The sequence below is a fragment of the Nyctereutes procyonoides genome, unplaced genomic scaffold (genome assembly GCF_905146905.1).
Source record: "Nyctereutes procyonoides isolate TBG_1078 unplaced genomic scaffold, NYPRO_anot_genome, whole genome shotgun sequence".
NCBI classification, from domain to species: domain Eukaryota; kingdom Metazoa; phylum Chordata; class Mammalia; order Carnivora; family Canidae; genus Nyctereutes; species Nyctereutes procyonoides.
Genome location: NW_026575159.1, coordinates 16,357,302 through 16,636,473, shown reverse-complemented (window position 1 = coordinate 16,636,473; position 279,172 = coordinate 16,357,302). Strand labels below are relative to the sequence as shown.

Here is a 279,172-nt window from a genome sequence, read left to right as displayed (position 1 = left end):
GTGGGCAGGAGGGGAGGAGGGGGTGCAGAATTCCTGGCCCCTATCATGCCCACAACTGTCCTAAGAAAGACAGCCTGTAACCACCTCCGTCTTAGCCACAACTTCAATATATCCCACCTTACAGATGTGGCTTAATTTTATCATCCCTCTATTGTTGACAGTTGGGCTTTAAAAAATTATATTCAGGGACGCCTGGGTGGCTCAGCGGTTAAGCGCCTGCCTTTGGCTCAGGGCATGATCCTGGTGTCCCAGGATTGAGTCCCACAGCAGGCTCCCTGTATGGGGCCTGCTTCTCCCTCTGCCTGTGTCTCTCATGAATAAATAAATAAAATTTTAAAAAATTTAAAAAATAAAAGTAAAAAATTATATTCAAACTATATGCCAGGGAACTTAATATCTAAGTGTACTATTGTAGGCACTCGTCAAAGACAGCGTGGAAAGGTTCTATTGGAAGCTAAAACTTTTAAATTATGCTCTGCTGGTGGTGGCCTATTCCAAAGGCCCCACCTGGGCAGAGGACAGTGGAGTCAGAGAGGGCTGAGAGTAAGTCCCACAGGACTGAACAACTAGTCTTGATTCACAGGCTCCTAATAACATTTGTGAGCTCAGAGGACAGGCTATCAATCAAGTGTGACAGGATGCCAGTAAACCGTGAGTAAAATATTTTTAATTGCTGTAAGGGAGGAAGGCAAACTGAGCAAAGCACTTACTGTGCATTAAAGTATTCTAGGGCAGCGTGGCCTCCTTCCTCTAGTGCCCACTCCAGGCAGTGTGTGCCAAGAGGCCACAGAGCCCAGTGAGCATGATCAGCAAGAAATCCACACCGAACAGAACGGGTTCTCCAGTCTCTTCTGATTTTTATGTGGCCTTACCCAACAGTAAAAAAACATCTTTCCCAAGTAATTTTTAATTTTTTAAAGAATTTTAAAAATTTATTATTATTTTTAAGATTGTATTTACTTATTCATGAGAGATAGAGGAAGAGGGAGGCAGAGACAGAACCAGAGGTGGAAGCAGGCTCCCAGGACCCTGGGATCATGATCTGAGCAGAAGGCAGACACTTAACTGACTGAGCCACCCAGGTGCTCCCAAGTAGGTTTTTTTTTTTTTTTAATTTTGTTTATTTATTCATGAGAGTCACAGAGAGAGGCAGAGACATAGGCAGAGGGAGAAGCAGGCTCCATGCAGGGAGCCTAATGCGGGACTCCATCCCAGGACCCCAGGATCACAGCCTGAGCCTAAGGCACCCAGAGGCCCTCCAAGTAAGTTTTTAAAGTTTTAAAAAGTTTTTTAGAGCAGTTTTAAGTTCACAGGAAGATTAAGAGAAAGCTATATAGTTTTTCCCATATAACTCCCAGTCTCCCTCATTATCAACATCCCGCACTTGCCCAGTCTCCCTCATTATCAACATCCCCACCAGAGTGACACCTCCGTTACAGTTGATTTTTTTTTTAAGATTTTATTTATTCATTCATGAGATACACAGAGAGAGGGAGAGAGGGGCAGAGACACAGGCAGAGGGAGAAGCAGGCTCCATGCGGGGAGCCCGACATGGGACTTGATCCCAGGTCTCTAGGATCACACCCTGGGCCGAAGGCAGGCGCCAAACCGCTGAGCCACCCAGTGATCCCACAGTTGATTAACCTACATGGAAACATCATAATTTCCCAGAGCCCCTGGTTTACATTATGGCTCATTCTTGGTGGTGTACATTGTCTGGGTTTGGACATTATAACATCATACAGAGTATTTTCATTGTCCTAAAAATCCTCTGCGCTCCACCTATTCATCCCTCCCTTCTCCGCTTTACCCAAGAATTTTTGTTTTCATTAGGTTGATGGCTTTGAAAAATATTGCAAGCAACTTTGTGCAGGAGGAAAGAGAAAGATAAGACAGGGTATGTACAGCAGGATTGCCTCTTCACATACAGGCTTTAGAAACGTGTTACTCTGCTTGTAGTGGCCTATTCCAAAGGCCTCCCTGGACAGAAGGCTCTGGAGTTGGAGAATGCTGTGAAGATTTCCCATAGGACTAAAAAATTTGAATTTTGCATTAAATTAAAACCTCTAACTCATGAATACTGTGAACTCAGAGTCATAATTTCACATATTCCACCCTGTTCTCCCCATAAGTATATTGCCTGAGTCCATTGGCTCCATTGCTTACTAGTGCTCTAACCTTGGGCATAGGATTTAACTTCTCCATGCCTTATTTCTTCTGCTGTAAAATCAAGGTTATAATAGGAGCAACCCCATAGAATTGTAAAGAGTTTATTTATTTATTTTTTGAATTATAAAGAGTTTAGAACAGCAACGGCACACAGAAGTCCTGGGTGAAAGCTAGCTATTATTATTGCTATTATTATTTTTTGTATCTTTCTTTATTAAACCACCCAGAATGCTACAGACTTTGCTGATTATTATCCATAGACAAGAAACAGGCAACCACATCATGCTTTTCTCACTGGCAGTAGAACACACAGCAATTAGTTGGAGGGCTCCATGACCGTTACTTAGCACTGTAGATATACATGAAACAATAATGTGGTAAAAACTTGCACATCCAGAAAGTCTGTAGTGCTGCCTTCATCTGTATTCTCAAAGCATATGCTGCTAAGCTATGAAGGGAATTCATCATTTGCATGATGATCCCTTTTATTTCTCCTTAACACACACACACACATTCCTAAATATTGTAGTATTGCTATTATTTAAGCCCTTCTAAGGAGAGTACCGATGATGTACTGATAAATTCAACAACTGACTCTCTGGACACAAAAAGAAAGAGCCCTGGTTTGTAGAATATAAATACTTCTACTATTCAAGACCAATTTCAAGCTAGCAATGTGATGTCATTGGAAAAACATAAGCATAGTAAGTACACTGTTACACAGTATGTTCACTATACAGATAAAATGGACACAACCTCAAGAGCATTGAAATTGTAAAATGTGGTATAAAAATTAAGAAATGGGGGCTCCTGGGTGGCTCAGTTGGTTAAGCATCTGCCTTTGGCTCAGGTCATGATCCCAGAATCCTGGGGTCAAGTCCGCATCGGGCTCCCAGCTCAGTGGGGGAGCCTACTTCTCCCTCTCTTCTCCCTGCCTCTTTCCCTGCTTGTGCTCTCTCTCTCTTTCTCTCTCTGTGTCAAATAAATAAAATAAAATAAAAAAATAAATGATGTTTTTTCAAATCATCAAATGTTTCAATTATCTGTTGCTGTATAATAGATTACCTCAAAATTTATTGGCTTAAACCAAAAGAGACTTCCTAAATTCCATAATTCTGTGAGTTAACCATGCTGAGCTAAACAGTTCCACTGCTCCAGGGGGTATAGCCATGGTCACTTCACTGATGGTTGCATTTGGCCAAAGCTCACCTGGGGCTGAAATATCTAAGATGGCTTCTCACCTACCAGCGCCTCTGACCATGTGGCCTCTCATCTTTTGTCAGTCTAGCTGGAGTTTCTTAACATGGCACTGGGTTCTAAGAAAGCAATGCTCCAGTAGGACAAGCCTGAATGTATAAAAGTCTAACAAGTCTCTGCTTGCACCGTAATGCCTGCTGATGCCCCACTGGCTAAAGCAAGTCTAGGCTCAATATAGAAGGAAACTGCACACCTGCATGAGATGTGTTTTGTTAGAGATTCCTTTTATTTTTTTAAGATTTTATTTATTTGTTCATGAGAAATACCGAGAGAGAGACAGAGACATAGGCAGAGGGAGAAGCAGGCTCCCCATGGAAGCCCAATGTGGGACTTGATTACGGGACTCCGGGATCATGACCTGAGCCAAAGGCAGATAGATGCTTAACCACTGAGCCACCCAGGCGTTCCTTGTTAGAGATTCTTAATGTGATGGTTGACCAAAGATGACATCAGGAAATCCCAAAGACGTATTCAGTAAGAATACATATAGGAATAAATCATCTTTTGAAGGGGGTTGGGAGAGTTGTCCTACTGTTTGTGGGGTGTGTGTGTGTGTGTGTGTGTGTGTGTGTGTATGTGTATGTGTGTGTATCTTGTAGAGGTAAGGGGGTTGCGAAAGAAGGAGGAGGAATGGACAAGCATCACACGTAACTCAGTGATTTCTCCTTCTCCTCCTCCTCCTCTTCCTCCTCCTCCTTCTCTTCCTCCTCCTCCTTCTCCTCCTCCTCCTCCTCCTCCTTCTTCTTTTTCTTTTTTAAAGATTATTTGAGAGGGAAAGAGAGAGAGGGAGAGTATAAGTGGGGAAAAGGGGAGAGAGAGAAGCTGGCTCCCAGCTGAGCAGGGAGGCCAATGACTTGGAGTTCCATTCCAGGACCCAGGGATCATGACCTGAGCTGAAGGCAGCTACTTAACCAATTGAGACACCCAGGCACCCCTAATTCATTGATTATTAACCAAGAGTGACTGCCCCCAGAACCCCAGAGGACATTTGGCTATGTCTATAGATGTCATATGATTGTCATAACTGAGAAGACGGGTGCTACTGTAACATGGCACCAGGGATGCTGCTAATCGTCCTACCATGCACAGGGAAGCCCTCACCAACAAACAACTGACCCAAAGTGTCAACTTTGGGAGCTGGGGCTGTGAAACCCTGCGTGGAACCTAACACATGCGCATATTTGGCTGGTTAGCATGTACTCTCTCTTGCCAACACACTTTTTCCTACTGCCTTTGACAGCACGTACAAGATATAAAAGCTTTCGGAGCTCTCTAAATGCATGTTCAGTCTACTTGGATGGGCTTCAAACAAATGTGACAGATGTCGCTTTTTTGGCTCCAATGTTTGCCAGTCGAGCATATGCATGTTTGCACATTACATCTGCAATCAGCAATAACGTCCTGTCCCCCAAAGAGCTTGCACATCCAACTTTCACTGAAACATCTTGAATTGCTTTTCCTCCAAGTCCTCTGGCTTGCAGGTGCTCTTGATATCTCTCTTTGCTTTCTCCAGGTAAGCCATTCTGTACCTTTGCCCTCTCTCTGCAAAGGAGATCCTCATTCACTAGTTGAGTAAATGTCAGTGTGGCTCCTATGTGGGCAAGGGCTGTTTTGGGCGCTGGGGAATGGCAGTGAACAAGCCAAAATTGCCCTTGCCTGGAACTTACATTCTAGTTGAGAAGACATTCAATGACTAAGAAAACAAATAAATTATATCATGTCAGGTAATGAAAAGGGGAAGACAAATTTAAGCAGGATAAAGGGATGAGCAGGAGGGGTGGGGGGTACCTGGATTAAGATGTTGGGGGAAGGCACTGCTGGCAGGTATTGTCTGAGCAGGGAACTGGGCCCTGCTAGGAAGGAGACACAAAGACAGGTTTGCAACTGTGTATTCACTGTGCTGTGTAAGACATTTATATTGGCTTCCCAGGGCTGCTGTAACAAAGTATTGCAAACTGGGTGGCTTAAGATAGTGAAATTTATTCTCTCACAGTTCCAGAGGCTGAAAGCAAAGGATTGGCAGGATTGGTTCCTTCTAGAGACTCTGAGGAAGAGTCTGCTTCTCTCCTAGCTCCTGGTCCTGGTGGGCAATCCTTGGCTGATAGATGTGCCACTCTGATCGCTACCCTTATCTTCCCATGGCCTTCTCCCCCTACATTTTCCCTTTTTATAAGAATACCGCTATGGCTAATCCAACGGACTGGCTCACCCTCATCAAGTATGACCTCATTTAGACGTGGTTACATCTACAAATAGTATTTTCAAATAATATCACATTCACAGGTACTGGAGGTTAGGATCTTAAGACATCTGTTTGGGGAACACGTTTTGGCTGATAATGTGATTGTTTAGGGTTATCACAATTTCTTAGTAGCACAACAGGAATTTAGGAAAGAGGTCAGGGCTGCTAGGCAGGCATCCAACAATGTATAAAATGCTCCTGCATCCTTTTGAACGTTTCCAACATATCCTGTTAGTGAAAACCCTGTCTGTGATATATGAACTAGAACCTAATTCTGTTTTTCATGGAAACATAAAGAATATTTACAAGGATTTAATATACTCTAAATTGTCCTGGGATGCAGCTACTGTACTCTTTGAGACAAGATTTTACGTATTCTTTTTTGTTTTATTTTGTTTTAATTTAAATCTATTTGACATACAACATTGTGTAAATTTAAGGTTTATATATTACTGTTTCTAATGTATATGTATGTAGTTTCCTCTCTCTTACATAAAAAATGGCATATTACATGTAAATAATTTGCAGTTTCCTTTTTTTCCCTTGTTAAGGTATCCTGGAAATCACTCCATACGTATTCATAGAGATCTTTCTTATTCTTTGTTTACAGCTACTTATTATTCGAATGTGTGAGTGTACCGTAGTCTGCAACCTATCTCCTATATACGGGTACTTGGGGCCTTTCTAATATGTTGCAATTACAATAACACAATAAATAACCTTGTATCTGACTTTTGCACAATTTTTTTTGGTACTCTTCCAGGTTTATGTTCAGGGTAAGTTACTAAAATTGCCTTTGTTTTGTTAAAGGGTAAATGCATATGTTGTTTCTATTGTAATATGTGCCCTCTTTAGGGATTATACTATTTTTTTTGCCAATATTATTGGTGAAAAATAATATCTCATCATGGTTGTAAGTTACATTTCTCTTACAGGAAAAGTTGAATATCTTTTAAAATGCTTTAGGGTAATATAATCTATTTTTTTGGTGAATTATCCCTGTATTCTGTTCATTTTTCTACTGGGTTTTTGGTCTTTTTGCCCCTTCTCATTTTTTTTTAAGATTTTATTTTTAAGTAATCTCTGCACCCAACATGGGGCTTGAAACTCATGATCTGGAGGTCAAGAGTCACATACTTTACCAACTGAGCCAGCCAAGGGTCCCTCCCCTAATTTTTTTTTTAAAATAAGTTCTTCATATATTTGGGGATATTAGTCTTTTATCTGTGATAGATCTTGAAAATATTTTCTCTCAATTTGTCATTTACCTTTTGACTTGGTGATTTTTCTTGTCATGCAAATATATTTTCACATAGCTCAATCTGTTCTGTTGTTATTTTATTACATATGAATTTTGATATATTTTCTTTATTCAGAATTTTCCCAAAAGTTGCCCTCTATCATGGATAATCGTGTAACCAATGCTAGGCTATGGTGGTGTTTGAGTTACAAATACAACGTGGGTATGTCTGCATTTGTCGCTCTTTGCTCACAATACTAAGTCTAAATGCAAGCACCAGACTATTTCATTACATCTGCTAATGTAGCTGTGCCTGAGCATTTACATATTAAAATGCATATCATAGTATAAATTAATTTTCTTGTATTTATAATTTATATGACAACTAGACACTACATTTATTGAAACTATAGTTTTAACTTGGGGGGCAAATAGTTGTTTTACTTTTATTTTTTAAATTTTATCTTATTATTTTTTTTTTTTGCAAATAGTTGTTTTAAAAGAGGGCATTTGGAGGATGCCTGGGTGGCTCCGTGGTTGAGTGTGTGCCAGGGTCCTGGGATCAAGTTCTGCATCAGGCTCCCTCTGGGGAGCTGACATATTCTCCCTCTGCCTGTGTCTCTACCTTTCTCTCTGTGTCTCTCATGAATAAATAAATACAATCTTAAAAAAAAAAAATTTTTTTTAAAGTAAAAGAGGGCATCTGGCCTGAGAGGGTTGAGCACCATTCCTCTGGGAGGAGGATGTTTCCAGTTGAGGGTCCAGCAAACGTGTGCTGCCTAGGCCTTTCCAGTGTAGGGAACTCAATGAAGCTGAATCGCTGTGACAAGGGGGAAAGTGGGAAGAATAAGTCACAGTAGTAGCCAAGCTTCAGATCATCTAGTACCTTGAAGGTCATGGTAAGAACGTTCCATCACACTTAGAATAAAATTCAATGGAGCTTTGAGCAAGGGAGTGATAGGAGCTGATTTAGGCTCCTGTCTGAGAACAGATGGCACACTGGGAACAGACCAATCAGAAGTCGACTGGGTAAGCCCCAGAACTAAGTGATCCTAGGTACGTAGGTTGGGACAGAGGGACAGAGGGAGATGTTGCAAAGTGGTTGGATTGGGGATATACTTTGAAGGTGGAGAGGCCTGGGTTCACTTACGAAATGCATTCAGTCTTGTATGAAGAGTTATACAACCCAGTTTCCACCTCAAGGAGCTTATACCCTAGAGGAGGAGACTGCCACATAATTATAAAACAATGTGCTGAGGGCAATGGTGATTTCTGTGATGTTCTAGGGATAAGGAGAGGAGGAAGTGGGGGAGCATTAACCTAGGTGAGGGGATGATAATGGGAAGTGGGTGAGGGGGTCAGGGACAATTTCTTTTTTTTCTTAAGATTTTATTTATTTGAGGGCGAGACAGAGAACATGAGGGAGGGGAAGGACAGAGGGAGAAGGAGAAGCAGACTCCCTGCTGAGCAGGGACCCCCCCCTCCCCACAATGTGGGGCTCGAATCCAGCACCCTGGGATCATGACCTGAGCTGAAGGCAGATGCCTAACCAATTGAGCCACCCAGGTGCCCCCAGGGACAATTTCTAAAATGAATAATTCATGCCTTCCACAAGTATTTCTTCAGCACCCACTATATGCCAGGCCCACCTGTGGGCACTGAGGATACAGAAGTGAGCAAAACAAAGTTCCTATACTTGTGGAACTCACAGCTAGAAGTCATAGACTGAGAGCTTCTTTTTTGGTGGAAGCAATCAATACTTGTTAGTGCATGTGGACATACTTCATTGGTGTTGTAAAACCATATATAGTCATAGGATTCTGGAAGGCCATTCCCTAGAGGCATCTCAAGTGTTTTCAGATGGAAAGGATGAATACCTACCATTTGCTTTGACGTGGGTGGAACTGGAAGGTATTATGCTGAGTGAAATAAGTCAGTTGAAGAAAGACAATCATCATATGGTCTCACTCATATGCAGAATAGAAGAAATAGTGAAAAGGACTCTAAGGGAAAGGAGGGAAACTGAGTGCGGAAAAATTAGAGAGGAAGATAGACTGTGAGAGACTCCTAACCCTGGGAAATAAATAAAGAGTTGCAGAAGGGGAGGAGAGGGGGGATGGGGTGACTGGATGATGGGCACTGAGGAGGGCACTTGATGGGATGAGCACTGGGTGTTATACTATATATTGGCAAATTGAATTCAAATAAAATACTAAAAAATAAAATAAAATCTTAAAAAATATCAGAATAAAATACAAGTTTCTTTCAATAACGTACAATGTCCCACCTGATTCTAAGTACCTCTCCTTCCTTGCTCTCTCTGACCCTTCTCTCTGACTTTGTACATTTGGCCATGTTGGTCTTTGTGCTGTGAGGCCTCCATGGCAGTCCCACTACCTGAGGGGCTCTTCCCCAGGTATCTGCATTGCTTGCTCTTTTACCTCCTTGAGATCTTTATTCAAGTATCCCTTGAGATCACAGTGAGGCCTGCCTTGACCAACCCAAATCTCTTTGCTCTATTTTTTTTTTTGTCCTGGAATTTATCAAGAGTTCATCCAGTATACCTCTCACTCTTACCCTTTTCAATTGTCTTTCTGTCTCCTCTAGAATGTAAGCTTTAAGAGGGCAGAGATACTCATCAGTTTGGTTTACTGCTATATCCACAATGCCTTGGAAGAGTACCTGGTAATGTGGAAATGTTGGAGTTCAGAGGGAAGTTAAGACAGAATTCTTGAGGTGCCTTTGCTGCATAAAGGATGGTTTTATTAAAGCACGGGGGAGAGGACCCTGGGATTGATGAGGGGCCTTTGGTAGGCTCCACCTTAATGAATGAAGTTAATGCCCTTATAAGAGAGACTCAAAAGAGTTCTGTCCCTTCTACTGTGGGAGGATGTGCTAAGAGGTCTGAAAAATGGAAGAGGACCCTCACCAGAACCTGACCTGGCTGGCACTCTGATTCTGAACTTCTAGCCTCCAGAACTGTGAGGTTGCTTATAAATCACCCTGAGAGTACCACCTTTGGTTTTAGATAGACCTGGGTTAAGTCTTATATTTGCACATGCTAGCAAGTGGCAAGTTACTTAACTTTTCTGAGGCTGTTTTTTCAATTATAAATAAAAATAAAAGTACCTCATAGGGTTGAAATGTTCTTGTGAAGACTTATTACGACCATTCCCATAGACTGTCAATTTATTAATACTCTACACATATTATTAGTAAAAAAAGAAGCTAGCTATTGCAAGGCATCAGAAATAGGAAAGCTGTCAAAGGATTATGCTACACCACTAGTAGAATATTATTTAGTCATTAGAATGATAATTATGAATATTAAAGGGATTTTTTTCCCCAAATACTTCCTGCATAAACTCTGGTCCAGCTAGCCTGGTTTACTCGTCTATAAAGCATCAAGTGCCTCCCATGTTCTGGTCCTTTGTGTTAGTTACTAGAATAAAACTAGTACCTATGGGATGTTTTGGAGCTTATAAAGGGCTTTTACGTTTGTCACTGAAGTATAGCAGAATGGTTAAAAGATGGACTCAAGTCAGCCAGACCTGGATTGGAATCACCACTTACAGTTATGAGACCCTGGATGAGTTAGATGATGTCTATTTCTCAGTTTCTGTAACAATAATAATGATTCTGTATCTACCTATTGGGGGTTAGTGTGTCCATTAAGAGAGACAATGCATGGAAACCTCAAGTCCAGAGCTTGGTAAACAGCAAGCTCTCTATTCAGACAAACAACAACTTTGATATAACGGCAGGTAATAGTATTATTATTAGGGACTTGCCCACAGTCACACACCATTAGCAAAGGTCACACAATCAGAAAAGGACAGAGGCAGGACTGGAATCCAAGTTCATTCCTTGACGGCATGTAGAAGGCTGACTTTATTTAGTAGACACACACATAGATATACACGCATGTGCACATCAAAATAACAAATGCAAAATGGTTTTTTTTTGTTTATTTTCTTTTTTTTCAAAATGCTTTAAATGGTGTTTAGCAACTGCCTTGCCCTCCTGCCCAGTATGACAAAATCTTTAACATTTCCCAGACTTATGACTAAAAATATAGGACTGGCTCTTCCAGACATGGGAGAAATTATAATTCTTGCCATAGCTTCACCTGCAAGATGGAGCTAATGAAATTGCCTACTAGTTAACGTAAGGATTAATTACATCTTTGCAATGTGCTTTGAATTTCTTGAAGAGGCCACTTATGTGGCAGACATCCATTAGGATGGTATTCCTCTGTGATTGTTGTGACAGAGGATATTTGAGTCATCAGCTCCCTGTCTGTCAGCATCACTCAGCAGTGCCAAGCTTCAGTGCTAGGCAATATTGTGCTCTTAATTATCGGTCTCCCTCCAGTTTTTTTTAAAGTCCCTTTTTAAGAGAAACACTTGGAAATATACTTGAAGATAGCAGCAAAGACAGAGTTAAGGTCATCTTTTCTACCTCTCAATCTTTCTAAAGTTTTTGACACTGAACCTGTTCCTTTCTGCACGAACCTCCTTTCTACTTATTTTGAAAATTAATTTAAAAATACATAGTACATATAGTTGGGACATTTGAAAGACATAAAAGAATATGCAATAAAATATCTCCTTCCTACTCCTGTTTCCCAGCCTCTGAGTTTCCCTTCCCAGAGGTAACCACTGTTCCAAGCAAATGCTGTGTGTATATTTGTTTTTTTTTTATTTTTTTATTTTATTTATTTTTATTTTTTAAAATAAATTAATGTTTTATTGGTGTTCAATTTACCAACATACAGAATAACACCCAGTGCTCATCCCGTCAAGTGCCCCCCTCCGTGCCCATCACCCATTCACCCCCACCCCCGCCCTCCTCCCCTTCCACCACCCCTAGTTCGTTTCCCAGAGTTAGGAGTCTTTATGTTCTGTCTCCCTTTCTGATATTTCCCACCCATTTCTTCTCCCTTCCCTTATATTCCCTTTCGCTATTATTTATATTCCCCAAATGAATGAGGCCATATGATGTTTGTCCTTCTCCGATAGACTTACTTCACTCAGCATAATACCCTCCAGTTCCATCCACGTTGAAGCAAATGGTGGGTATTTGTCGTTTCTAATGGCTGAGGAATATTCCATTGTATACATAGACCACATCTTCTTTATCCATTCATCTTTCGATGGACACCGAGGCTCCTTCCACAGTTTGGCTATTGTTGTGTGTATATTTGTGTGTGTGAGCCTTCTGTACAATACAATGACATCATGTGCACATTGAAATATAACTCTTGTATCTTGGTTGCTATGGTATTAGAAATCATTCCATTTTGGGGTGTTTTATTGGAAAACAAGTTATTGTTTTCCAATAAAGGTTGATAGGATTTGACCATATGGATAAGCCATAGTTTAGTCAGTTACTCATTGATGCATAATCAGCTATTTCCAATCTCCTGCTATTTCATAGAGTGTGGCAACGATTCTCTTTGTGCACTTAAAAAGAAGTTGGGAGTCTATCTGAAGCTTAAATTCCTAGAAATGCATTTCAATATTGCCAAATTGCTTGCCAGAGAGGCTGTACCAATGTATATTCTCATCAATAATTCATGAGAGTGCCTATTTCCCCCAGACTTCCACAATTTTTCCTAGGACAGCCTAATCATTACCTGCATGTTTTATTTTTATTTATTTATTTTTCTGCATGTTTTAAATCATAACTCATGTTATGATAGTAACACAGGGACTTCCTTACAAGCTAATCAATTAAATTCTAGAGCTCGCTCTTTGGGAGCATTGGGGAAGTCCTCTATTTAAGACAGCTAAGAATAAACTGTCTTCCCCCACCCTTCAGAATAGTTTATCACAATATATAATGATTTTATAGAGAAAATAGAAAATCCTGAATGTCCATATAGTCTGATGGTTCTCAAAGAAGGGTCTGCAGATAACTTGGATCAGAATCACATTGTGGGAGGGGATAGGGTTTTGAAAATGCAGCTTTCTATTTCTAAAAGTGATACACTTTCATTCTAAAACATTTTGAAAAAAGAAGCAAAAATAGTAAGAATGTTGATGTTCCTTTAAGCATTAGACACAAATTTATCTCATTTGAATCTTCACAACAGTCCAATGAATGGAGTACTAGTATTCTCCCCTATCTAATTTTACAGATGAAGAAATGGAGGCACATTTTACAACATGATATTGCTAACAAGCGGTGTAATCACAACCCAAACTTTAGTGTTTCTAAAAGCCTGAAGTCGAACTCCAGAGCATGCACTCTCTGAATTCTAGAGTGTGACCTACAAATAAATACTGCAAAATGAGAGCGTGTGTTGTTTTGTTCTTGGTAGATACATATGTATATATGGCATCGGTACTTATGATTTCATCAGAGAAACCTTCCTTAGCTTTCCATCTAAGCTAGATAACCCATTTTCTCTTATTGTATCTTGGATACAGGAGGTAGTGGGTACAAGAAGACAGGTAGATGCAGAGAATGAATCTAAGGAAGGATCTCCAAATATTATGTTATTTATACAATGTTCTAGCTTTTTACTGGAGATCACAATGATCTTATAAGGTCGTACTAATCCGTAGGCCCACCAGCTTTGTATGAATGAGGAGTTCCCTCATATATTCACTATACTTGTTATCCATTAGGAGACAACAAATGTTGTATATTTTTATCAGGCTGTGGAATACTTAGTGCCTTTTTATTCTGTAAAAACTATTTTGGGGGGAGGGTGTACAACTCAGTGGTTGAGCGTCTGCCTTTGGCTCAGGGCATGATCCCGGGGTCCCAGGATCGAGTCCCCCATTGGGCTCCCCTCAGGGGGCCTGCTTCTCCCCCTGCCTATGTCTCTGCCTCTTTCTGTCTCTCATGAGTAAATAAATAAAAATCTTAATTTTTTTTGTTGTTGTTAATAAACATCAGGGATGTTGTGCTGAGAACTGTTCTCTAAAATAATAAATACATTGTTGGACAGGCTTTGCTGTTCGAGATTTTATTGGCGTCGATGGAAAATCCCATTTTCAGTCTACGGCCTGAAAACTTCCAGCTAAAGCTTTGCACCGAGATTGAAAATCATGGGTCAAAATGACCCCTGTAGCCCAGGTCCTTCGGGTGAGGATGGGGGGCGGGAGGTGGGGTGAGAGAAGCTGGCTCAGCTCTAAGGCCACCTCATCCGAGAAGTCCTCCCTGACCATTCTCATCGAAAGCAGTCATCTTTCCCCACACTCCTCCGCGTCGTCCTTTTACATTCCTTACTATTTTTTTAATTTTTTGTTTTTGTTTTCATTCCTTATTATTATTGCTTTTTCCCACTCTCTGAAATGACCTTTCTCACTTATTTAGTAGTTGTCTATCTTCATTAGAATGTAAGCTCCAGGAGACAAGGTACCAGGACAGCTCTGATAGTCGCAGGATCCCGGGTGTCTAGAACCTTGACTGGCACTTAGTAGGTCCTCAACAAACATTCGTCGAACGAAAGGGCAAAAGAGGAACTGCGTACTTTACGTTCCTCCTCCCCTTTTAAACGCCGTCCGAGAAGACCCAGCTGGGTTACAACTCCGGCTTGAACTGTGCAGCAAGCGTTCAGCCCCGCGATTGGCTGGAGTATGTGCCGTTGCCCCTGGCAACCACTGTTTCCCACCAGTCGTGTCTCTCCGCCCCCGCCTGGCCCCGCCCCTTTTGGTCCCGCCCCCGGGGCGCCGAGGTTCGGCCCCGCGGTGAAAATCTGCGCTTGCCCTTTAAGCGGCGGGACTTCTGGTCAACGTCTTCTACAGCCGCCGGAAGGGGAAGTTTCGCCTTCGAACGCTCCCTCGCTCGTCCGAATTCGGTGGCGCCACGTCCGCCCTTCTCCGCCTTCTTAGCGGCGGCTTGGGCGGCTTCCGCCTCGACACTTTCCACTCGCGGAGCGGGCCCTGTCGTGAGGGGCCGAGTACGGGGAGTCGGGCGGCTGTGCGCATCCTGGCCACTTAAAAGGCGAAGATGTCGGACATCGGGGACTGGTTCAGGAGCATCCCGGCCATCACGCGCTATTGGTTCGCCGCCACTGTCGCGGTGCCCTTGGTCGGCAAGCTCGGTCTCATCAGCCCGGCCTACTTCTTCCTCTGGCCCGAAGCCTTCCTCTATCGCTTCCAGGTACTGACCAGCGACGAGGGGAGTGGAGACTGCAGGTCCCAGGAGGCCCCGCGGCGGCGGAGCGTAGACTGGCATGTTGCGGGCGCGCGGTGCCTGGTGGGATTTGTAGTGCGACGGCTCCAGCGGTTTAGGGCGGGGTCCTGTGGTCTGGGGGCGGGGTGGAGGCGAAGAGGTCTGGAGCTGGGGGCCAGGATGGCTGGACAAGTGGGTTTGGCCTGGTGAGACGGGGGTCTGATTTCGCCCTTCTAACTTTACGCTCCCTGCCCTTTGCATTCAGAGAAGGAGGCAGTGGGAAGGTAATTCTGTGATAGCTGTTAATCTTTTGGACGCCAGTGATTAGCAGCTTTGGTCCACCTGGAGCAGGTGCCCTCTGACCTCTGTCTGCCACCCACGTGGGTGCCAGGTGGTTGTCAACTTACTCAGAGGCCGAATTCTTCTTCTGTTAATGGGGTTTGTTGTTGTTGTTGTTGTTGGGAGTGGTTTGAGGTCAGATGCAAAGAGTGAGTTGTTTATCTGCGTTTCACCCAGTCGCGACCTGGTATCTGGCAAGTAGTAGTTGAATGTGTGAAGGACTGAGTAAAGAGTAAATTGGTCCATGAATAGAAGTCCTAGTTATTTGTTTAAGCATGAAGGAAACTGTCCAGAGTATTTCAGGCAAAGGAGTATTACTTTCCCAGAGATGATCTTCACTGGATTGTGTGATTTAGGTCTTTAATCAGATACTAAGACCTGACATTAATTTGTGCACATTAATCGGAGTGTGGATAACACTGTTTTGTCCTCCCCCTCTTTACTGTTTCTTCCCCTCTTTTGCGGGTTCCTCATCTTACTAACCTTTAAACGCTGTGACGTCCCTCAGGGATCAGGGATAGGACTTCTTCTCTACACTGTCCCCAGCTGTAGGTGATCTCATTTAGCTCCATGGCATTAAATACTTTCTATAAACCGAAGACTCTCAAATACGAATAAACATATTTTCTGTCTGGATCTATCTCCTGATTTCCAGCTGTCAGTTTGGAATTATCACTCAGATGACTAATAGGCCCCTCAAATTTAAAATGTCCCAAGCCGGATACCCTTTTTCCTTTGCCCCCTAGAAGTATATAGCGATTCCACTATTACAGGAGCTCAAACTGGTAGTCGTAGAATCATCTTCAACTTCTCTTTCTCTCACATTTCTCTCATTTGCCAGCTAATTGTTTTCTCTGCTCTAGACATATATCCAGAGTACAGGTCCCTTTTCATTCTCCGTTGCAAGCCATTATCATTTCAGCTGGTTTCTGTTTTTTTTTTTTCTCTAGAAGCTAGAGTAATCCTTTTATTAACTTTTAAAAGATTTTATTCATTCATTCATGAGAATACACAGAGAGGAGACAGAGAGAGAGGCAGAGACACAGGCCGAGGGAGAAGCAGGCTCCATGCAGGGAGCCCGACGTAGGACTCGATCCCGGGTCTCCTGGATCAGACCCTGGGCTGAAGGCAGCGCTAAACTGCTGAGCCACCGGACTGCCCCTAGAGTAATCCTTTTAAAACATAAATCAAGTCTGTCAGTCCTCTGCCCTGAACCATCCAGCATCTCCGCAACTCAGATGGTTAAAATCCAAGTCCTTTCAGTTCTTACTGTCGCTCTGACTTTATCTCCTACCACCGTCCACCTTCTTTGCACAGAAGACTCCACAGTGGAATTCTTGTTCCGCTAGCAGCTTTCTCCCCTCAGGTCATTAGTGCCTATTGTTTCTCTTTTGGAGGAAGATAACCATGATTTACTTCCCTTATCTTCTTCACATCTCTTCCCTAGTGCAGCCTTACTGGCAACGCTTTAGCCCTACAGAAAAGAGTACCCGTCCTTTACTCCATCTCCCTTATCCTTAATTTTTTTTGCTACGTATCACCTGTTGGCATTTGTTAGTCGGCATCCCTTCAGAAAATAAGACTCCATGAGAGCCAGATCCCTGACTTGTTTACCACCGTCTTTGTTACCTAGAATAGTGCCTGGCACGTAGCAGGTGCTTTCATGTTGGTTGAATGCATGGAAATAATTGGCACTTACTAGCGCTGGCCACTGGAACCACAATAGTGAATAGGGCAGAAAGTCCCAGCTCTCATGAAGAAAATGAGAGAGAGGCATGTGATAGAGAGTGACTTAACATTTGACAGAGTGTTCCAGAAAGCCTTCAGAGGAGATATCTGAGCTGAAATCTGAATGCCCAGGAGCCAGCTTTGGGAAGCTCTGGCTCTGGGACAACCCTCCAAGAGGAAGAAATAGTGGAAGGCTGAGAGGCAGGCCCTAGAAACAGAAGGAGACTGGATAGTACAGAGTCAGCTACAGGGATGAGGATTGGTAGATGAGGACAGAGGTAACGAGGGGTGAGTACGGTAAAGCAAAGATAGAAATGTAGCCTGGGCCTGGATCATACAGGGCTTTGTGGTTTGAACTTTATTTTGAAGATGCCAGAAAGCTTTGGAGCTTTTTAAACAGAGGACTGAGAGGATTGCTTTGACCGCTCTGTGGGATGGACTTGGTCCATGCACTGGGGGAGAGGGATAGAATTGCATTAGAAGGCAAGAGAGATGACGTTTTGGGCCAGGGTGGCTGTGAAGATAGAAGTGGATGGATTTGGGAGTTGAGTGGGCAAGGTTGCTGCGAATGGGGGAGTGGCTGAAGGCAGCAGCACTCAGAGATGTCTCTTTTTCCATAGTGGATGGTGGAGCCCTTTACCAAGATGGGAAATGCTTAGGAAGGCTTCCATTTGGGGGTGGGGGAGGATGTGGATTAAGAGTTCTCTTTTGGCCACGTTGAGTCTAGAGATGCTTCTTAGGCATCCAAATGCGGAAGTAGGCAGGTGGATGTTAGAATGTGATTTGGGCCTGCAGCCAGAATTGTACAGTGTTTTCTGTTTATTTGCGTTGGTAATTATTGGTGACCTAGTGAATGTTGTGCACTTTGTGCCCGGTCAGTGGCACGTTGGGTAATGTGTGTACACGAGGAGCAGTGGTTGTAAATCCTTTTGTAAGAAGAATCTGGTCAAAACTGGCTCTTTGACCCTCCTTGCAAAATCCTGCTCACTTGTGTAGTCAGACGAGTAAAATAAGAAAGGCTCTCTAATAGATTACAGGTAAATATTGACAGGTGACTTATTAGAATCATCATTCGTGTCCCAGCTCCCATGCTTTTCCCATCTTCCTTGCATCATTTTGTCAGGGCTTGTCCTGAGACCAGGGAGAAGCTTCTGGCAGCAAGGCAATGCGCTGATTGTCCAGACGTGAAAAGGCCAATGTCTGTATCTTCATTCTGCTCCTCTGGCTGCTACCCATGCTGGACAAATTTAGCTTTCAGACCCACCTGGAGGAACTCATTTGCAAACGAAGCAGTTGAAGGAAAAACTGCGTCTGAGAGGCAGATGTGTGACAAACAGTGTGATATGCTTTCTGCTAGAGGCTCCTCTTTTCCTTGGAAGCTGAATTTTGAACAGCTTAAAAAAAATTGGGGGTGATTGGTTTAGAATTGTGAATTCATGTTGGAAGTGATGAAAGTCACTTCTCCTTATCTTTAGGTCTCATCTGAGTAGCTTGTTGGTTTGGAACGGCAAAGTTTAAAGTATTATTTTCTTAGTTTGGATAGGAGTGTTAAGACTCACCACACTGTTGTCCAGAATTCCTAGCCCCTCACATTTAACACTCATCTATCTGCTTGTTCATAATGATTGCATGTCTCTGTATGGGTCCTTGATTCACTAGGAGAGAGGTGGCGATTTCCTGCAGCCCTGGTGATTTCTGAGATTTTGTCTCCCCGGGCTGCCAATTCCTTTGGACAGAATAAGCTCACCCCCTTACATGTGTATTGTACTTCCATGCTAGCTCATTCTGCTCCCACAGGCATCCTGAGACAAGTATCACTGCAGTTTGTAGACAGCTGCAGTTTGGTTTCTACTTCAGTGAGTCAAAGATAGTTCTGAGCTGTCTCGTTCAACTCCTTCGCATAGTATCTACCAAAATACACAGTTCAGTGTTTAGCAAACATTCTTGAGGGTGATTTCTTCCTAGCCAGTTAACTCCTTTCTCTTAAAATAGACCATAGGATTTCAAGTAGTTGAGTCACAGTTCTCCAGGCCTGGCTCAGCCTCTTACTAGTGCTGTGCCCTTAGGCAAATTACTTATCCTTTCTGAGGCTCAAGATTGTTACCTAAGAGTAGGGATGATTTAATACCATATGGAGGCACCTGTGTGGCCAAGTGGTTGAGCTGCTGCCTTTGGCTCCGGTCATGACCTCAGGGCCCTGGGATTGAGTCCCACATCAAGCTCATTGCGGGGAAGCCTGCTTCTCCCTCTGCCTATGTCTCTGCCTCTTCTCTGTCTCTCTCATGAGTGGATGAATGAAATCTTAAAAAAATAAAATACCATATGAACCCTGATCTAAACTCCATTGATATTAAGATGCTCCATCAGCTTGGAGGGACGGAAGAGTAGATATTCCATTAAATGAAGATATTGATTGTAAGCCACATCCTAATTTTAGAAACACAAAAATGAGTGTCCTCAAACTGAGGAGGTATGTTCTCTACTTCATGCCTCTGTTATGAAAAATTCAAAGAAAAATGTGAAGTGCCCAGTAAGTAGTCTGGTAAATAATCTTATCAAAAATAGTGTCCATTTTTATTTACTAGCCAGTAATAATTTCTGCCATTCCTGCCTTTTCTCTGTGGGCATGAAGATTCTAATTTTAATCTGTAACTGAGATTGAAATGTAACTGCTGGATTATTATTGCTTATTTAGCCCTCTTAAAAGGATCCTGCCTTTAGGTGAAAAGAGATGAACTCTCAATTTCGCTGATTTGTTTTTAGGAGTCATAAGAGATGGCACCAGCCAAATCTGTGATTTGGGCCTTGTGGTTTTATTTGCCAAAGTTTTGCTTCTGTTATATCACCTATAACCCAATGACAGCAACCCTAGCAGATTGATTTAAGAGTGTATTGGGGATAGCTGGGTAATATTCCATTTTATATATATATATATATATTTACATACACCACACCACATCTTTATCCATCCATCTGTGCATTTACATCTGGGCTCTTTGCATAGTTTGGCTACTGTGGACATTGCTACTATAAACCTTAGGGTTCAAGTGCCACTTTGGATCACTACGTTTGTGATCCTTCAGGAGGGCACAGGACGTAATGAGCACTAGGTGCTCTGTAAGATTGATGAATCACTGACCTCTACCCCTGAAATTAATAGTACAGTATATGTTAATTAATTGAATAAAAAAACGGCAAAGTTAAGAAGAAAAAAAAGAGTATTGGGGAAGAGAGACCTATTACACACATAACCAGAAGGGAGATGAACTTGGTTTATAGGCTGAGCATGGAAGTAGCCTCAAGGTTTGGGTTAGAGCTTTCGTGGCTAGTATTACATACAGCTTTAAAATCTTTCCTTAACAGTCCTGTTCAGTTCAGACAGTTGTGCTGTTGTCTGTAGATAAGGTCCATTAGATCATAGCTTTGTTTTTTTTTTAAGTATACAGGCAGTAAAGTGTATGTATTATATATCTATAGCTTGTTGAATTTTTAAAAACTGAATACCAATATGTAACCAGCACCCAGATAAAGAAACAGAGAATTACCAGTACCCCCACAAAACCTTCCTACAGCTCCCTTCTGGTAACTACCCCCTCCAAGGGTAACTACTATCTTGCCTTTTAGTATCATAGATTTTTTTTTTTAAGATTTTAATTATTTGGGAGAGAGAGAGCACAAGCAGGGGGAAGAGCAGAGAAGAGGGAGAAGCAGACTCTGCTGAGCAGGACTCCCTCCCCCTCATTCCCCCCCGCAACATGGGTCTTGATCCCAGCATCCTGATATCATGCATGACCTGAGCCAAAGGCAGATGCTTAACCAACTGAGCCACCCAGGCGCCCTGTCATAGATTATTTTTGACATTTTAAAAAAACTTTCTATAAATGAAATCTTAGAGTATATATTCTTTTGTGTTTGGTTTTTTTTTTTTTAATAGTGCATTTGAGTCACTCATATTGTTGCACATGGTTATAGATTGCTGTTCCTCATATTGTTCCATCGTGTGACTAGACCACAATCTGTTTACCCATTCTACTGGTAATGGGCCTTTTGGATAGTTTCCAGTCTGGGCCATAATGAATAGTGCTGTGAACATTCCAGTACATGTCTTGGTGAACATAGGTATGTGTTTCTGTTGCGTACATACCTAGGAGTAGAATGAATGGCTTCTCATAGCTCTTTTAAAGTCCACAATTGAAATTGAGTGCCTTTTATTTGTTTTTCTTGCCTACCTAGGATGTCAAAAAAAAAAAAAACAAAAGCCCATAACTTAGCTAACATCAGCATTTGGTACATGGGTACTCCCTCTCTTTCTTGTTTGGTGGCCTGTGTAGTAGAGTTTCTTAACTCCAAATCAACCAGTCCATACTATTTTAGGAAAAATCTTTGTTTTTGGTACTTTGAAAACCCTACTTGAGTCTCTGGGTAGCATTTGGAATGATTTCATTAGCAGACTGTGTGGGAGATTTACAAATCAAGGATGGCTATAGTCCGCTCTCCCAACAGGAGTTGTTGGGACTAGTAACCAAAGGGCAATCAATGTCTTCTTGCTTTTTGAAGACCTTCTATGCTGGTGAAGATGTGGGCTGCTTGCATTTAAGTGAGGAGCTTTGGGCAGATTGCCTCAAATCTCACGAGGGCCCAGCTTTCGTCATGAAAAAGCTGGGGTGATTATGGGGTGCTGGGGTGGGGTGAAAATGAGCTGCTCCCTTCCCCTCTTCTGCCTGCGGGTTCTGCACTCTTGGCACTGCGCCTGGCTGCCCATTATAGGACCCGTGAAGACTTTCTAGGGTTGTAAAACATGCTTCCAACCTCTCCCAGCCCTGAAAATAAAGCCATTTTCTTATCCTATTTATATATCCGTTTAGAGGAAAGGAGGGGATTTAGCTGGGCATCTTCAGTGAGGACTTCAGAAGTATATTGCCTTGTGTTTTTCTGAAGAGATAAGCTCTCTCCTGGTGTTTTTAAATTATAATTTTAAAGTAATACAAAAATAATATTAAGTCTTTTAGATCAATGAAAGCCAAGTATAACTCAAGGGTAAGCTTAATGAACGGAGGAAAAGAAGTGAGATATTTTGACAGACACTGATTTCCAAAGCACAGGTGCACACAGTAGCTAAAAATAGTGTCATGGCGTCAGTATGTGTAAAAAATACAGTCGGAAAAAACCAGGGTTTCTTTTCCAAAATCAAGCCCTGAGTAACTTATGGGAATATGGAGGTAGTTTAAAATGGGAATTTGTAAAAACCACGTCAGAGCATGTCTCCTGAAAGATTGTAATAATCATACACCCACACAATTTTTTTCTTTTTCTTTTTTTTTTTTTTACAAACCACCTTTTTAATTCACTTTTTTTAATTCCTACCTTTTACAAGGTAAAAGGTAAAATCTGGAGATAAGGAAGGTGGAGTCATAGGGTAGGTGTTATTGGGTAGATGAAGACAACCAGCTCCAGTCTAGAGTTTTCCAAGGCCCCAGGGCTACTGAAGGGCCAAGGCCAAGGCTTGCTTGCTGCTGGTCTTTGTTCCCAGTGCTTTTCATAAGAGAGAATCAGGCTTATACAAGTATAGTAGTACTTAAAATGTTTACTAATTGTAATTATAGCTCATAATAATGATACCACTTGTGAACAACATTGTAAAAACCAGGGTTTTGTGTCATAAACTCTGGAGTCAAGCTGTCTGGGTTAAAATTCTAGCTCCACCACTTACTATTATTTAACCTTTTCTCATTCTGTTTCTTCAATAATAAAACCTATTTCCTGGGTCACTGCATGTAAATGAGCAGAATAGGCAAGTATTAGTAGATCATTCCCCTTTTACAGATGGATATTGAGGCTCAGGAGTGTTAGCTCCTAACCCAGGACTTACCATCTAAGTCTTCTTAAATCATTTCCAGTGTTCTTTCTGTTAAACTTTACTGTCTATGATAAAGGTATGAATAAATCAAAATGAATTTTAACCTACTTTGTTTTACTGGTTTAATACAAGGTTCTTGGAAAGTCACTCTTTGGGGTATTATTTTATAAAGTGCATTTTCTTCCACAGGGAATTGAGCTGTGAGAGTTACATTCCTATACTTGGAGAATGTAACTTGGCAGCTCTGTGTCTGGCCAGGTCTCACAGCTAATGTCCTCCATTTCTGCCACACCCAAATTGTCAGCAATACCTGTTTATTTATTGTGCTCTTGCAGTTCTTTTGGACTTTGTTTTTCTAAGACCAAATTTCCCCTCTTGTGATCACTCTTGCTTCTTTGGGTAATGCACTCTTGAGAAGTCCTTGATGGAGGGGCCGTGTCTTTCATGCTTATGTAGTAAGGCCAAAGCCAGCATTATACTGGTATTTCCTAAGGTCTGGGAAGGTCATCTACATTAACCACTATTTTTAATCATTGTTCTGGAGGCACTAGCCAGTGAATTAGACAAGAATGGATTAAAACAGATGGAGTTGTGTACTTGGAAAGCCCTAGAGACTCAGTTTTCCAATATACAGACAATAAGGTAACTCAGCTAATATTACAAACAAGAAGATAATTCAGTTTTGGTGGTTGGTTATAAAAAGAGCTAGAAAGCATAGCTCAATACAAAACTTAACAAAACCTGTGAAAGACTTCTTCCTGGTTGGGAATTGTATCACATTGATATAATAAAGATGCCAGTTCTAGTTCTTTTAGGAAAATAAAATATTGAGACCAGCCAAGAAAATCAAGACAGCTGTGGAAGAAAAATGGGAGCAGGGTTATTTAATTGTGTAACTTTACCAGATACTGTAACATATTATAAAACTAGAAAGTAGAACAGTTTGATGTTGGTATAGGAATTCAATTCCAAACAAGATAGCACTTTAATATAATAAGAGACTTTAATATAAAAGGAAATAAATATCTGATGAAAGTTTTCAAATCAATGGAGAAAGTATGGGATGTGATGCCTGGGTGGCTCAGTGGTTGGGCGTCTGCCTTTGGCCTGGGGTGTGGTCCTGGGATCCCGGGATCGAGTCCCACATCGGGCTCCCCACATGGAGCCTGCTTCTCCCTCTGCCTGTGTCTTCCCGTCTCTCATGAATAAATAAATAAAATCTTTAAAAAAAAAAAAAAAAGCATGGGTTACTCTGTAAATGGGATTGAGAAGGCTGAGTGACCATCTCCTCACTCCAAGATGAAGATGAACGGGGAATGTGCTACAGTAAAACTGTGAACACTTTCATATTCTTAGAGTGGAGAAGTAGCTTGTAAGCATGATACATGATAGATACATTTGCCGCCATTTAATGAATACTTCTACATGTCACAATATGACAAGAATACCGGAAAAGCATAGATTTAATGATAGACCAGAAAATATTTGCAACAATGAGAAAGGGGAATTTCCATGATATATATAAAGAAATGCAAATCTAGCAGAAAAATGAAGAAAGGAAATGCTAAAGTCTTAAAAACATAATTGGTAAATAGAGAATACACTAAATGGTGAGGGCGTGGAGAGAGGATAGGTACTAATCTACATTTAGGAGAAAGTATAAGTCTTTTAAATATTTTTGTAGGCATTTGACAGTATCTACCAAAATTAAACATTAAGGTCTATTAGCAGATTAACATTAACTCACAGGGTTTTATCCTACATGTACATGTATAAAAAGGATATTTAAGAATATTCATTGTGGCATTGTAACAGTTTAAATGAATTTTGGGCACTCACATAAAAGGAATACTGTAAAGCCAGCAAAAATTTTTCCTCAAGTGAATGAAACAAGGTAAAGAACTGTCAGTGTGTGGTAGGATGAAAAAGGATGTAGGATAGTAACACATAATATTATATTTGTTGAAAGAAATACAACAAACTGATCATTGTTGCTGAAGGGAATTAGGCAATGAGGGTCAGGAGGGAGGCTTCTTTCAATCTGTAGACCTTTCTATAATTTTTTTTTGTGGGGGGAGGGAGTTAATATTGTGAAGTCATATATCCATATTGCCTAAATGGCACAGAGATTTGAATACAAAAATTTCTATTTTACTTCTACCTCTAAATTATGACATTTTTTGGCAAGATTTGTCATCCCAGTATATTCTTTTTCCTACATAGTGATAATACTGTCTTTTTTGAAATTGTCTTTATAATTCAGTTTTGACAGGCTTAACTCTATGCCTTATCCTAGTAAAGACTAATCATATATTTCTGTAGTAATGATTTTTTCAACTTGGTTAGAAATATTTATTGCTTATATTACGATATGTTATTCCATCAATTCGCAAATTAATATGATTGTAGCTGATAAGAGCTTTTCTTCAGTTTTCTTGAGTTATCTTAGTGGTGTCCCTTTGGTAGCTTTTATCACAGAGGAGAATATTTTGCAAAGGTGAATGTTGTTTTAGTTCAAAAAAAAAAAAAACAAAACAAAGCAATTAACCAGGTTTAGAGAAACTTAACCACTGTGTCTCTTTTAATCTGGACAGGTTTGGAGGCCTATCACTGCCACCTTTTATTTCCCTGTGGGTCCAGGAACTGGATTTCTTTATTTGGTCAATTTATATTTCTTATATCAGTATTCTACACGACTTGAAACAGGTATGTTTTCCATAGTTTTAAGATTTGTTTCGTCTAACTTATGGGTTCATGTTTATGTATTGGAAGAATTTTGAGGGCAGTTAGCATAGGAAATGGTCTAATGATAATAAATGCTCAGTTAATAGTACTGGTGCCAGGACTGTCCCAGGTACTTAGATTATTTGATTTTTAATCCTCACAGCATTTTCATGAAGTGTAAGTAACAGCGTCACCATTTTATAGGTGAAAAAATAGAAGACCAGAGCTTTACATGTCTTGTCCACACTTTGTCCCTAAGGGCTGAGCTGTGTGCCTCTCCTTGAAATTTGGTATCTCATTTCTGTCATGTGGCATTTTTTGTTCTTTAATGTGCAAATGGGCCGAAGTGTATACATCTTCCAGATTGGAGTTGAAAAACATTTTTTTATGCTATGAAAGCCTTATTATCTGTGATCAAATCACTCGCCTGTAAGATATATAACTGGGATTTAATAATACACAGGTTTATCAGATATGACTACCTCTGTGATGTTATGGATAAGCTTTTTTACAAAAACCTTTTCTTAAAAGTTTTGTCAATTGTTGCTTCCTTTGTGCAAATACCTTATATGCTGTTCTGAGTTGCTTACATGGAGAAGCAATAAATTGATACTGCTGTGTCAAAATGTAAACATAATTTTGTTAAGCCTAAATGATTTTGAAAAGGTTGGCTGATTCCAGAGACTTTATAAACCTGCTAGCTGTTAGCTCAGGACAGAGAATTCTGAACCACCCTTAAATCTAAGTCAGTTTGAGAATTGTGAATCAATCTTGTAACTGCAGGGAAAAGTAGAAGGATGGGCACTGGGTGTCAAATGTGATTTTTCCCTAAATTGGCATTTGTATGAGGTTCTTTTTACAAAGAAAATCATTGTATTAATACAGAGTGTCAGGTTATCAACTGTTAGCACTGGAAGGGACCTAGCCTATCCCCTTATTCAGGCAGGTAAAGGGGCTAGGGCTGAGCTAAAACTGACCAGCAGGTGAGGACTCTCACCATCGCATCAGGGGTTTGGTCCTTAAAGCCCCCAGAACACATGATTTTTTTTCCTCTCTCCTTTCCCTGATAATGATGCCAACTGGCTTCACATTCTGCTCCTTTGATATAATTTCATTGAAGATTAAGCTATTGGAGTAATTTTGTTTCTATATCAATAGTAAACTCTTAAGTATGGATGATCATGACCAGTTTTTAAACATTTGGTTATGGAAAAATTTCAGACATACACAAAAGTAGTGAGAAAGGTTAATGCACCTTTTTTTTTCCTTTTTATTGAGATAAAATTTACATAACATAAAATTGATTGTTTTATTATATGGTCTCATTCATTTGGGGAATATAAAAAAATAGTGGAAGGGAATAAAGGGGAAAGGAGAAAAAATGAGTGGGAAATACCAGAAAGGGGGACAGAACATGAGAGACTTGTAACTCTGGGAAATGAACAACGGGTGGTGGAAAGGGAGGTGGGCGGGGGGTGGGGGTGACTGGGTGATGGGCACTGATGGGGGCACTTGATGGGATGAGCACTGGGTGTTATGCTATATGTTGGCAAAATTTTTTTTAATATGTTGGCAAATTGAACTCCAATAAAAAAAAATTAAAAAAAAAAAACAAAAAAACAAACTCTCCTAAGATGTAATTGGGTTCCTGTACCAAATGGTCAGTAAACCTCCTTCCTGCATTAAGTGCTATTAAAAAAAAAAAGAAGAAAGAAATCAGAAAGGTGCGAGCAAGGGGTAGTAGAAAGGGAGGTGGGGGGGGGATGGGGTGACTGGGTGACAGGCACTGAGCGGGGCACTTGACGGGATGAGCACTGGGTGTTATACTATATGTTGGCCAATCAAACTCCAATAAAAAAAACACAAAAAAGAAAAAAACAAAAAAATGGATTGTTTTAACCATTTTATTTATTTATTTTTTAAAAGATTTTATTTGGTGCCCTGATAGTTTTAACCATTTTAAAGTATAGGGTGCTGTGGTCTTTTTATTATTATTTTTTTTATTTTAAGATTTTATTTGGGGTACCTGGGTGGGCTCAGTGGTTGAGCATCTGCCTTCGGCTCAGGGCATGATCCTGGGGTCCTGGGATGGAGTCCCATATTGGGCTCCCCGCAGGGAGCCTGCTTCTCCCTCTACCTATGTCTCTGCCTCTCTGTGTCTCTCATGATTAGATAAATAAAATCTTTAAAAAAGAGTAATTTTATTTTTGAGAGAGCACGAGCATGAGTGGAGGGAGGAACAGAGGCAGAGGGAGAAGAATCCCCACTAAGCAAGGAGCCTGACTTGGGGCTCTATTGATCCCAGGGCACCAGGATCATGATTTGAGCTGAAGGCAGATGCTTAACTGACTGAGCCACCCAAGTGCCCCAGTTCTTTGGTCTTTAGTCTATTTGTAGTGTTATGCATCCACCACTAACTAATTCAAGATTTCTTCATCACCCCCTCAAAATTGAAAGCATTACTCTCCCTCCCCCATCCTGTTTTTCCAAGCTCCTGGCACACACCAAGCTACTTTCTATACATATGGATCTCACTATTTGGGACATTTTCTGAGTCCCTATGTGATTGGCTTCTTTCACTTAGTAGAATGTTTTTAAGGTTTATCCATGTTGTAGTCTGTGTCTGCATGTCTATATGAACCCTCTTTTAACTATTGTTCACCTTTAAAAAAATGTATTTAAGTAATCTCTACACCCAACATGGGGCTTGAACCTATGACCCTGAGATCAAGAGTCACTTGCTCCACCAACTGAGCCAACCAGGCACCCCTAACTACTGCTCACCTTTAATAATGATCTCATCGCTGGTCTTACTTGATTTCTATTCGTGTCTGTCCCTCTGCCCCTGATTAATTGAAGCAAATGCCAGACATGATATCATTTCATCCGTAAATATTTTAATATTCACTTCTGAAACACAAGGACTTAAAAAATAATCATAATACTGTTATGAAATGTAAGTTACAATAATTCTGCGGACATATTTTATTTGTAAATTGTTTTCTCTTGGTTACTTGATGTCCTGGAACCCACTTACCCATCCCTACTATATAGTCAGGTAATTAAACTAATTTGTGATACCTGAATAACACTTCAGATCAATCTGTAGGGTTATTAGCCCTTTGATCTCTTTTGTCTACTCTAATTCTTAAAAGTTTCCCCCAGTCCATACTATCTAGTCATAGAGCATTTTGAAGTTCTAGAGCTGAGAGGCATTTTTTAAAGTTTTATTGATATGTAATTCAAATACGGTACAGCTCCCCCCATTTAGAGTGTACGATTTAGTGAGTATTCATAGAGTTGTGCAGTCATTACCACAATTAATTTTAGAGTATTTTATCACCATGAAAAGAAACTCTGTACCCTTTAATAGCCACTCCCCATTTCAATTCAACCCCACCCTCCCCTTAAACTTTTAGGCAACCACTGATCTACTTTTGCCTTTTTGGATTTGCCTATTCTGGACATTTCTTAGAGACAGAATCATACAATATGTGACTTAGCATAGTGTTGCCAAGGTTCTTCCATGTAGCAGTATGTTATTCCTTTGTATTGCCAAATAAGGCTCTATTGTATGGAATTGCTACATTTTGTTTTTCTATCCATCAATTGATGGACATTTGACTTGTTTTCATTTGTCACTGTTATGAATGATGCTCCTCTCAACATTTATATTGGGAGGAACTTTTGAGACCTGTCCTTTTAAAATAAGATTTCACAGACAAGAAAACAATGGTCTGGAGAGGTGGTGACAGGTCCCGTAGGTCACAAACCTGTTCAAGGTAACACAGCTAGGACTGGAACCTGGGTTCGCGGACTCCCAGCCTTCTCTCCACCGTCCAGCCTCACAATAACACCTGACAACACACTTGTCACCTACATATTTTCCTGCCTGACTCAAGTATACAGCAGTGTTGGCTTATTTATAAGGTTTCTGATTTAAACTGGAAGATTGCAGGTTGAGACCTGTTAATTTGTAAATTCCCAGTTGCAAACTTGTCAAATAATAGACTACTATAGTTCATGTGATGACAATAGTTAAACTAGTCAATCCGAATAATCCTTGGAAATCATGACGCCAGTGGGACACCTGGCTGGTTCAGTCGGTCGAACATGCTATTCTTGATCTTGGGGTCATGAGTTTAAGCTCCTCCTTGGGTATGGAGCCCCCTTAAAAATTAAATTAAAAAAAACCCAGAAATCATAAAGCCGAAACCAAATCAAAAGAAGCACAACTATTACTAAAATTCAGAAGTGTTGTCAGAATTTCAGCTCTGATTCATCCATAGAGATAGATCCCCTATCATTAAGCATCCTTAACACTGGGGCTAAAGTGTTCCTCTGTGATATCAGGGGAGAAATGGGGGAAAGAACGAGAGACTTCTGCTGCAAACTTGTTTTTTTTTCTTTTTTTTAAGATTTTTATTTTATTTTTTCTTAAAGGTTTTATTTATTCATGAGCGACACAGAGAGGGAGAGACATAGGCAGAGGGAGAAGCAGGCTCCCCACAAGGAGCCCAATGTGGGACTTGATTCCAGACCCTGGGATCACGCCCTGAGCCGAATGCAGACACTCAACTACTGAGCTACCCAGGTGTCCCAAGATTTTTTATTTATTTGAGAGAGAGAGCGAGCAAGAGTTGGGGGAGGGCCAGTGGGAGGAGATGCAGACTCCCTGATGAGCAGGGAGCCAAATGCGGGGCTCCATTTTCAGACCCCAAGATGATGACCTGAATCAAAGACAGATGCCTAACCGACTGAGCCACCCAAGCACCCCACTTGTTTTGTTTTCTTTTAGATAGGTATTTTTTCCTGACTTTCTGATACTTGTTAGGATTTTTTTTAGTTGACTATGTATGAGCTAGAGTGACCCTTCCAGTCATTTGTTTCTTATTTCTGCCTCTTCACTGGTCTTCCAATTGAATGCATGAGGAATCTCCCTTAGAAAGGAGAGCCAGACCAGTGTTGATTATTCTGTCCAGATATAAGACAGAGTCTGGTATATGGTGTAGTAGCAAGGGCACTGGACTAGTAGAGTTCACCTGCTTCTAACAAGCCATGTGACTTTGGTCATGTAACTCTCTGTAGAAAGGGGGTCTTTCTTTTCTACCTCTCAGATGGAGTGTAAAGGTAAAGAGTCAGAGGCTATGGGAAGGTTTGGCTTTGCCCTTCCTCCTCCCTTTTTCCAGCATCATTTTCCCTTGCTAGAATGTAAGCTGGAAGGAGATTGAATCGTCTCAGAAAGGCAGTGTCAGACTAAGTGGTTTGTGTGTGTGTGTGTGTGTGTGTGAATCTGTTAACAACAGCAGCAACAACTGTGAGAACTTCCCAACAGAGTCATGCTGGAGGAGATACAGTGGTGGGCAAAGCAGATGTGTTTCCTCCCTATCAGAGCTTTATGGTCCAGTGGAGAGGGAAAGGATTGCCCCAGTGATCACGGATGTGTCATCAAGTCATGGGGAGAGCCAGGAAAGAGCCCGACTGGTTGTGACGTCTTCAGGAGGTGCAATCTCAGGAGCTTTGGAACACATTCTCCTCCACATGAGTCCTTCAGCCTGTGGTAGTTGGGGAGCATGATCCTTACTGTAATTCAGCTAGGAGAACACAGATTAGCATTACTCAGTTGGCTGTAGCTCAGGGCTTTGTTGAGGAAGTGGTTTTATTTATTTATTTTTAAGGTTTTACTTAGTTATTTGACACAGAGAGCGAGTGCAAGCAGCGGGGCGGGGGTGGGGGACGCAGCAGACAGAGGGAGAGAGAGAAGAAGAAAGCTTCCTGATGAACAGAGAGCCTGACTTGGGGCTCGATGCCAGACCTGGGACCATGACCTGAGCCGAAGGCAGACACTTAAACAACTGAGCCACCCAGGGATCCCTATTTTTTTAATTTGTTTTTAAAGATTTTTATTTTAAGTATTCTCAACACCTAACATGGGGCTCAAGCCCACAACCCCCAAGATCAAGGGTTGCATGCTCCAAGGGCATCGTTTTAGATATTTTTAAAAATTTACTTTTCTTTTGCTTGAGAGGAGAAATTTAAAGATATTCTCATTTTGGCTTTCTCTATAACTTTTTGAAGTATTTCTCTACATAGAAGTCACTTTGTTCTGAAATTCTGAACCATGACATTTGGCTTGTTTTTGTTTCTAGGAGCTTTTGATGGGAGGCCGGCAGACTATTTATTCATGCTCCTCTTTAACTGGATTTGCATCGTGGTATCCTTTAGTCTGTTATTTGGGGCCAGAAATAAACTCTTATTTTCAGGTTTGGGGAAGTAGACCGTGTTCTATACAACAGTTCAAATTACAGTATTTGCATCTTTGTTTACTACAGTTAATAATTAGGAATAATTAAAGTTCGTTTTTGAAGCTGTCGTAAATCACATAGCCCTTGAGTGATGCGTCCTCTTGCTGTTGTGAGGTTTCCCACATTTGGTTGAATTTTATTGCCGTCCCTCTTCTTGTTCCTGGTTCTCTGCGTTCTCATGTGTGACAGCTTGTTTGACTGCAGCACAAAGAGATTCCATGCCATGAGACAGCTTTTGGAATCTGTGCTCCTTCTCAGAAAATGAATTTACAAGCAGCATCCTTTCCTGACTTTGTTGCAGTCCTTGTTTCGGGGGCTTACCCAGTAATTCAGTTCCCCCATAAGTCCCCAGCTCTGGGAAAGGACCCAGCTCATCTCTGCTGTGTCACAGCCACAGCTGCCAGCAGCCTTCCAGCTGCAGACCTGTACAGATGGTGAGAGCAGCAGAAGGGGCCTAATGGCTCAGTCTGCACCCAGTTGGTGAACTTAACATTGCTTTGGGGCTTAGCTTCCATTGAAACTTGGCCAAGAGCCAGGACATGTGGCACTTTGATTGCCCTTTCCCCTCTTTTAAGGGAAGAAAAAAAAATGTTCTGGAACCTCAACAATGCTGTGGAGCCCTGGATGTGAGTAGAATCATTATTTGTTTCAGGGCACAGGTATCTCCGTCTTCCATTTGAAGATGAGATGCTGCAACACAGGGCAAGGCAGAGAGGGCACAAAGGGGCCATCTGAGTCATATGCCAAAGCAATTCATTTGTCACATTTCCTTGTCATCGTAATAGTATAAGAGTATTCATAATGAAGATGATTAGGTACCTTTGTGTTCTGGGATGTTTTAGACAACCTGAACTACAGAAAAGTGTTTTCTTTCAGGACACAGGAATGAAATGAACTGATACTAGGTGCACAATGTTTTTTTTTGTATCTGATCTTTAACTTTATAAACCAAGATTACTGGCTTAGCAATGGATATGCAGGTAAGTGTCCCTTGAAACTGTTTGCCCTTTTATAGGTTTCAGATTTATAATGAATGGCCTTTGAGAGAAGCTTGCATTGCATTAACTCTGTGGCTAACTATGCGGCATTTTGAAATTACCAGAATTATAACTTTTATATTGAAAGTCTTACATGAATTATCTAAACTGTTATTTTCCTTGCTCATTTTGGGCTTCTTCACAATGTTTGTGCATGGACAGTGATGGTTCTCCAGTATTTTCTATGCATTATATGGATACGTATTTTTTTAATTGAGAATATACATTAGGTAGAGTTTTACTGCCTGCTTTTTTTCAAATAACCAAGTTTGATCCTGAGATTTCTGAATATGTCTAAAATAATTGTATTTTGTTCCAGGATTTTGTAGTGTGCATTGTCCAATTGATTAACACAGTTTGTAATTCTGATGATTGAATTTCTTTTTGGTTTTGAATAGCCATGTGAGAATTTGTTTGTAGGGGAGAGGTTAAAAAAAAAGGTAGATTCACGCTGAGCCTGTTTGAAGTGCCTCTGGAGCCTTGTCTTTACATGTTGACTTCTTTTGCAGTTGCTGATGATTCCTCTGATCATGTCAGTACTTTATGTCTGGGCCCAGCTGAACAGAGACATGATTGTATCGTTTTGGTTTGGAACACGGTTTAAGGTACTTTCATGTAGTTGGAAAATTTTCCTTTTCATTTGTCTTTGCAAAATCCCCTCAGCTCAGAGATGCACTTTCTGACTCATCCGGAAGAGGTCACTGCAGAGCAGCGTACCAGAGGCAAACCCCCTCTCCCCTGCTCAGTGCCCTGCCTGTCTGCAGCCAACCTGGAATCCTTTGCTGTTACTTCTCACTCCCTCTGTGCTTCTGGCCCCTCAGGCTTGTGTCCCTAAGTGGTCTCATGTCTGTGCGTGATAGAGAGGAGGAAGGAGGCGGGGCACCTGGGTGGCTCAGCGGCTCAGGCAGGGCGTGATCTTGAGGTCCTGGGATCCAGTCCTGCATCAGGCTTCCCTCAGGGAGCCTGCTTCTCCCTCTGCCTGTGTCTCTGCCTCTCTCTTTGTGTCTCTCTCATGAATAAATAAAAATAAAATCTTTAAAAAAAAAAAAAGAGGAAAAAGGAAAGATATTCCTGAGGAGCACTCTCTTTTAAAATCTATTCTTAGGGATCCCTGGGTGGCGCAGCGGTTTGGCGCCTGCCTTTGGCCCAGGGCGTGATCCTGGGGACCCCGGATCGAGTCCCACGTCGGGCTCCCGGTGTATGGAGCCTGCTTCTCCCCCTTGCCTGTGTCTCTGCCTCTCTCTCTCACTGTGTGCCTATCATAAATAAATAAAAAAAAAAAAAAAACAAAAAATTAAAAAAAAAAAAAAATAAAATCTATTCTTACTATTCCCTGTTAATGTATTTTACACTTTAGCTAAGACAGATTATTTTTGTCACCAAACACTTCCCTTAGTGCCTTCTCTCACAGTTTTCCACTGGTAGCATCTTTTTTATTCTCTTCCTCTTGTAAATCCTACCTGTTCTTCATTTGAGTTGGGACTGAACATACTTCCGGGTCTCCTGCCTAGAATTTGTCTCGCCTCTGGGCTCTGTAAGATGTTCTCTTTCTCTTATGGTACTTAACCACATTCGGTCTCCAAGTTATTTATATGCAACCCTTTCTTTACTAGTTTGTGAAGTTCCTTGCAGCTCCCTTAGCTCTTGGTATAATGTGCGGAATCTGGTCTGGCCAGAGCCTCAACTGAAGAGCTTTGTCACTGGGGAGAGTATTTGTTCAAGGTATCGGTGTGTAATGAGATAAAAATTCAAAGTAATTTTGTGAAATATGTAAAAGAAGAGCCTAAAAAGATGGGATATTTTAGTTCATGGGTAGCAGTTTTGCCAGTTAGAGTCTTAATGTGGTTCTTTTCAGGGTCATGTTTTCACCAGCATCCATAGGACACCCATCTCCTTTGTGAAGATCTTTGTTAATATTCACCCAGAGGGGCATGTGTTGTATCTGAACCATGGGCAAAGTACTCTGTCTCTCTAGTTACTAATATATGAATAAGTATAATTTTATTTTTTAAAAATGTATTTATTTTAGCTAGATAGAGCTTGAGCATGCAAGTGAGGGGAGGGGCAGAAGGCAAGAGAGAATCTCAAGCAGACTCCCTGCTGAGTGCACAGGGCTCAATCCCATGACCCTGAGATCATGACCTGAGCCAAAACCAAAGAGTCAGGTGCTTAACCAACCAAGCCACTCAGGCGCCCCCTGTATAATTTGAGATAGGAAGTTTCAAGTACAATAATGCTAGACTGGTCTGAGAAATTACCGCAGTGACTTTCCAAGGGATTTATATAAAGCTCTTGTCAGTATATCTTTACCCATTCCAGCCCCCTAGCAACTGTATCCTTTTTAGGTGTGGTTATTCATGTTTGTGTATATTTTTTCCTAGGCCTGTTATTTACCTTGGGTTATCCTTGGATTCAACTATATCATCGGAGGCTCGTAAGTGATACTAGATTTACTTAATTGGAAACAAATCCCTAGAAGACTTCCATTATTCTTTATCTCCCTTCTCTAATCTTTATAAAATTTGAAAGTTGTTCAACATTGATGCATTGGAACCTTATACTTATGAAATAAAGATGACCCTTGAACAATGGGGGCTAGGAGCATCAACCTCCTGCATCGTTGGAAATTTGTGTATATTCTTTAACTCTTCCAAAACTTAATTGCTAATAGTCTCCCATTGACCAAAGCCTTGCTTATGGCACAAGCAGTCAATTAATGCGTTAGAACTGTACTATATTTCTCAAAAAAACCCCACATATAAGTGGATCCACAAAATTCAGATCTGTGTTCAAGAATCAACTATAATTTCATTTTGATTTAATTGATTAAATTGTAGGGCTTTAAGTGCATTTAGCGTTGAATGATTGTTATTTTGTTAGCTCATCATTAGGCACAGTACATTTCCATGTACATGTTTTTGAATAAATATTTCTGAATTCATTGTCCAGACTGAGTAAACAAAGAACTAATTTAATTTGTGTCTGAGCTGACGACTCTAAGAATTATATGTAAAATTACTATGTTTTTTATTCTTTTTTTTTTAAGATTTTTAAAAAATTTATTCATTCATGAGAGACACACAGAGAGAGGCAGAGACACGGGTAGAGAGAGAAGCAGGCTTCCCTCCCCGCAGGGAGCCTGATGTGGGACTTGATCCTGGAATTCCAGGATCATGCTCTGGGCGGAAGGCAGGTGCTCAACTGATGAGCCATCCAGGCATCCCTTTGTTTTTTATACTTGAGGCATTTCCAGGATGCCTTGAAAGCTGCTCACCAGTCATCGAAATGCAGATTCTCAGATGGGAAGTAGTTTTGTAAGTGGTTTGATAGTACAGAAGTTTTAGCCAAATAGCCTCAGATTTCTAGTCTGGAATTGGAGCTGAGAGGAAGACCTTTAAAGCATCCAGTCAGAATTGTAAAAGGAAGATACCAAGATGCAACTGTTCTGTGAACTCCTACTTGTACTACAAAATATTTTAAATGTTTTAACAGATTTTAATAGTACTGGGGCCTTAACATGTCTGACATTTCTGCTCTGTGTGGTCCTAATGCCTGTCGGATATTGATAGAAATGAATGAGTCAGCAAACAGACTCTTTTTAGAGCATAGCAAGTTCTGAGCGTGGTAAAGCTGCCCTGCCACCCGGATGGGCAGAGTCTGGGAGTAGTTGTGGCTGTTGATTTGTCCCTGACAGGAATCACGTGGCAGGAGAAGACACAGAAGGATATGTGATAGTAGGAGTGGATCTATAAAACCTTGAAGTGGCCTGTATGTAAGCCATGGGAAAACTGAAGGTCAATGTTTATTTTAGGATTACAAGGTGAAGGTCAGCTATGCCAAGTGATCTTTGTGATGTCTTATACTCAAAGATGTGAGGGAGAAGTGCTGTGGCTCTAGGAATGGGGGAACAGGCGGCGTTCACTCTTCCCCCTGTGCCTTTCCATATTCCCTTGCATCTCTCTCGCTAGCTTTTTGATTTGCCCATGGTTTGCAAATACAGTATTTATGACTGAAACAGTCAGAAGCTTGCTTTGCAGCTTCCAACTCTGGAGGCAGGAGGTAGCAAAAACAATATTTTGAGGATGAGATGGGGCTTGAAAGAGATGTCAGGGCAGCTGGTCTTGTAGAGCACAAACTCCAGCAGGACTGAATTTCCCTTCCCTCCGAATGCATTCACCATACAGACCACAAAAGGGCTCATTGTGGAGCTGTCACAGGCTCCCAGGGACCAGCAGTGGGTTGCCAGGAAGACTCTCTTCCCTGGGCCTCTAGTTAAAACTGGCTACATCTCACCTGACTGCTAGAATGTCTTCAAACTCACTTGGCTCTTTGTTTGCAGGGTAATCAATGAGCTAATTGGAAATCTTGTTGGACATCTTTACTTCTTCCTAATGTTCAGATACCCGATGGACTTGGGAGGAAGGAATTTTCTCTCCACACCTCAGTTTCTGTAAGTATGTTTTTGCTCATTGAATAACCATTTGCCCATGTTTTAGGCGTCCTCATCAAAACTCCACGAGATATAGCATTTACCTCTTTTGGCGGACAGAGAACTGTGAGCCAACAAACTGCCCCGGTCACCCAGTTACAGGAAGCCAGGGCTCAGAGCCACAGTTTGGTCGTCTCTGTGGAGCCCTTGCAGCCAGGGGCTGCTGACTCATGTCAGGCTTCCCAGGGGACACCATAGCTCTGCAGGGCACGGGGCAAGGCACACGGTGCCAGCGTGGACAGCAGTGTGCAGGGGGCCGGGCACAGTAACAGCACAAGGCTACCGTCTCTCGGAGTATCAGTTTTCCACAAGGTTTGGCCAGAGAAGAGGCAGAGGGGCTAAGTTAACTCCTTGGTTAGCAATTTCAACCCTTTTTCTATTAGATGCTGTAGAACAGAAAATTTGTGGGACTTTTTAAAGTGAAAGTGAGAAACTCAGGGTTGGATAGTCCAAGCACCCCGGGAGTATGTACTGGTTCCTTCTTTGATTTTAGGGTTTATTCAGGTGAGGGGGCTGAGGGCCTGTGACAGACTTGGGTTGGAATCCCATTCCCGTCTACCAGTTTGGAATTAATAACACCTCTGAGCTCCAACTTGCAAATTGTAAATCCAGGGGAAGCCCTGTCTCCCACGGCTGCAGGTGGAATGGTATGCTGTTGGCCGTACAGCCGTGGGTGTCCAGTAAATACGAGCTCTTAGTCTTGTTCTTAAAGTTGGGGCTGGAGTGGGATTTTACGAACCAGAAGAGATGCTGACACACTTAAGCATGTAAGTAGTGTGGCCATTCTGTCAGTGAAGCAAAAGGCAGTTGAAGAAGGGACCAGTGAAATCACCATCTGGGTGTCACAGCCTGCCTGACAATCACGCCTAATCTCCAGTCCGGGATATGCAGTCATAGCTTGCATTGAAAAGCTTTAAAAAAAAAACACCCTTTCACATCTTGCTCATTTTAATGTTTCGCGGTTTGTCATTCTTCTGGAGGGGTCAGTGAGAGCAGTAAAACTTGAGTAGGCCCCTTCACCCCCCCGCCCCCTTTGTCAGTTAGTGGTAGATTTTTGAAAGCCTTCTTCTGTGAAATATAACATACAAACGGAGAAGTACACTATTGTTGTACTTTCTCTCTTTTTTAAGAGCATAGAAAGAAACTTGTTTGTCTTCTGAGCCTTGAGTTGCCTTCAGGCTAAGAAAACAAATGACCAATCTGCTTTCTAATTATCAAAGGACACGATAACAGCAGGTTTGGATTTCTGATCTAGGTTTATCAAGTCAGATGGCAGATGCATCAATTAAAAAAAATAAAAAAACTTGGTCCTTTGGTGGGTAGCCAGCAGTTCTTTTGCTTTAAATGGCCATATTCTGACTTCCCGGCTTGTAGATATTTCTCAGTTGCAGGAAATAAAGTATCCGAGATTCTAGTGGCAAAATCAAGGGCACACTGGAGCCTGCCTTCCATTTGAGCATTCTCTGTTGGCGGAAAAGCCCTTCTGTTGAATTTTGCATAAAGATCAGATGATAAAATGTAGCTCCTTGCAAAAGCAGTAACTGCTTTGAAATTACCATAAATTTTTGTTGATTATGTATAATTGGGTGTCTTTTTGTACTAATTACTTGCATTTAATTTCACTATCCGTTTAAGCAGTGGAGATGACTTCCATATTGTCTTACAGTAGGAAACAAGGCAAGACAGACCTTTTTAAGTGTTCTACTTTATTACACACTTTGGAGGAATATTATTGTACCGGAACATCAAGGATATTGAGAAATCAGAAGTTGCAAATACATTTTGATTTAAAGACAAAGCTGTATTTGTTTAAAAGGGAAGATGGGAGTTCTAGAATTCTAAGATAGATCCCTGTTCTGCATTCCATTTGGAAAAGTAGATCCTCTTCTGCGCACAGTTATTTTTCTGTTTGAAAGGGGTTCATTGTCTGGTTTTGGCGGGAACAGGAAAGTCTCAGGGATGATGTAAACAAGTGAGGACTCCAGTCACCGACTGCTGTCACCTGAACCACCTGACCCCGTGGGTCTCCTCTGCAGGCCGCAGTGCAGTAAGTGGTACAGGTGCAAGCTCTGGAGCCAGGACGCCTGGGTTTGAATCCCGATGGTCACCTTTAGAAGGGCTTTATTCAATCTTGTTTTGGTTTTCTCATGTATAAAATGGGATACTAATCGAGCCTGCCCCATATTGTTGTGGTGAAGACAAGGTGAGTGTATGCACAGACAGCACCTGGTGTAAGCAAAGCACTGGGTGATTGGGTTGTGCTCTGCAGGCTCTTTGCTGTGGGCAGGTCACCACTCTTGGGTTGTTGTTGGTCCCATGAGGGTTTTGAGCAGGGGCATCAGGTGATGGTCTCTGCCTTCGAGCACAATTGTAAACATTAGAATTTAAGTGGAATAGGTTTTTTTTTTTTTTTAAGATTTTATTTATTGATCTGAGAGTGCATGAGCATGGAAGGGGAGAGGGAGAGGGAGAGGGAGAAGCAGACTCTCCACTGAGCAGGGAGCCCGATGTGGCCCGGGATCATGCCCTGAGTGGAACAAAGGCAGATGCTCAACTGACTGAGCCACTAAATGGAATAGATTTAAACACATTCTCCGTTTACTCCGAGTCCAGAGAGGTCAGAGCCCAAGAGAACACAGGCTGGGGTGTATGTTTTCTTAGCTGTTCTGTGACTCTTGGTTTACTAATCTGTCACATGTGAAATCAGGTCCCCTTTTTGGGCTTCAGCGTTCCCACCATGTTGGAGATGGAAGGAATGCTGTCAGAGGGCAGATTAGGCATTCACAGGAAAAACACACCCCAGACTCCCAAGACCAAGAGGACCTCTCTGATCCCCCTTGGTGGATGCCGTGGAGCCCAGATGTGGCAGTGGATGCTGTTGGGCCTCAACACTCAGGCTGCGGATTCATCTTCTGCACATGAATTTGTTTTGTCTGCTTTGATCTAGTTTGATCTGTATTTAGATATGTCAAAATGCTATATATGGGTGGTTCTTTCTGGTTGTTGGGCTTGTGAGAGTAATATTTTTGTTTCCATACTCTTCAGCATGAATTACTTTCGTAATCAGAAAACAAATTGAGTGTGAATCTGGCTGGGAACGGAGTAAATTTAAGAAACCCGAAAAGTGGGGTGCCTGGGTGACTCAGTTGGCCAAGCGTCTGGCTTCGGCTCAGGTCATGATCCCAGAGTCCCGAGATCAAACCCGATGTTGGGCCTCCTGCTCAGTGGAGAGTCTGCTTCTCCCTCTCCTCGTGCTCCTTCTCTCTCTCTCTCTCTCTCTCTCTCTCAAATACATAAAATCTTAAAAAAAGAAAGAAAGAAAGAAAGAAAGAAAGGAAAGAAAGAAAGAAAGAAAAGAAAGAAAGAAAGAAAGAAAGAAGAAAGAAACCTGAAAAGCACGTATCGCCTGTGGTCAGGGCATTGAGCCAAGTGCTGAAAAGGCCCAAGTTAAAGTAAGACTTGTCCTTGACCTTCCATTGGCCACGCTAATACGATTCAGTGAGACAGCTGCCACAGGGACACCAAGAAAGGAAGATGCACTGAGTGGTGGGATCACTCTGCTGAAGTGATTGTGTCATCTTCTCTCCCTTTGTCCCCCCGACCCAGGTACCGCTGGCTGCCCAGCAGGAGAGGAGGGGTGTCAGGATTCGGTGTGCCCCCCGCAAGCATGAGGCGAGCTGCGGACCAGAACGGCGGAGGCGGGAGACACAACTGGGGACAGGGTTTTCGGCTTGGGGACCAGTGAAGGGGCGGCCTCGGGTCTGCCCGCCAGCCACTCCGCTCAGATGACGTTTCCTCCCAGTGCTGGGTGTGCTTACCAGCCAAGTTCTAGCAAACGCTGTCGGACCCGACCCACACTGAATGTAGTCTTTCAGTACAAGACACAATTTTTTAAATGCTGAAGAAAAATATAAGTGTTCCTCAAGTTTCGTGATTCTCATTCAAGTCCTTACTGCTACGAAGAACAAATATCAACTGTGCAAATTTCAGAACTGACTATATTTTTTTGGTGTCTTCTCTTCCTTTTCCGTCTGAATTAATGGGTTTTGGCTGGTCCCGGTCTGCTGGCACCAAGCTGGGCTTGTGGGGTTGGGTCACCAAACCCTTGACGAAGGGACTCTTACCTCTTTCTTGCACACACGCCTCCCTCCTTCTTTCCCCGACCCCCACACTTGCAGCTAGAGGAGGTTGCCCATAACATGGTTCTGCCTGTGACAAGCTCTCTTATTTATTGACTTCTGCCAAGGCTTGGTCACAGAGAACTTGTCCACTGCGTTCCCCCCTTTGGTGGCAGAACTATAACAATAGAAGAGAAGACTGGACCAGCGTACGGAGAGCTTCATCAGCTTTTGGAATTGCTGTGACCTGGTATCAGGTGCAACCATTTGCCACCTCTACAGATGTTTCTTATGAAAAAAAAAAAAAAAAACACCACTGTGTCAGTGAGGGCCACAGACTGGGGCTGAGGGTTGTTGCTAGTCCTTTTTGTTTTCCCCAGGTCAAGTGGTGGAAACTCAAGTGGAGCTGCATCTTGCGGGGGTGGTGGGTAGGGGGCTAAGGTGAACTGGGGGGCATAATCCCTTTGCATCTCATGTAGAGCATACTGGTTTTGTGTGGGCCCAGAGTAGTTTGGGTTGTGTTGTGCTAGAAAGTTCCAAATCACATTTGCCGCAGGGAGTTGCTCTCTCTGAGAGAGACCTGGGCATGATCACATTTCCTCCTCCTTCTAGTTTTATGTTCATTGAATAGTGTGGACAGGACAACCTCATACCCTATTTAAATTGTCTTTTTTCTCTCCTTCCCCTTTTACTGGCCATGTGCTTCAGTTAATTGTGAGGAAGGTGCAGCTCTCCTCTGTACAGAGATCGTATGTTGAGAGCTACTACAAGCACATCTAGGTAGATCCCATAACTTTGGGTTGTAATGGCTTTAGAATCATTTGTGCTTGAGGGTTTTTATTTTGAGCCATGAAGGTACACGTCACGAATGGCACATCAGACCAGTGTAAATACCCACAACTTTTTTCATAGGTGGGCTTTTTCACATCAGAGTGAGGCTTATCCCCCAATAAAGTTTTTTTGAAGGCCCTGGTGTTTGCCAGTTTCTTATTTTGTGTTTTTAGTCCGAAAGCAGCCTGCCAGGACCAGTGTTGAGTGGCTGCCACACTTGGAGTCAGCTGGAAAGGCTTTGGTCGTTTTGATTGGTTTCTTCTCAGGAAACTTTGTGCTCTACCGGTGTGACTGTCCCGCGCCCCACCTCTAAGCAGTAGTGACGTGTGTTCTCCCAGGAAGTGGGGATTTGAAAACAGCTTGTTTTTAATAAAAGTTTGTTTGTGTGTACCTCTCCATATTTAAGTTATACTATAAAATAGGAGCCCGAGAGAATCTGAACCTCAACTGTCGTATGTTTTTGCTGTTGACCTGTGGCCACAATAAAATTTACTTGTAAACTTTTAGAAGCCATTAGTCCTGTCATGTCGCATGTGCGCTCATCATACAGGAGCAGAAACTCATTGTACGTGTAAGAAGGTTCTCGTAAGTTAGCCCGATGCTCTTCTTTGCCCTCTTAGCCACTCAGCTGCCTGCCAGCAGTAGTTTTGGTAAGGGTTACAAGTATTCTTTAGGACACCTAAGTTCAAGGCAAAATGTTCATTAAATTTTCCTTTTCAAATACATTTAGGGAGCTGATAATTTTGTCTGGATGACGGGTCTTTTTGGAATAATTTTAGCTAAGCAAGCTATTTGAGATTTGATTTGGCAAGGCAAGACACGATGGTGGATTCTATTAATGAGTGAAATTAAAGAAAAAACATTTTGTATCGAGAACTTCCACTTTTGTAACCAATCCTTTTTATTGGTAAAAATTGTAAATTAAAGTGTACAACTTGATGGTTGTCTGCCTTAAATTTCCATGTACCTACTCTGCTGCCTCTTTTAGGTACTACGTCATTTTTGGAACCAGTCAACTTTTGGGCATTTAGGAGTGCCCAGGATTTGTTGCTATTTCAGTGATGCAGCATATTTCAGTACCTACTTCTGTTCACATGTTGAGGACTATCTGTAGGATTCATTCCTGGAAGCAGAATGTCTGGGTTTTGATTTTAACGAACACTGAGTTAGGAACCCTATCCAGTTGTAGGGTGCTTTATGGCATTTCTGTAGCCCATGGGTCTGACTCCTGGAACCCTACAGAATTCGTTTAATCCCCTTGCCATGTCAGAACCTAGAGACTGGAAGGCAGATGCCATGACACTGGTGAGCCTTTTTTTTCTAGAGCATGAACCACCCAAATTTGTATGCCAGGTATTGGGCCCTCTTAATTCATCCATCATGAGGTGGGGTGATGAGAAGGAGCAGTGCTGCACCCCTCTCCTTGTCTTGGGGAAATTCCAGAAAGTTAGAAAGGAATGATTTTGCTTATTTCAGGAGATGGCATATTGCCAGTGTCACCGTGTTCCAAGCTGCCTTTGAGTAACACTGACTGAACGGGCGACGCTGGTTGCCAACTGCTCCATTCATGGCCACTCTGTTTCTGAGGTCCCTTCCCCTTTAAAATTTGCAGCATTTACTTAATAGCAAAGCTTCACCTTGGGAAAAGTCTAATTCTCGCTCTTTGGACTTTATACTGTTAGTATCTCGGAAGGTGGGGCTGAGAAAACACGTGCTTCCTGGCAGTTGACTTATCTGCTTTCCAGAGTGGCTCTGGCGGTTGGGATTGGGATTCGGGGAGAGGATCATGTCATGTAATCCTGACATGTATGATGAAAGCCCAGAATGGTTGTCCACGTGCCCTCCTTATCTTCCCAACTCTGGTAGGGTAGATACCTGGGTACTGGATGTGCCAGGTACTTTCTACATCATTTAAGGTAAGCCTCCAATCTCTGCTTTCCAGTCTGCCTGTCCCAGAAAATCACTTGAGATTTTTTAAGGGTGCAGATTTCTTGCATTGCTCTCCTGCATGTTTTTAAAGTTCACAGTGATTCTACTACTTGGCTGGGGTTGGGAACCAACTTGTGAAATAGGGATTCTTATCCCCATTTCTCAGGGAAGGAGACTCTCGACTCAGAGTTTAGGGTGCCTAAGATCAAGCAGCTACACGATGCCAAAGACAAGATACGAACCCAGCTCTGAGTTAAGATCTCTGCTGCTGCTCTGCAGTTGAGGAAGCCAACGTTCAGAATCTGGCCATCAAGTGGCAAAAAAAGATCCTTTTCTTGCCAGGCCAAAGGCAGGCCAGAATATTTGGAAACTTTAGTTGAAGGTATAAATTAGCTTTCTATCATCCCTAGGGGGAATTGCCTTGTGGCTTGCAAAGGTGGCAGGGGGTGGGGAGGGATCCTAAAAAGAAATATAAACATTTATGTAAACATGTATATAAGTTCTATCTATTATAAAAACTAGGTGTCTCTTGAGTAGTGTTTGGACAGGTGCAATTAGGACCAGCTCTGTCTTCAGGGTGTGTGCTCTCTCCTGGACTAGGGATTGGGTTGGGTAGGAATTTGGCCTGTTTAGGAAGCGAGCTAATGGCTCAGTCTCCCAGGAGTCTTCAAGGACTTCTTGTTCATACAGGGGGATCATAGTTCCCTGAAACAGGATATTGGAAGAGGTCGGAGATCATGGGAAGACTGGATTCAAAGTTGAGATACTTTTAAAAAGCAGTCAAGCGGCTTCTGTCTACAATGGGTAATATCAGCGAACAGGTGTGACCCTTGTGACTGGGGCAAAAGGAGACTCTGTATAGACTGGAGGCAGGCGAGAACACTGGAAGATTAATTGAAGGTATAAATTTAGCTTTCTCTTCCCTGCGGAATTCCCCTGTTGCCTGTACAAGTGCATATGCACTTAGGAAGGAGGAGAAACCCCTGCCATGTCACCAGGGCCAGAAAGACCCACAGGGAGTGTGGAATTGGATTCAGGTGCAAGGTTTAAGGATCACTCAGGAAATGTTTATTAAGCTCAGGTTGTCATTGGCAGCCTTCAAACTGACCTAGATGAATTTGATCCCTGTCCCTTCTCTGTCACCACATTGGCCTTTTTGAGGGCTGGCACTGGTACAGTGAGTGTCCTCGTTAATTAAGGGCAATCACCGTTAGCTCAAGGGAGACTTTAGATTTTGATCAAAACTGTCGTGATACAGAAGTCACAGACCCAGCTCTGAGGCTTTAAGATGGCATCTGTCACCACAGCATGCCTTCAACATCTGCAGGTGCCCAGACTCCTCCTTACTGGATAGGAAGGATTGGGCCTTTGCCTGATCCCTTCCATCAGTGAGGGTTCTTTGGTTACAGGTATCCTGAAAGGACTCTGATTAACTTCAGCAAAAAAGAGAATTTATTGGAAGGATATACAGTACCTCATGGATTTCAGGGGGCTGCTGAGACACCTGGAAGGAAGGGGGACCAAGGGATTCAGGGGAGCAGAAACTAATCTGAACCACATCTGCTGGGCTAAGATATTTCTTATTCTATACTTGGGTTTCTCCTTTTAGGGCTCAATTCCCAAGTCTTATTGGCCTACCTCTGACCTTGTGAATCTCCTGTAAATAGGAATTGGGGGAAAAACATTTGACTGGCAGTCCCATTTAAGACTCTGCAATGGGGGAGTAGTAATATTCAAGAGCAAACCAAAGTACTCCTCGTTCATAAGAAGGGGGAAGTAGGTGCTGGATGCCTAAAAAGCCCCAGTTGGCCCACTAACATGCATGTAGATCACATGTGTGGCCTTCTGGAAGAATCTCTGGCTTTGCCTCATTCCAACCCAGGAGTAAGACCCTATGTCCCCCCATCTCCTCTCTCAAATTCATTTCCAGAACATTAGCAAGCAGTGTGGATTTTGCTGAAGATTTGGGGGAAGAAGGTGAAGAGGGTTGACATTGAACATCAGAGGGATAAGTGACTCCCCACCCTTCTTGAGAAGAGAGACCGTCTCTGTGTTCACTGTCACATCCCCAGTACCTAGCACAAAGGTTGGCGGGCACAGCTTTCTTGAGATAAATATTTGTTGAAGGAATGGATCCATTTCATAACCTAAATTCTCTTGAGCTGTCAGCTGGCTTCCTGCCTTCTCTTCATCCTTTCCCCAGGTGGCTCTTCCAGTCCACTCTGTCTTGGTCAGTTTTTCCCTGGCTCTAAAGCTCTATACTCGGCAAAATAAAAGCTTTGCAGTTAATCAGATCTACCCGTCTTAGAAAGGCTTATTAAAGTTACTCACCAGATACAAAGCAAGACTCGGTCAGGGAAGCAGGGGAATTCTGTGGCTAAAAAATTAAGACAATTTTGGGGCACCTGACTGGCTCAGTTGAAGAGCATGTGACTCTTGATCTCAGGGTTGTGAGTTTGAGCCCCATGTTGGATGTAGAGATTACTTAAATAAATAAACTAAAAAATTAAGATGATTTCATTATGTTTATTATTTGAAATTATTTCAGACATTATTTCAAATGTTTGATCATTACTTACTCCTCAAAATTCTGATACCCCCTCTCCAGAGGGTTGCATAGTGGCCCCCAAAAGATACATCCATGTACTAGTTCCTAGAATCTATGAATATGACTTTATCTGGAGAAAGGATCTTCACAGAAAGGATCTCAAAGGATGAGATGAGATCATCCTGGATTATCCAGGTGGGCTCTGAATCCAATGATAAGTGTTCCATAAGAGGCATACAGGGGAGGGGGGCCTGGGTGGCTCAACTGGTTAAGCATCCACTCTTAATTTCAGCTCAGGTCATGACCTCAAGGTCATGAATTCAAGCCGCATGTTGGGCTCTGCATTCAGTGGGGAATTTGCTTGGGATTCTCTCTCTCCCTCTCTCTGTCCCTCCCCTGTCTCTTAAAAAAAAAAAAAAAAGAGGCACACAAGATACTTGACAGAAGAGGGGAAAACACAGACACAGAGCAGGTGACACGAAGACAGAGGACGAGATTGGAGCAAGAAGGACCAAAGAACACCTGATGCCACCAGAAGCTGGAAGAGGCAAGGAGTATGTCTCCCATAGAGCCTTTGGAGGAAGTGTGGTCCAGCTAACACCTTGGTTTTGGACTTCTGGCCTCTACAATCGTGAGAAAGTAAGAGTCTATTGTTTCATGCCATCAAATTTGTGGTGATCTGTTACAGCGGCCCTAGGAAACTAATACACCCCGTAGAGTGCTGTAATAACTTCCCAACGTCCTCTGCTCAGGTTCTTACATGCAACGTGCCCTTTCTGCCTCTCGCAGCTGGAGCACTCTCAACTCTCTCTCTGGCCTAGAAGGGGTACTGGTGATCATCTTTCATCCCTTCGGGTGAGACAATCAAAGTCTGTCCAAGACAGAAAGAAAGGCTGAGCACCACTCTCCCAGCAGCCAAGATCACCTGGATGCATCTCTTCTTTGCCTGCCGAAAGGCCTTTAATTTAGAAGCCGACCGTCAGCCTTCCCTCTACGTTCTAGCCACTGTGTGTCTATGTCTGTCCCAGACCGCCATGGTTGGCAAACAGTACAAAAACGGAATTTTGGAATCCTTATATAAGCTCAGAGATCCTTCAGGCTACAGGGTACCTCAAAGATGACCTCAATCAGATTTTCAAGTGATCTTTAGGCATGACACTCTTTGCCCTTTTTTTTTTTTTTAAGATTTTATTTATTTATTCATGATAGTCACACAGAGGCAGAGACACAGGCAGAGGGAGAAGCAGGTTCCATGCAGGGAGCCCGACGTGGCATTCGACCCCTGGTCTCCAGGATCGCGCCCCGGGGCCAAAGGCAGGCGCCAAACCGCTGCGCCACCCAGGGATCCCGACACTCTTTGCTGTAATGAAATTTCAAATCCTAATACCTAAAAGACAGAAGGGAGGCTGATCTAAATTGTCTAGCAAGAGAAGGGTCACAGCTACTGTTGTCACAAATTATCCCTCGGTCCCGTCCCTTTTTGCCTCCCCCCCCTCCCGCTGCCTTTTTACAAATCCTTTGAAATTTCCCTGACTTTTGTTGTTCAAAATGATTTTTTGCAGTTGTCCTCATTTTGGGGCCATTGCTACAGAGAACAGGTACTTTCCTAGTCTTCACTGGATTTTAAAGGACCATTAAATCACTCTCCTCTTTCCCTCCTCAGTTTGGAGCCAAGTGAGAGACAATCACAGTTATTAGAGATAAAAACGTTAGCTTCACTCTTGAGAAAAGATGGATTGGAAGATACATTATAGAGGTGTAGTCACTTAGATGTCCTAAAACGGAACCCCAGAATTTGAAACACTGCCCTGGTCCCTGGCCCCGCAAAACAAGGACAGGAGTGTGTGTCTACTCCTGCAAGCTTGCCTTGGGGAAGAGCCCAGAAGGTAGCTTCCAGAGGCCCTCATAAGGGCTAAGCTCAGTCTCTACCTTGACTCACTAATCATAAAAGTCTTCCCTTTGGGAGGAAAATTAGAATCTTACTTTTCCTTCCTGGGAAATTCCCTCTTTGTGGCAATGCAAGGAGTGAGAAACCAGTATTTCTCCCTAAAAATGCTCACTTCTACTCCCATTTATAAGACAGAGACGGTCCCACTGGGAGATCCAGGATGCAAAGGGCTTTTGAAAGGTGTGTGTGATTCAGATGGGTTGGACTAAGAGCTATAACAAGCAATCACCAATTCCCCACTGACATCACCACAGAGATCAAGTTTTCGCACAAATCACAGGACAAGGTGGGTAGGCAGGTGGGATGGTGGGGTCAAGGTTCGGGAGTGGAGTAGGAGGGGTGGTTCATGCAGTTATTCAGAGACTCCGTGTCCTTTCAATTAGTGCAGGGATTTTGAGCTTTTTTTTTTTTTTTTTTGGTCTGCCATAGTGTAAACTATGAGGAGCTCCACAGTCTCCCAGGACCTCAGAGTCCACTGAACTCTTTGTAGATGGTGGACACTTCGAGAAAGAGAGAGCAAGTGGAGGATCACACAGGAGATTTTAGGGGCCAGGCCAAAAGTGGCATACATCGTTTCTATCCACGTGCTGCTGGCCGACACTCAGTCACATGGTGTCAACTAACTGCAAGGGAAGCTCGGAAACCCAAGTGTCCTGATGGCACAGGTGGCACGTCAAATGACAGTTGAAAGAACACAGAGCATGGTCTCAGCACAGTATCACCTTCGCATAAACAATGGTCCAGCAAACCAAAGAGCCATTATACGGTAATTCAAATTTTTACTAAGAAGTCCAAAGAACAGATCCATTACAATGCTGCTGTTTTGTTTTTAAAAATATTATCGGGACACCTGGGTGTCTTGGTTAGTTAAGCATTTGACTCTTGATCTCAGCTCAGGTCTTCATCTCAGCTTTGGGAGTTCAAGCCCCAAGTTGGCCTCCACACTGGGCATGGAGCCTACTTTAAATAAAAAAAAAAATAAATAAATAAATAAATAAAGTAATTAAAAAATAATATTACTGTACAGCGTATATTTAGGAAAGTTCACACATCCTAAGTGTACAGCTTGATGAGTTTTTTACAAACGGAACACACCTGTGTAACTAGCACTCTGATCAGAATATGACATCTCCAGCCCCTGGAAGCCTTCTTGAACCCCCTGCCGGTCACCAAGCCCCCTAGGTGAGCCACAGTCTTGCCTTGTCACGGCAGAAATTAGTTTTTGCCTGGTTTAGAATATTCTATGCATTGAACCACACCGCAGCTCTTGTCTTGCGCCTGGCTGCTTGTACTTAATGTGGTGCTTGCGAAGGTCATTCATGTTGTGTCTAATTGTGTTGCTATCACTCTCCTTGCTGAAGGCCATTCCATGGTATGAAGGCATCATGATTTTCTCGTCCATTCTATTGCTGATGGGCATGGGGTAGTTTCAGGATATGGGGAGCGGTGCTGCTGTGAACATCCCCCGCACATCTTCTGGAGGATGAACCCACACATAGATCTGTGGGGTTAGGCACCTCCTAGACCCAATTTCTCGAAGCGACAACTGCCAAATCGGAGTCGTGCAAATCTAGCAATAGTGGAAACTGGCAGTTTTCCAAAGTGCCTGCCTCACGCCCCCTCCCCCAGTGGGGTGGTGTAGGGGTGCCAGCCCTTGGCTAAGTGTGCCTTACTCACCCCAGCACTTCTGAGAATCCTCATTCCGCTTGCTTCCATTTGGTCCCTGACCCCTAAGGCCGTGCTAGAGCCCCCGACTTCTCACCTCCCCAAAAAGTCCCCAAAGTTGACATTTTTGAATCTCAACTTTTCTCCGTCTCTCTCTCTCTTTCCTCACTTGCAGTTTGCTCGCCCTCCGCCCATTCCCAGGATTCCGCGTCCCGAAAACGTGGGTGTAAGGGGGGGGCGGCCGCGAACCCGGGGAGGGGAGCAGGGCCCAGCGGAGGGGGCGGGGGGGGGGAGCTGGGAGCGCTCGCTCCTTGCCAGTGTCTGTGTGTCTGTCCCACAGAGAAAGGGAATTAAAGACAACCCTTAAAGTCATTAAGATGAAACACCTGGGCGCGCGTGGGCTCTGATTAATGCTCAGTGCACGTGGCGCGGGACCCGAGGGGTGAGCCGGGCACTGGAGGGGGCAGGGACCCCCGAGACGCCCCTGCCAGCCCCTCACCCGAGGGAGGGTGGCGGGGTCCGGCGCTGCAGAGGCACCTGGACGCGCGAGGGCGAGGGACCCGGGGCTGGGGCCTGGCCACGATCTTGCTCAAAGGTCACTGGTCCCCGCTCTGAGTCCCCGGGGGGCGCCCTGATTAATGCGCACCCCGGGCGGGCCCTGGGGCAGGAGACCTAGAGCAGCAGCGTTCCCCACCCTCTTGAGAAATGCATAATCATTAATCAACATTACTGGGCCCCACTCAGACTAAGTGGCCTCTTGTGATTAGGAATGGGTCCTTGAAAAATAAAAACGCAGTCTTTTAGCATTTTGAGTGTGTGCATTTGACAATGGCTTTCTTGATAGCGTGGGGGGCTGGGAGGGGAGCTCGCTGTGCAGGGCCTGTGGGGGGTGTGTGTGTGTTGGGGGGTGCAGGCCCGGCTTCAGGAACAAAGGCATTTGGAGGCGTCATGGGTTTGGCCTTAGTGGCAGGAGATCGTGGGCCTTGCAGGGCTGATTCTGACCAACACATTTCCCCAGGATGAACTGGAGTCTCCAGGAGGGCCGAGGGAGGTGGGGGCTGGCTTCCCTCTGGGATTTCCAAGTCATAATTCGTGACACACCCGAATGCCCTAGCTAGTGGGAAATAATCTGGCTCCCACCTAGGAAGGCTGTTGTGAAAATTAACTCAGGTCGTAGGTGTAAATCACTTGGCTCTCCTCAGAAACGTTAGTTCCCCTTCCCTACCCAACCATGAACTCATTTTGTCCTCACAATTGCCCTCTGATGGTTTCCCTGTGCCCATGCTGCAAACGAGTATACCCGCGGCTCAGAGGAAGCGCATGACACCCCTTCCCAGGGAGAAGCAGATACACCTTCTGGGTATATTCAACAGGGCCTGAGGTGCCTGGTGGACCTGGGCGAAGCTGACACTGCCCCCTACCAGCCCTGTGACCTGGAACCACGTGCATGACCTCCCATAAACCTGAGCTCTACTGTCCTCAGCTTTAGAAAGAGAAGAGTGAGACCTTCCTCATAAGATGATGGTGACACCTCAGGGAACCGATGGTTGGGAAGCATCTTACACAGAGACTGTCCCCAGCGATATTTGTTCGCCCATCTTCTTCCCCTTTCCTTCAGAACAGTCATCAGTTTGGCCCTCACAACAGTCTGATGAGGTGGGTGTTATGGTTACAGGTGAAGAAACTGAGGTGGTCACCCAGGCAGTTGGCCATGTCACGCTGCAGCGAAGCAGTAGTAGGGTCCCTTAGCACCAGCCTGCCGTCTTGGTTGGGTGTTGATTACAGGGAATGCACTGGGCTCAGGGAGTCGCCCTAAATGCCTCCATTAGAAATGATTCTACTTGGGGAGGTGGGGGGGGGTAGGGTAGCTGGGTGACCGGCACTGAGGGGGGCACTTGATGGGATGAGCACTGGGTGTTATACTATATGTTGGCAAATTGAGTTAAAAAACAAAAACAAAAACAAAACACCCTCCCCCCCCCAAAAAAAAAACCAAAAATAAAACAAAACAAAAAAAATGATTCTACTTGCTTGCAAGCCGTTGGGGTGGGAATTTTTTTAAGTCACTTTTTTTTCCTTATAAAAATCAGAGCTGGCCTCAGTTCTGCTCTGCTTATATGCACATGAAAGCCACGTGTGAGGATGCTGACAGCAGCATTATTTGTACTAAGCCTAAACTAGAAGCACCCCAAGGATGGGCAAACTGGGTTACTCCTCCTCCAGTGGAATATTATCCAGCTAGGAGCACAAACAGAACATGCCCCTAGAAAGCAACACTGGGGAATCTCAGAAACAATGTGGCATAGAAGAAGCCAGATGCAAAGGGATATCTGCTTTATGATCCCATTTATATAAAATTCAAGAAGAGGCACAACAGATCTATGCTGTTAGAAGGCAGGTTAGCAATTACATTTAGAGAGAGGGCAGTTTCTGGGAGGGCTCCTGGGGGGGCCCTGGGGGTACTGGTATATCCTATTTATTGATATGGGGGATGGTTCCCTTTATAAACATTTCTTGAGCTGTATACTCACAATTTGTATGCGTTTTGTAAGGACATTACACTTGAGTTTTAAAGATTTTATTTATTTATTTGACAGAGAGAGAGATAGAAAGAGTGAGAGAGCATGAGGAGTGGCCCCAGAGGCAGAGGGAGACCCTGAGATCATGACCTAGCCAAAGGCAGATTCTTCACTGACTGAGCCACCCAGGCACCCCTATACTTGAGTTTTAATGTTTGTGTCAAAAGATTGTTGGGTAGGACAGCCCTGGTGGCTCAGTGGTTTAGCATCTGCCTTCAGCCCAGGTTGTGATCTTGGAGACCCAGGATCGAGTCCCACGTCGGGCTCCCTGCATGGAGCCTGCTTCTCCCTCTGCCTGTGTCTCTGCCTCTCTCTCTGTGTCTCTCATGAATAAATAAATAAAATCTAAAAAAAAAAAAAAAGATTGTTGGGTAAATCAAAGACTCTGGGGAAGGCTGAGGCCCCTGGACGTGACCTGCATGACCCCGTGGCAGAAGGGATCTGGTGAGACAGTGTCCGCAGGGAACATTCGAGGGACCAGCGTGCCAGGAGTCTGGGCTGCCCGGCGTGGGGTGGCTGCTCCGGCACCTGGACGCTGCAAGGGGCTTCTTCCCTCAGGTCTCCACTTCTATCCCGGCAGGTCCTGGCGGCAGACTGGGTTTGTGGAGCCGAGGCCCCCTCCAGCTGCAGGGGGGGCTGAGACCTTAACTTAGGGCTCCAGCTGCAGGGGAGGCTGAGACCTTAACTTAGGAGGCGGAGCTCCTGGTGGGGAAGGAGCCCGCCACCGGCTCAGGACAGTCGAAAGCAGGGCAGCTGTTCCTGTGCTCGGGCCTCGCAAGGGCCCGGTGGGGACACAGCCTTTTGATCTTCCTCCTGCACCCCCCAAGGATGAGAAGCTGCATTGCCAGCTGGGTCCCAGTTGCTTTTTGCAAACGAAAGTGTGAGACTGGGAGGCAGGGAGGAGGGACAGGTGGTCCTTCCTCGGTGGCAGTGCAGTGTCAGGGCTGCCTGGGCTGCCTGGGCTCCTGGGCTCTGGGTGATAGCATGTGCCTCCCTTGCTGCCTTCCCCTCTCCCTCCATGTGCCTGCGAGTTTTCTGTGGCTGCCTCCCCCCTTTTCCTGAGGGACACGGACCTAAAAGTCACAGGGTGGGGTTCAGACACATGTGTGCAGAGGGCTGACTGGGGAAGCATGGAACCTCGAGCACCCCACTAAGGAGGGGGAGCTTCAGGCAGGCCCTGCGGGGCCCTCGGAGGGGAGTTAGCACGTCACAGGAAGGGCCCAAGCAATGGGTCCTCACCCCCCTCAGGGTCCTCACCCCCTCAGCCAGGGCTCAGGCTGCCAGGCTCCCCTGGGCAATGCCAGAGGCCCAGCAGGAGTGATGGGAAGCCGAGTGGCTGGGGAACCAGAGTCAGACGGACCCGGGGCCAGCAGGGCCATGTGCCCTCCCAGGGGCATGGCAGGCAACTCCCCTGATTTTTCTGGGCCTCGGGATCCCCATGCTTAGGTGATAGATTAATACCTGCCCCTGAGGGTGGTGCAGGGGAAGCCCTTTGCAAATAGAAGGGAGTGGTGTTTCTTGCAGAGGGAGCACTCTCTACACTGCCCCCAACCGGAGGACCTTCAGCTGAGGAGTGACCTTGGCTTTCTCATCCTGCTGTCTGGAGTCCATCCCTCAGTGGCTCTGATGAGAGAAAGGACGCTCACGTGTCCCCTTGGCCTGGCACATTCACAGGCCCGGCGCTGGGCGGGGTGCTGGGGATACAGGGATGAAAAGGACTTTGTCTCTGCCCCGAAGGAGACTTACAGGGAGACACCGGCATGCAACTCGGCACTTACAGCTCCCCACGACCTGGGGGTGGGATCATGGGAAACTTCTGGAAGCAGGGCTTTCTAAGGAGGGGTGAACTAGATAGAGTGTTTGGTGAAGGGGCCCGTGGTTGCTCAGGTCTGGATGCAAGAGAAATGGAGTGTTGGGGAACTGGAGGAGAGTGGAGGCAAAGAGTGGGAGCAGGGAGCAAAGGGCCGAGGGTGAGTGAGGCCAGTCATGTCCTGCTGAGGGGTTGGACTCACTGGGCACATTGTTTGCTCAGCTGCAGGCTGTCTTATAAGCTCCCAGCGCCAAGAGAGGCTGTGTCACCTGTTCTGAAATCCGAGCTGCGTCAGGCTCTGGGGTGAACGCTCTCTGTGCCTTTGTCCAGTGTTAACCTGAGCTGAGAGGAGAGGCTGCCCCCGGGGACCCCGGGGACTCTGGCCCCGGCCCTCTGCCCCGCAGTGAGCAGGCCGGGTCAGGACTGGAAGCTGCCCTGCTAGGACCTTCTCCACCCACTTCCCGCCTTGCGCCCTGCTCCTGATCAGACTGTGATGCCCTCTCTCTTCCTACTTGTCAGGCCAGGCCAAGAGTGACCACTGTGATTTTCCACCTGCCTCCCAGACAGGTGACTTTCGTAAGGAGACCGGAACAGGCTCACACGGATGTGTCTATGGGACAACTGAAGGTTGTTTTCTCATCTGAGAGTAGAAACCCGACAGCTCTGCAAGGGGAAGGCAGATAGTAATGAAGTAGAAGTGAAAACGAGAAGAGAGAGAAGTCTAAGCCTGGATCAGATTGATTCTGCTAAACCCCAGCCCCTTCCGCCTCCTGTCTGTGGGGTGCTCTTCTGTGTCTCAGATCTCAGTTCTGGTGGCAACTCCTCTAGGAAGCCAACCATACCAGTGTCGAATCGATGCCCCTGCTCTTTTCCCAGTTCCTGTGTACATGTCTAATGGTGGCTGTTAACGACTTGTCTGCCTCCCCCATTAGACTGAGCTCATTTCCTTTAATAAGAGTGGATCGGACACCTCCTACGTGCCGGGCTGTCACAGGTCCTGGGTGGTCAAGGAGGAACTGGTCAAGGTTGTGGAGTGAGGTATGATCAACTGGGAGAACTGACAGTGGGGCCCCTTGGAGGTGGGGCCAGCGTGGATGCAGTTTTTCTTCCCCAGCAATTAAAGTACTTGATGCGAATCAAGCACTCAAAAAGTGCATGTTGTATGAGTGGTGTTGGCGCGGTGGATGTATTTATCAAATCCCAAAGAATCTGAATTTGGAGAAAGATTTGCCCATGATCCCTTGAGATCTGAAGACTGTTGGTTCTTCCTGCTTGCTTGAGCCCATCAAAGATGAGGTGACTCTGGCTTCCCATAGCTGCTGTTGGGCACAGGGTACAAGGGGTAATTAACCTCTTCTGGCTCGGCCATGTTAGGAATAAGGACATCGTTAGCTCTACCAAAGGTGACCCTGATGCAGGCTTGTAGTAATAATGTGTATAGTTTCAAAAAAAAAGCTGGTTCTGGAGTCATGAAATTTCAGTTTTGGCCCTGGATGTGGAACTAGCTAGAAGACGATCTGAGGCAGATTACTCATGTTGGACTGCTCTTTTCCCATCTCTAAAAAAAAGGAGGGCTGGGCTGGATGGATTCCAACACCTTGCATTTCGGGGTCTCTGAATCGATGGCTTGTTTGCCTGGATTCCTGGCCAGAATCCACTTGAGTCCATTGCAACTTTTGCCTTCCTCAGGCTGGACCTCCTCAGGTGACCTGACTACTGCCTCCTGCTCTGTGTACCTCTGAGCTCAGTCAGCATCCCTGATGCCAACGTATGAGACAGAAACGTGTCTCTGAGTGGGTCCGCATCTCCAGGGTCCCTCGTCACTGGCTTCTGCTTGGGCTTGGCCCCGGTAGACGATGGCAACTGGAGGGCCAGAGGAAGGAGATGCCGCATTTCTTCTTCATTTCCTCTTTCTTTGGTCATGTCACCAGCAACAGCTCCATCTGTCACTCCAGCCATGTGGCCCCTTCTCCACAGTGCCAGCCATGCCCGGGTTCTGGTCACAGACTTCCCTCTACTGTTCCTTCCACCCTAGAGGTGGTAATGGCCTCCCGCCGTGGCTGGTCTCTGGGTGCCTTGTTCGTCCCTTGAACCCTGCTCCCACCTATGGAACAGATCCCTGCGATGAAGTCTCTTCAGTTGAACCCCCTGTGGTAAGTAAGGGTTCCTCTCGGGCTTCTGACCACCCAGCACTCTACCAGTTATGGAAGTCAGCCCTCACAGAACTCCACTATGCAGCCTTTATCTTCCTGTTTTACACCCAAGGGCACCAAGCCTCAGAGAGGCTGTGACTTGCCCCACACCACGAGATTTGAATCATTTGGCCTCAAAGTCTGTGTCCCTCCTCATTGGTTGCACCAACCATGTGGAGTTTCCATCTCCTTCCCTGTCTCCAGGCAGAGTGGCTTCTAAACTCTTTTGTTCTTCCTATTTTTCCTTTCTGGCATCTTGGGATGGGCTATTAGGCCATCTAGGTTCTAACTTTTATGTCTGGAAAATGTCAATGTGCCTACCTAGAGTCTTAAATCAGCCGTGTTGGCAATAATTGGTGTGAGTCGTTAGCTTAAATTGGCTTCCCCCTCGGTCCGCAGGCAGCTCACGCAGGCAGGGAGGCAGCCTGCTAAACGAAGGAGCTTTGTTCTGGCTGCAGGGAGGAGGAAAGACAACCGATGGCCTACTGCCACTCTCTCTGACTCAGGGCTTGAGGCCTTTAGATTTGGCCTTGACCTTAGCAGCCGAAAACCTCTCCCCCATTTATCCTAAGGAAATAATCAGAGAAATGGGAGAAGAATGCACAAAGATCACAGTGGCAAAACAACCTGCATGTCCGTCGGCAAGAGACTGGTAAAATAGATCATGGTCTGACATTGGAAATGGCTCATTTAAAAATCCACTAAAACCAAGCTGCATTTGTCGATACGGAAAAATGTCCAGAGCAAGTTGTGAAATGAAAGGAGCAGATTATAAACCAGTGTACATGGAGGGATGCCATTTTCAGAAAAGATAATCTTTATTGTTTTGCTCTCTATCTCTGTCTCCAACCTGGCAATCCGACCATCTCCAAACTTTAAGCCCATTGACTCCTGGCTGCTTCCAAACACATCTGGCAAGGCCCATTTCCCCATCCCTACTAGGGAACTCCTAGCCCGCCCTCAAGACTATTCCAGATGCAACTCCTCCTCCACTCTAACCGGGCTCTGCCCTGGGTGCTTTGCTCACCACTGTGGCCACTCCTGCTGGGTTAGGGTGAAGTTACTTCCTGTCTTCCTCAGGAGTAAGGCCATGGTTGGATTCAGTTTGGGGACTCCAGAGCTCAGCCCGTGGTACATGCTCTGTACTTGGTTATTGAATCAATGACTGACATCTGGAGCCCCCGACATGTCACGCTGCAGAGGCCACATCTTATGTTGCATTCCTGCCAGAGTCCTGAGGATTCGAGAATCAAGTCACGGACGCAATCGCAGAAATGCAATGAAACAGTATTTTGATGTGAAAGACAAAGAAAGGCTGAGACACCGCTTCAAATGGAAAGAGAGCAAAGAAGCATGACAAGTAACTGCAAAAGGTGATCCAGGACTGGATTCTGGAAACAAAAAGTTGATATAAAAGGCAGTATTAGCCAATTGAAAAAACCGGAGTATGGGTTGTATATAAGGTAGTGGTATTTTAGCAATGACAATTTCCTGAATTTGATAAATGCATTTTGGCTCAATTGGAAAACTGCTTTACTGGAATTTTGTATCATAAACATTTCAAAGGTACAGAAAAAAGGAGAAAACGGTGTAATAAACATCTGTATGCTCATTACTTAGAGTTAACAATTGTTGCCATCTTTTGTTTTCTGAGGTATTTTAGATACTTACAAGTAAATTATGTACAACTCATGACATTTCACTTCCTCCTCGTGTGCATCTTTAAACAATAAGGACACTGTCTTATGTAATCCCAACACCATTAACGTACCTAACAGTTAACAATAATTTCCTAGTATCATCTAATACCACCCATATTCAGATTTCCCCATTTTGCCTCTAAGGATCTCTTAGAGTTTGTTCAAACCAGGGTCCAATCAAGACCGTGTATCTATCGTAACTGGTTGTTATACAAGAAAAGCCTTAAATGTGTGCCCTAGATCGTTATTTTCTTTATCTTATTCAAGTCCTTCCTTCTTGCCCTCCCCTCTTTCCCTACCTTCCTTTTTTCCTTCTTTCCTCCCAACAATATTGATCGAGAGCCTTATGATGTGTTAGGCATCGGGGAAGTAAAGATGAATAAGCTAAGATCCTTGCCTTAGGGATCTCGCAGCCTAATGAAGGAGGAAGAGTCACATGGACGGATAATTATAAAACAGTGTGTGAGAGCTCTGCCAGAGATAGATGCTGGGTAGTCCACAGTTCTTTGCAACTTCTATCAAATGGTGAGAAGGAAAAGAAAGAAAAATTGGTTTAGGAGGTAGTCGGAATAAGTAATTAAATAGAGCAGTTTTGTAGGTCACCATGTGGATTTCAAATTTCCTTGAACTCCTAGTTCTTCATTCTTAGGAGTAACAGGGGTTGGTCCCTAATAGCATTTGATAGTCATTTGTTTCAAGTCTGTGTTTATTTCTCTTACAGCCCCTTGAAAGGCTCCACTCAACCCACGCCTCCACTCCCAATCAGCCTTCCATGACCACAAACACGAAAGCCAGACTCCTAGCAACGAGTACTGTCCACTCCCCTGGCCTGGGAGGAAATAGAAGAACCCTCAGCCTACGTGACCCTTGGGGCATATATCCCACCTGTCAGCCCAGGTGCTCTTTCCAGTGCTGGGATGGGTGGTGAGCCATGACGTTCCCTTGAGGAGGGGCTACAGCATGGTGGTCGAAAGCATGGGCTTGGGGCTCAGAGAGCCCTGGGTTCAAATCCTGACTCTGGCACTTGTTAATTTCTGTGGCCTTGGCCACATTGCTAAACCCAATCTTGAGGAGATTCTTTCTTTCTTTCTTTCTTTCTTTCTTTCTTTCTTTCTTTCTTTCTTTCTTTCTTCTTTTTAAGATTTTATTTATTTATTCATGAGAGCACAGACAAAGAGGCAGAGAAACAGGCAGAGGGAGAAGCAGGCTCCCTGTGGGAATCCTGATGCAGGACTTGATCCCCAGACCCCCAGGATCATGATGAGGCCAAAGGCAGGTGCTCAACCCCTGAGCCACCCAGACGCCCCTTGAAGAAATCTTTCTGTAGTCTAAATTTTACTCCTCTGGTGGAGACAATGACACGATTTTCTTGTGCCCTGGAAATCCTTTTTTCTTGGGGTCCTAGCCATTCTTACACAATATGACAACGGTCTGCCACACAAAAGAATGAGAAACACCATGGAAAAGCTCTGGAACACACGTGGATTTAACAATCCCTTAAAGAGGAATTCACCCTGCAAAGGTCAGCTCAGTCCTCAGCCTCACCGGTGGCTGGTACCCAGGGTTTGTTCACCTCTGCAGGGCCGGGACGGTGCTTAGGAGACTGTGTCCAGGCGTAGAGCAAGGGCAGCTGCCTTCCCAGAGCAACTGGTTAGATGACCCCAAACAAAGGCTCCCTGTTTCTCTAACAAAGCCATTGTGAATGTTGCTTGGCTTGAGGAGAGATGCAGAGTGATGGGTTCTGGATTTGGAGAAATATTCTCGAACAGCCTGCTTTTCAGTTTTCCATGCTGCCATTTGCTTGCTCTTTAATTAAACACTGTTTATGGGCACATATGCTTCTTCAAAGTTCCCTGGGGGAGCTTGCTGACAATCTTCGCTCCAAAGCTTTAGAGTTCTTGTCCTAAAGTTTCTTTAGCTCACTGCTGTCCTGAAATATCTCCCCAGAGCCTTCCGTTGAGGGGAGGGGTTTGGGAGCTGGAATCTTTTGACTTTTAAGAGGGGTATCAGCCCAGCCTCCTCTAAATCATAGGATCTCAGAGTTGGAATGAACAGTTAGTTGATGGTCATCTGGTCTAAAGCCCCTCATTTTTTCAAATAAGGAAACTGATGCTTAAAGAGAGGCAGTGACCTTCCCAGGGTCATACGCACATTTGTGTATGACTCCTAAGCAGAGGTTAGATTCAGGGATCCTGAATCCTGGGGTGATCTTGCCATGGATGGCCATGTGGTTATGTCCTCTGCTGCTCGCCCATGTTTCTACTATTTCAGGATGCAGAATTCTTACCAGACAGAGCAGTATGAGCAAATGTAAGATAAGTAAGGTCCATGGAAATGGGTAATGAGTTTCATCCTATTAATAGCAGGACATGTTTTTGGCTGGTTTTCCAATTTCATTTTGCATTTACTTCAATGACTTCATGTAACCCTATTCCAACTGTGACCCACATGGTCCAGTCCTAGATCCACTTACAGAAGCACAGTCCAAATAAGCCAAAACCTGACAAAAAAGGGAAATTAGCTTTCCCCCCTCATCTTTCTAAAAGAACATTAAGCAGGCTTCCGGGTAGATGACCCATTGGCAGCATGCCTTATATGTTGTTTAGACTCTTGGCCAGTTTTCTCTTATCCTACACTCTGAAGCTATTCACTACTCAAAAATTCCTTCTTTTCCACCAGCCCTCATGACTTCTACTTCCTGAACTTCCTCTCTTTTCTCTCTCCATTCTTTATTACATAGGGCAATTTAACCTCTTTCCTGAAGTGCTTCTACTCCTCCTCTGACCTTTCTGCTGCTTTCTTTGCTCATTCCAGACCCTGCACCAAAAAAGTCTAGGAATTGGCCTCTCAGGAGCTAAGGGAGAAAGGAGAATTAGGTTGTTAACTAGAGGTTCTCTTGGGCGGGTTGGGTCAAGGAAGGAAGTTTGTAGACATTCATCTATTTTACCCCATCACGGATGTTTCCCTGCAATAATTTATTTTCGAATATCTTACTACCATCCTTGTCTAGTTAAACTTGTGATATTGCTGGTGCAGATCTATTCCTACAACACACAGATGAATGCACGCTTGCCTTATCCCTTTGGGGCTGGACTCTGAAAGGAGACCACAGCTTACGTGGCAGACCATGTGTCTCGAATTATAATAGAAACATGCAAAAGGGCTCTTAGGAGCACAGAGGAAGAAACAAAGGATGTGGCTAGAAGAGGTCAGGAGAGGATTCTTGGAGGACCTGATATTCATCTGGGACTTGCGTGAGTCAGGGTGTTTGCCAGGTGAAGGAGGAGGAAAAGGGAAGTTCAGGCACCAAGAAGAGCAAGTGCAAAGGCACAAGGCAAGAGAGAACCTGGAGGGTGTGGGGGACACTAAGTGGTTGAGGATGGGCTTGAACTGTGTGTGTGTAAGAAAGAGAGCGGGAGACAGAGACAGAGACAGAGGGAGGGAGGGAGAAGTGGGATGGTGATACAGTGGATGTGAGGTTGGTTAGGAGGTATAGGCAGGGACTGGAGCCAACAAAAACTTACGTGTTGAGTCCAGAAGCTTGGGCTTTGTTCTGCAGGCAGTGGGAGCCGCTGACAGGCAGACAAGATGTGTGATCAGACTTGTGTTGTAGGAAAGGTCACTCAGGCTACAGTCTAGAGAGCCAGTGGGGAGACAGGTTAGGAGGCTGTGCAGGGAGGGCAAGAGGTCAGGGTCTGCATGATGACAGCAATGGGGTGGATGATAAGTCATTGGAAAGATATTTGGGGGCTAGAAGGGAGAGAACTTGTGGTTAAAACTCAAGGAGGAGTGACAGGTGGAAACTATCTCCCCACCCCGAATTCTGACTTTGGGTAACTGGCTGCTGCTGCTGCCATTCACCCAGTCAGGAAACAGGGGCGGAGGTATGTGGCCAAACACAGGTGTGTGCTCCTTAAATTCCTGAAAGTCAAATTTTAACTTAATCTGCTTGGTTTCTGGTTTCTTTTTTCTTTTTTTAGATTAAAAAAAGTATTTATTTATTTATTTTGAGAGAGAGAGAGAGAGAGAGAGAGAGAGAGAGAAGGGGGTTAGAGAGGAAGGGAAAGAGAGGGAGAATCTCAAGCAGACTTCCAGATCCTGCTGGAATGGAACCTGACTCAGGGCTTGATCTCACGACCCTGAGATCATGACCTGAGCCAAAACCAAGAGTTGGATGCTCAACCACCTGAGCCACCTAGGTGCTCCTGGTTTCTATTATCATATTAAGGATATATAGATATACAGATACTTATTTTTATTTTTTACATTTATTTATATACTTGAAAGAGGTTTTTTATTTTTTAAAAAAGATTCGTTAAATTTATTTGACACAGAGAGAGAGTGCACAGGAGTACAGATGGGGGAGGGGCAGAAGGAGGAGCAGGCTCCCCACAGAGCAGGGAGCCCAATTCAAGGCTCCATCCCAGGGTCCTGGGATCATGACCTGAGCCGAAGGCAGATGCTTAACTGACTGAGCCACCCAGGAGGCTGGAAAGAGGCTTCAAAATTTTTTTAATTCCATAAATTAATAAATAAAAAATCTTAAAAAAAATTGGGGCTGCCTGGGTGGCTCAGCAGTTTAGTGCCGCCTTCGGCCCAGGGCCTCATCCTGGAGACCCAGGATCGAATCCCACGTCGGGCTCCCTGCATAGAGCCCGCTTCTCCCTCTGCCTCTCTTCTGTCTCTTATGAATAAATAAATAAATTAATTAAAAATTTTAATTCCAGTATAGTTAACATACAATATTATATTATTTGCAAGTGTACAATAAAGTGATTCAACAATTCTGTACCTGACTCAGTGCTTATCACGATAAGCATACTCTGATTCCCCATCACCTGTTTCCCCCCCTCCCCTCTGGTGACCATCAGTTTGTTCTCTTAAGAGTCTGTTTCTTGGATTCTCTCTCTTTTCCTTTGCTCGTATGTTTTGTTCCTTAATTCCACACAAAAATGAAGTCATATAGTATTTGTCTTTCCCTGGCTGACTTATTTCACCCAGCATTATACTCTCTAGCTCCATCCCAATTCTTTTTTAATATTCCTATTCTTAACACTCCCACTACTTTCTATCTCTATAGATTTGCCTATTTGGGACATTTCATATAAATGGAACCATAGCCAATTCATTTTAAAATATAATCTAATTGGGGCGCCTGGGTGGCTCAGTCGGTTAAGCATCTGCCTTTAGCTCAGATCATGATTCCAGAGTCCTGGGATCGAGCTCCACGTCGGGTTCCCTGCTCAGCGGGGGAGACTGCTTCTCTTTCTCTCTCTGCCTGCTGTTCCACCTGCTTGTGCTCTCTCTCTGTGTGTCAAAAAATAAATAAATAAATAAATAAATAAATAAATTTTACCCCTGCTTGTGCTCTCTCTGTGTCAAATAAATAAATAAATAAATAAATAAATAAATAAATAAATAAAATCAATCTTAAAAAAAAAAACCCTCTAATCTGCCCTTTCATTTCCAGTTATCAGTTCTGCAGACATGCGCTGGGCAGTGGGGTCACATCATCTGTTTTAGTAAAAACTCTTTCATTGCCAAATGACAGTAACACAACTCCAACTAACTTAAGCAAAAGGGGGATTTCTTGCCTGACATAACTGGGAAAGATGGGTGAGCCTACCTTTAGGATTAGCTGGATCTGAACACTCAGATGATCTCAGACTTCTCTCTCATGCCTTTTCTCTTTCTTCCCATCCCACCCCCTCCTCTCCATCCCCAACTTAAATTTTTATAAACCTTGAGATAGATGTTGATTGGTCCGGCTGAGTCATGCGTGCACTCCTTGGACCACTCACTGAGGTCAGAGGTGAGTGCCACGATTGGCTAGACCTCAGTCACGTGACTCCTCATGGCCAGAGGGTCCTGCTTTGTGCTGGGGCCACACCAACAGCTTGTAGTTGGCCTACGGGGAGAGCAGGTGCCTAGAAGACTTCTCCAGTGGGGAGGGATGTGAGAATTGCTGAAAGGGAGGGGCAAGGGATGCTGGGAGGTGAAAGCAACCGATGTTCAGTCCACTTCCCGACTGGAGGAGCAGCGCACAAAGAGAGGCTTGAACAGCAGACCCACCTGTGGTCAGCACCACATAGATCCCGTTGATGGTGAGTGCTCCAGGAGTTCAGAGCATCAGGGCTCCCTGAGAGCCCGTGGGATATGTGTCTTCCTTAAACCCAGCTTCCTGTCTTCCAAGATTTACCTTGATTTAGTCTGGAAGAACAGGGGGCTAGGCATGAATTGGGGTGGGGGATTCTAAGAGGGGAGACTGCATGGACGCAGGGAGCATTCAGCCATCAGTAGGCAGACCAGTGTGGCCACAGGAGGAGCTTGTGTAAGGAACTGGGGGATACATTTGGAAGTACGGACCGGATCCCAAGTTCTGTGACCCAAACTCAGCTCTGGGAAGCAAGTCTGAGGCAAAAGACTCAGAATATATTTTGTTTCACTTTACATCTGTTTTATATAACATTTTATTTGTTTTGGGAAATCCCAAACCACTTTTTGATTTCCCATCATATAAGCAAATAACATAATCTTTGGCTGTTTCTCAGGTTCTTTCCAAGCAGATAATCACTTCTGTTTTCTCATGACAGGGTTTGAATCGAATTGGTTGCTCAAAACTGATGGTTTCTTCTTTTGTTACATGCCATAGACTGCTAGCTGGATTCCTAGTACTTAACATCCTGACACTGTAGAAACTCTTTCATTTCTGCTGCTTCTGTCTTCCTATCATTTATCCATCTGGAAACTCCTACGAATCCTTCAAAATATAGATCAAGGTTCCCTGAAGAGGAAACAGACTGTGCCTGCCTTGTCTCTCACCTGGCACTTAGCACGGGGATAAATAAATACATGTGTGAGTGAAGAGTTCACATCTATGAAGTATAAATATGACACAGAGATTTTGTGTCAGTTAGGAGTGTATCTGATCACAAGTATCAGACAAATCCAATAAGTTGTGGATTAGTAAAGAGAGATTTTCTTTTCTCACATATCAAGATGTTTGGAAAGGGAACCTAGTCCTCTGTTGGTGGAAATGTAAATTGGTACGGCTACTATGGGAAACAGAGTGGAGTTTTATAAAAAAAAATTAAAGATAGAACTACCCTATGATCAGCAATTCCATTTTTGGATATTTATCCAAAGAAAATAAAAACGTTAATTTGAAAAGATATTTGTACCCCTATGTTCATTGCAGCATTATTTACAATAGCCAAGATATGGAAGCAACATGAGTGTCCACTGATGGACAAATTAGTAAAGAAGATGCAGTATACGTATATATACTGCATTTATATATATATATACATATATAAATACACACACAATGGAATATTACTCAGCCATAAAAAAGAACGAAATCTTGCCATTTTTGACAACACAGATGGAGCTAGAGAGTATTATGCTAAGTGAAATAACTTAGATGGATACCATATGATTTCACCTACATGTGGAATCTAAAAAAAACAAAATAAATGAACAAAGCAAAACAGATTTATTTTATTTAAAGACTTTATTCATCCATTCATAGACACACAGAGAGAGGCAGAGACCCAGGTAGAGGGAGAAGCAGGCTCCACGCAGGGAACCTGATGCGGGACTCGATCCCCGGTCTCCAGGATCACACCCCAGGCCGCAGGCAGTGCCAAACCGCTGTGCCACCAGGGCTGCCCACCAAAACAGATTTATACAGAGAACTGGCGTTTGCCAGAGGGGTGGGGGTAGGGAGAGAGATGAAATAGGTAAAGGGGATTAAAGAAGTCTAAACGTACAGTTATAAAATACATGAGTCACGGGGATGTGATGGACAGCATAGGGAATATAGTCAATGACATTGTAAGAACTTTGGTGACTGACGGCAACCAGACCTGGCATGGTGATCGTTTTGTAATGTAAAAGACATCAAATCATCATCTTGAACACCTGAAATGAATAGGCTATTGTATGACAGTTATAGTCCAATTGAAGAAATAAGTTTGAAGCTTTCATCTGTGGCACGGAGTTGGGGGCCCAGTGAAGCTATGAGATACTTAGTCTCAAGATCACCGAGGCATCCGAGGCCAGAAGGGAGAAATGAGAGTGGCACCAGCTATGGGGGAGCCTTCTGCTGTATGTCTCATTAGCCATTCGTAGCTGCAAGGGAAACAGAGTTTCTCCCCTAGGGTTGGGGTACCTTAGTGCCTGGGTGATATCTTGGTTCTGTTAGCAACGAAGGAGGGGATGGGTACTAGCTAGGCCACCAATGGCATCCACTACAGATTTCGTCTCCCGCTCCAAGGTTAATAGATTCGATGAGGAGTTCTGTGTTAAATATTGTGAAAGTTTGTCCAGGCCCAGCAGGCAAAGGCACTTTGATTATTAATGTCTGTCATAGGTATGGGGTGGGGCCCATGGCATGCTTGGTGTATATGTGCCATTAGCTGGGTTTGGTCCAGCCAATAGATTGATCTGTGTGGGGAACTATTTCTTCCCCCCACCCCACCCCTGCGTGCTATGTGTGCAGGGAGCCAGACTCTGACAGGCTGGATCAATAGGTTCCCTTGCTTTCTGACCTTTGATTGGGTTTGGCCATTGGAAGTCAGTGGCCAGAGGGCTGAGGATGGGAGTAGAATGATGTCAAGGTAGTTATTCCCCAACTTCACCCCTGCTGGGTCACCATGGTTATGAAGGCCATGCCTCCTTGCAGGTAGCCTCCTCTGTACATCTGTCCCCTATGGGTTCCAGTAACTGCTCTATTCCCCATCCTTTCAGGCCAAATCCCTATGTCTTCCCTTGTTGGTTTCCCCAAACCCTGCCTCCACTTTTGTAAACAATACACTTTAAAAACTTATTTATTTTTAAAGATTTTATTGATTTAGTTGAGAGGGTGATAGAGAGAGTGGGAGCAGTGGGGAGGGACAGAGGGAGAAGCAGGCTACCCCCTAAGCTGGGAGTCCCTTGTGGGCTTGATCCCAGGATGCCAGGGCCATGAGCTGAGTTGAAGGCAGATGCTCAACCACCCAGGTGCCCCAAAACTTATTTTTTAAAAAATTTTATTTATGTATTTATGTATCTAGTTATTTATTTAGAGTGAAATGAGGAAGGGGGCAGAGGGAGAGAGATGATCTCAAGGAAGCTCCATGCCCAGTGCAGAGCCTGTCGGGCTCCATCCCTCGACCCTGAGATGACCTGAGCTGAAATCAGGAGTTGGACGCTTAACCGACTGAGCCACCCAGGTGCCCCTGAACAAGAAACTTTCAATAAACTCCCTAAATGACTTGGTTTTGGTGTTTCTTCTCTTTCCTACAAGGATCTGGACTGACAAAGTATGTAACACTCTGGGGGCTAGTTCTGGGTGAAGGTGTTAGAGTTACTGATGGACGCCTTTGTCTCCTCCTTCCTCAAAGTCAAGGGCGGCGTGCCTCCTACACTCTGCAGGATACCTGACTTGCCACATGCTCCAGGATGCGCCGAAGTCTTTTTTTTTTTTTAATTGATTTTTATTGATCACCCCCTCAGGGACAATGATGGTGTCTCTGCTGTGGTTTCCAAGTACCTCCAGCTGTGAGGCACTCCAGACGGGAGCTTTCAGGAATCAGTAAGGGGAACTGACAGTCTGGTTCTCTCCAGACTGTACTGTGGCAGGCCAGTGAGAGCTGTCATTTCCGGGCGCTGTTGGTTGGAAGTGGCAGGGCACCAGGTGGCCTAGAAGGACAAGTGTGCCCACGCTTCATGTACCACGTGCCCCCCGTCTTGTTCCTGCCTCTGCCTCCCAGCTTCCCAAGGCCTCGAGCCTGCATGCTGAAAACAGGCTCCGTGGTGTGCTGTGGTATGGGGTCTCTCCTCCCAACCCCACTGCAGCAGGAGGTGGGGGAGGTTCCCAGTACCTTCAGGGCAGGGCTTCTTAGACTTGCATGAATATGGGAAACACCTGATGAGCAGGGCCAGCTCGCAGGTTCTGAGTCAGCAGGTCTGGGTGGGAGCCAGAGAGTCTGCATTTCTAACAAGCACCCTGGTGAGGCTGAGGTTGCCCATCCGATCCCCCCACTGCCGCCCCCCCCCCCGCCCCCGGAGCACAAGCACGGGAGCAGGGGAGCACGCCCGAGTAGCAAGGACTCAGAGATGAGCCATCCATCCTGGGAGCCGCCAGCCACAGGTGGCTGTGTACTTGTAGTGTCTTTCCTTCCATTTTTATCTCATCATCTCATCCACCCGTCAGAAGTGAGTTTCTTGTAACAGGTTTTTGGCTTAAGTCAAAAAGAGAAATATGTTAGTTTTTACAAAACTGGAAAGACAGGATGCTGGCCTGGGGAATGGCAGGGTCCAGGGACTCAAAGGATGTTGCCATTGCCATGATCAAGACCAACCACCTTTCTCTCGTTGCTCTTCTGCTCCTTTTCTTTTTTTTTTTTTTTAATTTTTTTTAATTTATTTACGATAGTCATACAGAGAGAGAGAGAGAGGCAGAGACACAGGCAGAGGGAGAAGCAGGCTCCATGCACCGGGAGCCCGACGTGGGATTCGATCCCGGGTCTCCAGGATCGCGTCCTGGGCCAAAGGCAGGCACCAAACCACTGCGCCACCCAGGGATCCCTTCTGCTCCTTTTCTTGATTTTTTTTTTTTTTTTTTTTTTGCCTCTTCCTTCCTACCTACTGGCCTCCTGTCTCGGGCATGGGCTTCCGCTGCTGGTGGCAGCAAGGTAATAACATACTGTCATCTAAATGGGAAGAGGGAGCTCTCTCCCCCAGCCCTGCGCCCCTGCTCCGCCCTGCACCTGGCTTGGACAGGGGGCCAGAGCACCATGGCTCATGCAGTGGGCTGCACCCCAGAATCAGATGAGTGGAGGGGGAGCTGAGTGGAACCCCACAGGAAGCGAGGGGAGTGCAAAGAGGCACGAGACAGACAGAAGCAGCAGCTGTTCAAGGTCTACCACTGCTCTCCGCACCTCAAGAAGAATCCTGTCCGGGTCTCCCCCTTAAGATCCTCTCCTAGCTTCCGCCCCCTGCTCATCGCTCCCAGGCGAGCAAAGATAGCTTGACATATTTTGCCGGATGCTTAAAAGAGCACAACCGTCTTCCCTGTGTGTTTTCACTGCAACCAATTATCAAGGCTTTCTCTTTGGTGCAGAAATTAAAATAAAAAGACAAATGTTCTGGCTTGGTTTTCCCTTTGGTTTCTTCAGGCATTTGATAGCATCTCATGCTGCCTTGCTTGAAGAATTTATTTACCTTGCTTGAGAGCAGCAAGGGGAACCCCAAGGGCAGAAAGTTGCAGGAGCGGAAGGCAGATGCCTGCCCAGGGAGAAGCTGGAGGCAGGGTTTGGCCTGACATTCGCTAAGGGGCCAGAAGGACAGGACAGTGTGGGGGAGACGAGGTCTGTGGCAGGTCGGGTGCTGGGAACACACAGGGAAGGCAGTGCTGGCAGGGACTAGGCAGGAGTCAGCCACAGCCACCTCTCACTTTTTTTTTTTTTCCTAATAAGAAAATTGTATGTTGGATTTTTGGGATTTTTTTTTTTGGAAGAGGGGTGTAGGGAGAGTTTGAGGGTCAAGGGAAGGAAGGAGAGTATTGGCTGAATGTGGCAGTCTCCAAAGCCAGAAGCACAGGTGTCTGGAATATTATCTCGTAGACCTGGATCTAGCTTCTTCCTGTCTGCTTTCTCACACAAGCATCCCCCCTCTCCCCACCAGGGATGGAAAGGCACAGCCTCACACTGCCTGACCCCGTGTCACTCCCCAGTCAGAGCAGTAAGAGGGGAATGAGCATTTGTAGAGCACCTGTGTGCCGGGTACTTTGCGTACTTGAGCTCAGTTAACCCTCACACTGGCCCCAGGACAAAGATCTGCACCTCCAGGTCTCAGATGAGGGAATAGGCCGAGACAAAAGTTGAGTAAACCCCACAAGACCGCCTAGCTTTTGAGCCAGAGAGCTCAAAAGGATTCAACCTTGGGTTTGTCTGACTGCAGAGCTGGTACTCTTCATCTATCCATCCATCCATCTGTCTGTCCATCCATCCATCTGTCCATCCATCCAGCCACCATCCAGCCACCATCCATCCACCCCACAAATATTTAGGGAGCATCTCCTACATGCCTGACACTGTGCTAGGGCCAGAGGATGTGGGAGAGGGAACAAGATAGACACAGTCCTTGTCCTCGTGGAGCTTGCAATGCAGTGGGATGCAAAAGACAGTAAACATATATGATGACATGTTGCGAAAAACAAGAGGGAGGAAAATAAAAGCAAGGTTGGAGGAAGGTGTGGCAGATAGGCAGGGCCAGGGTGAGGCAAGTATGGCACTGAGGATGCAAAATTTAAGGAGGTGCCCGCTCTCAGGATCCTGCATGTCCAGGGTTGACACTGGCACAGCCTTGGTTCCTTATGTTTTGTTCCTGGAGGGGGCTTGCTTGCCTCTGTCTCCTCTTGTCCTGCGGGAAGCGAGTCGTGGAAGGCAGGTGACATTTGGGCAGAGGACAGGTGCTCTTCTGGTGGTCCAGGTGGAGTGTGGTGTCTGGAGCATGAGCTTTGGGGCAGGTGGTGGGGACTGAGCAGATTCCACTAAGCAGAAGGCATTGCTGCCTCCTGACTATGTAGGAGACCAGGGGATGGAGAATAAAAAAGAGGTGAGATTAGCCGGCAGGTATCTCGAAGGCATCTGGAGGCCACAGACGGTAGCTGTTGCAGGAATGCATGGTTTTCCAGCCAAAGGCCAGAACTCTACGATATCCAACATTGAGCGCATCTTCCAGAGAGGGCCAACTTATCCAGAATCCCTGATTCTTCGATCAGGACTGCTGGGCTCCATCCATCTTCGATGATTCCTGGGGGCAGGAGGGGGGTACAAGGGGGACTATGGAAGGATATGCTCCTACACGCTTTATACACATGCTTAGTTTAGATAAACCGGCCAAAAGTCCATTAGTCCCTGGAAAATTAAACATGGAGACCAGAGATTCCCAAAGTGGGTTCCCTGGACCAGCAGCAGCAGCCTCACCTGGAAACTTGTTAGCAACGCAGTCTCAGATCTTACTCCAGACCCACTGAATCAAAAACTTTAGCCCTTCCAGGTGATTCTGGGGCCTGCCCAAGTTTGAAAACTACTAGGTAGATGAGTGTCACGGTTCAACAGTAAGGGACTCTTTTTATTTTATTTTAATCTAAGATTTTAAATTTAAATTCAATTAACATACAGTGTATTATTGGTGTCAGAGTGGAGGTCAGCGATTCCTCAGTCTTATATGACACCCAGTGCTCATCACATCACATGCCCTCCTTAGTGCCATCACCCAGTTACCCCACCCCCCTCCCTCCTGTGACCCTCAGTTTGTATCCTATGATTACGAGTCTCTAATGGTTTGTTTCCCTCTGATTTTGTCTTGTTTTATTTTTCCTTCCCTTCTCCTGTGCTCCTGTTGTGTTTCTTAAATTCCATATATGAGGGCAACTGGGGTGGCTCAGTGGTTTAGCGCTGAGTTTGGCCCGGGGTGTGATCCTGGAGTCCCGGGATGGAGTCCCACGTCAGGCTCCCTGCATGGAGCCTGCTTCTCCCTCTGCCTGTGTCTCTGCCTCTCTCTGTATCTCTCATGAATAAATAAATAAAATCTTAAAAAGAAATTCCACATATGAGTGAGATCATATGATAACTGTCTTTCTCTGACTGATTTCACTTAGCATAATACCCTCTAGTTCCACCCATGGCATTGCAAATGGCAAGATTTCAGCTGAGTAATATTCCATTGTATATATAGACCGCATCTTCTTTATCCATTCATTTGTCAATGGACATCTGGGCTCTTTCCACAGTTTGGCTGTTGTGCACATTGCTGCTATCAACATTGGGGTGCATGTGCCCCTTTGGATCACTACATCAGTATCTAAATACCCAGTAGTGCAATCTTAGAGTATTTTGCAGGGTAATCGTAAGGTATTTTATAGGGTAATCGTAGGGTCATAAGGTAGCTCTATTTTTAACTTCTTGAGGAACCTCCACACTGTTTTCCAGAGGGGCTGCACCAGCTTGCATTCGCACTGGCAGTGTATGAGGGTTCCCCTTTCTCTGCAGAGTGAGGGACTCTTTAAATCTTACCTAGGCAGAGACACAAAAGCCAGCCTTCTCCAAGAAATGGCAGTGTCCTAGTCACCAGTCATCAGCAGTCGGAGGAGGGAAGTGACTTACCTTGGGTCACCTGAGTGCGAGCAGTGGTGCTGTATGTGGCCCACAGATCTCATTCCCACTCTGCAGTCTTTTATGAATCTATTTGTGAAGACCCTGGAGGAAGGAGGGCCTATCACTCACTCCTCCATGTCAAAGAGGGATGACAGATTTCCACATCAACATTTGTGCCCTGTTTTTAAAGCCCCATTTGTGCTATCGGACCTCACTGAGACAGAAAATGAGAAATGTCAAGTGAATCTGTCATAACCACTCTGAAATGGGGGGTGGCTGAGTCGGAACCCTCATGCCCATGCCCTAGGAGCCAGATGGCAATGAAGAACGAGGAGCAGAGGAAAAGGTTATAAAAATGTTTAGTCTTTGCTTTATTGAGTTACAACAAATGAGCAACAAGTTAGAAAAAAATGGTTTTTCTTTCCCCGAACTCCCTAGCATTTTATTTGTGCAGTGTACCCAAATGGGGGGCGGTGGGGGGAAGGGTTGCAAACACAATTCATATTGCAACATTTACACCAGATCTGTCTCTTGGTTTTTCTTCTTTAAAAGTTAAGACTAACTGGAAAAAAAGAAAAGTGCACTCAGGATTCTAAAATTGGCCCAAAACAAACACACAAACAAACAAAAATCAATTCATGGGTGAGGCTTCAAGCTGAAATCTTGTCAAATAACCACACGGAGAAAAGCCAGTCAGGAACAGAAGTCAAAACCAAAGCTGTTCATCTTTGTACCATCTAGATAGGAAGACCTCTTTTTGTTTTAGTTTTGTCAAAGTAATGATAATGCTAAAAAGGTGGGAGCCCTTTCTGCTGGTATCTGAAAAGAGGCTGAAAGAGGGGAGCCATCTGCTCCCCGGGTCTCTGGTGCTGGCTCAGCTCAAGGTCAGCCAGAGAGGCCAGGTGGTCTAGAAGCCAGATCTATCCGTTGGCAGTTTGGAAAGCATGGCTAAACAGGGACCCCAGGGGTGGCTGGGGGAAGGACTGGAAATGGGTTTGATTCGGAAGATCTGCCATCTGCGAACACTCTCAAAGTTGAGACAGGTGCCCAAATCCTAGCCTTCCCCACGGAGAAATCTCCCAAATTTCAAACTACTTAAAAAAAAAAAAATCAACTCTCCCTACCTAAAATCCAGTAGATATAACGGCACTAATGCTAACACCCCCCCTCCCCAAAATTAATAAAATAAAGATTAAAAAAAAAAAAAGAAAAGGAAAAAAGAGAAAAGCACATGTGATCAGCCCTCCCTCCTGGAAAAAGACCTTAAAATGGTAGTGCTGGAAAAGGAGGTTGCCCTTGATTAAAAAGGTAACAAAATTCCCACATTGTACAAATTGTTTCCAGTATCGCAAGAGGTGGGGGCCAGGGCAGAGGAGCAAACTATTTACAGGGACCCATTGAAAACGCAGTAGTAGGACTTTGGCACTATGAACAATTCCCACCGGTCCTCTGGGCGGGGTGCGTGAGGCTGGGCTTCCTGCACCCGCAGCGCACGCAGCCAGGCAGTTGCACTTGGAGTCTCTGGCCAGGGTGGAGGCCTGAGGCCAGCCGGGGAGGGAGGTTCTCTTCTCTCATCAAAGACAGAGCGTCCCCTTTATCAGCATTGGCAGTTCCGCTGCACTCCCCTAGAAAGACACAAAACCAGAGACAAGATGTCAGGAGATGATGGTTCCCTGGGTGGCAGGGGGCTGGGGTGGCTCTTCCTGGCTCTCCTGGGGGAGGGCCCCCGTCCAAAGCCATCCTGGGGCTTAGAGGACAGACGAGTGCCCAAGTTTGGGGCCAGTGTTTAAAAAGGAATGTGTTTTCCTGAGCACAGTGTGACATCCCAGGAAGTGCCCCCCGAGTCAGGCCTTTGAAAACAGGATGATTTTTCTGGGCAAGAGGAGGCGGTGGCCTGGGATTCTTTACATCATTGTGAGGCCCCTTCCTTATTCCTGGAGGGGCAGCGGGTCACAGGGGTTCCTAAGAGGTTCCAGAGTTCGACAAACCTGGATTTGGGGCCTAACTGTTCTGATTACTGACAGTAGAGCTGTAAGCATGTGACTTAATCTCTCTAGGGTTTTGTTTTTGCTACTGTAAAATGGGAAATAATGGGGTTTGCTGCAATGATTAATTAAGCTGACACATGCACCGGCGTTTGGAACAGTGTCCAGAACACGATTACATAGTAAGTATTGTACACAGTGAGTATATACTACATACTATTACATGTTTTTGTTGTTTTTGTTAGGTGCAGCCTTTTCCTAGCATGGTCGGATATGTAACATTGATCTTGACAAGATGAAACATTTTAAATGTATTTTTTAAAATATTTTATTTATTTATTCACGGGAGACACACAGAGAGAGAGAGGCAGAGACACAGGCAGAGGGAGCAGCAGGCTCCATGCCAGGACCCTGATGTGGGACTCGATCCCGGGACGCTGGGATCAAGACCTGAGCCAAAGGCAGACACTCAACCACTGAGCCACCCAGGCATCCATGCATTTTTAGTTTGATGTTCATGGGAGTGTGGCCATTATTCCCATTTTACAGCTGAGGAAACTGAGCACAGGGAGGATGAAGACTTTGCCCAAGATTATACAGCTAGGAAATGGCCCAGTCAGCATTCACACCCAGACCATCTCCAGAGTCTGTGCTCAAAACATACAAACAGTACTTATGAAGAGTCTGTAGGGAGAAATGCTTAATTCTTATGTTCTCTGAAGTTATGAAAACAGTGCAAGGGCCCTCTGATGAGTTGAATGGTGTTTCCCCAACAAGATATAGTGATGTCCTCATCCCTAGTGTCTCAGAATGTAACCCGATTTGGAAGTTTCTTCACGGAGTGAGTAATCAAGTTAAAAGGAGGTCCTTGGGGGTGGCCTCTAATCCCCAACGACTGGTGACATATAAACAGGACATCAGGACACAGATTCACACTGGAAGAACACCGCGTGAGGACAAGGACAGAGACCCTGGTGATGCATCCACAAGCCTAGGGATGCCAAGGACTGCCAGCTACCCCCAGAAGTTAGGAGAGAGGCGTGGAACAGACTCTCCCTTAGGACCCCCAGAAAGAAACCAACCCTGCCAACACCAGGCTTCCAGAATCCAGAACTGGGAGGGGATGGATTTCTGTTGTGTGAACTTTGTGGGCCTTGAAGGCAGCCCTAGGGAGTGAAGACAGACCACCACTGTCACCCTGTGGGCTCCCAGGATCTGGAGCTCCTGGGATGGGACTCCCAGGGAGGGCCCAGGGCTGTAAAGGGTACTGCTAGTAATCCACGACAGGCTGGATGGGGATCAAATCCGCAGATTTCTGCGGCCACTGGCTTTTCCTTTGCTTCCCTCCTGGTAGGACCGCTGCTGCTCAGCCACTTCTCTGGCTGAGAAAGGAGTGGAGGTGGGGGGCTCTGAGAGGTGCTTTGGCACGGGGTGCCAGGAGCAAGCGGGCTGGACTGCTCGGCCAGAGGCCCCAGCAGACCATCTCTGTTGTCACTGGTTCCCAGTGTCTGGAGGTCAAACGTACCCACATGTCCTAAGTTCTCCTGACAAGGGGACTCAATGTTGGAGTAAAGAAGCCAGCTTGTAGGGGCACCTGGGTGGCTCAGTGGTTGAGCGTCTGCCTTCGGCTCAGGGTGTGACCCCGGGGTCCTGGGATCGAGACCTGCATCGGGCTCCCCGCAGAAAGCCCGCTTCTCCCTCTGCCTGTGTCTCTGCCTCTCTGTGTGTCTCATGAATAAATAAATCTTAAAAAAAAAAAAAGCCAGCTTGTGAAAGAAAGGTTTGTGGTTGAAAGCAGAGTCCAGGGGTGTCCTTGGGACCCACTACTGCCTGAAAGTGACCCAGCAAAAGTCACTGGATCGTAAGAGCCAAGGGGGTCCTTACGTGCGGTGCTGCCAACATCACTCAGTTCACCAGGAGAAAGAGGGGAGCTGGCGGGGGGGGGGGGGGGAGGGTGAGCTCCGCAAGTCATATGACTTCTCAGCAGCACAAAACCACCCTGCTTGTGACAGCAGTGACAGTAGCTGGTATTTCTCTCCTACTTGCTATGAGCCAGGCCTGATGCTAGGTGCTACTGCCTCTCGTCTGTTCCTTACGGTAGCCCAGGAGGTAGGCAACCGATAGGCCCGCCACGCCGGGGAGAAATGGGGGCTCAGAGAGATTAAACAACGGCAGGCAAATCGTAAGTGCTGGAGCCTGCATCCTCCAAGCCAGTCCCACATGAACTGCTGCTCCACACCTGGTGTGGGTCCAGGCTCCGTGTCGCACATGCATGGAGCCACCTGGGGACAGGGGAGAGAGAGCACGTCTGCTGTAAGGGCAGGGGCTGGTGATTCCGGGCGCCCCGAGAGGACCACAGGCCTCTGGCCGATCCCATGGAGTGCCACATGCACCCCTGGGTGGGCACCGGGACCACAGCCAGCCTCCTCCAGTGCTCCCCCAAGGAACTGGGTTTTCCCCAGCAAACTGGGTCTCTTGCCCCCCTTGCACAGGGGGCTGCCCCTGGTTGGATGTCCACCCGAACAGTTCCCCGGACTCCAGGAAGCAAGGCCCAAGATGGGCAGACAGCTACTGCTCGTCCTTCTCCCAGCCAGGCTGAAGAGCAGCAGCTCAGGGCAGGACTGTGGGTGTTGGCAGTGGTGGCTCAGAGTGGAAGGAGCCCAGTGGCTGGGATCCCGCGTCTGCCACTTCCTAGCTGGGTGTCCGTGTCAGTCCCTTAACCTCCCTGACATCACTTCCCTGCTTCACACCTGCTGGCCTGCTGGGACGGTTACCGACGAGGAGTGCAAAGCATGCAGGTGCTCCCAAAATCCTGCTTCCTTTCTCCTTGAGGAAGGCCCGGTGTAAAATTGGGGCCTTAGGTGTAAGCGAGTTCACGCGTGTGTGCGCAGGTATGCACATGTGCATAGAGGAGGCCTATTTTCTTTCACTCCCCCTCAAAAATGGAACTGAACCCTGTCTCTTCAAGTGAATGGCATAGACGCTCACACTTTTAGATATACCTCAGTATTAGGGTGCTTAGGATTCCCTGGGTCGTTTCTTGTGGACATGAACACACAAAATCCTCCAACCAGATGTATTCATGAAGAAAAGACATATTGAATGAACAAACCCCTTAAACAAACAAACAAACAAAACACCCTTGGGCAGCCCGGGTGGCTCAGTGGCTTAGCGCCGCCTTCAGCCCAGGGCCTGGTCCCGGAGACCCGGGATCGAGTCCCACATCGGGCTCCCTGCATAGAGCCTGCTTCTCCCTTTGCCTGTGTCTCTGCCTCTCTCTCTCTCTGTCTGTCTCTCATGAATAAATAAATACAATCTTAAAAAAAAACAAACCCTAAAACAGACTGCAAGGGCAAAAGGGTGACCTGGAGAGAAGGAGAGACCCCGGATGTTTGTGGGTGGCTCTGGGGCCTTGGGGGCACCTTGGAGCCGTTGGACCTCAAGTCTCCTCTGACCTCTCCAGGGCGGGTAGTGGCGGGCAGGACTGTGGGAGCTAGCAGTGCTCTCAAAGTGAGTCTGGGAAGCTGCTGGAAACAGAAGGTAGGGTGGTGTCCCCGTGCGGGGCACAGCCGCGGCCTGGTCGCCTCCGCCGTGGGCAGCCCGGGCTAGCCAGAGGCTGCTTTCCTGGAAGGCCTTGCTCCCAAGGGTCCTCAGGTCTCCTTGTGAAGGGCTCCTGCCCCAGGGCTTCCCCAGCACAACCGTATCACGCAGTCTTCTGGTTAACTGTACGCCCTGTGAGGTCGTGGATGGGGCCCACGGCGTCCCCCCCTGGCCCCTGGCCCTGCTCCTCGCACTGGGTCTGGCCCACGCCGTGTACTCCAAGGTTCATTTGTGAGTGAAACACGGGAAAAGCTCAGCGCTTTGAGAGGGGTGGCTGGTGACACAAGGTTGGTGACAGCTCCCATTTCGGGTTTTTATCTTAGAGTAGCGCAGTGATTTTGACCTTGTGGCCTCTCGCTAATCCCCTGGGCTTCTGTCTGCAATCTTACCACTAGGCCAGGGGACAGTCCTCACTGCAGAGAACCAGTGACCTGACCCGATGAATTGATGACTTGATCTCCGAGCACCAGTTATCAGCTTCGGGAGGAACCAGCAAGGTCACCAGGCCCTTTGCTTATGGCCACTATTCAAACATCTCTACCAAGCGGATGTCCAGCTTCTCCCTGAATGTGCCCAGGACAGGGAGCCCGTTGCCTCCATAGTGGTCTCTTTCTATCTTGGGGACAACTTAGACGGTTAAAAACTACTAATTCTTTAGCAAAAGCCGCTTCTTTATTACTTTACCCGTTGGGGAAACATGAAAAAATTAGAATTCTTTCCCCATGTGATACCTTTCTGTTTCTGTGTCTCTTTAATTTTCCCTGTAGGGATTTCCCTAAGCCCTGCGGACTCAGGAGAGAGTAACACGGGGCTCCGTGAGGAAGAAAAACAAGCACTGTGATCGTGATTTATTATCTTAATAATATTTGAGTCAAACTTTCTTTGCTTGAGAGGGGGACATGGTCTGATTTTAATTAGAAGTGGGAAAAGGAACACATGGTGGCAGGGAACGGGATTAAGCAATTTCCCAGGGGACCAGGAAGACGCCATCTCATCCCAAATTGTTCTCATGCCAGGCCGTGTTCAGCACAGGCATGTCTGGCCAATGCGCTTGCCCCACAACAGTATGGGGAGCCCCTGGGCTTGGGGAAATTGCTGAGACTCATAAGCCAGGCAGATCTCCCCCAGGCTGCTTGTAAGGAGCCTTGATGGCAGAAGGAATCAAAGGGCTCTTTTCCGGCTCTTTTTCCACCAGAGGATATCATCATCCATTAACCAGAGGAGTCCAAAGAATTTGAGCAACTGGAATCGTGGCAAAAACTGGGCACACGCCTAGTGTTTATGCATGTGGACTGGGGTTTGAGTGCCAGCTCCCCCAGTTTCTAGCTCAATGATCTCAGATGAGGTGCCTTTCTGTGCCTCATTCTCCCTACCATCAAATGAAAATATGAAATAATGTTGACTTCAGAGAGTTGTCAACGCATGCCGAGTGCCTGTGGGTCGGGGCTTAGCACATTACCCCTTGCTTCTGCTCCCCACACCCACCCCTGAGATGCAGTTAACACCTGATGGCATGAGCTTGTACCAGTGGGGTCCCAACTGAAAAAGTCAATTTGGGAAGGCAGGAAGCATTGGGCCAACTTCTCCATATAGAAAAGTGTCCATTCAGAGAGGGCAGCTGAGCATTTGCTGATGCTAATGCCACCCCCCCTACCCTGCCTCCTCCCAGCTGCGGGGGATTTCACCTATATTATTTCATTTCATACTGACAACAACAGACAACTCTATTAGTACTACGGACTGAATTATGTCCCTTCCCCCACCATTCATCTGTTGAGACCCAGCTCCCAATATGACCGTTTTAGGAGATGGACCTACGAAGAGGTAATTACGGTTAAACGAAGCCATAGGCTGGGGCCCCAATGTCCTTAGAAGAAGAGGAGGAGACACCAGGAGTGCACACGCACAGAGGAAAGACCAGGAGGGCACACACAGAGACAAGGTGGCCGTCTGCAAGCCAAGGAGAGAGGCCTCACCAGCAACCAACATTGCAGGCTCCTGGATCTCGAACTTTCACCCTCCAGGACAGTGAGGAAATAAGTGTCTGTTGTTTGAGCCACCCACCCAGTCTGTGGCCTTCTCTTCTGGCAGCCCTGGTTGGCTAATATCGTTAAGTGTTAAGCTTGCGGAAACGTATTAATAAGAGAGAATAAAGTTACCACGAGGGCAGAAAGGACTGAACACCCAGATATCTGCAACATGACTTTCCTTTGGCTCTTTCCTGGAGTATCTCAAGAATGTCTTGACCTTTCTCTATAGAATCATACACACAGAGTCACACAGAGTCTTCTTTATTGGTGAAGTAGCGGAGTTTCAAGGGAAATTTGGATTATATGGGAGTCCACTTAGCACACTGGCTTTTAACCCCTGCATGTCTATGAAGTGTGAATTTAGGCAAATCACAGCCACAATGGCCCCCATGTAGGTCCCCTGATGCTTTAGGTCTCCTCTAGCCTCAGGGCCTTGGAGTATGCTATATCTTCTCCCTGGAATGCTGGTCCTCTCCTCTCTCTCAGCCAACTTGTACTTGACTGTCTTGGATTCCAATTCATTTATTATCTCTTCAGAGAAGCTTCCCCCCAACTACTTAAATCAAGTCAAATTACCCTATTCTATATTCTCACAGACCATGTACCTTTCCTTCAAACAACTTGTCAGCATGACAATTTTTCCGTTTTGTTGCCTTAAAGCTTCATCCCTTGCTAGACTGTGGGCTCCATGAGGACGTGCTGGGCACCACAGCCTCCCAGAGTCTGGCATGCTGTAGCCATTCCACAAATACCTGATGCATCAGTGAGCCAAGTCACTTAGGATGGATGCCTCTGGACCAGTTACTTCCTCTCCTTAGACCTGAGTCCCTCCTCTGACAAATGAAGGAACTTAGACTTCACGGTCCCTAACATTGCTACAAGCTGCCCCAAGCACAGTGAGAATTCCTAACACAAGAAGCTCCAGAATTAGGTAAATGGAAGTGGTAACAGTTCACTCTCCATTAGGTGCCGGGGCAGCGAGGCTAATGGGCGGTCCTGAGAAGCATCACCCAGCAAAAACCCAGGGATGGGTTCGCCAGCAGATTTTTTCCTGGAGCTGCTCACACACATGGGAAGCAACCAGTCCCCTACCCCTCTCCTCTACCTGCTGTCAGCCAACAAAGCTACTGGGTGATGGAAAACAATGAGGGAAAGCAGAGGCCTGAAATACCAGATTCCAGACAATTGAGAGCCAACGATGTTTGCTAATTCTCAGGGTGGTTCAATACATCGCTATTATGCACTCGCTCTGAGTCGGGCCCCGGAGACTCAGATATTAATGAGATATAGTCCCTTAGTTCAGTGGTCTCGTAGAGGAAAGACAGGGAAACAGATAATTACATTTCCTTCCTTCCATCCATCCATCCATCCATCCAACTCTCCATCCACGCATTCAAATATCTGTATTTAGACAGCTAATCTGAACAGATCGTGGGGGCACACATAGCCTGTACCCTAACTTATAGCCAGGATGCAACACTTGGTAGCCTTGGATTTTTAAAGCAAGCTGAACCATGGAAAATGTTTTTCTAACATTTCACCAAATTGATCTCTTCTCCAAAGCCATCCCTAATCACGAGTTGGAAATCGTCAGAAACTGGGAGGTAACCAAACTTGTGGATGAGTAATTGTGTATGGAATTGAGAAATGGTCAAGTCCGGTTGGTCTGGCCTGAGCTGTCATGGTGGTGCCACTGTGGCTGGGTCAGGCGCTGGCCTGATTGATGAGAGGTGGGCCCCAGGCTCCACCTGCTGCTGGCTGAGGAGCCCACGGCAAGTCTCTCTGAGCCTCAGTTTTGCCCTCTGCAAAATGGGAAGAAAGCCATACCTGTCTCACAGGGATGAGGGGACATTTAAATGATTTACTGGATGTGCTTAGAAGAATCCCAAGCACATGGCATATACCAGTAAATAGAAACTCTCAGTAGTAGGAGTACTGGGATATTCCATCTGGCCAAACATCGAGGCATATGTCTGGCAATGTGTGGCTCAAGTATTCTGACTCATTTTTCGGAAAGGAGGAATTTACCGTTCAGCCTCTCACCAGGACAGGTCTCTCAATGGATGGCTCGATAACGGGACCCGGAGGTTGAATCAACACGACACAATTCAAGGTTTGGAAAGGACTCCTTACCTTTCTGTCTAACCTCAAGGCTGGGGGACCCTGGCCTGAGTCGAACGCTGTCATGATGAGCCTTTCAAACCTTTAGCAGAGGGGGATGCTTAACTCAGAAGGTAGGGGAACCCTGGGGTCTGCTCTCAGCTGCTCACTCAGGTTCACCCTCTCTCTCTCTCCGTCTCATATATACATCCCATAACACCTTTTTTGAAGCCCAAACTGTGCATTAATTTCAGGATTATTATATGTGTAACAACTGAACTCAACTACAGCTTCCTAAATAAATATGTGTTTAAATAAAGGCATCGCTGAATATTTATGAATTTCAAGAGACCCATGTGTTCAGTTCATAAAAGCTGTGAAGTAATTTGGAGGGATTTCTTCCAAGTTGAAAGGTTCCTTTAAGGGGTGCCTCTGCGCAGGTTGCCACCACCAGCGTGGACCGCAGGCTGCCCGTTTCTCTATAGAGCGGCACCTCGGAAATATTAGGAAGCCAATTAGGGATGTCGGATGTCACCAGGTGTTGAGTAAATCTTAGCATCTTGTTTGGGAACATTTTTCAGCTCATACTTGTGGCGTTTGCCATAAAGAAACATAGAAGGGGGTTCCTGGGTGTTCCTTTTTTTTTTTTTTTTTTTTTGTGGAGGAGAGAGGGTAAGAAAACAGCTAGCTCCTTCATCTCAGAATTACCTAGTGCTTAGTTGTCAGTTCTAAACACCCTGGGAATTCTCTCCTCCCAACCCTACCCCTTGGGGGGTGGGTCAGCCTGAAATGGGGACTTCTGCAGAAAGAGAGAGGCAGAGACAGCAGCAGGAGCCAGGGCTCTGGAGCGGAACTGGGGCGCTGGCTGGGAGAAGGTGGATAAGTTCCTTGGTTTCTGAGACTCAGTTTCTGGGTTTTATAAAAATCTAGAGAGGCACTTGGGTGGCTCAGTTGGTTGCACGTCCCGATTCCTGATTTTGGCTCAGGTCATGATCTCAGGGGCGTGGGATCGAGCCCTGAGTCGGGCTCTGCGCTTAGCGGGGAGTCTGCTGATTTTTGTCTCTCCCTCTGCTCCCCTCCTGTTATTCTTTCTCTAAAGTGGGTAAATAAATCTTAAAAAAAAAAAAATCTAGAAACGCTTACCTGTCAGCGTCATTAGGAGCGCTGAGTGAGATCATCTGTGACGAGAGCACCCGGCTCAGCCTCGGCTCCTCAGGACCCCTTGCCCCCCCCCGTTCCACCCTTCTGCCCTCCTCCAAAGCTTCTCTCCACGGTGAGAGCATTGCCTCCCCACTTTGTGTTTCTCTGGGCCTCGGGTCAGGGGCAGGCACAGTGGCTGCCAACGCTGGATGGGCGTTTTCAACTGTTGGTGGTGGTACAGCTTAGGGAACGGATGGGGACAGGTGGCCTCCAGGGCCTCTGGGGAGTTGCCACCCCTAGATGACCCCCACTCCAGAATGGGGATCTGGAGGTGCCATCTCAGCTCACTCTGGGATTCAGGGACACTTAGCATTCTTATATCCAAACTCGGCAACAGGACAGGATCAGAATAGCTTAGTCTGCTGGGGAAAACCACCATCTTTTCATCCCGTTGTCCTTCCTCCTCGTCTGCTGAATCCCCAACTCAGCTTTCTGGCTATGCCCAGACTCTCTTGCTCCTCAACTGTACCATTCCTTCTTTTGTCTCTGGAGCTTTGCCTGTCTGTTCCTTCCACATGAACCACACTGCTTTGTGGGTGCACTGGCTAACTCCTTCCCCTCTGCCAGGCCCCGAGATGGATGTCCCTTCCTCCAGGAAGCCTGCCCTGCTCTCAGTCTGGTGATCCTCTTGTGTGCTCCTCTGCACAGCTGTGCATGTCCCCACCACACCATGGATCGCCCGGGTTAGTAAAGGCAAGAGCAATTTCCTCTGTCCTTGGCCTGACTGAGCTCCATGTGAGTGAGGACTCTCATCTGTCTTCTTTACCCCGTTATCTCTGGTGCTGAGCACAGAGCCCGGCACACAGTAGGTGTGCAGCAGGGATTTGCTGAATTGGACTGAACCCTATCGTCTAGTCCACGGTAAGAAGAGAAAGCAGTCACGGAGACTCCTGTCATGCACTGGAAAAGGTCAAGGATAGAAGAACAAGGCAAGCTAGGAGCTTTCAGGCAGATTCTGATTGGACCAAAGAAATGGCTCCCTCATTTCAGCAAGGGAGATTGTGGGCTGGGCTGGTAGAGTCTCAGAAGAAGGCAGAAAGATAGCCAGAGGGAAGTACCAAGCTTGCCAGATGGTGGGGGGCAGTTGATAACCATTGGGAGCCTCTGAGCCTTGGCCCCCTCCTATCACTAGCCCCCCCACCCCGCCCCATGCTGCATCCTGGCCTGTAACCAATTACCACTCCCTCCTGAAAAGTCAGGGGTGGGGGGGCGGTGCAAAAAGACTTGGTGGCATCTACAATTGGCTGTTCCTTAAATTTCCCTTTCAGCCAGTTTCACTGCTGATGGAATTGGCTAAAACAACGTTTCTAGAAGACTTCATTTTGTTGCCAGGCCCCTCATCTTACTACGAAATAAATGAATTAATGAGTGGCATGACCAGCCAAAGTTGTTCAAACTCCTTTATAAAGAGGTATGATAATTTCCAGGGCTCCCTCTGTGTCTTTATCAATCATTCAGGAGGTTCTTACCTTTATTTCATTATTATTATTTTTTATTTCATTATTTTTAAAGATGATATCCTAGGATGGTGGTGGTGGGGGGGGATGGTATCCCCTTCTGTTGCCTTTTAAGTGACCTCTGGAGAAGCCAATCTGGGCAGATTGTAAATCTCATGTCTTCCTCCTACTTCCAAGCTGCCCTTGGAATGTTTCGGCTTTGGCTAAGGTCATCTTTGCTTCTTGAACCCCTCTCTCTGCTGCCCCCTCTATTCTAAATCTACCACCAAGCAAGCTGCTGGGCTTTTAGGCCTTGATTTGCACAGACCTCTCCTGAAAGCACAAACACCAGGGCTTGGGTGGCATGTCCCATCATGTGGATGACATGGCCATTAGTAACCATGGTAACCTCCCTTCCCAGGCTTTTGTGGCTCTACAGGCCTAATTTACATCAGTCTCTTCCAGACTGAAGGGGTTCTAGGGACCCAATCAGCACAATTATGAGCTGGGTTACTTAGTGAGATACGCTCTAACCCTTCCTTTAGCCATGACAAGGCAAATACCCAAACCTGCCAGGTTAAAGCAAAACAACCCCAAATCTCTAGCCAGGAAACTTGGTTAAGTACTCTTGAAAATCCAAAAAGGAAAGAAAATGAAAAAAAAAAAAAGGGAAAGAAAAAGGGAAAGATACATCCTTGTCACCTTTGATTCTTACGGCAGTGAACACAAAGCAGGCAGAGGATGTGTCCTTGCTGCAACGGCATCTAGAATTTCGAATGGATAGGCCCCGAAGTGTGGTGTCCAAAACAGGCCACAGGCAGCAGCACTGTCACCCATGGGCAGAGCCTTGCAAATGAGCACACAAAATCTACCAGCCCCTAGTGACACAGGGTGACTGAAGGAGTCCATAAAAATCTGCTTTTTGCTCCCTTTCCTGCTTCTATCCTCGCTAGGACCTGCACCCCGCCCTACACACGCCTTAATGTATGTCCTCCTCGTCAGGGGCAAGGAGTTAATGATTTCTCTGGAGTCTTCTAATAACATCTCAGGAATGACGGGGCAAGGCCATCCTGTGCATATGCCTATTCTAGACCACTGGCGCTAGACATCTTGACGTCAAGAGCCCTTGGCTCCAGGGAATGAGTGACTTATGATGACACCTGCCCCTGTCCTTGTTCTGAACAACTCCTGGATGCCTGAGAGGACACGTGCACCAGACCATACTCATCAATAAAAACCCCAGACCCCAAGCAAAGACGAGACTCATGCTCCTTAACTTTCTGAGTCTCCCAGACACTCCCTCTGTATCTGTTCTCTCTCACTCTCTCTCCCTCGCTCTCTCGCTCTCTCCCCCTCTCCCTTCAGTAAACCCTGCCCTTACCTCCTGCTGGCTCGCATCTGATTGCCATTCTACATGGAGCCCAGGACCCAGGACCCTCTCAGCTGGTCCTGCGGGACCCCTCTGAGCCCTCCGACCTGGCCAGCTGGCACCACTACTTTTCTTCCTTTTAAAAACAACAACTTTTGGGCAGCCCGGGTGGCTCAGCGGTTTAGCGCCGCCTTCAGCCCAGGTCGTGATCCTGGAGACCCGGGATCGAGTCCCACGTTGGGCTCCCTGCATGGAGCCTGCTTCTCCCTCTGCCTGTGTCTCTGCCTCTCTCTCTGTGTGTGTCTCTCATGAATAAATAAATGAAATTAAAAGAAAAAAGGCTTTAAAAACAACAACTTTTACAAAGAACCCATCGTCTGGGTCAGCATCTCTGTCCCCTACAACCTATACTGCCCCCGACCATAAAAAGAAAGCGAGCCAGCACCCTCCCCCTGTTCCCTGGGTGGAACAGGTGAGGTTCGGTACCTGTTAGGCCTGGCCAGCCTCGGCTGGGATGCTGTCTGAGTCCGAGCCGGCCAGGTCCGCGGTGCCTTCGGCTGCGGCCTGGCTCCAGCTGTCGGACCTGTCCGAGACGGCGTCCTCCTCTCCGACCGTGACCTCCACCCAATCCACAACGCCCGACTCCTCGTTTTCGTCGCTGCCCTGGCCATCCCGGCTGCTGCCCTCTGACCTGTCCGAGGTGGCTTCTGAAGGCTTTGCCGGCGCACCGTCTTTCCCCTGCTCGTTGCCCACTTTCACCCTGGGTACCAGCTTCTCCAAGTCCTCTTCGCAGAGCTTTCTGGGGTCCTTGTAATGCTGCGGACCCACCTCGCTCCCGTTCTTTGGGCTCTCAGCGGCCACGGCTTTCACCGCCCGCCTCTGCGCCGCGTCGTAGGCCTGCTCGCCTGCCGTGTGTGGGTGCTGGTCCTGCTCCATCCACTTCAAGGGCCCGGTTTTTAGCAAGCACCTGTTCTCCTTGAACCAACGCACAATCTCAGTTCGGACCAGGCCGGTCTTTGCGGCCAGCTGGTCATACTCCTGGGGCGTAGGCCACTGGGTTCTTGCAAACGTGCTCCTCAGGAGGTGTACCTGTTCTTGACTTTTCGTCATTGCTGGTGAAGGGCTGGCCAGAGAGCTGGCTAACTGGACACCAGAGAGCTGGTCAAGCCGAGACAGAGCACCATTGGGGGCCGCCACATCTTGGCCTTTTTTGCCAGTCCCCATGGAATCCAGGATCGATTGTTCCATGCTGTCCCGGAGCTTCCGTCTCTCCGAGAACCATGATTCAATCTCTCTCCTGCTCAGTTTCGTCTCCCCCCTTAGCCTCTCCAGTTCCACCTGGGTCGGGAAAGAGCTTTTCAGAAAGCTGTCTTCCAGGATTTTAACCTGACCCTGTGTCTTCTCTTTGAATTTCTGAGGGGCAAAGTCCGGGTACGCGTGGTACGTGCGGCCGTGTCGGGAGGCCGCGATGGCCAACTGGTCTTTGGCAAGGGATTCGCTGGTGATGTGGACGATGCCTCTCTGACATCGGTACCGGTGATCGCTGAACCACTTCTTGATCTCGCTCCTGGCCAGGCCGGTCACCTCGATGAGCCTGTAGACCTCGGCGTCGTCAGGGAACTGGCTCTGGAGAAAGCTCGCCTTGAGATGCGCGATCTGCTCCTTTGTCTTCTTGCGGTCGCTGGCTGGGGTCAGCGAGGGGTTGGCCGCCTTGGGTGGGGGCTCTGGCACCTGGGCGACGTGTGGACGCTTGGGCTCGGGGGCAGCTTGGGGAGTCACCAACGGTCTCTTTTGGCCGTGGTTGGTCACTCCGGCCACGGCGAGCGTGATGGGGGAGCAAGAGACGGTTGCTGACCCGCTTGTCACCTGAGTCAGCACCAGGCTGGTCTGGCCGAGAATCTGGCACGGGAGAGCTGTCTGGAGGATGGGCTGTGACACCTTTGTGGGGGCCAGCTGCGCCGGCAGCACGGTGATCGTCGGGGGTACCGACTGGATCGTGCCATTGAACATCTTTTTCCGGGCCTCCTCCACCTCCTCTGGGGACCAGCTGATGCCGTGCTTTAAGCGCTGTGTGGCAAACCAGATTCTGATGTGCTCTTCTGGGTGTTTGGAAGCAGCTGTGAGCCAGGACAACTCAGCCTGGGTTGGGTAAGGGAATTTGTTGAAGGAGTTGATCATGGTGGCATTCGTGTCCAGGGCGGAGTTGTATTTGGTAGTGTTCAGCGGGACGGGGACCTTGGGGACAAGGTTGATATTTGGTGGGAGCTGGACAGAAGGCATGACATGCCCTAAGGTGTCCTGGAGGAGCTCCACGCCTCCAAGTCTCGAGAGGATCTCCGCCGCGTCTGTCACCAGGCGGGCAGTCCCTTCCACGTGGTTCTCGGGGGTGGCCTCCTCGGGCTTCTTGGGCACCTTCTTGGCATCGGCTTTTGGTTTCCCTGGCTTCATGATGGGCGTTTTACTCACTGAGATTCCAGGATCACTGTCACCGCTCACAGGGCCGCTGGTGGTGATGGACACGACGTGGTTGGTGGCTTCGATGGACTGCTCTAAGACAGTCTGATTATTGCGCTTGATCAGCTTCAGCTTGAAGTTGGTCTCCCCGGGATGGAACTTGGAGTTGTGGTCAGACAACGAGTCGTACTTTTTGGTTGTGAAGTTACATTCGGCACACACGTAAAGGGGGTTGAGAATCACGTTGGGGTGCTGCATGTCGACATGCTCCGTGAACTCGTTCAGGTTTTGCGTGGAGTAGGGGCAGTATTTGCATTCGTAACCACCCTGGAGTTTTTTGGATTGGTTTTCCCCTGTAGATTTCACCTCTATCACTTCATTTTCTTTGGAAGAGTTTTCAGGTTCCACTGTCCAACTGTCCTTGGCTGCTTCAGGCTGTGGCGTGCTGATTCCTTTCTCTTTGGCCCTGTCTGCTTCCTCGGGCACATCTTGTTCTACTACTTGTGATGTCCGAACCATGCACGGGGTTGTGGATTTTCGCTTGCTCGCCATGCTGCCTGTCTGTGTGCAATAGCTTAATTTGGGGGCTGGGGTGGGCAGGTGGGGAAGGGGCAGTGAAATTTTTGGGACAAGTAAGATTTTAAAAGGCTTTGGGCTTTATTCCCCCTCCAATGGCTTTGGCTTCCCTTGAATGCTGAAGTCTAACGTTTGAGTGTTGAGAATGATCTCAGCACAGAAAATTGTAACTGCTCCAACGGCTACACACAAGAGGCAGCATCATATCTGTGGGACAAGAACAAAGATGGGGTCAGTGTTTTTCCATAAGGCAGAAGAAACCAGCATTTCTTTCTAACCCATCCCAACTGGCACTCCAAACAAAGCAAACACCTAAGTAAGCACAGATGTCAAGACTGGGTGCAGCATAAAAATGAAAGATCATATTCTTCTCTTCCTTTCTTTGGAAAGGGCAATAGGAACTGGCCCGGAGCAAGCAAACGAGGGTGCAAGTCACTCGTTCATGTTTTCTGGGCAAACAGAAAAGCTACAAAGGCGCTGCATGGTGGGCGGGGTGGTGGAGGGGATGTCAAAGACGAGATGTCACTGGGCTCTCAAGCTACTTTAATTGACGGTACATCAGAAGCAAGATGCGTACCTGAGGCTGGCAAGCGGTGTTTATATGGGCATTAGGAAATGGATAGTCACTTTTGTTTCTTATCATAAGAGTAAAATCACCAGTAGAGAAAAATCCAGAAAAATGCTTTGAAGTATAAAGAAGAAAAAAAAATCACCTCAAATATTAGAGTTCCCTCAGTTCACTTGAAAGCTTCCTCGTTTCTGTAAATATTGAGCAAAATGATGATTTGAGAAAATGGCTGCATGGTATTATCTTGTAGGGCTATACCACATGTGATGTATTTAGCCATTCAACTTTTGTTGGACATTTAAGTTATTTCCAATTTTTGGCTCTCCTCAACAATATAATAGTCAACACCCTGAGTCCTTATTTCTGATAACCAACTTTGGATGAATGAATGCTGAGAAACAGAAGCACTGGGTCAAAGAGTATGCACGTTTAGGTTTTCTAGACTCCTATGGCCAACTTTTGAATCAGCCAAATCTTCCCCTGGCAGCGAATGAGAATGCCCAACTTACCACTCTGCCTACATGAAATATGACCATGAAAAAGCTTTCCCGAGTAGATGGGGTTAAACCGTCTTAATGTGCTTTCCTTGATTGCTAATCAGGTTGAACTGTTTTCAGAGATTTACTCGCCATGTGTGTTCTTTCTTTCTGAATTGCTTATTTATGCCATTTTTATGTGTGATGCTCAGCGGTTTTATTATTAATTCACAAGTTTTCTCTAGATTGACTATCAGTACTTTATTATATTTGTTGCAAAATGTTTCTAGTCTATCATTTACCGTTTACTTTTGTATATGGTGTTTTTCATGTTTTATATGTAAAAATTTGAAGATTTAGGCAGCAAATTCACCCACCTTTTTCTTTTTGTGACTCCTTTAATTGTGATTTTATATGTAGGAAGTGATTCCTGGTTATTAGAAACAAACTGCAGGTTACCAGAGAGGAGAGGGTTTGGGGGGCACATGAACTAGCTAATTAATGATTAAGAGGTGCAAATTTTCACTTACAAAAAAGTAAGCCCTGGGAATACAATGTATAGCATAGGAAATATAGTCAAAGATACTGTAATAACTTTGTATGGTGACAGGTGGTAACTGGACTTATCATGGGAGCCATTTCATAGTGACGAGAAACAGGGAATTGCTATGATGTGCGTCTGAAACAGGATATTATACGTCCATTATACTTTAACAAAAATATTAAATAAATAAAAAACACTTGCGCATAAAAAAAAAGGTGATTCTCTGCTTTGACGGCTGAGACATATTCTATGTTTTCTTAGAGTGTTTTAGCTTTATTTGTTACATTTAACTCATCTAAAATTGAATTGATCTTGGGTTAAGCTATAAGATATAATTCTAATCATTTTTCTGGAAAGTTACCAATTATCTCATCGCATGTATTGTGTTATGTTTTCTCACTAATTTGTGAAATCATCTTTGTCATACATTAAATTTTTATATAGACTAGGGTGTTTCTGGGTCATCTATTCTATGCCTCTTATCTAGCTATTGAGACTCAATGTCTCACTTATTTTTTTTGGTAGATTAGAGTATATTTTAATAACTGGGAGTGTGAATTCCTCCTTATTCTTCTTCTGTAAACATTTCTGGGTTACTTTAGTCACCTAATCACATAAATCAATTTTGATAAATCAGAGTCACCTGCAAAATAAAACCCGGTTAAAATTCTGATTAGGGGGCACCTGGGTGGCTCAGTGGTTAAGCGTCTGCCTTTGGCTCAGGTCGTGATCCTGGGGTCCTGGGATCGAGTCCCACATCGGGTTCCCTGCAAGGAGCCTGCTTCTCCCTCTGCCTATGTCTCTGCTTCTCTCTCTGTCTCTCATGAATAAATAAATTAAAAAAGAGAACTTTGATTGGAATTGCACTAAACAAATATTAATTTGGGAGTCCAGAAACTATTTGTTTATTAGGAGTAGGAATTGTTAACGGAAGGCAGCCTGGGGAACTGGCCATGTTGAGTGTCTCAATGCATGGGCTGAGACGGGGGGCCCTTCCATTGTGTGGGTAAAAGAGAAGGGAGATGTGTTTTGAAACAAGTAGAGCTGACATCCAGGGAGAAGGAGAATGGGAGAGATGGCATCTCTGAAGTCTACCGTTTGAGTGTTGAGAATGATCTCAGCACAGAAAATTGTAACTGTGCTGCCCCTCCCACTGGCTTGGGTTTGAGTCCCGTGGAGGAGAGTGGTCAAGGGCGGAAGTAAAGACTTATTTTTATGAGCAACAAGGGAAGACTCTGCCCACACCTGTCTGCTCAGGGGCACAGGTGACAAAGCTGAGCGGGACCCAGGGAGCGGCATTTCCCCTTGTGAACCCAGAATGCAGCCATTCTAAGGAGAAGCCCTGGCCTTTCCATGCTGGGCAACATCCTCAGCTGTGGTTGAGGATTCCTGAGGGCACCAGTGAGGAGAGGACACTGGTATAGCAGAGCAGAGGGGACCGTGCCCTTTTTGCACTGAGTACACCCAAGCCCACATCTTCAGGCTTCACATTCTTGTAGCTCAGACTTTATTTCCCCCTCAGCCACACACTGTTTCTGCCAGAGTTTCTTATCTTTGTCAATGGTTCCACCATTGCTCCTTCTGCCCAAACCTCTTTGTCTCACCCCAATGAATCCATCAGCAATCCTACTGACTCTTGTCTTCGAAATAAATCCAGTGCCATCAGACCACTTCACACCCCTGCTCCCTGCCCTGTCTCAGCTCCCATCATCTCCTGCCTGGAAGCTTGTGGCACCTCCTGTGGTCTCCTGCTTCCTTCCTCTCCAGGGCAGAGGGATGTTCTAAGATACCAATCCATTCATGTCGCCTTTCTGCGTGAAGGCCTTTCTCCATGCCCTCCTAACCGCACACCCTGGCATGTTGTGGCCCATGCTTCCTGTCCCCCTTGGGCGTCATGCTCCGGATGCTGGTGCAGATGCACTCCGTCCACCTCAAGACCTCTGCCGGAACGTCCCATCCCAGAGCTCCTCAGTGCGCACACCTCCTTTTAAGTCATCCTGCCACGGAGGGGCCTTTCCTGACTGCCACTCCACTGAAATTAATGCCTCCCACCATCACTCTATTTCCTTCCTTGCTTTGCTTTCTTCATAGCACCTTTCAATATTTAAGATTTGCTTAGGGGCACCTGGGTAGCTCAGTCACATAAGCGTCTGACTTCGGCTCAGGTCATGATCCCAGGGTCCTGGGATGGAGCCCCACGTGGGGTTTCCCGCTCAGCAGGGAGCTTGCTTCTCCCTCTCCGTCTGCCTGCCCCTCCTCCTGCTTATACTCTCTCTCTCTGTCAAATAAATAAATAAAATATTTTTATTTATTAATTTTTAAAGATTTTTCATTTATTTATTCATGAAAGACACAGAGAGAGGCAGAGACATAGGCAGAAGGAGGCTCCTTTCAGGGAGCCTAATGCAGGACTCGATTCCAGGACCCCCGTTGGGAACATGACTTGAGCCGAAGGCAGACACTCAACCACTGAGCCACCCAGGCGTTCACTTAAAAAAAAAAATTACTTATGCATTTTATGCTTATAGAAGGGAGGAGAGAATATTACCCTCTCACTCATTTCTTCCTCTAGAACTGTGCTCTCCATATGCCAGCCACTAGCCACATGTGACTCTTTGAATTTAAATTAATTAAAATAAAAAAAATTAAAAAATCAGTTCCTCAGTCACACTGGCCACATTTCAAGTGCTCAATAGCCACATGTGGCTGGTGGCTATTGTATTAAACAGTGCAGGCTGTTTCTATCCTTGAGGGACCTTCTACGGGACAGTGCTATTCTAGAATAGAAGCCCCATAAAGGCAGAAACTGTTCACTGTGGTTTCCCCAGAGCCTAGAATCATATCTGGCCCATAGCATGCTTTCTGTAAATGTTGGCTGAATAATTAAGTTAACTGCAGGATGGCTACCTTGTGGGAACCGTGGCTGATGCAGGGTGAGGAGGCACAGCAAAACTTCTTGTGGATGCTCAGGACTGTGTATGCACATGTGTGTGCCCCCTTACATGCGTGCATGTGTGTGCACATGTGTGTGTATGTTGGGGCTCATATGAGTAGAGGAGCTTTATTAGGGGAAGGAGGCCCTAAAGAGTGTGCTATTGACACAGCAGAAGGTGGCAAAATTTGCACACACTAGCCAAGAGGCTTGGGCATATAAAACACAATTTTTAAGAGAAGGATCAAAAGGAGACTTTTCTCCGGCAGGACACAGTAATCAGGCAGGAATGGGCTCTCATGAGATAAGAGATTTTTCTAACAGAAACTCCCCATCTGTAGGATGATTTAAATCTGTTGATAAATGAGGCCCAGAAGTGAACCAAACTGTGGTAAAACACCCTAAAACTTCTCAAGGTTCCAAAAAATTGCATTTCAGAATAAACAGTATCTTCTAAAACTCATTTGGCAACCAGGAGTCCAAACCACAGCAGATCAAAAAGAAGGAAAGATGAAGGAAGAAATAAGAGAAGTGGAGGCAGGGCTCAGAAAATACTGAGCCTTTGAAGAATTCATCTCTTGGGGTCCCCGTGATGGAGCTGCAAGAACCATTGCCCTTGGAAGAATAATCCTGGCACGGCAAGGGGGTGAGAACAGCATCTACAGAACAGCAGCATGTGGCATCTGTTTGAAAGTCCGTGAGCCACCAGCGAGATTGGGACCAGCACTGTGAAGCCTGGTACTCGCGGCATGAAGGCTACGGTACAGCCAGGCATCTTCGGGTTAGGGTGCCTACCACGCAGAATTGGCACAAATAAAAAAATGAATGAATGAATGAATGAATGAATGAATGAAATGCATGTTAAAACTCCAACATAGGGGTGCCTGGGTGGCTCGGATGGTTGAACATCTGCCTTTGGCTCAGGTCATGATCTCCAGGTTCTGGGACTGAGCACTACATCAGGCTTCTTGCTCAGAGTCTGCCCCCACCCCCCACTTATGCTCTCTTTCTCGCAAATGAATAAATAGAATTGCAAAAAAAAAAAAAAAACAACCCTAAAACCCCCAAACAAAACTCCAACGCAGCCCCTTCCATCCATGCTGTCGGGGGTGAATATCCCAACAGACTAGCCCTGTGTTGCTGGTCTCACCCTGGCCAGCTTCCCAGTGGGTCTGAGGCGGGCACCAGCACGCCTGCAGACACCCCACTTATGGGCAGCACTCAGCTGTCTGCTGGCTGCCCCTAGCCACCATGCCAAGGGCCCAGCAGTGTGGGAGCCTCAGAAGCAATCCCTGCCTTCGGCGGGTGGCCTGAGTAGGTTAGGACCAAGCACATTTGTGATGAAGATCCTGGTGCCCAGAAGGAGAGGAGAGGTAAGAAATCTCCTTCATCTGTGACTACTCTGCACAGCATGTCCTCCTTCCCAGCCGTCCCAGCCCTCACAGCCCAACTGTCACAGAGTGCAACAAGCCTGTGGTGCGTGGAGAGGGAGCCCAGCACCAAACACAGACTCTTGCCTCCCCTTCGTGTTTTTTGACATGGTCTCAGTTTTCCTTTTGTCTACTACGGGATTTATCATGCACCACAAAGAAAAACCCAACGGTGAATGAGAAATGACAAAACCTTGGGACAAATAATATATAATGAAATTGGCCAGCCTCTAAGATAATGACAAAAGTCATTTGTGGGTGTCTGCAGAGCTTTCGCCTCACCACCTGGAGCTTCTTCCATCATCATCCTCTGTGTTGTGGGACGATCAGACCCCTGTGTACTGGGTTTGGGTGTGGGCCCAGCCCCGAGGATGTGGGGTAGACAGACTTGAAGAAACCTGTGCTCTTGTTCTTGAGACGCTCACAGCTGGAATATTCATCCTAAATATTCATCCTAAGACCCTCACATCCTGAATATTCATCAGCCAGGGCTGCCGTATGCAACAGAGTATGCCTGACCAGGAGGCTTCAACAATAGGGATATTTCGCTCACAGTTGTGGGGGCTGGAAGTTCAAGGCTGAGGTGTCTGCAGGGCTGGTTTCTCCCGAAGCCTCTCTCCTTCAGCTTGCGGATGGCCACCTTCCCACTGTGTCCTCATTATGCCCTTCCTTCTGTGTATGCCTACCTCCTGGTCACCTCAGAAGGACCCACACAGAACTAGGGCTCACCCCAAAGGCCTCTTCACCTCTTTAAAGACTCTATCTGCAAATCCAGTCACATTCTCAGGGGGGTAGGATTGTAACACATGAATTTGGTAGTTGGGGGGCAGTGGGGGAGACTCAATTCAGCCCCTCACAGCCAGGCAGGGCAGTGCCAACCCAACACCCTCAGTGGTACAAAAGTGATCTATTCATGTAGTCAACAAATAGTGAGCCCTACGAGTGCAGATGCCATTGTGGGAGCCCAGGAGACAGGAGCGAGCAGACAGGCATCCATCCTCCAACAGAGCTCACGTTCACAGGCATAAACAGGTGGAAGCCCGGCAGCTGATAAGTGCTATGGAGAAAAGTCAAGCCATGAAGAGGATGGGGTGCAGAGTGGGGGACCCATGGTTTGAAGCAGGGAGCTCAGGGACTCCCTCCACGAGAAGGTGTCCATGGAGCATTTGGTGGCTGCATAGATAAGAAGGAGAGTTTATGAAACACAGAGCAGGCTTCTCCATTCCCTTGGGCAGGTTGGGAGGAAGGCAAAAGGCTTCACAGTGGAGGTAATCTTAGAACTAAAACAACCATGACTTTGATTAATTGAAATTTTCCTCACTATGTGGATGAGTCATCACAACAACTCTGCAAAGCAGTTGTTATGAGCCTCAATTTATGGAAGAATGAACCCAGGCCAGGGAGGCCAAGTGCCTTGCCCAGGGTCACATGGCGTGTTCACGGGCAGAGCTGGGATTTGAGCACAGTCAGTCCAAACTGAACCCATGCTCTTGGTACATGATGCAGCCTCCGCTGGGTGAGCAGAGCTCTGAGGGTGACAGGCGGAGACAGGCGGAGGAGGACTCCAATCAGAGGAACCTACTCCCAGGCAGAGGAGACAGCAGGAGGAAGGACATTTCTGAGGAATGACAGGACTGAGGTCAAAGGGCAGGGCGTGAGGGTGGAGGCTGGGAAGAGGCTAGCAGGTTGGCTTGGGCCTCAACTGTGGATAGCCTTGTATATGTGCTGCCGAAGCGAGCACATGGATAGCCTTGAATGCCGTGGTAAGGAGCTGCAATTTCATTCTGCTGGCAATGGAGTCACAGGAGCAGCAGGGTCTTGGGGATAAGCTTGTGGGGTGGTGGGGCAGGGATGGTGGAAAGAGAAGGCATGGGGTGCCTGGGTGGCTCAGTGGCTGAGCCTCTGCCTTTGGCTCAGGTCATGATCCCGGGGTCCTGGGATCTAGGCTTTCATAGGGAGCCTGCTTCTCCCTCTGCCTGCATCTCTGCCTCTCTCTGTGTGTTTCTAATGAATAAATAAATAAAATCTTAAAAAAAAAGAGAAGGCACATCAATGAAGGTAAGAACCCCCAAACCAAGCAGATGAACAATAATCCAAATTAACCCCAAATTAAACAATGAGGGCACAGGCTGCCAGAGACACTCCTCTCTCTATCCTGATGTTTGTTCTCTAAGCACATGCTGAGGCCTCTTCGCTTTTCATCTGGAACTTTCTTCTATTCAATCTGGACTTCCTTCCTCATGGCTGGATGATTTGGGTCTGATTGTGGTAAAACCAATTCTCCCTTAATCATTTTCCCAATAACAATGACAGCTAATTGGGATATATCAGAAAGGGAGACAGAATATGAAAGACTCTAACTCTGGGAAACGAACTAGGGGTGGTGGAAGGGGAGGTGGGCGGGGGGTGGGGGTGACTGGGTGATGGGCACTGAGGTGGGCACTTGATGGGATGAGCACTGGGTGTTATTCTATATGTTGGCAAATTGAGCACCAATAAAAAATAAATTTATAAAAATTAAAAAAAAAACAATGACAGCTAACATTCCCTGAAATCTTAGTACATGCCAGGTGCTAAGTGTTTCACTTTTGAAAGACCCTCTGTGACACTGAGGCTCAGAGAGGTTAAGGAGCTTGGCTGAGGTCATGCAGCCTGGAGCAGCAGAGCTGGGATACAAGCTTTATGGGGATCTTGTTAAAATATAGATTCTGATTCAGTAGGTCCAGGGTGGTAGCATTTCCTGACTTCTCCCTACCAGTAGCCTGTGGCCCTCAGGGGAAGTAAGAATGGGTCAAACCATCAGACCAGCCCCCAGAATCTCTTTGCAAGGTGGCCGACACACAGCCTGGCTATCAGGTGAGAGATGCCCAGGCTCTTGACTTCTCTAGGAAGGCACGTGGGGAGGTGAAGAGTCAGATTGCAGAAACCCCTGTGGCCACGGGTGTCCAGCCCAAGGGGGATCAGAGGTCGCAGCAAGCTGAGGAGCCTGGGCCCCTTGGGCCTCCAGGGCGGGCTTCGCACCTACCCCGGGGAGCACATGGGCTGCTCCCAAGGAATCAAAACTTCTCTGGGCTTTGGTGGGGATGCCACTTCTCATTTTAGGGCTTTTCACTGGGGTTGTCAGAGGAAATAACAGGGCTGTCTCTGGGCTTTCAAAGGAAGCATCTTGTCAAGACATCAAAGCCAAAGAAGATGCTTTTAGCTTTGCCGGGTCTTCTGACAGAGCTGTTAACAGATCCCACCTCAGTTCATAAGGGTAGGCCTTGTGTGTGCGTGCGTGTGTGCGTGCGTGTGTGTGTGTGTGAGAGAGAGATATTTTTCCTCTATGGTCTAAAGTCACAACATCCACCCACCCCTCCACTGCCCCAGAAGGAATTCTGGAGGGTCGGTGCGTTGTGGCGGTGGTGGCTGGCAGGTGGGGCAGAGAAAGGAGTCGGATGCAGGGGTCCTGGGCTTCGCTCTGCACGCCTGGCTGCCCAGCCCGCTCCGCATCTGTCTCCATCCTTGCTCCATTTTTCCCATCTGTTGAGTGGGAATTGCTTTTGAAAGGTCACTGGTTACCCTAAGTTAGCTCCCGAGTTTCACCGCTTTCTCCCGAGCCTACTGAAATCTGAACTTGAATTTTGGGGGTGGGCCTACAATGTGGCTCCCAAACCATCAGAGATCGCCTGGGGTGCTGCAGACCTATTAAACCCAAACCAGCAGAAGCAGGCATAGGAATCTTTGCTTCGAACAAGCAGCCACCGGGGCAGATGAGCCACCCGCTTATCAGCACCTGGCCTCTCCTAGTTCAGAAGCCGTTGGGTGGAGGCCGGCTCCGTGCCATGAAGACGGGAGAGGAATCTCACTGCACCCCGGGCTGGGCGGGAGTGGAACGGCGTGCTCCGGAGGGCAATGGCAATTTAGAGGACGGGGCAGAGGTGAGGGAAGAACTGTACAAAACGGTGATGCGGGAAGAGAACGGAACACAGACCGCTGGATGCTCCGTAACTCAGTGTAAGACAGCGGTAGACACGACAGGTCCACAGCAGCAGAGTCCACTGCGGGAAGTGAAGCTTTTTTTTTTTTTTTTTTTAAGATATATTTATTTTATTTTAGAGAAAGAGAGGATGCACAAGAAAGAGTGAGTGGGGTTGAGGGGCAGAGGAGAGCAAGAGAGAATCTCAAGCAGACTCCCCTGCTGAGCATGGAGCCTGGTGTGGGGCTCGATCTCAGAACCCTGAGATCACGACCTGAGCCAAAATCAAGAGTCAGATGCTCAGCCCACTGAGTCATGCAGGCGGCCCAGGGGGCAGGTGAACTTTAAGATGCTATTTTTTGGGTGTTTATGGCTCAGTTGCTCAGCTGGATAATTTTTTTATTTTTTAAAGAAAAGACGGAGTTTGCTAATTTGGTTAAGCGCGGGCAGGATGGCGTAACAAGCTGCCATTTTCATGCGTAATCTCTATTCCCCCCATGACACCAGCATGTGGCCATGATCCCCAGTTCACAGACGAGCACACAGGGCTGGAGAGATAAAGCGCTTGCTGGAAAGGGTGTCGCCCAGACAGTCCTGGCCTGGCACCCACTGCTTGGGCCCTGGAACTCACAGCTGTTCATTGTGAACAATCCCATTTCCTGACACTGCGTCTATAAATTAGATTTCTCACAAATTCTGAGTGGCTTTCTCCCTCTGGGAGTGTTCAAAGGAGTAAGATTTTAATTGAATTGTAATGTCTTTTTCCACTTGTTACTCTGAGATGCTCTCTTATTAGGTAGGAAAAAAGCTGGCATGGCCTCCTCTGGCCAAACCAGTTTCAGGGGACAGAATGAAGTTTGTGGCGGCCCTGCGTGGCCCCCCACATTTGCATCACCCTGCATTTAGGCAACACAAGGCTCTGTGAGGGGGCCGGGGTCCTGCTAGCAGAGGGGTAGGAGAGGGGTCCTGAGGCAGGGCAGTTAAGGGCAGGGTGGGGGTGGGTGGGTTAAGAGAACCAGCTATTCCTGAGAAGACGGACCCATTCTGAACCCAGGGCCCAGAATTTACTCAGAAACATCAAATTCTAAAGCTCGTTCGCTAGGGGAGGACTTGGCCTCCTGTGTCTTTCTCTGCCTCAGTTCTCACCACTGGTGCCTGCCTGCATCGTGGAAAGTGACAGAGGCTGGAAGCCAGCTCTCTCCTGCTTTTTTTTTTTTTTTTAAACATTTTTTAAAAAACATTTTATTTATTTATTCATGAGAGACACAGAGAGAGAGGCAGAGACACAGGCAGAGGGAAGCAGGCTCCATGCAGGGAGCCCGATGTGGGACTCGATCCTGGGTCTCCAGGATCAGGCCCTGGGCTGAAGGCGGCGCTAAACCCTGAGCCACCCGGGCTGCCCTCTCCCCTGGTTTGAATCCTGGTTCTGCCACTTACTAACGGGGGTGTCCCTCCTTCTCTGGCCACTGCCAGGATGCCCCACCTCATGGGCCCCAAGCCCACACGCAGCCTGGAGTACTCCCAATGCAGCACACTCATTGGCCAGGCCAGCCTCAGTTTCAAAGTCCATAAAATGGGGGGGATTCTCGGTCTGCAGGATGGGGCTGAATGAGAATCTTCAATGCTGGCCTGTTCTGGCTCCGCCAATAGGTGACTTTATTAGTGAGTGGGTATCAGTGGTAAGCTGTTTGTTGTTTGGGGTTAAGCTGTCTCCCCTCCTCCAGGCCACCCTCTGACACTTGACCTTATTGCCACATCCCCTTCTCGGCTGCCACTCCCCTGGGGACGGCGCTGTGCACTCACACTAGCTCAGCTCATCCGAATCGTGCCGCTCCGAGATCTTCTTACTCATGTTTTGTTCATGCCCATAGGAATTTCTATGGCAACTGTGCCAATATTTTTAATTTTCCTAACTTTGCCTGTCTATTTCAGAAGATTCGGTCTTCTATGTTATTGAGAAGATAATGGTCACAAGACAAAGGTCACCTTCTTCCCCCTTTCCACACTCATCCCTTTCCCCTCCACGTCAGCAGAGGTAGCAGGGCTCCCCACAACAAGGCTGACCCCTCCACCTGGCTGCAAGCTGCCCTGCTGTGCCTCCAGCCCGGTGCTCGTCGATGCTCTCAACTCCCCTTCTTTCCCTGGGTCCCCTTCCCTCTGGGTTAGGGACACCCCAGGTTCCCATTTCCCTAAAAAAGTAAACAAATCAAAACAGAAGTGAAAAGCGACACCCAATTTCCCAGAGCTGCTCAATTCTGTGCTGGTTCACACATTTTTAAAGAAAAGATTTTATTTGTTTATTTGAGAGAGAGAGAGAGAAAGAGAGAGAGAGAGCATAAGTGTGCACAAGTGTGAGAAGGGAGAGGGAGGGAATCTCAAGCAGGATCTGTGCTGAGCATGAGCCCAACGCAGGATGGGGAGACCGATGTGGTGTGTGGAGCCCAACACTGGGCTCAATCTCATGACCCCAAGATCATGACCTGAGCCAAAATCAAGAGCTGGACGCTTGACCGAGTGAGCCACCCAGGAGCCCCTACCCTTACTGTACGGACTCTTGCTCTCTCTGGCAGAGGTGAAGAGCTCAGGCCCCGGATGAAGGAGACTTGCTTTCTACACCTGCTCCTGCCACTTGTCCCTACATGGGCCTAGACAGGTTACATCAATTTACTGAAGCCTCAGCCTTTCTGTGAGTGAGATGGGCATGAAAATGGTACCCACATCAAAGGGTTGCCAAGAGGACCCGGCCAGCTCTCTGGGTACCACGATTGTCTCCGGGTCCCCAACATGATGAGCTCTCAGCTTGCAACACAGGGTACCTGTTGTTGAGATTCTGCAACCATCACACGTCTCAAAGGATGTTTGAAACCACTCTGCTCAGCTCTTCCAGAACTGCCCTGGTCACCCTCGCTCTGTGGATGCTTTTCTCTCAAACTGCCAAATCTGTCCCCATCACCGAATCTGTGGGGCAAACCACCTTCTTCCAATTCCTCCGTCCCAAAGCTCTAACTTCAACCTTGCAGAGAGCGAGCTACCAAGCAGGCTTCCTAGCCCCTGCAGAGCCCCCGGCCTCCCGCTTTAATGGCTGGCTGACAGTGAGGATGGACCATGTGGATGGGGGCTGGAAGGGCCATTCTATGCTGAACCTTGATTTTTTTTTTTTAAAAGGCCAAGATGATTCATAAAAACCAAGGAAAATAATACATTAATTAAAAAACCAGATGAGGGGCGCCTGGGTGTCTCCATCAGTTAAAGTGTCCGACTTATGATTTTGGCTCAGGTCATGATCTCAGGGTCATGAGATCTAGCCCCATGTAGGGCTCTGCGCCCAGCGAGGAATCTGCTTCCCTCTCTCTGCCTCCCACCCTGCTCTCTCTCTCTCTCTAAAATAAAGAAATAAATCTTAAAAAACACCAAAACCCCTAGATGATCCATACCTGGTCAGCTGGAGAACAGACTCTACTCAGTTACCCCCACCAGAACGTGTATCTGAAGAGGAAATTCTGCAGAGGCTGGGCTGGATGGCCTTCCAGTCTCTTCCCAGTGTGTATTCTGTGCATCTATGGCCATCGCTGGGAGTCTCTATGGAAATCCTAAATTTAATGCTTCTAGAACCAAGCTGATCCCTTGCTTCTCAAACGTGATCTTTCTGTAATGCACCTTATTCCAAATATAAGTCCCACAATCGTCTCAGTCCTTCAGACTGGAAACCTGGATTCCCCTTCTCCCACCCTCCCTTTCCACCCCATAGTTTATGGAGCACCACATCTTCCTGGCTCTGCTTTCACCATGCCTCTGTAACCCTCATTCCTCTGTGCTAGGTCAAGTTCTCCTAACGCTCTCCCTCTGCAGCTGCAATAACTCCCCACATCTTGGCCTGGTCTCTGGGCTTCACCTGTTTGTGGCCGGTACTGCCTGTCCAGTAGGCTTTCCTCCTCCTCGGGCAATGGCAGTTCAGTTCTTTGCAGAGAAAGGCCCCTACCCTCTCTTGGTTCACGTGGGACCCTGGCAGTGACTCGGTTCTGACCACTCAGAGCATCACGTTCTCCAGCAATAATGAATGACTAAAGAATGGGGTCATGGGGCACCTGGGTGGCTCAGTGGTTGAGTGTCTGCCTTTGACTCAGGATGTGATTGTGATCCTGGGGTCCTGGGATCGAGTCCTGCATTGGGCTCCCCATGGGGAGCCTGCTTCTCCCTCTGCCTATGTCTCTGCCTCTCTCTGTGCCTCTCATGAATAAATAAACAAAATCTTAAAAAAAAAAAAAAAAAGAATTAGCTCATGAGCCAAGCAGAGCACTCAGAACCAGTGCAGGTTACTCCGGGTTTCTTTTGGAACCACCGGCGGGGGGAGTGAGGTGGGAGGGATGTGCTCTTTTCTGGTGGAATTACCGAACCAACTGGATGTAAGTGCACGATTGCTAGTGGCCTTCTTGCCACATGAGGGGCAACATGCCTGAGAGCTGAGCCGAACCCTGAGCTGAGAGCAGACAGTAAGTTCTGAAAACATCCTGCTGAAAGCCGCTATGCCTGAATCCAGCATACTGATGTCAGTTTGATGGGGTTTTTCTGTCACCTGTAATTGAAAACATCTCGACAGACAACGTTTCAGGCCGACCTCCTCACCGCCACCATAGCTTTCTAAAACAGTAATTCTCAGCCTTTTCCTGCCATGACAGACATGCTAGGTGACATGCCCATTTGCAACATTCTCTCATTCTTGTTGTGATGGCTATTATTCCACACCATTCCCTCTCACTTAAGAAAGAATCTCCAGATGTGAGCGGGAGTGACATTCTTATAGGGTTAGCCCTGCATCCTTGCTAATCAGGAAGAGTAAGTCATTCACAAACTTTAATATCTTATTTCTAGAAACACATTTCTTGCTGCTACATACCTCACAACGCATGCCATGATCGAACATCGTGTTTCTACACACAAATCTGACCATGTCATCCTTGTCTTGAAAACGTCCCTAGGAGCAGTGGCAGCTGGTGGTGAGAGGTGCTTTTCACCACCCAGTTCCATCTGGATGCCCCATTCCCATCCTCAGCCTTCCTTGTATTTTATTTTATTTTTATTTTTTAAAAATATTTTATTGATTTATTTATTCATGAAAGACATACACACACACACACACACACACACACACAGACGCAGAGACACAGGCAGAGGGAGAAGCAGGCTCCATGCAGGGAGCCCGATGTGGGACTCGATCCCAGGCCTCCAGGATCACGCCCTGGGCCAAAGGCAGGCGCTAAACCACTGAGCCACCCAGAGATCCCCTACACTCTGCTTTCAATGAAAGAAGCCAAAGACTAGAGAATCAGGAAGGTCCATAGAGCATCAAAGTTGGAAGATTCTCAGAGATGACCTAAGGCTAGGTAAGGTGAACCAGGAGATGTGGGCAGGGACAGAATGCAAGCATGGACAGAGGGCACAAAATCTTGTCCTTCACCATCATTATAAGACTTCAGTGGCCTGTATTCCTGGACAGGTGGGTGAAGTGTCTCTCAAAAGCAGTTGTGTTGGGGTGATGGGTTCTGCTGGGTTTCATCAGATGGGTTCCATCTGTCCTCAGCGTCATGATGGGGTCAAAGAGTTTTCAGCCGAAAAGCTAGTAAAGCAGAGTGATTAAGTCCATTAGCTTTGGAATTAGAATGGACCAGGGTTTGAAGTGAGGCCTTACCCAACCCTTACCAATTGTATGACATTGGCAAGATACTTCACAAGATTTGGAAAGAATCTGGAGCTAATGCCTACCTTATAGGATTGTTAGATACCATAAGTGGTGTAATGCTTGTAAAGACCCCATCATGGTGCCAGGTCCCTGTAAACCTCAATAAATGATGATGAAATGATGTATTATTAAGCAGAAATTATTACGGTAGAAAGAGTGTGCCAAAGGCAAGGTGACTCTGATCCCCTGGAGGGGCTCATGGGGGCTCAGATGCAAGCCAGGACAATCAGGAAATTGCCTTCGTGTCGACCTGGGTTTCAGATCACAAACCTATCACACTGTACCATCTTGACTCCGTCTCTTTCTCTGAGCAATAATCTTGTAAAAAAGAAAAAAGAAGCAACAAGATTAAGACACATGTTGAAGCAAAGTGGCTTCATTATTACTGCAGTAAATTCTTGGTGCTATCATCTTCTCTGAGGCAAAGCATCCTTTTTCTGGGTAGAAAGAATCCTAACAGCCGCCACCACATACCGGCACACACACCCACACACCCATAAACATGGCAAACCAGGGCTGGGAGCAGAGGGATGGGTTTCTGAAAGCAGAAAAAAAAATCTTGCTGAGACAGAAAGAAACAGGAATCAATTTTGGTTTTACGCGTCACATACATAAATAAATAAGGTGCTATCAAATGTTTAAGATGGGCCTGCTCTGATTTACAATCCATCAAATGCTGCTATCAAAACATTTAGAGAGGCGGGGAGACCACAGGGATTCATCATATCGACAATTCCCGGTGTAACCTTTTCATTTCCCTCCTTGTGGCTGATGTGTGCACGCTCCGTCTTGCCGGAGCCGGGAGAGAAGGGAGAATTCCCTGTTCCCCAGACTCGGATCAGGGTGAGAAGGGGCTTTTCAGCAGCTGCTTAGATTTTTCCATCCGATCCCTCTCTCCATTCTGCCCCCTACTCCTGTCTCCAGCTCCTCAGTTTGTCCTTTGCACACCCCAAACCCACAGTTTTCTCCTGAACTTCTTTCATCTCTAAGAGACTCGAATAGACTTCCCTTCATCTCAAAGCCTGGGATAAAGGCTGAAGGTTTACTCTTGCTCTCTGATAGAAGGGCCTCCACAAAGCCATTCATCCATGCCAGTCAAATCCCAGGCAAAAATCACACGGGTTTAAACTGCATCCAGGGGCCACGGTTCTGGGTCTCTTTGCACAGGACTCAGGGTGTTGGAGGTCAGATAATGGCCCCAAAGATTTCCAGGTCCTGATCCCTGGAATCTGTGAATGGGACTTGGATGATGTGATCAAAAGGGACTTGGATGATGTGATTCCATTAAAGACCTTGAGATGGAGAGATTATCTTGGGTTATCCAGGTGGACTTGTATAATCACAAGGGTCCTCACAAGGGGAGGCAGAGGGGGATGTGACCGCAGATGAGGAGAGGGTGACGTGAGGGTGCACGTGGAGACGGGCAGACGTGCTTTGAGAGTGGGTGATGGAGGAGCCACAAGCCAAGGAATGCAGGCAGCCACTAGAAGCTGGGAAAGGAAAGGAAGTGGGTCGTCCTTCAGAGCCTCCAGGGGAAACTGGCCCTGCCTGCATCTTGGCTTTAGCTCCAGGAATCTGATTTTTGACTTCTGATCTCCAGAACTGTGAGAGCCTTCGTGTTGTTTGGAGCCGCTTGGTCCATACTGCAGCTGCAGGACATCAGTACGGGGCAGGGTGAGCCAGGGTGGCAGTCTGTGCCCTTCCTTTCACCCCACGCCACCTGTCAGGTGAGGTCCCTCATCCTCCCAGGCAGAAGGCAGAAGCTCTGGTCTGCCGGCCCTGGAGAAGCTGGGTCGCTGTCCCTTGAGAATGAGCCAGAACTCTTGCCCTGCTGGGTTCTGGTCTGCGAGGCCAGCATCTGCTGCCTTGGGGTTCCATAAAATTGCCACGGCTGGGATGATTACCTCTGCCTTGCATTCTGCAACGACAGTCTTCAGAGGGACACGTGTGAGCACGTGTGTGCATGCACCAGCACAGCCTGCTCCCCCTACTTCCCGGTCAGGTTCATGCTTCGCCTGCCTCTCTCATTTCCCCTGGCCGCCCCCCTGATCCCACCATCATCTCTCGTGGGGGCCCGTGCAATCACTTCCCGCCTCCTGCCTGGTCTTCTGCTTCCCGTTCTCGGCCCCTCCTCCAAGTCATTAATCTTCCAGAAAGATCTCTTAAAATTACAAATCACATTAGCTTAAATTTCCTGATGCTCAGACTACACTCCAGAGGGTTTACATGGGAATCTTGGGGGCGGGGACTAGGCGTCAGCATGATTGAAGGTGCCCCAGTGATGCCGACAGAACTGCCCCAAAATTTCTATGCCACAGCGAGCAATGACGGGTGCGCCCGCATGTTTAGAACACCTGCTCTGTGAGGTGAGACCTTACCTTGAGCCTGTCAGAGCTGAACTGTCTATAAGGTGACCTGATACCCATTTTGCTTCTGGCATCCCTGAGGTGTAGTGAGGATCAGGTGAGCCGATGGGGACAAGGTGCCTGCCTGCCTTCTCCCCTTCCCCATCCCTTCCTCTTCCTCTCTCCCCTTTCCTTTCTTTCCTTTTTTAAAGGTTATTTAAGGGGTGCATATCCTGGAGTAAGTCACTACACGGTGGCAGGTTCCCCTCTGGGCCAGGGCTAATGGAGAGAGGCACAGGGCCCACTGCCAGCAGCTTCAGCTCCTGCACAAATCCCCAGGGCTCCTGGGGGTGCAGGCACAGGGGCCCTGGCACACCTGTGCTCCATCATGGTTGAACAGCATTGGTCAGGCAAGGCAAAACCCAGTATTCCTGGACAATTACAGAGCACAGATTACAAACCTGAACCTGGTCTGGTCTAGCCCCGCTCCTCCTACAAGTGAGCCAGCTGAGGCATAGAGAAGTGTCATGGTCCACACAAAAGACCACGCAGCCTCTGGCACCCCAGAGACAAGGCATGCCCTGCCTGGACCTGAAACGAGCCTCTCTGACCAGGGAGGGTTCCTGTGATAACACCAAGGACCAGCCCTGGGCCGAAGGGCGAAGGTTCCTGTTGATCTTGCTGTGGGGATGTCTTGGTGGATGGACCAAGGATGTGGGCTGCAGGCATGCCGGCCACCACTCCTGCCCCGTCTTCCAACACATGGGCCTGGCAGTGTTCCCAGGCTCCCCACTGTCCACATACTTGAGATGAAGAGAGAAAGCAGGAAGGAAAGGTCCCTTTTGGGATCACCTTTATCTGGGGGCAAAATTCTTACCAACTCAGTCTAGTACGGGAGGACTCTAAAAAAGTAGGATTAAAAAAAACAAAAACAAAAACAATTTAAACCTGGGAAAGAATGTGTAAATGTTGCCCACTCTTCCAGAATTCCTCTTTCATGTTTCCTAAGCAATTTTGCAAACTGCTGCTCTTTGGTAGAAAATCACTGGTCTGCTCGCTCCTTTTTGCTAGCAGTCCTTCCCATCTCCTCCACACCGATAATAATGACAGTGATAATACAATAGTATTAAGCACCCCTCAGGTGTCAATCGTGCATTACAATCCACAGAACACTTCTATTTACACCATCCTGTAGGAGCTCCCATTCCTGAGGAGGCCAAGCGGGAAATATAGTCTCTGCTTTCCCATGAGGCCATGGAGGCTGAGAACAGGTTCTCTTCAATGATCTGATTGGGAGCCTTCCTTACACCAGCTCTCTGCTGTTGTGCAAAGAGGAGACACAGCCCAGAGCTGGCCTGCTGAACCGAAGTAAGAACACAAGCTGGATTCTTCCTTTGTCTTCGTGGTTTCCCTTTTTGGTGGTGTGCAAGATTGGATCCTCATAAGCCAACCATGTGACACCCATGCTTCCTAAACAGTTAGATTTCTACTGGCAACTGCTCCCTCTATAGATCAGTGTGAGGAATGGGCATATAAGTGTGTTATGGGTAGATAAGGACAAGGAACAACAACAACAAAATACTTAGTGGATTTTTCTTCAGACATGAGGGGCCTGTTGTTATGATTGCTTTGTCCTTTTCCGGTGGAATTTCCAACCGGCAGTCTTAATGTGCCAAGGTGCTTATGACCCCAGTACAGTAGCTCGATAGAAATATAAAGAAATAGATGTTGATGATATGAAGGTGCAAAATCACATGAACAGGAAATGGGGTTACCTCTTGGCTACCTGAATGGGTCACAACGTGGGGGGAATCAAGCTCTCTGCAAACACAAAATCACCTCGGATACTCCCTCCTATGCCATTCTTCATAGGTGTGCCCAGGGTATGGCTACATTAGCTCATGAGTTTGTCTTTCTCCCTCAGTCTCAATCCAAGCTCTATCACTTTTTGTAACATTCTAGATGGTTCCACACTAAAGCTATCATCATGCTTGTCTGGGTTCCTGACATGGCATGACATTCCTTTCTTCCATGGTCTTGTACCTTGCTGCCTGCCACCAGGTAAATCTCCCTCCATCTCTGATTTTATCCCAACTCTTGTTTCAGTAATGGCCAGCCACGGCTCCTGCTTATCTACTGAATCTCATCTGATGAGCTTTTGGGGTCTCCCAAGACACGATGCCAAGGATCTTACCAAAACTCACACACTCTTCTTCCAGAACCTTCTTCTGTCCTAACAGGCTCTTCACATCCAGCCCCTGCCAAGTAATTTTTAATGACTTGTCTGTCAGGCCACTCATCCAGGCACTAGAGAGTGACCTAACAGTCCAGTTTCCCCTGATAAGCCAATATTCTCAAAAGCAAGGCTGTCTGGCTCTTAACCACCCTTAGTTTGAAGTTCCTTTATTCACTTGACAGATACTTGAGGACCCACTAAGTGCTAGGTTCTATCATGGGGGCTGGATGTAAGGGAGGGGGCAAGCTAAACTTATAGCTGTCCTCTGGAGTTTAAATCTATGAGGGGCACCTGGGTGGCTCAGTGGTTGAGTATCTGCTTTTAGCTCAGGTTGTGATCCCGGGGTCCTGGGACTGAGTCCCACATCATGCTTCCTGCAGGGAGCCTGCTCTCCCTCTGCCTCTCTCTCTGCCTCTCTCTGTCTCTCATGAATAAATAAATAAAATCTTAAAAAAAATCTACTAGAGGAGAAAGGAAATTACAGAAGCAATGATAATGCAAGAGTGCCGGGTTTGATTTTAGGGGCAGTATGGGGTGTCAGGAGTGAGAGGAGACACAGCTGGGAGGGTCAAGGGGGGCAACAGCCTCACTGGACTTTGTCCCCAGATAATGGAAAACCACTGAATGGGGAGGAGGAGAGGTTAGGGGTGTGTGTTGGGAAGTTATGTGCATTTTAGAAGGCACCAAATTAAATCCCTCTTTGCCTGGCACTTCCACAGCCTGCATTCGACTCTCCTGTTACATCTGCATGAGTCCGATTCTAATACAATGTGGTTTTGGTCAGCCAATGTCCTGGGTTTACACTATTCACCTGTTCACTCTCTGTGTCACTATGTCCTTAGGTCCCAGGTGCTGTCCTAGGCTGTGAGCCTACAAAAGCAAACAAAAATAACCTAATCCCCGAGGTAGGTTGAATAATGGCCCTCCAAGAGATACCCAGGTCCTAATCTCTGCAATCTGTGAACGTTACCTTACACGGCAAGAAGGACTGTGCAGATGTGATTGAGTTAAGGGTCTTGAGATGGGGAGATGATCCTGGATTATCTGGATAGGCCCCAATGCGATCAGAAGTGTCTTTGTGGAGGGAGATGTGAGTCAGAAGAGTGATGTGACAGAAGCAGAGGGAAGCAGAATCAGAGAGAAGATGCCAGCTTTGAAGATAGAGGAAGGGGCCATGAGCCAAGGAATGCAAGGAACACAGCTCAAGATGCTGGAAAAGATAGGAAACAGATTCTCCCCGAGAGCTTCCACAGGGGGTGCAGCCCTCCAACACCTATGGCCTCTTGGGGGCATTCCCTGTGATCGGTGGAAGGAGGAGGAGAACACGCTTGGGCCTGGTTTACAGATGCTTCTGCATGACTGGATGCACAAGTTGTCTGAAAGTGAACCCCAGCCCACAAAGTGTGGTGAGGGGCCATGGAATTCTCTGGTCTTCCTCTGTTCCCCATGACCTTGAAGCAGCTGGCTGGACAGAATGGTGGAATGGCCTTTTGAAGGTTCAGTTGCAGCAGCCACAGGAGATGTGGCTGCAAAATAAATTCCCATTCTCATGGAGTTTACCATCTTGTACAAGACATAGCATTTAATGATGAGATCCTAAAATTAATAGCAAAGGACAAATCGACAGTAGCTGGACAGCCTGACTTAGTACAGGAAGATAATGCTCCAGGGCAGGGACTCTCAACCTTGGCATTGGCAAGGGAGCTCTTTAATACTCCAACCCTCAGGCCACACCCCATGCCAAGTAAGTCAGATTCCCTGAGGGTGAGGGTGGGGGTGGGGGATCCATCTAGGCATCGATATTTTTAAAAGCCCCTCCAGAGGATTCCAAAGTGCAGCCCAGTTTGAGAAGCACTGGTCTCAGGCTAGCCACTTCTCAGGAGAGTGGAGTTGGGGAGCACAGGGGTTGCTTCCACGGGGGACACTCTGAGATGGGGTTATTCCCATTCTGTTTCCCTGGTAGATGTGGTCTTATTCTGTGCTATTCTCCCACTTGAGCAGTGGTCAGAAAGTACTGTCCTTTCTATCCGTATCCTCCCCTCTATCCCGTGTCCGTCCCCCCCCCCCCCCACATCAGGCCTTCCTCCTGTGTCACTTGCACTTTCTGAGGGCCTTCCAATTATCTTCCATGCTCTGCCACTGGGCTTTCCCAGGGCTGTGTCCAAACTGCTGCCCCTGTGATCTGCCTAAACAACAGATCAAGGCACGCCTTTCTCTAAACCTCTCTTGCTCCCTACTGCTCCCCAAATATTGTCTGAATTCCTCAACATCACCTTCAAAGCCCTGCTGACATTGCCTGGACTTCTGATCCACCCTAGCGTGTGCTCACTGTCTCAGGACCTGCCCTGCCCTCACCCACCTCCAGGCCTTGCTCGTGCTGTTCTGTCTGGAATGGCCCTCTCTCCCAAATCTTTCTATTGAAGGCCAACCTTGCCTGCCTTCAAAGTCTAGCTCAAATCCCTCCTCTCAGAAGAATCTCTCCTGTTTTACCCTGCCAGATTGTTTGCTCTCTCCTCTAGTCTCTAAGAACACAATTTGAACTTCTTGTTGGGATTTCTTAGTTATCTGTCTAGGTATCTCTTTTCCCTGGTGGGTCAAGAGCTCATTTTGGGTCCTTGTCATCTTCATCCTTAATTCTCCCACAGCTCTGAGCAGAGGGGTCTGCTCAGTAGGTGCTCAACTGCCATTTTCTGATCACACACCAGTACCTTATCCTCTATCCTGCTTGTTTCCTTTGTGCTCGATGCAATTTGTTGAAGACAGATCCACTAAGAAGACCATTTGGCAATTTGCTGATTTCAAGGGGGACGGCAAATTGGTGCCCTGTGCTATAACCATCCACGTACCACATTCCAACCAAATCAGTTTAACTCCCTCCAATGACCCAAATCTCAAATGCTGAGAGGTCAAGCTAAGCCTGCTTCTGCAAGCTTAGGACCTTCCGTATTTTCCTCAATAGCAGAATGTTGCTGACACAACTTTCAAAGCAGAATGAGAGGCCTATTAATAATATTCCAGTATTGTTTGTAGCAGAAGTAACTAGCAAGAACTCAGAGACTCTCAACGACCAGGCCACTTGGGACCAGGACCCAGGACCAGGTCCAGGTGAGGGGCATTCTGGAACTTCTGGTCTGTCTGAACCACTGAGCCACTGGCTGGCTGGTCAACGATTGGCTGACTGGTTCTTGTATTCCTTCCTTCCTCCCTCCCCACTTTGTGACCTCCCTCTCTTCTCCCTTTAATAAAATAGGTATCAAGGGCCTCATATATGCCAGCAGTGTTCTGGGCAGCTGGGAACCCTGCCCTCTAAAGCTTCTATTTTGGAGGACTGGGTTATGACCCCTGGAGACAGAGAAAGACTGGATGTGAGATGGCAAGAGGGTCAGGATTTGATCCCAGTGTGTCTCTGCCCACCACCTGTTAAGGGTGGAATTCTGTTTCTGCTAAAAATACGTTGAGGTCCTAACTCCCAGTACATCTCAGGATGTGAGTGTATTTGGAAATAAGATCTTTACAGAAGTAATCAAGTTAAAATTAGGTCATTAGGGTGGGACCTTCTTCTATGTGACCGATGTCCCTATAAAAAGGGGAGATCTGGGTGCATGGACAGACTCACACAAGGGAAGACAATGTGAAGAGACATGGGGGGAAAGGTGGCCATTGAGAAGCCAGAGAACACCTGAGGGTACCAGAGGCCAGGAGGCAGGTCTGGAACAGAGCTTTCGCTAGTGCCTTCAGAGGGAGCATGGCCTTGCCAACACCTTGATTCAGACTTCTGGCCTTCAGAGCTGGGAGATGATAAGTTTCTGCTGTTTGAAGGCACCCACTTTGAAGTACCCTGTTAGTGGCAGCCCTAAGGAACTAAGAAGCCACCCAAAGCAGAGTTCTTTTCTTTCCAGGCAACCACAGCCTAGGGAACCAGTGGGTGAAGCCTGGCCTGGCTGCTTCTGCCAATTTTGAAAATCTGGACTTGCCTTCATTAAGAAAGAGCACAGTGACTTGAAATGGAAATGCCTCACTTTAAGCAAACCTGATGTGTACACTTTGGCATTTACACTCAAGAGAGTCTGAGGGGTGGCTGTGTTATCGCTGGGAATCTGTCAGAGAGCATTCCCATGGGGCATTCACAATTAGGGGCCATTCCAAAATTCTGGTTTGCACACAGTTCTTCAAGAAGCCAGCTACCCTGAAGAGCATGCTATCTGAACTCCACCTTTGTGTGTGATCAGTAATGTCAATCCTTCTCTTTGGTTCTCCTCTCAGGCTCCACCATCAGCTTCTCAGACTTTCCTTTTGGGGCAAGCATGCAGACAGGTGTGGTGACTTTGTGGCAGATACTGTGGCCTATTAAAGATGGCCACAAATTCTCTGACACTTCTCCCACTAAGAGGTGGGGTTCATGACCCCATCCTGCACCCTTGAACTGGGGCTACCCTGTGACTGCTTTGACTGATAGAAAGTGATAGAAATGCCTCCATGACAGCTCTGGACCAAGGCCTTTAAGAGGACATGCAGTTTCTGCTTCCTTCCCCAGGGGAGCTTTGGGCCCCCATGTGAGCAGTCTGACTGCCCCCAGACTGCCATGCTGTGAGGAAGCCCATGCTAACTACAGAGAGAGAGAGAGAGAGAGATGCTCAAGCAGCCCCCAGCTGTCACCATCATCTCAAGTCACCCAACTTGGCCCCCAGACATCACAGAGTACTGCTGAGTCCCCGCTACTATACTCTGTCCGAACTTCACACTCGCAGAATTGTGAGGTATACTAGATTTCTTTTTAAAACACCTAAGGTTTTTTTTTTTTTAAGATTTTATTTATTTCCCCATGAGACACACACACACACACACACACACACACAGAGAGAGAGAGAGAGAGAGAGAGAGAGAGAGAGAGAGAGGCAGAGACACAGGCAGTGGGAGAAGCAGGCCCCATGCAGGGACCCTGATGTGGAACTCGATCCCGGGACCCCAGGATCACGCCCTGGGCTGAAGGCAGTGCTAAACCGCTGAGCCACCCAGGCTGCCCAAAACACCTAAGTTTTGGTGTAGTTTTGGGGCAGTGATAGTTAGACCCAGACCCAAGATATCAACCAAGAGTGTGAGAAGATACTCTACAGCTAGACTTTGACAGGTGGTTTTAGAAGGAAAGGATGAATGACACTGAGGAAGGCCCGAGGTTGTGTGAGGTCCACTCCTGACGGGCCACCTGGCTGGCTCTGTTGCAGGATGACAAGGACAAGCTGAACTGCTCCCTGTGCGGTGAGCGACAGCCCCCAGGGCACGTAGAAAACGTGACTAGAAGACATGAGAATCTCTATTACACAACACTACTACTAATAGCTCCGTGCTGCCCACTGTGCTAGGTGCTTCCTGTGTTTTGCTAAACTTCACAAGCCCTTGGATGTAGGTGTTTTACGAATATGGAAACTGCAGCTCATGGACCAGAGCTAGTCCATGGCAGAGTTAGGATGCAGACTCAGGCTCTAAGGCTTGGTTGGCTGAAGGAACCCAAGGGGGTCAGAGATGGAAGGATCTGGCACACAGAGTGGGGGTAGGGGCAGGGAACAGGAGGAAGGCCTTTAAAAGAAATAAATGAAAAGGAGCCTAGTTACTCCAAGCTACCCCTTGAACGGCTATCATGTCATCCATTTGGCCAACATGGAAGGTTCCAGACACCAACCTAGAAATCTCCAACCGTCTCTCAGAGTTCCGTGGGATGACAGCGTGAAAATGCTTTGCAGTCTTCTGCAGGCCTGAGAGACTGACGCTGTGTAAGCCCTAACATCTGCTGATTTTGTAAGTGGATATATTTAGTGGTGGAATACTTTTTCTTCCAGTTTCGTAACACTTAAAAAAAAAAATCCTGCTTGTCCTATTTTTTCTTTTTTCCTTTTCTTCTTTCTTTCTTTCTTTCTTTCTTTCTTTCTTTCTTTCTTTCTTCTTTCTTTCTTTCTTTCTTTCTCTTTCTTTCTCCTCCTTCTTCTTCTTTTTTTTTTTTCATGAACTCCAAGTGATACTGCCATTCTTTCCATAGCAGCACACTAGGATACTAACTCTGGTTTGCTGGGAGACTTCTCCAGTCTCCCACCCAAAGAGGGAAGTTTTAACAATTTCTTCACCACACAGAGGCCAGCAGAAAAGGCCCTGGGCCACATTGGTAACTAAGAACTGAAAGTGTCACCCCAGACCCTGCCCCTGTGCTGGATGCTCAGGGGGTGCCTCCCACACCCGGGGAGGGACAGGGTCTGGAGGCCCCTGTGCGCTTGTTCTCAACAGGTCACAGCTCTGACAGCTGCACTCCCATCTTTCAATTCTTTCTATCTTCTAGATGATGATAGTTAGGAGGAAGCATCAACTAGGTGACAGTCTATCTTCAACCCTTTTCATTAATATCAACTCATCTCTCCTTTAAAATTTTTTTAAAAATTTAAATTCAATGTAGTTAACATGGAGTATATTATTAGTTTCAGGGGTAGAATTTAGTGATTCATCACTTGCCTATAACACCCAGTACTCACTCCATCAACTCATCTCTCCTTTTTTAAGTGAAATCGCTAGACATATAGAGAGGGGAGGAGGGAATGAGAAAGCAGGAAAGCCAGCCCAAGTGCCCAGTCCTATGGTCCCCACATGCACACGCACCGTCGCCTTTCCTCTTGCAAAGGCCCCATGGGGTGAGCCTTCTTTTTGCCATGTCTTTGAGGAAACCCTGGATCTGAACCTAAGAATCCAGAAGGTGCGACATCTCAGTGAGCACTGTAAAAGCCCCAAGCTGGGTGCAGAGGTCGGTGCTACAGACTGTGCTTCGGTATTGCCCGGGGTTCCCATGTGGAGCTGGGCCACGGTGGACTGCAGGCAGAGGAGCCAGGACCTCCTGTCAAGGGAGACGGGAGTGCAGCAGATTCATTCTGCCCTTGTTCTTCCCATCACGACCTTCTACCTCTCATTGCTATTCTCCGGGAGGCTGCTGTGGTGCCCTGGGGAGCACGTGAGAGTGCCAGGCAGTCATTAAAAAATAATACTTTTGAAGAATATATAATGACACGGGAACATACTCACATAATGTGAAGTGGAACACCAGGCTACAACACACTGGATAATTCCATTTACGTGACATCTAGAAAGGCAAGACTAAAGAGACGAAAACCAGTGGTCTCCAGGTGCTGAGGGGGGTGGGCTACAGGGGACAGTAGAGAACTTCTAGGGCAACAGAATCATTCCACAGCTTGATTTTGGTGGTGGCTATTCAACTAGGAGCATTTATCAAAACTCAAAAAACTATGCATTAGAAAGGGTGAATTGGGATGTCTGGGGGGCCCAGCGGTTTAGTGCCTGCCTTCAGCCCAGGGCATGATCCTGGGGTCCCAGCATCGAGTCCCACATCAGGCTCCCTGCAGGGAGCCTGCTTCTCCCTCTGCCTCTGTCTCTGCCTCTTTCTCTCTCTCTGTGTGTCTCTCATAAATAAATAAATAAATAAATAAATAAATAAATAAATAAATAAATAAATAAAATCTTAAAAAAAAAAGAACTATGCATTAGAAAGGGTGAATTTTACTGGATGCAATTTGTACTGTAACTTTTTAAAAAGCCCAAAAAATGAAGCTATACACAAATACATATAATTCCAGTTTTTGGCAAAAACATAGAAACATTCATAAAAACACACAGATGATGTTAACGTTGGCTATTTAGGGTATAGGGATTATTACGATGTTTAAATTTTCTGCTTTATATATTCCTCAATATATTGTTTCATGTTGTTTTAGGGGAGAAAACATGGCTGAAACAGTTTTGGGGTTGAGCTCCATTTCCTGGAAGCTATGTGATTTCCAGCAGGCCACAAGCCTTGGACTTTAGCTTTCCCATCTGTAAAATGGGAGAATACCATTCACCTCTGAGAGCTGTCGTTGTGAGTCAATGAGAGGATGGATGGAGAAGCACTTTTTACATTGGAAGAGGCAGCTCAACTAGTCACTGCCACCCCCTCATCTTTCAGAATTTCTTTCAGTTCTTAATCAAGTGGTTTTCAAACATGGCATCACGACACGTTGGTGCTAGTAACAGCTTGAGGCTAGCACTGTATTAAAAATAAATAAATAAATAAATAAATAAATAAATAAATAAAGATAGATAGATAGATAGATAGATAGATAGATAGATAGATAATAGATAGATAAAGGAGGGGTGACCGGATGGCTTAGTTGGTTGAGTGTCTGACTCTTGGTTTCCGCTCACATTGTGATCTTGGGGTCCTGGGATCCAGCCCCATGTTGGGCTCTGTGCTCAGCGTGGAGTCTGCTTGTCTCTCTCCCTCCCACTCTGCTTCTTCTCCAGCATGTGTGCACATGCTCTTTCCAATAAATAAAATCTTACAAAAAAAAAAGGAGTACCAAGTATGTAGTGAATACTCACTAAAATACATGTGGAATGGAAAAATATCATGCTAGCCCCACGGATTGTACCAGAAAGAACAAGGAAGCTGGTATGCTGGTATACTGTCATCAAGCCAATCTTCAAAACTGCTGGTCATGTCCCTAGTGTGGATTATGAATCCAGCTTGTTGCTCCATCTAATGGCACCGCTGAAGACACTTATGATGGTACCTTATGGAAACTGGTAAGGAAAAAGAGAACTAGGGGGAAGGAGATGAGCATAGACGGCAGTGAGGCCATGGGGAGGTGGCTTTCCCAGCCAGGTGGGTGATGGCTGAGTCCTGAAGGACAGGAAGGAGTACATGTGACAGCATGAGGGGGATGTTTCAGATGGGAGAAAAGTTTGGGCCAGGGGTCAGCAAACTGTGGCCCTTCTCCTGCTTTTGTTAATAAAGTTTTATTGGGACAGGGCAGACGTGCCCGTGTCTGCATTCATGACTTCGCCTCAGAGCTGAGTAGTTGTGGCAGAGATGTTCTGGCCCACACAGCCTAAAAAACTTCTGATCTGGTCCTTTACAGAGGGGGCCTGGCTGACCCCTGGTCTGTGCCAAGATGCACAGGTCTGAACAGAGTGTGGTGCCCGCTGAGGACAAGAGGAAGCAGGAGGGAGGCAAGGAAAAGACAGGACAGGTCAGGTGTGCAGGATCGGAAAGCGGGGAGGTGGCGGATGCCCCAGCGCCTCGAAGTTCATGTTTCCAGGAAAGCTAAAGAGCATTGCTGGATTTGCTGGGGTGGCAGAGGTTCTGGGGCCTGGTGGTGATGGCCCTCCCCCTAGGACTGTGACAGCATCATCTGTGGTGGCTCTGACCTCCCTGTAGGGTCGCCACACCACCTGTGTGGGAACAGTGGAACTGGAAGGCCTGGGGAGAGGGATGTGAAGGCCAGGGCCCTCCCTCTTACCCCCTTCCCTCCCACCACTGGGGGCTGTGGCTTTTTCACAAATGCTGATGCCCTCAGCAGTGAAGTTTGGGGGTGTTGGGAGGGAGGAGGTAGCTTCTACAGGAACAGTGCAGGCTGTCCAGGAATCAAAGACATTAGTCAGGCTCCAGTTCTGTTCTTTCCATTCTCATTCATTTTAAACTCCTTGAATGAGCTTACTCCTGCAGTCTCCGGTTCCGTTTCCTGTTCTTGAATTTAGCTCATATTCTCCTATCTCTCCACGAAAGCGGCCTCAAAATAAATGATTTCTTATGGGTGGCACCCAAGCATTGTGCTAGGTCCTACTCTTGTCCTCAGGGCCTACTGCAGTGCCTGGCCTGCCTCGGGGCCTAATAAACATGATGGCGGGGTGACAAATGACAAAGGCAGGTAGGATGCAGTTTCTAATTGGGGACCTGTTGTAATTCCTGCATCTGAGTCTTCTCATCTATAAGGTGGGGATGGTAAAGGTACCTACTTCATACAGTTGTAGGGATTAAATCAGTTTTGTGAGAAGCACTTAGAACAGTGCCTGAGTCAAGGTAAGAGCACAGGAGATAGCAGCCATTAGCTGTATTATTACAATCTGGGTGAGCCCAGACAAGAGTAGTGGGGGAAGGGGGAGGGTTGAAAGCGAGGGTGGGATCATATCTGATGAGGGGACCCTGAAAGCCTTCAGAGCAGAGATGTGCTCTGTGCTCCCTAAAGAGTGGCATGTTAAGAATCCTAATGAGTGAGGCAGAAACTGTACTGTGATTGATTAGTAATGTCTGCTCTGGGCCAGGAAAGTAGGATCGTGGTCCATGTGCTTCCTTAGCCTATGGTGGTTGTTTTAGGAATCAAACATGTCAGGGCACATTTGGAATTCCAGCAGGACAGGTCTGCCAATAATTTCTTGAATTCTAAGGCCTAAGGATTATTTGGGAAGTATCTTTAGGGAGTACACATGCCCTGTCTCAAGAACACTGCCTTAGTCATCAGAAGGACATGTAGTTCTGACTGTGGCCTGGTGCCCGATCTTCATCAGATCATCCTTTGGCCCAGATCCCAAGAATCCATGTCTGATTCCAAGAGGAGGGGATAAGTAAGAACTTATTTTTGTTTCAACAAAAATCTCCGTGTGAGGCAGCATAGCCAGGGCCCCATCGTGGAATGTGACACATGGAACGTGTGGGGGCAGGAATTCTCCTTGTCATAGCAGGGCCCACTGTGGGCTTCGGTACTGTGGGGTTTGGGAACAGCATGGTAATTCGGGTGCTCTGTCAGATGCTGTGTGGCCTCTCAGGGGCAAGGACAGGAGGTCCGACTCTGGCAGGAGCAGGCAGTGGTTTCACCATGGCTCCTTAGAGTGAAGAACACTGAGACATTCCTTGAGGACTCTCAGAAATAGTTAGGGGGCTGGAGATGATGAGGACCCGGAGGTCCTACTGGGGCCCACGGGGACAAAGCCTTCCGCACAGTGATCCAAATGCGAGCTGAGGGCTAGGAGCCCTGGGCAACAGAGGGCGCAGCTGTAATGCCACACGGGATGTGTGGCCCCAGTGCACGGGGGAGGGAGTTGCTAGCTGTGTGGTGGGGGGCGGTGCAGAAGTGCAGAAGCTTCAGGCAGGTAAGAGTCGAGCCAGGTGACATTGTGGATGGGGCTCTGGAAGAGGAAGCGCACCCCGAACGGTGGACGTGCCTGAGCAGATGTGCAGAGCAGAGGCCTTGGGTGTCTGGTGGGTGGAGGTCAGGGGACAAGGGTGGGACGGGGAGCTAGCAGGGGTGCGCAGGGCAGGCTGGAAGGAGCGCGACCATCACGGGCAAGGACTCTGCTTCACTCACGGTCCCATCCCGCTCCTAGGGCAGCAGCTGGCACAGCTGGCACAGAGGGAAGGCTCCCTAGGGAAGGCTCCTGAGACAGGATGGATATAGGTGGAAGGAAGGAATTCGGCTTTTGGACAGGAGAGAAGCTCGCCTTTCGTTCATTGAGAGCAACATGGGAAGGGAAAGCCCGTTAGGGCTTTTCAAGCCGAGGGGACCCGAAAAAGCAAGAAAGCAAGATTCCGAGGAGATCCAGCCACGAAGGAAGGGTGTGCGCGAGTCCGTGCAGACATAAAGCAAAAGCGCAAGAGATGCGCTATGTTCTCAGCCCCGAGCCTCAAAAAAGTACCTCGAGGTTGAAAAGAAAAGAAAAAGGGAAAGAAAGGCCCCCAAGCCCCTCTGCACCGGATTGAAGTGGAAGGCACAAAGCAAAGGGGATGATTAGAGCGTTCCCAGGATGCACTGCAACTTCCTCCGGCGCCAGGGGGGGAAGGACCCTCTTAACCTGGTCCTCGGCGCCCCCTTCCCAGCCTCCCGGCTCAAAGGGACGCGGCTGGAAGATGCACAGGCCAGGTCGCCCTGCCCAGCGGGGACACAGGCACCAATGAGCCTCCTCTCCTTGTTCTTGCCTCCAGCCTTGTCTTTGGAGCCTTGCTGAGAAGGAGGAAAAATGGGGCCAAAGCTGAGATGAAAGCGCCTGTAATCTCATAAAAGAGCCAGGCGGATGCTCTAAAAGGCACAGAGGAGCCAACACCTGCCATTTGCACTTCAAGGCAGGCGGTTTGAAACCCACCAAGGCAAGGGGCCTGTCCGCCCTTCCCTGCCAGCGCTGACGCTTGGGGACCAGGGCCTGTGGTCATCCACCCCCCCACCCCCACCCCGGGGGCTGCAGGAGGACGAGGAGGAGAAGGTGAATCCCTGAAGCCCTGGCGCCCGAAAGCCTGCATTTAGGAGAGCTGGAGACCCTAATGGCCATCACCCCCTCTCCTTGCCCGGAACAGGACTGATCTATCATCCCTTTCTTTGGTCTTCAGACCACGGCGCCCTGGGGAGAGGTACCCACCACCACAAACGACCCTTTCCCGTTGCTGTCATAAAATAAGACTCATCCAGAATTGAGAAAAGAATGAGCCTGCTTCCGATGAGACACTAGCGGACGTTTTCCTGCTTTTATTTGTTCTCCTGAGAAATTCTACAACTCTGCTAGAACCCAAGGCCCAGATGGGGTCCTATTAATCACCCATAAACCGGGAGAGCAAATGTTTTCTTGCAGCGTAAAGCCAAGAGAGTAAAAGCAGAAAGAGATGGATGCTTTTCCAATTGAAATTCCCAAATGATCCGCGTAGGCCCTCTTACAAATTTCTTACGGTTTATTTTCTATTTTCCACAAATGATCTAGGAGGGGCACTCAGAGAAATCTCCAAGTTTGAAAAGAACATGCTATCCTTTTGGGTTATGAAACACCAAGAGGGTGGGAGACCAGGGGAAATGGAATTAATAGAAGAAAGAGGTGAATGTGGGGCAAGCTCAGGGCATTTGCCAGCCGCATTCCCTGGGCTAGGGGGCACTCACTGATTTGCTAGAACTCTGGCAAGGCATCCGGAGCCCAAGGATGAACATGGAGAGCGTTCTTGAAGGGGAACCCGACTACTACTCCAGGTCCTGCTCCTAACAGGTGTCAGGACATTATTTGTCAGGCAGGGAGATCCAATGGAGGAGCTCTCGGGGGCTCAGCGGCAGCCTGCCCAAGGACTGGAAGATGCTAAGGGCCGTTCTCAGGAGGGAGAAGGGGCCACATCATGTAGTCAACACGGAGGGAGGAGGCTTGGCCCAGAAGATGCCCAGATTTGGCTGCAAGGAACCTGACATGATAGACCCAGTCTAAAGTTAAGTTCGAGGAAGGCAAAGAAGAAAGGCAAGACGCTCCCCTCTGGGAATGACAGTAAAAGATTCATTGCAGCAGGAATAATCTTAGAGAGATGAGCCACCGCAAGGCAGTTTCTCTGGGAATAACTGAATTACAGGCTTTGAACATCACAAAAATCCAAGAGAGAGCTGCAAAAGCTCAGATAACAAAGCAGTAGGGAGAAAACGACTTCTTTAGTATCCGAATTAACCTGTAAGATTTATTAGCGAGGAGAGATCCACAGTTTTAAGGAAGGAAATCAGTGGCAAGTTTTAATGAGTCGGGGTTTTGGTAAGTGGCAAATCTTGAAAGCAGTGAAATGCCAAAGGATGGGGCTGAAAGGGCAGATCTCAGGAACTGGGGACGGGGGCAGCGTTTTGCTCTGGCGGCAGCATGTAATGAGCCTGAAACTAGGCCAGGCTGAACCAAGGCCTGGAGGCGGGGCTGGGAAATAACCAGGGGGCCCCTTGTGCCTGTCCCTTGTAGGCAAGTGCCACCTGCTCTGGCTGCTGTGCCCTCTGCCTCGTTCTCTCCCCACTGCACCATTTGTGCTGATGGTGACCCCCGCTTGTGGGAGTCAAGTTCCTTCAGCGCTCTTCTGTTCCTTCTGGCTCGGTTCACTCTGCCATCCTGGCCCAGGCAGCCTGGCAGGGAACTGGCTGCCAGAATCAGGCAGCAGAATGAGAGCAGCAGCTCCCCGGCACCGTTTTCTGGCTTGCCTGCTTCCTCCCATGAGCACCGCCAAGGCACCAAGGACTGGGCTAGGTGCTTGGAATAGGACAGTGAGCTATCTGTTCTCCTGGGGCTCAAGGAGGCAGATAAGAACACAGGCAGAAATGAAGCAATGGATTAAGTTCTGGGAACGAACAGTACATAAAGCACCACAGACAATCAGAGAATAATAGAGTTTGTGGGGTCTGTGGGTGGAGATCAGGAAAGGCTTGACCTGGGAGGCACGTGAGCTCATAAAGTTCACAGTTACAGGATGGATTCACCCAGGGACCTGGTAGCTGGCTGGGCTCTATGCACACGACCCTCCTTTCTATCAACAGCTGATAGTGACACAACCCTCCTTTTACATAAGACAGAATGGGTAAGGAAGCGATTGGCTCAGGAAAAAAAACACAGGTGACTTGAAGCACATGTTCTGCGGTCATCGAGCAAGTCCAACGCAGAAGAGGGCCACTTCAAGCTCTGTTGCTGATACTGCTCAAACCTCTCAATGAGCCCCTGAGTCCCCTGAGTTAAGGGCTGCTCAGGACAGAGCGCTTCAGCCTTTGCTCTCTGCCTATTCCTGTCATAAGGGGCAGGATGAAGAGCAACACAGTTGCTGATGAACTTCCTGGATGGCCTGACTCCCAGGAGCTCAGAGGGAGTCCCAGACCTGCCAGCAAGCCTACCAGGCTCCGCTGAGACTGTTGTTCATCATGATGAATTCTTTCCCTCAAAACACAGGGCAGGGGGCTCATGAAGGCCTGGTCTTTTGGGGTATGGAAGCTGCTGAGGGGTACAGTTCCAGTGGCTAGGCTTTCGAGGCATGCAGAACTGGGTTCAAATCTGAACTCCTGCCATGCAAACATTTGTATGTGGGTATTCACAGCAGCACTATTCTTTTCTTTTTTTAAAAAATTTATTTTTTTAAATTTTTATTTATTTATGATAGTCACACACACACACACACAGAGGCAGAGACATAGGCAGAGGGAGAAGCAGGCTCCATGCACCGGGAGCCCGACGTGGGATTCGATCCCGGGTCTCCAGGATTGCGCCCTGGGCCAAAGGCAGGCGCCAAACCGCTGCGCCACCCAGGGATCCCAGCAGCACTATTCTTAATAGTCAAAAGGTGGAAACATCTGTCAACTGAGAGCGGATACACAAAATATGTTCTATCCATAAACTGCAGTCTTACTTGGCAAACAAAACAAAACAAAACAAAACAAAACAAAACAAAAAAAACAAAAAACAGGTGGGGGACTGACATGCCACAACCCATAGGAGCCTTGAAAGCATTCTGTTAAGTAAAATAAACTGCTCACAAAAGACCACATGTTGTATGATTCCATTTGTATGAAAGGTCCGCAATAACAAATCTATAGAGACAGATCAGTGGTTGCCTGGGGCTGGGGTGAGGGGGAGGGCTGGGGGCTGGGGAGGAAGTGATTGCAAACGGGCACATGGCTTTTTTTTTTTTTTTTTTTGGAGGTGATGGAAAGTATGCTAAACTTGTAGTGATAGTTGCTTGGCTGTAAATATACTAAAACCCACTGATGGGACACTTGGGTGAGTGAATTGTATGGTATGTGAATTACACCTCAGTAAAACTGTCAAAAAACATCTGAGTTCCCACCTCTTCTTGGAGCCTGCCATACTGTAAGGCTCACAAAGGCAGTGACCCCTTGGTGTTGCCCACCTCTATCTTCTGAGGACCTGGTGCATAGTAGGTGCTTTCATGTTTGCTAATGAATGAATGCGTGGCTCTTTGAGCCTCGGTTTCTGCATCTGCAAAACGGAGATTAAAAAGCCTGCAGGGACGCCTGGGTGGCTCAGTGTTTGAGCACCTGCCTTTGGCTCAGGGCATGAACCCAGGGTCCTGGGATGGAGTCCCCCCTGCAGAGAGCCTGCCTCTCTCTCTGTGTCTCTCATGAATAATTAAATTAAAAACAAAACAAAATGCCTTCTGCAAAGGGCTGATTTGGAGACAAGGCATCTGAGGCCCTTGGCAGTCTGAGGAGCACAGCACAGGGAATAGGAGGGTCCTCCTTGGATTTGGGGCTCGGTGCCACTGACAAGCCTCCATGAGGGGGATCCCTGCCCCTGGGAGTGGTGTTTCTTAGCCACCTGCCCCACCTCCCCTCACTTGTCCCTGCTAGAGCCCAGGGCCCACGCCAGCACACAGGGCAGCCCACACGATGCCGTGATGCTAGAGGCTTCTCTGAAAGGACGTGCTCACATGCTGGCCAGTGCCGAGGGCCCGGCCCGGCCCGGGGCTGGTAGACATGTCAGACTGTATTTTCTGTTTCTGTCTGGAGACGTGTCTGACAGCCTGTCCCCAACCATGTCTGTCACTGCCGGTCAGAGTTGTCTGAGGCCCTGCTGCATGTTAACGGCACAGCCTGAAAAGGCTCAGTATTTTCAAAACAGTTAGCTGTGTGCGGGTCAAGGTTATGACCCCCCGAAGCTATGCCACCCTCCTCGAGAAAACATGAAAGGGAACCTCCAGGCCACCAAATACTTAGAGCTCTGAGCCTGTCTCTTTCTCCTGTTCATACCTGGGGGCCCCAGAATTTGAGGCTGGGGTCTCCTCCTGGAGAAGGGCCTAGTGTGGGAAAAGGAGGGGGAAAGGAGCAGAGGGAGTGAGCGGGTGCATCTGAGTATGTGTGTGGCCGAAGACTAGACAGGAGAGGATCAAGGACACGGCGAGGCTGGCCCATGGGCCCTCCACACCTCTAGTCTCCACTGCCCACTTCTCACCTTGGCAAAGCCCCTTTCTTCTTCTGGGCATCCCCTGGGGAAGGGGACCAGTTCCAAGTTAGCAGTTGGCAGTCAGGGGCCAACCCACTGGCTTTCAGACATCTTGGGTTGAGGCTCATGGTAAGAAATAGATTTTATGTGGCAACCCTGTGTGTGTGTGTGTGTGTGTGTGTACCTACATATACAAACAAACCAAACAGGGACCCCGGGTGGCTCAGTGGTTGAGCATCTGCCTTGGGCTCAAGTTATGATCCCAGGGTCTGGGATCGAGGCCTGCATCGGGCTCCCCACAGGGAGCCTGCCTCTCCCACTGCCTGTGTCTCTGCCTCTCTCTCTGTCTCTCTCATGAATAAATAAATAAAATCTTAAAAAAAAAACCCAAAGTGAACAAAATAATACCCTTACTACGTAGAGTGCATGCTAATACCTTCTTTTGTTTTCTATTTCACTTCAAAAGAACTTCTTGCTGTGACCTGCTAACAGCGACACCCACATGCCAGGCAGCAGACAGGACTCCTGAGGGGGTCTCACGCTTGGCTTTCTATGCTCGGGGGTCACGTCTCGAAGTCCTTAATAATTTTATCTTAGGACTGTGTCATGTGAGTGAAGTCCGATGGGCCACAAGGGCCTCCCCTGGCTGCCCCGCTGCCCCCGCCCTGTCCCCTCGGTGCTCCGAGGGTCTGCGCTCTCCCACGAGTATCCCTGTGTCTGAGGGAGTGTGACGTTAAGTGGGGAATAAAAACACCGTGACAGCCCGGGAGACTGCAGATGAGGGGGCAAAGCTTTTTCCTGTTGTTTTGAACAAGGGCCCTGTGTTTTCGTTTCACCCTGGGCCTCACAAATTATGTAGCCAGCTCTGCCTACTAGACCGATTTCACAACTCCCTAATGAATTGCGACTGGCAGTTTGAAAAACACTGCTCTGGACGGCTGAATGCCGCCGCTGACCAAAAGCAAGCTTTCATCAGACACACCGACGTTGAAACCCTGCGTCTACAACGAGTTGGCCAAGCGACGCTGGGCGGGTCACCTAACTCTTCACTTCTGTGACCTCATCTGCAAAACCAGGATAATGATAGGCCCTTCCTTTGGAGTTGGAGTGGTTATGCTAGAGCAATGTGCAAGGGCAGTGCCCTGAATTTAGGAAAGAAGCTCGTTATTATTATTATTAGGTCCCTCTGGTCCCCTGGCTCTGATTTTTCCCAGTCTGATTTACTTTTCTGAGGAAGGGATTTCTGAGCTGGGTTTTGAAGTGCAAGCAGGAGTTTACCAGGAGAATAAGAAAGAGGAAGGAGGCTGTCTGGGCAGACAGGGTGCAGAACAGAGGCTCACAGGCGAGGTATGTTTAAAGGAAATGAGAGCAGATCAGTTTTGTGTAGGTCTGTGGGGAAAGGGGGTGCAGGATGAGTGGCTGGGAGGCAGTGTGGCTGAGAGGCCTTGATCATGGGGAGGAGCGGCCCCAGGCAACCTGGACTCAGCCAACGAAGGCGGAAAGCGTTTTAGGCAGGTGGGAGGCATGATCAGACATGTGCTTTCAGAGATCACTCTGGCTGCAGGGAGGAGGGGAGAGGGTCACACTGAAACCTCTGGAAGAGACCACATATGAGATACAAAGCCCTGAATGAGAGGGTGGCCTTAGGGATGGAAAGCTGATGGAGGAGCATCACCCAAGAGGCTGGAGGGAACGTGGGAGGTACCTCCCAGGTTTCTGCCCTGAGTTTGTAGAATCAAGAGGAAGAACAGGTCTGGGGGAAGCAGGAGGAGGATTATCTGGCCTGGCCACTTGAGGCGAGTGAATCAGAATGATGTGTTGTTTTGTCTATTTTTAGAAACCTCCAGGGATACAAAGTCTATAAATTAACCTAAACAGCAATGAGTATTCGTTTGTCCTATTTTTCACCATATCTAACTCCTTTTGGCTACTAAGCCCAAATCAGATGAACTTTATTTAAGCCGCGATGCAAGCGAGTTCTAACCCCCACTGGCTCAGCGCCACAGATTTCTGGAACCAGGTGGAGGAAATTTTAAATTACAGAACAAGTTAGAACTAAGCGACATCTATGGAAGGGAGGAAATCGCAAAGGAAATTTGAAAAGGTGATTAATCCACTAACAATCCCCCCACCCCCCCCCCCCCCCCGCTGCCATGTTCCCAGCTGCCAGTGGTCAGGTAGGCCCAGGAAGTGCACTCGGATCAGACCAGGAGCCAAACATCCACTACTGAAAACGATGCCAAGAACTGCTGTCTTTTCTGAAAGATGCAAGCTCTCCCTCTGCTCTCTCACTTTGTGGTTATTACCCTACCCTTCACTGGCAAGTGTTTTTAAGTACCCTGCTCCCTGAGCTCCCCGCCCCCCAATTAATTTTGAAGTGGGACCCTCTGATCCTTGAATGCTGGGTGGGCATGGGAATCATACTTCTCACGGTTTAAGGTCAGATTAGAGAGGAAATGGTGATAACAAGGGTTTTCTCTGCAGACAGGGCTTTACAGTTGACATGATGCTCTCACACTAGTGCTCTCATTTTGTGTTCACAACAGCAGGATAGAGGGGGTAAGAACTGTCACCCAATGTCGCCCAAGTAGAACCTGCAGCCCTCTGTGAAGTGAATTATGGGGTCACAGGGCAAGAATGGAAGGTCTTCTGTCTTGCCAGCGATTCCCCCATCACACCGTCACTCAGGGCCAACCCCTTATATGTATACTTGGGAAATATAGCAACAGGCATTATAATCAGTTTGGTTCAGACAAAAAAACAAAAACAAAAAAAACCCAAAAAACCCACATCACTGTAGTTCTTGTTATGGGCCTTTGCAAGGTTCTATTCGGGGGCTGCAGGACTGGTATAATTAAATAACTAAAGACATCAACAGTGCTACACTTCTGAGCACTTACGATCCACTTTGCACATCTCTGACCTCATTTTCATCCTCACAGCATCCTTACGAGGTGGGTGTCCTTAGCCATTCTATCCATGGGGAATCATTCTCTGACTGGACTCAGTGGCTCTGGGTATCCACGCAGAGGCTTCGTGCTGGTTGGGTCCCTTCCAGGCAGCTTGTCCTGTTACATTTTTCTAACACTCCTGGGAAATTTCCTATTTTGAGGAAATTAAGACTCACTGGGGTTTAGGCAAGTTGACAGAGGGCTTTCATGCCCTTTGTCCCCCGGAAACCATTTTAATTTTTGCATTACACAAGCAGCATCGGATTCCTACAAAACTCTTTTCCACTCCTCTGAAGTAACTGCTTTTAACAGTTTAATGTATATCCTTTTCCCATGCACAAACACGCCCACATATGGAATTTATTTTTCACAAATGGGATTGCACTGGATGCATTATTCAGCAACTTGTGTTATTCACTCAACCATGTATCCTGGTTATCAGTCCCCATCCGCACGTAAGGAGTAATCCTCATCCCCTTGGGCAGATTTCATTGTCTGTAGCTAATACCACCCTCCTATTGATGGACTCTTGGTTGTCTCCAATTTCTCAATAATTCTGCACCAAACATAATTGTAAAGGTAACAGAAGCTTGAGATATTAGCTCCCAATAAACATTAGCTAATTTTTAGCCTTCTTAGATAGCTTTATTTAACTGATGGCTTCCATTCAATTCCTATTGCAAACACACATTTCGAGGAGCTGGAGTTAACTGTGTCTGTCTCCTGATCACTACAGAAACTGATTACTTTCCCGGCCTAGGTGTTACTGTTACCTAATCCAATACTGAAACTGGATTTAGTTGGAAAAGGTTTTCTTTTTTTTTTTTTTAAGATTTTATTTATTCATTCATGAGAGACAGAGAGAGGCAGAGACACAGGCAGAGGGAGAAGCAGGCTCCCTGTGGGAGCCTGATGTGGGATTCGATCCCAGGACCCCAGGATCATGCCCTGAGCCAAAGGCAGATGCTGAATCACTGAACCACTCAGGTGTCCCTAGATAGAAAAGGTTTGAACTGATAACTACTCTTCCAGATTTTCTGACCCATTCTCTAACTGCAGCTCATTTTTTGCAGGAAACTGCATGGTGGTCTAATGTAAGTAAGATTGTGTTGCAGGTTTTTAAGAGAAACTGTGTAACCCCAGCTTAACATAAAGAAGGGAAAAAGCTGGACAACCTTACATTTCTGTTCCAGCTCAAATCATTTGATTCTTCTGATTCAAAAAACAAGAAGGTGTGTATAGCAACTGCAGATTGTGTCCTCATCAGGTCCCTAGACTACCGCTCTGCCCTGGGCAGAAACCAAGTCATTCTTTCTTCCTTCAAGGATCCTTAAGACTTAGACTGTCTTCCTTTTTGAAAATCTTCAGACTCTGCTTTGCTTTTATGGCCTTTTTCCTTCAAGATGGGCAGTAAAGTAGAAAACAGTTTTTCCTTCCTTCCTTCCTTCCTTCCTTCCTTCCTTCCTTCCTTCCTTCCTTCCTTCCTTCCTTCCTTCCTTCCTTCCCAAGATTCCTTCTTCAATCATTTTCTGTCTGTCTAGAGAACTTTCCTTTAGCCATTCTTTGAGGGTATGTCTGCTAGCAAGAGATTCTCTTAATTTTCTTTCATCAGAGAGTGTCTTGATTTCCCTTTCATTCCTGAAGGATATATTTTTGCTGGAGATAGGAGTCTGGGTTGACAGTTATTTCAAAAATGCTGTGCCATGTCCTTCTGGTCTCCATGGCCTCTGATAAGAAATCTGCCATTTGAATTGTTTCTCCCTATAAGTAAGGTGTCGCTTTCCTCTCAGTGATTTCAAGGTTTTGTTTTGTTTTTAAAGATTCTATTTATTTATTCATGAGAGACACAGAGAGAGAGAGGCAGAGACACAGGCAGAGGGAGAAACAGGCTCCTTGCAGGGAGCCTGATGCAGGACTCGATTCCAGGACCCCGGGATCATGCCCTAGCCAAAGGCAGACGCTCAACCACTGACCCACCCAGGTGTCCCGATTACAAGAGTTTTTGTCTTTAGTTTCAGGCATTTGACTTTGAGGTGTCTTGGTGTGGCTTTCTTTCATTCATCTTGTTTGGGATTCATTCAGTTTCTTGAATCTGCAGGTTTATATCTATTGCCAAATTTGCGAGTTTCCAGCCACTATTGGAATAGTTTTTGAGTCCCACTGTCTTCATATTCTCTCTGCAGGACTCTGATGACATAAATATTAAATCTTTGGTGATAGCCTCATAGATCTCTGAGATTGTTCCCTTTTCTTCCAGTCTTTTTTCTCATTACTCTTTAGCCTGGGTCAGTTCTACTGTTTTATCATCAAGTCCACAGATTCTTTCCTCCATCCCCTCCATTTTTAGTTAATTTTAGTGAATTTTTAGTTTCAGTTACTTTATTTTTTAGTTCTCAAATTTCCACGTCGTTCCTTTTTCTTATATTTTTTTGGGGGAAACTTTTTCCTCCCATTTGTTTCAAGCGTATTCATAATGGCTTACTGAAGCATTTTTATAATGGCTGCTTTAAAATCTTTGTCAGATAATTCTAACTTCTGTGTCATCTTGGTGTTTGCATCTGTTGTCTTTTTTTCATCAGTTTGAAATTTTTTTTAAAAGATTTTATTTACTTATTCATGAGAGACAGAGAGAGAGAGGGAGGCAGAGACACAGGCAGAGGGAGAAGCAGGCTCCATGCAGGGAGCCTGATATGGGACTCGATCCCGGGACTCCAGGATCAAGCTGGGCCCCAGTCTTTCTGTGGTATTTGGCTGGGGTAATATGATTATTATCCCTTCCAGGATATGGATAATTACTGAAGGTATGTGACTTCACTTTATCAGTTGGATCTTAATTTTGTTAAATTAATTGATACTTCTTCGTCCTGTGGCACACAATGAGCATCTGACTAATACTTTTCTGGAGAGTGACTAAAGGCTCTTGCCTGTCAGTGTGACTCTGTCGGCAGAATTCTGTGTCAAGTAGATGAGATAGATTAACTATGGGCCAAATGATTTTAGACACAAGTAAGAAAGAAGTGGCACATGCAGAGTTTGGAGTGTCTTACTAATAATCCAAGTTATTAATACATCTAAATAAAGAATACACTTAGAAGAACGCTAGGGGAAGCAGTCACCCAGTTGGGAGGTGGGTGCCGGCCTGGGGAAAGCCCACAGAGTCTGAAGGCAGGGCCAGCCCCGTTGTGGCAAGGAGGCCTGGTCTGGGTCTGTGCACATAAGACTTCTAGAACCACCTGCCCTGAGTGGATTCTGTGGTCCCCCAGGTGGCCTTGGGAATCCAGGTTCCTACTGCCATTTCTGGACAATGTCGGAATTGACCTAAAGACACAATTGTCTAGGCCCTTGGTTATCTCATGTTTCACTTCAAATAAATTGTCTCTGATCTCTTAGGAGTTTGGTTGGTAAAAATCCCTTTGTAATAGCAATAATAATGACACAAAATTGTTTTTTTGTGTCAGGCTGGACTGGGCATTTCATGGATCATCTCATTTCACCTTTACCATCATCCTGTGGGGCAAGTGCTGTGATCGTCCCATCTCATGGATGGAGGACTTGATGCTCAGAGACTGAGCTTGGCTAAGTTCAGAAGAGCTAGGATTGGAACCCAGGTCTCCTGACTCCAAGGTCTGCCCTCCACCACTGGGCTTTCTCACATAGTCCTTTCTAAGTGCCTGGCAATATGAACTCATATACCCCCAATTCTACCCCCAGTTACACTTCTACCACTAATTGACAGCTGAGGAAACAGGTGCACAGAGATTATGTAACTTGCTCAAGGTCACACAGCTGGTGTAAGTGGAACAAGACTTGAAGTCAGGCAATATGGCTACGGATATTATGTCATGCTGCCTCTGCTGGGGCATTTGCCTGACTCTAATAGACCTAAGCCCCTTGAGAGAAAGGAGCTGACCTTCCACATTTTTGTACCCTCACCAGCTTCTGTCATGCCCAGTAAAAAGCAAGGCTGTCATACCTGTTGGTACAGTTGAATTCCCCTGGAAGGGCAGCCCACTAGCTGCCCTGTCCCAGCTATACTCTGATTCTGTGAAGTCTCTTGAATTTATAGCTGATCTAAAGTAGGTTTATGCCAGGCTGCGGCCACTCATTCTGCTTCTTGCACTCCATAAAACATTCTTTTTCACATAACATGGGCCTGAGGGCTCCTGAAAAAAGAGCAGAATACAAATTCCAGGGCCAGAGAGCTATGAATAATTTCTACTGGAGCATATTTTTCACATCCGGGACTTGAGATTCAAGGAAGCACACAAATCCCTTTTCACCATCATCTTCTGAGTACGGTTGTGACTGGAAAGGTTTATCAGGGTGGAATAAAGTCATTGAAGGAGCCCGGTACTTCTCAATGGTGGCTGGTTTTGTCCCCACAGGGGACATTTGCCAATGTCTGAAGACACTTTTGAGTGTTGCAACAATGGGGGTGTGGGGTGTGTTATTAGTATCTCATGGGTAGAGCCAGGGATACCACTAAGCATCCTACAATGCAAGGATAATCCATCACAACAAAGAATTAGCCAGCCCCAAATGTCAATAGTGCAGAGGTTGAGAAATCCTGACTAGCCAAGCAGCCCCCAATTCTGCATGTACAAGTGGTTTTACAGAGGAAGCGTTACTCAACAATTAAATTAGGTTTTATGAGATTTTGCTCCCAGAGAGTGGACGTGGCTCACTGGGGGTAAAACGAAAGTGAACATTCTGTGCCAGAGTGGGCCCATCTCTGTTGGGAAGGAGGTCTTCTGAGGCAGTGCTTTGGGAAGTAAGGCCGCAGGACCTCCCACCACAAACCCACCCTGGAAGCTAATGAAAATGCAAATTCCAGGGCCTCACATCAATTCCTCAATTCTGCTGAACAAGGCTCTCTTGGTGAGACTATGAGGGATCTACATTTTTCAGACACCCCACTGTGACTCATATGCACACTGAACTTTTTCTTCCATTCTTCTAGGAGTGCTGGAGGTAAAGAGACCATATGCAAGGGAGTTTTTAAAAAGTTAACTGAAAATGCTCAGATTCTAGCCTCGTTCCTCCATTTGTCATTTGTGCCACATATTGTGAAATACGCCCTAGACAAATACTACCCGTGCTGTTCTTTTCTTAATAAAAATTTTATAAATTCTAGCATCTCTCTAAACAACAACACCCATGACATCACAGGTCTGATCAGCTACATTTTTTTTCTTAACACTCCTGAGAATACAGGCATAACCATGAAAATAAATAATATTTGTCCATGCCACTTAAAATAGGCATGCAGTCCACGTAGGGAGCAGTGCATTATGGCAAAGCAATTGCAGTTGGCTAGAACACTAAAAGCAGTACCTTTTAGACATTTGAAATCGCAGAGCCACCTTTTCAGGACTGGATGACAAACCCCAGGGGTTTCTTGGAGGAGGAAGAGTGGAGTGGGCAAAGGCTCACGCTCACACCTGCCTAGGACGTTGTGACTTCATGGACCGTGGCCAACTGTCATTTCTGAGCCTCTGAAAACAACCATGTGGAAACCAGCACTGGGACAAAAAGAAGGACCAGCTCATTTTGAATGTCACTGAGCTTCAGAAATTGGAACCCACATGTGAGGAGAAATCATTCCAACCAAAAACTGGCTTCCATGAGATCATCCTCTCCCAGAGGGCGCCCCGCCCTCCCCTTTAGGTGAGGCCTGGACAGAGGGAAAAGCCTGGTACAGCGATACATTTCACGTCCCCTGCTAATGATTGGAACAAACACCTGTAGTTTCTCCATTCACATGCTTTCCCAGAAAGCCTAAACCTGACATGATGTCAGCTTTCGCCGGGTCCTGCGCCTCGCCCGCCTCACTACGAGCCAGCGCAGTGAATAAAGCAGCAGCTTGGAATTCCGCGTGTGACTGTATTAGCTGACACCACTTTATTTTTGTCTTTCCCTCCCATTTGCATTAAGCCGCCTGCATAATTTCCACCTCAGGTGAAACCTCTCTGTATCAGCTGTTTCCTACTTGAAATACGTCGATTTTCCATGTAAGTCAGGAGATTGCAAAGTGGGGTGGGAGGTGTGGCTGTGGAATGGGGTTAAGAAGAGGCTGAGGCATAGCATTTTTGGGGGAAGGTAAGACAAATGCTGCAGTGCCCCGGCCCCACCCCCACCCCCACCTCCATGGAAGCATTTGTCTTCTGGTCAAAGTCTAAAACTTAAGAGGATGTTCCTGAAGAAGGCCATAAGTGGATACCCTTTTTCTGCAGCCTTATGTGGCTTCTTAATTAAGTAATTACTCTCTTTGTGTAGTTGTCAGTCATCCCTGTCTGGTTCTCACTTGAAAGAGGATACCAGGGATGAGTTTTGACTGTCGAGAAGCATTTATTGAGCACCTACTATGAGCCAAGCAGCTTCCACGCGGTGAGGCCAAAATGCCTGCTTTCATCACACAGGAATGGGGAAGAAAAAGTTCAAGTGGCAGAAAGAAGAAATGGGAGAGAGTCTCTGTGGGACTCAACTCTGTGGGATTCTAGGAAAGGGAGAGAAAATAAATACAAGATGCACCCTAGCCCCCAGAAAACTTGGAATTCCACGAATAAATATAAGGATGAGGATCCAGACTCAGTGCCTAGTTTGGGGCTTTGTTTTTTTTTTTTAGTCTTTATTTATTTATGATAGTCACACACACACACACACACACACACACACACAGAGAGAGAGGCAGAGACACAGGCAGAGGGAGAAGCAGGCTCCATGCACCGGGAGCCCGACATGGGATTCAATCTCGGGTCTCCAGGATCGCGCCCTGGGCCAAAGGCAGGTGCCAAACCGCTGTGCCACCCAGGGATCCCTAGTTTGGGGCTTTGAATGCAGCAGGGATTAAGTATAGGTTTGTTGAATGGGTGGATGTTCTGGGGCTGATGACTGAACTCCTAACCCTGGAAACCCAGGCTTTTGCAAAATGGTGAGGAGATCTTGTGAGTGACTGTTGGACAAGTCTGGGCAAGACAAGGCTGCAGCTGGAAGAACAGTCAGGAGCAGGTTATGCTGAGCTGGGGCTGGAGCCCGCAGGTGGAGTCGGGAGCAGCAGCTCGGGGCCAGCCTGCCTGGGTGCCATCTCGTCCCCACGGCCACTTTCCAGCTGACCTTAGCAAGTGACTTAGCTTCTCTGTGCCTCAGTTTCCTTATCTGTGAAACGATGATGATGATGGTGTCTGCCTCACAGGATTCTTGTGAGGCTTCAAGGAGTCCATATAGGTAGGTGCTTCCATCAAGGCTTCGCAGACGGGCAGTGCTACATTAGTATTAGCTGCTATTATTTCTCTGTGGGCAGGACCCAGTGGGCTGGCGTGGTCCTCTCTGGACTAGAAGCAAAAAATCCTACAGCGTGAAGCTTGTGAGGTCTGCAGGGAAGGAGGAAAGAAATCCAGAAGCAGCTCGACAGGTGTGTGTGTGGGGGGGGTTAGTTCTGCTTCTGGCATTGGGTATTCATGCCTGCCCACTTCATTCTTTTTCAAAACAGAGTGGAATAGGTATCTGTTTTTCTGTTTTTAGGTCCTTTTTGGAAAGTGAATAGTTAATAACATGGCCATGATGAGTGGCAACGATTTTCCATGGATGGCTAACACCACCTTCTCCCCCAACCGCCCCTCCCCGCCACGACTACCTTTCCCTGAGACTTTTTCTACTTCTGTCTCATCCTCAATTTCCCCCCAGTGGTTCACCAGAGTGATAAGGGTTTTGGGAGAAAGACAGTCTTGCTCCCTACCATCACTGGTGTCACCCTGGGCAAGTCATTTTACCTCTGTGTTTCAGGTTCCTCATCGGTAAGGTGGGTTTCTGGGTAAAAACTAATGATGATGTGCACCAGGAGCCTAGGAAAGGTTTGTTACATCCACGGAGATGTTGGGTAAATAAATGGTGGCTTATGTGCACAGTGTGGACAAACCAGCAAGTATTGCCTGCTGATTTCCTTTGCAGGTCCTGAAATGTGCCATTCACTTCCCGAGAACTGGTGGCCGTGATTTCAACCTGGAATATGAGTTTCCAGGTTGAGCAAGACCACTTGAGGCCTCCAGGAAGCCAAAATGTGGCCTTCCAGTGATCTGGGCCACCGCACCTGGCAGGAAGAACAAAGCTGTCCTTTACATCCCGACAGGGACTTGTCCCTGTGTCTAGACGGCTCAACTCTCTTGGCCCACACTTCCGACTGGCTGGGTATACACAGCTGACCCGGGTTTGAGAGGGGAGGCTTCACTACTGAGCTGCTTAAGGGAAAAACAGTCTCTCTGTTCTCTGTCAGGAAAACACACACACACACACACACACACACACACACACACAAAACCACTCCACGTGTGAGGTAACATCCTGGGATGAGAATCTGGTCTTGTTTTCCTGTTCCTTTAACAATCTACTTTGCTGAATGGAAATGAAATTGCTCCATTACATCCCTGAACACCGCATCGGAGAGACAAAACAGATGAAACAAAAAAATCCCAGTCTGAAGAGGCGGAATTTAAAACTGAATAGAGGGACAAATGTTTTCCAGAAACAATTAGATTTGATTTTCAGACCAAGAAATGGAATCAGCAGAGATGTCTTAGGATCGCGGGGTTCTGCTGAGCTTTTTACGAATGAAACCATGGTGCAGAAACCACCGAGTCCTAGTGGCTGCTGCTGTCAGAACAGGATCATTTAATTCTTAGAACAACTCTGAGGTTGGTACTCTTATCATTCCCATTTCATAGGGGATAAAACTGAAGTACACAATGAGCTTAGTGACTTGCTGAAGGTCCTATAACTAATAAGCAGGGAGCTGGAATCTCAACCATGATCATAACCAGTACCACCTCTCATGATCTAGAAGAAACTTGGTGCCCAGGGCCAAGAGCAGCTGAACAGGCTCCCAAGACACCCAGGGCCTACCAGGTGCCAGGAAACAACGCATGCTGGTTCAGGACGTCACCACTTTTGGAAGATGTTCTCCTATCCTGGGCATTTGGAAGTCCATCATAATCTCAAGTGTTATATTTATCCCCATTTCACAGCCGGGAACACTGAGGCTCAGGGGGGTTAAACAACTTCTCTGAGGTCACACACGTTCTGTCCTAACTCCCAGGCACTGTTCTATCCCTGATGATGTATAATCAAGCTGTTTTGGGTGAGGGGGGGGTGGGCGGAAGATTCAGACATTGATGAACTTGTCCATGCCTAGCACTGTGCTTCGTCCCAGGGAAGGAGCAAGGGCAGCAGAGTGGGCACTGCCTTCAGAGCCACACCAGTGGCTGTCTGACCTTGGCCAAGTGATAATGTCTCTGGGCTTCGGTATTTTGGTCCATAAAACAGTATAACAGCAGCTCCTAGGATCTAAGTTCCTTGTCAGCAGGGAATTTGCCTGTTCATGGCCGGATCCCCAGCATGTTACATAATATTTGGCATGGAGTTGATACTCGATTAAAAGGTTTTTACAGAGCGAATAAACATATGAACCAAAAAAAAATCACTTCATAATGCTTCTGCAGAAATTAAATGAGATACTGTGTGCATGGTGCATAAAATGGAACCGTTAAAAATGCCAATTGCCTTATATTCATGATCTCCCAAGAATCCTAGTATAGAGATCTCTGTCCATTTTATGCAAGAGGAAAACCAGAGAAGAGGGCAGGGAGTAAAAGAATTCTTAGGGGAGAGCTCATCCCTGCTAATAAAAAATGCTGTTATAAAAAAGATTTGGGGCACCTGGGTGGCTCAGTAGGTTAATTGTCTGCCTTCAGCTCAGGTCATGATCCCAGGGTCCTGGGATCGAGCCCCACATCAGGCTCCCTGCTAAACCGGGAGTCTGCTTCTCCCTCTCCCTCTCCCCCTGCTCATGCTTTCTGTCTCTCTCAAATAAATAAATCTTTAAAAAAAAATTCAAAGAATTAAAAAAAAAAAAGAGTCACAGCAAGGAACTGTAGGAAGGTTCTAGAGTCAGTCCAGGGTGAAGAGAAGGGCTGTGGGTCCAGACTGGTGGGCTAATCTGCCTCCCTCCTGGGTCCTCTGCTCCCAGGGGCATCTGTGGACCAGGCAGGAAGGATGGAGTCCCCACCTCTGCATTTGCCATCAACCTCTCCTGTCTGCAGAGAGCCCGGGCCCAGACACTGAGTGCCCAGCTGTGCTCTTGTTGGAGGTGAGAGTGATCCTAATGAACCGCAGGCTGATGAATCGCTGATTGCCGGAGAGAAAATGAAGACTGAGCTGATTGAAACTCTTAATAAAGCCCATTCTTTGGGAAGGGTCTGGCTTGGCAGGTGGGAAGACCAGGGATCTTTCTGGGATCCGATGGGAGATTTTTAAAGATGGTCCTAGGAACTGGTGAGGATGACAGGGAAAGAGAAAGAACAGAAGAAGCGCTCAGGGCAAGCGCCCACAGATTTGCTTCTGAATTCCAATTGTAAAAGGGTTTACAGAAATTGATTGCTTGCTACAACTTGAGCTTCGAAAAGCCAATTATGCTGGAAATAATCCCAGCGGCCACACCCTCTTCCTGTGGGCCGTGCAGCCACGTCTCCTGCAGCGCCTCTGAAGAGAAGCCAGCTCCCCTGCAGCAGGCGTCACCCCCTTGCTGTCCCTTCCTCCGAAAGTGAATTTCTCCACCTAATTTAATTGCAAAAGCCCTTGCCAACGCTCACACCTCCCCTATGATGCGATTACTATTGGCTCGTCAATTTGCCACCACCTGTGTGCTGCCCCCCCCCTTAAGGATGGGGAGCGAGAGGGAGACCAATGCCAACATTAATTGCAATTTCATACAGTTCATTGGTGATGACCCCGTGGAGAGGGACGGGGGAAATCAATTCTAGTGATTGAAAAACAATAGGAGAATTACGAGGCCATGCTGAAATCTTCTGGAATGGGCAGAAAAATGCCTCTCTGGATATTTGGTCCGTGGTCAGTTGAGACTGTTTGTCATTCAGCGTAGCACCATTTGAACATTTCTTGAGGACACGCTGTGCCAGCCACTGTACAGACATGGGAGGAGACAGACCAGGACAAAATCCAGGGCCTCGTGTGAGTTTCTGTCACTGGGTGGAGGAGGCGGGGGTGGGGGGTGGTCTAGATACTCAGACGGAGAAAAAGGAGATGGGGCAAAATTAGGAGAGAGAGTAGTGCCACCTTCTCTTCCACACATGACATCACCTTCTAAAGACGTGACAATGCCAGACGGGGCAGATGGATCTTCGCTTCATGGTGTGGTCCAGAGTGACCTGATCAGAAGCCCTCAGGAAGCTGGGTGGTACAGGACAGCTCATTCTAGCACTTTCCGAAGGAGACAAGCAGTCTGAATGCAGACTGAGGGACTAGAGATGGGTGGCTCTTTGGGGTTGAGTTGCTTCTCCCCATTTAAGGATGGGATGGCTGCTGCCTGGTCCTCACATTCCCTTTTGAAAAAGAGAGTGTCCCTGGAGAATGGGGTGGGGCTCCTGCTGCTGGATGGAGCTTTCTGTACAACCCTGGACAAGAGAAGCTATCCAGGACCACCCAGGGCAGGAGGCTGGCTTCAGATGCAGCTCTCAGGCTGGCCAGGGCCCAAGGGAAACACTGGTGGGCCTGGGTCATGGCCATACCCCATCCCATGATGAGCCCTGGTGGTCAGGCATGGTACAGGGTGGAAACACCGACAGGAAGAGACCCAGACGCAAGGCAGGGGGATGGGAGAAGCTTCATCTGTCTATCCGTATTTCCAGGATTTGATGTTTTTCCTTCTCCTTTCCTTTTATCCACTCACATGCACCAATCACCCTATCCCTCTCCCTTCTCTCTCACACACGCATGCATGCACGTACACACATACACACTCCCACATGTGTGCACATGAGCTCAGCAATGAGATCTGGTTCAGGGACACCTGGGTAGCTCAGTGGTTGAGCGTCTGCCCTCGGCTCAGGGCGTGATCCTGGGGTCCTGGGATCCAGTCCTGCATCGGGCTCCCTGTAGGAAGCCTGTTTCTCCCTCTGCCTATGTCTCTGCCTCTCTCTGTGTGTCTCTTATGAATAAGAATAAGAATAATAAATCTTCGATAGATCTGGTTCAGATTCTGCCTCTGACACTCTGATCCTGGGCCCTTGACTTAACCTCTTTGAGTCTCCATTTTCTTGTCTATACAATGAAGACAAGGATGATAGGAGCTTCCTTCAAGGACAATGGTGGGGAGTAAATGTATAAGGCTCACGTCTTATCTGCTTGGACCTAAGTAATGCTCTCTGAATGAGAGCCATCCTAACTGCTCAGTTCCTCCATTATGTCTTCACCAACAATGATGACAGTGACAACTTTTTATTATGTGTTTGCCTCTTCAGAAGCACTCAGTGTTAGCTATTACGATAATTATAATAATTTTGTTAATTCTGTTATATTGCTTAACATTTAGAAAAGATTAATAGACTAATTTTTAGAGCACTTTTAGGTTTATGGGAAAAAATGTGCAGAAACTCCAGAGTTCCCATAGCATTCCTCTCCCCACTGCGATTTCCTCTCTTATTACCATCTTGCACTGGTGTGGTACACTTGTGACAACTGATGAACTACACGGATACAACCAAACTGATGATTAACCAAAGTTCACAGTTTACATAAGGGTTCACTCTGTGTGTTGTACAGTTAATGGGTTTTGACAAATGTGTGACATGCATCCACCACTCCAGTATCACACAGAATAGTTTCCCTGCCATAACCACCCCCCCGACCCCCCGTGCTCCACCTGGTCATTCCTCTCTCCCTCCCTGCTCACCCCTGGCAACCAGTCATCTTTTTACCATCTCTATAGTTTTATCTTTACTAGAATGTGATGGAGTTGGAATCATATGGTATGCAACCATTTAATTGGCTTCTTTCATTTACCAATCTGAATTTAAGTTTCCTGCAAATCTTTTCTTGGCCTGTAAGGTCATTTCTTTTTCTTTTCTTTTCAAGACGTATTTATTTTAGAGAGAGAGAGAGTGAGTGAGAGAGAGAGAGCACTCACGAGTGGGAGGAGGGGCAGAGGGAGAGAGAGAGAATCCACAAGCAGACTCCCTGCTGAGCCTGGAGACCTAAGCGTAGGGCTCCATCCCAGAACCCTGAGACCATGACCATAGCCCAAACCAAGAGCTGGCCGCCCAACCAACTGAGCCACTCAGGCACCCCAGCTCATTTCTTTTTACAACTGAATAACCCTCCATTGTGTGGATATACCATAGTTTCATGTATCCGTTCACCTACTGAAGGGCATCTTAGCTGTTGCCAACTTTTGGTGTATACTGTGTAACTTTTAATAGCTTGTTTGTGCATTTTAATTGATTTTTTCCCCCAGCTTTTCGGAAACACTGAGCTAAATATACGTATACTCAACTCTCCACTAATGTGGCTAAACACACAGAGCAAGCAACTTCTGTGTCAGGTATAGATACCAGCAGAGTCCACCACGCCACAGGGTCAACATTCCAGGCTATGTGATTTTGGAACAGGTCTGAAAAATCCTATCCCTGCAACACTGTTGGGTGCTCAGGATATAATCAGGATTTCTCAACCTTGGCACAAGTGACTTTTGGGGCCAGCTAACCGCATCATGTGGATGCAGTTAGCACTGTAGGATGCTGAGCAGTGCACTAAGTTTTTTACCTACTAGATGCCAGCAGTGACCCTGCCTCAAATTGGGATGAACAAAAAGTTTCCCCAGACCTTGCCAAATGTCCCTCAGGAGACAAAATTGCTCCTGACTCCTCCCACTGCAGAGAACCACTGTTTTATTTTTATTAAAAAAAATTTTTTTTTAGGGACACTTGGGTGGCTCAGTGGTTGAGAATCTGCCTTCAGCTCAGCGCATGATCCCTAGGTCCTTGGATCGAGTCCTGCAACAGGGTCCTGATCCACAGGGAGCCTGCTTCTCCCTCTGCCTCTGTCTTGCTCATGAATAAATAAAATCTTAAAAAAAATAAAAATAAAAAAAATTTAAAAAAGATTTTATCTATTAGAGAGATTGAGCATAAGCAGGGGGGTGGGGGGTGGTACAGAGGGGCTGAAGGGAGGCAGGCTCCCTGGAGTAAGGAGCCCAGCTTGGGGTCGGATCCCAGGACCCTGGATGATGACCTGAGCCAAAGGCAGACATTTACCCAACTGAGCCACCCAGGTGCCCCAGAACCACTGCTGTAAATATTTTGTTATTATCTGCTGCCATGATGAGAACTTTCAAAGCCACCCCAAACCTCCCACATAAAACCCCACCCTTACAGAGGGGCCTTTTACTGGGCAGCAGGTGGTGCCCTGGCCTCCAGAGGCCTCCCAGCAATTTTGCCCCTTGGTTGTGTTTGCTTTGATCACAACCAAGCACTGCCACTATGTCGATTGGCTTCTGGATGTTTCCTCCAGAGACAACGAAATTCAACATCCTGATGACTTTAAGCTGTCACTGACTTGCCAAATACCACGGAACAAGGGTCGGGCCTGTCTCCTAACTATAATCCAGTGGCTTTCTCATGAGCCAGAAGGGTCTCACCAGAGGAGTCAGGACAGGCAACAATCTGCTCTTGTGCTCACCCCAGTGTCTCCATCAGCAAGTCTATAGGCTCTTCCTCCAAGATACTCCTGGAACCTGGCCGCTTCCCCCAGCTTTGCTTGTCCATCCCTGGTCCCAGCTGTCATCTGCTCTCCCGCTCTGACTTTTGTTCCCCAGTGATCGTGTTTCTGCTTGGCTTCGAGGCAATAGTGAACGAGTCTAAATCCAACCACGTCACTCTGTCTCCTGTGGCTTCCCAGTTTTGTTTCGGGGTTCTGTAGTGTCCCTGCCTCCACCCCCAAGGAGATGTCTTTAAGTGGGAATATGAAGCAGGAGAGGTGGGACGTGGAAGGGTTGGGCAAGACCAAGTGCTGAGCCCTGCAGAGGGACCTCCCTCCATGTGCTGGATTTGCTTGTGCCCCACCCCCACTGCACCCTGGGGTGCCCGCAGCCTGCTCCTGAGTCTACCACTTTTCTCCTGTGAGGGCTAGGCTGTGGCCTGACCTACAACCTACCCTCTACTCAGGGGTGGCTGCAGCTTCTGGGCTCTGGTCCCATCCAATCAGTCCTGAGGACCCTGGTCGCAGAGGGGCCAGCTCGGCCCTGGGCACACGGAGGAGAATCCGTACTGATAGGGAGCCTGACCCCTTTGTGCATGTGAGACAGGAGGCCCGGAGCAGCTCTCCTACCCCGATGGGCTTTTCTGAGACAGCCCTGTCAGGTCTGCTATACCTCCTGTCTTGCAAATGTAAATATATTCCAACACGATTGTTGTATTAGAGGCTGAGTGGGATATACTACGGCTTTTGCACATGCTTGTGCCGGAGTTCATCCACGAGAAACAGCAGCTGAACAGACTGTATCCCGCTGAACCAGACCACACAGAAATACACACAATGCACAGGTGCGTGCACCTCAAATGTGTGCCAGCTACCTCAGTTTACCTCCTGTGTTATGAGCCCCAGCTCCACAGCTGGTGTTCCAGTTCTCGTTGGGTTTTGCCTTCCTTCTACTACCTTACAAGTAACCCACAAGCTGCCACCCGGTTCCTTTAACGAGAATGTCTTACAATTGTTGCAAGAGAGAACGCCTTACAATTGCAGGAGTTGTACATTGCTAGACCATGTGTAATGTGTAAAACTGAGCTACTGCTTTTATTAGGTTATCTTTTTTTCAAATGTGACATGACAAAGTTTTCTGAGTGTTGCGTCCCTAACCTCATTTCCCCTGCAATTAAGCCTCAGGATTTTTACTGTGCAGTGTTGCATAATGTGGTGGATTTGGGAAACATTATGTGGCATGACAGTAGGGCTGACTACATTCCACATTGCCACTCTGAAGACATCCCGTGTATCAGAGCAACGGGCTGGAGTTCCTCGCGAAGCGGTCATCTGGACCATCCTAAGCATTGTTTTGTTTTACTTCCCCTTGCCCTTGTTTTTGTTGCTGCCCGGGATTGCACATCTGTTCCCATCCCCTCATCAAGAATTAGCAAACTTTGTCTCAGCCTCTGTTCTAGGGAACCCAGGCTAGGATACAACATTGCACACTGAGGGAACAGCAAGTGCAAAAGGTAGAAGCAGGCTTGGTGTCCCTGGGAACAGGAAGAAAGCCAGTGAGCACGGCTGATGCTCTGTGGAGGGGAGGGTACAGGCTTGATGGGCAGAAAAGGCGGGATCTTTTATTTAGGATTTGATCAGACAGGGAAAGGAGTTTGGACATCAGCTGAATTGCATCGAGAAGCTACTAGATGGTTATAATCGTTGGGAGTGGCAGGGTTTGGTGTGTATATTAAAAAGGTAACCCTGGCTGAGGTACGAAGGATGGATCGTAAGCAGCAGAACTGTAATTGGTTGGTTGGTTGGTTGGTTGGTTGGTTGGTTGGTTGGTTGGTTGGGGACCTCGTAGGTCCAGGTGGGAGATGGGGTGAGAGAAGTAGGGCTCAGAGGTAGCAGGGATCCCAGTTGCTCCTGTGGTCTTGGGAAGAAAGGCAGCAATACCAGGGGACCCAAGGTCTGGTTTTGTGCATTTCATTACTTTGCAATTTGGGGCAGGTCATTCTTTAGCGAAAGGAAGAAAAAACATTTAAAAAATTAATGGAGATTCTTGAGGGTGGAGGCAAAGTTGCAAAAGTGCAAAGCTCATCTGCTGGCTTTGGAATTAAAAATAAAGACAGGGGTGTGTGGGTGTGGGTGTTTGACAAATTATGCAAGGAAAGGCGGTTGCTTCCATTCATCCCTTTCAGGGAACAATAACCACAACATGATAAGCCGCAGTGCAAAGCTTGTCTCTGTCTGAAACGTGGCCAAAGAAAGGAAAGATTAATCACACAGGGAAGGCTGATATCTCTGGGGCAGATTAAGACAACAAGCTAGCAATTTTGAGTCTGATTAGAAACAGCTAAAATCAGAACTTCCAGTTAAGGACTATACTTTACACAGCCCTCTTTTTTGAGGGGGGGGGCGCGCAGGGGAGTAGGGAGGGAGATTGATTTAGGTTAATTAAACCTAGTGCTTAATTAGGTGTGCTCAGATACAAACTATAACCTTTTTGCATGGTTAATGCAAACCTGGGTTCACAGCTCTGTGAAATTTCCGGGCTGCAAGTTTTGAGGAGACGGGGAGGTTTCCATCGGCTACATGAATACAGGCATTTTTCTAATAGTGAGAGTTATGGAATGGTAGGATGGGTAACTGATTTAGTGACGGGACAGATTCCTCTGCTCAGGAGAGCCAGGAAGACTGGAATAACAGAGGGCCTAGATTTGGGGGTCAGAGAAGATGGGTTCTCATTCTTGGGGCCTCTCAGCAGGGAGACCCTGGCACATCATCTGTCCTCACAGACTTCTCAATATTATCTTCTTCTTTTTTTTTTTTTAAAGACTTAATCATTTATTTGAGAGAGAGAGAATACAAGCAGGGAGGAGGGGCAGAGGGAGGGGGAGAAGCAAGCTCCCCTCTGAGCAGGGAGCCCGATGAAGGACACGATTCCAGGACCCCGGGATCATGACCTGAGCCAAAGGCAGACACTTAACCGACTGAGCCATCCAGGCACCCTGCTCCTTGATATTTTCATCAAGAGGGATTCCCTTCATGACTCTACCTCATGCCCCATAAGTTCTCGTCCACAAGCTACACTTATCAGGCCCTACTTTATTTCCATTTATGATTAATAAAAAATGCACACAGTAATGGCAATAGGAACACTTAGCATGTGCTTGGTCTGTTCATTCCAGGTACTGCAGGAAGCACCTGACGCGGATGAACTGCCTGATTCCCTTACCATTCCTAAGAGGTAAGCACTATTGTCCCCACTGTACAGAGAAGCAAACAGAGGCACAGAGAAATAAAGTAACCTCCCCAAGGTCACACAGATCAGCAAATGATAAAACAGAAATCTGGACCTGAGATTCTGATGGAACACAAGGAAACAGTTTTAGTTTGTGTTGTGGCCTTGATCTCTTTTGTGTCCCCTAAGAGCTGGCAGCCAAAATGTCACTGCTCCAGCCTTTTCTAAAAATTTCAAGATTTTTACTTGAGAGAGAGATCAAGCAGGTGAGAGAGGGTGAGCATAAGCGCTGGGGATGGATATTGGCAGAGGGAGAAGCAGACTCCCCGTTGAACAGAGAGCCCCACATAGGGCTCAATCCCAGGACCCTCAGATCATGATCTGAGCTGAAGGCACTTAACTGAGCCACCTAGGTGCCCCTGTTTTTTTTGTTGTTGTTGTTTGTTTTTTTTTTTGTTTTTTTTTTTATTATTGTAAAACAGATACTCATCCCTGCTTTAACCTCCCTCTAGGACTTAAAAGGCTCTGATGTTGAGATGCTTAGAAAGATTTACAGACACCTGGTGCATAAGGAGAAGGGTGGAGAGGCCTGTGTGCTCAAGCTGGCTCCTGTTAGCAATGCTCACGTGCCCAGCAAATGAACTGCTGGTGATAATGCACTTGAATCAGAGGAATTTGGTCACGCAGGTCATTTGGTGTTAATCAAGTGTTAGGACTTACAGAGATGAGGCCACTGCCTTTTGAGTCATTGGGCTCAGTGAAATCAAACTTTGGCAGGATTTTTTTCTCCCTGTCGTTTTTTGGGATGTGAACTCAGAGGTTCCCTAACATGATGTTCCTATGGTCAGAAGGGGCCTGATGCTTGGGCAGCATCTGCTTTAGATGCTTTTTAGAGTGGTGGCAGGGTTTTACCTTTACTTCTGTTGTGTGTTCTCCCCCTTGTGCTTCTCAATCTGAAGCTTCCAGGTGGACAATGACAGCTTGTATTTATGGTGTCCCTGCTGAATCTTTACATGGGAAGCAGAAGTGCACATTCTCTGGAGGCAGACAGCCTATGACCTCACCCCAGCTCCCCTGTCGTGGGACCTCTGGCAGGTCACTGTCACTGAACCTTAGCTGCCTAGCTATAACAATGGGGTAAGAATAGTACTTCCCTTAAAAGTGGTTTTGAGGGTTAAATGAGAGTGCTAGGAACATTTCCAACTCAAGAATCTTGGTCATTATTTTTAAACTCATTTATGAAGATTCTCTCCAGAGGCACAGGTGACATATCCAAGGCCACATGTATGCAGGAGACAGAATCGGGATTTGAACACAGTCCCTATGGCTAAGTTGGAGATCAATGATGGAAGAAAGGGAGGGAGAGAGGGAGGGAAAGAGGAAAGGAGGGGGAAGGAGGGGGAAGGGGAAGGAGGCAGACGGAGAGCGAGCGAGCTGTGTTCTATACATGGCTTTGCCACTCTGAGAAAGTCACTTCAACTCTCTGGGCCTCAGTTTCCTCATCTGTGAGGTGAGAATAATGCTAGTCCTTATTGTTATGACAAGTATCAAGTATAACATAAACTCAAGGTATTGGGCTACTATTAAAAAAAATGACAGGGAATAAAAAAGAATTCCTTAGATAGACTTTCATTTCATTTGACCTGTATTTCTAGACAGTCTTTAGGGCAAACCTGGGGTACCAAGTTCTGCCAGGAGGCACATGGCTAACCTGGAGTTCCCAGGGCTGTACTGTCCCTGCTGTGCAGGGAAGCAGCTTAGGACAAGCAATACGTCCAAGGCAAGTCCTCCCGGGAGTACACCAGGTCCCCCTTCCTCTAGTGATGGGTTCTACTTGTCACTGCAGACACCTTGGGTCAGGGATCAGCTATGATGTTGAAGGTACAGATGATGACTTAAATGTCATATGTTGAGGACTCGCTCTGAGGTCAAGGTTACCTTGTAGCTCCTGGACCAGAAGAAATGATGTGACTATTTCAAGTTTGTCTTTGAAGATTCCTCCTCCCAGATGGCTTGATACTCTCATCTGGTGGACTTCAGGAAGCATGTTATTGGTTGCAAGGAGAGTGCTGATTCTGTATCCCTCCCTGAATCCATCCAGACACTTTGACATGGAACCCTGTTGAGCCTCCCACTGTGACTATTTTGTGATGTATTTTGGCCAATTGGATGTCTGTAAGCAGACAGACTGACAGCCAAGGCTTGCAAAAGTGCTGGCACCTTTCAGCTTGCACCCTCGCTCCTCGGCCACTACCATGAGAATATGCCTGGGCAAGACTACTGCAGGGTTAACCATGTGTGGAGCTTTATCAACTCACCCCTCATTCCAGCTGAGGTCACCTTAGGTCCGCCAACCCCAAAGATCCGGGTAAACCCAGCATGATCAGCAGAGCCACCTCACCTTTAGCTAACCTCAGGCTCATGAGTGGACCCAGCCCACAAAGGCTAAATCCTGTAGATTATGAGCTAAGTAAGTGCCTCTTGTTCACTAATGAGGTTGGTGGTTGGTTGTTATGAAGCACTATTGCGGCAATAAATACCTGGTACACACACATATGTACACATTGAAATATATAGCGCACTATGGCTTTGGTTCTAATTTGCTACATAATCTAAACGTTCCTTTCTCTGCTTTTGGACATACTGGTGCAAAAAGTTTCCATTTTCCATATACACGCCCACTTAATGTAGACAACTGTCACATTTCCCCAGTGAAATCCTGATACAAGAACATGGAAAATCCTAAATGCTTTTCTCTCCTCCTTATGTCTCATAAATAAGAAGCCAGTGTATATTTTAAATAGATAGGTCCTATTTGTTTAGGAGAAGCTCCCATTCAATGCCAAGGATCTGCCCTTTGGATAGGCAACCAGACTGTGGTTCTCCCCCAAATGTACCTTCTCTAAGCCCCTCAGGGTCCTCCTACTTAGAATTGCTCCTCTGCCTTCACATCCCATCCTCTAATTGTGAAGAGGCATGAGCGTTCAAGGCACCTACAGCCACTGACCCCAGATGGCCAGCCCAGGAGCCGAGGGCGAGGCACCTGGACCTCCCCAGAGCCCCTCGTGTGCTTCTCTCCCTGCTGCACTTTGCCTTTTGCTAGGTGGCAAATGCAGACAAACCATGTTCCGATCCCCCCTTACTAGTAGCCTCACAACTTCAGGCAAGTTCCCCAGCCCCTGTGAGCCTCAGCCTCCTGGTCTGCGCGGCGAAGATAATGAGCGTATCTATCTCACAGGACTGCCGTGAGGATTAAATGAGATAGTAGAGCGCCAGCACTCAGCATTGTGCAAGGCACAGTAAGCCCTTGATAGATGTGAGCTATTATTATAATTGTATGCATGGTGCCATGGGAACCTGAAATCCTAGCTAGCAGTTATTTAATACTTACCATGTGCCTACTGTTTTGAGTATTTTAAGAACTGTTTTAGTGCTTTTTATACGTTTATTTCATTTTTTAAACCTCATGACAACAGGTTGTCATATAGGTAGTGTTATCTTCAGGTTACGGATGGAAAAACAGAGGCACAGAGAAGTTAAGTAACCTACCTGAGAGCACACAGCTAACAGATCACCGTGATAGCACTCTCCACTCTCCCTACTTTATTATCGTTATTCACCCATCCTTCCCGCCGGGGCGGTGGGGGGGGGGTGGCTGGAATGTGTAATTAATTTGTGGCTTCTCAGTGCTTAGCCCATGGCAGACCATCATACTAGTGGAGGTTGCCACCAAATGTTCCACGTCCCCCCTGGTCTTTTCTCTTTCGGCATTGACCCCTTGAGGGCACAGGACTGGGTCTCCTGATCCCTGCACCTGCTCCTTACTGAATCGACCGGGTGGGACCAGATGGTGCCTTGAAGAGGAAACGAGCTCCTTCTCACAGTGGCACACACATGCTCCGGGCTCTCCACACGCCGTCTCACAATCCAGCTGGATTCAAGACACAGGAAGCAAACAAGGCTTTCAGCAGCCTCAGGCGAGCAGGGGTGAAATTAGTAGATTGGTGTACAAAGAAGCGTTTAATAATGCTATCACGCTACCCGTCCTCACGGAGCCGTTGTGACATTCTGCATTAAAGAAGTGACAACTCTCAATTGCTGCACGTAAAGGAGGCCTGGCATCACGTTGGCTCCCAGCCCCCCCAGAACACTTGCATTTTCTGGCGACGGATGGCATGCATACAGGGATCGGGGGAAACTGATGGCTTCGTACAAAAATGTCCTTGTAGACCCCTCCAAGCCCTTTGTAGTGTGGTTGCTCTTCTGCTCGCCTGTCAGGAGCGTCGTTTTCATTAAATATTGAGGAGCTGTTTGTTGAAATCCTGTCGTCATGGTAACCGGGTGGGGGGGAGGGGTGCTGACATAGTCTGGTGCTGCCCAAATTATTGCATATTAATCGGGTGCGTGGTGCTATTTAATGAGTTTCCTTGTGTGCCTCCCCATAACAAGGAATGTAGAGGACCCAGGGCCTTGGGGTTTCCCCCTGCTGTCACTGCTAAAGACTTGTTTGCTCACCGGTTCCTGGTGCTGTGCTGTTTGCTGGATAGATGGACAGACGGACGAACGGATGAATGGACGGATGGATGGATGGAGAGATGGATGAATGCCAGGAACAAAATTGTACATGTTCTCGGTACAGCTGTTTCTGATCACTCTCCCATTTTATAGTGGGAAGGAATTTGGCCAGAGAGATAGGGAAAGTCAGGGAGGTCAAGAAAATAAATGGGGGGCAAGCATGGCCAATGGTTCCCTTGCCCAAAAATAGAACAAATGGCCAGAACTTGGAGACAAAGCCGATGAGCACAGATGAGCCGATGAGCGTAGGCCTGCCTAGCTGGGTTCAAATCCTCGCTCCGTGTTCTCCCACCATGTCACTCAGGAAGGAGTGGCCTGCCCTCCCTCCCCACGTGTCAGAGGGGTCAGAACTGTGTTTACTCCCTGGGCTGGTGAGGGGAGGCCTGATGATGTTCTCAGCACAGTGCTCGCCCAGAGTAAGTGCCCAATCACAGAGTGACCGCCACCCCTGCATTGGTGCCCCTGCCAGTAGGAAAAGCCCCAAGAGAGGCCCCACGGTGCTTTCCTGGTCTAAAAGGTCTAGTTGGGCCCTGACCATCCAAGGCAGGATCCAAACCCAGGTCCCATTGACTCTACTGTCATGCCATGTTCTCTCTGAGGTCGGCAAACCTTTTCTGGAAAGGGCCAGATAGTCAATATTTTAGGCTTGGTGGGTCACATGCAGTCTCTGTTGCATATATATATATATATATATATATATATATATATATATATAAAATCCTTTAAAAATATAAAACCATTCTTAGCTCACAGGCTGCTCAGAGATAGGCATAGTTGGCTGATCCTTGCCATGCTGTCTTATGAGGAAACAGGAAAAATAAGGAAAGCACAGTGAAAGGAGATGTCTACATGGCTTCTCTCACTAAAAGCAGGTTGAAGCTACACTTAAAAAAGGAAAACTTGGGCCGGGGAGTTTGTTTTATTTTAAAAATAAAAGCCTTGGTGATTCCTTGGAGTCTTGCAATGCTCATTCTATAGTTTACGAAAGGAGGCATAGAAAAGGAGGGTGACCTGGCCAAGATCACCCCCGCTAGGAAAGCACAGAGCCGGCACATAAACCCCGGGGTCTGGCGCCAGAGAACTTTGCCACCACCCCATCCATGTACCTCCACCATGTCGAAAATAACCTCTGTTTTCTATTTTTCCGAGGCTCCGGAAATCCTCCACTGGCTGACCTGGTAAACAGCCAGACTCTGGGGTCTGGCAGATGTGTGATCTGGCCTCAACTCTACTGTTACTGAGTCTGTGACCTTGGAAAAGATTAACTTTTTTTGGTCTTCAGTGTTCTTGATGGTAAAATGGGGGATATATTTGCTGTGCCCTCCGTTTGAGTGGTTATGAGGTTAGCAAATAGCCTTGGATGTGGCAAGTGCTGGCTAGATGTCACAATAGTTATGACGATGACTGTGGTGGGCAGAGACATAGTTCCCTTACCCTCAGATGCTCAGGCCCCAATCCTCAGAACCTGTAAATGTGTTCCCTTAAATGGCAAAGAGGAATTAAGGCTGCAGATGGAATTAAGGTTGCTAATCAGCTGGCCTTAAAATAAAGAGAATATCTTGGATTATCTGGGTAGGCACCATGGAATCACAAGAGTCCTTAGAGATTGAAGCCGGGCAGAAGAGTCAGCTTCAGAGTGATGCAGCAGGCGGGAAACTCAACTGGCCACTGCTGGCTTTGAAGATGGAAGAGGCTATAAACTAAGGAATTAGGGAAGCTTCTAGAAGATGGAAAAGGCAAGCCATGGATCCCCACTGCCCCCACGCCCAGCCCAGAGCCTCCAGAAAGGAACGTATCTTGTTGACACCCTGATTTTAGCTCAATGAGACCTATTTCAGAATTCTGACTTCCACAACTATTAAGTTTGTGAGGCTTCAGGCAAGGAGTAGTTTGTGACAACAGCAAAAGGAAAAGGAGAACTGATACACTGCCATAGAAAGGAGAAGCCTCATCAGCACGGAGCTCCGCCTGAAGCAAAGACAGCAGCAAAGACAGCATCCTGCACAGGCTGGAGGGTGACGGGCCTTTTCTGGATGCTCACTGATGCTGCTCAACCAGCAAACCTGGGCTCAGGCCTGTGACCTGCCCCATCCCCACCCCCCAGGGCATTTGCTGGGATGGCCACCAAAGCAAAGCCCTCTTTCTGTGGGGGTTGATGAGAGAGGCTGCTGGATCTTTGGGGGAGACTTGCCTGAGCAAAGCCCACACAGAAGAAATCTGAGTCTCGAGATGGAGAGAAGCGATGCCTGCTGACATTGTTTAGATCTTGCTGGGCTCAAAGCCAGGCCAGCTCAGACTTTTCAATTACATGAACTGCTTTTTTGTCTTATACTTCCGTCAATTTGAATTAGATCTCCAGCTTGCAACCAAAATTCTGACTAATATAATCAAATATTCACTTAAGTACTGTTACCTACTAGTTTCAGCTGTTACCATTTCCTTGGCCAATAAACTTTGGGCCCTGAAATACCACAGAACAGGGTTTAGGGTAGGCCACTAGGGCAAGGTGTTGGATGGATGGTAGGGGATGGTGGGATGCCGTCTCTCCCGTTCCTCAGATACACTGAATCTGCTCCTGGAGTAGGAGCAAAAGAAGCAAGTGGAAAGAGCACAGAACCCCTCACACACTGCTCTTTGGGGGTATGGTTTGAACTTGCACCTGCATCTGTGCAGATGAGCACAGCCTATGCCTCTAATGGGCTCTTCATGTCCCATCCAGCAGGGCCGAGCACACTGCACACCAGTGGCACCTGGGACAGCTGTAGCTTGGTTTCCTGACTGACCTGTTTCTTCTGGTCTGGCCTCTTAAATGCTGTTAGTGTCTAAAGGTTCTGTCCTCTGCTCCGAGCTGTCCCTGCGAGAGAGTGCAATCATCCCATGGCCTTGCCTTGCTCCTCCATCAGCCACCCATCTTCATTCCTCCCCTGGTCGGCCTAGGAGATGTGGCACGTGCCCTTCGGTAGTGGTGACAATGGCCCACGTTGATTTTTTACAGGACAGTGAGGGTGGGGTGGGGGCTACGGCACAGGGAGGGTGATGCAGTTTGAAAAGGACCCAGCTGATGGTCATCTCTTCCTCCTCCCCAGGACTCCCCCCATCCAGTTGGCAACCACTGACCTATATATGGATGACTCATGAATTAATCCATCCTGTCCTGAAATTGCTTCTGTCCATGTTGGACATTTCCACTAGGAGGATGACACAAGTGCTAGTACTGTATTAATAGCAAGGCCATTGCTAATGGGATGCAAGGTTGCTCTTACCGAGTACTCCCTCTGTGCCAGGCATAGCTCCTAACGCTACATGTACTGACCCCTACGGCCCTCTTAGGTGGCTAATAACTGCAGAATCCCCATTATAGAGATGACGACACTGAGGCTCTGGAAGTGGAAATGACCCCCGTAGGGTCACACAGCTAGTAAGTGGCTGAATCAGGATTTGGACTCCTGAGACCACCTGCTTAACCCCTGCTCTACGCTGCCTCCCAGTCCCTGGGTGTCCCCTGAGTGTGTCAAATAAGACCTGCCCAGGGCCTTCTGTACCACTGGCACATTTTCCCTATCTGCTCATGACCATGCCCAGCAGGATCGCTCTCAGATTCCTATGCCAGGAAGTCATGGCTCCCTCTTGACTCCCCTGTTCTCGCTTTCTGTGTTCAAGGCCAGTTAATGCTTTCTCTGAATTGGCACCCTGGGGGCAACTCCCTGAGCTCCAGCCCTGCTGGGACAGCCCTCCCTCTGGGTTTACAGGGCTATGTCCTCTCCACAGCCAGCCCTCCTCTGCTGCCTCCTGACTGCCTCCCTCAGCCCATCTGTCCCTGTGTCTGTCCTGCCTTTGATCGGTCTTACCCACGGCCCACCCTCTGTACTGTGACCATGTCACATTTCTAAACCAGAGACCGCCTCATGTCACCTGCTTGGTGTAAAACTTCTGAAAGCTGCTTACTGTTTCCCACAGGTAGTCCAATCCTGCGCATGGCCTGTGAGGCTCTCTGGGCTTTGACTCATCCGAGCTTGCCCATCTCAACTGCCATCCCTGCTCCAGCAACACCGGACTTCTGGCATCTTCCCAACGTCTCAGACTTCCTCTGCGTCTGCACCTCTGTGCTTGCTTCCCCTGCTTCCCTACCTGCAGAAATTCTTCCCCTCCCTCAGGCTCTAGGTGAAAGCCGCCTGCAAACCCACAGGCAGAATGAAGGACTTTGTGTCCGTGGGTAGGAAGCTTATAGCTTTGGTGTCAATCAGGCGATCACATGACACACTGACTTCTGTATTTATTTACTTACTGCTTTTGATTTACTAACACTGTGCGGGTCCCTGTTCTAAGAACATTCCATAACTACCCTGTGAGATGGCCCATTTTACAGATAAAGAAATTGATGTGCGGAGAAGTTAAATAACTTGGGGATCCCTGGGTGGCGCAGCGGTTTGGCGCCTGCCTTTGGCTCAGGGCGCGATACTGGAGACCCGGGATCGAATCCCATATCGGGCTCCCGGTACATGGAGCCTGCTTCTCCCTCTGCCTATGTGTCTGCCTCTCTCTCTCTCTCTCTCTGTGACTATCATAAATAAATAAATTAAAAAAAAATTTTTTTTTAAAAATATTTAAAAAAAAAAAAAGAAGTTAAATAACTTGGCTAAGATCAGGGACAGGCAAAGGTAGAGCCGGGATCCCAACCAAGCCCATCTAGCTCCAGAGTGCACAGTCTTAATGACCCTGCAGTACCACCTCACACTAGGTGCTGGGATGGTAAAGTCCATGGGAATCCAGAGAGGGCACAAGGGCCTGAGAGGAAGCTGCAGGACATGCTGAGGGGACAGCCCTGGCTGCCCGGCGCCTCCAGGTAACAGCTTGTCAGGCATGCCTATGCTGGCCATGCCCTACGACCTCAAGGCCTCCCCCACACCACAGAACTCTCAGCCCCATTCTTGGGAGCAACGGGATGAGGCTGGAGCAGGATGAGAGGAGGGACCCACAGCAGGGTCATCACACAGGGAGTGGAGGCTCAGGGGGAAGAATGAGAAAGAGAGAGTGAGGGACTTTCTCCTCTTCCCCTGCCCATGGGGCACTGGGCTGGCTGCTGGCCAGGTCTTCTCTTGGGGTGGAGCAGATGAAGCTCCTCAGGCAGGGGAGCAGGCCAGGGGCTGCACAGCTGCTCTGCTCCAGGCCTCAGGAGAGAGGCCAGAAGAGAAGCATGAGGTGGTTCAGGCCAGGGCCAGAGAAGATGGGGCAAAAGCTCCAGGAGGCCAGGATAAAGGGTGTGCACTTGTCTGTTGTCTCCTTAGAACCTCTGCTCTCGGCCAACAGCCCAGAAGTCCTAACAAACTCTCCCGGGCTTCCCAGGCCCCTTCCCATGGCTCTTGGCTTCTGTGACCAGGAGTGTTGCCTCTCTAGCTGTGGGGGGTCCTCTCTCTGCCTCATGTAGATTTTTGGGCTTGATTTTTTTTCCTAAAGTGAGAATTTCTTCTTTCTCCTAAATATTCTCAGGGATTAAGCCTGAAACTGGAATTCCATTTCAAATTTTGTACCCATTTTTAACAAGTAGATCCCCTCCTTTGGCATGCTTCTGTTCAAATTCACTTGGTATCAGTTTGACATTTGAGCACTTTTGCTGTCCTGACTCTCCCTAGAGTAGGAGTGGCATTTGGGTGCTGACACTTGCTGAGCTAAAGGGCAGATGTGCACATGGTCCAGTCACCATGTGGTTCAGCATCCTCTAGAGAGACCCAAACCAAAGCCTTCATGCACATGCCTGCCAGGACCCTGGGACCATCAGCTACTCTCCCCAGAGGACCAAGAGTAACACAAGTTGAAGCTTTAAGTGGACCTTTCCCATTGAAAAATCATTGAGAATAAAAAGGAAGAGCCTCTGAGAAACCAACAGGAGTCATTTGAAAAGTATGATGCTATTTTAAAAAAATCTATCTGTAACAGCATTTTCTCGAACATATTGTAAGAAGAAAGCTATGCTTTCAGGGGGACTATAGATAGGAGGTGGTACGGGGGAGAAGAAATAGCATTTTTGACCATCTTTTGTGAGCAAGATCGCCGGCAGGGCCTCTTCCACATTTTATTTCATTTACTCTCCCAAATAGCCCTGTGGGGTGTATTATTTCCCCATTTTACAGATCAGGAAACTCGGCGAAAATCTAGTTCTGGACTGTTTTGTCTCATCTTGTGCATATAATTCTGCAAAAAACCAGCTTATTCCTAGCTAGTGCAGCCAAGTCTAATTCAAATTCTCTGGCAATTTGAAATAGAAGCCAAGCTGCCCATTGAATGATTTTCTACCTCAAAAATGCCCTGCTTTTATTAGAGTTTCGGTGGTATCCATCCTTAGTGCACAGAGTAAGTGTCCTAGAAGTATAGGTCAGACACCCTCAGCCATACGGTCAGCCCTGCTAAGCACAGATCACTGTGGCCCTTGTACTGGCACCAGTTAACTAGCTGGGAGTTCATTTGATTCCGTTCACTAAAAGGGAACAAAGCTCCTGTGTGCAGTAGACACGCAAAGATGAAGACTTTTTACTTACTTGGGTTGGTTCTAAAGTGGTCCAGATTAATGAGGTTTTGCTGAGCTTTGCCTCTCTGATGCTAAACAAGGCTGCTGATGGAAAACCACGAAGTATGGGGCTATGGTCTTATAAATTGCCTTTGTGCGGGGATGCCCCAAACTGGCACGGATGCTACAAGTCCTCTTCCTTGCCCCCTCAGCCGATAATCCATCATAGCACACTATTTCTTGGATTTTCCTCAGAATCCTTCTCAACACCCTGCACCTGGCAGCCATGAGCAGTTGATCAGAGTCCAGAAGACTTAATCTATTTACCATCCCTGACCTAACTCCGTTACCTCATCTAAATATTGGTGGCACAGAGGCTGAGAGAAGCCAAGGCCTGTGGCTTCTTTCTTTTGAATGCCTCCCCTTTGAAGCTGCCCAGGAAAGCCCCTCATCCCTATTCCCTTCCTATGAAAGGTAGAAGTGAAGTTGGGGTCACTCGGCAAAATGTTAGGCATATTTTAAGATCCCACAGGTCCAGGGGCAGTGCTTCTGTCCTCAATGATTGTGGCTAACACTACAGTCCTACTATCCAGCTAGGACCACAGTGCGACGGGCAGGGGAGGTGAAAGGTAGGCCTCTGAACAAGCTCATTCTACAGTCCAGGTCTACTACTAATGCTGATAAATGTTTCAGGCAAATGCAAGCTTTTAAAAGATAAAAGGAACAGCAAAGAGTTTACGGGAAGGGAAGTAACACTCAAGAAGGGAGTGTGTGCAGGCTCTGAGTGGGAGCTGCTCAGGAGGCTTGGGTCTCACCTACTTATAGGGAGGTTAAAATGAGGGGCTGAATGTTCACGGGAGGGATGGGGGATCTTTTTTCCCTTTAACGTAGAGGAGCTTTGGGAGACGTAGCACATACCTAGTTTTGGTCACTCGACGCATGCATCCTAGCATTTTCTGCAAGTGTACCCCCCCTGAATACCGAATATCATTATACTTTGTGCCCTCTAGCGCCCCTGGTGGAAGAGTCATTCTGTCATTAAAGGCTCTCAGGCACATACTTGGGTCTGGGAAAAAGGAACACAGCGTTTTTATTCTTTAGTTAGGTCTCTGAATTCTTGTAGGCTGACCGCAGCCTCCTCTGTTGCTGACTGCAGGGCATCCTGTTTGGAGTCCCATTCCTTCACGCCTGTGCTAACCTGCCTATGACACCATCACCCTGCCTCTCCACGCACTTGCTCTCCTTGAGGTCCGGGGCTCCCCACATGTGAGTGCGTGACGCACACATGTGCAGTGGGTACTCCTTGACCCATATTGGAGACACTGGGCTCTCTCTGCCAGTGGCACTTGGTCCACACCCAAACAACCTGGAGTGCATCCTGAGGTACCCACCCCGGACAGGGTTACAGAGGTGGCTGCTTGAATGTGTCGGCAGTACGTCCGCATTTGGCCTGCCGGCCTAGTGTAGGCTCCCTGCGTTTCCAGCAATCAAAGCTGCCTAAGTGTCTCTTTTTTTTTTTTTAATTTTTTATTTATTTATGATAGTCACGGGGGGGGGGGGGCAGAGACATAGGCAGAGGGAGAAGCAGGGTCCATGCACCGGGAGCCCGATGTGGGATTCGATCCCGGGTATCCAGGATCGCACCCTGGGCCAAAGGCAGGCGCCAAACCGCTGCGCCACCCAGGGATCCCTGCCTAAGTGTCTCTTATTGGTGTGTACACACACCATCCCACAGGGGCCCTGGCCTCCCTGGCAATGCAGTCTAGATTCTTCTAGGTCTGCTTTCAGGGCCGATATGGGCATTTGTGCAGTGTGAGGCTTGGAGTTAGGCACATGCTAGATCTATCCAGTTCAGACAAGTGCAATTTTTATTTAAAACCTGCTACAAGTCCTGGTGGTGGTTTGTGCAAGTAGTAGATGGTGTCTTGTGCAAAGTGAAGCATGCTTTTGAGAATTGGTCTCCCAGCCCAAGAGGCGACCAGACCTTCTCTGGGAGGGGATGGGGAAGGGGCACTCCCTGGCTGCGAGCTTTGAGACTATGCCACCCAAACTCCGTCTTCAATGATTTTCCATCTGCATCAACAGAATCTCTCTTCTGTACAGTGTTTTTTGAGTTGTTAAGATTATTTCTGCAAGACAAGGCGGCTCGCACTGGTTTTCAGCTCACTGGGGGGACAGGGTGGGTCCTGAGAAGTCAGACCACTTTCCAGGAGGGCCCCCAGCAAGAAATAAATGGCTGAGCGGCCCTCGCCTTTGGACAGGTGCCAGGACCCCAACGGCCCATCAGAGAGAGATAGAGATAGATAGATAGATAGATAGAGAGAGAGAGAGAGAGAGAGCAAGGGAAGAACAGAGCCACCTTCTCAAAGCATCTCTGTTTTAGAGAGTGAGCTCAGGGGTGCAATCGCTTCCCTGTCCCCTCTCCCATCAGTTAAGCCAGGGCTTCTGACTCCCAGCCCCAAGCTCTGTCCTCTGCCTCACGCTGTCCCAATACTGAACATTAATCCAGAGTCATGTCCCATGTGTCGAATAAGAGCACGGCTAATGTTTATTGGGCACTTACTATGTGCTGGCCCAGGGCCAAGCCGCTCAACCGGAGTTAATTAATTCCCTGCATCCTCACAGCCACCTGGTGTGGTAGGTGTTATCACAATCCCATTATTGGTGGAGAAGACTGAAGTATCTAAGGTGAGCAACTTGCCTATGGCCCCACAGCTAGTGGAAGAGCCGAGATTTGAACCCTGACTCCAGGGGCCCGGCTCCTCTTAACGAGACGTCACCTCCTTGGGTGCCTCCTCATCGGTTTCCCTTCCAGTCATTTGACAATCAGTTACTGAGCACCTACTACGTGCCAGGTCCTGTGAATCAAAGACACAGCCCCTGACCTCAAAACCCCACTCCTGCTTAAAGATTTGTCAAGAAAGCATCAAAGCACAAATGAGTTGTTCAGCCCTCCGCTCCCATTCCTTGTCTCCCATCCCCAGCCCAGCCCCCCACAGCACGCAGGACTCAGCTGAATAGACAGCCCATGCACAACAGACTGTCAAACTCAATTCTCATCCATGCTGTCAGTTTCTTAAAGAAAAATCCCGTCTCTGGCCTCCCACGGCACCCTGCCCTCAGGGACCCTTGATAAATATTTAGAGCTGCAGCTGACCCAGGCCCAGGGGAAGAAGACCCAGAGCACAAAGGAGGCCTGGGGGCTCATTACTCAGACCTTCCCATTCACAAGGGGTGTCCCTCCTGTGCAAATTCCCCACTGGGACTGGGGTGTGATTCTTCTCACGCTAGCTTGAGTATGTGGTACTGGTTTTGCCAAAGTGCCCGGATCCCCCTAGGAAGCCACCCTCCCTGTCTCCCACAGCCTGGAGGGTTGGGGAATCCTGCCACAGGGTCCCCCAGGCCTTTCTTTCTGGTCTGTGTGGCCTGGATCAAAGGTCTGGATATCGTGACTAGTTGGTTAAATCTTTTCATGGTCCTGACAGGGGACAGAGCTCCCTAGAGCTTCTAATCAAAACCGCCACCATGCTTGGAGAGTTGCCCAGCCCATCACATACATGAAGTGTTGGGGTCACACCTGTGAGATGTGTGGCTGTCTGACGGTAGCGGTAGCTCGGATACAGAAGAGGCCAATGCACAACAGGTCTTAGGAAGACCCGAGGGTCATCTCATCCAGAAATTTCCAAACAGTTTTATAGCAGAACCCCATCAAATAGGCGGTGCTGGGAGAGTGTGCGCACTCATAAGCTCCCACCTCCAACCCCTTACCCTATTACCCCTGGTGGTTCCAGGTCATCATGGAACAGAGTCTAGAAGATGCTGCCCTAGTCAAAACCGCTCCATCCTTCAACATCGATGCATCTGCAACCTGCACTTGAATTCTTCCAGGGACAGGGAACTCACTACTTCAAGTGAATGCCTATTTCACCTCGGCATACCTCCTTTGCTAGGAATTCCTTAGGTCGAGTCAGTAGCTGCTCACTTTTCTTCAATGACAGCTCTTTAAGTGTGCAAAGGTGGCTTTTTCACGTCTCATAGGTCATCTCCTCAGGGCTATGTGGTTACAAACTGGTGTGAACCAGGTACTGTGAACAGTCCCTCTCTGTTCTAAGAATAGCTCCCTAACCCTGGTTTGAGTTCCCTGGAAACACTTCCCAGCACAGGCCCCCTGGTTGGTTCATCTGAGCTACGGCCATCCGTGTGGAGAAAGGAAGCCCAGGCGCCTAGAGACTCGGTTTGCTCCCAGGGAGGGACTGGCAGGGCTCCAGTGGGTTCCAAGGGACTCACACCTGGATTCTCTGCACCGTGCCGTTTCCAGGTGCATCTGGAGGGAAAGAGATTCCGAGCCGTGCAAGCCAGCTGCCTCCCTGGACAGACTCCAAGTCCGGCCTCCCCACGCCCCCTACTCATCCCCTTTCCCTTGAAATCCAGTGGAGGCCCGGCCTCTGCCCAGCACGCCGTCACTCACCAGACCCGGATTGCTTACATCCTGGGAATCTTGGTACTCTTTGACTCCAAGAGCAGTCAGCGTGTGGAGACCTACAGGGAAGAGAAACTCCGTATTAAAAGCAGGGCAGAGCAAGTGGGTGTCCGACTGTCCTTCCGGGCAGGCCGGAGGCACAGGGGGAGACAGGGATGGAGAGGCCGGATGGGAAAGGATAGGAAATGAAATGGGAAGGTCTAGGGAGGTCGAAGCTGCTCATTAAACGGACCTCAAAGCCCCTGGGCCTTGTGGTGACGCTGAGAAGGGTGGGGGGAGGGGAAAGACCCTCACCCCGGGGGGAGCCAGGCTCGCTGAGAAGCAGGCCTTCCAGGGGAGGGAAGCCAAAAGCAGGATCAGATGGGGCGGGGTGGGAGCTGTCTCCTGCACCTCACTCCGGCTCTCCTTGGGTCTTCGCAGTCCTTCCGAGCAGCAGCCGGCCGTGCGTCCTTCCATTTTGACGAAGGTGAGGGGGGGAAAGCCCTGTGCGCAGGCCTCGAGTCCAAAAAGATACCGCAGTCCTTAAAACAAAAGCCCCAAATGCGTATTTATATCCTGGGAGACTCCTGCCAAGCGAACCCTGTGTGTGCTTTGAAAATTCCTCAGGAGAGCTGTAGCCGGAGGAATAAGGCGTGTGCCGGGCTCAGAGGCTGCGTTCCCAGCATGGCAAGTTGAGGCCTGAGCTCTAGAGGTTTCTGCAGCCGGCGGAGGCCCACCTGCAGCGCACGTGTGCGCGTGGAGCAGCGTGCTGATGAGCCGCGGAGGCCGGGCTCCTGCTCCCCACACCCAGCCTCCTCTACAGCAGAACTTGTTTTCTCTTGTTTCCCTAAGAATCCCGAGGTGAGCAGAGGGTTCTCTCCTCCTCTCTGCCTGTTTGCAAAGGAGAACCTTTTGACTGGAGCGGGGCGGGGAGCAAGCATCTTCCCGGCAATGGTCTCTGCTGACTTTGCTACCACGCACGGGGCACCGTGTCCACTTGCTCTGTTCGCTTGTTCTTCAAAGGGAAGCTCGCATCACCCGGGAGCTCCTTGGGGGAGCAGCAACTCGGGCCCCAGCCAGGCCTCCGGAGCCAGAACCTGCTTCCTAGCAAGCTTCTCAGGTGACTCCTGGGCTCACTTCAGGTCTGCAAAATTCCCCTTCGTAACCTTGGAGGAAACAGCAATACTCATCCATAACCATGAGAGGGAGGAAGGAAGGAGGAAGTCGTCAGAGCCCATCCTCCAGGTGAGGAAAACAGGCTCAAGAAGACAGGACGTGGCTATTGCGCTCTTACTGCTAGCAGGTGGTAGGGCTGGGCCACGCCAGTGTGCCTTTCCACTGCCCCATCTTGGGGGAGCAGAAAGAAGGGGTGAAGAGGTCGGCAGGCCCCAGGGTGGGAGGGATGAGGGAAGGGCAAAGGGCAGGGCTACATGTGGATGACCTCAGGCCCCAGAGCAGGAGGGTCCTGGAGAGCACTCGGGGAGGGAGGCGTTGCACACAGCAGGCTGGTTCCCCCCTCTGCACTTTTGTGAGGGCCCTCGATAATCTTCCAGTTAGAGGTTCTGAGCCTCCTTCCTGCAGGAGAATTCAAGCTTCTGCATTAATCTCAGTGATTAATTTATGCTGATTCCAGGGAATTTGGCTCTCTGGCCCCCATACTTAGAACGAAGCATCCAGCGGGAGAGGTACCCAAGGGACCATCTAACCTTGGTGTCCAGGCACTGATGAGCAGAAGGACAATTGCCCTTGAGAGTTTAGAAAGAGCTTTTCATCCATTAGCCAATCGCTAATCTTCCCGGCAACTTGGGGAGTCACCAGTGCTATTTTGCGGTTGAGGAAAATGAAGCACAGAGAGGTTAAGTGATTTTCCTGAGGTCATCCAGCTTCTGGGCAGGTTGGGGTTGAGGTCCCCTGACCACTCAACTGCTCCCGATGGAGAGAGAGATCACGTCACAGGTTTATGATGCTGTCACTTTGTTTTGCCCAGCTCCATATGGCTTTGCTCGACACTCTGCTCACAGAATGCATTCAACTGAATAGACTCATGGGCCAAGAGGGAAATGGCCCACCACCCACACAGGGTGTGTGACAGTTACCTTTCTCCATGGCAACTGGCCAGCTGGCATGCTGGGTGCATCAGTTACTCACATATTACTCTCTGTATCGCTTCTCTTTCTGCACGGCTTCCATGAGGCAGATTAGCTCACATAAGATATACAGGTGAATGATGTCAATAAAATCTGGAGGTCGCAGCGGCTCGTAGGGAAATGTCCCCAGCACATGAACGTTTTGCTCCACGTGATGGCAACTAGATGCAAAGCACCCAGACACAGCCAAGTGCAGCAAGGCTGTCCAGGCGCTCACATGTGCCACACTCCTCCTCCTGGCTCACTGTGGCCACGTGCTGTGCCGTAGAAACGCCTGTTGCTCGGCTCTCACGGAGCTTTGTGCAAAGGCCCTGGGCTAGACCATCCATCTCTGCTACACCATGGCAAAGGCTGCAGCTGTCCCTCCACCTGGGACTTCTGAGAACGGCATGTGTCCCCTTTGGCCTTTCTAGCCTCAACCGCACCCAGCCCTGCTCATCAAGTCCCCCTACAATACAGCCCCATAGTGGCCTGGGCCCTAGGTTACTGGTGTGGTTTTTTTTTTTTTAACTCAAAATTTAGCATGCCCTTTCAACTGGGCTTGTATCACCACCAGGGTGGTGCTTTATTATAGCGTTGTGTGGGTTGGGAGTGCTCTGTGGTCCCCTGGTGGTTCCCCAACGTGTGGTGATTTTTTAATTTTTGAGAATGCAAGGTTTTACAGGAATGCATAGGTCATTTTATATATTTATTGTTATTTTATTTATTTATTCATGAGACACAGAGAGAGGGAGAAGCAGGCTCCCTGCAGGGAGCCTGATGCGGGACTGGATCCCAGGACCCCAGGATCATGCCCTGAGCCAAAGGCAGACGCTCAACCACTGAGCCACCCAGGTGTCCCACACCCAGGTCATTTTATAGCAGAAGTGCCTTCATAATGTAAGTTGTATTATAGGTACTAATATCTATAGTCATTAAATATTGGATGGTAATACTAAATACTGAAGATAGTGACCATTTGATTAGCAGTCATTTACCGAGTACCTGTATATACCTGACTCTGTGCTAAGCACCAGAAAGATATAAATAAATAAGACCCAGTCCTTACTTTAGGAAACTCACAGTATAAAAAAGGAGGAAGATAAATACTAGTCTGAGTTTGAGAAAGTACAATGTGTGCAGAGGTGTTAGGGGGGCGGGGGTGCTGTTGCAGCTAATGGATGCCTCATTTGTCTCAGGAGAGAGACCATATTCCCTACCCCAGGGCTTCCAGGGCCCTGCAAGGACTGGCCCCTGTTCATCTCGTCCTGCCTCACCTTGCCCCTCTGTGTTCTGGGCTTGCTGACCGCTCAGCTTCTGGAATCCCCCATGCTCTGGGCAGCCACCCAGCTATCCTTGGTCCCTTCCCCTAATTAACCCCAACTTACTCTATAAGACTGAGGAAGGCAACACACATAAAGTGCTTAGACTCCTGTCAGCAGGTATGTTAGCTACTATCACTACTGCTGCTACTTATTATTATTATCCTTCAGCCAGTGGGGTGCTTCTTGAGCAGAAAGAAGTAGAGCAACTAGCATGGGTTGTACAGTGAATCCTTCTCAGAGCTGGGGGGAGTCTCAGTGAATCTAGCTTGTTTTCCCTATTTATCCTGGGACCCAGAGCTGTGCCATCCCCCATAAGACACCTGACCCTAACTGGCATGGGGGAGAGTACTGCTCTTAGGGACAGGACGCCTAAGCCTGAGTCTCACACACCTATTCTGTGCCTTGGCACCCATCAGTCCTCTCCATGGGACCTTGGATGCCAGACCAGCCAAGTGGGGCTCTAACAGGCCCTCCTCCTTGGGCTGCATAGGGGATCAGACGCCCTGGGGCCCCACGTTGGTCCTGCATGGGGCAAATGGCACTTCTCCTTGTGAGCATTATAAATGAATTAGAGGACTTTCAATGTCCTTCAAGCTCTAAATGTGCACATATTTCCAGTCCTCCTGGCTCAGGGCTCCTTTTGCCAGAATGTGCGGGTCATATGGAGCAAAATCCCAAGAGGGAAAAATCTGCCCGTAGGATTTTCCCTACAGCTCCCCCCTCTTGCCTTTGTGCCGTGCTTTAAGCCTATTTGCTAGACCCCTGAAAGGGGAAACAGGGAGAAGCTTTGAACAGTTTGTAGGAGAAACCCACCCGCCCCACAGTCACTCCCACTAACATAATTTATTCCATTCCATTTCTTCATTCAGCAAACATTTAGCAGATGAGTAAGAAACTCCAGGTCTGGTAAACAGGTCATTATGTCCTGCGGCCATAGCCTCATACTGAGGAGAGGGTGAGGAACCCATGGAAGACAGGGGAGAGGGTGATGGGCTCTGGCTGGGGCCAGTCCTGGCTGCCTGTCTTTGCTCCAGAAAATGTTTCACCCTGGTCACCAACAACAGCCTTTAATTCAAAAGAGCATCACTAGCGAGTGACCAACAGCACAGCCACTGCTTCCTGAGCTGAGTCCTCCACATGTCTCCTCCCTCTCCCATGGCAGATCTGAAGAGCATAGGCCATGCACCCATATTACAGATGGAAGCCTGAACCATCGAGCCATCAAATACATCACCCCAAGTCACAAGAGTCGAACGGACGTCCAGCACTGGGGTTTGAACTCTGGCCGGACTGGATATAGTCTTCCCATCTCTTCCCCCGACACTGCCTCTTAAACTTTGGCTCCATGGCTGGAATTGCTGACAAACTGAACCATCTCTCCCCTAACCCCAACCTACTCTTGTACTAAGACCCCTCGCCAAGAGTACAGAGGATGCTGAGTTCATAACCTCCCCAAGGTGTGTGGGTGCAACTGGACATCTTGAACGAGAACACAGAACTCTATTCTAGAACTGATCTGTATTTGATTCCAAATATTTCCTCTTCAGAATCGTTAAGCACAGGACGCTTCAGGAAGCTGTGCCCAGCCCAGGGCAGGGCAGGGTCTGTTTTGCTCACTAGTGTCTGGGGAGACTTAGGCGAGCCCTTGCAGCTGGGTTGGAGATGGAGACTTCAGTGATATTATTGTGCCAATGGAAGCACGTGGCAATGGTGGCAAGATCACCAGGAGAGGCACGCAGGGATACAGCAGATGGGGGCAGATCTGAAAGGCAAAGACGAATGGAAGATGAAAAACCTGGAGAAAAGTGGGGGGGGGGGAGGGGGCGTGCTGGATACAGATACTGAAGGCTGGCTGGAGTGGCTGTCGCCAAGCAGGCCAGAGAAAGAGCGAGAGCCAGAACTTTCAGGGACTTGCAGGTGTTTCGAGAAGTCGGGTCCTTCTACCTGTGAGTGATGGTACCTCACCAAAGAGCTGGAGTCCCCGTGTCTGCAGGACCTGGCACATGGTGGCTCTCAAAAGTAGTTGTTGAATGGACAGTGGAACCCTGCTACCACCCAAGGCCCCCCCTCACATCTTCCAGCAATCTGAGAGGCATTGCCTGGGACCCTGCCATCTTTACAAAGGACAACCACAGGGCAATCTGATTTGTGTAGGGAAAAATCGTCCCCGGGCACCTGGCCTGAGCCTCCTCCTGCCAGACCTCGGGGAACCCTGGCTCCGGTGGCTGCTGGCAGATGTTTGGGGATGAATACACCTTTGATTACTGCTCATGTTTCAGAGGGAAAAACACAGCTCCCTGGAGATTGGGATTCTATGAAAATGAGCCCTTGCAAAAGAGAGGAAAGTGAGCTGGAAACACAAGCCCTCTGGGCGGGTGGTGGTTTCTTTATTTAAAATAAACAACAACAGCAAAGAGGATCAGCCTGGATGAGAAGCAGGTTCTCGATAATCCCCAAATGGGCAGGACTTAAAAGCAAGTGGCAGAAGGTGGTTGAAGAGACTGGTCTGCAGGAAGGCTGTACCTGGTTACGATCCCGGACATGGTCTCCCAGAACCGGTATGTCCACCTCCCACCCTGTTGGGAAACAGCTCCTGTGGACATTAGTTTAATCCTAACAGGGAGACTGACAGACCCAGTTTAGAATATCCTTCCTAACATTTACGAGTTTTGTATCCATAGGCAAAATATTATATGTTCTCCGAGCCTTGGTTTTGTCATCCATAAAATGGATACGATGGAGATTGGATGGTATTATGAATGTAGGGTGCTGGGGTTTGAACCCATGTGTCTGAATACAGTTTTTCCATTTTCTCCCATACTGCCTCTTGAACCTAAGACAGGTTCCTTCCCCTCCTGTCACGATTATCTGGCAAATAATAGGTGCTTAATAAATGCTGGTTCTGCGGCCCTTCTTTCCCTCACCACGTTTAGCACAAATCTGAGTATACAGGAGGTGCTTAATAAAGCCATGCAAATCAGACCCTCCTCTGTGTAGCACGGTGGCTGAGAATGTACCAGGAAAAGGCAGCTAGCTGTGTTTTTTTTTCTTCACTGCATCCTGTTTTGGGCCCTTTATTAAATTCTTAAGTATTACTTGCCTTCAGGGTCAAAATAAAATTTCCACAGATTTCCACTTTGCACTCATAAATGATTCTCGCTAAACTCTTTTTCTTTAAAAAAATTTTTTTAATGTGTGTGTGAGAGAGCATAAATGTACTGACTCATAGCTGGAAAAACTCTCCCTAACACATTCCAAATTTGTCGAGTCACATGAATTGAATAAAAGCGCTTAACGTAGCTTGCTAGTCCCAGGCTGGCGAGCGAGCGGGTTCCACTGCTCCGGGGGCCCTATCCCGCCCTCCCCGCACCTGCTCAGGGGACCTGAGGGGGGTGGGGTTGGTTCTACAATGGGCACCGAATACTTGATGCAGGTTCAATGAATACAAGGATTAAAACGGATTTAGCACCTACCTAAAGCCAAACTCAAATTCTGCAAGGCAGTGTAACATATATTCTAAGACATCAAATAAAAATGTGCATATAGGATCACCGAAACTTAACAACTTCATTTACTGACTCAGGTCTATGCTGGGCACTGTATCAAGCACTTTCCATGCGTGACTAGTTTAATCTTCCCAGCCACCCTGGTTGGTGGGGTGATTACAATTAGCCTCCTTTTGCAAGAGAGGAAACTGAGGTAAAAAGTGTTAGTAAGTTGCCCAAGGTCTCACAGTGTGCAGATGGCGGAGCTAAGATTCAACCCAATGTAGCTCTAGAACAGATGCTCTTACACGCCCAGCCATTCATTCTGAGAGGAAAGAACCCTTCTGCAATGAAGAAAGAAAACTCCATTTATTCCACAATTATCTACCCAACACTTAGAATACAAACACTGCACCAGATGTCGAAGGGAGGCTGGTGGTAGGCAATTTGGTTACTGATTTCAGCGAGTCTGGAATTGCATAGAGGAGCTATGACGGATGCACAAATAATTGCACAAAAGTAAGTGAAAATGCCACCAGCAGGATTATAGAGTGGCATGGATGAGGAAGGCTTGGTAAGGTGATAACTCTGGTTGGAGTGATTCGGAAGGGCTTCCTGGGGGAGGTGTTCTTTAGCTGGATTGAAGGGCATATAGGATTCTGACAGGAGGCGGCCAGACGAGGTCCTGCCTGCTTGATACCAGTGAGTGCACACGGGTGGTCAATGGCCCTGGGAGTTCCCACCCCGGTTCTGATTTGGGACCTACCACTCCCCTGGTTGGAACATCTTTCTTGGGGTGGCTGAACCTCTGTCTGGCAGGCTGGAAGCATAGGCAGAAAGAACAGGGAAAGAAGTCCAGGAGGAAAAGAGTGGGGAGGGAAGGCAGGACACTGGAGAAAGAGGGGAGGGGTGCAGATCTGGCCAGAGCAGGAGCTCCAGGCCCACTCAGTGGGGTTGGCTCTGGGCAAGCCCCTCGCTCTTGGGCTTCAACTTCCTTTATCTATAGGAAGGAAAATGAAGGAAGTGCCCGAATATTCTAGCTGGGCGGAACCTTGGAGAGCTCCCAATTTATCCCATTACTTTGTAGACAAGAAAACTGAGGGCCAGAGAAGCTATGTTTGTGGAAGTCCTTGGATTTGAATCCAAGCTGGTGGGATGAGGACTCAGCACCACCACCCCCGGCCCCACCGTATAACTGCTCTTCCCACACCCACACAAGGGGCATGTGGGCCTCCACTAGGAGGCCAGGCAATGCCAGGCATGCTGTGGGAGGGGAGACAGAGACCCCATATGGGCCTCAGCTAGTCCACTGGCCTCAGGCTCTGACTCCCCGGGGGGGCCCTGCGAGGCCCAGCTCCAGGCTGCCAGCCTGGGCCCAGCCCCCTGCACATCCTCCTCTCTCAGCTGTGGCTGGCACCTCTCCTCGGCTAGCCCCTCCCCCAACACTCAGGAAGCTTCCAGGAAACCATGACCAGTTCTCTGCGGCCATGGTTTTCTCTGACAAGATGTGCATCTGGTTGTGACTCACAAAGCTGGATTTCCGCCCAGGGCCTTACATCTTGAGTGGAGAGCTCGTTGCCTCGAACTGACAACCTGCCCAGCCGGCTGTGACAATGGAGGCCGCCGCTGCCCTTGTCAGCCCACGCTGAGGTCATCCAAATGGCGCCGTGGGCATTCCTCTCAGACCAGGCCCCGGCACGGGCGGTCTTCAAGGGTGCCCCAGATACTGGGCTCCTTGACCAAACTCCCCCTCCTCTGGAATGTGGGCCTGCCTCCCCACACCTCCTCCTCCTCCCTTGTCCCTGCGCCAGCAGGGCCTCCTGACCACTCCAGCCTTCGCAGAGCTGCCCTCCTCTGAAGGCCTGGTTCAGTGTGGCTCGACAGCCTGGAGGGCAGGGCAGGGGTCCTGTGTCCCCACAGGGAGGTGGACCTGAGGGTGCCGCCGCGTGCAAGAGCGAGCATGCCAATCACGACGAGGATTAACAGTTGGTGCAGGTGCCAAGTGGCCCACATTCAAGCCTTTGCACTTGCTGCCTCCCCACCTCTTCACCCCCCGCCCCCCACCGACCAGAACATTCCAACCTGAGTCTCTGTGGCCCTCAGCTTCTTGACAAAGTTGCCTCCCCAGGGAGGGCTTTTTTCCCCTGCTGCTCTTATTTTGCTGCCTGTTTCATTCCAGTACGGCTCAAGCACCCACTCCCCCTCGGATTATTGACCTGTTACCTGATCACAGGTTCACTCATTTATTATCTGGCTTTTCCAGAAAGCGTGAGAACAAGGAGGGATCTGCTCATCTTGGATTCCCAGCACCCAGCAGAATGCCCGGAACACAGTAGGTGCTCAGTAAATGTTCCTCGAAGGTGCTCCTGGGTGTGTCAGGCATCGTGGACGTGGACTAATCTCACGTAATCCTCAGACAAACCCTGTGTGCTTGGTGGCGTGTCGTCCGCATTTTATAGTGCGGAACCTGAGGCTCCGAGAACCTGAGCAGTCTAACTAAGGCCATTTGGAGAATAAGTGCCTATGTGCCTGCCATGTGTCCCGCATTTCCATGGTGAGGACACAGGAAAGACTTGTGGCTCGAATGATCTGGAATGCCATATGCTAGGGACTGAATGTCTATGCCCCCTCCTCCCCCACATTCATAAGCTGAAGCCCGTACCCCCAGTGTGACAGTATCTGGAGAGGGGACCTCTAAGGGAGATGAAACAAGGTCATAACAATGGGGCCCCGATCCCATGGAATTAGTGTTCTTGTCAGAAGAGACTCCCAGAAAGCCTGCTGTCTCTTGCCATGTGTGGGTGCTGGGGAGAGGCCACGTGAGGCCATGGCCGGAAGTGGCTGTCTGCCAGTGAGGAAGGGAGTCCTCACCAGACACAGAATTGGCTAGAACTTTGACCTTGGACTTCCAGCCTCCGGTATTGTGAGAAAATAAATGGCTGTTGCCTAAGCCACCCAGCCCGGGTCATGGAGGAGGTTGTAGTTACAATGTAAGCATGTCATTTGTTGGGTTCTAAAGGACTCCAGAGGTGTTTTGATATACTCCTGTTTGGGTTACCGGTACTTTCTGATCAAACACCACACAAGGATTACACATTTCTCACCAAGACTGAGAAACGAGAAGACTAATTTGCCATTTATAGAACAGACCACATTGCCAGGTCTAGCAAGGTACGTTCTTCCTCCCTGTGCCCGCACCCCCCCCCCCACCCTGCCCTCATCTAAGTAAGCACTGACGATGCACAGAAGCACAAGAGTCCTGAGGGGCTCCGGAGTCTCCTGCTGCTGGCTCGTGGTTCAAAGAGCCATGGAGTTGTCTTGTCGGGCTGGCATGGTGCTTTAAAAACAGTGAGGAGTCAGAATGCCCTGTGGTGGGGCATGCATGCTCCACTCCTTCCATAAAGCCATACTGTTCCCTGCTGTCCTGTGTCCCTCGGATTCCCAGGCTGCGTTAGGTGCTGGTGACACTCTGTGAGCTGTACTAGAATGGAGAGAGGAACAGGGTGCCCTGGGACAGAGTGATGCCTGGGTGGGGAGAAGGGCATGGAAGACGGTGGGTCTGCATGGAAGAGGCTGCATGAAGATGGAAGAGGCTGCATGAAGAAGTGGCTTTGGCCTGCTCTCTGAAGGACGGGTGGGATATCACCAATCACAAGTGGGAGGGAGTGTGAATTCCAGGGAGGGGAGAGAGGGGTGAGGTCCAGAGGAAGGGCAGGGCCTCAGCAGGGAGCAGCAGGTGGTGGAGAGTGGCTGCCAGTGAAGTCAGTAGAGCTAGTGTGTGGGCTGGAGGGGCAGAGGCAGGGATGCAGAGGGGCCCTACATGCCACACCAAGGAGACTGGACGTCCTGTTCAGCAGTGATGACCAGGAGTCCTCCAAGGCTTCAGCCAGGGAGGGGGACATCAGACAACCTGTGTTAACCACATAGATGCTGGGTTTACCACTTTCTAACTGTGAGACTGTATGCAAGTGTCAGCTCGGGGCTGTGTGGCCTCAGGCATCTCATCTGTAAAATGGGCATCATAATGCTATATATCTCAAAGGGGTACTGTGGGGAGTAGAGGCAAACAAATGTGAAAGCCCCTAGCATAGTTCCTGACACACCGAAGGCACTCAATAAGAGATAGCTATCTTTGTGATGGGTATTTATTACCAATCTAGTGGTGGCAACAGTGTAGGAGGCAGCTGGGAGCAATCAAAGGTGTTTGCTAAGATGATTACAGTAAAGTAGGAAAAACCCTGAGGAAGGACCCAGGAAACACTCGTAGGAGGCAGGAGGAGAGAAATGTGACCTTGAGATCAGCCTTCTCAACCTGTTTCCTCATCTGTAAAATGGGACTCTCCCTGCCTGTCCACACAGGGTTTATGTGTGAATAAAATGAGAAAAGAGATGTGAGGCTGCTTTGAAGTGAACACCAGGCGACCGTGAGGGTTTCATTTTCCTTTTCCCATACAGAGGGGAAAGATGTCCAAGGGGGGGGGATACACACTTGTGGGTTCCTACTTCTGCAAACCGTCAAGGCAAGAAAAGTAGCAGATGCCAGGACCACAAGATGCGAGCAAGGACCTGATGGGCAGGAGCCCACATCTTGGACCTTTCATTGGGATCTCCTCGGTTCTGCCCTGCTTGCATTCACACCAGTGACTCAAAACTGCTACCAGATTTTCAGCCTCAAAAGCATGGATATTTCAAGCTGGAAATAGTTAGGATCGAGTGCATTCCCCATAACTTACAGCTGAAGCTGAGTCATGAAAGAGAGCTGGGACAACCTGTGTTCCCATCCAGGCTCTGCCTTTGATTGGCTGTGTGACCTTGGCCAAGTCATTTAACATCTCTGTGTCTGGGATTAACTGTGGTTATTAAGAGTACTTACTCCCAAGAGTGGTTTGGGAAATTAAATGAGTCAGTAAGTATAAAGCTTGGAATGTGCCTAGCACCTGGAGGAGAGCTACTATTATTATTATTATTAAGGCCACAGGGTATTTGAGCAGCGGAGTTGGAAACGCGCTCTTTGCACGGCCACACACCAAAATATTTGATTCTAATCAATACTCCGTGTTTGCTGAAGGCAGAAAAATGGACTAACCTGTTTCGGAATAAAGGGCACATTCATGTGTGTCCCATTTCTGGAACATTCCAGGCCACCAAAATCTGGCAGTGGCATAATAGAACAGTGATGCTTTGTAGACACCCTTCTTATGACCTGACATTGTGTCATCCAGGGAGGCAGCAAAAATGGAAATCAAAATTAAAAAAAATCAAACAAGAAGGCGACCCAAAGCAATGCAGATCAATCTGCTCCTCTAGGGCTCAGCCACTGTCATTCTGGTACTTCTACATAGCACATTTCCACTCCCAAAGGTCTTTCACCTAGTCTTTTATTTTGGCCTCATGACAGACGGTGATTCAGAAAGTGGGTTCTGGAGTGAAACTAGTTAGCTCAGATCCTGCTACCACTCACTGGTCAGGCTGCCAGGGGACACGTATTTACTCTCTCTGCACCTCCGACAAGTAAGGATAGAACCACAATGCTGTCACTCGTTGGGAGATATGAGGTCATGCAGGCAAAGGCAGGGTCCAGCCTGTAATAATCCCCTCACCCAGGAAACGTTTATCCCTCGGCTAACATGGGCCGGGGCTGGGGATTCCAGGGACCACATTCCCTCTTTTCATGCAGTTGAGAGTAAAGGGGAAAAGCGGGCAGTTCAACAGGCAAATAAGCGTATAATGTCAAGCATGTTGTGTGCTTTATAGAAAAAGCAGGGTAAGGGAATGGAGATGTATGGTGGTGCTAGTTTAGCTCTGACCCCCATAGGGTCTTCCCTTCAAGGGAGTGCTTTTAAGCAGAACCTGAATGAAACCAGGGAGAGAACCACAGACAGCTGAGAAAGAGTGTTCTAGGCTGAGCAAGCAGCAAGTGCAGACGCGAGTGCATGTGTGTTGTGTTTCAGGCTAAGCCAGAAAGTCAGGTGGCAGAGGGCAGGTGATGGTGCAGGGCCTTGTGGGTTGTCACAAGGGCTTTTGCTCTGAGTGAGACGGGGGACCCTGGGGACCGGTGATTGATGGAATCTGATCTATGGTTTTAAAAAGTAGCTGTGGGGAGGGTAGACAGCCATGGGGTGTGTGCAGGAAGGGCAGGGGGCAAGAGGTGAGGTCAGCCAGCAGTCCTGCAGTGGTCCACTCCAGAGGTGACAGGGGCGAGAGTGGGGCAATGGTGGGGGAGGTGCAGGAAGCAGCACCACCCAAGTGGCTGCGAGCAGGTGCCATTCCCATGCACCGAAATGAGGCGGATGCCCCTTGGAGGGTGCAACATGGTGCTCCCTGAAGGCAATGGGGGCTCTGTGAGGATTATGACAGGAGCAGACTGTGAATGTCTGCTGTGCACTGGGCACTGGTTGAGGGACTTTAGTCATTCACAGTGGATGCAATTGTGCCCCTCCAAACAACATATCCATGTCCTTGTGTCCAGAATCTGTGAACATGGCCTGATTTGGAAAGAGTCTTTGCAGGTATAATTAAGATCTCAAGGTGAGATTATCCTGGATTATCCCCAGATGAGCCTAATCTACTGACAGGTGTCTTCATAAGACACTCAGAAGAGAGATACATAGACGGAAGAGGAGGTGATGTGAAGACAGAGGCAGAGCTTGGAGTGACACAGCCACAAGGAATGCCAATGCCCTCTAGAAGCTGGAAGAAGCAAGGAAAAATTTCTCCTAGAGCCTCCAGAGGGAGCATGGCCCTGCTGACACCTGATTCATGAGCTCCAGAACTGCCAGAGATGAAATTTCTGTCGTGTTAAACCACCAGATTTGTGGTCATTTGTTACAACCACAGGAAACTAATACAACAAGGAAAACCAGGCACAGAGAGGTGAAGTAATTTGCCCAAAGTCACACAGCAAGTGAGCTGCAGACCTGGAAATGTCTGGCTCCAGAGGTAGGTCCTGTTAACCCTGTGTCTGCAGTGAACAAGTGGAGAGCAGAGCCACAAGGACGTGCCACAGGCTGGAGCTGGGGAATGACAGCCCCAGGCTCCCTGGGGCCTCAACAGGGAGGTCAGATGTCTTTCCTGCTCTTGATCCCCACCTCTCCACTTGGAAAACCCCAGAAAGGCCTCTGTCCAGCCACTGCACGGCTCCTTGGCAGCCACCGCAGGGACCCGGGGCTTTGCTGGGAATTCTGTGCAATCTGGTGATTTCAGTTTACAGCTGCCGGGTCCCCACGCAAGTGGCCACGAGAACACCCTGGTGGGGCAGCGGCCTCCGTAAACAGATTTCAGCAGTGACTCTGGATTCATAACATTCAATCGGGACCTGTGGCTGGTCTGGGTTTCTAAACCGCCTCCTCTTTCCGTGATACGCACACTGAAAATCTCCTGGCTCCAACCCCACCCCGGCCGGGAGGACAGGATGGAGAGAGGAGGGGGCTGGGGCAGGGTGCCCGGGCAGCTCTGGAGAAGCGCCGGCAGGCCCCAGTCTGTCCCTGAATTAACAGAGATTGTCCATTTCCTCTCCCTCCAGTGCCCAGGAAAATATTTTACTGGACAAAAACCAAAATATTGGGGATCCAGGGAAAACATCCTCCCTGACCTCCACTGCCTACCCCCCGAACCCCTCCCCGCCTTGTCAAATTTTCATCATTTTAACAGAGATCGACAGTGGGGCCTGCGAACAGGGCGCACGTCCCTTCCCACACAAAACCATGTCATTAGAACACTTAATGAGGAAAGGTCAGTTAATTTGGGGGGTGGGGTGGGAATCGGGGCAGGGGGAGGTGCTCTCTTTATGAAGAATAAAATAATTAAATTCAGGTCAGTGGAGGGAGTCACTGGGCCGAAACAAATTCAGGGGCCCGTGAGGGACAGCAGGAGTTAGAGGGATGAGGGTTGTGTCTGTTTCCAAGCAGGACTGTCTTTTTGGGGGTGACCGGTTCTGCAGCACTTGTCCCCGTCCCCACCCCCACCCCCCGGCAAACATAAACACAAATACAATGATACACACTTTGGCTAGAAGATCATGAGCTTTTACCCAAAGGCTCGCTCACTTGTTAGTTCCTCTTTGCGAATGAATTTTAACCACACTCACAGAACTGACTGAGCCCAAAGTGGACCTTTGTTTCAAGGCTCCCCCTGGCAGACCTTTTACTTTTAGCTCAGTGATGTGACCCTTGCTTAAGACATGTTTGGAAGCCCCTTTCTGGAATGGTCTTCACTGTGGGGTCATCAGGTGAAAAGTAAACCGGGCACATTATTGTGTGACTGGCACTTACTCTCAACACCTGTTCCTTCTGCAATTGTATTTCTCAGGGAAGTCACATTCCTGGTTCCACAGGCGGGACAGGTGGAAACCACCTTCAAAGGACATTGATTTGCCAATATCAAGGCTAAGGAGGCAGTGGGGGGGTGGTGTTGGGGGCTGGGACATTCTGAGCCACGTACCACCTTTGGAATAAGAGGGGAGCTCCCCAAGGGGATGACTTGGATAAACACACCACTCACTTGGAAAGGTGGGTTCTAGGGGTGCTTACCGTGATTATTTTTTAGAAGTCAGTGATATAATGTCATGGCACATCCTCTGGACTTGGCACTGGACCAGGAACACAGGGCAAGGAGGGTCACAAGGTATAAGATGAGGCCTTTGGCTCTAGGAGCCAAGACTTACAAGGGAGGAGTCACCTGTAGCCGATGAGGTCATGTGCCTTTCCATGGTGCTCAGGATGGCTCCCCTGCAGAAGCCCATTGGAGAAGAGTGCTGGGAGGGTGGGCGTCAGGGAAGGAGGTGGTGGAGGTGGGCTTGCCCCCAACTTTGGAGAATGGGGAGGAGTGAAAGATGCCAGGCAGATTGGGGGCACCTGGGGCAGGGGGCAGTGGGGAGAGGACAGCTCCAAGCTGTCCTGGATGGGGCGGTGCCCCACCTCAGGTAGAAGGCCAACTTGCAAGGGACAGGTGTGGCAGTTGCTGGCTGATGGGAAAGAATTTCAGGGGGACTTAGTCCTGTCATCAGCCTTCCCATCCCACTGAACATCACTTTGGAACACAGATTTCTTTTGAGAGTGGCATCCAGGAACGTCACGGAACGTACACCCCAGGAACACACTCTGCTACCGAGTGTGTCCATCACAGCCACATGGTGCCTCAGTCTCTCCAGCCAAAAACTAATCATAAAAACAACAACAGCTAACAGTCATGCACCAGGCCCTGTTCAGGTGCCTTAACTCTTTCAATGTAATACTACTATTATGATAATTTTACATGCTCTGGGGTACCACCTTCCTTGGCCTCTCAAATAGAGCTGAACACACCACGTATCTTACCTCAGGATTTTCTCTAGGCTAAAATAAAATAACGAGGTCTTCTAATTAAATGGAAGTCTGCAAAAGCTTGTTAGTATTGTTGATGTCATTATAATTTTACTAGGCTTCCTCTATTCAGAAGCCACCACAGGGTAAAGGTTATTTAAGGCCTGAGTACAACATAAAAAAAAAAAAAAAAAAAAGAATCACTTTCAAATGTTAGCTGAGGAAAGATCCCATGGAGATTGGCAAAAGAAAAAGTTAGCGAAAGACTGAAACGTTAGAAGGTAGGACATTGGGGTTTTTTGTTTGTTTCTTGTATCAGGCCCAATGTTCTGAGAAGGCGTCATGAATGGCTCCCTGGTTCCCTGGTGGCAGAAGGAACACAGCGCCTTGCCAGGGGCAGCATTCTTTACAGACAGGCTGCTGGGGATGGGCCTCAGCTCACCCTGCTCATTGAAGACATTTATTCAACACCCAGGAGCAAGTGAATCGGACCAGCTCTTTGCCATCAGAGGGCCAAGTGTTTGGGGAAATATATCCTCCTTCCCAAAATAAATGCAAATGGATCTCCTGATACCCCTCCCCCCAGCTCCGAAACCCGTTCCTCTGTGGGTGTCCAACCATCAACCACAGGCCAACCCAACATGGAGTTGGGCGCCATCTTTGGTTCCCCCTCTCCACCAGCATTCACATCTAGTCCACCATGAGTCTAGCTGGTGACCTGCACATTTCCAACTCATCCACTTCTTGTTCCCCCTGCAAGCACCACATCTCTTCCCTGAACTTCCATAGCCACATTTGAGCGACTTCCCTATTTCCACTTTGGTTGTTTCTCCCCCTACCCCCAAGCCCCGAGAGGTCTTCTAAAAGTGTGCAGATTGCAACAGTCTGCTGCTTCCACCTTTGAAGGCTTTCCTCTGAACTCAGGACAATCCACATTCCCTTACTAAGTCCCACAAGGCTTGGTGGGATGTGGCTGCTGTCTGCCTTCCTTCTCCTATGGTGACTCTCTTCCTGAGACCCCATTTCCTTGCCCGCAGAATGCGTGACACGACATCTACCTTCCAGACCTACCATCTAGGCTAGTTGTGAGGCCACCAGGCGTGGGGATTATAAAAAAGTGCTTTGTAAATTAGAAAGTGCAGCATAATGTAACCTCACTCCCATTTACAATTGGGCTTTTGTGTTTTTACTCATTTTCATGGTTTCCAGCTCTGTTTGTATCAGTATCTTTTCATTGTCTGGAATTTTATATCCTTTTCAGATATAAGGATATTTATGCACACGAGGTAGTATTGAAAGCTACCACGAGAGCATCTCAGTGTTCCAAAGATAACAGCTTAGCTATGGAGTGCTCAACACTCGGACAATATTTGTTCTTTCCTGGGTAGAAAATTAGAGTTTTAACTATGCAGCCAGATTGCTGGAGGCCTAGTGAGATCTCATTTTAATGATAAACCAGTCAATTCCCTTATGAGCATGATACAGCAATCACATGATCTCCAACATCCCTCTAACATTTACCATAGTGGCAGATAATGTTTATTAAGCTGCTACTTTGTGTCCATCCTCTGTATTCACACACTTTTTCTGCTTTTCTATTGTAAAGGTAAAGCCTCACATCAATGTTAAGGGCTCTTATTATCCTTCAGATGAGGAAGCCAAGCTTAGGAAGGTTAAGTAACTTGCCCAAGGTCACACTGCTAGTAAGAAACAGGGTTATGGTCTTCCGGCTGGTTTTTTAGAGAGAGATGGAATGCACAGTCGGAGGACGGGTAGAGGGAGAGAGACTTTCAAGCAGGTGCTGTACTGAGCCTGGAGCCCGATGCGGCCTCAATCACATACAACCACTAGATCATCATCACCTGAGCCGAAATCAAGAGCTTGGATGCTCAAAGAGCCATCCAGGCACCCCCCTCTGGCTGTTTTAATAGCCCATGTTCTTCGTTCCACCCTCTCCATGTGTTTGGGGGTAACAGGCCGGGGAATGTGTATATTTGTGGGAGGGGAACAGGGATGATAAGGGGCTGGGGGCTTCGGCAGGTACAAGGCCGCAAGCCCACAGACGCCAAGGAGTTTGAGCAAAAGTTCTCCTTAACTTAAAGCTTCACTCCTTGGTGTCTAATTACGAAATAACTTGCCAAGTTAGATAATGGCCAGTAGATTTCCTCAGGATCAGTGAAAAGGAGTATAATTCTCTCCCGTGAAGAGCAATCATGGCCTTTTTGCTATTTAGACCAAGAAATATATATGTGTGTGTCTGTGTGTGAGACAGAAACAGAGAGAGACACTTGCACACACAAAGAAAACCAGAGTAGTCAGTCACAAAGCTTTGTTTCAGAAGCACACGAAGGTGCTCCAGCGAGAGGGTCCCAGAATCTTCCTTCTGCCTCTTTGCTCTCTTCACTCACCATTTGCAAAACAATCGCCCACAAGGAGACAGCAACCAGGAGCACAGCCCGCTTCTACTTCCAGGTCTGCTCTTTTGCCCTGAAAGTGCTGTACAACCTCTGGGCCTCGTTTTCTCATTACCAGAGTGAAACATCTAGATCTCTAGAATCCCTTCCAGCTCTCAGATGGGAGGGATGCTTTTAAATCTGCGACCTCTGTTCTTTCACCACCCCTCCGAAGAGCTGGGCAGGTCAGACTGGCCGCATGACGCTTGGAGAAGGTGCCATGGTTCAGCGGCAGATCTTGGACTAGAGCTGTTACTTTCAATGCCAATTCCAATGTCAGCTGACTCCACCACGCTGGCTTCAGGGGTGCATGTCTATCCTAAAACAGAAAGGATAACACTGAAGCCACCGCGTGGAGGCCTCTGGCCACCCTGAGAGATCCGTGTCTGAGAGCAGTTCCTGTTCTCCTGCCCTCCTTCCTTCCTTTTCTCCACAGAGCGAAGAGCACAGGTAGGAGAAGTAGGAGATACTGCAGGAAAGGCATGCAGAGCTTTGAGAACTTCCTGAGATCCCTGCCAGATGTAAAAATAACTGGGGGAAAAAACCCACAACCACACACACAAGCATGAACTCTGTGTGTGTGTTGGTGACTGGTGAGAATTGAGATTGAAGTCTGGAAAAAGCCCTCATGGCCACTGTATTTGCTCCTTAATCACTCTTATATTTCTTCCCCAATCCAGGAATTTCCTATTAAATGATGAATGAACCTTCATGAGTTGGGGGTGGAGAAAGAAACTCCTCAGCGAAGACACACTAGAGTTTAAGCCGTGACACAACTTTCTCTGTCTGTATCTGCTGAATGTTTCCAGGGATTCCAGGCCAACAGTGGCCCTCAGAGGCGAACAGAACGTCGGCCAGGCCAGAACCCAGGCAATACCCCACCAGGCTGGGGGTTTTCTGAGATCTGGAAGCGGACCCCCATGTTTACCCAGGGAGCTCTGACAGCTATAGATGCAACACCCCCCGGGGAACACAAGCAGTCCCCTAGAAGTGGGCTAAATGAAGAGGAGGGACAGCCATGCTGTCCCGCAGGTGTGGGCCAAAGGCCACCGGCAGAACTAATGAAAGGCTCCTCCAGCCAGAAGTAACACCCCCAGCCTGTGTGGTGAACCCTCTCTGAACCTGGCTTAAAATTCCTGTAATAGAAGCACTCATGGCTAGAACAGTGCAGAGAGGCCTCATGCAGTAAGGAAAGCTGCTCCAGAAAGTCCTCATCGCACCGGTAGGATGTGCAATCCTAGATGAGCACTCAATCCAATGGATCCTTGAATTCTGAATCTGCAAATCCTATATGATGATGAGAATCACCGACTGTAGATGTCGAGCATGGGGCCTGGCAGGTAGCGTGTGTCAGAGTGAACAGTAGCTGCTGTTATAATTATCTAAATAAATCTGAAGGTCTCTGCTAAAAAAAGTTCATGTGCTGACAGGGCTTCTCCGTGAGTAAAGATCCTTTTGCTGGCTGCTAGTTGGGCTCTCAGGGAACGAGCTAGGGCAGTGGGGTTCTCAAAGTGTGGCCCCTGCATCACCTGGCAATTTGCTCAGAATGCAAATCGGTGAGTTCTATTCCTGAACTAATAAATCAGAAATTTCGGGGCTGGGGCTCATTTTATAAGCCCCCCACTGACTGCGCTCCCTGCTGAAGTTTGAGGGCTACCGAGCTTAGGCACACATTGTCAGGTCTAGTTGATGGTCAGAATTTCCTAGGGGTGGTCAGGGGAGAAAGGAAGGTCCCAGGCCCATCTCCCAGGGATCCTCAGGTTCTGGGATGCAGCCTGGGGTTCAGCATTTTAACATGCTCCCTGGGTGATTCCATTGAGCTAGAGGTTGGGGAGTAGAAAGCCCAGGGGCTAGAAGGAATCCAGGACTGGGGGTGGTGAGGGGAGGGACCAGGGGCTGAGACAGAAGAAAATGCTGAACGTCAAGGTTCTGATTCCAGCACTACAGGTTTACGAGATGGGATCTCCTACCACCTACTCATTTTCTGACCAGGGATCCCAAGTCTCAAAGAGAAGTAACTATTCTAAATCCTTGCAGCCCATTCTTTGGCAGAGCTGGAGACCCACGCCAGGGGCCTTCCTTCGGAAGCCAGCACTCCTTCGCCATGGCTCTCCCCCTGTGCTCACTGCACACGGTGTGTCCCTCTCAGTCAAGCACTGAATCCAGGCCCCTTTCCCAAGGCTTGACCCTAAGGGGAACTTCCAGTGGAATTGGAATCACACCTCAGGTTTAAGCGCAAATTTAGTCTCACTCCCTAAGTAGCTGAGCCACCAAGTCACCCTCCCGAGGCCTCAGTTTCCACATCTCTGAAATGGAGAGAAGTGCTGACCTCACTAAGCCACTGAGCAAGTCAAGTAAAATCATACAGTTGAAGGCGCTTTCCAGCTGTCAGCTGCTGCCACAAAGGGGCTAAGAAGAAAAAGGAGGACTCACTGTGATTTCTTATCTAGAAGCACTTACAGAAGAGCAACCAGACAACACTGAAGCGCTTAGCTCCACGCCAAGTATGAGGTGACACCTGAGCTTAGCAGCCTTTGCTCAAACCTTCCTCTGCCTGAGTGCACTTGCCCAAACCCGTATGTGCACGAATCCCCCTGTGATTTGGTTCACAGTCTGCCTGACTTTCCCCCCTGGTGAGCCCAGGGAAGGCAGGAAGTGATGCTTGATCAGTTTTGTGCTCCCTCTTCCCCCTTCCCCCCACAGAACGTCTGGCATCTCAAAGGTGTGCTCAGAAACAAGGCTTCTGGTAGGGGAGCTTTAGAAATCCGGGGTTTTTCAGGTGGGCAGATGCCTCAGAGAAGTCCTGTAATAAATGCCCCCGCTGGAGCCAGTGCAGCGGGGTCGAGCACTTCCACCCAGCCCGAAGCCACCAGCCAACACCAAGCTCTTCCTTGGGCTTCCCTGTGACCGTCACCCACCCACCGTCCGAGGTTCTCAGGTTCCTGCAGAGTGTGGTCAGGTGAAGGCAGGAAGGGCAGAGAGTGAAACAGGACCCTCAGCCCCCTTCCCCCGAAGCCACACCTAAAGCTACTAAATGGGGACACCTGGGTGGCTCAGTAGGTTAAGCACCTGCCTTTATTTTTTTTTTAATTTTTTATTTATTTATGATAGGCACACAGTGAGAGAGAGAGAGAGAGGCAGAGACATAGGCAGAGGGAGAAGCAGGCTCCATGCACCGGGAGCCCGACGTGGGATTCGATCCTGGGTCTCCAGGATCGCGCCCTGGGCCAAAGGCAGGCACCAAACTTCTGCGCCACCCAGGGATCCCTAAGCACCTGCCTTTAGCTCAGGTCATGATACTGGGATCCTGGGATTGAGCCCTGCATCAGGCTCCCTGCTCGGCTGGGAGTCTGCTTCTCCCTCTCCCTCTGCCTCTCCCCCTACTTGTGCTCTCTCTCTCTCTCTCTCTCTCTGTCAATTCAATGAATAAAATCTTAAAAAAAAAAATAAAGCTACTAAATGAAAAAAAAGACAACTTTAACCAAGCAGCAGGCATGCAGTAAATGCTCAGGAACCCAAACAAGGGTTTCTGGGATCTGGTTCTTTCTCTGGTTTCTCCTTGTTTTCCTGGTCCCAAGGATTAAAAGAGGCGTGCAGAGGGAATGGGGCACTTTGGGATGAAAAGCTCTAGTTTTAGCACTTTTCTTCTACTCTGCCACAGTGAGCTGTGTGACATTGCCTAAGTCACGTAGGTCATCCCGGCCTTGCTTTGCTCCCTTTGAAACGGGAATTGGGTGAATGAGGAGCTACTGGGTTGTTTTCCCCTAAAGGATACAGCAAATGATACAGCCAATGTTGTAACTGTCACTGGTCCAGCAAAGCAGAATGGGTTCAAGGCTGGCACAGAGTCCTACCTGTGGCCCTTCCGTGGAATACTGACAATAACAATGACAGGAGAGGCTCATCTTTCCTGAGTCTGTGCTGGGCGCCAGGCACTGGACAGGCACTTTTCATTCATTATGTTGTTCAACCCTCACAGTGGCCCTTTCTGGCAGACACCATCCTTAGTCCCATTTTACAGGTGGGGAAACTGATGTGCCAGGAAGTTAAAGCTGGGATTGTGGACAGGTGAGGGAGGGAGGCAGGGTTTGAACTCAGGCTGTCAGAGTCCAGAGCCCACCTCCTTTCCCGCCGTACCCAACTGAACCCAGAAATCTGTTTCCACACTTAGGAGAGATTGAAAGATCTAGAAAGGCCATTAAAATAACCAATCGTTTTGATTGACCACTGTTGGAGCAGGCACGAATCCAGTCTGTTCAGTTATTCCCAGTATAGGAAACACATCTCAGGGGCTTGGTTTAAACAGAGGGGTAGGGCGCCTGGGTGGCTCAGGTGGTTAAGCATCTGCCTTGGGATCAGGTCATGATCCGAGAGTCCTGTGATCAAGTCCCAAATTCAGCTCCTTGCTCAGCAGGGAGTCTGCTTCTCCCTTTGCCCCTTTCCCCTCTCGTGTTCTCTCTTTCACTCAAATAAACAGATAAAATCTTTAAGAAATAATAAATAAATAAATAGGCGGAAGAGGTGCCCTGGAGGCAGCCCAGGCTTCAGAGCTGGGCAGCCGGATTGTAGTCCCCCAGCTGCGGTCAGAAAGCCCCTCTGGAGTCCACCTCCTATCAGTCAGACCTGCTGGAAGGTTCCCGCCCTCTCCACCTCACAGGTTTGGCCCAGATTAGCAGAATCTCATCAGTACCTACCCTCTCCACATGCCAAATTTTAAAAGATTCTGTCTCTCGCCCATTAATTAGTTTCTCCATTAATAAACTAACGAAGCACTTGAATAACTGCTGGAGTTTCTGATCACAACAAGGTGACCAATGTTATTCAATTCTAGCCCAGAGAAAAACAAAACACCCCCCCCGCAGGCCCCCCTCCACCACCCCATGACATTTTTAGGCAGCCAGTGCCACCGTATCCTGGGTACTGTACAATTTCCACTGGTTTCTGGAAAGAGTGACTCTCATGATGTTAACTTTTAGGAAAACACTGGCTTAAACAATTTCTGAGGTGTCTTTCAACACCAAGTTCATCAGGTCTACGCAATCGATGATGTGTGCACGTGTGCTCTGGTCCTCGTGCATGTGTCCCCGCTGTGCTGACTTTGTTGGCTCAACGCTAGAAGTGCAGAAGCCCGGGGAGGAGGACCCCTTGGAGACTGAAGGAGGTCAGCTGAGGATACCGGACAGGCAGGCCTCCGCCACTTCACACGGAGGGTGGAGAATGCATGAAACTTGCTGGCCCGGAGAGGCTGTACCAGCTAAAAATATAAACCGGTTCAGGAAGGGCTGAGAGGAACCAAGGGAGGAGTGGCTGACAGGTGAGGGGTTCAGTAGGTGCAGGTCTTGTCCTGTGCTCCCACCATGGTGAGCCCTGTTAGTGACCGAAGACTCGGCTGGGGAGAACTCGGATGGTCCCCCTGACAGCATCGCTCATGTTGATTAAAAAAGGGGAGATTTAAAGGAGAACAAGAAAAGAGGGCATTTGATAGTATCTTCGTCATTTAACTTCTACGACCAGAAAAAAAATCCATCGTTAACAAAGCCTGACCAATTTTTGGGGGGAATGCATTTGCCCTCCCTTTCTTGGCCAGAGGGGTTGAGACAGTGTGATTCCTGAGGGATTCCTACAGCATGGCTCCTCCTTCCAGGCTGGGAGGTGAGAACCACCATCCCAGAATTTCTCGATAAATATTTATTACTTAAAAAAAAAAAGAAAAAAGAAAAAATCCATTATAGAAAATACAGACGTGAGGGAAGAAAAATAATCGTCTCTGATGCCATGTCTAAGGATTCACTGTTAACATTTGCTGTATTTCCATCTACATGAGTGGTTTTTTTAAAAAATGATATATATGTATATATATGTTATTATTATCCTGCATTTTTCATTTAACATTTAACACTTAAAAAAAAAAATCACACTACAGGGACGCCTGGGTGGCTCAGCCGTTGAACGGTTAAGCATCTGCCTTTGGCTCAGGGCGTGATCCGAGAGTTCCAGGATCGAGTCCTGCATGGGGCTCCCTGCATGGAGCCTGCTTCTCCCTCTGCCTATGTCTCTGTGTCTCTCAAGAGTAAATAAAGACAAAATCTTTAAAAAAAAAATCACACTACTAAATAGACGTGTTGTATGGGTTTCTACTCCCTATGTAACCATTAATTTATTTAACCATTGAATTATTTTACTCTTCACCCCTTGTTGGATACTGGTTTCCTTTTCCCAACGTTCAGCTGAGTAGATAAGGCTGGGATAGGCTGTGTAGATAAGGCCTGATTACTTCTTTTTGGAGACGTGACAATAAATCTCAAAATCTCAGAGTGCAACATTTAATAAGTTTCTCGGGGCACCTGGCTGGCTTGGTCAGTGAAGCACGTGACTCTTGATCTTAGGGTTGTGAGTTCGAGCCCCACGCTGAGTGCAGAGATTACATAAAATCTTAAAAAAAAAATGTTTCTTATGTGGACAAAGGGCATGTGAGGGACGCACATGGAATATTCGCCCAAGGCTGCTCTGCAGCTTGCTAGGGGAGAGGCTCGCAGCAGGAAGCGCCTCCCTTCCCCACCCGTGCCCCACTATCTAGCGCTTTCCTCTCCTTCTGCACAACTATTTATTTATGCTGAAGACTTTTCCCTGGGTCCCAGCGAACTGCACACTTGGAGAGCTAGAGACAGCCGGCCACTGGGCTGAAGCACACCAGGACAGGGCCCTTATTAGAAATGCAAATCCCTCAGCTGACAAATCCCAAACACCAGCACAGGTCAGAGCCCCCCACCGAATGCACCTCAGTTGGGTGGCCCCCAGTCTTCCATTTTACCTGAAAGAGCTGAAAAGGAGTTGGCTGGGCTGTGGCTCAGTAATCTGAGAAGGAAAGGATCTGTCTGAAAAGGAATTGTCTCCCTGGTGTTTCAATTTTACCCAATAAGAGAAAGTCAGTCTCTTTCTTCCCAGCCTTAACTCCGCTAAAAGCCATTAAGCACCGCCAGAGACAGGAGACATTTATCTGTTGGCAAGTGTGAATGCTGCATTCTGTACCTCCAGCAGGGATGGAAATTAAGCTGTTTACTTGGTGGCCACCCCAAGGGACTGAAATGAAGGTCTAATGTGACGGCATCTCTGAAATGCATTTTTAAAATCTTAAATCCTCGTTCTTTCATGCTCCACCTCTAAACCCATTAGGGATTTGCGAAATTAATTTATCTGAATTGCACCCTGACCAGCTCTGGCCACCAAATGCAAATGAGGTGACCAGTAGGTGACCTCACTAGACTGGTTCTTATTTTGGAAGGAAGGGAGGGTTGCAGTAGGGTGAGCTTATTCCATCTGACCAGAGAGAGGTCTGGTACCCGTGGCTCAGGTGCATTTCTTTTGGATATTTAGTCATGCTCAAAATTGAACGTGATCAAGTCCTTCCCTGTGGCATGTTCAGATTCTGTCTGGAGCGGCAAATCCACATCCTCAGCTCCCTTTACAGTCCATCCATGCCATCCCTCCTTCAAAATGCCACTCCAAACCTACCTTTTATACGCAGAAAGCCTGTCAAGATGGATCCCATCTGGGGTCATTTATCTCGTGTCCTTTTGGCACTTTGCAAATTCAGAGCCATCAACTCTTGCACCTACTGCCTTGTGATTCTTGTCCTGTGACTTTGCTCGTATGTTTGGTTTCCACCCCTGCGTGCCTGCGCACCGGCAGGTGGAACCACTCTTTTATGTTCAGTTCCTGCGATACTGAAAATCTATGCTCCCCTAAAATGTATATGTTAAATCTTGATACCCAATGTGATGGTATTGGGAGGTGAGGACTTTGGGACATGATTAGGTCATGAGAGGGGAGCTCTTATGAATGGGATTCGTGCCCTGATAAAAGAGCTCCAGGAGAGACCTCTCACCCCTTCTGCCACGTAGGACGCAGCGAGAAGACAACCATCTATGAACCGGGGAGTGGGCTTTCACCAGATACTGAATCCACCAGTGCCTTGATCTTGGACTTCCAGCCTCTAGAACTGTGAGAATAGATTTCTGTTGTTTACCAGCCACCCCGTCTATAGGATTTTGGCTTTAGTAGCCCAGAGGGACTAAGTCCCCAAGAGACCTCTAGTAGGGAGACCTTCTTGCCCAGCTCCTGGAACGAGGTAGGAGAGTCTTCCTATTGTTATTATTGTTTCCAATTTATCTGAACATGTACACATGCATATCCTTTTAAAGGGACTCTCAGCACGTTAAGTGAAGGTTCGAAAGCGTAGGAATTCTAACCACAGTTAGAAGTCCTTGAGGCTCTTTGATGAGAGTGAAAGGTAATAGGCCTTGTTGAAGAGCAAACTTTGCAGAGTCAATCCTATTACTTTGGATTTGCGGATTCGGAGTCCGCACGTATTACAAGACACCCTCTGTAGTGTAGTATAGTTGTGGTTAAAGGGGGATTCTCCGGGGTGAATCCTGGCTCATCCACGTACCAGCTGTGTGACTCTGGGCATGCTAATCAACCTTCCTGACTCTGGGCAAGTCTGGATTCCCTAAAAAAACGTTATCCGACCACACACGAACTCTACATAGTCCTTCTTTTACGTAACGTACCCTACGAGCAGCTAACCTTATATCACACCATTAGAAGAGTCGCGTGATATTCTAGTCAATCACTGGCTCAGAGGTAAGTAAATGTTTTCTAACATTTGCTGAAATGCAGTGTTTTAATGACCTTTCAGAAGGCCAATGCCCTCAATTTGAAGGATATATGAACTCTCATCTGCCATCTGTGGATGCTCTGTGTAAAGTAGAAGCTAGCCCACGGGACCCTGGCGGCCGTACTTTTCCTCATATGCTCAGGGAGACTAACGGGCGGTGAGTCATCCAGGAGCCGGTTCACATATGATCCGTCAGCCCCGGGGAAGGGAGGGGAAAACACGGGAGACGAGACGAACCCCTCCCCGCGCAGGGCAGCCCCCCGCGGCCCTCCGCAGCCCAAGGCCTCTGGGCCGCCTGGGCCATCGCCTGCAGGGACCCTCACGCGGGTATCTCCCCACGGTGCGGGGCGGAGGGGAGGGCAGGGGGCTCTGCTCAGACAAAGGGAGTTAGAGGATGACACCTCCTGAGATCCGTTCCGCTGCAGCGGTAGACTCAGGCTTGGGCCATGGCTGCCCCTGTCCGCTCAGGCCCCTCGGATCCGGGCTCCGGCTCCGGCTCCGGCTTCCCTTCCGCTCAGGCCCCTCGGATCCCGACTCCGGCTCCGGCTTCCCTTCCGCTCGGGAACCTCAGATCCCGACTCCGGCTCCGGCTTCCTTCCGCTCAGGCCCCTCGGATCCGGGCTCCGGCTCCGGCTCCGGCTTCCCTTCCGCTCAGGCCCCTCGGATCCCGACTCCGGCTCCGGCTTCCTTCCGCTCAGGCCCCTCGGATCCCGGCTCCGGCTCCGGCTCCGGCTTCCCTTCCGCTCGGGAACCTCAGATCCCGACTCCGGCTCCGGCTTCCCTTCCGCTCAGTCCCCTCAGACCCCGGCTCCGGCTCCAGCTTCCTTCCGCTCAGGCCCCTCGGATCCCGGCTCCGGCTCCGGCTTCCTTCCGCTCAGGCCCCTCGGATCCCGGCTCCGGCTCCGGCTCCGGCTTCCTTCCGCTCAGGCCCCTCAGACCCCGACTCCGGCTCCGGCTTCCTTCCGCTCAGGCCCCTCGGATCCCGACTCCGGCTCCGGCTTCCTTCTGCTCAGGCCCCTCGGACCCCGACTCCGGCTCCGGCTTCCTTCCGCTCAGGCCCCTCAGACCCCGACTCCGGCTCCGGCTTCCTTCCGCTCAGGCCCCTCAGACCCCGGCTCCGGCTCCGGCTTCCTTCCGCTCAGGCCCCTCAGATCCCGGCTCCGGCTCCGGCTTCCTTCCGCTCAGGCCCCTCAGACCCCAACTCCGGCTCCGGCTTCCTTCCGCTCAGGCCCCTCAGACCCCGACTCCGGCTCCGGCTTCCTTCCGCTCAGGCCCCTCGGATCCCGACTCCGGCTCCGGCTTCCTTCTGCTCAGGCCCCTCGGACCCCGACTCCGGCTCCGGCTTCCCTTCCGCTCAGGCCCCTCAGACCCCGGCTCCGGCTCCGGCTTCCTTCCGCTCAGGCCCCTCGGATCCCGACTCCGGCTCCGGCTTCCTTCCGCTCAGGCCCCTCAGACCCCAACTCCGGCTCCGGCTTCCTTCCGCTCAGGCCCCTCAGACCCCGACTCCGGCTCCGGCTTCCTTCCGCTCAGGCCCCTCGGATCCCGACTCCGGCTCCGGCTTCCTTCTGCTCAGGCCCCTCGGACCCCGACTCCGGCTCCGGCTTCCCTTCCGCTCAGTCCCCTCAGACCCCGGCTCCGGCTCCAGCTTCCTTCCGCTCAGGCCCCTCGGATCCCGGCTCCGGCTCCGGCTCCGGCTTCCTTCCGCTCAGGCCCCTCAGACCCCGACTCCGGCTCCGGCTTCCTTCCGCCTGGCCCCTCGGATCCCGGCTCCGGCTTCCTTCCGCTCAGGCCCCTCTCCCTTGTCTACACACTGACCTGGGCTGAGCCCGTTTGAGGACACCCTCTCCCTGAGGAGTCACTCCTGGGGGATGTGCATGAGCGTGCGCGCGCGCCTGTGAGTGTGGGTGTGTGGTTCCCCCCCTACACACACACACACACACACACACTATCCAGGCAGTCTCTCTCTCTCTCTCTCTGTCTCTGTCTCTCTCTCTCTCTCTCTGTCTCTCTCTGTCTCGCCTCCCGCCAGTCCCTGAAAGCGCGGGAAGCCGTGTCCGTTCCTCTCCCGAGCCCGGGTGTGAGCTCTGCTCTGGGGTCCAAGCGGCTCCCCGCACAGACCCGCACAGACCCGGGAGCCGGGGCCCCAGAGCCCCTCCCTGTCCCAGCGCCCTGCGTCTTGGGGGCCCCTGCTGCTCTCCTGTGCCCCCCACTCCCTTCTCCCTCATCCTGCCTCTGTTCTTAGCACTGTCCGGGGGCGGGGGCCTGATACTACCATTTCTTGCTCATTTGCTTCTGGGTTCTCTCTTTTTCAAAAAAAAGATTCTGCTGCTACAGGCAGGTCTGGACAACCTTGGGCTGGTTACTTGATCTCTCTGAACCTCAGTTTCCTTACCTGTAAAACGGGGATATACTAGAACCGACTCGCTCATAGAGCTGTTGGGAGGGTTAAAGGAGGTAACACAGGCAGGGCACTCGGCACAGGGCTCGGGACACGGAAAGCGCACAGATGTTAGCAACCAGTACCATTATCATGATTAATCATATTATTAATAACAACGGTTATTCTAAAAGGCCTAAGGCTGTCCCACAGCTTGTCATTTCTATGTTCCTCCATCTCAACACTTCCTAACCTCCCCCTAGGAACCCTACCCAACCCCGCGCCCCTGTTTTCTGTTTTTTTTTTCTCTCTCTCTTTTTCTAAAGATTTTGTTTATTTATTTATGAGAGATACAGAGACAGAGAGAGAGAGTGAGAGAGGCAGAGACAGGCAGAGGGAGAAGCAAGCTCCCTGTGGGGAGCTTGATGTAGGACTAGAGCCCAGGACCCTGGGATCACGACCTAAACCAAAAGCAGATACTCAACCACTGAGCCACCCAGGCACCCCTTTTCCTCTCATTTTATTTTATTATTTTATTTTATTTTATTTTATTTTATTTTATTTTATTTTATTTTATTTTAAGTAATCTCTACACCCAACATGGGGCTCCCACCCACAACCCCAAGATCAAGAGTCACATGCTCCAGTGACTGAGCCAGCCAGGCATCCATTAATTTTTCTTCTCTACGGACTTTATGATCAATCCATCAGCCCCAGGAAGGGGAGTTTGTAAAAGGTGTGTTGTTTGTAAAAATAACAAACCTAGATGAAGAGTCAGGGGGTCTGAATCCCACCCTTAAGGAAGAGTAAAAATGGCCTCTGACCCAGGGCAAGTAATAGTCTTTCTGGGGTTTCATCTCCTTCACCTGAAAAAATGAAGAGGTTGGACCAAAGCAGTGTTTCCCGAAGCACGTTCTGGAAGCTTCCACCACACTTGTGCCCCCACACAGAGCCCCCGTGGTCAGGGTAGCGCCATAAGTGACCAACCTAGCCTGCTCCCCGAGGCTCCACTTCTCTAAGCTTGTTGTCTAGATTTGGATACCGTCTACACTGCCTGGCGCCTCAGCAGACTGTTCCAGTGCTGACCCGGACCCTCTCATAAAAGGAGATTTTTGAATTGGCGTAAATCTCAGCTCTGTGAGGAAGGAAAATGAACTGCCAGCTCTGCTGAAAAACTAGGACAAGGTTCTCTTTAGCAAGTCTCCAGGTACTGTTCCGGCAATCACTGGGTATCATGAGCCTTAAAATACGCCCTGCCTGGTACAATGTCTCCTGATGAAGTTGGCTGCCAGGCCCAGGGCATTTCAGGCAGGAATGGTGAATTTTAAAACCGCACAATTACTAGTAGTTTGGAAAACCCTTTTGAAACACCATGCCAATCATTTAATTCATTTTCCAAGTCCTTTTTAATGCAAAATATGCTAATATGTTGTTGGAGTGTCCAGCAGAGAAACCTGCTAGAAAGTGGGGCCTCTCTTGCTTGGGGGTTAAGTGGGGAGCTGGTGGGAATGGGGCATGGAGAGAATAATGGCTCATTTTCCCTCCAGTGAAGCAAAGCCGGCCGATGCCACCGGGTTCAAGCATTTCTTTGTACTCCCTTCAGCTGCCACAAGGTGCGATCACCCTCACGGTCACAGATTTGGGGCATAATGGGCTTCTTTGCGGCCCAAAGCCCAAGTCCAGCCCCCGGTAAGTGAGATGTGTCCTTCAATTGTCTGTCATCTCCTTTTGGTGAGTAGGGGACAGTGAAGGAGGGAAGGAGGAGAGGCTGAGAGAGACGTTTATGGCTTGAAAGAATAAATTAATTTGGGCCTAGGGCTGGGCAGGAGGTGGGGTGCGGTGGGGGGTTGGGGGCTGCTGCGGTGGCCCTTTGACAAATGGCCTAACCCAGCGGGACTCCCTTTCTCTTTCTTGCACAAACTACAGTTAGGAGCATAAACTATAGAGGGGCCTCTCTTGGAGGTTATAGATCAGTCTACTGTATAACCGATGCCATAATGTCTTTAAAGCTTGCAGTTCTTGCTTATCTAGTAAGCAGAAACTACTAGGTTCTCCTTTGTATACCCAGCGCTGTGCCAGTCCTGGCGTACGCAGGGTACCCAGCGGTATAGCAAATGGATTTAGTCCTTCATTGCTGTCAGTAATTGAGCACTGACTAGCTTCCAGGGACTGTACATGGCTTGATTGCAGTGAGAGAAACACACGCACAGGCACAAAGAAGGTGAGGTACACGTGGCAATCTCCCCTCGTATCAGAGTGGGAGAGCTGCAAGGCAGTCTACCAAAGCTGTGGCCCAGGGCTTGCAAATGGGGAGTGGGGGTGGGGGTGGGGGCTGGATGTGGCTCTCAGGCATGTTTCCTTGGACCTAAAGGATGCTTCAAACATTTTGGAAACATCTTCTGAAAAATCAAGATTTCCACCTTCCCCTGAACAAAATTAAAAGGGGCTACATGGTATCACCGAGTCCATGTTCCTGCATGGCAATAGTCATTTGGAGCTCAGTGGCAAGTGTCCCTTTTAGACTGGGCATGGGCTTTCTATTTTGTCAACGTTGCTACCACTCCCTATTCCTTACCTCTGGCTCCCTCATTCCCTTTACCTGGCTGGCTTCTGTATGCATTTGAGTTTGCAAGCCTAACATAGAACAGGCCCCTTATTTTGCCAGTGAGGAATCTGAGGCCCAGAGCAGTTAAGACAGCGGATGTGGGCAGACTTGAATCTAGGTCTCTGCTGGACATGGGGTTCCGGGCTGTTTCCACCATATCATCATATCACACTGTGTCATCAAGGAAAACCTAGAGGTACACAGTGCGTTCAATACCGGAGGACCATTATAGCGACCAGATGGATGGAGCAGCCCAAGCCATGGATGCGGTGGGGTGAGGTGGGGCCAAGGGGGGCAGAAGGGCTGGAGGAAGTTGGTGGAAGGGGGGTGGAGTGGGTTAAGAGCAGACTGAAGGAGCTCAGAAAGGGAGGGAAGCATTCTCTGCCACCTTGTGGACCTGAATCCACTTACTCAGTTTTGTTTGTGACTTTTAAAATGTATGTTTATTGTTAAACAGAACACAGATACAGAAAAGCACATAACACATAGACATACAAATCATTTGCAACTGGTTATGATTCTTGGGGTCTTGTTTTCTTTCTAAAAAGCATCAAAGAGGCTTCAAACTCAGGGCTTTTCATGCTTTTTTCCGCTGCACTCACAGCAGATTAAGAAACCTACCTGCCTCTTCCAGACTGATCTGGCATGGCAGAAATATCAGGGGGTAGGTGGTTGGGAGGCCTGGTGCTCAAGTCCCAACCTGAACCCCTGGGAGGGCAGTTTACACTCTCGGGACCTCAGACGGGGACACAGGACCGGATCTCTGTGGGGTGCCAGTGTTCAGTGCTCTACCATTCTGCTGGGCTAAGAATACCATGGAGAGCAGAAGGAACCTGCTAGAACGTCCATGGAAGGGAGGACCGTGTAGCAATCACTTACTGGCTCAGGCCAGCAGCCAAACCGCCCCCATGGCTACATTAGAACCAGAAGCCAGGTGGCGGCATGGATCACAGATCCCTCCAGGTAACAGGATGTTGGTGGACAGGGAACTTCCAAGTCATGGGCTCCAAGCCCCTCGCTGACAGCTCAGTGCACAATAGTTAGGATGAAGAATGTGACTTGCCCAAGGTCTGATCCTGAATATTAAACCGCATCCTAGAAGCTTTTCCTTAAGCCTTTGTTCCAAGTATAACCTCTAACCAGGTCTGGAGGCCTGGGGGTGTGGATGGGAAGGCTCCTTGGACCAGAACTCTCATCCACAAAAGGGCATAAACGGAAACTTTTGACGCAGTCCATGTGAGACACAACTGTATGTGGCACTCTGAACTAGGGACTGTATGATACCCTAGATTAAAGTATATTTACTACAAACCTTATGCTAAACTCACAATTCTATAGCAGAGTATTTTGGACATCCAAAGAGTTAGCTTGTTGATTTAAATATTTTACAGGTCCACAATTTCTGTAACCAGTTTGCATAGTTTTTCATCCTCTAATATGCCAGGAGGCTAAAAACCTGGCCATGGCCAGGGTCTTTCATGGTATCTTTGAGGACTGACCCCTTAGCAAAGCTCGAACATCAGAACCTGGGGTGAGGGAGGCCCCTCCAGTTCACTGAATGGAAGCAGGGAGTTGGAGTTTGTTCATCACAGCCAAGGCAACCAACGCGTCCTGCGCACTTACTAAGTGCCAGGAATGTGCTCACGGTTGGGTTCAGAGATGACTGCCCTGCCCATGAGGAAGTCAACCCCTAGCCAGGCAGCCAGACACCGAGCGACTATCAAATGATGTGACCAGTAGCTACAGAAAGTGGTGAGGCAACATGAAAGGGAGGAGAATGTGCGTTTGCCCGAGGGTGTCCCAAGAGGCAGATGATGTGATGGGGGATGTGGCAGACAGAACGACATCCCCTCCAAAGATGTCCACACCCTAATCACCGGGACCTATGAATCTGTTATCTTACACGGCAAAGGGAACTTTGCAGATGTGATTAGGTTAGGGACATAGAGATGGGGAGATTATCCTGGCTTATCTGGATGGTCGCAATGTAATCACAAAAGCCCTTAGAAGTGACACCGGGAGGAGGACCTGAGTGGCTCAGTGGTTGAGCCTCTGCCTTTGGCTCAGGTCATGATCCCGTGGTCCTGGGATCAAGTCCTGCATCAGGCTTCTCCCTCTGCCTATGTCTCTGACTCTTTCTCTGTGTCTTTCCTGAACAAATAAAATCTTAAAAAAAAAAAAAGTGAGAGAGGGAAGTGGGAGGCTCAGAGTCAGAGCGATGCAGTTTGAGAAAGACTCAATGGGCCATTGCTGGCTGTGAAGGTGAAGGAAGGGGTCATAAGGCAAGGAATACAGGCAGCTTCTAGAAGCTGGAAAACACAGGGAAATAGACTCTCCCCTAGAGCCTCCAGAAGGAATAGCCCTGTCAACGCCTTCATTTTAGCCCAGTGAGACCCATTTCAGACTTCTGACCTCCACCAGTTTGCGGCAGTTTGTTACAGCAGCTCTAGAAGATGCACACAGGAGGATAACCCGAGTAAGACACAGGAGCCCTGGGGGACCAGTCCTGAACTGGTCCTGAACTGGCATCACTTGCTCTCTCAAAGCCTCTGTTTCTCCCTCTAAAACCCAAAAGCACTGGCAGGGGTGGGAGGGATGGCTGGCTCCGTCAGTTGAGCATGCAACTCTTGATCTCAGGGTTATGAACTCAAGTCCCATATTGGGCTTGGAGCTTACTATAAAATAAACACAAAACCAACCCAGAGCACTGGGTGTAGACACTCCCTGATGCCCCTTCTGGTTCTGACACCTGGCGATTTTATGGAAGAGAGCAGTAGCCACTGTACTGTAATGACTGGTACTGAGGGTTGGCAGAGAACAGCCTGTCCCAAAGCATGTTTGGTGGGATTTAAGTTCCATGGGCTGTGGGGAAGGGTAAGTCAGAAAAGAGGGCAGCAAATCATTACCCAAGACTTACCAGGCACTGTTCTGAGCTCTGGGGAGTCAGTGGTGAGCAGGATAGATGACGTCCCTGCCCTCGGAGAGCTCAGAGAGGAGGAAGGAGCTGACACACTGAACCAAGGAACAAGCCAATTTCCACTGGCCATTATACCATGATGAAAATGAAGTCTGGTGATAAGATAGTGTGGAACAGGGAGGCTGGCCACTCTCAGCAGGGTGGTCAGGGCTGGCCTCCCAGGGTCAAATTTGACCTGGGCCCACGGGATGAGATGAGCTGGGCATTTAAAGCAAAGGCTAGAGAAGTATGAAAAATATTGAGTTAAATAAAATTAAACAGAATCCTATATGGAGGAGTCCTGAGGGTTTGACTATATTAATTGGTTCATGTGTTCATTGTCCAAGGACACGTTATTTTATTGAACCAGGCAGTGCTCTAAACACAAGGGATACAGTACTAAACAAAACAGGCAAGGTCCCTGGTGTGTGGAGCACTGTTAGTGTGGGGGAGACAGACCGTACTAAACTCAACAGATAAATGTAAGATCAGGATATACTAGGACCTTGAGGACCAGAGCAGGTATGGGAGAGGTGGTGGTGGTGGTGGTAATGGTGATCTGGGAGGAAATCTGGTGTTGATACATGAGCAGCAGAAATTAATCACTAGGCAGTGTTTCCCAAACCAACATGACAATGGAACCCTTTTGTCCTAGAGCAGCGTGCAGGACTCCTGGTCCTCCGAACACACTTTCAGAAATACCGAGTTGAAATATGAGAAATAGAGAGTTGAAACATGAAGGTGGCATCTGCACATTCTCACAAGACTGAGGCTAGCATGTCAGGATGGAGACTATGAAGCTCACGACTGCAAAGTAAGACATTTTATATAGAAGTGCCCCCTCCCAATGCATGTCGGAATATAGAGGCAGGGACACCTGGCTGGCTCAGTTGGTAGAGCATGTGACTTTTGATCTCAGGGTCATGGGCTCATGAGTTCAAGCCCCAAGTTGAGCATGGAGCTTAAAAAAAAAAAAAAAAGGGAAAGTGGGAGTGACTGGGAGGCCTCTGCTCGGTTTCTGAGTTAGTAAAGGCCTGTGTACTCTCTTAGGCTGTCCTGGATTCACCCTCGGTTCTGTGGGATTCATGAAGCTTGAGAATATAGTAAGCCCATGGTTAGACTAGATGTCATGAGCACATGCTAGTTTTCCCCAGAGAACAGAATATAAGAACAGGAATCCTTTTTCTAGGATGTTATGCTGCAAAGAACATGTATTTATTTTTAAAATGTATCTGGGTGACAATGATCAGTGTCCACATTTCTGGGGATCTTTACCTGAGTCCCCCTTCAGTTCTGATAAAGGAATGAATAGTAGCCACCCCCCCCCCCACCTGCCCCTAAGACCAGAAACAAGACCTGGGCCCTGAATCGGGGCCTATACTCATGCCAGGTGCACATCCTGACAAAAAGACTAATATTCTCTCCTAGAGGCCATAGGGAGTTTCACTGCGGACAAACCCCACCGTCCCTGCAGTGTCCTTTCCTGTCGAGAGAAGGCTGTCTGGACTTTCTCACAGCTCAAATCAGATGAGGCACATTATGTATTCAAGTCCTGCTGCAGCAAAGCCTTCCAGCATGCCATCCTGCCCGGGCTTCAGCAGATAAAGGCCTCTCTCGGGAGCAGCTCCATTCATGATGAGCTGGGCTCCAGGTCGGCCAGAGGACTGCTCCGAGAGCCTGCAGAACGGGGCCTCACCTGGCAGGTGGTAATGCCACTCACCTTCCTCATTCCCTAGGCAAGAGGTCAACACAAACAGATTGGAGGTCTTTCCAGGAGGGCTGCCGCCTTTCCGAGCCTCTGCTTCCCAGGAGCAGTGGGGGAGCGCCTGACTGAGCACCCGCGTGGGTCCTCTGCTCGGATGCTTTCTCTCAGATGACCACCTTCTTGTCATCTGTCATCTTTTTCATCGCAGCTCAGTGTCACTTCCTCTGGGAAGCTGTCTTGATCGGATCAAACACCACCATTTGGGGTTCTTATGGCACATTATGCCTCTTTTATGAGCACCTGCAGTGGCGTCAAATCCCAGGTCTGCTACTCACTGTCCCTTGAACAAATTCCATCCCCTCCCTGGGCCTCAGTTACCAAAGGAAGGGAATTGCTAAGATGCTCTCTATGGTCCCTCCCTGTCCCAATCCTTTGGGATTTCCTTTCTTAAGACATGATCCTAAGTCATGATCACACAGCAGCTGGCCGAGCAGAGGTCCTGACCTTGGGCTGTGACCTTGGGAGAAACCCCTTCCCTCCCTTTCATTTACTCAGCACTAAAATGACAGCATGAGCCACAATACTGGCTTCCAAACTTTTTAAGACCCAGACATCCCTTTTCAAATGATGCCCTCTAATACCTAAAACAGGTTCACAGTGGAGCTGCTTTGTGTGAAATGGAAGCAAGGGTCCCACGGCCTCTGAGACACCTCCCCCACTAGGGCTCCTAAAGCACAGCTTTCAAGCCACTCCTTGAGACAAGCTCTCCAAATCTAACACTAGGGCAAGTTCCAATGTCCACCCACTCACACCTCATGTCCACTGGTTGCCCCAATCCTGTGCGGTCTGCAGATCTTCTGTTGAGAAGTGTCTAAAAGATACAAAAGTTTGTCCGTTCCTCTTTACTTTTGCTTTTAATATGTTTGATTGCACACGCAGCTCCAGAACAAGCACGGGATGCGGATTATAAAGGTAGGAGAGGAGAAAGCAATCAGTAAGCCCACTTCTAAATCTTTGATATGGACGCAAAGGCCCCAAGTGCTGGAACAAAGGACATAAGTGACCGCTGGTTCCAGCTCTCCCTGCCATCTCTCAGAGGAGGCCCCGACACCCGTGGAAGGTGTGCTGACCCTCAACACATCCTGGGTGCCTGTGACCCATCATGCCCAGTAGTGCTCTCTGACCGTGGAGTTCTTTTTCTTTTTCTTTTTTTTTTTTTTTAAAGATTTTATTTATTTATTCATGAGAGACACACAGAGAGAGGCAGAGACACAGGCAGAGGGAGAAGCAGGCTCCATGCGGGGAGCCCAATGTGGGACTCGATCCCAGGACCCCGGGATCACGCTGAGCCGAAGGCAGAAGCTCAACAGCTGAGCCACCCAGCCGTCCCCACCATGGAGGGCTGGGCAGCAAATCAGGAGACCTGGCCATGTGTCCCCGGGAGCACCCAGTACAGCCAAAGCCAAGGGCACGAGTGGGGACTTTGGGTCCCTGCAGTAGCAGCTCATCCCTCTCCAGGATCCAGAACTTGCTGGAACATCTACCAATCCCTCTTACCCAAGTGTAAATGGCTGGGGCGGCTTTCCATAGCCAGAGCCGTACACTCCATTTCTTTATTTTCTAACACCTTCTAAATTCATCACCCTCCAAGTGGTGAGCAAAACATACGGACATTTGTGGGGAAGTATGAGTGCTCCTGCTCCCTCTAGTCAGGGACACACAAAAACCCACTGAGAAGCCATCCAGGAGAAGCCTCCAGGGATAGGCTTCTATGGGACAGGCTGTTCTTAGTTTTTTTTTTTAATATTTTATTTATTTATTCATGAGAGACACACACACACAGAGAGGCAGAGACACAGGCAGAGGGAGAAGCAGGCTCCATGCAGGGAGCCCAACATGGGACTCGATCCCAGGTCTCCAGGATTGCACCCTGGGCTGAAGGCAGGTGCTAAACCACTGAGCCACCAGGGCTGTCCTGTTCTTAGGTTTTGATTCAGAGGCCACAAGAGTTGACCTTTGGGACCAGAGAGAAAGCTTTCATATTCTGAGGCAACTGATGATGATGATGATGATGATGATGATTAAAGGCTCTAAAACCATCTTCTTAGAGGTTCTCCTCGTTTCCCCTCAATATTTATTCAGCTTATAAAAATGCATTAAATCAGTGGTTACTCCACTACTCCAGATGTGGCCCACTACTCCAGATGTGGCCCACTCTCAGCCCTGGTCTGGTGACAGGTCTCTGTCACTCTCAGGCCAGCAGCTGAAACCACAGCAGGCCCTGGCCTATCCCCCTCCTGCCCGCTCCCTGCCCCCTTGTCCCTCTCAGTCCTTTCTAACTTAAACCGGTGAGCCCTCAGTGACAGACCCAGCAAGCTGGAAGGGGAGGGAGGGGGTGCTATTTATAATTCGGCGGAGTTGGCCCTCAGAACACGGCCAGTTTTTCCAGGCGGCCTGCCAGAGGCCACATTCCCCTGGCTCCATATATGGGCCTCCCGCAGGCCCCTGCGGCCACAGCCTCGCCTCCGAGGGGACCAGGGCCGCCTGACCAGTCAGGAAGGTAAGGCCCAGTCTGCCCCTCCAGGGCCTGCGTGGGGCCACAGACAGCCGGGCAGCCTGGCCTCCCGCTGCTCCCCCTGGGGGGCTGGTCAGAGCAGGGGGGGGAGGAAGGAGGAACCCCTGAGGTGCAGCCTCATGGAGCTGGAGAGCAGCCGGCTCCCCCCTCCCCCCCCCCCCCCCCGGGGCTTGAATAAGAATGGCGAGGAAAAAATGTATTCTTGCTACGAAACATTAGGTCACCTCTTCTTTTTGCCAAGTGGTTTTCCATTGTTTCCATCGAGATGTGACTGAGGTCCGTGGCAGCCTTGCCAGCCCCTGAGGGCTCCGAAAGCTGGATTTATGGACGCCCTCGGATGGGCAGATGGGAGGGGAAGCCCAGCGCGGGTGGGCAAGCCAAGGCAGGGCAAGGGAGCGGGGCTCTGGCAAGCAGATATTTTCTGCAGGCTCTCAGCTGTGATGAGCATATGCTACGGACACAGGAGGAGAAAGGTGGCCAGCCTCTCGTGGGCATTTGGACATAAGCGGCCCACCACCCTCTGGAAGCCGAGCCCTGAGGCAAGAGGAAGGGCCTGACCGGCTGAGTTGTCACCCCAGGCCTCTCTCATCCCTGTCCTTCTGTGCTGATGCCTGTCAGGCCAGGCTGGGGCCACACATGGGTGGGGGCCAGCGGGGGCAGGGTGGAGGAGGAGGCTCTGGAGGCCTGGAAACCCCCCTCCACGTTCACGTGGGCCACTTTACTTCCATTTCTCGGACAGTGTTTCCAAGACCTCCTCAAGAATTGTCTGTAGTGGACACAGCTGTGTCAAATCAAGTTCAAGTCCTTTCTCTAAATAGCCTTCTGTGGCCATCTGGATATTTCTTCCTTAGGACGGAGAGCATCTGGTATTATTATGAATTGTTATTTTTAATATTAATAACAATCATTTGGCTTTATGGAGTGCTTACTATGCCAACCAGTCAACGTATAGCATCTCATTTAATCCTCATGATAACCCCAAGAGGTGAGTGTTATTTTGCAGGTGAGGAGACTGGGGTGCAGAGACGTTAAGTGGCATGCCCACGCTTATCCCGTGTGTAAGGAGCACACCCCTGGTCTGTCCAGCTCCTCACTTCATCTCTCTGCTCTATGTACTGGGTCCTGTCACTTGTACCTGTATCTGTCACTTTTTAGCTTGCAGGCGGAGGCCACGTCTTAAATGTATTGCCCCTTCTCTTCTCCCCTGAGCATCTAGAACAAACCAGATCCATGGAAAATCTTCACTCAGGAGGCAGTTCTTTAGCCAAGGGCATCTATCACCTGTGAGTTCTTTTCAGCCTAGGATGGATTCTGGATTCTCTTTGGACTCTGGGGCCTCTGTAGCCCTCCCTGTACGGCCAGCACCCTCTATCTGTGGACGTCCCAGCTGTCCCTACTGTTACTTGCTTGCCTGTGACAAATATGGGGCTGGCACTTCAGCGGAGAGAAGCAGCAGCAGGAGTTGATCAATTCCTAAGCAACAAAGATCCTGTTTTCATGCAAACGTCCTCGGCATTAAAACAAAAACAAATTCTTCCCGGGGCGCGTCCTGGATGCCAAGTCTCGTTGCAAGACACATTTTTAAGCAGGGTTTTGCGCCTGCGTGAGAGACCAATAGGGAATGGGATGAGAGCTGTGTGCCACCTGCCAAGTGTTAGGAGGCGATGCAGGACCTGAAGGTGGAATGGCAACAAGTGCCTTGAGTTATGAACAGGTAGGGACTGCTGAGGCCTTTGGGAGGAGGGAGTTATTCTGATTCCACCCAGGGGTCTCCGAACAGATGGTGTTGGTCTGGTCCTGCACAACCTGGGTGCCCACCAACACCAGTGCTGTTGGAACATTGCCAGGGTCACTGGGCTAGCCCAACAGTTACAGAAACATCCACAGGGCATCTGGCCTCCAGCTGGCTCCAGCGGTTCCGGGAGTTTTGTCCTTTAGGATAACCGATTAAGGGCAGGCCACACGATTCACTTTTGGCCAATAACCAGCAATACCAGGACTGTGGCAGCTGAGTACCGTAAGATCACCTGGTACCACCCCCTTCCTGCTGATGCCTTGCCCACGGCTCATGGTCGAGCCAAGACACTGGCTCAAACCTCTTTTCTCCTGCTCTCCGAAACCCTCCTCTGCTCACAGGGAGGGATGCCCTGGTTTTAGTGCATGCCCAGAAGCACCCAGTGGGCTCAGGCCTGGGAAATGCAGAGAATGTAGCACCAGGCAGCAGCCTCCTCCAGCCAGTCTGAGCGCGATTCCTGGGTCAGAGGGGCTCCTTCACCATGCGCTTCTCTTCCAGCACCTACCACAGCAACAGGGGCTGCGCAGGCCAAGGTCTGGTGCTGGGCACAGCAAGTGGGGAAGTCTGGCTGGAGCAAAGGGCCCATGAAGGAGCTTCGTGACAAGAATCAGCTATATAGAGTGGAAAGAGCATGGACTTTGTGTACAAAAGACGTGGGCTGGCATCCAGCACTGTCACTGTGTCCAGGACTGAGAGTGCTCCCCTATACGCATAAGCTTTTACTGCCAGGCGTGCGGCTGGACTCCATTTCCCAGGCTCCCCTGCAGTTGGGAGTGGCCACGTGACCAGGCGCCAGCCAATGGAATGCAAGCAGAAGCGGTGTAGACCAATTCCTGCCCTGGCTACCCCCCAACCCCTCCCATTTGGCGGTTCTTTCTCTGCCAACCAAATGGGGAGCCTGAGCCGCAGAGGGAGGGAGCCTGGGTCCCTGAATCACTGCGTGGACGACTGTCTGCCAGACACACACACTGAGTTGTGTTTGCAGGAAATAAACTCCAAAAGTGTTAAGTGACTAAAATTTGGGGGTGGTTATAGCTGTTAGCCCAACCTGACTAATGCAGCCTCTTACTGGCCATGTGGCTTTGGGTAAGTTTCTTAACCTCTTGCAGCTTCAATTTCCTCATCTGCGAAGTGAGAATTTTAAAAAAGCTTTCCTGAGAATGACTGGGCTAACATTTGTAAAGATCCTACAACCAACTGGTGCACTATGACTTTTGTGAGCTATAGACATTTTGCCTTTGTGGATCCCTTCTGGCATTGAAAAAAATAATAAAATTTGAAAATAAAAACAAAAAATAGGTTTTGATATTACACTGGTATGAAGATGACTATAATCCAGGCCAGACAAATCATTATGTTTATTATTTTTATATTTGGTTTTATATTCATTATTGTTATATTCATTTTTTCCTTTTGATTTTCAGGGAAATTAAACTTTTTCTGGGGCCCTAAAAGTATTGTGAGTGCTAGGCACTATGCCTCTTTACCTAACAAAGAAGCCGACCCCGCTTACTATAGTGCTTGGCCCATGATGCATGCAATAAATTGAAACTATTATGGATTTAAAAATAATAATAATAGGAAGATGGAAGCATGAAATAGCAACAAAAGGTTATGACGCCCCTTTCATATACTTCATTTCCTTCAACTCTCACATCCATTGTAGGAGCTGGTTCTCACTTATATTTTCCAATGAAAAAGGTGAAGCTCAAGGAGATTGAGGGTTATGCTCAAGGGGGGTAAGAACTTTGTGCATGGTGCCTTATATCAGGCTCAATGCTAGACACCTGTCTTACTTTATCACTTTTAATTTTCTCAACACTATGATGAGATAGAGCTGCTTCTTTTTTTTTTTTTTTTGTCTCCATTGTATGACTGAAAAAAAAAAAGATATTGATGTAAGGACAAGTGGCTGAGCTGAAAACCGAAACCACTTCTGGTGCCAAATCTAATGCTCACTCTACCACCTCGCCTTTCCATCTATCAATAGCTCTGTCATGAGAATTGATAAATGGCAGCGTCTGCAGAGGGTGTGAGACACCCCAACACCTTCTTTCACAGAGCAGAAAAGAACCTGCTCAGAGCTGAAATCCAAACACATCATGCCAGATTAGACTTGTGCTTTCTTATTCTCCACCCAAATGTACTCCTTAGAAGGTCTAATTATAGTGACTTCTATTTTCTTGTAAATAATCACATCTGTCATAACTGATTTAACTGATCCAAGGCTCCAAGTTGGCAATCTTGGAGGCCTGAGCCAATGTGTCAATTATGCCAAGTAGTCTGTAAGCAAAAGTTGCACGAAATGGAAGAGAGAAAAAAAAAATGAGTCACAGGCATATAGATGGTGGGGACCAATATGTGCTTTTTCACAACAGTAATATCAACACAAACTCCTGAACATGGCCAATGGGTGTCAATCCATTGGCAACCTAATTTAGTAAAAACAAACAGCCAGCCAGATCCTGGGGGGGGGGGGCAATCTTTTTTAGTGGAGACCCAATCCTAGAAATTGGTTTCTTCAATATCTTTTGACTTTAAGTAAATACCCACCCTGGAATTTTCCATGGCTCTTTATGCTTTTTTTTTTTTTTTTCAGAAAAAAAAAATGGGTCGAGGGGCTCACATCATTCAAGAATATACAGGTAGCCCCTTTGTGGAAGTTTGTGTTATGCCACTTCACTTTAAGACCTGCATTAGTACCCGATTTCGCTAATGGAAAGAAATCCAAAGAGGACTTTTGCGTTTATGGATAAAAGACAAAAAGTGAAGACAGCATCCCGTACTGGTTTTGCAGCAGTAGTTATAGAGGCAGCTGGACCCCGAGGAGGGAGAGGGAACCCTCCCCACCAGCTCCTTCCCTGGGACCTACACTCAGCCCCTTGGCATCAAGGGCATCAAGCCACCAGAACTCTGACCTGTGTCTGTGAGCATCTGTGCTTTATGTTGACTTATTTTGTGCATCCATTAGCAAGATGTGTCCTAAGGTATCAGAAAAGCCTGAGAGAGGTTATTTTGGGGTTCTGGGAGTGCTAAAAAAATTCCCATATAAGTTAATGGTAATTGCTTCTTTGCTTTATGCCATTTCAGCCTGCTTCTGAGAGGTTTCATAGGAATGCTCTGCTCCCGGATAGCAGGGAAACCTGCGGTCTTAGTGGCTATAAATATAGTGTATAAATTGAGTGTGGCTCTTCAGCCAGCATAGAGTGGTAGCTCGAACTTTGGATATGGACTTGGGTATAAGTCTCTCTTCACTTATCACTAGCGTGACTAAGCAAATCATGTAACCTTCCCCAATTCATCTTAGCTTCCTTATCTATAAAATGGTGACAATCCAGAACCCTCATGAGACCGAATGATATAATGACTAAGTGTGACAGCCTGTTGGAAAGTGTGAGCACCACATAAATGCTCATCATCATTATGATGAACAGATCAGCATATACTGAGACCTGTTTTCAAACCATGGGGATGGCTTCTTTCTCTCCTAAAATAACTCCAAGCACAGACAATCATGATTTCAGCGACAGAGGGGATAAGAGATTGGATCTACTCGGGACTTCTTTAATAGGCAGGTGTTTGAAAGTCATCTCGTCAATTAAGCTCTGAAAGTCCCTCCCTGTGTCTGATGGGAAGCTTCGAGAAAGGAGCATCTTCCAGGTAAGGATGCGGGACAGTGAAAGGTGGCTCTCATTCACCTCCCAGCTGCCCACAGGAAATGGACACGTGCTTTTGGGGACCCGAATCCTGCAGCTGGTGTAACCTCTTTTGGGTCTGGTCCATTTGTGTGAGCAGAGGGGCTAAGAGCACAGACTCTGAAGCCACAAGGCCTGAACTTAAAGTCTAGCTCAGTTTTTCACTTGTGGTCTGACCTTGGGCAATTTATCGTTCTGTGCCTCAGTTCCTCAACTGTAACATGAGGGCCAGTACTTATCCCTTAGGCGGATGGTGAGGAATAAATGAATGAATATATGTCAAAAGTGCATAATAGGACCAGGTACATAGGAGGCAATCAGCACATGTCAGAATTTACTAGAATGGCTACAATGGTCATATTACAGGCAACGGACTTTCCCGCATCCAGTGTTGTTTCTTCTTTTTAAAAAAGATTTATATGTTTATTTGATGGGGGAAGGACACAGGGAGAGGAAAGAGAGACAATCTCAAGCAGACACCCCACCCAGCATGGAGCCCGACGTGGGGCTTGATCTTACGGTGCTGAGATCATGACCCAGCTGAGCCTCCCAGGTGCCCCTCATCCAGTATTTAGCGACATGCGTGTTTAACAGCTTTTCCATGCCAAACCCCTTACTGGGAAGGAAATTTGGTGGTCCATGTGGAAGATCTGGCAACAAAGCACAGTGTCAAGAACTCCATGATCTATCTCTGAATCTGCAAGAGAGGCCTGGAGTCACCCCTTTCAAAGGAAGTTCATTTCTGGGGCAGAAATGTGGGAGAAAGGGCTCTGGACTGAGAATCAGGAGGCCCAAGTCCCAGCCCAGTGCCATTTTGCCCACTCTGTGGCCTTGAGCAAGTAACTCCTCTCTGGGTAATAATTTTCTCACTTGTAACATATAGAGGGATTTTGGCTGTGAATCTCAGTTTATTCATTTATAAAAGGGATAAGAGGAAGAACTGTCACACAGAACTATCACATCACTCCACCTCGTGTGCTGTGAACCAAATGATGCATCCCACGTGAAGATGGACCCAAGCCCTAAAGGCCCTAGGCCATCCAGTTCCCATGTCTCCTGGCCCACAGCTCTCCCTCCATGTGTTCTGCTTATATACACTGGTCTCCTGGCTTTTCTCCCACACCTCGGGCACACTCCTGCCACATGGCCTTTGCCCCTGCTTTGTCCCTCTGCCTGGAATGCTCTTTCCTCACGTAGCCCCATGGCTCACTCCCTCACCATTTTCAAATATTGGATTACTATTTTTTTTTTCCTACAGCAACTATCCCTTTCTAGCATAGCACATGATTTCCTTACTTATGATTATCACTTATAGCACTTATTGTCTTGTCTCCTCCCAGGCCAAGAATGTAAGTTCCATGAGGGCAAGATTCTCTTTTGGTTCTGTTCCCCAAGAGCCTAGAAGACCACCTGGCACATTAGAGGTGATCAGCAAATATTTGCTGATTCACTGAATGAATGAACGAATGAATGAATGAATGAATAGCTGTAAAGAAAATTGATATACCGAGAAGGTGCTTGACTGAATCTTGGACAGCCTTCCTAAATGTGAATGTGGGATTCTTGCTCCTCATTTGTCTTCTTTCCATGAGGAAGGATCCTCGCCCAGACACCCTGGACCTGTTTCCACCCCCCTCTTCCATCCACGTTCACCTGGAAATGGAGTAAAGCATCTGGTTAGCAGATGGGTCACTGGTCCATTTCTCGACTCAGTAAAGTTAACCTGCAAGTGTCACAAATGCAGTTTCTCTGCCTGTTCTGGCTCCCCATAACAGAGCAGCACTGCCCAAGTAGGTGCGTCTGCTTTGAAGGCTCACAGTTCCCTCGTTTCTTTACGGTGTGGAGTGCAGGACAGGGGGTGTTAGAAAGACCTTCTAGCTAGCAGATGTATGTAAGGCATGCTCACTAGTCTGGTTCTTGGGGAACAAGGTGGATCTTGTCTCCACTTGTCTGACTCTCGTGTTTCTCTTGATTGGTCCTGAAACTGGTCAGGTAACAGGGTTATGACACTTACTGACCGTGAAAACTCCAAGCAAATATTCCAAAGTTTGACAAGAGAAGCCTTACATTCCTTGGTTCCAGACTGTCTACAATCCCGGTCACTCTCCTTCCACATATTAGTTTGTGGATGTCCCACTTTGCAGACAACACTCCAAACAGAGCACAATTCTGCAATGAGCCTTGTGACCCAGAAGAGAGGCACCGTTACCAGCTCAGTCACTCTGGACACACTCTGCTACCAATGCTGGTAAGGGAGATCTATCCACCCCTCTTCCTGCTGCCAGTGCCTCCTGGGCCTGCAGTCCCTAAAGCCTTTCCCACCTAGGATCTGGGGTGCCTCCGGGCTGTCTCTCACTCATGTGGGACTTAAGGTTGTTCTACAAGTCACTAGATTTGGCTCATTCATCTCGAGATCTTCTAGGAGGCTGTGTCTATCATCCAGCAGACTCACCATCGCTCCCCGCTTCGTGTTATCTCTGACCACAGTGAAACGCAAGTGCCCAGAGACTGAAGATCTGCAAGGTGTCAGGCACAGTACAGCCAGGTATTCCCCTGGCCTTGGCCCTCCAACAAGCCATCCTTAGAATAAGCCAGAGAGGCAGGTGTGACCATCTCCTGTTTTACAAATGAGGAAACTGAGGTTTTTAGAGGTGAAGGGTCTTCATGTATCATCGTGGCTCAAAAGAACACTGGATGGCTTCTACAGCCAGCACTGAGGCTGGAGTAGGGATGAACCCAGACACCCAGGCTCGCCACCAGGAACCTCAATCCGGACAACCTCACTCAGATCTGTCGACACCTTTGGGCGAGGCCATTTAACCTGCAAACTTATCCAATGGCATCATCCAGCGTTTCTCCATCGCATTCTCCGGGAGCTCATGCGTGGCTTTCTCAAATACCTTGATGAAAACGAGAGAGGCTTGACTCCTGGCATTCTCCTCACCTACCAGCCCCAAAGCCATTGTCGAAAAAAATGAAGCAAATCTGGTTCAGTCTGATCTTGGTGAGCCCATGCTAGGTTCTACTGACCACCATTCTTCCCTCTCACAGCTCTGGCCAAATGACTTTAGACATGGTCTGGGGAACCATCACTAGCTGAGTCCAGGGGCAAGGCTATTCCTGTAGTGAGGTCTTGCCTGCTTCTCCAGCAAGCCAGTGGCAGGGGGGTGAGTTGACATAAAGATAAGGAAGCAAAACGACTCATTTGGTGGGAAGAGATCTGTCCGAACCACACCTGTCCCCCTTGCCCACTGTAATTCTGGAACGCTCCGCTGCTCTCAGCTCAAACAGCACGCCTGGACTGCCTTCCTGAAGCACTCAGGAACTAGTGACAGGGAGCGACCGGGTACCCAGAAATTAACAGCCTGCATTTATTAAACTCTTACTATTTGCCAAGCCTTCTGCACAGGGCTGGGTTTACATGATCTCGTAAAATGCTTTAAAACTATTTTTAGCCAAGAAATACATGCTCATAATTAAGAAATGAAATACTACAGAGGCTTATAATGAAAACCACCAGCTTATGATAAAAATTAATCCCCTCCAACATAGTCCCCGAAGGCAACCTTTTCTAACTCTTTCCGTTTCTGGTTGTTTTGGTGACTACTTCTCGAAGGATAGGATCCCCCTAATCAGCAAAAATATTGGCTGATGCAGATAGAATGATTGCTCCTCTTTACAGATGAAGAAATGGTGGCACACTGTGGCCTCAGGTCACCCAGTGGGGAAAGGGTAAAGTCTGAATTCAAACTGGTCTGCCCCCCTACCCCCCACCAGTCCTGCTCTTACACTTCACCCTCCACAGCTGACCTGTCTGGGGCCTGGTAAAGGACGTAGCTCAGGTCACATCAGGCACCTAGGCCCACAATGGCTTCTGAGATCACCTATGATCTAAAATCCCTCACGGTGGACATAGCTAACACCCTGGGATTACACCTAAGCGAGCTTTCTTCGCCCTGGGGAGGTTTGTTTTCAGCACTTCTATCTAGTCTCATCGGGTGTTTTCCCTCTTCTGGCCGCGTCAGCCATCTCTACCCTCTCTGTGACGAGACAGCTGCTGATGTGACTTCTGAGGGCAGGTCTCTGAGGCCCAGAGCCCTCTCACAGCTTCCTCACTCTCATCCTAGAAGATGGTACAAAAGGCATTTATCCTTCCTCTCTGCTAGGATGTTGCAAAAAAACCAAACCAAAACAAAACAAAACGAAATGAAAAAAAGACCAGTCCCTTCCAGATTCAGGTTTCATAAAGAAAGGCTTTTCCTTTATTTTATGGTTATAGCTGGTGCTTGCGAAAATGTGTGTGCTGTGCAACACGTAACATCGACAGCTTTGTTAATAATACAGCGACTCGTTAGGAGCTCCACCCCAGACTAGTCAGGTTCAAATCTCAAGTAAGCGCGCTTACCAGCTCTGATACCCTGGCAAGCTACTCCCCTCGCTATAACTGATAATTCGGCTGTAAATCTGGAAGGAGTGTGCTGATGATTATGGGTTATGGATGATGAATCGTGTGGGTTAACCCAAGTGCTCTGAACTCTGCTGACCAGGGCCAGTTCTTTCTACATGCTGTTATTACTTATTAGAACCCCGTTCCAACACCCTGCAGTTTACCCGAGGTGTCCACATGCATTGTATGTGATCCTGGTATCTAAAAGGAGTCAGGACAGAAATGATTATTAGTCTCTTAAAAGGATTCAAAGGTATTACTATTCACCCCGTTTTGCAGATGAGTAAGTAAACTGAAAAAAAAAAAGGTAAGTGAGGCGTGCAAGGTGACAGGCTGGCTCAGAGTCAGAAGCAGTCACTAAGATCCATTCGAACTCTCCTGCTAACAAGGCTGGGTGACTTTGGACAAGTCACTATACCTCTCTGAGCCTCACTCGTAAAATAAGAGGGCCTCATTTTACAGAAAGGCAATAACGCTGCAGTTAAGAGATGGTATTCTGAGTCAGACTCTGGACTTGAATTAGGGGTCTTCCACGTATCACCTGGGTGACTTCAGGCAAATTACTTAATTTCCTGGTGCCTCAGTTTCCTCATTTACAAAATAGGGTTACTAATAGAACCTACCCTACAAGGCAGTTATGAGAATTGAATGACTAAACCTGTGTTAACGTCTGGGGACAGGGCTGGGCACATGAAGAGCACAGCAAACATCAGCTATTACTACTGAGCCTTCCATGGCCAGGCCAGCTTCCTACACCCTGGTCTGCCCTAAGCCCCATGTGTCAGTGCTGTGAGCTCTCTCTTGACTGTGGGGCACCCACGGGGCAGGACGTCACCTGTGGCATCCAGGTTGGGTAGTCTCAGACCGGAGTGTTAATCTTTCAATCTAAATTCAAAGACCAGGGGCACCTTGGTGGCTCAGTCAGCGAAGCATCTGCCTTTGGCTCAGGTCACGATCCCAAGGTCCTGGGATCAAGCCCCACATCGGGCTCCCTGCTCAATGGGAAGCCTGCTTCTCCTTCTGCCTGCCGCTTCCCCTGCTTGCATGCACATGCTCTCTCTGTCAAATAAATAAAATCTTAAAAAAAAAAATGTTAGGCACTTGCACCATCTGCAAGTGCCTAACATTTCAATCTGAATGGAAAACCCAGTTTTTCTATCTCCACCTATAACCTTGACGATGGTGTTTTGCTTTCCTTCCCATAGAGTCTGGAAATCCTGAATAAATGTCAAAAAGAATTCACTGAGTCAACAAATATGTAATAATATTAAAACTCTTAGGAGTGAACTATTTCCTACATTACCAGAAGCTTAAATGGATGAGATTTTCAATTTCACTACTCAGTAAATATGCCCATTTAGGGTCCAGGTGTTATGGCTTCAATTGGTAGTTAATCAGTCAGTGGAAATATCTGAGCCGGCAGAGGAGCCAGCATAGCCCCATACTTTGGTGTCCCAACTGCAGTGAGCAGGGTGGCCGCAGACACAGCAGCAGCTCCCACTCACCAATGCCTATTGTGTTTGCTGCCTCCCTTCACCCCACGGACCCCCTCTCCATCCCTCTCCACTCTGCTCGGTGGCCCTGGTGGGCTGTTTAGCAGGTATCCTCACCCCAGCGCTTCCAAGTGAGTTCTACCGGTGGGAAGAACCAGCACAGATCAAAGGACAGTGAGGTCCTACATCCACTCTGGGACTCGGAGCCAATGAATCTGTGCCTTCAATCTCCCATCTGCTAAATGGGACAAGTAGGAATACCCCCAGAGATGCGGCTTAAATGGTTTAGAAGAGTGGCCGGTCATAGTAGGCACATGGTGGTAAATGTTGGTTCTTACTATTAGCACATAACACAGCTTGTCTTAAGCTCCAGTGGCCACCCCTCCTCTTGCTCCTGTGTTCTAGGCGGTTTTCATAAGTTTCTCTAATGCTTATACCAGCCCTGAGGGAGAAGCATTATTGTGCCCATCTCTAAGGATTGGAAAACTGAGGCTTAAAGTCTAACCTGGGCCCCAGTGAGGTAGCCATGAAGCTGAGTTTCAAATTTCATACCTAGTTTTCACACCCAGGCTGAGTTGAATGCCCAGTGAAAAAGAGACATGCATCCACGGTTTCCCCAAAGCTTAAAGATGTGACAACAATCTCGTGTGACGACTACTCTGATAAGAAGAACAGTGGCCGTGACAATATAGCCAAGGGCATCTGGGTGGGTGTGTTAGTCAGGGAAGGCTTCCCGGAGGAGGTGATAGTAACCCTCCTCCTAAACAATGGGGAGTTATTCTGGGAGATGAGGAAGACCGACTGGAATGTGTAAAAGTCCAGAGGGAGAAGAAGAGGAGCAGCTTTTTCAAGAGCTGCAGACAGTTCAGAACTCTGGGAGCAGAGACTTGGCGGGGGGGGGGGGTGAGGGGGGTGGAGGTTATGATGGGAGGGGGCTGGGACCCCTGCGCTGAGCAGCTGGGCCTTGCACACTGTCATGCCGGCGTTTGCACTGGCAAGGCTTTCACAGAGCGCGCACTGGTCACCTGCCTGACAGTCACCTCCTTTAGGACAGGATGCCAATCTCAAACCTGCACACCTAGCTTGGTGCTCCATCTGCAACAGGTGCTCAAGAAATGAGACTGACAACTCCAAAAAAAAAAAAAAAAAAAGAAGGATGGCACTGAGAGGCCCTCCTTAGGGTCTGAGCAGATGCTTCCCTTCCCCCTCCAGTGCCCTTCAGCCTCACTTCTAACAGTGACACCTGTGTTCCCCTGCTTGGGGTCTCTCTCTGGTTTCCAGGCCCACTTTGCTTCCTGAGTGGCAGGCCTGAAGGATGACAGCCACTTGTGGGGCAGCCCAGAGCAGTGACTGATGGGCACCAGTGAGTCCTCAGCCAAGGGGCCCCCAGCCTCCACTGGCCCAGAGGTGACCGTGGATTAAGCCCCAGATGCCCACCGTGGTCACCTGCTTGCAAGGGGTCCGTGCACACGCAGGAGCTCCAGATCCTGTGCTCCAGTCCTGGCTCTGGATGCAGCAGCATATGCTCTCAGGCACATGGGCCTTCAAGGAGGCGGATCTGGGTGTGAGGCCAGACGGCACCATATGCAGGCAGGTGACCCCTATGGGAAGTCATGCGGCCTCCCTGCACCTCAGCTTGCTGGGCTGCTGTGATGTCTGAGTGTCAAAATGTAAGCAAAATACCTCGCTAAGCGAACCAAGGTTCCTCTCCGGTGGTGTCTTTTTAGGAACTCCCTGGTTTATGTTCTAGTTGCTTTCTATATACCGCCAGTCTAGCAATGATCTCATTCTATGGGCCTCGGATTTTGCATATTTGCCTCCTAGGAGATTGGAGGCGCCAAGAAGAGGGGTTAGAGTTTTACTCAGCCTGGCATCCCCAGCATTTAGCACCACACCTGGCATGTAGCAAGCATTCAGTGAATGTTTGTTGAATGCATATGTGACAATAGTGAAAGAGTAAAGAGCACCCACCAGGGAGGGTGGGGCCTCTGGAGCATTTGCTCACTTGTGGGATCTCAGGGCTGAGTCCTACTATGTGCTAGGCATCGTCCTCCGTGCTTAAAACTGTGGTCCACCTTCAGGCCTCCGTCATGGGGTGGCTTACAGAGGGAGAGAGCAGGGATCCTCAGCCCAGGCTGCCAGCAGACTCACCTGGGGAAGCTTTTACAGAGTCTCTCCCAAGATCCTGATTGAATTACTTGGGGTGGGGCCTGGCTTTGGGATTTTTCTTAAAAAAGCTTCTCAGGTGAATATAATGTGCTGCTAGGGTGGAGCACCAGTGGGATCAAGAGAGAAAAACAAGATCACGTCAGAGAATGAAGAGGGTTGTGAAGAAAACAGAACCAAGAATGTGGTTTGGCCCTCCGTGGCTCTCAGAGGGAGGGCGCCGTCTTGTCCCGCAGGGGGCATTTGGCAGCATCTGGGGGTGCTTTGGGTCCCCGGAGCTGGAGGAAAGGTGCCATTGGCGTCTGGTAGACGAAGACCAGGGAAGCCACTACACACCTTTCCAGGCACAAAACAGCCCCTGTGACAAAGAAAAATCTGACCCCAAAGGTCGGCAGTGCTGAGATAGAGCAACCCTGGCCTAGAGGGGCAGGGGGTGGAGGCCAGTTCAGGGAAGGCTTCCCGGTGGAGGGAACAGCAGAGCCGAGAAGGGAGTCTCTGGAGGAAGTGACTAGAAGCACTGAATGTAAGGTGGGCCCAGAGCCACCATCACAGCCTTGAATAGAAAGACGCCAGATGGTAAAAACCACCAAGTCTGGCTCATACCACCTACTAACCTAAGAGCCCTCGCACCTCTGCTCCTGGCGTCATGTTTTGGGGTTTTTTGCTGGGTGGGGTGGGGGAAGGGAGAGGGAAATCCTGCTGCTTTTGCTTGGCTGCTTTCACTTTTAAGTCCCCACCCTCCTTCGATGCTCAGAACGGAAAAGGGGGGGAAGGAGAGGGTATCCATTCCCTCTGACCACTCAGAAGTCCCCAACACCACCTGCAGGCCCACTTCCTCCTCTCCTCCTAAAGCATCTCCCGCTGCCACCCCCTGGTCTCCCAAAAGCTCTAGCTGCGGGGGAAGGGAGCCTTCTTTGGACACATCCTGCCAGCTTCCCCCAGCCCTGGGAGAAGTGATTTCCCAAGAGAAACAGGGATCCACAGAGCCGTAAATAAACACGGCATTCCAGGGGAGGAGGGGTGGAAGGGCAGGCCGGGCCAGCTTTGCCCCCCTCACGGAGAAGGCCCATTAATTTTTCCAGCCAGGCACCCAGGACCTGAGAACCTGCCAGCACCCTCCCCCCCCCATAGCCGCCCCTTCTCGATGCTTCCCTGTAAATCAGTTGCAGACCCACTGCCTTGGGAGTTTGGACTATCAGCAGCTGCGTGGAGCAGGCTGCTTGCTCAACACCACGTGGGTTTTCCAAGGAGACGTCACCATAGTTCCATGGGCAATTTCGGTGGAAAGTCGAGTTCTTTTGTACAAGGCTTCCAGAAAGGTCTGAGTCAACAGGCTGCGGCAAGGGAGCCAGGGTGGCAGCTGGCTTCTGACAGGTAGCCCTACCTGCACAAGTCCTGGCAACCTGGAGCGGACAGACCCTACCCTGCAGACTGCGGAGGAGAAAAGTGACTTGAAGGTTGTTAGGCCACCCCCACTTTACAAGCAGGGAAACTGAGGCTCATGAGGGAAAGAATGACTTGCCCTAAGTCAGCAGGTAGTGTGGGTGGCTGAGCTGGGTGACTCCAGGCCTCCTGATCTGCATCTGTGCATGGAATTTCAGGCCACACGTTCATTCCAGAATAGTGGAAAAATTCCATGTCGACTCATCTGAAGGGAAAGACAACGACTGTCCAGAACTGACAGCCATCTTCCTCCAAAGCTGCGTTTGAGGGGTGGGGGGAGGACACCAAACATCTCTGCTTCCTTAGTTTCTAGAGTTCTCTTCTGAAATGGAAACATTCCCCTGTGTTCCCAGAGTCCCCAAATATAAGCTCCGTGTCAAAATCCTGCCTGAGAGGAAAGACGTCAAGTCCCAACCTATAAAACTCATTTCACAAAAAGGGGTATTATGGGAAATTTGCAGGAATATATTTAACTCAAGTAATTATTTTTGTTAAAAACGATACTTTGCCCACTATACCCTGAGAGTTTTATTATAGGTACCCATAATGAAGTAGGTAATTAGCCATAAACAGTGCCTCTCTGCAAACCTAGGATTAAGAATTTTCTCATGGATTGTAATTTTGAACAAACACAACATAGTCTCTTCATTCATTGAATGTCTGGATTTGCAGAGTTGAGTATAACTCAGAACTTACAAAACTATTAATTCAATGCATATTTTCTACTAAAGTTGCTCACAATACCCATGTCCTGTCAAGCAAAAGATTCAAAAATACTAAACTTTTTAGCTGTACTATGGTTCAGCTGTGTGTGTGTGTGTGTGTGTGTGTGTGTGTGAACACCTGTCTACACATGATAGGACTTCCAGTGGCAGGTTTTTCTTTTGTTTTTACAAGTCTTTCAGGCAAGCCTCTCACCTGGTCTTCACCTGGGGGGGAGGAAACCTGTATTCTTTGTTCTTTTGCTTTCCCAGTTTAATATGTTTTCTTCCTCTGTCCCTCCCACTTTGCCTCCCCAGCCGCCACTGCTCTCTCTGCTCCTTTGGGAGAAGACTTGGCTCTTAAGTGACCACTAGCTATTCTCATGACTCATGCAAGCTTTTGCTGTTAACCTGCACTTAGGGTTACTGATAGCACATGGTGCAAAGATGTTTCATTAGTTGCCAGAACAAATGACCCATGTGCCAAATCTCCAACAGCTTGTGTCCTGGATACAGGTCACTGTGGGTTCACTGGTGCTGCCTGCTTCAGAAATTCCACAAATATTTACTGAGCAACTACTCTGCACGAGGGGTGGCCACTACAGCTTGGAGCTCCACTGTGCTGTCCGGGACACACTTACCACCCTTCCCAGGAGGGGTTGTAGGCTTGGCACCAGCTTCTCTTGGAGGGTGCCTAGCAGAGCAGGAAAGCTAGAGGCCACCATCATCCCGGGTACCATGACCATGTGAACCTAAGACAGGAGAGGAGGGTGGGATGGCATGGAGCCAGGATGAGAGGCATAATGCTGGCTGGTGTCTTCTGTGGTCAAGGTCATCTGACCTGCAAGACACACGGACTCTTAGCTACACTGGATGAGCTAGAGGAGTCAAAGGCATTTTGTTTTTCCCATAAGTAAATTCAAATGCCTGTTATTCATGCAAAGCAAAGGTTGGTGGGCGGCAGGAGGACAAGATTCCTCCAGGATTTCAGAATGAGGGAGGCTGCCCACACCTCGGGATCCAGCCCGGTCACCTAGACAGAAAGCTTCTCACAGTCAGTCTGGAACATTGAGCCCCGCAGGCTCCCTCACTGGGTTACCAGGGTCACTAAAACCAAGTCTTCCCCTCCCAGGAGGTAACCGAGTCACACTATGACTTTCTGGGGACCAAACTCCATAATTTAAACCCTGAGTGAAAAAATGTGAAGTTCTCAGAACCACTTAATAGATAGACATACATAGGTATCTATCTCTCCCACCACCACCACCCAACCCTGGAAGTCTAAAATGATTAGCTTTGCCAGAGAACTTGGGAAAAAATACTGAAAAACAAGGAAGAAAATCACACACACACACACACACACACACACACACACACACACACACACACACAGTGAAACACAAGCAAAAAGCACAGGGTTGTAGCCCAGGTTTCACTGCTAGTAATCTGATGTTGTACGTGTCCTTTACCTTCTCTGTGATGGAGGGAAGAATGGCTGCTGCTTTAACCACTCCCTCAAATCTGGGGGTTTTGGGGGAGATGAGGCTGTCAGGTCTCTTGCCCTGAGCACCTGGGGTAGTGAAAAGGCATAATGGTCAGAGGTGTTAAGTGCCTATGAGAGTAAAACACTGTATCCTTAACACTTCCTGAATGGAAGTGCAGAAGAGGGAGCAACACTTTTTGTATCATTGGTAAAATCTGTTGTTCTGGAGCAAGCTTTGATATTGAAACATTTTAAAGAAGGAGAGGGGCCTGGAACATTTCACAACCTAGAGAGAGCAGAGGCTTCCTCTACTACAAACCCTCAGAGGCTTGGACTAGGTAATCTCAAATGTTGGCTTTATTTTTGGTTGGCTGACTGAAGACAGGATCTAGAGCAGCCGCTGGGCTGGTTAATCAAAGGATCAACTGGTTGAAGAGGGTTTCACTTTCCAAGTGGAGCCCAGGTGACACATGCCATGTTTTTGAAGCCAAAACTTAAATACATGGTCATTCCTGGGCAGGAATGATCAAGGTTCTGAAGGTTCTCTTTCAAAGATTTTTTTTTTTTTTAAATCTGGAAAGTCCCACAGAGAAATGAATAGGTCCAGATTGAAGCAGTATGTCATCCACCACTGTAGTATCCCCAGTATTTAGCATGGTGTCTGATGCAAAGTAGGTACTTGACTATTTCCTGTATAGATAAACAGAGTGTCCAGCATCCATAACACTTCCGGTGCACCTTGGAATGGAAAGGCATTGCTGAATACCCCCAGAGCATTCAACGACCTGCGTGAATGGCACCGCCACTTAATCCCTGGCCTTTCCTGCATCCCTCAATGTACTCCCAACCTTGCAAATTGAGTGTTGGGTGGAGAATCAGCTAGATCTGCCTGTGAAGCTGGCCTCTGTCCTTTCCTAGCTGTGTCACTTTCCAGAGCCTCAGAGTTTCCTTATCTGTTACATGCAGATAATCAGGCCTCTCTCAGGAGGAAAGTAAGAGTAAGGACCTCCTAGGGGAGTTGGGTGGGGTACGTACATTAATCCACATACAGCTGAGAATCTGCCTGGCACATTGCATGTCTGAAGTAAATGAGGGCCGTCAGAGTGACTCTTGGGCTCGGCATCATGGTGAGCACATGGCCGTAACTATGGGCTCACTCATGTTCATTTTCTTTATGCCGCACTGGATGTTCAATGTAAAACCAAATTGTACTGTACGAAATATAAGAAAGGTAAATATTTTGCAAAAATTTCTTCTTTTTAATGTTTGGTGGTCTTTCCGTGCATCAGGAGCACTCCACATCCCACCGGGTGAGACAACTGAGCACTGTCCTTAGAGCCCCAAATGGCATACGTGTCAGGAAGCTCTGTTCAAGTCTGGGCTTTGCCACCGATCCTCTTTACTCCCTGATACTTGGCAAGGCTGAGAGGAACAATGATTTGCTGAAGTATCACAGCCAGTCCTGGGCTTCATGGGATAGACATGTAATACTCCACCAAACATTCACATACTGCTCCCTACCCCTTGATGCCCCCAATCCCCTGGCTTTCCAGCATCCTAGACTTAGGTGAGGTCCTGTGAGTAGAGGGGATACCTTTAAAGAGTGCATTTGTGGCCCTTTAATTTTCTTTTCCTATGCTTCTGCAGCCTGAAAGCCAATTGTTTCAAATGATGTGGCTACCAAATCAAAGCCGCCTGGATCCCAAGTCCCAGTTTGGAAGAAAGCCACCCTGATGAGCTGCTGGCCTTCAGTGAGCTTCCTAAGAGCAAGAGATAAACCTTGCTTTATTAAGGCAGTAGGATATTGGGGTTTGCTTGTCACGGCATCATAGGTTAGCCTACCTTGACTACTCATGTATCTTTACTCAGTGCCATTCCAGACAGATCATGCATGTTTGTCACAGAATAGCCAGTTATTCTCCACCACACACACAACAGACTGAAATCTCAGTGAGACTATTTTCCCGTGAGATAAGATGGCCCAGCAAGATTATGAAGATTTAGCAAATGTGGCCATCTCTGTGACAGGTATTTTTTTCTTCCCTCAGGGAGGGGGATGGGATTTGGCGACAAAACTGCAAGAGGGCAAGTATCTTAAGAATGAAAAGCTGCATTCATGCCAAGAAGCACCTTGGAAAGGAAAAAAAAATGCTCCTGTTAGTAATTTTACCTGTGCAGCTTTTCATAAGCAAAATCTTCAACTCTGGAAGGAAATGCAGAACTAGTGTCCCTGGTATCCTATTTGCTAAGGCACTTAACAAAGAGATTTTTTTTTTTTTTGTAATTTCTGTACCCAACATGTGGCTCAAACCCACGACTCTGAGATCAAGAGTTGCACACTTCCAACTGAGCCAGCCAGGCGTCCCAACACCAGCTCTTAACACTCCAGCATTGTGATGTGGCAAGTCCCTGGGGTCTGATGTCACTCAGACCCAGCTTTCAATTGCAGCTTGGCCATTTCCTGTATAACTCAGGCAAGTTAATTTCTTGAAACTTCCATTTCCTCATCCATAAAATAGGTATAAAAACGCCTACCACGTGGGGTCTTTGGGAGAATTAAATAATTTAAAACAAGGTAGAGTATATAACATGCTTGGTTCAATGGTTGGCATGTAGCAGGCATTCAGTTTGTTTCCTTTCTATTACCCGTTTTACAATAGAGTTTGATCTCAAGTTCAGACTTGGCAAAAAAAAAAAAAAGGCAGTTTAATATTGGAAGTAGTGGAAAGACCATGCACCACCACCTGTGATATTGCCATAGATGCCATATGGGAAGGTGAAGACAGTGTTCCCAAGAGGATACAGAGGGTACAGACCAGCCAGAGGGAGGAAGTGGGTCCAGCCTGCACACACAGGCCTGAGGTCCAGACAAAGCAGTGGGGCTGAGCCAGTGAGGCAGGGAGTTTGGCCAAAAGATCCTGAATCTGGGACACAACCAACTTGGGACGGGGACGGAAGCTTCCTCCACCGCTTCCTGTGACAAAATGGTCCAGGGACGGCCTGGGACCTGCCACCAGGGGCAGCAGCGGGCAGCAAAGCATTTTGCTAACTTGTTCTGACCTGGAGCACAGGCTCCCAAAACAGTCTCGGGTGAAAAGGTCCTTTACTCATCCATATAACAATCCAATAACATGACATTCATTTTGAACCTATGAAGTGGGCTAGCCTTGTGCTGGTGCTGGGAACACAGAGACAAATAGTAAACTCTCCTTTGGGGTGCAGGGGTGACTCATAGTTTTTAGGGAGACAGACATGCAAACATATAAAATTCCATGTACTAAGATTTCTAAGACGTTATTTCCATGGCACACTAGCCTCTTGGAGGAGGGAACAAGTTATCTCTCTAGCAGGAATGAGTAGTTCTTGCTAAGTTTGGGGGATGAGTCTTTCCGGAGAAAAGGATCTATGTGTGGAAAGGAAAAGAAGAGAGGATGGCACATGAGGTTTAGGGGTCAGTCTTGTGGGGCTGAAGTGTGGGGCATTTGACAGGGGGGCAACTGGTTACAGCAGGAATGTGCCTGATAGGTGGAGGCCAGCTCTCAAAGAGCCACCACGCTAGGGTCAGGGATGTGTGAACTTGATCCTACAAGTTCGAAGTTATTAAGTGGCAGTCCTCATTAGAATGGACTTAGAAAAGTATGTGGAGAATAAAATTGTTTTTGAATGCCTTTAGACTGGGCATATTCATCCCACTTTCCACTGGGCTGATGCTTTCCACTTTGACCTCCTCACCACTTCCTACCGCCCTATACTTCACCCCTTCACTCTTGTATACAACCTGCAAAGCCCCCGAAAGCATTCTGGTTTGTGACTCCTGGACAACCAGTGACATGGGGAGGTTTTTAGGAGGATAATGAAACAACATGAAATTGGTGTTTCAGAAGCACACATTTCTATCATTTCTGTAACTGGCACGTATTTTCTATATCTGGAAACCTTGACGTTGATTCCACGAATCGCCTACCAGGGTCAGTCAGTACACCCCCTCCCAACCCTGAAAGAGCAGTAGGCTGATCTGGTTATAACCAGGGCCCTTTCTCCCAGCTGGGGAAAACCAGAGGACTGTCAATTCAGCAGAAAGGACCCGAAGCCACCCTTCTCTGGCTCACCTTGGCCTCAAGCGTTATCCATCAGGTATTTTCACACATCTGGGAGCACAAGAATCACACCCTGGCTTTGGAGGTAGCAGAGCCAGACACAGCGTGTCTACAGCCCAGCCAGGGGAGACCAGAAGCTCCAGCAGAGCTGGTGCTGGGCTCTGTGGACAGGACCCACTACCCCCAGGACCGGCTCAGCAGGTCTGAGGAGAGCCTGGATGGTCAGTTCCTTCATCCCAGGCCACTTTGTGTTCACTGGGTGATGGCCCCTTCTGTGGGGTAGGGGTGTGGCACCTAGTCATAGATCCAAGGCATGAGGATATCCCTCAAACTATAGTGACTCAGAGGCAGCCTCACAGTACAGAAGGTCAGAGATATGTCAGTGATAACAAAACAGTATGAGCCAGCATTTCTAGGGCACTGCCTAAGTGTCAGGTGCTGTGCTAAGTATTTCACAGGTGTTATCTCTTGTAATTCACACAGTGACCCTGAGAGCAGGGGTTCCACCCTTGCAAGTCCAGCTAGGGCAGGTGTGTAGAGCAACAAATGTACACACTCTCCCCAGGACACAAAGTTGAAGGGGGCACTCCCTCTCAGGTGCAGACCTCACACTTGCCACAGCCTGACAGCCAGCATCATCTTAAATTTTGCACACTCAACACCTCACTTGCTTCCCCCTGGTCCAGGTCCTGGGTAGTGTGCTGGTCAGGCTGGCGTGTGAATCCTGCTCCTCTGCCCTCTAGCCACGTGACTGTCCTTCCCCACGCTGTGGTCAGTTTCCTTTCCTGTAAAATAGGGCTTATGACCATGCCAAGGGTTGGCAAAGATGTCAAGAAATCAGAACCCTTGTACCCTGCTGGTGGGAATGTGAAATGGTGCTGCCACAGTGGAGAACAGTGTGGCAGCTTCTCAGAAAGTGAAACATGCAGTGACCATCTAACCTGGCAATTCCGCTCCTAGGGGTCTTCCCACGGGAAGTGAAAACACACAAATGTTCACAGCAGCATTACAATGCCCCGGATGTGGAAACCCAACTGCTGACAGGTGAACGGATAAACGAAATAGGGGCTGAACTGTATTCCCTCCCTAATTCATACATTGAAGGTCTATCCCTAGTGCCCTCAAATGTGACTATATTTGGAGACAGGGTCTTTAGAAGGCAATAAAGTTAGAATGAAGCCATTAATGTGGGCCCTAACCCAATCTGACAGGTGTCCTCATCAGAGGAAATTTGGACACATGGAGGGACACCAGGGAAGGCCACGTGAGGCCATGTGAGAAGGCAGCCATCCGCAAGCCAAGGAGAGTGGCCTCAGAAGCAATCGAATGTGCTTACACTTTGATCTTGAATGTCCAGCCTCCAGAACTATGGGAAAATAAATGTCTGTTGTTGAAGCCCCCCCATCTGTGGCACTCTGTTACGGCAGCCCTTGCAGACACAGCCACACAACGGAATACGATTAAGCCATGAAAACAATGAAGTACTGATGCACTGTAACACAGATGAGCCTCCAGGACCCTATGCTAAGCGAAAGACATTAAATAGGAAAGACCACATATTATATGGTTTCTCCAATATGGGAGATCTGTAGAGGCAGAAAGTAGAACAGATGGCCTAGGCTTGGGGAAGGGGGCTGCAGAGAGGGCAGGGCCATGACGGCTAATGGCACAGTATCTCTTTTTGAGATGATGGAAATGTTCTAAAATTAGATTGTTGTGATGGCTATACAAATGTAAATACACTAAAAATCAATTAATCGTACACTTTATAAATGGGTGAGTTTTAAGGTGTGCCCGTCACACCTTCGGTTCATTTCAAATATAGGCTAATGCTAACACCACGTCCAGAGCTGCACAGGGCCTGGCACCCAGTACCCTATATATTATAATCAGTACTTCTATATATGCTCAAGTACCTGCTGCTCAGTTGAAAGTTGCCTGAAGTGCCTCAAATTCCTTTAATGTTAGGGGGACTTCAGGGAAACTAACCTGGGCAGCCCCTGGTGATCCTGTGTCCCTAAGTGACCTGTCCCTGTCCACAGAGGACTCCCAATCAGCCAGTGATGGCTGCAGCATGCCTGAGGTGGATAAAACTGCTCCACTCTTGGATTCCATAGACCTGCATTGTGTCCTGCCTCTGTCCTCACACTACCCGCTCCGCAGGGTCACTCATCTGGGCTCTGCTGTGACGATGTGATGGTGTGAGGCACCTACACACAGTTGGTATTCCAGTATTCCATAAATTGGTGTGTGTGGGAGGGAGGAACGCACAAGAAAGCCCTATGCCAGGCCCCAAATGCACGTGCATCCTTGTGTCACCCTCGGCGGCGGCTGGCCACTGGGCCATTCGTCGTCATCAGGGCCAGGGGGGCCACAGGTGCACGCAGGGCGGGAGAGGCTGCCTGTGGCCCAGCATGGAGAACACCAGGTGCCGGGGAAGGCTGCCTGGCTCCCAGAAACCCTGGGCAAGGGGCTTCCCGCTCCACTCTTCTGCACCTGTTAAAGAGTTAAGACTTCTTCTATCTCTGGGACTTTCATGAACTAACCCACAAACAGTGCTCAGCACTGTGCTGCCTACAGTGTCAGCATGATGACCACTGTGGTTGCTAAGTGCCAATGACGGAGGATATCCAGTGTGCAGGGACAGGGACGCCACTTTCCTCCTCTGGCAGGTGCTAAGTGTGTGCTGATTGGACGGAGAGAAAGAAATGGGCAAAGAAGTGGTTAGGGAAGGCCCAAGGAAGTAAGAGCTGCAAGCTAGACTGTATAGACGAGGAAGAGTGATATATTGCCATGTGATCATGTAATCTTGGGCAAATTCGCTTACCTCTCTGGGCCTCAGTTTCCCTACATTGGGCTAGGTGCTCCCTGAGGTTCCTTCCAGCTAGAACATCCCTTGATCCTGCTATTGCACATGCTGCTATGAGACTCATCCCCTGCTCCCCGACCTCCTCCTCCAGAGATCCCAGAGGGCATTAGACTTTGCACCAGAAGACTCATAAATCCCATTTCCGAAAGTGCTGAAGTCAGGCCCTGTTCGATTTCACAGTGCCGAGTACAGCCCTCCGTCTTTGGGATGCCTACCATTAGCCCACAGCGTGATCCAAATGGTCTCTACCCTGTGGCTCTGTGTGTCCAAGAGCCCTTGCTCTTGGAGAAAATGTGAACTCTTCAGCTCTCCTAAGCTGTGTGGCTCTGGCAGCCGTTCCCTGTGCTCGCAATTAATCCTGTGACACAAAGTTCCCCAGAAGAGGGTAACAGGCCTTTCTACAGGACGGCCAACCCTCAGCAGCTCTGCTAGGGGAGGTTCCCTGAGAGTCTGTGCTTCTCTCCGCTGCTGCCTGGAGCCACCCCCGTCCCTTCCCCTAAATTTCTTGGCCAGGGGGGCAGTGCATATCTCCCCATTTCCCAGTGCCCTCCACAAAAAAGCAAAGACACACCCCTTATCCCTACCAGCACTGGCATTCTGGCCTCTCTCTGCCCCTTCCGGGCCAAACCCCCCCCCCCCCAATAACTTGGCTATGACATCCAGCTCCGACCAGACTGTGTGCAAATATCTTAAAGGAGCTGTTTCCAAAAAGGCAAGGGTGCAGCACAAATGAAAATAATTTCTAAATGTCCTCCTCCGCAGGCTCGGGAGATTCCGTGGGGGCTCTGGGTACACCCGGGGGCTGGGGGAGCCTGAGATGGCTTTGTCGTTACAGCAATTCGGCTCAGTCTTGTATTTTAAGAACAGCGGGAAAGTATTATCAGCTGAAAGGAGTTTTCTGTGCGCTATTTAACTAAATGGCTCTGCAGCTGGAGAGAGCCATAGGCAGACGTGTTATGATTCAAGGGCTCCCAATTACAATGATCCTCTTTTATTGTATAAAAACAGCAACACAGCCATCTCCACCCTCCCAACGCCCGCTCCCTCCATCTCCTTCCCCCATTGGCTGGCAAGGTCATTCAGCATCCCGAAAGTAGCACCCAGATTCTCCTTGGTCCCCAGGAGTGCAGCCCCCACGTGACTCCTTCTCCCTACAGCCAAGGAGAGGGTGGAAAGGGTGCAGTGCCCTCTGAAGAATGTTCTCTTAGACACTGATGGAGGCTTTAGAGTTGTCTCTCTTGGGGCGGGTGGTGGTGGAGGGTAGTTGGAGGACTAGGGATTAGAAGCATGGATTTTGGAAAGCTCTTCTGTTTTGACTAAACTTACACACACACACATTCTCATGCACGCATGCACACCCACACCCTTACACCCCTCTAGCAAAAAAGCAATCAGACTGCCCAGAAACACGGTTCTAAAACTGCCCCTTCTCACCATACTTCCATCCTGGGGCAGGGCACCTCCAGAAGACTTCAGAAAGACCTGGGGACAAGGACGAACATCAGCCTTGGGACCAGACTGATCTGAGTTCTAATCCTGACTTGGCTCCCTCCTCTCTGTGGCCTCCAGCAAGCACCTAACCTTTCGGAGCTTTGGTTTCCTGTCTTTGCAATGGGGCTACCCTCCTTCTCTGGCAGCACCCCTCATGGTCACACTGAGCGACACAGTGAAAGGGAAGTGTTTAGCAGAGTGCCCGGTACATAGCAGGCATTCAGTTTGGGGGAGTGTTGCTGTTCCTCGGGTGGCAACACCATGTGTTTGCGGTGTTGTCTGGGTGCACAGGGAGCTTAGTGCCATCTCACCAGTCAGGGTAGACGAGGCAGGGGGTGAGGGGCAAGACAGCTGGGGGGGCGGGGATGAATGTCAGCCCCACCAAGGAGAGTTTTTCTTGAGTCTTTCTGCAGCGCTGATGTACAGCATCGTGTTTGCACAGCCCATGAATGTATGAGTGCATGCTGCTTCCTCGCTTTAGACTTCTGGCCCTTTCTCGGTCTTCTGCAGGTGTTCTGGAGTCCAAAGCTGCAGTTGCAGCCACCCAACCAGGCCACCGAGAACCTATAGCCCAGGAAGTCTTGTTCATGCCTTCCCTATTCCCTTCTCAACAGTGGGCTTCTCTCTCCCAGAGTCTGTCCTGGGCCCCCAACAGGGACAGTTCCCTCCCAAAGGAGGAGCTAACTTGACTTGGCTACTCTCTGAGGCCCTGGGGAGACATGAATCTACTCCCCACACAGAAAAAGTTGACAGCAAATGGTTCCCAGGATTTTGCTGGTTTTCCCCTGTAGGGTAAACCCAGCATGGCTTTAAACCCGGAAGTGAACCCATCATATGGTTCTCACTTTTCTGTCCCAGACCAAGCCTGTGTGCCCCCAAAACATACCACAAATCTCTTATACCAGAGTGAATGCCCAGATCATACTCCTTAACATCGATCCCCCCGTGGATCAATCGTACAGGCACTTCATTCACTGCAGATTCTCTGTGGTAACTACTATTGCAGTGAAACACTGTGTAATAAGATTTAATCTCCACTAAGTGTTTCTAGTACTAGTGGGCTGGGGGGGGGGCAAGGAGGAAGAATGTGTGGCAACTGTGGCTTTTAAATGGTAAATTGTTCATGGGGGGGAGGGGAGGGACAGGTGTCAGCCAGAACCAGTGTTTGGGGGCCTTTTTATATTCCACTTTAAATTTTTAAAGACAACATACTGTTGTCAGGATCATCTTTCTCCTCAGGGGTCTACACTCGCACAGGTACACTCACACCATTGCCAACCAAGCCCTCTCAAAAACTCATGACTATAAGCATAGGAACAGGAAATAGATTGTGGGTGGATGCTCTTAAAATCACAACCTGTTCCATGTAGGGTGGGGGCCTTCCAGAATGGTGGGGGAGGGGAATCAGGGGGGATTTTTCTTTTTCAGTTAAAAAATGAAACTACCTTGTCAATACTAAAAGCAAAGTCTACTTGATTGCTACCACAGGAGCATGTGAGTAGCCAAGCATCCTTTTAGAACTGCGCTGTCTGGATTTGACCATGACACAGCACATTACAGTACCTGAATACTGCACCAGGGTCTCACTGCGATATTCCGGGAAGGCTTTCCATTTCAGTGGTTGCTCAGACCTGCCACCAACCAGTGCGTATGCACATGGCAGGGGAGGGAGGAGGACACAATGAGATGGGGACAGTCTGGTCTTGGAATCAATGATAAAGATCCATGTATGTTAATCACTTCGCACCTCAAGGATACAATAAGGTCACATGCCAGAGGTCATGGGGCATGACCATGATGATGCTGGTGGTGATGATGGTGACAATAGGAGGTGTGTCCTGAACACAGTGTTAGGTGCTGTGCTAAGCCCTTTCTTTCATAAATTTCTTCTCAAGCTGCACAATAACCCCTAATACTGGTGGGGGTTCTAACACCCAGCTATTAGAACAATCTCCATTTTCGGGATGAGGAAATTGAGGTCTCAAGAGATAAGTAACAGCTCAAAGTCATAAAGCTAATAAACTGAGCAGAGAATCAGGGATGTCAGTCCTTGCTGGAGGATCCAGAGTGGGGAAAACCTGACAGAAGGGCCTCTGATGTCATCCCCTTGATTTAAAGCAAAAGTGAAGCAGGGGGCCTGGGTGGCTCTATCCGTTAGGGGTCTGACTCTCGAGTTCAGCTCAGGTCTGATCTCAGGATCAGGGGATCGAACCCTGCTTTGGACTCTGTGCTCAGTAGGGGGTCTGCTTGGGATTCTCTCCCCCCTCTCCTCACCCCCACCTCAGCTTACACGCTGAAGCTCTCTCTCTCTCTCTAATAAATCCTTAAAAAAATAAAGCAAAAGTGAAGGGTCATGGCCAAAGTTATTCTGCTGATGCAGGTAGGACCCAGGTATCCGATGGTCAGGAGAGAGGCCAAGTGGGTGCTCGGGGGAATAATGGTACCTACCTCCACAGTTTTCAGTTCTGCTGAGATACGACAAGGGAGAGCTAGTAATAGTTGACTAACATCAGGTTAACTTTGGATTCCTATTGGCAGGACCTAAAAGAAATCTCCCCATCTCCCTCCCTTTCTTATTGTACTCTCTTCTTTCCGCCCTAAGGTAAAACTGGGCCCCTGTCCAAAACTTTCCAGAACTCATTTGAAGTAAGAACCAAGCTGATTAGTCGGCACAAGACACACTACTGTCCCTTCTTAGAAACCAGCCATAGCTCCCCAGTACCTATGGATTAAAAGCCAACCTCCTCCACATCCATCCCCAAGTCTGGCATCATCTCTTCCCACAACCTTCCCTGCATCCCCTTCTTCACCTCCTCAGAATATGCACAGCTCCCAGGACACAGTTTTGCCTTCACCAGGAACACCTGTCTTCCTCTTCTCCTCTTAGGCCATTCTTTATGCACCAACTCAACAACCATTCCACCGTTCACCCCAATTTGCTCATGGCAGCAATGTGCCTACCCCCCAAATGCATGATTGTCCCTCCCTGGGTGGCCGGGTGGCACGGCTCTGGTCGATGACCTAGGGACACAAGTCCCGGAGAGGCAGCTCTTCCCAGATGAAACAGTGAAGCCATACCAGGTAAATGTTCTAAGACTCACTCATCCTGCTTTCTCTTCCCTGGGATGGAGATGTGAAGCCTGGAGTCACAGCAACCACCTTCTCCCCTCAAGAACACAGACCTGGGGCCAAAGGCCTATACCTAAGGAGGATGGCATAGTGGAGAGGCAGAGCCTGGGTCCCCAGAACAGCGGAGGCATCACCCCCACTCTCCTTTCTCCTTGTCCCAAACAAGTAAGCCCCCCTCCCGTTAAGTGGCCAGTAGTTAGGATTTCTGCTGCTACCAGCTGAATGCAATCATATCCGACACACCTCCAGACATTGTTCCTTCTCATTCCATGGGTCAGTTGAGATGCTACCCCCTTTAGGAAATCCTCCACGATTCCCTCGGAGCACAGTAATGACGCTCCCACAGCAGTTACTTTTCTCAATTACAGCACTTAGTTAATCCTGCTTGATTTGGCCTGTCCTGCAGCTCAGATTCCTAGGGGGTAGGGGGTCCGGATCCTGCCAGCCTCTCCTAGGGCCTGGAGCAGTGTTTTGCATTGAGGTTGGGGGAGCTTTACGCCACCAGTATTTCGATAATGTCTAGAGCAGTGCACTGGGGCGCAAAGTGTGCGCATTTCGGGGTCTGGCGCTCCGTTTACTAACCTCTCTGTGCCTCTGCTTCCTCATCTATAAAAGGGACAGGGTGACAGTACTTACCCCACAGGGTTGTCAGGAAGACAAAATAATCATAAGCACTTACAAGGGGTCTTGGCATATAAACATGTTTAATGACTGTACTCTTATTAGGATGATTATTATAGCGGCTGAATGAACAAATAAATCAACACATAGCTGCTAAATAAACGAGTAAAGGAGTGAAGCCCAGGAAAGTTCTGGAATTCGAACCCCCGGGCAGTGGTCACTGTTCCTTCTTTTTCATACCTGCACTTTTTCATCCCTTTACTTTTTCGTATGAGGACTCCCTATACCCCGGAGCTGCCATATGGAGGGTATTGAAATAAGGCCTGGCTTGGCACACTGACTTCATTTTTTTTTACTCTGCAGCTTGGGACAAATTTCTTCACCCTTCTGAGCCTCCAGTTTCTTCAACTGTAAACTGCGGATAATCACAGTACTTATCTCACAGGCTTTTGGTGGGAATTAACTGATAAAGCCCGTAGAATATAAAGCATCGTGCTGGCGTACTAAAACAGTAAATGTTAGCAACCATTATCAAACATTGTCCTTATCCTTTTTGTCAAACGCGTGGCATCCCACTCAATCACACGGCCCTGGTGTAGAGGAGACAGTTGAGAGGGGTTCCCTTTCTGCAGCTCAAGACGCACCGCATTTACATCAGGAGAATACCTTTCTCGAGTACCAACAAACCCTGTCATTTTGATCTTTTCCTCTCAATGGGGATTGGTTCATGTATCACATTTACCCTGAATCCTTGGCTTCTGAATTTCCCCTTAAGAAGCTGTTAACTTCAGGTGGAACCTCACTGACATCAAACCTAGCCAGAAGGCACATGTGCACACAAGAACAATCAAAGCATGGCTTTTCAACACCAACAAGATTCCCACAGATCACCGGTCCAGTTACTGTCAGGTGCATTTCCATGTTGTCGAGTGCTCCTCCTCCTCCCCCCCCCCCAAAAGAAGAAGTGTGTATATACAGCTTTATATAATTTTCCCTTTAAAGTTGAATCAAAACCTTTATGTTAGTTCCATTCAAGCACTTGAGGGCTCCATTAATCTATTTTTACTTTTAAACATGCCATTTTACAAGATATTTATTCCACTTGGTTTTCATCCAAATGCGTCTTGACATTGCTGCCCTGGGACTGAACTGCTTAAACTCAGGGCCCTCATAAATAGAAAATCACCTTTTGACTGAAATCTTGAAGAGCTCTCAGAAGCTCACCCCTTCACTTCAACAGGCATTAATTTCTGCTCTACATAAAGGAGTGTGTGTGTGTGTATGTGTGTGTGTGGGGGGGGGGTTAACAGGGTAAGTGTGGGAGGTCTGAGCTACCCAAGGGATTAAGGGGAGGGATTCCTGCCCCTCCAAATCCTGCCCAACGGGGCCTGCTGCTGACTTGACCCAAGATGCATCAGGTAGAGGAAGAACTCTAGGGCCTGGCAAGACTCAGAGGACCCCAGGGGTCCGCAGGCCAATGCCTCTCTCCCAGGGGATGGGTCCAGGGAAAGTCAGCGTCCCCCCACTTCTGCTCCCCACCGCCCGGACAAACAAAAGGCAGCCCCCAAACTGCAAGGCAGAGACCCCACTGGCTTTGAAGCCGATCAATCAGGTGGAAGCCGGAGCAAATCACAACTTGGCTTCCCCAAGTTTTCTCCCCAGCCTTCACGAGCACCGAGAGAGAGGAGAGAGAGAGAGAGAGAGAGAGAGAGAGAGAGAGAGAGAGAGAGCGCTCCGCACGGCTCCGGGGCCGAGGGGACCGTCCTGGGATGCTCACTGGCTCCCAACTTTCCGCTCCTCTCCGTCTCCGCAGCCTCCTGCAGAGGGAGGGCTGGGGGAGAGGGCAAGTTTGCAGGGGCGAGGACACCAAGTCCCGGGGAGGCCACAAAGACGCCGCGACACCAACAAAGATGAACCGCTCTCTCGTGGGGCGGACGCCAGCGCCAGCTGCCGCTCCGGGGGCGAGCGTGGGCGCATCGGCGGGCAGAGGCGGGCGTGGGCCGGCCGGCGGCGGCGGCGGCGGACCGCGGGGCCACCCCCCCCCCCGGCCCTCCCCTCCCGTCCCCTCCCCTGCCCTCCGCTCCCTCCCCTCCCCCACTCGCGGGCGCCCCGCCACCTGAGCCGGCCGCTCCCGCCCTGCCCCCGGCAGGTAGCTCGCGCGGCCGCCCGCAGCCACCGGCGGCGCCGAGAGCAGAGGCAGCCTCAACCCACGGCGTCATGCTTCCTGCCACCACAGGACGGCGAATCGTCACCGGGAGAGGGGAGAAGAGGGGAGCGCGGGGGAGGGCGGGCGGGCGGCTCGCACACGCAGCCCCCTGCCTGCCAAACCCGCCGGGCCCGGCCTCGTCCCGCCGGAGTCCCCGCGGGACCTGCCCCGTTTGCACAAAGCGCCGCGCCCGGGCCCCGGAGGGAGGCAGACGGCCACGAAATAAATAAATAAATAAAAACAGAGTCGGGTCTACGTAACGCCCTGTCGAAAGCGGACGCCATATTTTTTTGTGGCTTATGTCGACATAGGGAAACGTAGACATGTTTTTCCTCCTCCTCCTCCTCCTCCTCGCTCCGGCTCCCGTTTATCCAAACTTGTCATCAAAACTCTTGAAAAAAAAAAAAAATCTCCCCCCGCCCCCCCCACGCTACCCCCACCCCCCCACCACCACCTCCGGATCCTCTTATTTCCTCCCACCCTGCAAAAAGGGCTCGCACCCTCCCCCCCACCCCTCCGCACCTCCTCCCCCCGCGCCACCCCCACCCCTTTCCAATCACAAACCCCGGCCAAGTCCCATTAACAACACATTTTCGGGAGCCGCGGCGGCGGCGGCGGCGGCGGTGGGAAAGTTGCGCTGGAGTGGCCGGCGCCCGGCGTGCGGGGCTCGGGGCTGGCGGCGCCGGGCGGGGGGTGCCGGGCGCCGAGGCGAAGTTTCTTACCTGCGCCGGGGCTGGGGACGCGGGGACCCGGGCTGGGAGCGCGGAGACGCGGCACGGGCGTTCCAAAATGGAACTCTGCTGGCTCCCCCCACCCACTCCCCACTCCCCACCGGGCGCCGGGCTCCGTGGGAAAGAGGGGCACGGCCGGCCTGCCAGACAGACGGACAGGAGAAGCCCCCGGAGACGGGGAACAGTGGCCAAAAAATTTTAAAAAGGGAAAAAAAAAAAAAAAAGAAGGGAAAAAAAAAGGGGAAAAAAAATGTCTCGATCAGTGGGGAATCTACGCCAAAACCCACATGATCTGTAACGTCAGCATGCGTATTTGCATACGATACCACCACCCGAGCTGCCACCCGGGCTCGGGTTCCGCAGAAAGTTACAAAGTGAAATTCAGCCCCCTCCGGAGACGCCGGCGAAATGTCATTTTCAGGCGGGAGCTGGGGGTGGGGGGTGGGGGGGAGGCTGGCCCCGAAGGCGCTGGTTACTAGCCGAGGTTGGTGGTGGTGGTTGGGGGGGGGGCAGTAAATTAACTTAAAAGTCTGAGCCCAGTAACGGACTCGGTGGAATTTCTGCGAGGGGAGGAGGGGGAGGCGCGAGCGAGATCATTGAATATTAAGCATGACCCGGCCCGGCGGCCGCGGCCAAACCCTCCCGGTGCAATACCCATTTTCTTTATGAAAAGTTCAAGGTGTCACTGATGAGCTCAACAAACTGTTGATCCTGACCACGTGGAGTGGCAGACAGAGGGACCGCGGGGCGCGGCTGCTGGCCCCGAGCCGGCTGGCACCCCAGACCCCGCGTCCCTCTCCCGGCGCCGGGGGCCGCGCGCGGGTGGGGCCGCCCCGCGCGCCCAGGGCGCCGCCTGCGCTTTCTCCCGTCTTTGGGCTCCGGGAGATAACAATTAAAAAAACGAAATAAAATAAAAATTTTTAAAAAATCTAAAAAAAAAATTTAAAGCGAGATACGTTTTGCTCCTGGAATAGTAATAAGAGGGTTTCGGGTAGGGAGGGTGACCGAGGGGGGCCCCCCCACTTATATAACGACTTGAAACGAGAGGACTTTTGCTGGGGAGATTCGGAGGTTTGCGCTTGCGCCAGGTCTGAGGGTTGGTTAAAGATCCTCAAACTTTTTTCCCCTTAAGAGCCAATAAACAAACAGACGCCTCGGGAGCGGACTTAAACTCCTGTCGGGCCGGCGTTCGCTGGGATTCTCAGACTCGCAGAGATGCACGCCCCTGCGGCGCTCGCCCGGGGAGGAAGTCCCTCGGAAGCAGGGCGGGTCGCTTGCGGAGCTGGGACCTTGGCGTTCCCGGAGGGGACAGGTCTCTAAGCGCCCCCCCACCCCCACCCCCCCAGGCCCAGCCCCAGCCCCGGCCCCAGCACGGCTCCCCGCGGGCGTCTTGGAGTAAAGGCGGGCCCGGATCTCGCCGCCCTTCGCCCGCGGCCTCGGTGCCGCGATGCCGCGAACTTGCGCTCTGGGCGCGGCGTCCCTGCCCCAGCGCTGCGCTAAGGAGCCCTGAGGAATTCGGGATCCGGGGGACGCTTCGGGATCTCACGGGGCAACCTGTCTGCGCCTCGCATTCCTGCCCGGACGGACCCGTTGCCCCTGCAGGGGCCGCTCGCTGCGGCAGCCTTTGCCTTTCCCGGCGGGAGTTGGGCGCGAGCGCGCGCGAGCGGGGCCGGGGCCAAGGGATGGGGCCGGGGTCCCTCCTGACAGTCTGAGCGCGGCGAGGACACAAAGGGAGCCGGGGGCTGGGAGGCTCTGCGGAGTCCCCGCCCGCCCCGAGGATTAGCAGGCGCGGAGCGTCGGGGCTTCCCGGCCAGCCTCTGCTCCGGGGAATTAGAACGAACTCTAGCGGCGGTTTGCGACTCGGCTCCGGGCGCCGGGGCAGCAACAGGTGGCGGTGCGCGGCGGAGTGGCCGGAGGCGGGCGGGGGCCCTGGGGTGGGGACGGCTGCCGTGGCGGTGGCCGCGTGGCCCACGCATCGGCTGACCTTCTGACACTTTCGTGTCTTAGGCTGGGGAGAGGACACCGGGCGGGAGGCTTTCCGAGGGGCTCCCCCAGGGGCTCCGGTTTCTCTAACGTAGCCCCGTTGGGTCTCCAGAAGTTTTGACAATAAAAATAGCTCATATGCAAAATTTTCTTACTGGTCTGCACCTGTTTGTTCGCTTATTGCTCATGTAGGGTCTGTCGGTTCGTTTTTGTTTTGTTTTTGTGTTTTTGTTTTTTTTTTTTAATAACAGCGCATAAAACCAGGTCCAGGTCTCTTGTGAGGTGTTCACGGACCCCAGAGACGAACTGATGATGCAGCTCTTAACGGATTCATTAACAACTTCCTTGATGGCCGTGACCCAGATCGCCTCGCATCTTTCTCAGACTCATTTGATGACTTCTTTTTTTTTAATGTTTTATTTTTAATTTTTATTTATTTATGAGAGAGAGAGGGGGGGGGCAGAGACATAGGCAAGAGGCATAGGCAGAGGGAGAAGCAGGCTCCATGCACCGGGAGCCCGACGTGGGATTCGATCCCAGGTCTCCAGGATCGCACCCTGGGCCAAAGGCAGGCGCCAAACCGCTGCGCCACCCAGGGATCCCCATTTGATGACTTCTAAGATCCCAATGTATTTGCTGTCAACATGAGAATCTTGGAAGACTGTTTTAGATCTCTTCCCTCAAGGGTGTGCCAGAAGAGTAAAAGAAAAAAAGGGGGGGCGGGTTATCCCCCACCAACTCTAATAACTTTATATTGCTTATTCTCTGCTCTTTCAGGTCTTGCTCTCACTTGCCCTTCACTCTTCTAGGTCATCCCCCTTAAAAGTAAGTATAGTTCTCAGTTTGTTTCCATGGAAATTACCAAAACCTTAAGGAAACTATTCCCATTTTGAGGCTGCGCCTCCTCTTGATGGCCAATCACTTAGGATTTTCTGTAAGTGAGGTTCCTCGTGCCTCCACCTTGTTCCCATTTGTGTCCAGCTGGGTGAGAGGTTAACAGGGTGGGAAGGGTCAGGGTTGAGCCTAGCAGGGTAGTCCTCTCACTGTCCTTTGGGTTCCCATGTCTTCTATGTCATGGACACCATGGAGGTTTCTGATGTGTTGCAGTGCCTGTGAATTGTTCAAAGTTTAGCACGGACTAAACTTTCACTACATAAACAGCAGTGAATAAAACCAGGGTGACCTTGCATTAAGTGGTATGATTTGTTTGCTTTACGTATAGGTGGAGTAGATAGACCCTAATATGATTCAGGAGCTTTGGAATCAATAATTATAAGAATAATGTTTATTAAGTGCTTTGTAGGCATATGCCAGTTGCCATATAACCTTTACAGCAATGTTACCTGGCCTGGCAGTGATTCTCAAAATGTTTTGTTTCAGGCCCCTTTAAACTCTTATAATTACTGAGGACCCCAAAAAGCTTTCGTTTATGTGAGTTACATGCCTATTGATATTTGCCAAATTAGAAATGAAATTGAAAAAATTAAAACACAGAAATTTGCAGGCACACTTTCCATTAGCCATCAGAACAGTGACACCATTACAGGTCCTACAGCCTCTATAAACGACAACATACTTGTGAGGGTGTGAAAGAGAAAAGGGCAAGTAATGTGCCCTATTATGAAGATGATTTTGTTTTTGTTTTCTTGTTTTGTTTTGTTTTAACGGCGCATAAAACCAGGTCCAGGTCCCGGGAGGGGTCTCTTGTGAGATGTTACAGGTCCTACAGCCTCTATAAACGACAATATACTTGTGAGGGTGTGAGAGAGAAAAGGGCAAGTAATATGCCCTATTATGAAATTGAGTTTGAGGAGCCCCAAAAAGGTCTTGGGGACCTCCAGGGTCCTTGGATCCAATTTTGAGAATCACTGTTAAGGTAAGTCATACTATTATTCCTGTTTTACAGGTGAGGAAATTGAGGCTCAGAGAAATGTCATCACTTGCCTGAGGCATGCAGGGAACAAGGATTTAAGCTGGGTTCATCAGAGGCCTGAGCCAGAGTTCTTTTTTTTTTTTTAAGATTTTATTTATTTATTCATGAGAGACAGACAGAGAGAGAGAGAGAGAGAGAGAGAGAGAGAGAGAGAGAGACATAGAGGGAAAAGCAGACTCCTCACAGGGAGCCAGATGCAGGACTTGATCCTGGGACTCTGGGATCTCACCCTGAGCCTAAAGCAGACACTCAACCGCTGAGCCACCCAAGCATCCCTCATATGCATTATCTTGCCAAATCCTTACAAATACCTACTCTGTGAGTATTGTCTCCCTCATCTTATAAATGACAAAACTGCAGTTCAGAGAGGTTAAGAAGCTTCTCTAAACTCACCCAGCCAGTAATTAGTAGAACCTGGATTCAAATCTTTGTCTAGAGGCTTTGAAACCAAAGAAGGACCAGAGTCTATCATGGTGTTTTATAGATGCCTAGCAAGGAGAAAGCAGCTTCTGTTCATAACTGGATGAGAACCAGGCCTGTCTAGGAAGTCTTGCAAATTTAGCAATTGCAGGAGGAGAAGGAATAAAAAACACAGCATTATCCCTGAGGAGTCCCTAATCGAATGACAACAAATCCACACTGGTTTATAAACCCAAAGGAAAGGTGGCAGAGCAGAAAGATTTGGAATTAAGATGTGAATTGCAGGATGGCCCCTTCCAGCTGTCTGATCCCTAGATAAATATTTTTTATATGAATGAGAAAAGAAAGCACAAAATACAGAGAAGCAAACAAGAAAAAGAAAATGATTATCAGCAGTCCAACCAGGTACTGTTTGTAATTTCAGTATATATCCTTCCACATGTTACATTTATTTAATTTTTCCATTATAAGACTGATAAGAGAAATGAAAGCTATTAAATATCAATTTACCAACTGTAGCCTAGAACAGCCCCTACTGACAAAACATATAAGAAAGCAAGGCAGAGTGTGACCTTTTGGAACATTCAGATCGCTTTGCCGAATACCTGCAAGTAGAAGGACAAAAGGAAGCTTGCTAGACAGACGCTGTTTCCTTCCACGTCTATGACCCCTCACCTCATGGTTTGATACAAAATGTCTCCTGCTTTGAGCTGGAATCCCATGCCTTTGGTAGTTTGGACGCTGGGACCTGATGTGTTCGAGTCTATAGGAGTCTATAGCAGGAGCTGGACTTCACATCTGTTCAGAACAGAAAGTTTACAGAGTGGGGAAACCCCAGAGCTTGTTATTTGATTTTGTTGTCTAGTTTGATCCTTGCCTCATTCCTGTAAGGTAAGCAGGGTGGGTACTACTACCCCCATTGTACAGAGCGGGTTCCTGAAGCTTGTGCAGGTTGTAGCTACTGTATACAGTGTGTAGTAGTTTCCAAGTTCTCAGTCTACATCCAGAACCATGATTTAACTCCAGGTCTCATAACTGCAAGGCCAGTGCTATTTCTGTGCCCTTTTTCATCATTTGTTATTATACCAGAAGAGGCCCAAAGCCATATCTGAAAGGGGCCCTATCAGACTTTGCCCCTCTCTTTTGCAATGTCCCGGAAGAGAATTATCACCTGGCAAGGTCTTTGTTACCGTATACTGTGCAATGTGCTTATTCATTTATTTGTTGTCTTTCCACTATAATGTAAGGTTCCTGTAAGTGTGTAGTTTGTTTCCTTTCCTGCTGTATTCATGTGCTTAAACCTGCCTGGTGTATTATACATAGGTGCCCAATAAGTGATTGCTGATTGAGTGAATGAATGAAGTACATTCTTGTCAGGGTTCATCCAGTAATAGGGCACCAATGCTGTTCAAGACTGCGTACATTTTCTGTTTACCTAGAATGATCTTTGCTAAGAGCTTCATTTCCTGTGCTCCAGGCTTCTATTTCTCTGGTGCGTGGGCTTTGATCTGGTGAGGAAGAGCGTCACCGGTCAGTCCTCTTTTGGATTCCCAGCATGAACAGCGTTAGCTCTGCACTGGTCCTTTGAATCTGTTTCTCCAACAGGCTCATTTTACAGGTGGGAAAACTGAGGCTCTCAGTTGGTGGCCGTGCCAAGACCAGAACCCAAAGTCTCTTAACTTCTGGCTTATATTAACCCCCATGCAGATTTGCTTATAAGCAGCAAAGCCTCAAGCTGCCGTGGAGAAACAGAGCTGTGTCTTCATTCGGTATGCAAAGGAAAGATGTGCATAGCCAAGTATTGTGGGGGAAAAGGCTTATGAGGAGGGGAGAGGAAGCACCTGTTGCAAAGATGTGGTACGAGGCAGATGGCAAGATGCAGTCATATGGGCCCAAGGCTTGGTCTTTGAAGTGGGGATAATAATGCCTGCTGGCTTACCTTCCTAAGATTTTTGTGAGCCTCCAATGAGACAACATGTGTGAATGTGCCTATTTATTCTTTATAATGAGCTTATGTATGCATCCTGAGGTATACATTGTCTGGTTAGTTATTTGGCCATTGCACAGAGATCTGGGGTTTGGATTCCAGCCCCTGTGCTCATTTAACTTCTCTAAATGTTAGTATCCTTATCTATGAATACTAAATGGGGATAATGATTAGACCTATCTCCCAGGGAGGTTGAGATAATTCATGTAAAGTATTGAGCTTTAGTGCTTGACCCACGGTGAGCGCTCAGTAAATGTTACCTATTATTATCATTTCTCATATGAAAATAATACATATTAATCATTGAAAATGAAAATTCCCATAAATAAAACATATTTGTTGAGAGGATGGATAAGCAAAAATAAATACATTAGATAAATGGATAGATAGTGTTCAGTTTACCACCCAGAAGAAAGCGCAGTGAACATTTTATTATATATATGTATATGTATACCTGCATTAAATTAAAAAAATTGTCTACTTTGTTTCATACACCGTTTTAGGGCCTGGGATACACAGCTTATTTTAGAACTAGATAATAAGTAAGAATAAAATATATCAATAAGTAAATATGAAATATATCAGGTAGTGATAAATTCCAAGAGCATGAGTAAAGCTTGGTAAAGGGATAGAAAGAAATGGCCTCTTTGTTGTGCGGATATTTATGAGTAATGAAAGGAACCCAGTGGGAAGTACAAACATATTTTAAATGGCCCTGTGTATCGTGAACCCTCAGTAGTGAAGTTGGTCCTTATATGATGGCTATTTTTTCTTGTCCGTAAGAATTTGAATGCTTTTATTATGTACCACCTTTAATGAGACCATAATAATATTGTTCATTGCAAGATTGAACAACAACAAAAATGGCATTGCACTGGTATGAATGGGCTAAAATATGTTGCAGTAACAAATAACTCCCCGATCTCAGTAACTTAAGACTACTTTATTTCTTGCTTTTGCTACATGTCCATAAGGGGTCAGCAAGGAGGCTCTGACCATCACAGTCACTCAGGAACTCAGGCTAACAAAGCAGTCAACACATTCATCAGACTCTGCCAATTATTGAGCAAGAGAAAAAAGATCTCGTACAGACAATGAAATGTTCAGCCAGATGGTAATATATCACTTTTACTTAGTACTCATTGGTCAGAACTAGTCACATAGTTACTCACATGGAGCCATGGAAGTGTAATGTGTCTGGAAATGGGGTGATTGGAAATATTTGTACTAAAACCCCATAGCACTACTGACTGCAAATAATAATGGCAATTCAAATTTAGTGATCATTCACCATGCACTAACATCCAGTCAGGCTACAGCCATATGAGCGAGCCACTTTGAATGCTGTAGGCTAATTGCCCCTCCAAGTGATGGCAGCCCTAGTTGACGTCACATAGAGCAGAACTACCCAGTGTAATCCAGTCAACCCACAGAATTGTGAGAGATGATAATAGAATGGTAATTGTTAAGCACTACCAAGTTTGGGGGTGGTTTATTACACAGCAGTAGATAACTAAAATTGGAAGTATTTTCTACAACTTCATTTGCACATATATCTGAATATTCCAGACCCACATCCAACTGATCTCTGCAGGATGTAACATCCTGAGATCTTAGAGAAGGCCAGGATAAGGCACTGAGGGCCCGGTCCATGACGCCTGGGCTGGCCACCTTGAGTTGAATGCTTTTCCTAATATAAGTTGTTTCTCACCAAACAGCTAGATTCAGCCTGAGAATCACCACTGCCCATAAATCCCAAATACTAAGCAGATGATCGCTCTTTGGTAATTTTTACCAAGCTCTGTGGATGCTGGAATTAAGTCCCTGTTTGGTGCTGCCAAAAACCAAGGTATCCTTCTTCAGAGATACACGCTGTGAATTCCAGGTACCTACTATGTATGAGACACCTAGAAGCTTCTCTCATTTTGTTTCATTTAATCGTCACCAGCTTCTGAATAAGTATATCATCCCTTTAATTTGTAGGAGGAAACTGAGGCACAAAGAGGCTTGTGAATTATTCATGGGCCGTCCAGCTAACAAGTTAGAAGTGGGACTTGTACTCAAGTTTGACTGCAAATCCTCCCTGCTTTCCGTTCCACCTGTGTGTCCCAAATTGACTCATGTATAAACCACATTTACAGTATTTGCCCCAACAGCATAAGTACCATCTGCAGGATTACTTAACATTTTTAAGTTGTATTGATTCACATTTGAAAATATAAATGTACTTATATGATAATAATAATAATAATAATAATAATAATAATAAAGCTTTTTATCACAATTGAAAAAATCCAGTACTGATTGGAGCAAATGCAAGGAACAGCAAAAATAATCTACAGAAAGAAATCGTGTTATTAATCTAGCTAGATACTGTTATTTGCAGAAGGTGGAACCTGGGAGAACAGTGTTAGAAAGGTGTCAAAGACAGACTACCTCCAAACTGAAAACTTTTCCTTGAGCTAATTAAAAGGATGGAAAGAGCATCGGAAAGGAGTAACTTTCTCTCTGAGTCAGAGCTATTTACTGCTGTGTCCATGCATCATTTAAAACCATCTCGTATCCCACACATGCTACCAGCGGCACATGTCTCGTGCTGCTGACACCTGTCTGCCTCTTATGGATCAATCAGTTATAATATCGTTCCCTCTGAAAACATAGGGCTAGTTGGAGGAACTCGAAATGCTGTAGACACCAACTAACTCATTTTCCTGGCTCCAGTTTCTGCCTTCATTATCCCAGCTGTCACCAAAAACACAGATCTTGCTATATTCTTTCCCTGCTTCCAACCTTTTGGTTGCTTCCCTTTTCTCTAGGATGGCATGGGACATCTGGCACAAACTGGTCTCAACCAGCCCAGTCTTCCACCTCTTCTAACCTTGCCCTCTGAAGACTCAGCATCACTGGGTTGCTTGTCACTCCCCAAATTTGTTATGGTCTTTTCCACCTTTGTAAATGTAAATTCCACCTGGAATGCCTTCTCCCTTCCTATGCTTTAAGACTCAGACTTCTTTGGGAAACCTTCTACTCTTCCTGAGGGAGTGATACCAGCCTCTTCCGAAGTCCTACAGAATGTTGTTGCCTTTTCCTTTTGCCTTGAAATCTAGTCCCTTCTTTGTATTTGCTGTGTCCACTTGACTGTAAGTCCCCCATGGATGGGTGTTTTCCCAGGCATCTCTGTCCTCCTGTCTTGCCTAAAACGGGGTTTGTGGTAAGTAGAACTCTGAGATGGCCCCAGGATCCACAGCCCCTGTGGGTGTTCAAACACTAAGCTAGGTACCTGCTGTGAAAGGATATTGCAAATGTAATTAAAGTCTCAACTCAGTTGACCTTAAAATCTGGAGATTATGAAGATTATCTGGATAGGCCTGATCTAATCATATGAGCCCTTTAGAAGCAGACAGGCTTTTCTGGCTGGTTGAAGAAGAAGTCAGAGACATTCAAAGCAGGAGAGGGATTCTATACAAGAGAGGTTCTCTGTTGCTGAGATGGAGGGTTCCGTGTGGCAAGGACCTGAGAGCCACCTGTAGGAGCTGAGAGCAGCCCCTGGCTGACCCATAACAAGACAACAGAGACCTCAGTCCTACAACCACAAGGAAATGAATTCTGTCAATTACCACAGGGCTTGGAAGAACACCCTGAGGCCCCAGACCAGAACGGCAGTTCTGGCCCACACTTTGTTTTCACCTAGTGAGTACCCTGAGCAGAAAAGCCAACGGTGCGATGTCCAGACTTCTGACCTGTAAGTTGTGTGATAATGAATTTGTGTTGTTTTACGCTCTTCAGTTTGTGGTAATTTCTTACACAGCAATAGAAGAAAGATAACAGATGCTGAGTAAATGTTGAATGAATAAATGGATGGGAACATGCACTTTTGATGGTCACATATGACAGTGGAGGGAAGGCCTCTCTTTACTCCTAGTTTCCACAAGGAGGGGTTTTCAGTAAAACCTTCCCTGCCTTCTGCTTCTGCTTCTGAGTCTCTGGACATGTGTGGCCCAGCTCCACACTTCCTCTCAGGGGCATGGCTCCTGAGGGCCCGAGTCTCCTTAGTTCTAGTTTCAGCATGGGTGGGGGCACCCCTCACTACACTGCCTTCATCTTTGTGGGTATGTCAGCCTCATTCTGGGTTCTGGATAGACAGCTCACATGACCAACAGGCTCCCTTAGTCTGTTAGCTGTCATGACTGAACACCACAGACTGGGGGGTGAGGGCCTTCAACAACAGATGTTCATTTGTCCTAGTTCTGGAGACTAGGAGCCCAAGACTAAAGTGCCCTAGATGTGGATTTCATTCTGAGGTCTCTTCCCTTGGCTCATGGGCAGCTGTCACCTCACTGTGTGCTCACATGACCTATTCTCTGTGCGGATACTTTGGAGTGGGCCTGACAGCATTGCGAGGGTCTTTATAAAAGGGAGTTAAGGGGTTGGAGTCAGAGGAGATGGGATGATAGAAGCTAAAGGTCAGAGTCTGAGCCACAAACCAGGGAATGCAGGCAGCCTGTAGAAGGAGGAAGAAACAAGAAAATGGATTCTCCTCTGGAGCCTCCACAAAGGAATGTAGCCCTGCCATAGCTTGATTTTAGCCCCATCACCCCCTTTCCAGACTCCCGACCTCCACACCTGTAACTTAGCACCTTTGTGTTGTTTTAAGCCACTACATTTGTGGTCATCTGTTACAGCAGCCATAGGAGGCAAACACAAGTGGTAGAGATGGTGTTGATGGGTACAAGAAGCCTTACAGGTGGAGTCCAGGGGTTGTGACCTATGTGGACCAAGAACTCAGAGATGATGGTTGATGGATCCCCAGAAGATGGCCCTGTGGACTGAAGATACTGAAGATAAGAAGGTGTTTCTCCCCTACCCCTGCCCCCACCCCCCAAATCCCACATTGATATCAGAAGTCATGTAAATCTCCCAAAACTTGGGCCATCTCCCAGGAGCCAAATTGCCTGAGATTATTTCCACCACATTGGCTGAACAGCAACTCAAAATACAGATGAAATTGCATTATAGAAATGAAAGAAACTTGTGAGTCTTTTATGCCTGAGTTGAGATTTCTGATTTAGAACTAATGTGCAAAAAAAAAAAAAAAAAAAAAAACCCCAAAATACAAACAACCCCCCCCCCCCAAAACTGATCCTCATAGACTGTGTTCTTTCCAGGGTAGTGGGTGTATCTATGTAGTGGTCACATGGACATACAGATACCAGAACCTGTGCTGGTCTGCGGTCCTTTAAGAATTGATTGAAGATAAGAAAAATTAGAACATTAAGTGGTTTTTAAAAAATTACACCTTTGTATTTTGAAGTCATTTGAGGTTCCCAAGAAGTTACAAAGCTAGTATTAGGAAGATCTCATGTACTCTTCACCCAGCTTCCCCCAATGGCCCTAGTATATTTTTCAAAATGAAAAAGTTGATATTGGTACAATACTGGTACAGGCCTTATTTGGATTTCACTAGTTGTTTTCCTGCAGTCTTTAAAAAACTTTTTTTGTTGTTCTATGAAATTTAAAGTTTATTTTTTTATGCTGTAGTTATTTCTTTAAGATTTTTAAATTTTGAGATAATTATAGATTCACAAGCAGAGGATCCCTCATGTTGTCCTTTTGTATAGATACCCACTTTTCTTCCTTGGCCACCACCAATCTGCTCACCATTCCTAAAATTCTGTCATTTCAGGATCTTACATAAATGGAAGCATACAGTACGTAACTTTAGGACTGGGGTTTTTCTGCTTGGAATAATTATCTGGAGATTCCAACAGGTTGGTGCATGTATCAATGATTTGTTTTTATTCTTTTTTTAAAGATTTTATTTATTTATTTACAAGAGACACAGAGAGAGAGGCAGAGATGTAGGTAGAGGGAGAAGCAGACTTCCCTGCGGGGAGACTAATGCAGAACTTGATCCTAGGACCCCAGGATTGCGACCTGAGCCAAAGGCAGATGCTCAACCACTGAACCACCCAGGTGTCCCAATTTGTTTTTATTCTTGAGTAATATTCTTTGATATGAATGTGTTACAGTTTTTTTTTTTAACCATTTACATGTTAGAAGGACATCTGGGTCTTTTCTAATTTCTGGCTATTCTGAATAAAGATGCTATAAACCTTTGTAGACAGGTTTTGCTGTAAACCTAAAGACTTCATTCATCTGGGATAAATGCCCAGGAGTGCAACTGCAGGCCATATGATCAATGCACTTTTTGTTTTGTTAGAAACTGCCAAACAGTTTCCCCAAGTGGCTGTACCATTTTATAATTCCACCAGCAATGTCTGAGTAATCCAGTTTCTCTGCATCTTCGTCAGCATTTGGGATTGTAGACATTTTTTTATTTTAGCATTTCTGATAGGTGTGTAGTGGTATCTCATTGTGGCTATAATTTGCATTTCCCTAATGGCTAATGATATTGAACATCTTTTGATGTGCTTATTTGCCATCTGTATCTCCTCTTTGGTGAAATGTCTCATTGTGTCTCTTGCCCATCTTCTAATTAGATTGTTTGTTATTATACAATTGAGTTTGGAGAAATCTTTATATATTATGAATAGCACTCCTTTGTGGGATATATGATTTGCAAATATTTTCTTTGACTCTGTAGCTTGGTTTTTCATACATTTGACATGGTCTCTCACAGAGCAAAAAATTTAATTTTGTTGAAGTTCTATGTTTAATTTTTTTTTATTTTTCAAGTATTTGGAGATTTTTCCGTTGTTTCACTGTAATTAATTTCTAGTTTGATTCCATTGTGGTTGGAATCTTTTGTTGCCCCTTCCCTGTGAGGGAGTGGTGGTGGTGGTGTTTTTTTAATTGAAATATAATTGACACACAATGTTACATTAATTCCAGGCATACAACATAGTGATTCAACTACTGGATACCTTATTCTATGCTCACCATATGGACAAAGTTACTCTTTAATGAAAGAATACTCTTTAAAAGAAAGTGGATCAAAACTCATCTCCTTTGGAGTACTTGTGAGGAGAACTTCCTGACACCCCTTATGATAACTGGAGAACTACAGGGATTCAGCACCATTGGGTATAAAGCAGCCAGCCCTTCTCTGACCTGCTCCTGGGATGTGACTCTGATAAGTGCCACGGTGAGTGACTGCCCCCCACAGCAGCCAGACTTTCCACCAACAGCTGGATGGCTACCAGGCAGACTGGGAAGGCATATCCTAACAAGAGCCAAGTGTAGGACTCTAGTTTCACCTTTCAATTAACCTACTGCCTGCTGAAAATCCCCAATTACATTGTTTTGAAATGTCCTGACATTATGAGGACACCATCATTGCCTTTTTTTTTTTTTTTTGTTCACAGCTGCACCTTCAAACACTTGGCATTATTTGACATATAGATTCTCAACAAATGTTTGTTGAATGAATAAACACCATAGTTGTATTAATTGAACTCTAAATTTTATTAGAGACCATTTCTGTCATATTGGATCTCTAAGGCTTAGAAGCACATAGTATGTGATCAATAAATCTCTACTGAACTGAGATGCTTCTGGGATATTCCTTAATTCCTTAGAAGAGTTGCTATGGCCTCATGGTTAGGAGCAGCGTTCAGAGTTAGGCAGTTCTGAGTGTGAATACTGTCTCAGACATCTCTCTGAGGTTCGAATGGCAAGAACAACTCTCTTTTCCTCTGTATTCTTTGTGAAAGATAGGCCTAAGAATACTCACCAAGTTATTTTCAATCTCCAGGTTAAGAGGGTTAAATTGAAGGTACATAGCACTGAATGGCAGTTATAAGTACTATTGTTGATGGTGGTATGTTTAATCTCTGTTTCTTATGCAGGTAATCATGCCCATACCACTCATTTGGGTTTTAAATGGCAATATGCCAGGGAGAGCTGGACAGGGTCTGAGTGGTGTATCCAGGCAGTAATCCTTTGTCTAGAGCCCATGGACGGTGATGTGGGTACTTTGAGAGTCAACCTGCAGGTTGTAAAAAAGCCCATTGGAAATCCTAATCCATCCTTGATGAGACTGCATTTTGTGTGTGTGTGTGTGTGTGTGTGTTGGTGGGGGAGGGTTGGCATTGCATGCTGATAAGCAAGGATTGACAGCCACACCTGACTTCAAGAAAACAAAGAAGTGATCGTTACGTAATAAATCCTGTTTGGTAGACAATATATTTCAATTCCTGGGAGTTGTGAGGGGTAATAACCTAAATATTGCTCCTAAATGACCTGGAAGTCTTCACATTTCCCTGAGGGCCAGAGCAGAGACATAATGAAGCCTAGTGGTTAAGAACAGGAGCTCTTGATCCCAGATCTCTGGGAATGGCATCCTGACTCCTCCACTTACTAGCTATACTGCCTCTTGGGCCAGTTACCCTTCTGTTTCTTTGTCCTCATCTGTGAAATGGACACATGGTGGTAGTGACCAGTGTCACTAATGGTGATCATGAGAGTGAAATGAACCAACCCATATAAAGAGCTTGCAGCCATGGTGGATGGGGGCATGGTGATGCCTAATACATGGTATCTACCATTATTGAATAATCCCAGTTGCTTTTTATTTTTTCACGAGTGTCATCTTCCAGGCAATGCCCTGACTCCCCTCTCAACGCCGCAGTGTTCCCCTAACACAAGCTGGCTGTGGGGCACAGGTGTGGACTCAGCCCTAGCCTGGGGTCTGCCATGACAGCGTAAAGGGAGGATGACCTCAGCCCTGGGAATACTTCTTGATGACCGCTGGCTTCTATTTATACAGCCCAGCACTGGGCTTGCTCAGAAGATGCCCACAGTACATATCTGTGACGCCATCAGCTTGTCAGTCACTCGGAGTCTGGAATCATCTTCTGCTGTCATCAATCACAGCGTGTTGGAGCTGATATCCAAACTTCAATAACCTCTCAATCTTAAAGAGAGATGTAGTCATAAACATATCCAATGTAGGAAATACGGAAAAGCCCAATATTTAGGAGCCTTTGCTAGACTCCAAAAACATGTCTACAGACTCCGTCCTTCCCTTTTCATTGTTGTCTGTTGCTCAGACTCTATGAGGGTCTCTTAATCAGTCTTCCTTCTTGTATCTTTGGGCATCGCCAATCTATTCTCTAGAGCGGGGGTTGGCAAAATTTCTCTGTAGAGGGCCAGATAGCAAATACCCTATGCTTGGCAGGCCACAAGTCTCTGTTTCAACTGCTGAATTTTCCTATTACAGCATAGAAACAGCCTTCGATGATACATAAATGAGTGTGGGTGGCTCTGTCTCAATAAAACTTTATTTATGGCTGCTGAAATGTAAGTTTCACAAAATTTTCACACATCAGGAAATATTCTCCCTTTTTTAAAAAGGATATTCAAAACTGTTAAAACCATTCTTTTTTTTTAAGTTTACTTATTTACTTAAGTAATCTCTACACCCACTGTGGGGCTCAAATTCACAAACTCCAAGATCAAGAGGCACGTGGTTTTTTGAGCCACCCAGGCGCCCCCTAAACATGTTAAAACCATTCTTAGCTTGTGGACAGCACAAAAATAGGAGGCAGGCTGGATTTGGTCCAGGGGCCATTGTGTGCCCAGCCTCACTCTAGAAGGATTTTTCAGAAATGCACTACAACTGCTATTATGGCTGCTGCTTCTGCGCAGCCATCTGCTGAGTGTGTATGAGGCACCAGGCACCGAGCTAAGCGCTCCCCTGGGATGCACTTGAACCTCGTACACAGTACCGGAGGCACTATTTGCCTCCTTATTGAGAAGCTTAGGGCTGCCCCAGGGCACCCAGCCAGAGAGTGGGAGAGCCAGGACTTGAAGCTGGCTGTCTGAGCCTGTGCCCTTCTCTGCCATGCCATGCCACACCACCTTGGGTAGGACCGCACTGGCTTCCCCCTGTGCCTAGAACATGCCCCATGGCCCTGCCTGTGGTTCCTGGAGGCTCAGGATGTTTTCATCCCCTTTATGCCTCCAGCTCCCCCCTCCAGCTCGCTGCCACCACTCATTTTGATTGTCTTTTGGTTCCTTGAACTCTCCAAGTTTATTTCTGGCTCAGACCTCTCACCTGCAATGCCCCTCCCTCCTCTGTTGGCCAAGCAGATGCCTATGGGTCTGAGCTTAAGTGTCCCTGCCTCTGTAACCCCAGCGGGAATCTGCCTCGCGGAGCCCGTTCTCCACTGCCGCAGTCTTTATGACAGCAGGCGACTGCATAGCTCTGTATTGATTTCATGTCCTTCTCCCCCGCTAGACCATAACCCCTGGATGCGGGATGGAAGAGCCTCGCTGCTGGACACACCTTGTTACTATGTAGTGTGAGCTCAGGGACTGACCCAGTGTAAGTGCTCTCCAAATATCTGGACAGTGAATAATAATAACCGAATACACCGTGCCTCTTAATCCTCCCCACTGTCCCTGGGAGGTAGTTATCGCTACCCTCACCCTCAGCCTTATAATTGAGGAAACCTGGATTCACAAACATCAAGTCGCTTTTCCAAGGTGATAGAAACAATAGTCAAATCCAAGGTCTCTGATGTCATGTCCACCGACGTTATTAATGTGCCGTGAATATTCTATCATGATTATTCATATGTGTGCGTATATTTATATAGATAATTTTTTTAAAGTAGGCTCCACACCCAACATGGGGCTTGAACTCATAACCCTGAGATCAAGAGTCTCATGCCCTAACAACTGAGCCAGCCAGGCACTCTACAGACAAATTAATTTTGGCGAAGGTGCCTAAATTCAGAAGGTACATTACGGGCCGGAGCAGAGAGTCCGTGTCCCACCAAGATCCCTTTCTGAAAGCAGCCAATGGCACCAGTTTCTTATATACCCTTTTGGAGGCTGCCTATGCATATCCAGGAAAACATCTGTATTTATCCTTCTCCCTCCTCATATTTGACATAGTGGCAGCATAACATACATGCTGCGACTACTTTTTTTTTTTTTTACTTAGCAATATGTTGTAGAGATTCATATCCTATGTAGTCTGACATATCTCTGCAGATAGAGCTTTATTCTTACATTTTTTTATGGCAGCGGAGTGTTTCATCATATGCGCATTCCACAATTTATTTAGCCATTCCCCAATGACAGACATTTGGGCTGCTTCCAAATTTTTTGCTGTTACAAACAATGAGTAACTTTGTAAATATGTCAATTCACACATGTGCAAGTATGTCTGAAGGATAAAATTCTAGAAGTGGAACTGCTGAGATAAAGGGCATGCCACATTTTTTTTTTCCTCTAACGTCTGTCTTTTCAGAAAGCATGACACATCATTTCTAAGATTCACACTGACCGTGACAATTGGACCATGGTTATGCTGGGTCAATGTCTAGAGAGAAGTTGGTGGAGGAGAGCTCCCTTCCTAAGGGGATCTGAGAATCAGCCAAGGGCATTCGTCCCCCCAGCCCGACACTACCCCCCGACCCTGGCTCTTCAATTAACTCTCACTCCTGTAGATTTAGTCTTTGAAAGGCAGGCAGCATCATATGGTGGTGTCAGCCTGGGATCCAAGATCAAACACACCTCAAATAAGTAACCTGGTCTGCAATTTATAAGCTGTGTGACCCAGGAATAGTTACTTGGCCCTTTGAGCCTCAGTCTCCCCACCTATAAAATGGGGGCAATGATTCTACCCTGATCGCAGGGTGGTTGTGAGGAGTGAGTAAGCCAATCCACTCATCACAGCAAGCCCACAATACATGCAAGTGATTTGTTATTGCTATTATCAAGAACTTTGAGGTCATAGAACCTCAAATGACAGATGTTGGCTAGACAAGGAAGGGTTAAAGCAGCAGCCTGGGAGTCTGTGGGTCTGGGAGGGGGAAGGAAATGGGACAAGGTAGTTGTGGTCCCAGCAGACTAGGGGTCAGCCTCAGGCCACGCGGGTGGGGTGAGAAGGAGACGTAAGAACTCCAGAGATAACCTTTGTTTCCCAGCTTAGCCAGAGCTGGCTCGGTTAATGGTTAAGTGAGTGGCGCCTGCAATGTAGTGAGTGTGGAAGATCTTCTTGGGGCCATATGAAGCCAAATTCCAAACAGCTTCTGGGAGTAAAGGCTGCTAAGGTTGTCTCTGCTGGAAGAGCTGCGGAGAGTGTGTTCAGGAGCCGGCCCCCCTCCACTGGGGAGAAGCTCTTGATAGCTACTGGGGTATCTTTGCCATTGTTTCTGCTGCTCCTGCCACCGTCTCTCCTCCGTAGTGGCCTCTGTGCCAGGGACTGTGCTAAGAAACAGATGTGCATTTTCCTCTTCTCATTAACACCATGAGGGAAATATTATTCCCATTTCACAGATGAAGAAAACTGAGGCTCATTGACGTTAATTGCCTAAGACCGTACTATATGAGTAAGTGCAGAGCTGGAATTTGCATCCAGGTCTCCGTGAAACTAGAAGTCTGTACCTTACCCACTGCTCTATAATGCACATAACGTGACCACTAGGAGCACCATCTCTCCATCAGCATCACCTCCATCGTCACCTCCAGCTGCCACCGCCACCACTGGTATTGTTACTAGCATTATGATCCTTATCATCAGTTTCACATGTATCATCTTGAAAATATTCCTAATGTGATGAGCATCATGAGTACATGATCTCCATTTAGTAGATGTATCCAATGAGTTAGGGTATGTGTATTCAGAGAAGTGACTGGCCCATTCTAAGCTTCCAAAGGGTCTTTGTTTATTGTGATTATACTTGATTACTACTACTACTACTACTACTACTGCTGCTGCTACTGCTACTACTACCATACTACTACTATCTTAATATTTCGCAGATCAGACCCCATACAAAGTCACTGGGATCTGGGTCAAAACTCACTCCCCAGACTCCAAGGCTAAAAGCGGCGTGGTCCTTGCAAGGTGACCCATATGCTGCTGCCTCTCAGGCTACTGCTGAGGAGCTCAGGGTTTAGACCCAAAGACACTATACCCTTGAAACTCATGTTTGGGCTGAGCAACTTTCCTGTTTGCTTAAGAAACCTTTGCACAGGGTCCTACGATGACACCATGACCTGAACCCCATGAAGGCCGGCTCCCAGCTGCCAGCTTGGGCAGATTTGGCGTTCATGACTGGTTCCTTTCTGGGTTGCTCTTCCCAGCGTCCCCCTCCCTGTGTGGTTTCCTCCCACCTGGGGCATCTCTCCTCTCACCAGCTCCTTTCTCCAAGACTCTTGCCTTCTCCTTTCTGTCATCCGCATTACCTACCATACCCCCTGCTCTTCTTAGAATTTGATTTTTTACAAACAAGACCCAAGGTTTGTATTTCAGTGATGGTTTTGCCTCAGTTGTTCCAAGACTAGGTCCTACAGAACTTACAAGGCACCTGACTGGAAAAACTGACCACTTCTTTTTTTTTTTTTTAAGTTTTTATTTATTCATGAGAGACACACAGAGAGGCAGAGACACAGGCAGAGGGAGAAGCAGGCTCCATGCAGGGAGCCTGATGTGGGACTCGATCCCGGGTCTCCAAGATCACGCCCTTGGCCGAAGGCGGGTGCTAAACCGCTAAGCCACCCAGGGATCCCCTACTTCTTGATTTTGAGTGTTGTGGTCATAACTTTTCCAAGATCACACTGCCACAGAGGAGGTCGGGTCAGGGAGGCCAAGGCAAGGCCCAGATCTGGCTGGACTTTGTTTGCCTGGGTTCAAATCCTGGCTTGTGTGCTGTCAGTGGGACACATTGTTTGGTGTCTCTGAGCCTCAGTTTACTCACTTGGAAAATAGGGATATCATTATACTGATCAGTGTGGCTGTCCTGAGGTTGCAATGACGTACGTGCCGTCCCAGGCATGCAGGTAAACACGGAGAGATTGCAGCTGCTGGTTTCTCAGTCTATCTTATTAGGCCATGAATTGTTCCTAGTCCTTCTCTTCCTTCTGTGACCATGTCTTCGGAGAAAGGCAGAGAGATCTCAGAGCTGTTTAACCTCACCCCAACCCTCTCCTGGTGTGACTCGGAGGCCGGATTTGCCTCTGGGAGTCACGTGAACAGACACAATCCTTGGCTGTGTTTGCAGAGCCAAATGGTCAAGATGTCAGCCGTCTGGGCTGCTTTCTCCCTTTTCTTGGCTTCAGAATTTGCAATCCAATGGCTTGGCCGGGTGTCCTCAGATTTCCCTGCGAGAGTGGACTTTGCAGGATCTTCCCAGTGGGGCCCTTGCTGGAAATGTTCTCAGGCCAGGAAAATTTTTCCTTCTCTTCTCTTCCCTTCTCTAACGTGATGATGCCATTTACATAAAGGACACAGTGAAAGAGATGCCATGGTTGAGTTTCCCAGGTTCTGATCTGTATTCAAGGCTGCTGAGGACATCTGGCCATCCCACGAGGGTCGAGTTTAAATGTGTGGCACCCGATGTACCTGCAGTCTGGGGGTGGGGAGACAGAATGGGCTCTCTGGGCCAAGTGTTAACTCATGGCTCCTGGTGGAAGTGGAGGGTTCTCTGCTTCACTCAGACCTCCAGGGAGAAAAGGGAAGGATGGAAGGAACTGAGGGTCTCCTCACTCCCTCTGACTCTGGGGGAGAAGGGGGTAGATGGAACACAGGGCAGGCTCTGGTGCTGTTCTCCAGGGGGTGCATTTCCTGGTCTGTCCACCATAGTGTTGAGATTGTGCCTTATGGCAGTTGGCTCTACTTAGCTCAGGTGACCCTGGAACTTTCTCTACCCCTGCCTCGCTCATCCCAGGAGAGGGATGACCCTGGTCTAGAGTTGAAGTCACCTGGTCTTGAATCCTGGCCCTGCACCTCATTATCCATGTGATATTGGATCAGTTACTTAACCTCTTGGGGGGGGGTCTCAGTTTTCTCATACACAAAGTGGGGGTAATCATGATAGCCACTTGGTAAGTTTGTGGGAAGATTGAAATGACATGTGAATGGTATAGACATATGGCATTTAATAAGTGGAAGTGATTTATTAAAAAAAAAAAGTCCAACAACAGACGTTTCATGGGATTCCTTTAACTTGTGGCCCTGAAAAAAAAAAAAAACTGAGCAGTTGAGAACAACGAAAAGTCAAGATATGGAGTAAACTAAAAACAGTTTACTGAACTGTGTTTACAGCTATCCGGGTCTAGGCTTAACTATTAATTCTCTGCTTTTCTGGACAACGATGAAGCTCCTAGCCCGGGGATTCCAACAGAAACGCTGTTGCCCTGGGTCTTCTTGATCTCCTCTGTTGTCTGCTAGTTCTGGGTCATCCCCTGATCCATTTCCACATGTTATATCTATCTCTGCTGATTCATGCTGGAACAGTTACTTTCTTGTAACAGCTAATGGGAGAGTTACTGAGAATTCTTGGTCTCCTTGTAATTCCCAACTTCAAAGAACTGAGTCTCCCCCAGCACCGTGCCTGTAGCAACTGCGATTTATGTTCCTATTAGCAACTGTACAGATCCAAGCAAATGCTGGGGTGCACAAATCTCAGTTCTGCAAAGTGCCTGCTCTGTCACTTAGTGGATGCTGCTAGAGCATTTTTTTTTAAAAAAAACACCCTTTAATTTTGAAATAATTATAGACTCATAGGAAGTTGCAAAGATGCTACAGAGAGGACCCTTGCACCCTTTACCCAGTTTTCATCAATGATGACATCTTATGCAACTAGAGTGACCAGGAGCTTGACGTTATACAATGTGTGTATATCATTCTATGTCATTCATCACATGTGCAGGTTTGTGTAACCACCACCAAAATTAAGATATAGAACTAGCCCATCACCACAAAGATCTGATCTCCCTCTTGCTTCCCCTTCATAGTCACGCCTACTCCCTGTCCCCACCACCCCTAACCCTGGCTACCACTCATCTGTTTTCCAAACTGGCATACTTTAGGGACTGAAAGGGGATTCCATCAATTATTATGCTAAGACAGCAGGTGTAAACTGTGATGTTTGGTCCCCTAATTAAATATTTTATTTCCAGGTGGTGGTGCTGGTGGAAGTGTGTGTGTGTGTGTGTGTGTGTGTGTGTGTGTGTGTGTGTGGCTGGGGGTGCGGTAGGGAGTGAAGCTTTTAATGAAGCTCTTTAGCCAGCCTAGGGCAAACTGCCTTCCCAGAGCTGCCTGAGAGATTTGCCCCTTTGGCCTTTGGAATATCCTGCTCTGCAGGGTTTGACCCCAAATCAAATCATTCTGTACCCATTTCTGCTTGCAGTAGGGTACAGCGGCTTCAGTCCCTTTTAGAGCTACCTGGAGTATAGGTTTAAGAACAATTCCCTGTTCAGCATCTACTCCAAACCACAGAGCTGCCCTCCACTCCTTCCACAGCAAGAAATTGCAGCCAGCCATGTCACCACTGGCTCTTCCTTGCTACCTCCCGCCCTTGAGAGTTTTCCAGAGTCCGGGTGCAGTCTCCCTTCTCACGCTGCACTCAACCTCACTGTTGCTGGGTCATCTCACCCCAACCGTGGGGCTTCAATAATCACTCAAGGTTGGTTGATTTCTCAGATTATTATTCCTAGACTGACCCCGCCTCCACCCCCGAGGCAGGATTTAGTGTCCCCACACTCACAGAGGCATTTCAACCACACTTCATTTTGGAATTTAATTCAAAATTGTTTTTCTTTGCACTTCTCCCCTTTGGTTGGTCTCCCTTGCCTTTCCTCAAGTTAAGCAAGCATCTCACCTATAGCTTATATACATGAAGTCAGTGCACCCTAATCATGCTTAATAATCTTACAGAATTGTTTTACCTTCTTAGCATGATCAGAAAATACTTGGCCTTTGATTTGCTTTTAGGTTTTAAATTGAAGCAATATACCAGCAGGCGCTCCATGTTTTTCCCCCCATCACCTTCAGACTTCATTCCGCGCGTCCTTTCCCAGCCTGTGGTTCTTCTCAGTTTCCCTTTCTGCCTTATTATTGTTATTTTTTTTATTGGCTGATATTTTGATGTTTTTTTCCAAAATGGATGCGTCAGACAGCAGGTGACGTGAGAAATAGACCAGTGTGGGTACTATGTGTCCCGGATCCTTCTGTCTTTGATGCCCAGCTCAGATGCCACAACCTCTGTAAACCCCTTTCTAATTTCCCAATCAGAAATTCTTTTCAGGGGCGCTTGGGGGCTCAGTTGGTTAAGCATCTGCCTTTGGCTCAGGTCCTAATCCCAGCATCCTGGGATCAAGCCCCAAATAAGGCTTCCTGCTCAGCAGAGAGCCTGCGTCTCCCTCTGCCTCTGCCCCTCCCCACTCCCATGCTTTCTCTCCTGCTCTCTCTCTCTCAAATTAAAAATAAAATAAAAAGAAACTCTTTTCAGTTCTTCCAGTATTCTTAAGCACTTCTCTTTCATCTTCCTTCACTCTATCTTGTACTATAGGACCTCTGATGCCCCTCCATTAGGCTGTCACCTCCTTGTTTATGGAGATCATGCTTTGTTCATCTTGGAACCGTCTCAAGTGATAGAATAAAGGCTTGCCTATGGGAGATGCTTAGGAAAGGCTTGTCAAAGTTCTGTCATCTTAGGCAAGTCACTTTCCCGCTCTGGTTGTCCTCCATGTCCTTATCTGTGAAACAAAGAGGTGCACGGACTTGGATAAGATGATCTTTAAGATTCCTTCCACCTTGGGATGCGTGGGTGGCTCAGTGGTGGAGCATCTGTCTTCAGCTCAGATTGTTATCCCGGGGTCCTGGGATTGAGTCCTGCATCAGGGTCCCTGCAGGGAGCCTGCTTCTCTCTCTGCCTATGTCTCTGCTCCTCTCTCTGTGTCTCTCATGAATAAATAAGTAAAATCTTAAAAAAAAAAAAAAAAGGATTCCTTCCATCTCAAGAACACTTCCACCTCAAGGAAACAATTGTCTCCTTTGCCAGCTTTGCCACTTCTGGAAATGCCATCTAGAGCCAGTCTGTATCCTCTCTAGCATAACCCCATAGGGCTGTGGAGCAGCCTTCCATAGAACTGAGTGTCTATTAGATTTTAATACCACGTGCATGTGCTACTCTGTCAAGAATAAAACAAAACACTTCCATTCTACTGAGTCAGTTATGCATCCGACCCCTGATTTCAGCTCAGTCATGATCTTATTCTCATGAGATCGAACCCCACACCAGGCTCCATACTCCGGGAGGAGTCTGCTTGAACTTCTCTCTCCCTCTCCCTCTGCATTGCCTCCTACTCTAAATAAATTAATTAATTAAAAAAAATACCACCACCCCAGACAATGACCAAGCCAAAAACTAGGAAAAAGTATGTCCACATCAACACTCACATACATACACATGTGTACACATACCATGCAGGTGCACACACACATCCCACCTTGTTACTCAAAAAAAGGCAGGATTTGGTTTAAACAGGGAGAGATGGGGCGGTGAGGAGGGGCACCAAACACATCACATATACATATACTCTGCCTGCTTTGGATCCTCACCCCATGAAATTCCAGTCGTAATCATGGGTTGTCTCTTCCCTGCTCACATTAGTTATTCTTTCCCCTTGGTTATTATTTACAATTTAAACATATCCATATTGTTCAGGTGCAAGATATTTTCCCCGTCCAGTTTGTGTGGAGGAACCTTAGCAAGATAAAGGCATTTGCATATGATTTCCTAAAAGAAGGAAGGAAAGAAAAGACATACCATCCCTCCAACAACATCCCACAGTCTTTCTAAAATAAATCTTACTTCTTAATTATCCTGAATGGACAACTCGATCTGTTTCATATGAATGTAAAAGTGTTGATACTAATTAAGGAAAAAGAAAAGCACAAATAACTAGTAGGAACTTAAAATTCATCCTTATATTTGTATAGGGCTTCGCAGTTAAAGAAAGTATGCTTTTCCAGGTTTTATTTAATGACTAAAACAACCCGTTGGAGGAAGTAGGCGAAGTATTATACCGTAACCCCCACCCTTATCTACAGGGGATATGTTCCAAGACCCCCAGGAGATGCCTGAAACCATGGATAGTACCAAACCCTATTATAAATATAATAGAAGTGTTATTTTCTTTTTTAAAAATATTTTTATTTATTTCTTTTGAGAGAGAGAGTGCATGGGTGGGGGGAAAGGCAGAAGGAGAAGAAGAAACAGTCTCCCCACTGAACAGGGAGCCTGATGTGGTGCTAGATCCCAGGACCCTGGGATCAGGACATGAGCTGAAAGCAGACACTTAACCATTGAGCCACCCAGGCACCACCAAAATGTTATCTTCTTTATCCATTCATCTGCTGACAGACGCTTAGGCTGTTTCCATACATTGGTCATTGTGAATAATGCTGCAATTTCCTTTTTCTTTTCTTTTCTTTTCTTTTCTTTTCTTTTCTTTTCTTTTCTTTTCTTTTCTTTTCTTTTCTTTTCTTTTCTTTTCTTTCTTTCTTTCCTTCCTTCCTTCTTTCTTTCTTTCTTTCTTTCTTTCTTTCTTTCTTTCTTTCTTTCTTTCTTTCTTTCTTTCACCTGTCAAGGAAGGTTTCAGGAGAGTTCATTCACTGCCAGGTGCTAGGCATGAGGGAGTGAATAACACAGACCCAGTCCTTGCCCTCATGGAAATCACAGTCTAGTGGACAAATGGGCACTGAGCAAACATAAACAGATCTGGAATCATAGACTGTGACGGCAGAGTGAAGGGAGCCAGTGCTGCCTGGGAGAGAGATGATAGGGAGCTGAATTTAGAGTGAGAAGTCTGAGATCAGAGTACATAGCAGGAAATCTATTTAGTGAGGTTGACCTGAATTTAAAGAAATGAAGTGAAATGAAAAATCTTAAAGCATGATGGATGTAGCAAAAGGTAAGCTGTGCAAAAAAAAATTTTTTTTTTTGGAAAATTTTGTTCTGATGACACCCACAGGACTCATACATGTGCGTGGCTTGCAGTGTCTGCTATGGATCCAGAATAATTTAGTGGCGACTCTGCAATCTAGGCTCACAGAATGTCCTCTGGCCTGGAGCCGCACCATCTAGAACATTCAGCCTCTACTTAGATGTGCCAGGAGTAGAAGGTTCTGGAGGGGCTCCAAGGGGCAATTAAATGGTTGGGTGTGGGAATGACACACATCATCTCTGCTCACTCTGTTGGTCAGAATAGTCACGTGGCTCCACTCCAGGGCAAGGGGACTAAGACCTGGAATCTGCAGTACTATACTCCTGTCGACCATACACTTGGTCCTACTGTGCTACCTAGGTCTTGAAGCAGTTCAGTGTGGGCCTCCATACTGCAGAAAATACTTCATGAAAACGGTCTTCCCAGCCCTTCTCAAAGCATCTCTCTCCTTAGGGATTAGACAAGACCCCAAGTGTTAGATCCTGTCTTCTCTGTTCCTCATCCCTGTCACGTGTGCAATATGAAAACAAAGCACCAGCTTCTGCTCTAGTCATGGAACCTCTGAGCCATTGGAGAAGAGTAAAAGGGTATTATTACTGAACACAGGGAGAGCCCACCTGGGGACAGACGGCTCGATTTGCTGATCTGATACCATGATTTATGATTTTTGCTGGGGAGCTCAGAGGTAGACAGTGGGATAACACATCTTTAAAGCTGGTGATGAGCAGAGTAGGACTATGGACAAGGCACACAGTTTGAGGTAGCTGGGAAAATATTATTAGCAACTGAACTTGGACCCTCAGATAATAAGAAGGAGGGAGACTAGGACAAGTTAGAGGGACTGGGGTCCACGGAATCTGACACATAAATAGGCAGGAGGTCATCGAGCTTCCCAATGACCTTGTAAGATAGGTAACATGATTATCTCTAATTAAGAGATGACTAAATCGAGGATTAGAGTGGTTTTATGATTTGCTCTAGCCTATAAAGAGGTAGCTTGTAAGAAGTGACAACAGGACTGGGTCCCCAGCTTATTTAACACTAAGAACAGTGTCTTCTTCATGCAGAGAGAAGAATGAAGTTTTGAAAATACCCATATAAGCCAAAGAGTCCACCTCTGCATCTAGATAGCCATGGGGGCTGTCTACCTGCCCAACCTAGCCTTGGGGAGCCCAGTGCTCTCTGTCCAAAGGCTCTGGAGGACGGCATCTGGACGTATAATGATGTCTTCTTGCATGTGCTCCTGTGTGCTAGCATGACAGGTAAAGGTCATGGCTACAGTGAGGGATTTCCCATCTGTTGATACTCAAGTTTTTCAGGCAACCACTCCAAAATTGAAATGCATATTTAATAGCCGACTCTCTGCAACAAAGCAATTTAACTCACTGATAATTATGCAGGTCCACCTCTCGCTCTCTGGATGCTAGCTTCACTCACGGTGTCCTCGATTTGGCATATTGAAAACCCTTACATATGTCTTGGGCATTTAAATTCCCAGAGATGTGATCATTATTTTGGAAATGTCAAGATTTCAGAGTCCTGCAAAAGTACTACCTTTCCACTAGGGTTGGCAGGTAAAATACAGAAGGCCCAGTTAAATTTGAATTTCATACAAACAATAAAGCATATTTCAGTATAAGTAGGTCCCAAATATCACATGGGACATATTATTTTTTAGTTAAATATTCAAATTTTATTAGGCATTTTACATTTTTATTTGCTAAGTCTGGCAAATGTAGTTTCCACACTGAATTAAGACTTCTCATTGTTCACAGATTTCAGCTGAATCTTTAGATCTAAAACAGAAGGAATCTTGAGCATATGAAAGGACCTTGAATTTGGGGAATATTGGGGTGCCTGGGGCTCAGTTGATTAAACATCTGTCTTCAGCTCAGGTCATGATCCCAGGGTCCTAGGATTGAGTCCCACATCAGGTTTCCTGCTCCATAGGGAGTCTTCTCCCTCTGCCCCTCCCCCTGCTTGTGCTCTGTTTCTCTCTCTTGTGTTTAAAATCTTAAAAAAAAAAAAAGAATTTTTTTCTAGTTCAGCTTGCACTTTTTAAATTTTTATTTATTTTTTAAAAATATTTTATTTATTCATGAGACACACAGAGAGAGAGAAAGAGAGAGAGAGAGAGAGAGAGAGAGACAGGCAGAGACACAGGCAGAGGGAGAAGCAGGCTCCATGCAAGGAGCCTGATGTGGGACTTGATCCCAGGACTCCAGGATAATGCCCTGGGCCAAAGGCCGGCGCTAAACCTCTGAGCCACCCAGGGATCCTGGACTGTCTTTTTTTAATAGGAAACTCTGTGTCCAGTTTGGGGCTCAAACTCATGACCCCAAGATCAAGAGTTGCATGCTCTACCCAACTGAGCCAGTCAGGCCACCCAATGTTGACTGTCTTTTTTGAGAGTTGCTCAAGGCAGCCATGTTTATACTGTGGGATCCAGACTCTCAGCAAGAGTTGATTGACTGAAATTGATTATGTGAGACAAGTTGGGTCAAACAGATCTGTTTCTAAGGGTTGGGATTCAGAGAGCTCCAGGTAGTTTTATGATGAGGTGATGGCCTGTGGGATACGCCACTATCTCTTCCACAAATTTCCCCCTTTTTAGTAAGCTATGCTGACTTGATTTTTGTTACTTGAAACCAAAGAGGACTTACCTGAAAAAGGATAGTCATGCCCGACCAAGTTTAGTAGCAGCATGAAGAAATCCTCTCCTGGAATTGCTATGCCAACCTGTCTCCCACTGTCCTAGTCCATTTGGGCTGCTGTAACGAAATGTCACAGACTAGGTAGCTTATAAACAATAGAAATTTATATCATACAGTTCTGGAGGTTGGAAGTCCAGGGCCAGGGTGCCAGAATGTTTGGATAGGGTCTTCATTCAGGTTGCACACTTTTTGTTGTATTCTCACATGGTGGAAGGAGCTGGGGTTTCTCTGGAGACCTTCCTCCTTTTTTAAAAAAAAATATATATTTATTTATTTGACACAGAGAGAGAAACAGAGAGAGAGAGAGAGACAGAGAGAGAGCACAGGCAGGAGGAGCAGCAGAGGAAGAAAGAGAAGCAGACTCCCACTGAGCAGGGAGCCCAACATGGGGCTCGATCCCAGGACCCTGGGATCATGATCAGAGCTAAAGGCAGACCCCTTAACCAGCTGAGCCAACCAGGCACCTCTGGCGCCCCTTTTATTAGGCATTAATCCCATTTAGGAGGGCTACACCCTCAGGAATTAAGCACTTCTCAAATGCCCTACCTACTAATACCATCATCTTTGGATTACAACATATGAATTTGGGTGAAACATAAACATTTAGGCCATAGCACCCACCCACCCACTCAAATTTTATTCTTCAAGACCAGATTAAGTTCCATCTTCCTCATGAAGCCCTTGTTAACAGCCCAGCACATTGCACATGTTTAAAAGCCAACTCTGATTTCCTGGTTACCAAGGGCTTTCTTAGTTGAAATGTGAGTATATGAAATTCCACCAGAAGACTAGGACTTTAGTGTAAGCTGTAAAGAATATATTTCTTTTTCATTTCTCCCCCATTTTTCCTTTTAAAAGCTCCCTTTCATCACCCGAGACCCTTTCAGGCTGTACTGTCTATATGGTAGGACCAAGAGGACCAAGAGCACTGCACCAGAATGCAGTGAATTAGCCTTCTGGTTTGACTTGCACATTTGCCATAAGCCAATGTGTGACTTTGGACAGCTCACTTGGGATGCTTTCTTCTTGCATCTCACCCTTGAGTCTGCATTGCTTTTAAGTAGACAAACTACTTCCTAACTTATGCCTTATCTTCGGCTTTTCTCCACGATAACCTGCTCCATACACTATGACAGTTTATGTCTCTAATTTACAACATTACTAGACAAAGGAATGTCAGCCTTAATTTATAGAGAACTTTGACAAACTGATAGGAAAATCACTATGACCCCAAAAGTCTATGCCTTACTGTACCTGAAAGTGATACTATTTTCTTATACACACTGTTCCCTCTGCCCAGAATCTTCTCCCTTTTGCTTTTCTCATTCTTCAAGGCACAGCTTAAATGTCATTTCTTCCGTGGAGACTTCCAGTCTCTTTCCCATCCTCTCTCTCTTCTCTGTGTTCACCTGCACTTTGTATATCCTGGGCTTAAACTATCCATCCTCTTGGATTGTACTTACTATTACACGTATTTGCTTACATATTCACCTTCTCCCACAGACTAAGAGCCCCTTGGGGGCAACGATGGAGTCTACTCTGTGTCTTCAGGACCTGACACAGTACCTGGAACATAGCTGGTATTCATATTTCAGCCCTTAGGATGAGAATAAATACTCCCACTCATCCCTGCTGCCCCATGGGTTCTTGGCCAAGTCATATATATGGAACAGTAGTGAAATGGGGAACAAACTATGAGCTTGCTTAATGACTTGCAAGCACCATAAAACCCCCCAAAGAAGGCCTCTTTTGATAAAAGATGGAGGAGATTAGGACTTCCGGGCAGAAAGTGCTCTCTTCTGCCTGTTTTCTCCAATCTAGAATGGCTGGGTCTATAGAGCCAGCACTAAGCCCATTTACCCGAGCAGCTGTGTGGGCAAGGATGGCCAGCTTGCACCACATGCTCAGGAGTGGGCACAGAGCCAGGCATAGAGAGAGTGAATTGACACAAGAATTGGGAAGAGGTCTGTGCTGCTGGATGCAGGATGTGAAGGGTGTAGTAGGTCCACATGCTCATAAAACATGATCCAATGATCACCCCAGGCTCTGATCAGTGACAGGAGCTTGTCCTTCTCTTTGGGGAAAGCTATTACAGGAGAGAGTAGGCTGAGGCACTAGAAGTGATAAAAGGGATGACAATTCCTCTAATCCTATTGTGAGAGAGAAAAGCCAGAGAAAGGCAGGAGGCTTTCCTCCTCCTCTAAAAATCAGAAAATATATTTTGAGTGAAGTAAAGATTCTCCATATAGTCTCCTCCTTTCCTTACTTATATCCAGAATTCCACCTCAAAGGGTAGTTGAAGAACATGAAATGATATCAAAAGGACCTAAAGATCAGAGATTAGAAAGCCCAGTGTAAATACTGCATTTCCCCCCCTGATAAAATCTACTGGTAACTTCATGGAATCAACCTATTTTAATCAGTCCTCAAGCAACAAAAACCAGCAGGTAGCCTTATTTCAATGATTAAAATTTGGAGATGGTAAAAAATTTTTTTAAAGATTTTATTTATTTGTTTATTCATGAGAGACACAGACAGAGAGGCAGAGACAAAGACAGAGGGGGAAGCAGGTTCCCTGCAGGGAGCCCGATGCAGGATATGATCCTTGGACCCCGGGATCATGCCCTGAGCCAAAGGCAGATGCTCAACCACTGAGCCACTCAGGCGTCACTGGGGATGGAGAAATTTACTGGAAAAAGCATTTAATTTCCTTTTCTGGTTGTAGTCTATATCTTCTCATTGGAGAATCCTGTGTGTTTTCAGAAAAGCACACGTCTCAAATGGACTGCTTAGGGGCTGGAGGCAAGCTCGTCTTCCAGGGTATCTGATCTCGGGACATTTTATGTGAGAGAAAAATACAAGCCTATTTGGACAGGCAGCAAGCTGAGTGGTGCTCCACCTTCTTGCAGCCCTTCTGTGTTGGCAGCCTGGTGCTGTCAGAGCAGCCGTGTAACACATGAATACAGTAGAACATTTTAAAAAGACAGATAAGGAAAAAAAAAGGAAATTAAAATACAATTCAACCACTCAGTTATTATCACTGTCATCAATTTTAGTCATTATCTTTCTAGGTCTTTGTGTGTATGTGTGTGCATGCACATGTGTGTTGTGTGCTCATTACAGCTCATATCAGGTCACATCATACATATTAGTTTATGTGCGTATAGATCTGCTTTTAAAAAATAGCTGAACTATATCATAATAGTTCATAATTCTGTGACATTAAATATTTTTGTATAAAACATTTTCAGTGGCTGCTGGCGATTTCAATATGAGGATAAGCCATGGGTTAATTATCCACTCTCCTACTGGACGTTGGATTGTGTCCAGTTTTTCACTATTACAAACAATTTGGGAAATTAAAATGGTTTTAGCTGTATTTTTGTGTACATCTCTGATCATTCACTTAGGATAAATTCTTTGAAGTGGAATTGCTGGGTCAAAGAGTTTGCAAACTTTTGAGGCTTTTTGGACAGTTGTTTGACATCACGTGGTACTAGCGTCCTGCAGCAACGGTCCAGTCTCTTAGGAACATTCTATGGGCAGTATTGGGTCTTCAGCACACCATTGTCTAATCAATGGATGTGACACTTTCTGAGGGGCTCTCTCATGAGGCTGAGCTTCACTTCCCACAAAGGCAAATCTTGTTCACATATTCTTTATTGGCTCTTCGCTCTCCATGTCTCATAGCCCCATCTCTTCCTTTGTCTTACTCTGGGATCACTTTCAATTAAATGCCTTGCATCCAGGATGCCTGGGTTGGGTGTTTGCCTTCGGCTCAGGTTGTGATCTCGGAGTCCTGGGATCGAGTCCCACATCAGGCTTCCTGCATAGAACCTGCTTCTCCCTCTGCCTGTGTCTCTGCCTCTCTCTCTCTCTCTCTGTGTGTGTGTCTCTCATGAATAAATAAAAAAAATCTTTAAAAAATTCCTTGCATCCAAGTCCTTATCTCAGAGTCTGATTTTGAGGGAACCAGCATCAGTTTTAGCAACCCCTACCTCAGGTGTGTAGCAATGCCTGGAGCAAGGGTCCATTCTGCCTGACTTAGTCCTTTTGGGCTACTCTTAACAGACTACCACAAACTGGGTGCCTTAAAAACAACAGGAATTTACTTCTTCCAGTTCCAGGCTAGAAGTCCCAGAGCAAGGCATTGGCATATCTGGAGTCTGGTGAGGGCTGATTTCCACACAGATGGTGATTTCTGGCTGTGTCCTGACATGGCGGAAAGGAATAGTGAGCTCTTTGGGCCCCTTTGGTAAGGGCACTAATCCTACTCATGAGGGCTCCACCCCCATGACTTAACAATTTCCCCAAGGTCCCACGTCCTAATACTATCCCACCAGGTTTTAGGATTTAATGTATGAAATTTAGGGGGGTGCAACTATTTGGGCCATAGCACTAGTGAGCACAGGTAGTAGAGGTAGTTGTTGATAAGTAATAATGAAAATAATATTAAAACATGGTAATGATGCAGGGCTTATTGTGTACTTAGTGTGTGTGCCAGACACTGTGATAAGCTTTTCATGTGCATTGGTCCCCTCAATCTTCAAACTGCATAAACATGTGCTATTTGTTATCCCAGGTGGTGGGCAAGAAAACCAAAGCTTAGGGTGGTCAGGGAGCTTGCTCTGGACACCTGGTTGGAAGTGGCAGACCTGGGATTCAAGGCTGGACCCTAGGACCTGTGTCCTCAGAGAAGGGGACACCTGGTCTGGTTCTTTAAGGAGGAGTGGGTGGGGTCCTGCCAGCTGGGCAAGGGAACAGCAGGAGCAAAGGCATGCTGGGGCATAGTGAGTCTTGCAGAGGGGCTCACAGGAAGCGTGGGATGGTTGGGAAGGGTCGCCAGAGAAAAATAAGTGCAAGCTACTCAGGCTGTGGTAGACTTCACTCACCCTACTGAGATCTTTGGGCTTAGAGTGGTTGCACGGGACATTTGTCAGCACAGTATACTGTACTCAGACTCGTGTAGCACAGCAGAGTAAGGGACAGGGTTGGGAGAGGTGGCTGGAAACCAATTAAGGAACAATTGCAATCTGATTTGCTTCGATCTTGTCATTCTCCCAACTCCCTTTTTGGGAGACAGGTCTGGTCTGGCAGAGGAATTGAGCAGGTCCCCTGGGATGACCCTTTCAGCAACTGGCTGCTCTTCCTATAGAGGAGCCAGTTTTATAGAGCAGCCCACAGACTGTCCTGATCTATAAATAAGCCTTATCTGTCAGCATTCACCCCCTCCTCCAATGCTCCTGGCAAAGCCTTTTCTAGAATTCAGACAACCAGGCAGTTCCAAGGGATGCAGTCAGTGGAGTTGTGCATGTTGAGCTGCACAGGATCTTGAGGAAAGGGAGACTGAGGCCCAAAGATGGGAGCCTGGGTCTCCTGACTCCCATTCAGTTACATGGCTCCACCCTAAGCCCTTTGCTTTTGCTATTTCTGTTGCCTACAAATGTTCTTTCCCTAGAGAGTCCCTTAGAATGCACCTCTCCTCCTCAAGCCTTTGCTTAAAATCTCACCTTCCCAATGAGCATTACATCCTCATGATTTATTTATTTTATAACTGAAATTTGCAATTATTGACCTCCTTCCCTCATTTTGTCCATCCTCCAACCCATCTCTCTTCTGGCAACCATCATCTTTCCTCCATATTTATGAGTTTTGTTTTGTTTGTTCGTTTGCTTTTGTTTTTGTTTTTTAAATTCCATATATAAGTGAAATCATACAGTGTTTGTCTTTCTCTGTTTGACTTATTTTACTTAGGATAATGCACTCAAGGTCTATCCATGTTGTTGTGAATGGCAAGATTTCATTCTTTTTTTTTTTTTTTAAGATTTCATTCTTTTTTATGCCTGAGTAACATTCCTTTGTATATACACACACACCACATCTTCTTTATTCATTCATCCATTGATAGACATTTAGGTTCTTTCCATATCTTGGCTATTGTAAATAGTGCTGCATGAACATTTGAGTGGATAAATCTTTTTGATTTAGGGTTTTTGTCTTCTTTGGATAAATACCCAGAAGTGGAATCCCTGGATCATATGATAATTCCATTTTTAATTTTTTGAGGACTCTCATATTGTTTTTCACAGTGACTGCACCAATTTACCAACCCACCAACAGTGCACAGGGATTCCCTTTTCTCTACATCCTCGTGAACACTCATTATTTCTTGTATTTTTAATTTTAGCCATTCTAACAGGTGTGAGGTGATAGCTCATTGTGGTTTTACTTTGCATTACCCTAATAGGTAGTGATGTTGAGCATCTTTTCATGTGCCTGTTGGCCACTGTATGTCTTCTCTGGAAAAATGTCTATTCAGATCCTGTAGCCAATTTTTAAGTGATTTTTTAATTTTTGCTATTGAGTTATATGAGTTCTTTACATATTTTGGCTTAATCCCCTATCATATATATGATTTGCAAATATTTTTCCCATTTGGTAGGTTGCCTTTTCATTTTGTTGATGGTTTCCTCTGCTGTGCAAAAGCTTTTTATTTTGATGTAGTTCCACTTATTTATCTTTTGTTGACTTTACTGTTGGAGTCAGATCCAAGAAAATCATCATTAAGACTAATGTCAAAGTGCCTACTTCCTATGTGTCCTTATAGGGGTTTTATAGTTTCAGGTTTTGCATTCAAGTCTGATCTATTTTGAGTTAATTTTTGTGTGTGCTGTAAGATAGTGTCTAGTTTCATTCTTTTGCATTTTATTGTCCTGTTTTCCCAACTCCATTTATTGAAGAGACTATCTTTTCCCCATTGTATATTCTTGCCTCCTTTATAAAACATAAATTGACTACGTATGCATAGGTTTATTTTTGGGGTTTCTACTCTATTCATCAGTTAATGCATCTGTTTTTATGCCAGTACCATACAGTTTTAATTACTATAGTTTTGCAATATAGCTTGAAATCAAGAAGCCTGATGCCTCCAGCTTTGTTCTTTCTTAAGATAGCTTTGGCTATTTAGGGTCTTTTATGGTTCCATACAAAAATTTTTTTCTATGAAAAGTACGATTGGAATTTTGATAGGGATTGCATTGAATCTATAGATTGCTTTGGGCAATATGGACATTTCATTTTTTTTTTGTTTTTTTTTTAATATGGACATTTCAATCGAATTAATCCTTCCACTCCATGAGCATGGAATATCTTTACATTTCTTTGTGTTATTTTCAATTTCTTTCATTAATGTTGTATAATTTGTAGTATACAGATCTTTCACCAACTTGGTTAAATTTATTCTCAGGTAATTTTTTGTGTGTGTGCAATTGTAAATGGGTTGTTTTCTTCATTTCTCTTTCTGATAATTTGTTGTTTGTATGTAGAAATGCAACTGATCTTTGTATATTGATTTTGTTGTATCCTGCAAGTTTACCGAATTCACTTATTGTTTCTAATAGGTTAAATTTTTTTTGCATGTGTGTAGTCCGTAGGTTTCCTATATATAAAGTCATGTCATCTGCAAACAGTGGCAATTTTATGTCTTCCTTTCCAATTTGGATATCTTCTAATTTTTTTTTTCTAAATGCTCTGACTAGGACTTATATATTATGCTGAATAAAAGTGGTGAGTTTAGGCCTCCTTGTCTCATTCTTGATCTTAGAGGAAAACATTTTAGCTTCTCACTGTTGAGCATGATGTTAGCTGTGGGCTGTCATGTATGACCTTTATTATGTTGAGGCACATTTCCTTTATATCCACTTTGTTGGGAGTTTTTATCATAAATGGATGTTGACTTTTGTCAAATGCTTTTTCTGTATCTATTGAGATGCTTATGATTTTTATCCTTCATTTTGTTAATGTGGTGTATCACATTTATTGATTTGTGGATGTCAAGACATTCTTGTATCCTTGACATAAATCCTACTTGTTCATGGTTATGATTCTTTTAAAGTATTAAATATAACTTGCTAAAATTTTGTTGAAGATTTTTGCATCTATGTTTATCAAAGATATTGGTCTGTATTTTTATTTATTTATGTACTGATTGATTGTTGTGTCCCTGTTTAGTTTTGGTATCAGGGTAATGTTGTCTTCATAAAATGGGTTTTGGGGACACCTGGGTGGCTCGGTGGTTGAGCATCTGCCTTTGGCTCAGGACATGATCCTGGGGTCTTGGGATCGAGTTCCTCATCAGGCTCCCCTCAGGGAGCCTGCTTCTCCCTCTGCCTGAGTCTCTGCCTGAGTCTCTGCCTCTCTGTGTGTGTGTCTCTTGTGAATAAATAAAATATTTTTAAAAAATAAAATGGGTTTGGAAGGCTTTAAGGATTCTTTATTAATACCAAAATGTTTGAAAATGAAGGCAAATCAGAGAAAAATTCCAATAAAATATTTGAGTAAAAGTATTTTTATCTGTAGCTATGGATCTCTATCTCAGAGTTCCTGTTGACAAGGGAGCTGTGGTTTGTAAGCAAATCTGAGAAGTGTGGAGACAAGAATAATGAATATTGGTCAGGTGATGACACCTTGGAATGTGAACTCTTTGGAGGCAGGTGTGGCATCCTCTATACCTCAGAGTCCTCCACACTGCCTGGTCCAGAAGAGGCTTTCAGTGGAGGATTTTATTCAAGCCTTGGAATAGTAATAGAGGGACAGTAGGCAGGGGATAGTTGTTTTATTTTAAAAATGAAGATCTGACGCCTAGAAAAGGGTGATTTGCCTAAAGTTTCCAGCGATTAATAACCAGGTCAGGCCACATCTCACATCTCCTGCCAGTGCCTTTCCAGTCCTCACAGCACTGTTCATCACCACCACCGATGGGAAGGGGATCAGCTCCTCCCCACTCATCCAGATTCCACCCTGTCCCTGGAACAATGAGTGTCATAGGCAGAATAATGCCCCCCAAGGGGCCCCCAAGGATGTCTATCTTCCAGTCCCTAGAACTCATAAATGTGTAAGATCATGTGGACTTAAGGTTGCTAATCCATCTACCTGGAGATAGGTTCATTCATTGGAATTACCCAGCTGGTCCAGCGCTGTCACAAGTCCTTTAAGTGGAAGAGGACAGCAGGAGAGAACTAGAGATATCAGCATAGGAAAGACACAGTTCAGTGTTGCTGGTGTTGAAGACGGAGGAAGGACCATGAGCCAAAGAATGCTCTAGAAGCTGGAAAATGCAAGGAAATGGATTTTCCCCCAGAGCCTCTAGAAAGAATGTAGCCCTGCCAACACTTTGATTCTTAGTTCACTGAGATTCAATTTGGACTTTTGACTGCTAGAACTACAAGGTAATAAACTTGTGTTGTTTTGAGCAATTGAGTTTGTCGTAATATGTTAGAGCAGCAATGGGAAATTCATACAACAGATACTCCTGGATTCCTGGCTGGGCACCTCTGACAAGAGCATTGTGACCTCCCTCAGTGAGGGGAGGATGTGGACAAAGCCCACCTCTTTACAATTAGTCATCATGCTTAGTTTAATTGTTTGCTGATCCAATTAGTAATTTATCCATCAGCTATGATTAAATCACTTTTAGGCCAGGATCAGGGAATACTCCTAGTGAAGCACTGGAGGAAATAAAGGGAGCCTTACATGAACCCTTCTGACAACAAGCCTCTGAAGTGGGTATTGTACCCATTTCATGGACAACGAAACTGAGGCTCAAGAGGGAATCAGTACGCTGTTCAAAGTCCCATGGGGAATGGCAGCTTGAATTCAGGTTTGCCTGGGCTGGCTCTTCTCCATACTACACACTCCAGCCTCAACTGCCTCCTCGCTCAATGTTAAAGAGGAATTTCAGAGTCCCTCTGTGGAGACTCCTTCTCTGCCGCCCACTACAGACATGCTAAGTTACCACATGTGCTCTCTCTGTGTGGCTTGGACATCATCCTTCATTGCCCCCACGGAGGTCTTGTCCTCTTAATTAGATCACACACTCTGGGAGGCAGCACTGGCTCCTTCTGAATTCTGCTCGGTGCCTGGAGCCTGCTTTAGGGGCTCACCGAATTCCTCCAGGAGGAAAGAAATCTACCAGGAGAGCGGGAGAAACCCCTTCCTCTGATATTTTCTTTTTCTTCATTTCCTTAAAAAAAAAAAAGATTTATAAGTTTATTCCAGGGAGAGAGAGAGAGAATGAGCAGGGAGGGGCAGAGGGAGAGGATGCCAAGCAGGCTCCATGCCCAGCACAGAGCCCGACGCTGGGCTCAGTCTCAGGCCCCTGAGATTGTGACCTGAGCTGAAACCAAGAGTCCGACACTTAACCGAATGAGCCACCCAGGCACCCCATCCCTTCCTCTTCTTTCGATCTGCGGGGAATTCCCACCCCCTTTCCCTGAAAACCTAAACCCACTTCTGCAAGTAGTTGTCACTGGGTATTATAACAAAGGTGTGTGTGTATGAGCCTGGAAGAAATTCTTTTAGTAGAAGTTTTAAAAACTCAACATTGAAGGTGGGGAATGCTTTGATATGCATGAGGGAAGTCCTCTAGAGTTTTGTTAGGGTCTCTCTCTCTCTCTCTCTCTCACCCACACACACACACATTTCTACCAAATATGAAAGATTCTCTTTGCCTCCTCCATACTCAAATGATGGTCAGTTTTAATTCCTGGGAATTTCTCTGTTGCTGTCCTGGGTGGATGGAGAGGTATTTTGCTTTGCTTTGCTCAGTAAAATCCTTTAATTCCTTCATTGCCGAGTGCTACGAGAAGGGCCAAGGAGTTTGGACCGCAATGTGGGGCAGGAGAAAATACCCTGGCTCTGAAGCCAGAGGACTAGGATTTCTCCAAGGTCAGGCACCTAAATCCCAGGCCCTGAAAACTCCTTCCCCTGTTTTCATGAAAATTACACATGTGAGCCCTCCAAATCTACTTAATTGACAAATTGATGTGTGTCTCTGGAATTGTTTGTGCAACCGGCTGCATGTGAATCTGAGAGAGGCGAGGGCGTCAGAAGGGCGAGCTGGGATATTTTAATATTCAGTATTTCCAGACTCAGCAGGCAGCAGGCTAAATCTGTCCGCTGATGGGCAGACATGAATTATGAAACCACTCACGTAGGTTGAGAGGTTGCCCGGGGCTGGGGAAGTGTCGCCACCAGTGTCCCCGCAGGCTGGCTGCGGGTAGGGTCGCCCCCCCCCCCCCAGCAGGGATGGTCCAGGACAGGTGCGCGAGCAGGTGCGGATGTGGCCCGCATGCAGCGCCACCAGCAGGAGCCCCGCGACGAGCTGGGCAGCGGGATCCCAAGACCCAAGGGATGATCCCAGTTTTCTGTGCGGCCAGAGGGTGAGGCTGCCCCCTAGTGGCAAAGGTCCACAAAGGGGGGGCCCTGAAGTTCAAGGGGTCCCAGGGACCTGTGACCTCCTTCCTGCCCTGGGTTCTGACACCTACACCTCCTCCCTCCACAGGGGCAGTGCGGGCTGAGGGGTGCCCCAGGGTGAGGCTGGAGGCTGGGAGGTCAGGTCTAATCATCAAGGAGAGAAAACTGAAGGCCAGGGGTAGGGTAGGTAGTGGTGGTGGTGGTGGTGGCAGTGGATGGCCTCCAAGGGCCAGGGAAGGGAACCAAGGAGCCCATCCTCTGCAATCATATTTACCAAGTCAATAATAACCATTTACTGCTGATCTGTGTCTGCAATGGTGCTGAGCACATGACACGTATTTTCTCAATTCCTCACAGCAATCCTATTCATTAGATATCATTATTTCCCCATTTACAGACAAGAGGCAAAGAACCCCAGTTCATCATTACCATGTCTGTGGTAGTTAATAGTTGGGTAATACTTAATGTAACACAGGCACATTACAAGCATTATCTCACAGAATCTTCATGCTTATATTCATTTTATTATTCCTTATTTCCATTATATCATTGAGGAAGCAGAGGCTTAGAGAGGGTGTGTATCAGTTGTAAGCATTTAAAATGTAGCAAGCCACCCCCAAAGTTAGTGGCTTGAGACAGAAATCCCTCATTTTTTAGCGCAGGGAGGGGACAATTTGGGCTGGGTTCCCCTGGGCAGTTCTAGTCTCAGCTGGTCCAGGGAGAGCATCATGCATCTGTGGTCAGATGCTGGCCAGCGAGGGAGCTCTGCTTCAGGGGATCAGTTGGTCAGAGGCTGCGGTAAGGGTGGAGGTGGGTGCATGTGTGCCTCCCCACCCAACTGGCTAGCCTGCCCGTGAACTGGGCAGGGGGCCTGAGAGGGAGCCTGGAGACATGCAAGGCCTCTTGAGGCCCCGGGCTCAAAACTGGTACGAGGTCACTTCTACTGAATTTGATTGGCCAGAGCAAGCCTAGGATCCACGGACAGGTAATATAGACTCCTGATGGGAAGGGCTGTGAAATCACAGAGCCAAGAGTGAGTGTTGATACAGGGAGGGTTGGAGAAGTGGGGCCATTTTGACAATGTATCTCTAGGTGGGTACCAGGAACAGGTCTGGGAACAGGTCGGGGTGGAGTAGGATTCCCTGGTGGAAAGAACAGTATATTCAAAGGCCCCCGAAGACTTCTTCTAGTCAGGATAGAGCACGTATTTCTGAAAAGTCGGTTGGGGTGCCTGGAATATAGGAGGGGAAATTTGGAGGAGTTAGGGACGGGGTGTTATTCCAAGCACTTCATCTGGGTTAACTCCATCATCCCAATAACCCCATGAAGCAAGCAGTATGGTTACCTCCCCTGTTTCTAGATGGGGAAAATGATGGAGAGGTCAAACAATATTCCAAGTCTCACAGCTAGAAGCAACAGTGTCAGGGGCCCAAGTCAGGGGGTCCAGATATAAAGCCCCACCCTCACTTACCACCCTGCTGGCACCACAACAGGTAGGAGAAAGGACATGAGAAAGAGGAGTTCGGGTGTACAGTAGGAGGGAGGATGTCAGAACTACTTTCCTGAGGGGCCTAGAGACACTGGGGTAGAGATTCCCTGTCACCTCCTATTCGCCCAAGACTAAGGCTGCTTGTTTTTGTTTGGATGTGGGAAGAAGCTGGGCTTTCTGACTCTGTGACCCTTACAAACAAGAGCACAATAGTATCAAGCGTATTCACTAAGATACTTTTTCCTTAAGCAACAGAAACTGATTCCATCCAGCTCAAGTTTAAAATGAAGTATTTTTCTTTTTTAAACATTTTTATTTTATTTATTTATTTTTAAATAAGTTCCACACCTGCTATGGGGCTCAGACTCATGACCCCGAGATCAAGAGTCCCATGTTCCACCGACTGTCCAGCCAGCCACCTCTAAAATGATGTATTTCTTAGGAAAGTGCTGGGAGAGCTCACAGAATCAGATCGTCCTAGGAAGGGTAAGGGCTGCACAAGGCCCTGGGACCTCAGAAGCACCAGTTGCTGGGCTCACTTTTCATTTGCTGCCAGTCCCATGACTTGGGTCTAAAGACTTTCAATCACTATGACTTATGTTTACATCTTGGCTTCCTGTGGGAGAGAATCTGGCACAATTTGGGTGACATGTTTTTACATTGGACAACCTGTATCTGTCCCAGGAAACAGGGACATGAGCACAGCCAAGGTCACTGGGGGAAATCACTATGAAGCCATCCTGCTTGGTGTCTACTGCTTGGCAGCAGCATGAGCGCTAAGCACCCCTACTTACATCCACCCAGACAGTTCCAAAGACATATCTTTTCTCAAGGAAAGGAAAAGGCTTTCTTCTCCCAGGGATCCAAAAGTTCTAGAGCTTCTGACCAAACTCTCACCCGCGGCTTTATTGCAGATATGAATTCTCAGCAAGAGCATACGAATGTGATTTTATTAATTGACTTTTTTTCCGAGTCTAGCAAATAGTTTTCATTAACTTATAACAATCCAAGGCGGATGATATCCTTAAGCTCAAACAATTTTGCCTTGCAAAGATTTATTTATATTTGAGTGCTTTTCAATCCTGACTTCCTAAGTGATTGGGTTATAAAATATTTATTAGTGGTTCAAAAGCCTTGCTTTTGCAAATTCAGTATCATCTCTAGGATAGGTTCTAGGGCAGACGGCTCTTTTTGGCTGAGTTCACGGTGTGACGTGCAAAGGTGCCTCCTTGCATTTACTGAGGGGTGAAGCCAGGCTGGCTCTGTAGGTGATCAGCTCCTCTTCTGAGCTTCATATGTGCTTTGCCCTTAAAACTGAAAAGGCCACTTGCACAGATTCCATGAAATCCATGGTTTTCAAAAATAAGTTTGGCTACTTAAATTTCTAGATGGGAGTTTCTTATAGATGGGCACAACCAGCTTCCATATAAATATTTTATAACTGCTCATTCCAATTCTTAACATAAATATGATTTTCATGAGCATGTAGTCTATTGGGAGAGTATTTGGGGTGGGAATTTAAGACTCAAGATACTCACCAGGCCTGGATTTGCCACCATTCAATTCATGATACGACCTTGAGCGAACATGCTCATATTTATTTTGTTTGTTTCAATATATCAAACTAAAATTGGTAAATATCAGTTAGGAATGTGTTTAGCTACAAATCAGGGAAAACCTGAAAGGGGTTTATTTTTCCTTCCTTTCCTTTTTTTTTTTTTTTTAAAGATTTTATTTATTCATGAGAGACACAGAGAGAGAGGCAGAGATATATAGGCAGAGGGAGAAGCAGGCTCCCTATGGGGACTCCAGTGCAGGACTCGATCCCCAGACCTGGGGTCATGACCTGAGCCGAAGGCAAACACTCAACTGCTGAGCTACCCAGGTGTCCCAGGGTTAATTTTTCTTTCTTTTTTTTGGGAGGGGGTTGTTTATTTTTCTAATGTGACAGATCAAGAGGCAGGGAGTCAAGAATTAGGAGTCAAGAAGCACCCCCCTCCCAAATAGTCTTCTCGTTACATCTTGTTTGCCAGAACTGAAATATGGCCACCTCTACTCACAAAAGAACCTGGGAAGATGATCCTTTTATTTGGGCATATTAAAGCCCTGAATCAAAATAGGGGTCTGTCAGTAAAGAAAAATAATGAGTGTGGGGTAGCAATTTAACTGTCCTAAAACTCCTTTTTATCCCAAAGGGGCAGAAGGAGACCATTGCTTATTGGTTCACTTGGTCTTTTAGCTGGCAGTGAGCATTGTGTTAAGTCCTTCCACTGGTCAACTCAGGTAAATTAATCTATGTGTGGCAGACAGGAACTCTAGTGGAGAGATGAAGAAACCCAGTCTTGGAAGCATTGAGAAAATTCCTCAAGGTAGCAGAGAGGAATGAATTCAAAAGTATCTCCTTTTTCTATTGACTTCAGGAGGGCTGGATGAGGTCTCTGGTTACTCTGAATAGTTTCTGTTGGCCTCCAGGGGAGGGGTTAGAGCATTCTCTCCCTTCTTTCCTTCTAAAGATGTTATTTATTTATTCATGAGAGACACAGAGACATAGGCAGAGGGAGAAGCAGGCTCCCTGCGGGGACCCAAATGCAGAGCTCGATCCCAGGACCCCAGGATCACCCCCTGAGCCAAAGGCAGATGCTCAGCCAGTGAGCCACCGAAGTGTCCCTCTCTCTTCTTTTCACTCCTCACCCTGAAGAAGGTTGGGCTTGCGGGTAAGAGAGGATTCCCAGAGGCTCTTATGTCCATGTTTGTGGGTGCTGGGATTCTTGTCCAGACCTGGTCTTCCCTGAGGACATCATCATTCCTTCCCAGATTTCCTGCAACAGAGTGGTGGCAGGTTCCTCCTTGGAGCAGGGAGCAGGATCACTTCCTCACTGTTGCCCCACCCAAACTTCATGCTGGGCATTTGCAGGGATGGGAGAGAAGGAGAACAGGAGTCGTTTGCCCCCAGCTCTCGATAGCAGGTAACACTGATTAGCTGGCCCCTACAAAGGGG

General features: G+C 47.5%; 2 protein-coding genes across 2 annotated transcripts; one reads left to right on the top strand and one right to left on the bottom strand.

Moving 5' to 3' along the window:
* Window positions 1–14,619: 14,619 nt before the first annotated feature.
* On the top strand, window positions 14,620–42,975 carry DERL1 (derlin 1). The gene is made up of 8 exons (XM_055314189.1): window positions 14,620–15,026; window positions 25,557–25,668; window positions 31,836–31,900; window positions 32,945–32,971; window positions 33,538–33,633; window positions 35,410–35,462; window positions 37,368–37,478; window positions 41,124–42,975. Exons 1-8 carry the CDS (start codon window positions 14,874–14,876, stop codon window positions 41,260–41,262), a joined length of 756 nt encoding a protein of 251 aa, XP_055170164.1. The 5' UTR covers window positions 14,620–14,873; the 3' UTR covers window positions 41,263–42,975.
* A 30,351-nt stretch (window positions 42,976–73,326) lies between these two features.
* On the bottom strand, window positions 73,327–235,076 carry ZHX2 (zinc fingers and homeoboxes 2). Its single transcript, XM_055314139.1, has 4 exons — window positions 234,677–235,076; window positions 162,745–162,815; window positions 87,191–89,941; window positions 73,327–74,609 (listed from the first exon to the last, which is right to left on the bottom strand). The coding sequence occupies exon 3, from the start codon at window positions 89,708–89,710 to the stop codon at window positions 87,194–87,196; it is 2,517 nt and encodes an 838-aa protein (XP_055170114.1). The 5' UTR covers window positions 89,711–89,941; window positions 162,745–162,815; window positions 234,677–235,076; the 3' UTR covers window positions 73,327–74,609; window positions 87,191–87,193.
* Between the last annotated feature and the right edge of the window lie 44,096 nt (window positions 235,077–279,172).

Coding starts and splice junctions, on each gene's coding strand:
- DERL1 (XM_055314189.1), top strand. CDS start 14,874: ATGTCGGACATCGGGGACTGGTTCAGGAGCATCCCGGCCATCACGCGC. Junction 32,972..33,537: donor GCTTAGCAATGGATATGCAG/GTAAGTGTCCCT, acceptor CTTCTTTTGCAG/TTGCTGATGATTCCTCTGAT. Junction 33,634..35,409: donor GGTTTGGAACACGGTTTAAG/GTACTTTCATGT, acceptor ATTTTTTCCTAG/GCCTGTTATTTACCTTGGGT.
- ZHX2 (XM_055314139.1), bottom strand. CDS start 89,710: ATGGCGAGCAAGCGAAAATCCACAACCCCGTGCATGGTTCGGACATCA.